This window comes from Narcine bancroftii, chromosome 2 (assembly GCF_036971445.1).
Source record: "Narcine bancroftii isolate sNarBan1 chromosome 2, sNarBan1.hap1, whole genome shotgun sequence".
In the NCBI taxonomy this organism is placed as follows: Eukaryota; Metazoa; Chordata; class Chondrichthyes; order Torpediniformes; family Narcinidae; genus Narcine; species Narcine bancroftii.
This window is the reverse complement of record NC_091470.1, coordinates 48054165-48342522: the sequence shown is the minus strand read 5'-3', so window position 1 is coordinate 48342522 and position 288358 is coordinate 48054165. Positions and strand designations below refer to the sequence as shown.

The 288358-nt window shown below is 38.4% G+C and overlaps 3 protein-coding genes across 9 annotated transcripts; 2 read left to right on the top strand and 1 right to left on the bottom strand.

Moving 5' to 3' along the window:
* Window positions 1-1003: 1003 nt before the first annotated feature.
* atl1 (atlastin GTPase 1) lies at window positions 1004-82372 on the bottom strand. Of its 4 annotated transcripts, XR_011351212.1 has the most exons (14): window positions 82098-82371; window positions 66626-66870; window positions 47009-47143; window positions 31931-32035; window positions 29340-29390; window positions 29175-29231; window positions 28459-28551; window positions 23652-23790; window positions 23359-23486; window positions 21675-21731; window positions 11562-11633; window positions 9035-9466; window positions 7473-7568; window positions 2161-2251 (listed from the first exon to the last, which is right to left on the bottom strand). XR_011351212.1 is itself a non-coding variant. In XM_069916618.1 (13 exons), the coding sequence occupies exons 1-13, from the start codon at window positions 82144-82146 to the stop codon at window positions 2144-2146; spliced, it is 1509 nt and encodes a 502-aa protein (XP_069772719.1). In that variant the 5' UTR covers window positions 82147-82370; the 3' UTR covers window positions 1004-2143. The 4 variants fall into 4 exon arrangements, 3 of the variants coding, with proteins under 3 accessions (XP_069772719.1, XP_069772717.1, XP_069772718.1); XM_069916618.1 differs by lacking the exons at window positions 7473-7568; window positions 66626-66870 and adding an exon at window positions 78125-78207 and having other exon boundaries at window positions 1004-2251; window positions 82098-82370; XM_069916616.1 differs by lacking the exon at window positions 7473-7568 and having other exon boundaries at window positions 1004-2251; window positions 82098-82370.
* A 17669-nt stretch (window positions 82373-100041) lies between these two features.
* Window positions 100042-238376, top strand: map4k5 (mitogen-activated protein kinase kinase kinase kinase 5). 2 transcript variants are annotated; one of them, XM_069916612.1, is made up of 32 exons: window positions 100042-100501; window positions 117617-117674; window positions 171414-171504; window positions 173355-173419; window positions 177267-177322; window positions 179399-179446; window positions 179731-179773; window positions 180447-180519; window positions 184884-185015; window positions 185424-185486; window positions 188389-188470; window positions 192073-192189; window positions 192817-192895; window positions 197650-197708; window positions 200558-200616; window positions 208352-208393; window positions 208797-208845; window positions 210670-210874; window positions 213633-213664; window positions 215222-215263; window positions 218888-218972; window positions 219085-219164; window positions 219347-219407; window positions 225312-225426; window positions 226005-226063; window positions 226726-226829; window positions 227522-227699; window positions 229148-229216; window positions 232180-232272; window positions 232829-232899; window positions 236471-236526; window positions 238039-238376. In XM_069916612.1, exons 1-32 carry the CDS (start codon window positions 100388-100390, stop codon window positions 238124-238126), a joined length of 2568 nt encoding a protein of 855 aa, XP_069772713.1. In that variant the 5' UTR covers window positions 100042-100387; the 3' UTR covers window positions 238127-238376. The 2 variants fall into 2 exon arrangements, with proteins under 2 accessions (XP_069772713.1, XP_069772712.1); XM_069916611.1 differs by having other exon boundaries at window positions 213588-213664.
* A 97-nt stretch (window positions 238377-238473) lies between these two features.
* On the top strand, window positions 238474-288137 carry cdkl1 (cyclin dependent kinase like 1 (CDC2 related kinase)). Of its 3 annotated transcripts, none has more exons than XM_069916615.1 (10): window positions 238474-239585; window positions 241779-241857; window positions 269041-269162; window positions 272971-273043; window positions 273966-274056; window positions 277160-277360; window positions 278562-278644; window positions 281652-281708; window positions 284036-284185; window positions 286116-288137. In XM_069916615.1, the coding sequence occupies exons 1-10, from the start codon at window positions 239494-239496 to the stop codon at window positions 286209-286211; spliced, it is 1044 nt and encodes a 347-aa protein (XP_069772716.1). In that variant the 5' UTR covers window positions 238474-239493; the 3' UTR covers window positions 286212-288137. The 3 variants fall into 3 exon arrangements, with proteins under 3 accessions (XP_069772716.1, XP_069772714.1, XP_069772715.1); XM_069916613.1 differs by having other exon boundaries at window positions 286110-288137; XM_069916614.1 differs by lacking the exons at window positions 238474-239585; window positions 241779-241857 and adding an exon at window positions 244759-245020 and having other exon boundaries at window positions 286110-288137.
* The last annotated feature ends 221 nt before the right edge of the window (window positions 288138-288358 follow it).

The window sequence follows — 288358 nt, the reverse complement described above, 5'->3', positions numbered from 1 at the left end:
GATTTGAGCAATTACAATAAGGCAAGAATAAATTGGATTGTTTTTAATGTCATAACAATATTTGCTACAATTTAACTGCATTTCAGCTTTCTTTTAAACTGAATGTTTAAAAAGTGCAAAGAATGTCATTACACTATATAATTGGGTAAGAATTTGAAATGCCACTTAAATAGTTTCCTGTAAACTGGACAGGAACATAGAGCCAATCAAACAAACTGCGGGAACTCCAACTATATAAAATGAGCCCTTCCAGCCTCAATAAATCTCAGAGCTCAACTTCCTGCACTGTGAGTGTGTGTGTTTCTTTGAGGCAGTCAGCTACAATAGCATATTTGCGGTTTCTGGATCCTCAAACACCCAAATAATTTTTTTTTATTTCATATTCAAACTGCAAACAGTTTATATTTGTTAGAAATCTATGTCCTCTATCTTACCATTGACATCAGTAACGAGGCACAATTATTTCCAAATTTTAATCCTCTAAATAGATATTCCCACGATTGGGTCTGCCAGCATAAAGTAATTTAACCTTTTATAATTAAAAAAATGCAATCATTTTAATTGGTGTTTGTTATCAATTATTTTAAACTTATGAATGTTGGACAAAACTTTAATTTTTAATTCAATGTTTAACACTGAAGATTAGTTTTCACCTTCAATAAATGGTGAAAGTGGCACAAAATGGAACACATTTTCAGCATTGATACTCTTAAGAATGAAATTCTAAATGACTTTTCCCCCTCTTCTGGAAATTGTTTATAATGATTGCCCGTGCATCTTGTGTTGCAGCGATTTCTAATCGTGTCAAAGCAGAAAGTGGCAACATAAGCAAATTGAAAAGATAATAAAATGAACATGTTTCTGTATTAAAGTGAACAAATAAATATTAAATATAAATGTTTAAAGGGAAAAATGGAATTGGTAGATCTAACATTTTATCACCACCCCATCAAACATGCAGCCAAGCTCTTACTTTAACATCTTACAAAAGAAGCAAAGCACAAATGAGAAAGAAACTTTTAATTATGAATCGTTGATTGTATTATAAAAAATACTTCCTTACTATTGTGCTTTAGCTGTTGTGTGAGTGGTGCCCAATTGGAGAGAGTTACTATTGTATTGAAATCATTTGATCGTGAGGTTCTGCTAAGATCATCCAAATTTTGCAAGTTAAACTTCCCATGGGTTTTTGGTGGCAATGACCAGATCAGAAGATCAACAGCGCCAGGCTGTAGATACCTTTTAAATGAAGATTGTTCTTTAATTTTGATTTTGTGTTCATTCTGAACATTTATTTTCATTAGTTAAGACAGCCCTGGGTTTGATTTTGATCACATGCATTTCAGCCACAGTTCTGCCTCATTCAAAAACATTTTTTCTGATACCATTTTTCTTTTTACTTAAAATTATCTGAAATTTTATTTTTCTCTCTACATTCAGGGTTTCATTTAATGCACAATAGCCATTTATCTGGAGAATGAAAGTAATAACTTTTAAAGGAGCCGCTATTTGACTTGGAATTTATACATGGTCTAGTTGTGTCCTGCACTTAAAAACTGCATGAGCTTATTGATCTGATTATTGATTGCCAATTGGACATTTTCTATATATTGGGACAAGCAACAAAAAAAACCTGTTAAGTACATCTATGGGAAATTAATTCAACAAACAGCATACATTTATAAAGATGTGTCTGAACAAATATGTATTTTAAAATACATTGCAATCTCTTAAAGGACTAAATAAATAAACCTGCATTTTAAGACTTGTTTTAACCTGAAACATTCAATAAAGGTGCAATGCTGAAATGGAAAAATGGAAGTTCCTATGGAAGACAAATGTTCTGCTGAATGAAAATGCCAATTCTTTGAAATTATCTTTTCTTAAATTGCTCTATAATTCTTGCTGGAAGAATATTTGACTCATTAACAGTTAACAAAACCATGCAAACTAGCACATCTTTACAGTACAATTTGCAACATGACTAAGTGAAAGCCAGCACAGTGTCGATATACGATTTCATTTACTTTTAAGCTATCATCAGCTTTCCATTTATACAGCACTTCTTGGATTAGTGGCATGTGAATGCACAGTAATAACAACAATTTTCCTGTGTGATAATATGCAGAAGAATCTGGTCGAATCATTTTTTCTTCCTGGTGTCTGCACTGGTTTCTGGTTGTGCTGCAGGGAAACTGTGGTGATATAGGTGCCTGTGACTTGTAGCTGCATCATATAGCCTGAATAGAGCCTACATGGACACAAAACCACTTTTGTTATTCTTAAAGGAACCATAATAGCAGTATTACATCCAATGAATTAAATCAACATTTCTTGGGGAACCCAAATCTATATTTTAAGCCTATTAAATTGTAAGACATTTGTGGAAAAAAAAGTCCTGCGCTATCATGACTGCTCTGTTTGAGTACCATATGTACATTGTATATTATGCCATTTTTTTTTGATTGAGCAAGTGGGCGGTGCCTACTGCAATCACTAAAACTTGTTCTTGGGAAACCTGGGAACAGTGTAATTCCATAGGGAAATTGATACTCTTTTAATTTTGCTTCAATGGGATGACAGCTAACAAGTATAAAAGATCATGCCAATAAATTATTTGAATTAGGAAAAAAATATTTAATCTCATAAATGGCTTGGAGCAAATCAATTGCAATTTTTACAACATTCCAAATTCATTGACTGTTCGGAAATGGAAAGCTGGAGGTCTATGGTTTTGATGGTGTGGCTGGAGCAGTGTTGGTCACATGTTTCTGCTATCATACAGGCAAGAATAAATAAATTGGAACATTACTGTAGCCTTTTATAGGCTACTGCTCAAAGCCTTAAATTAATCAGATAAATTGTGTCATTCACTTTCAGAAATTACCAAATATAAAGTAGTAGCTCTTTGTATCGATACTATTTAATACAGTCTTAGTCTTTAATGCAAATGCTCACTGACCTATTTAATGTCAAGATAGATAAGATTCAGAAATCAGCCTCACCTTTGACTTCAATAGTGAGTAAAAGGCCTTGAGTCAAAAAGCATGAAAATGGGCCCTTCAGCCCATCTTGCCCACACTGACACACCCTAATTGCACCTGCCTGCATTTGGCCTATTTCCCTCTTAATGTATCTTATTCGTGTATCTATCCAAATTGTTCTTGAACGTTGCATTAATGCCTTCCTTAGCTAACTCCTCTAGCAGCCTGTTCCAAGCACTCAACACCTGTATGTAAAAAGAAAATAAAAAATTTTGGTCATGAACCTTTTCTGACCATATGGTCAGATTTAATGGATATTCCATTCTGAGTAATTACACCCTTCACCCTCCAAGTGCAATATTGGTTATACAAACTGTTTATTTTGTATAGTTTTATTTTTTTTAAAGTTGTTCAAATTAAGGTTAGTGACATTTTCTTTCGAATTTAAATTTTAATAAGTCATGAGTTTTGCCATTCTGGCATCCTTGCCAAATAAGTGGTATTTTAAATAACTACTTTTGTAAATGAGTTGATTTAATTTCAAACCTATCCTTAATGGATCAGTTTAGGTGAGGAAAGGCATCAGAGAGTAATGCACATCTAAGGTGACTCTAAGGTGTTGTTTTATTAATTTTACTAAATGAATTTTATCATGGTTTACATTAGACTTTTAGATTTACTGTATTTTAGTCCTTTTTGTCCTATGCATGATCCATTTATCATATTGTTAGATAATATACTTTGTAAGGTGAGCCTGGTGGGCAGCTCGCTTCTTTCCCAGCAGCTCCTGGATTTCCTGGCTGTTTTCGTCAAACCAGTCCTTGTTTTTCCTGGAGGAGAAGCCCAGTACCTCTTCAGTGGATTGCAGTATGGTAGTCTTCAACTGATCCCAGAGGGTTTCAGGGGACGGGTCCGTGAGGCGGGTTGCATCGTCGAGCTTTGCTTTGAGGTTTGCCTGGAAGTTTCCTCTCGCTTCGTCTGACTGCAGGTTTCCAACATTGAACCTCTTTCTGGGGGCTTTATTGTTCCTGGGCTTTGGCTTGAAGTGAAGGTTGAGCTTGCAGCGAACCAGCCGGTGGTCAGTGTGGCATTCCGCGCTAGGCATGACCCTGGTGTGGAGCACATCTCGTTTGTCACTTTCTCGCACCAGGATGTAGTCCAGGAGGTGCCAGTGTTTGGATCGGGGATGCATCCAGGTGGTCTTAAGGCTGTCCCTCTGCTGAAAAAGGGTGTTTGTAATGACAAGCCGCTGTTCTGTGCAGAGCTCCAACAGGAGGCGCCCATTGTCGTTGCACTTGCCGACGCCATGCTTGCCCAGGATTCCTGGCCAGGTTTCTGAGTCTTTGCCGACACGAGCGTTGAAGTCGCCCAGGATGACAACCTTGTCGGCTGTAGGGGTGCGTTGGATGAGGTTGCGCAGGTCGATGTAGAACTTGTCCTTTTCTGCTGGTTCCGCCTGGAGGGTTGGAGCATAGACACTGATGAGGGTGATGTGACGCTTGTTTTGAAGGGGGAGTCGCATGGACATGATTCGGTCCGAGAGGCCTGTCGGAAGGTTTTCGAGTTTGGAGGCAATGAAGCTCTTGACCATGAAGCCTACACCAGATAGGCGTCGTTCATCCGAAGGCTTGCCAGACCAGTAGAGTGTGTAGCCCACGCCGCGTTCTTGGAGGCTGCCTACATCTGCCAGGCGGACTTCACTGAGAGCGGCTATGTCGATGTCAAGTCTGAGGAGTTCATGTGCAATGAGGGCAGACCGACGTTCAGGTCAGTGGCTGTCAGCCTTGTCTAGCATGGTTCTGATGTTCCAGCATGCTAGCTTGAGTTTGTGAGCATCTTTTGTCCAGAGAAGAAACAAGCCTTCCGTCGCGCATGCAGCCATCTTCAGCGCAAACTCCGGGAGATCCAAAATGAGTGGTGGACTAGCCTCGCCAAACGAACCCAGCTCAGCGCGGACATTGGCGACTTCAGGGGTTTCTACGAGGCTCTAAAGGCTGTGTACGGCCCCTCACCCCAAGTCCAAAGCCCGCTGCGCAGCTCAGACGGCAAAGTCCTCCTCAGCGACAAGATCTCCATCCTCAACCGATGGTCAGAACACTTCCAATCTCTTTTCAGTGCCAACCGCTCAGTCCAAGATTCCGCCCTGCTCCAGCTCCCTCAACAGCCCCTAAGGCTAGAGCTGGATGAGGTTCCCACCCTGGATGAGACATATAAGGCAATCGAACAACTGAAAAGTGGCAAAGCAGCAGGTATGGATGGAATCCCCCCAGAAGTCTGGAAGGCTGGCGGCAAAACTCTGCATGCCAAACTGCATGAGTTTTTCAAGCTTTGTTGGGACCAAGGTAAACTGCCTCAGGATCTTCGTGATGCCACCATCATCACCCTGTACAAAAACAAAGGCGAGAAATCAGACTGCTCAAACTACAGGGGAATCACGTTGCTCTCCATTGCAGGCAAAATCTTCGCTAGGATTCTACTAAATAGAATAATACCTAGTGTCGCCGAGAATATTCTCCCAGAATCACAGTGCGGCTTTCGCGCAAACAGAGGAACTACTGACATGGTCTTTGCCCTCAGACAGCTCCAAGAAAAGTGCAGAGAACAAAACAAAGGACTCTACATCACCTTTGTTGACCTCACCAAAGCCTTCGACACCGTGAGCAGGAAAGGGCTTTGGCAAATACTAGAGCGCATCGGATGTCCCCCAAAGTTCCTCAACATGATTATCCAACTGCACGAAAACCAACAAGGTCGGGTCAGATACAGCAATGAGCTCTCTGAACCCTTCTCCATTAACAATGGCGTGAAGCAAGGCTGTGTTCTCGCACCAACCCTCTTTTCAATCTTCTTCAGCATGATGCTGAACCAAGCCATGAAAGACCCCAACAATGAAGACGCTGTTTACATCCGGTACCGCACGGATGGCAGTCTCTTCAATCTGAGGCGCCTGCAAGCTCACACCAAGACACAAGAGAAACTTGTCCGTGAACTACTCTTTGCAGACGATGCCGCTTTAGTTGCCCATTCAGAGCCAGCTCTTCAGCGCTTGACGTCCTGCTTTGCGGAAACTGCCAAAATGTTTGGCCTGGAAGTCAGCCTGAAGAAAACTGAGGTCCTCCATCAGCCAGCTCCCCACCATGATTACCAGCCCCCCCACATCTCCATCGGGCACACAAAACTCAAAACGGTCAACCAGTTTACCTATCTCAGCTGCACCATTTCATCAGATGCAAGGATCGACAATGAGATAGACAACAGACTCGCCAAGGCAAATAGCGCCTTTGGAAGACTACACAAAAGAGTCTGGAAAAACAACCAACTGAAAAACCTCACAAAGATAAGCGTATACAGAGCCGTTGTCATACCCACACTCCTGTTCGGCTCCGAATCATGGGTCCTCTACCGGCACCACCTACGGCTCCTAGAACGCTTCCACCAGCGTTGTCTCCACTCCATCCTCAACATCCATTGGAGCGCTTACATCCCTAACGTCGAAGTACTCGAGATGGCAGAGGTCGACAGCATCGAGTCCACGCTGCTGAAGATCCAGCTGCGCTGGATGGGTCACGTCTCCAGAATGGAGGACCATCGCCTTCCCAAGATCGTGTTATATGGCGAGCTCTCCACTGGCCACCATGACAGAGGTGCACCAAAGAAAAGGTACAAGGACTGCCTAAAGAAATCTCTTGGTGCCTGCCACATTGACCACCACCAGTGGGCTGATAACGCCTCAAACCGTGCATCTTGGCGCCTCACAGTTTGGCGGGCAGCAACCTCCTTTGAAGAAGACCGCAGAGCCCACCTCACTGACAAAAGGCAAAGGAGGAAAAACCCAACACCCAACCCCAACCAACCAATTTTCCCCTGCAACCGCTGCAATCGTGTCTGCCTGTCCCGCATCGGACTTGTCAGCCACAAACGAGCCTGCAACTGACGTGGACTTTTTACCCCCTCCATAAATCTTCGTCCGCGAAGCCAAGCCAAAGAAAAAAAAAGAAAGAAAAAGATAATATACGGAATTATTTTACATTGTAGCATTTGTTTTTAATAGAAAATTGTTAAATTCTCCACAGTGCATCTAGCTGTGTTGGCAACATGTTGGAACTTTTTTTAGGCTGAATAAACAAGCTGTTCTAACTTGAATTATGTGTAATTGAAATTGGAACACTTCTGGTCATTTAGGTTACTTTGTAATTGTAAGAATCTCTCCCTTCATACAATTATAGTCATGTAATTATCGAGCATTATGATAGCACACTGTTTGCTGCGGAAATGAAATATCTATGGCTGACTATCATGCTACATAAATGTTCGAAGCTTATCTAATTGTATTTGTTTGACTGAAAGGATTACCAAATACACAGGGGCAATCCTAATAAAAGAGAATTCTATATATAATTTTCATGATGTAACCTTGCTCCTGCATACTGTTCTATTCCATATTTGAATTGTTGAATCTGTGATCATAAGTTCCCAAAATTTGCCTACGCTGTTTGAGGGAAGTCAAGCGGGGATGACGAAATGAAGAGTAAGCCATTGCTAAGTAGTCAGTTCCTGAGCCCCTGCTGGTCCACATTCTGGAATCTGTAGCATAGGTGTGGTTTTGAGAGAAAAAGGTTGAGAAGAAATATATTCAAAATAAATGCTTACATATCCTTTAGTTCTGCAATTCTTTCATCCAGACACATATAAATAATTAAACCTTTTTCTTTTGGAAAAAGAGTTGGTTTCTAATTATTTATATATATACATACATGTATATATACACACTTTTTCAAAGCCTTCAAGAGCTGAATAAGTAAGACAAATATTCAAATCTAGAGTGTAACGGAACCAATATCACTTGTCTGCAGCAAAACCATGACTAAAATAAAATTTTGTAACAAAAATTATCCAAATTGTTTGAATTCCTATTCTTTTAATTTTGCATTTTGAATGTTGTTCAAAATTCATAAACTATCAGTGTTTTACCAAAAAGTTATCACATTTGTTTAAAAGTACTTCCAGATCACACTACTTATTTATAATTACACAAAAATTATATAACTAAATGAAACAGTAAGGGAAGAATGGTCCCATCATAAAATGCAGCCTGTTGTACAACAGTAAACAAGGTATGAAATCTTACCTCATTGGTACTTCCCTACGGAATGGCAGAAAGGGGGAAAAAAATATTGAAAAAACAAAGCTAATCCAAGTACAATTTTGAAAACAGCATATGGAAAAACTGAAAACTTAATACATACAGTATTCCAATTTTTAAAAAAAGGTACTTCTCAAACAAAAATATGGGAACATTATTGTATTGTCAGTACTAGATGCAACTCCTGAAGAAGAAATTGGGAGTTTTCTTTCTGTACAGATTATTCAATCCATTAGTAGAAAAAAGGATCTTTCCAATAAGATTAATTATGATGGATTGCAAATTAACTCCCTATTTGAGCAAGAATCAAAAACTAGTTTTGTTCCTGTATTCATGGTATAATGTATCATTTTTAAAAATTGGGAGAAAATGTACTTCTGTATCAACTATTATACAAAAATAGGTTCATTGACAAAGTGAATTTTGACATGAGAAATAAAAGTACATGTATGGTATGAACCAACCCAATGCAGGGGAATACTTTATTCCCACCCTTACTGAATCCTGGTTTCCAGAGCTTCATCTTCAAGCATTAGTACAAAATGTTTGGATTTTGAAGGCAGACTGTAATGTGCCAGCATGACTGTTGCCAGTTCACTCTGGTTAGTAATGCCAGATATGAAAGTCAAACTGGGGAGCAAAGGTAAATGTCAAGTACAATAACATGTTTTGTCTGGAAACACTTTTTTTTAAAAGTTGGTTAATTTGTTAAAACCATGACTTCTGTTTTCTTGTAAAGGTCCTTGAAGTTTAATTAATAATGATTAATTGACAAAGATTTTAAAGAAATGTTCTGTATCAATAATAAAGCTATTTGTAGTAATTATGTACCATGTTAACAACAAAACTCCATTAAAGAAAAAGCCAATTATACTAAAACATAGACAAGAATTGGTAATGCACTTACCTGGTCCCATAACGCTCCTGCTACTTGATCTATGACTGCTCCAAGCTCTCTGTATTCTCCAGAGTATCTAATGTATGCCCATGTGCACAGGGTGATCAGAGCCAACCCCATTATCATGTTGCACAGGCTGGCTATAATGTCCAATCCAATAAATCCTGTTACCCCAGCTATTACATACATAATAAATATCACCACAAACAAAGTGGCAGGTGTACGTGCTGCGTGGAATATATTTTTACTATCATTGTGTTTGATATAGTTAACATATAACTCGTCAATTTCACTCTCCAGTTGTTGCAAATAACGGCGACTGAATTCTTCTCCTCCCATCTTCTTGACTCCACGAAATAATTTGACAGCTTCTTCTCGAAGCTCCAAGTGTTTGTTTTGGAGATCAGTAGGTGCAAGAAATGGTCTATCTCCTCCACAAATCTATAGGATAAAAATATACTTGAACTAAATAGGAATGGAAGTGAGCACAAGGATACAAGTAAAATCAGCACAGGACTAAATTTGCAAGTTTATCTAAAGTTGAACCTTGTGTAGGGAAAAAAATATTACAGCATGGATGCAAAGAGTATGGATCAGTTTTATACAGCTGTCAAGGGGACAAGGATGGTGGTTTTAGTCTGAACATTTAATTGGAAGGGATTTCTACTCATTCAATACTGGATGTCTGCAAACACTGAGACGATGCTGTTTTGAAGAGAGGATGTGCTGGCGAGAGAAAACTATCATTTGTGCTCATGTAAAGACTAAAATTGGTGAGAAATCTGAGATCCTACAGAAAGAGATGCCTTTACTGGTGATTCTGTGTGTATTACCTGGTGAACACAAAGTGAGACAGGCCAAGGGACCATGTACCCATCTGCATCGACGGGAAGGAGAGAGTCAGATGTGGAGAGTGTGATCCTTCAAGTTCCTGGGTTTCTATATTTCAGGAAACCATTCCTAGTGCCAGCATATCAAGGCAACTGAGAAGAAGACACACCAATGCACTTTCTGAGGAATTGAGATTTGGTATTTTGTTGAATGCTCTGGGAAAATTTTGACAAGTGAACTGTGGGGAAAGTACGCTGGCTGGTTGCATCACAGCCTGGTTTGGCAATTCGACTGTCCTGGAACACAGAAGCATAACTAGGGCTATCTCAGGTTCTGACCTCCCATCCATTGCAGACATCTATGTGAGGTGTTGTCTCAAGAAGGCAGCAACATCATAAAGAGCAACCACCACCCTGGTCATAACCTCTTCTCACTGCTATCTTGGGGCAGAGGTAATAGCACCTCTAGGTTCAAGAATGCTTCCTGTCCACAGCTATCAGAATCTTAAACCTCCCCTTTGTTCTCTATAGATTGCTCAGACATGACAGAAGGACTGGTTGTACTTTTGCAATGCATTTTTTTTTTGCAATAGATTAATGTGAATATTTATTCCTATCTTATGTATTTATTGTTTCTTTTAATGCAATTCAAATTTGTTTACTATTGGAGTTTTTTCTTTACATGTTCCTGTTCAGCTCCAGTAAGAATTCTGGTGTGCATTACATTATACAATGTGTACACCTTGATCATCATCAGATGATGGCAGTGACCATCTTTATTTAGTTCCTTTCACAACCTCAGGCTGACCTCATGTTTTACAGTCAAAGTTCATTTAAATATAGTCACTGTTGTCATCTTTTAATTAGTCATAAACCCATTTTCACCTTTAAAAGATTCTGTTAATGGAGGGAAAAGTACCAGTTGTGGATTAAATTAAGGGAAACAGGTGATTAATTAGGAACTTAAAATGCCAAGAGCAAAATTTTGCTAGTCAGTTACGGTATCCTCTTACTTTATAGGAATTTACTTCCTCAGGTTTGTGGAGGTTTGGTATGACATCGGAAACCCTGACAAATTTCTAAAATGTATGGTTGAAAGAGTGCTGACCGGCTACATCACGGTCTGGTCTGGGGACACCAATACCCCTGAGTGAAAAGCTCTGCAAAAGGTCATGGATACAGCCCAGGACATCTCAGGCAAACCCTTTCGCACCATCGAGAACACCTACAGGGAACTCTGCCGTTGGAGATCCTTCAATCATCAAGGATCCATACCACCCAGCACATGCTCTGTTCTCGCTGCTACCATCAGGAAAGAAGTATAGGTGCCACAAGACTCACCACCAGGTTCAGGAACAGCTGCTACCCTTCCACCATAAAACTCTCCAAGGACAAACTCAATCTGGGAGTCATTTAGGGACTCATACTTTTCTCTGTATTGTACAGTTATTTACGTTTGTTTATGTGCATATTGTGTAGTTTTTTTGCAATATCAGTAAGTGTTAATTCTGCCTGGCCCACAGTAAAAAAGAATGTCAAGGTTGTACGTGATGTCATGTATGTGACAATAAATCTGAATTTAGGACGCTGGCCAAGAAATTTTTTAATGCAAATCTCTACCTAAATACAGCGCTGCAAATATAGATAAAGATTCAGCTTTTCAAAGGCACTGCAACTCTCTTTAGGTAAAATAAAAGTTTCCTTACCTCCTCCATTTTTTTACTGTACAAATCTTTGCCTGCTGCCACGGCTGCTAAATTGTTGGCTTCTGCTGTGGCCTTAATAATATGAAAGAATAAGAAGCCAGCTTAGATCAAATAACAAAGTTTTGATTGTGTACAGAACAAATCTCTAGCCGTCCTTACCAATTTCTACAGGTGCACCATCAAAAGTACAGTTGCTGGATGCATCATGGCGTGGTATGCTCTCCTCAAGATCAGAAGCAGGCTTTAAAGGTGTGAAAATATACTCCCAACAGGCAAACAGTTTCTATCATCACAGCCTTCAGGCTCCTGAATGAACTCCATAAAGGTGCTTCCCTGCTGCCTTTGCTTTGTGTTAATTTGTCTTCCTTTTTACTGTCATTGCAGGCTCTGCAAATTATGTTCTATACACAGCTTTATGTAATTAATGCTAGTCTCTGAGATCCTGCTCATTGTACCAGGTATTTCGTGACAAATAACTTAAAATGGTGGATTCAAACGGGAACGTTTGCATATGCTGTGATTTTTAATGCAATACACAAAAGTGCTGGAGAAACTCAGGTGTGAGAAGGCCTCAGGTCCAAAACATTTGTTATATACCTTAGCCTCTTATGGACGCTGTGTGACCTACTAAGTTTCTCCAGCGCTTTTGCGTTTTGCATTAAAATGGTGGACATTATTACTTAATAAAAGTCGTGAAATCTAGTTTCTTGAATTGCCTTGGAAGAATAACTAACATTATAAAAATGCTGTTGTCCTGTTAATAATCTGGTACAATATAAACTACATACATGAATGCATGATTTTTCTATTTTACTGCACAACTGTCAAATTTTTAGAGGCTAAATAAATTCCAGTCTTAATGTGGACACTAAGTAGTCAAAGAAACTAGATGAATATTTCTACCATGTGCTTCAGCACAAGAATCCAGTCAAACAATCAATCAACAGGATCTTGGGCAACCAAGCTTCAGACGGTAGCTCAGGCTTGTTGCCATTGCCTTCATAATCATGTCATCTGTGGTTACTAAGCCTCTCTCCATCAAAGGCTAAATTTAATAAAGACACCAATTCAACCATCATCTCCCACTAGGAGGACAAGGATGGGAAGTGTCATGAAGACTTGGTGATCTGTTGCATTCGATGGGATTGCCAGTAAACACTAAAGGCACAGGGGATGAAGGCAGCGAATGTTTCAAGTGGAAGATGCAATTCCAATTGAGAGGGATAGTATAATGTGGTTGGAACAACTTTCATTTAGTATTTGATTCTTTTTGTCCAGCGTCACTGAGTGATGCTTTAGCTAATGCTAATTTATTAATACCAAAAGCAAAGAGTGGTGATGTTTCTTTTATTGTAATAAAGAAACTTAGGTTATTTTAAAACACTACTTTATTAGCTTGAGAACTCATGACTGTGTGGAGGTACCCATCTTGGAATCCAATCAAGCTGTCACAAACTAGTTTCTTACTCCCTCTGGTGGCCACAAGTAACACTACCACTCTTATCACACATTCCCTTTACTTGAGATATTTAATCAAACAACGTGACACACTAATACAGTATTCATTTCAAATTAAAGTTCAATAAATGTAACCACAGCATCAGCAGTACAAACTTAAGTGTGTTTTTTTTGGAGATTCAGTCTAACAGTACTTTGACAACACTTGTGGATCTTCTTAACACAGATGTTTGTGTTGGCTCTGCTACTGTCTAGCACTGATGGTGTTCCCTCTGTTGCTGTGCTGGCTGGATCTTCTACACCTGTCTGTTCCTGCAGTGTATCTTATATTTTCAGCAGGCTCTTTCAATTCCTTCTCAGTATTTGACCAACCTCTGTTCTGACAGTGTAGGATCTTGAATTTACTTCAGAACAGTAGCCTTTTTGCCCCAAGTGTTGGAATTTCTGAGTCTGACTGTATCATGTTGTATCAATGGCTCTAAGCTTCTTGCTGGCTTGTCATAGTTTGCTTTTTGTCTCCATTGCAGATAGTTTTGTTTCCGTTTAACATCTCTGTTCTTGTTTGGGTCTGCAGAGTAGTTTATGTCCCATCAGAAGCTTGGGGTGATGGCAAAGCTCTCTAATTCAATAGAGCTAGTATGGATCTGAGCCACTTTCTTGACCAACTGTTTATGTGAACTCCTTTCTCTGCTTTACAATTTGACTGTGGATGCAGAGGATTTGAAGTCACATGTCAGAATCATGCAGTTCTGGAATTCACAACTGTAGCATAGTCCATTGTCACTGTAGACAATTTGAGGAATTCAATGTCTTGCAAAAATCGATTTCATACTGTACATACTTACACAAGCAGCAGATATAATAGAATAGATAATCAATAACTAAGTAATCATTTCCATTCATGTGGAGCCCATCTGTCCAAACTTTCTGCCATGGTTCCGCTGGTAAGTCGGTTATGATCATGAGTTCCTTTGTCTGCTTTGCACGATATTTCAAACAGGTCTCACAGCTTGAAACCAACCTGCCAATGACAGCATTTATCCCTGGCCAATAAACAGCATTTCTGGCCTTCTTGGATTTTTCCATTCCAAGGTGCCCCTCATGCACCCTTTCCAACATCTCTTGTCACAGTGATTGAGGAATGATAATTCTGCTCTGTCTGACTAGAACCCATTGACAACACTCAGCTCAGCTCTGATGTTGTAGTATGGCTGGCATTCACCTCTAGGCCATCCTTCATTCAGATTCTTGATGACCTTCTGCAGAACTGTGTCCTTTTCCATTTCAGTTGCGAACCACTTGGATTTCATGTCAAATATGTGAAGCGATTCAGTGATCAGGTTCATGTGGAGATTCACATTGGTCTCTGTGGAGATCAAGCTTCACTTGGTGTCATTGCCCTGGATAACATATCAGCTAACACGATAGCTTTCCCTGGTGTATACACTCTCTTGACTAGACTTTGCCACCAAGCAGTGATTCATGTCCATCTTGGACTACAGAGAACCTGAGATTATGCTCCTTATCTTTAACTTTCACCTTGAGTTTACATGTACCTTTCGTGTGATGCTGTCCATTGTTGGCTTTGAACTGTACAGGATTTGCATGGATGTATGGCTTCATTGCCCTGATGTCGCACACTCATATTAAATTGACCTTTGCCTGTGTCCAGCTTGAAAAGAATATTTGCTCTATTTGCATGTAATGACATAGTCCACTTGTCCTGCTTGACTCTGTTCACACTTGACTGTTCAATGTCTGTTGGCTTATAAACTTCCTGCACTACCAGGCCAACTAAAAGTGTGTCACTGAGGGCAGTTTCTTCTATAGTAATGTATAGTGTGCATGCTTTCACTTCTGTTTTGTTTCCCTTTGAGAAAACATTGATTTGCACAGTGATTCGGCCCTTTACATATTACAGTCGTAATATGTAAAGGCAGGGCATTGTTATGGTGCATATTCGGTGCCAGATTATTTGCACTTGAATGTCTCTCCAACTTTTTGTTGTTTCCTATATCTTGTTTTGTTTGTGTGTGGGCACACACTGTGGCTACAGCTATGGCTTTGTTTTCACTGGCTTTTGTTCTCTCACCAAACTTTTTTTTGCGCTGAAGAGCTAATTCAGTGGCGTGGCATATCTTCACAGCTCCAGCTAAGGAAAGATCTCTCTCTCACATCAGCCTCTTTCTCTCACTTTCTTATCAATAATCCCGAACACAATTTGATCATGGATCATTAAATACTGCAACAATCCAAAATTGCATGTTCTTACTTTTAATTGAAGTCTGTTTAAAAAGGTATCAAAGCTCTCTCCCTATTCAGCTGCATGTGTGAGTGAAACACGTACCTCTTGAATTTTCGTTTCATTTTTCTTTGGTGAACAGTGTTCATCACACATCTTGATAACCTTGTCGAACTTGCCCTGGTCTTCTGCTCGGCAGAAACAATGTATTGAAAACCTCTAGTGTTTGAGGCCTCACCGTAGTAGGTAGCAGTCCAATCTTCCATGCATCAGGTTTGTTATCGAGTCCAATGGCTTGCAGGTACAGCATGAATCTTTGTTTGAACAGCCTCCACTCTAGGTCAACATTTCCAGTCCAATTTACTGCACACTTTTAATTTCTCTGCTGCTATCAACTGATACACAATCTGTACACTACAGGTGTTTCTTCTACTCCTGGTACCATATGATGGTTCTTTTAAAACAGCTATACTTTATTAGCTTTAGAACTCATGCCCATGTGGAGGCATCCATCTTAAATTAAAAACCTGGAAGGGAAGGGAAGAAAGACTGGGGAGGCACAGACCATCAGACAAAAGGTGATAATTGGACATGGATAGGAGGACAGGAAAGGAAAGGTAGGAATTGATCAGAGAGGGCATGTTTCTGTGACTGCAGAGCTGGAGGAAAGGAGAAATAGGGATGGATGGGGGCTAATGGAAACCAGAGAAGTTAATATAAATGCCATGCATTTTTAAAAATATTTTGTTTTGCCAGACTGTGCCATTGATCTGATTGAGAGAATCAAGTACACTTTGAGGTTATGGTTTTAAATACCTTGTGTAGGAATTGCTTTTGGTCACAAAGTCAATTGAAACAAACATGCATCAGGGAATACAAGTAGCAGTAGTTATTCTCAAAGCCATTCCACAACAACAGCCAAACTATATTTTCTCCTCTGATTCAGAAACAATCTGGAAGCCAAACGCCTCCCATAAATATCTGGTGGAAGATTGGCAAAGCGGTCCTTAGTTAAATCGGAAAGTGATCCTCCAATAAAATGACTCTTCCTTTAAGCCGTTTATCTTGTAAATAGTTTGTTTACAATTATATCTATTTCTACACATTTTATCTGCTTGTATTACTGCAACTAATGTAATGCAGTTTATAACTGAAAAATCTAATGTATCCTAATTTAAAACCAATCTATTAAGCTGATTCTTGAGAAATACAGAATCACAGCAAGTGATCTGCCCAACCAGTGTTCAGATTTAGGAATGATTTCAACACCACCAGGTGGCACCTGAATGTTGGACAGGATAAAGCACAAAATAAATAGTGAAGGGCCATTTAGCAGCTTTTCTTGATCTATGGACTAACACAGTTCAACTTTTTTCAGTTGCTTGTAATTAAAGTCTCTCAAATCATACGAGTTTATTAATGTCACAACTTTGGTTTTGAGTTCTACATTGTAATCACATTTAAATGGCTTTTTTTTTTAATTTTTCTTATTGCCAGGGAATAAAGCTACCCTGGAGTACTCATCTCTCTGGCCCTGGGTGGAGAGGGGCTCGGGCTTGTCCATGGGCTACTGGTTGCCAGTCATGGAATAACTGCATGATGGAGACTTCCCATCCACACATCTTTTCCCAACTGAGAAAATCTTATTGCCAGTGGCTCCATACAGGCCTTAAACAGCCTGTTACGAGTCACATGATGGAGTAGTGGCTGGTCGGGTGGAAACAGCCCTCTCCAGAGAAAAGAAAAAAAAAGTGTGAAAAAGCAGAGCTCAATAAACATAAAATACAGGAAGAGAAAGATAAAAGTTACAGAGAAGAGACAGAAGATGGCACCCAAAAGAGAAAAAGTAAGAATAACAGAGAAAAGGGGAGAAGGAAAATCACTGAAGAAGAAAGAAGAAGGCCTTACCTGCACATCGAACCAGAGACCAACTGATCTCTGATGTTGGTGAGTCCCCACAGGAGCGGTGTCCTCCCGACTGGCGGACTCCAAAAATGGCTCTCAGAGCCAAGAAGAGGTCTGCCTACGCAATGCCCAAGTAAAAAAGGTTAACGCTGACGGGAAGGGGACTTAGCTGAGGAGCAGCCAGCTGAAAGACGCCCAGTATTGGAGCATTCGGTTGGGGGAAGTATACAAGAAAGAAAAGAAGAGTGGTGAGAAAGAGAATGAAGGGCTGGAAGAGGGTGAGTGGCAACGGAGTGACCCACAGGGGGACAACCTGTGGCAGGAGACCCAGCAGCGGGTCGACCTGCAGCGGTAGGCCCAACAACTGGTCAACCTGCAGCAGTAGGCCCAACAACAGGAGACGCAGCAACTGGAGGCCCAGCAAGGATACAGAAGCAGCTCACCAGAGGATGAAGATACAAAGATACAGAGAAGAGAAAAAGATGACATCAACATAAATACAGACTTAGAAGAAGAGGAGGAAGAAGACCAAGAATTTCAAAGGAAAGAAGAAGGTAAAATAGAAGTTTAGATGAAGCCTTTTTCGAAGAACAAATGAGGTCATTAAAAGAATGGCTATCAGTAGAATCAAAAAAAAAATGAAAAGAGCCGAAGACAGAATGCAAAGCTTAGAGTTGGTCATGACTGAAATAGGGAAAAGAGTAGAAAATGTGGAGGAATGAGAAGGTGCTGTAGAAATGAATATAAATGATTTAAGAGGGAAGTTGGAAGAGAGCAGAAAAAAAATTAAAGAAACACATTTATTGTCACAAAAAATGGACGTATTGGAAAACTACAGTAGGCGAAACAACATAAAAATAGTTGGCCCGAAAGAAGGGTCAGATATGAAGGAATTTATAAAAGGATGGATCCCGAAGGTGCTGGGAATGACAGATTCACATGAAGAAATAGAAATTGAAAGGGCGTATAGAGCACTAGTACCGAAACAGCCACCACATCAAAAAACGAGATCCATATTGGTAAAACTTCTAAGATATATGACAAGAGAAAACATACTGGAGCAGACAAGAAAGAAGGTTAGAGAAGACAATAAGCCGTTGGAATAGAAGGGACAAAAAATATTTTTTTTTACCCGGACATAAGCTTCGAACTTTTAAAGAAGAGGAAGGAATTCAACACGGCGAAAACAATCTTTTGGAAGAAAGGGTATAACTTTATATTAAGACATCCAGCAGTACTCAAAGTATTCATTCCTGGGGAATGGAATAGACTGTTCTTGGACCCAAGGAAAGCCCAAGAATTTGCTGAACATTTGCAGGACAGAAGAGAGGAGGAGGAGTGACAAGAAGGATGACCAGCAAGAAAATATGTAAAAATATAAAGTAAAGATAATGTATATATAAAGATTTAAAGATGGATAAGAGAAGGGGAAGAAGGGGGGAAAAGAGAGAGAGAGCTTTGTTATATGTATAGTAAAATAGTGTTCTCGGTGGGGGGTGGGGGGGTGGGGGGGGCTGGGGGTGGAAGAATAATGGTCACTGCGAAATTGGTTGACACTTGCTAGTAAGTTTGCAAACCGAATGGAAAGGGGAGTTGTGGTTGCCGTCAAGGGACAGAAGGCAATCCAAGGAGGGGAGGTTCATTTGGGGTTAAAGGGTTATTGCTTGTGGGATTGTTGGGGTATTTCATGTCTTAAATGCATTGTCAGATATTGAGATTAAAAAGGAAACTTAAAAAACAGAAATGGAAAAAAAAGTGGATGGAGGTGGTGAAGAGGCGGAAAAGTGAAAATAAAGATATAAGATGGCTACGTTGGACCATATGACTATAAATATTAATGAAATATATAACCAAGTTTAATTGTATCCCATTGGGAAAAAAATCACATATAATTTAAAAGACAAAGTCACAATGATTGAAAAAACCTGGGAACTATATATGGAACATAACAGAAAGAGCAGGCCTCGGACCACCACCATCTAAAATGATAAGAAGATAAACACGATCAGATTTAATGTGTATAAGTAGATGATGCGTCTTTTTTGTTTGTATAAAGATATTGTTTTATTGTATTTTATATGTCCAATATTTACTGTTTTTGGAGGAGGGTGGAAAGGGGGAAGGGAGAGATGGGGGGAAAAAAGTGAAAAATGTCACTGTGAATATTTAAAGAGCTACATCTGTAAATAAATTAGTTGATATGGTTCATAGTGCGATAAATAAAGAATTACAAAAAAAACCAGCCTGTTAAAGGAGCACTCGGTGTTTTTATTTAAAATCCTGCAACTGCAGGGTCTGTGCCCAAGATGGCTAGGCTTGTGCTGGCAGTGGCCTTGAAGGGTTGCAGACTCAGGGGAGGTGCAGCACCAGAAACAGTGAGAAACACCCACTGTTAAGAAGAAGTATAAGAGATGACCCTACAGTACGGTGACCACAGCCCAGCAAGGGGCTCAACAGCTGATGAATCCAAACAGGCTACAGTCTGCTGGAGACTGGCTCATGGGAGCCAGGTATTGGAGCTGGGTCCCAAGAGGGCACTAGGGGAAAGAAGGGCTCCCAAAGGGTTTCAGATGCTGGCTTTCTGATCATATCGAAGGTTTAGATCTGGAGCTTAAGTAATGAACGTTTAGAACCGGGATTTCTGCATGTGCACAGAAGGTGAATACACAGCCACTCAGTGAATCTGAACGGACTCTCTTACTTTCTCTTGTAAGGGGCGCTGGGCAGTATAAATGGTGATTCTTTGTCTGCCTTACAACAGTCTAAAGGAAATTTTGTGCAATATATTTTCTATTTTATTACATGAACATTGAGATTTACTACTCTCTGAAAAAGCTTCTCCTCACCTTGTTCTCCTAATTCTCGTCTCACCTACCAGTGGAAACCACTTTCATGCCTTTTATCTACTCTGTCCCTTTAATGATTTTATGCTTCTATAAGATCACCTCTCATTCTGAGTTCCAGTAAGAATACAGTAGTCCCAGGCAACAATCTCTTCTCATAGGCTAACCCTCTCATCTGCGGAATGATATCTGGTGAACTTTGTTTGCACAGCCTCCAAAGCCAATATACCTTTCAAACAAGGTAACCAGAAATGAACACTGTACTCCTGGTGCAGCCACACCAATATCCTGTAGAGTTTCAACAGAGCTTCCATCCTTTTAAATTCAATCCTGCTATCAATGAAGGCCAAGATCCCATTTGTCTTCTTGATTACCTGTTGCACCTGCAAGCCAACATTCTGCGATTCTTGCCCAAGCACTCCTAAATCCCTCTGCTCAGCAGCATGTTGCAATCTTTAACATTTAAAATAATAATCTGATTTTTTTTTCCAAAGTAAGTGATCTCCCATTTACCAACATTGACCGCTTACTTAACCTATCTATACCTCTTGGCATAATCTCCTCATCCTCTGCGTAATTTGCTTTTTCACTGAACTTTGTGTTATCAGCAAACTCAGACATGCTACACTCATTTCCCCTCTTCCAAATCATCAATGCACATTGTGAATTGTTACGGGCCTAGCACTGATCCCCCCACCACAGATTTCAAACAGATTAATGCCCATTTATCCCAGGACTCTGCTTTCTATTGGTTAACCAATCCTGAATCCATGCTAATACATTACCCACAACTCCCTCCACCTCCTTACCACATGCCATCTAGAAATCCAAATACACAACATCCACCTGTTTCCTTCAATCCATTTGGCGCATTGTATCACCACTAAATTTGTCAAACCTGAGCTCCCCTTCCTGAATCCATACACAAATATCCTGGAGAAACTCAGCAGGTCACACAGCATCCTGAGTTTCTCCATCACATTTGTGTATTGCACTCAACTGAAGCATCTGTGGATTTTCTCATTTAACTTCCTGAATCCATGCTGCATCTGCCTGATGGTACAATTTCTGTCCAGATGTCTCACTGTTTCTTCCTTAATGAAAAAATGTGTCTTGACTGGCATAGTTACGTGGCTTTTGCCTTCATCCTTGTTTAAACAGTGGCGTGATGTTCAGTGTCTTCCAATCTGCTGCGACGTGACCAGAGCCCAGAGAATTTTGGTAAATGATCTTTAACACCTCTATTTTAACTTGCACTAATTCTTTAAGTATCCAGGGATGCATTCTATCAGGACCAGGGGGTCTTATTTACCTTTACACCCTCTAGTTTGCTCAGAATTACCTCTTTAGAGCATTAGAACAAATTAGGAAACCAATGAATTAAACCTGCACCTTCCTAAACCTTGACACCACTTCCAACGTTACAACTTGCAGCATCTACAAAATAAAGACCTTATTTCCAATCTTTATGTAAGTACTAAAATGGTGTTGTATTTTAATTTAATCTGGATTTGTAGACCATTGCCATGTATACTACAGGCTTAAATAAAAATAAGCATCTTATTTTGACTAAAACAATTGCAAAACACGTTGACACCATACACAAAGTTATAGATAACGTCGTGAGGAGCATGAAACCTCGTATTAATAACTGAGTTACACTACCTGCAACATAGATTTGGGATGTGGCAGTTCTTCCCCTTGATAGATCTTTATGTATGCCTGTAGTATAATTTAAACAAAAGTTCAAGTTCGCTGAGAGTGGTTGCATGTTCAACATGCACAATCTAAAAAGTTATGACGCAAGGATAACGGCAAATATTAGGTTTTATTGTGTCACCCTGATGGTTCAGTGAGTAAATCCTGTGAGTAACTCTCCCCTAAAGAATGACAGTTCTAGGATCATTTTCTGCTGTCTGCCAAAACAGCGGACCTGAGTATTGTACTGGTTACACAGGCATAATGAGAATGAAATGAACAGTGGCAAGGATTCCCCCCTAATCATCCAGAGGTTTTAAACATCTAGTTTGTTCATTTTCAGGGTCTCTGTGCCAATGACATACAATTGATGTTTTAACACCCCAGGAGACAATGACTCCATTAAATATTTAACCTTTTCTTTACTATTTGCACAATGACATCATCAAAAATACACAGTCAGCTTTCATTTGTATGTCAATGATAGGCTAGGTTACCTCTACATCACTAAAATTCATGGCCATAAAGTTCAACATCAGCAAATTAAAAACCAATCTACATTGATCAAATAGATAACCTAGCTCCATTTCACAAGTTCAATTTATGCAGTTTTTCTCTGGCTTTTGTTGCAGAAATGGTCCAGGAATAGAAACCCCTCCCAGAAATCACCCTTTGGGAACCTTTTCAAGTAACAATCCAACATTATTTTTTAAAATTTAGAGATACAGCATGGTTACAGGCCCACGAGCCTGCGCTCTACTAAAATACACCAATTTGATCAAATAATCTTCTAACCCAGTAGATCTTTGCAATGTGGGAGGAAACTGAAACACCTGGAAGAAACCCAAGCAGACATGGGAAGAATGTACAAACTCAAGTCCAGATCACAGGTGCTGTAATAGTATTACACCAACTGCTACACCACCATGCTGCACTTGTTACATTATTCTTTTTTTTTTAAAAACCCATTACTGTTAGTTATTCAAAAATAATGCAGCCTTGCACCAATATGCTGAGGGTGAAAGTGATCTTCATTTTGAAACAGAGCGTTTTAAGCTTTACCCACTGCTCTGCTGGTCAAAGTCCATTCTCTGAAGTTAGTCAGGCCTAGTAATTAAAGAGTGATAACTTCAACTCTAAACATCTGCAGCTCCACCACCAATTCTCACATTTTCAACATGTTTAGATGGTCAAAGTTGCACTGGCTTTCTCTCTTTCATCCACTAGAGCTTTATTAAAGGTGCCAAATCCTTCTTTACCTACTAATGTTTTGCACTTTTGGTTTCAGCCAGACCCTGATTGGTTAAAATGTTTCCTGTTGTGGGAGAGTCTACGACCAGAGGTCACCAACAAATTGCTGCTCTGCTTCCCTTCATTCCCAGCCTCTCGTCATTAGTGTCCTTGACCTTCTCCCAAACTCTGGACCAAAACTTTCATTCCACATACAATTTAAAGCATTTCCTTACACACTGCTATGGTGTTCTCACATGAGTATATTTTACAAACTGAAGCTCCAATAATAACAAAGAAAAAATTAATCAGGCGACGTCCTCAAACAAGGGTTAAGGAATACAAGATGACATTATTTAGATAAAAAGGAACATTTTAATTAATTACCCATTGAAAGCAAAAGCTATATTTGACATTTTACCTTAAAATACTCCACAAGCCCTCGACCAGTGATTTTATTCCCATTAATTTCTTTCAGTTCAAGGTTCTCAGAATGAAGAAGCCAGGAAACTAGAACTTTCAGATGTTTTATAAAATCCTCGTCAATCTCTGATGAGCAAAAAGGATTTGATTAACAGTAGATATTTTTAAAGCTTAAAAAAATTCCACAGATGTTCAATACAAACTATTAAAACCTTTAGATTTTAGATATAATTTATATGTCATTTTTGAGAAGAGTATGCAATAATATTCCAATAAATGCTGAATTTTTACCATGTAGCTGTCCATCAAAGTTGGGATTGGTAGCCACTTTCAAACCAGGGTGTGGCATTAGGAAGCAGGAAATATTTGTAAAACAAGAATAAATGTGCTTCCTGACATTCTGCAGTTCTTCATGCTGGTTTTCTGAAATCTGAAATGTTTGTAAAGGGGAAGAAAAAAAATATTGTACGTGGTATTGCATCTTGAATCCATAAATCATTTAAGAACATTTGTAAATGCATGAACCTTGACTTTAATCCATTGAGCAGTAAAGAGATGAAAATTTAATGAGAAGAAATGTGGGCATGCATGTCTACATAAAGGCACTCTAGAAAGGAAATAGGAGGATCTGTTAATCATTGTATGCATCAATTCCACAAGTTATTTTGCTTCACTCAAGTGTCCTTTCCATTTCTTTTGTTTGATCCCATTTTTAAATTGTTTTTTTCTATATTTTATAATAGGAGCAGAATTGTGCTATCTGGCCTATCAAGTCTGCTCTGCCATTCAAATTAAGGCTGATGTATTGTTTCTTTCACCTCATTTTTCTGCTTTCCCCCCCCCCCCCCACCGTGTCCTTTGGCACCCTCACTAATCAAGAACCTATCAACCTCTGCTTTATGTCTACCCAATTATTAGCCTCTACAGCTGCCTGTGGCAATGCATTCCACAGATTCACCACCCTCTGGTTGAAGAAATTTCTTCTCCTCTCTTTTCAAAAGGGGTGTCCTTTTATTCTGAGGCTGTGCCCACTACTGGGAACGTCATCTCTGCATCTACACTATCCAACCCTTTCAATATTTTTTCCTGTTGTAATGTTTCCTGTCTGCTCCCAGATGATTATTGACCTGCTGAACATTACTACATTTTGTTTCAGATTCAAACTTCCAGGATCTACAATTCTTTCATATAACACCATAACTTGGAAAAACTCACCACTGTGAGCCAGCTTGCTTTTGAGAACTTAAGAGACAAACACAGGTTGAATTAAGAGAACAAATAGCAGAAACAAGAGTTAACACTTTCCAATATCTAAGCATACATTCTTAAAGGAAATGAACACTCCGTTTGACACAAGATCAATCCTCACCATTAAGCCCTGCAATCCTTCACCAATGAGTGGCCAAAATAGATCTGCATAGAATCTAGAAGTTAGACACTGACACTTTCTGACCACCAAATACTTATCATTATCCCCCCTCATGGATGTTTCAGGACCCCTGCCTGCCCAATATTTAGTAGTTTCTATTGTGAACTGCAATGGATTTATGTTAATCTTTAATTTAATGTTAAACTATACTTCTCATATTAATGTATTAATATATGTATTCTTAGTAAGTTAGCTGTGGGTTGGTACAGGGCCATGCATAGGTCACAGTACATTTTATAGAGACTCATCGTACTCAGAGTGGAGTGTTCATTCTCAGAGTCGTAGCGTCTTGGACAGACAGAGCATATGGATTTCAAATGGGTCTTAATTATTCAAGAACTGCTGAAGGAAGCTATCTGTTTTTAATCAAAACCTCCTAAGCCTCTTGAACAGAGATGAGATCAGAGGTTGTTTGTGGATATGGAATGGTTTTGAAAAAAACAGAATTTTAGTAGAAATGAAACTGATGGACATGTGGTTTCCAAGAATTGGGGCTCACCTTGGTGATGATGTGATGGTCACATGATTTGGAGAAATATATTACTGAATTCAGATATTTTGAGTTCAGTTTTGGAAGAGTTCAGTTTGGATAGTACACATGTCAAAACCCCTATGACACAGGGGTTGAAACCTTGTGAAAGACAGGGTTGAGTTACAGTAATCAGAATTGGTGCTGTTGTGTGTTTCTCATGGGAAAAGGAGAACAACACAGAATTAGTGGCTTTTGAAATAAGAAAGACCACTTTGCTGTCTCTTTGGAAAGAGGACAGATTTCTATTGGGTATGTTTTTGTACGGCCACTTTGTATAACCCTTGTCTGGGTTTTAAATTCATCATGGAAGAAAATAGCCACTTCAATTAACCCTTGTCTGGGTTTGTAAATTCATCGTAGAAGAAAATAGCCACATTGTGAGTAAAGAGGCCTGAAAATATAATGTTTAAAAGTGCTTTATAATTATTTCTGAATTGAGAATTTAAGACTAAAATGATGCTGAACTTTTAAAGATTGACTTTTCAGAGTGGACTTTACACACATACATTTACATTGGCGCATAGTGGGGTTTAATTTAGAGTTAAGTAAAAAATGCTATGTTGTTAATAGTTTAATGAAAAAAAACTATAATTTTGAATTTACCATTGTCTGGTGAATTTTCCATTGTTGTTCCTGTATTAGTGCTAGCAAAGTTCCTTTAGTCCCAAAAATAATTGTTAGTTCATAATAGTACCTCTTTTTTGCAACAAGAGAAACAAAGTGCATAATTTTCTACTTTAAGTCTCATGTTGCCTCATGTTATTGGCTTTCCTTAAAACTTCCACTGATGCTGAGGTCCAACCTAGTTTTAATCAAGTCGAGCATAGCCTTCCTACTACTGTATTCAATGCCTCAACTAATAAAGGCAGTATCCAGTATGCCTTCCTAACTACATTGTTGGTGTTGTCACCCTTAAGGATCCATGCACTTAGACTCAGATCCTTCTGTTCCTTAATACTTCATCAGATCCTACCATTCATGTGTGTGTGTGTGTGTGTGTGGTGTGTTTGTTTGTTTTCAAGCACAGATGACAGCATTTATGTGAAGTCCTTTGACTTTCAATATCATCAGCCAAGGAGAACAGTTCTGGCCAAAGATGCACTTATATAAATCAGTTTGGTAAATTTATGTCTTTTAGAACATTGTTTCATAGCTGCTCCTGCCTTGTGCAATCCGAATCAAGATGCATACCTGTAGTTAGAACAGCTGCCAACAGCCTCGTTTCAACTCCCAAAAATGGGAAATCTTACTGTGAAATGTTTCTTGGAAATCTGAAATTCATAGTTTAGCAGTTCAGCCCATCATTCATGCCAACTAGTGGTGTCCTTCCATACTAACCCCACAACCAGCACTCGGTCCATCGTTCTCCATGTCCAAGCAATTCAGGTTTTCTTCTAGACTCTTAAATGCTGTCAGCGACCCTGTTTTAACCATTCTATCAATCAGTGCATTCCAGTTACTTACTATTCTGGGTGAAGAAGGTCCTCCTCACATCTCCTTTGAAAGTCTTCCCACCTATCCTAAACGTCTCCTTTAGTTTTATCCACCTCTGAAACAAGGAAGTTTCCTGCATTCTACTTTATCTTTATTCCTCCTAAATAAATACATCAATCACCTCGCCTCCACTAGGGAGAAAAAGACCTGGTTTCTCCAATTCCATCAACCCTGGAAACATTCCTGTAGACAATCTGATGAATCTCCTCAGCACTCTCGCTTCACTGCCATCATAGTCTTCCGATATCTTGGAGAACAGACTGCATAAATTACTCCAGTTGAGGTCTGGCCAAATTTTACTAGAGTATAACCTCCCTACTTCTATATTCAACACCCTGATTAACAAAGGCCAGTATCTCTTATGCCTCCCTAATCACACCGTCTTCCTGTCTTCAAAGACCCAGTGTACTTGTAATCTTGAGGTCCTTTTGCTCCTTAATACCATCAGACCCTATCATTCATGGTACATGTCCTGGCCTTATTAGTTCTCCCAAAATGCATACCTCATTTTAGAGCATTTTAAATTCCATCTCCCAATTTTTCGTTCCATTTTATCCAAATGCTGATATCTCTCTGCAGCCCAAGGCTAACTCCCACACTATTAACAACTCCATCAACATTCATGCTGCCCACAATATATCTTGCCTCCCACACCCAAGTCATTCACATACAAAACATCATGGGTCCCAGAAGTGAACCTTGTGGAACACCATTAGTCATAGGCATCTATTCACAAAAACCCTCCGCCATCACCCTCTGTCTCCTACTGGCATGCCAATTTTGGATCCAATTTACCAACTTGCTTTGGATTTCACAAGCCTAGACCTTTCAATCAGTCTCCCAAGTGAGACCTTGTTAAATAATTTATAAAAATCCCTGTAATTCACATCTTCTGATTGTTTTTTTTGTAGGTAAATATGAGACAGTACAACATTGTGGGTCGAAGGGCCTGTAGTGCACTATAATGTTCTATGTTAATTTTTCAAACAATTCAAACAAATTGGTCAGACAGGATCTTCCCTTGCTCCAATTAGTCCCTGCTTTTCCAAGCAATCATTAATCCTCTCCCTCAGATTTTTTTTCCCAGAATCTTCCCAATGGGCCCCTTCCACTTGACCAGCAACTTTCTCCAAGACAGAATACAGCAATGCTCCTTCCTTTTTTGGTCTGTCTACCTCCTGCACCAAAACACTCTCCTGGACACACTTCACAAATTCCATTTCTGAGCCCAAAGTAAAATTAATTAATATTTGGAAAATTTAAATATTCCCACAAGACAATTATATTTTTATTGCATCTCCCTGATTTCTGCCTTTCATATCTGTTCCTCAATCTCTCCTTGACCTTTGTCTTTGGCTACACCGATTTATATTTATTTTAGTTTAGTCAGGTAGTGGAATAGCCCCCTCAACTGTAGCATGCTCAACCTGTTAGCTGTAGAACAAGGTGCAGGGAAAGAGGCAATGCAATGAACAAACTGTAATATTGTAATGAACTGGGCTTTTCCAACAGGAGGCTGCCTGGTCACTTGATTTAAAATCATAGGCACCATTATTTGTACACAGCAGCCGTGCACCCCATCTACTTTGAGTTGGTGCAACTAGTGCTTACAATTACAATCAACTCGATTGTTCCACACAAACCTTAAGACGTTTCTCCAGGAATTTTATTCCTCCATTAAGGCCATAGTCGAATTCATAGGGAAAACTCCAATCACGAACTAGAAATATAAGAGACTGCACATTTGAAAAAAGAGAAAATACATTTAGTCTGAGAGCCATGCTGGGATAGAAAATATATTTCTTAACAATAAAACAGACTGATAATTTATTTAATGAGATTCTGAAAAGTGTTTCTATTTGGCTTACAATTTGCACATGTCTGTATATGAACAGAAAAGGAACAAACAATCATGATTTTATTTTTTGTTTCAACTATATTAAATTTCTCCCAGTTTTAAAATCAAGCTACATGTAACTAGTTACATAGTAAAACTTTTCCATTATGGTAGAGAGAGGTTTCATGCCTGCATACGAAACTAGATGTATGTATACAGCAGGAGCCATGAATTTTCCAAAGGTTTAAGAAATCCAGCTGAAAGTAAATCATTCAGCATCATCCATGTACACATTGAAGTGGCTTCTTCAAAAATTATGTTTAAAAAAAAATAATTTTTTTTTAAATCCTCTCAGCGGCTTCCAGAACAGCTGTCAAATCAAGAGAGAGATCAAGTATACAGAAATAAAGAAAGGATTAAAATACAATAATGATTTATTTAATTATTTTTAATGAGTTGAATATTAATTTGTAATTTATTAAATTAGTTTTTATCTCTGCAGTGTAAAACATTAATCCTGACCTGAAAAGGTTTCTGAAATGTTTCTTCCATAGCAAGTCGTCCATATTCAGTGAAGAGCTGATGAAGGTGAAACAATGACACCAAGGTAAATAATTTACCTTCATGAAGATGATGTTGCTTTGCATAAGTTTTAGATTATTAAATATTAAACAATCAACCATTTACCTGTAAATGCTGAAGATCATCTTCCTGAATATTTTGTGACAAATTATACACCTGGACAAAATGAAATTGAGTTATTACTTTTCTGAAAATTAAGACGCTAATTTGCCCTGCTTTATATATTTTTTTAAATTTAAACATGGTAACAGGCCTTTTCTGCCCAATTAACCTACAACCACCAGTACATTTTTGAATGGTGGGAGGAAACCAGGGCCACTGGGTAAAATCCTTTTAGAGACATGGAGAGAACTACAAGCTTTTTACAGACAGCACGGGATTCAAACCCCTGTCCCGATCACTGGCGCTGTAACAGCATTGCGCTAACTGTGCTGCCCCCATTTCATGTAGAATTCTCAAGGTCTATGAGAGGCCACTCCAAATACATTGTAAATGATGAGGAGGAAGTTCGAAACAATCATTGCACTTCAGGACCAGAAGGAAAATGGCGCAGCATTCAAAGAAACTATCGAGGATCAGTGATCAACAGCACTGAACACAAAATCTAAAACTCAGTAGTTAGGGAGGAGAAAATAACTGGGATGTTCAGGTATCTGCTGTTCTGCAATGAGTCAGCAAAAACTGCTTCTGCTGCTCAGAGAATGCGAATTAAAAAATGAGTGAGAGGCAGAAAGGTAGCAGTAAGTGGAAAAAGGGGGAAATGTGTCTGGTGATTTTTAAAAAAGAGGCCAGCAGCGTCATTGTTGAAGTGCAAAATGTATTAAAATGGTAGCTCCAGTGCAAACAAGTTACAAGGCAGACTGACATTGAGAGGGAATAGTTACAGGGCCATGGGGAAAGAACAAGGGAATAGGACTGTCAGACTTCTTTATTCAAAGCCAGTAGAGGCACAAAGGGGCAAATGGCCTCCCATGGCACTGTAACAATTCTATAATTTCATACTGTTATGTCAAAAATTATCACTGTAGAAATAATGTTTTAAACAGGTAGACTAAATGAGAGGACAGTATGGACCAATGCAGAAGAAGTTTCATAAAAATTGGGGATACCAAAGGTTGTTACACTCCAACAAGCATCGACTTGAGACATACAATATACACCAGACTTATTGTACAAAGATACTGTATTCTAGTCACTAATTGTCATTGAAAAGGTGCTCTAGTAACAATCACTGTGAATAGATACAATACATCAGATATAGTCAGCACTGTGGCATAATGTGCACTGCAGCTTGTCCCAACGAGACACTTCTTTATACCACAGAATAATGTACATGTGAAAGTGTCAGGGTGCAAGGAATTGGGAGCTGTTGCACTGAACAATCCTGTAACTGTTATGAGAAGTTCCAATGCAAGCTTTGGATCACCATCTCATCTTCCATCTGGACTTTTTGTAGCCTTCTGGATTCAGTAATGAATTCTACCACTCCAGGAAACCCAATTTCTCTCACTCTATCAGTCATCCATCCACAACATAGCTCCACTTATTTTGGTTCCTTTTTTTCTCACAGGAGGTGGAGGTCAACCCACTCCAACCTACATCTTCCTGTTCTGCATTTTGTGACTCCTACATTCTATTCCCCATGTGCCTACTCTACCTGCTCCCATTAACTCATTGACAACATAACATAATTTATACCTTCTCTATGGTCACCCCTCCACTCTCCACCCTGCAGTTAAACTTTATTTTCCTTCCCATTTCTTCAACCCAAAGCAGTGACTCAATGGGACTACACAGAATAATAGTTTGGCACACACAAGGTGGGCCAAAGGGCCTGCTTCTGTGCTGTAGTGTTTTAACCTTGGAATTGCAAAGGGACCTGGGCGTCCTAGTGCAGGGAAACCTAAAAGTTAATGACCAGGTTGGCTCAGTAGTAAAGAAAGTGAAAGCTATGTTGGCATTCATTTCAAGAGGAATAGTGTATAAGAGTAAGGAGGCATTGATGAGGCTCTATAGAGCACTGGTAAGACCTCATTTGGAGTTCTGAGTGCAGTTTTGGGGCCCCTATCTTAGAAAGGGTGTGATGTTGTTGGAGAGAGTGCAAAGGAGATTTACTGGAAATACAAGGGCTAATGTATGAGGAACGTTTGGCAGCCCTTGTATTGTATTCATTGGCGTATAGAAGAATGAGAGGGGATCTCAGAGAAACGTTTTGAATTTTGAAAGGTTTTGACATAAGGTATGTAGATAAAATGTTTCCCTTGGTGGGTGAATCAAGGACAAGAGGCCACAGTCTTAAAATTAGAAGTTATCCATTTAAAAACAGATGAGAAAAAAAACTTCCTTAGTCAGAGGGTTGTGGATTTGTGGAACTCATTGCCGTATACAGCAGGGGAGGCTTGATCACTGGCAGAGTTTAAGTATCTAATGGGTCAGGGCATCAGTATAGTTCAACTTAGGGTTGAGTTGTGGAACAGACTCGATGGGCCAAGTGGCTTACTTCTGTTCCTTTAGCTTGTGATCTTGTGATGGCTCTAATGCCTCGCAATTTCCAGCAAAAAAATTTGCAAGATGCTTGGAAAGTTTTGTGAGCTTTTTTTTTGCTAACTGCAGTAATATGCATTTCACAATATGTGGATGACATTTTTTTGAAGGTCAAAATTCTTCTTGAGTATTTCAGATTAAGGTTCTCCTACCTGCATTGAACTAATCATGGTACTGAGGGCAAATACTGTAGCAGAGTCTCTGAGAGTTGATTGACTGTCAAATGTCCCTTGGGTGTCCATCAACAGCACAGCTACCTGCAAAGCAGCCAGAACAATCAGTAAAAGCCATGCAAGTAACATGTTAACTATTAATTCTTGACAATAACTCAGGGATAAACAACCAATGTACAAGCAGATTACACTTTTTTTCAAAAGGTTTGCATCCTGATTTTAAAAAAATTGGGAGATTATGATAGACAACTTCAAGCTGAACATAAAGATAATTTTATATTTGCTATATAACATAGGAAGTTGGGGAAACATTAAATTAACTTTTTATTGAATAGAATGTTTAATCGCATAATGATGCTGAGTCAAGCTCTCGGGTTGACTGCACATATTGAGGAGCCCAACGTTTGTCTTGGTTACCAATTTCAGAACTGAAGTAGAGCTCATGGGCTTTCTTAATAAAAGCAGTCATGCTGTGTCTTTGAGCCTTAAGTGTATACTCTCCACAAATGTAACAGAATGTATTGCAGCTGTTGCTCCATAGTGAATCTTCCTGGTCAATAAATGCTATTGTTCAGTAAAATCACTATACTATTGCCTGAAGAACATGTGCCTCAACTTGTGTTACACTGTAATGCACAACGTTTGTATACGTGAGCTGATTTTATATATAGCCTGTCTGCATCTATCCTGACAAGGGATGCCCAGGTCCAAGACAACATTTTCATTGCCCCTGCACTGAGTGCATTCTCAGGCATACTTGGACTGACCTATATAGCCTGCTCTGTGGGCAATATACTAGTAAACTTATGACAGGAAATCACAAAAATTGCCTATATCTAAAAACCGGTATGTGGTATGAAAACTTTAAGGTGATATTTGTGATCAGCAACCCAAAATCCATAAAGAACACTAAAAGTGTTCAGGAAGCAAACCCTTCATTGTCCAGAGTTATTTTAACAATGATTGATCTGGTCACTCTAGCTGAAAAAATAACTCTGATATTTCCAAGTTGTTAAATCACAAAGTTCTGTGGAATTTGACTATACAGGTGGATATAAAATACAGTACAACTCCAATTATTCCAAAATGGACAGGATCAGGCCTATGTCAGCTAAACGGTTTTTTCAGATAACTGGTTTTTTTTTAAAAAGAGCCCAGTAGTAACTTGTATCAATGTTTAAACAACAGCAAACAACAAGGAAAGGTTGCTTAAGCATTAAAAAAAATGTTTAATTCTCACCAAAAAAATGCTGGCCACCGCTGATCACCGAGACCACCCAACTACTGCCACCAATCACCGAGACAAACCCAACACGACTGCCGATCACTAAGTCCACCCAACTGCCACTGCCAATCACTGAGACATCCAACCACCGCAACCGATCATCGAGACCACCCAACCGCCACCACCGATCATCGAGACCACCCAACCACCACCACCGATCAGCAAGACCACCCAACCGCCACCATCGATCACCGAGGCCACCCAACCGCCACCATCGATCACTGAGACCACCCAACCACCACTGCCGATCACTGAGACCACCCAACCACCACCATCGATCACCGAGACCACCCAACAGCTGCCGCCGATCACCGAGTCCTCCTAACCACTGCCATCAATCATCAATCCTTCGTTAAAATCCTCTTGCAGTACTGGCCAACATACCATTTGCCTTTCCCATCTGTACCTGCATCTTAACTTTCAGTGATTCATGTGAAAGGCACCCAGGATCCTCTAAGCATTAACATTATTAATCTCTCACAATTTTTAAAAAATGCACCACTTTTTGTTTTTGTTTATCCAAACTGGATGACCTCACTTACTCACATGATTATATTATGTCTATTCCCCCTGAACTGTTTCTGTGTCCATCTCACAATCCATCAGCAAATTTGGGTTGTTACTCTTGAATCTTCAAGTTTTAAGTGTAGGTTTAACATAGAAACACAGAAAACTTTAGCCCAATATAGGGCCATAGGCCCATAAAGTTGTACTGAAGAAATTTCTAGGCTTTCCCATAGCCCTCTAATTTTCTAACCTTCATGTACCTATCCAAAAGTCTCTTAAAAGACCAAAAGTATCTGCCTTCACCACCGTTGCCAACAATCCATTCCACACAACCACCACTCGCAGTGGGTTTTTTTTTAAATTACCCCTGACATCTCATCTTTACCTACTCCCCAGCACTTTAAACCTGTGTCCTCTAGTGACAACCATTTCAGGCCTGGGAAAAAGCCTCTGACTATCTACATGATCAATGCTTCTCATCATCTTAGACATCTCTATTAGGTCACCTCTCATCCTCTGCCGCACCAAGGAGAAAAGACCAAGTTCATTCAACTAATTTTCATAAGGTATGCTCCCTAAACCAGGCAACATCCTTATAAATCTCCTCTATACCCTTTCTATGGTTTCCACATCCTTCTGATAGTGAGGCAATAAGAACTGTGCATAGTACTCCAAGTGGGGTCTGACCAGGGTCTTATATAGTTGCAACATTATCTCTCAGCTCCTAAATTCAATTCCACAATTTATGAAGGCCAATACACCGTATGCCTTAACCACAGAATCAACCTGTGCAACTGCTTTGAGCGTCCTATGGACTTGGATCCCAAGATCCCTCTGATCCTCCACCAGGTTCGGCATCATGGGAGGGAATTCGCGGGACATGACTCCCAAGTGAGTTATTGTGCCCCCTACCCTCCCGCAGCACTAGCATCACTAGGGGTTGTGGTCTGCAGCGGGTGTTGCCAAAATGAATCATGTGACTTCGTCTCCACATGCTGTAAGGAGGGAGGGGTAAGTGTGAAGGTGCGACAGGCAGAGGAGTCCATGGCAAGTATGGCACCCACTCTCCCCCCACCGCTGAGTGAGTTCTTGAACGGCAGTTTGTGCCCCTCCATGATTACCCTAATGCCCCACCCCCGATTAGATCTCTTCTGATGCCAAATCTATCCTCTGCACTGCCAATAGCCTTACCATTAATTCTATATTTTGTCATCATATTTGACCTACCAAAATGAATCACTTCACACGTATTTGGGTTGAACTTTATTTGTCATTTTTCAGCTTAGTTTTGCAACCTATCAATGTCCTGCTGTAACCTCTGACAGCCCTCCACACTTGGTGTCATCAGCAAACTTATAACACATCCAGGTCATTTATAAAAATCACGGAGTAAGGGTCCCAGAACAGGTCCATGAGAAAAACCATTGGTTACTGACCTCCATTCAGAATATGACCCATCTACAACTGGCAAGCCAGTTCTGGATCCACAAAGCAATGTCCCCTTGAATCCCATGCCTTCTTACTTTCTCAATAAGCCTTGCATGGGGTACCTTATCAAATGCCTTGCTGAAATCCATATACATGACACCTACTGCTCTTCCTTCATCAACATTTTTTAAAAATTCAATCAGGTTTGTAAGGCACGACCTGCCCTTGCTAAAGCCATGTTGACTATTCCTAATATTATACCTCTCCAAATGTTCAATCCCAGGGGGACCAGAATCCTGGCAGAGGTATTTGCTAGGGCTACTCAGGATCCTTTAAACTAGAATGGTTGGGGGGAGGGAACAAAATAGTACAGAGCAGTAAGGAGAAGGTTAGAATGCAAACAAAGAAAGTTTGTAGTAAGTATTTGAATATGGATGGGCAGGTGATAGAGAAGGGAAATGCTCTGGAAGAAGATGAAGGGCAATTGGCAGGAAAAGTAAATAATGTTGTTATTAAAGATGAGGGAAAACAGGGATTAAAAATTGGGAAATCTCTGAAATTCATATATTTTAATGCCAGGAGTATTGTAAAAAAGGTGGATGAGCTGAAGGTGTGGATTGATAATTGGAAGTATGATGTGGTAGCGATTAGTGAGACATGGTTGCAGGAGGGATGTGATTGGCAACTGAATATCCCTGGGTTTCGTTGTTTTAGGTGTGATAGAGTCGGAGGGGCAAGAGGAGGTGGGGTTGCATTGCTTGTCAGGGAAAATATTACAGCGGTGCCTAGGAAGGATAGATTAGAGGGCACATCCACGGAGGCTATTTGGGTGGAACTGAGGAGTAGGAAAGGAGAGGTTACACTTGTAGGGGTGTATTATAGACCACCCAGAGGGGACCGAGACCTAGAGGAGCAAATCTGTAGGGAGATAGTAGATATTTGTGATAAGCACAGGGTTGTAATTATGGGAGATTTTAATTTTCCACATATAGATTGGGAAACACATTCTGTGAAAGGACTAGATGGGTTAGAGTTTGTGAAATGTGTGCAAGATAGTTTTTTACAACAATATGTAGAGGTGCCGACCAGAGAAGGAGCAGTGTTAGATCTACTGTTGGCAAATGGGATGGGTCAAGTGACGGAGGTTAGTGTTGGCAAGCACTTCGGGTCCAGTGATCATAATGCCATCAGCTTCAATGTCATTATGGAAAGAGAGAAATCAGGGCCAAGGATTGAGGTTTTTGATTGGGGAAAAGCTAGATTTGAGGAGATGAGAAAGGACTTGCAGGGTGTGCATTGGGACAATTTGTTTTATGGGCAGGATGTAGTAGAGAGATGGAAGTCTTTTAAAGATCAGATTTTGAGAGTGCAAAAGCTTTATGTTCCTGTTAGGTTAAAAGGAGGGGCAAAAGGTTTGAGAGAGCCATGGTTTTCAAGGAATATTGGAATCTTGGTTCAAAGAAAAAGGGAGGCGTACATTAGATATAAGAAGCATGGAGTTAAGGAGATGTTTGAAAGATACATTGAATGTAAGAGGAATCTTAAGAGAGGAATTAGGAAAGCTAAAAGAAGGTACGAGAAAACTATGGCAAGCAGGGTGAAAACTAATCCAAAAGAGTTCTACAAATATGTTAATGGTAAGAGGAAAGCTAGAGACAAAATTGGTCCCTTAGAAAATCAGAGCGGAAAACTGTGTGTGGAGCCAAGAGAAATGGGGGAGATATTGAACAGTTTCTTTTCTTCGGTATTCACTAAGGAGAAGGATATTGGGAGATGTGAGATAAAAAAAGCAAATTGGGTAAATATGGGGAATATAGAGATTACAAAAGGTGTAGTTTTAAGGCTTTTGAAGAATATAAAGGTGGATAAGTCTCCGGGACCAGACGGGATCTTCCCCAGGACATTGAGAGAAGTGAAGGAGGAAATAGCAGAGGCTCTGGCAGTAATTTTCCAAATGTCATTAGATATGGGGATAGTGCCGGAGGATTGGCGCATTGCGCATGTGGTTCCGTTATTTAAAAAGGGTTCAAGGAGGAAGCCTGGCAACTATCGGCCTGTAAGTTTGACGTCTGTGGTAGGTAAATTAATGGAGAAAATTCTTAGAGATAGTACTTATAAACATCTGGATAGACAGGGTCTGATCAGGAGCACTCAACATGGATTTGTGGGAGCAAGGTCATGTTTGACCAATCTGATTGAATTTTTTGAAGAGGTGACTAGGAATGTGGATGAGGGTAGCGCAGTGGATGTTGTCTATATGGACTTCAGTAAGGCCTTCGATAAGGTACCACATGGAAGGTTAGTTAGGAAGGTGCAGTCTTTAGGTATAAATTTTAAGATAGTCAAATGGATTGAACATTGGCTGAAAGGGAGAGGCCAGAGAGTGGTAGTAGATAATTGTCTGTCAGGTTGGAGGCCGGTGACCAGTGGTGTGCCTCAAGGATCTGTATTGGGCCCATTGTTGTTTGTTATATACATTAATGATCTAGATGATGGGGTGGTAAATTGGATTAGTAAATATGCAGATGATACTAAGATAGGCGGAATAGTGGATAATGAAGAAGGTTTTCAAGGATTGCAGAGGGATTTGGGCTGCTTAGAAAAATGGGCTGAAAAATGGCAGATGGAATTTAATGCTGATAAGTGTGAGGTGCTTCATTTTGGTAAGAAGAATCAGAACAGGACATACGTGGTAAATGGGAGAGCATTGAGGAATACAGAAGAGCAGAAAGATTTAGGAGTAACGGTACATCGTTCCCTGAAGGTAGAAACTCACGTGAATAGGGTGGTGAAGAAGGCCTTTATCAATCATTGCATGGAATATAGGAGTTGGGAGGTGATGTTGAGATTGTATAAGACGTTGGTGCGGCCTAATTTGGAGTTCTGTGTGCAGTTCTGGTCGCCTAATTATAGGAAGGATATAAACAGAGTGGAGAGAGTGCAGAGAAGGTTTACCAGAATGTTACCTGGGTTTAAGCATCTAGAGTATAGGGAGAGATTGGACAGATTAGGTCTTTATTCTTTGGAGCGCAGAAGGTTGAGAGGGGATTTGATAGAAGTATTTAAGATTATGAAAGGGATAGACAGAGTTGATGTGGATAGACTATTTCCGTTAAGAGGAGGAAAGATTAAAACAAGAGGACATGAGTTAAGAATTAAGGGGCAGAGGTTTAGAGGTAACATGAGGGGGAACTTCTTTACTCAGAGAGTGGTAGCTGTGTGGAATGATCTTCCGGGAGAAATAGTGGCGGCGGAGTCAATTGTATTATTTAAGAAAAGGTTGGACAGGTATATGGATGAGAAGAAGATGGAGGGTTATGGGCATTGTGCAGGGAGGTGGGACTAGAAAGGGGTGTTTGGTTCGGTGCGGACTAGAAGGGCCTAATGGCCTGTTTCCATGCTGTAATTGTTATGTTATGTTATATATATCCTGTCTCTCAGGATCTTCTCATCAGCTTACCAACTACTGAAGTAAGACTCACCGGTCTATAATTTCCTGGGTTATCTCTATTCCCTTTCTTGAATAAAGCAACAACATAAACCAACAAGCAATTATAAAGTTTGTTTTGTGAACAGTCAAGCTAGACATCTCTCAAAGTGCAGAAAGTAAGACACAGCACAGAAGAGCAAATTTGCAAAGAGAGATCAGTTGGTACAAAATAAAGGCAGCATCATTTTACAATTGTGAGTTTCATTCAAGTCCTATAATGGTAGGAAACAAACTGTTCCTGGATTTGGTGGAGTGTGATCTTCTAGTCATGAATCAGCTTCCTGATGGAAGAGTGATGAAGAATGCCTGGCTGAGATGGGATGAGTCTTTTACTATTTTAGCTGTTTTCCCAAGACAGTGGGAAGTATGTATGGAGTTGATGGAGGGCAGGGGTCTCTGTGATGGATGGAGTCACATTCACAATCCACCCGGAACTTCTTGCAAGTTATTTAAAAAATTATATAATTTACATGTACAGCACGGTAATAGGGCCTTCCAGCCCACAAACCCATACGCCCCCAAATATACAACTCTGATGTATTCAGAAGGGTTGGAGGAAAGCGGAGCTCCCGGAAAAAAAACCCAGGAAAACACAGGGAGAACATACGAAATCCTTATAGTTAGCACTGAATTTGAATCCAAGTCGCTGGCACTGTAATAGCACTGCACTTAACCACTACGCTAACCACTTTGGACAGAGCAGTTCCTGTACCATGCAGTGATGTACTCTGATAAGATACTTTCAATGGTGCATTGGTAGAAACTATTAAGGGACACAGGTGACATACCAAATTTCCTCAGGTTTCTGATTAAGTGGATGCTTTCTTAGCCATTGCATCAACATGGGTGGTCCAGGACAGGTCAATGGGAACATTTACTCCTATAGATTGTAGCAGTCCATGATCTCCAACTCAGCACAGTTAAAGTGGGCCAGGAAATGAACTCTGCCCTCTCATACATGTTACTGATTTAGATTGTAAAGATGGCAACACAGTACCCCAATGGACAGAGCCTTCCAGCATAACCATGATCCATTTATGTCTCTTCTCTTCTGTTTGTCAACCAATCATCATGATGTCTTCATCACATATCCTATGTGCATTTATTTGTTTTAATAACTTATTGTGTAACTCCTCATTGAAAGCCTTCGAAAAGTTTAAACACATCACATCCCTGTTTTATTCTTTTTTTCCCAATCTTTATTTAAAAGATAACAGAAACATAACACAATATAAAAATAGTCAAAGAAAATTTTTCATTAATACCCATCCCCCCACCTCCAACCCCTACAGCCAGCAGAGCAAAAATATATATATATATTTTAAAAATTATAAATGTTAACAACATTTCAAAATATATCTAAATGCATATATTTCAAATATGGAGACCACTTACTAACAAAAGAAGAATAATTATCATGTAAAGTATAAGTAATTTTTTCCATAACAACACATACTTTCAATTCATTATGCCAACCTGCTATATTAATCTCAGTATCATCTTTCCAAGTACTAGCAGCACATTTATGCGCTACTGATAAAACAATATGAATTTTATCCAATCCCATTCCCCTTAACAAATATAAATTTCCCAACAAGAAAATCGTTGGACCTAACAGTAGTATAAAATTATCTAATTTCTCCAAAACTACTTTAATTCCTTTCCAAAATGATTAACTTTAACACAATTCCATACAGCATGTAAAAAGTTCCAATACATGAACCACATCTAAAACAAGAATCCGAATTACTACACCCATTTTTTTTTTTTACTTTTCCAGGGTCAAATATAATTGATGTAAAAAAATTATAATTAACCATTCCATATCGCACATCAGTCAATTTAATTACATTGTCTTGACACATATTTGCCCAATCTTCTTCAGGAAAAATAAATACTAAATCACTCTCCCATTTGTTTAGATTTCTCCCAATTTGGTTTATCCATACTATCTTGTAACAAATTATACATAACTGAAATATAACCAAAAAAGCGGTATAGAAGAAATCAAAGATTCAAATCTCGACAAAGTAGGTAAAATCATCTCTCTACCATAATTATCTTGTATCAAAGCCCTAAGTTGATAATACACAAACAAAGAATTTACAGGTATATCAAATCTTTCAATTGCTTAAAAGAAAGAAATTTCCCCTCTACAAAACAATCTTGATTTGTCTTTATACCCTTAGAATCCCAAATCTTTAAATGATTGTTAAACATTGAAAAAGGAATAAGCTGATTGTTATACAATGGAATTAAAATAGATAATTTATCTTTCGACCCTAACACCCTATTTTTTTAACCAAATCTTTAATAAATGTTTCAATATTGGCATATCATATTGCTGTAACAAATTTGAATTCCAATGAAATATAAATTCATGTATTTCAACCCTAGGAATACACGCCATCTCCACTTTAGCCCAGCTGGGAGGCTGATCTAAGTCCATCAATCTACTAATGAACTTCAACTGGGCCGCTTCATGATAATTTTGAAAATGTGGTAGTTGTAGTCCACCCAATGTATACTTCCATGTAAATCTAGGCAACGCCATTTGAGCTAATCTACCTTTCCATAAAAACTCTCGCACTGCTTTTTTCAAATCTTGAAAAAAAAAACCCTTAGAAAGTAAACAAGGTAGTGACTAGAATAAATACTGAATTTGAGGAAAAATATTCATTTTAATAATTAACCCGTCCAATCAAAGTTAATAGAAGATCTTTCCATTTAATCAAATCTGCTTTAATCCATCTTAATATAGGTACATAATTTAATTGATATAATGATTGATAATTCGTATCCATAAACACACCTAAATATTTAATTTTACTTGTCCACCTTAATTTTGTAATTGTTTTAAATTCAGAATAACTTCCCACTCCAACTGGTAAAATTTCACTTTTACCCAATTATCCTGATAATTCTCCAAATTTCAACAAGCACTCTTGTAGTTGTTTCAACAACCATTCTGGTTCCGTCAAATATACCAACACATCATCTGCAAATAAGTTAATTTTATATTCTTCATTCTTAACCCTCATCCCTCTAATTTCTTCATTTTATCTAATAGCCTGAGCTAACGGTTCAATAACCAATGCAAATAAGGCTGGTGACAATGGGTAGCCCTGTCAAGTTGAACGAGTCAATTTAAATGGTAAAGAAATCTGTCCATTTGTCACCACCCAAGCAATCGGGTTTGTATATAAAGCATTAACCCAACCAATAAAAAATGGCCAAATTTAAATTTCTTTAACACTTCTAAATAAAGAATCCCACTCAACCCTATCAAAAGCTTTTTCTGCATCTAATGCAGCCACCATAGGAGGTTAGGTTACTTTTGATATGCATTAACCAAAGTAATTAATCAAAATATATTGTCTGATGCATTTCTATTCTTAATAAAACCTGTTTGATCAATATGTACCAATTTAGGCAAATATTTATCAAGTCTATTAGCTAATACTTTAGCTATAATTTTATAATCCACATTTAATAAAGAAATAGGTCTATACAAAGACACTTTTTAATGGATCTCTATCTTTTTATGGAATGACAGTTACTAAAGCACTTGAAAATGATTCTGGTAACTTCTGATCTTCAGTAACTTGATTCAACACTTCTCCAAATTCATTAGAAAAATCATCATAAAAAAGTTTATAAAATTCCACAGGGAATCCATTGTCCCCTGGGGACTTCCCATTTGGCATTTCCTGAATAACTTCCTTAATTTCAGAATCTGTAAATGGAGATTCCAATTCCTGAACATCATTTCCATCTAATACTTTAATTTAGATAAGTAAGAACCAATAGAACCATTATCCTGTTTCCCCTCAGAAGTATATAATTTTTAATAAAATGAATAAAACTGGTCATTAATTTCCTGAGTCTTATGTTATTCTTGAATTCTTCTTAACACCATTAATGGTCCAAGACACCTGTTCAGCTTTCAATTGCCAAGCAAGTACCTTATGAGCTCTTTCCCCCAACTCATAATAACGTTGTTTAGATCGATTAATTAAGCACTCAAACTGATAAGTTTGTAAAATATTATAACGCAAGTTCAACCTCTCTAATGTAACTTTTTTTAAATCTTCTGTTACACCTTTCTGAAAATCCTTCTCTAACTCAGCAATCTTATTTTCTAACCCTAAACTTTCTGCCATATATTGTTTCTTAACTTTCATAGAATAATTATCTGCCCTCTCAAATAAGCTTTTAAAGCATCCCATATTATAAAATGACCATTCACAGAATTAACATTTTCAGTCAAAAATAAAGAAATCTGCACTTTAACAAAAGTAACAAACTCTGTTTCTTCAATAACATTACATTAAACTTCCATCTAAACAATGAACGTACTTCCTCCGAACTTTCACAAGAAAAAAGTAATAGTGATGATATGATATAACTCTACTTTTATATTCAGCTCATAATACTCTACCTTGTAAATGTGCTGATACCAAAAATAAATCAAATCTAGAAAATTAATCATGTCTTGAAGAATAAAAAGAAAAATCTTTCTCTGTAGGGTTAACTTTTCTCCAAATATCCACCAAATTTAAATCTTTCATTAATGCATTAATTTTGTGTTGCCATCTTTGATTTCCCTATACTTTTTGGATTTCTATCCAATAAAGGGTCGAGAGCACAGTTAAAATCACCACCAACTAAAACATTTTCATTAGCTTGAGTTAACAATAAAAAAGCTTCTGAAATAAACCGCTCATCATCTATATTAGGGGCATAAAGATTCAACAAAGTCCATGATTCAGCAAAAATTTTACAGCTCACTCTTAATACTCTGCCAGCGTACCCCTCTGAAGATTCCAATTCAAAGGGTAAATTTTTATGAATCAAAATCACTACTCCTCTTGCCTTAGAATTAAAAGTAGAAAAAACATGACCAACCCAATCCCTTTTCAATTTCAAATGTTATTTCTCAGTCAAATGTGTTTCTTGTAAAAAAGCAATATCAATTTTCATTTTTTTTATATAAGCCAATATTCTCTTTCCCTTCATTGGATTATTTAACCCCTGCACATTAAAAGTTGCAAAATTCAAATGAGACATCTTTTTTAACTACTAATATATTTACACACTATAAAATAATGCTCCCCTCTACAATTCTTTCAAAGAAGAAAAACCCCCTCAAAAAAGAATTTTAAAAAATACAAAAATAACCACCCAAAGGTAGTAATACCCTAAAAAACTGAGTGTGGTAAACCCACTAGTGACAGATGACTGTCAAATTTTTCAGTGTCATCCACCCCCCCTCCCCCCAGCCAGATACATATTAATTATTTAATCAAACACAATCGAATATAGTCCATATATTCAGCCCAATGATTCCAGGCCCAACGACTGCTCCAGATCTTCAACATCAAGAAGACTTTGTGTCATCTCTTCTTTCTTTCCATTCTTTTCATTCTTTCCATTCCCATGTCCATTTCCATTTACTCTCCTCTTAGGAGATAACGGAGGAGAAGATCCATTTCTTCACAATTCCAGCAAAGAATTGGCAAAAACCAAAGCATCATGATCATTCTCAAAAAATTGAGATTGAAAATTTCCATAGAAAACCTTCAAAATTGCAGGATAATGAAAGGCAAACTTGTAACCTTTTCGCCACAAAATGTCTTTAGCTGTATTAAATTCTCGTCGTCTTCTAATAACCTCTTGACTCAAATCAGCATTAAAAAAGCCACCCTATTATGTTGAACCATTAATGGAGATCGATTCCGTCTTGCATTCTGTACTGCCATACGTAAAATCATTTGATGATTTTGATATTTTAAACAACGAATCAAGACTGCTCTCAGTGCTTGTCCTGGAAGTGGTCTTCTTCTCAGAGCTCTGTGAGCCTTATCCAATTCCAGGCCTTCAGGGAAAAGCTCTTTACCCAGCACCTCTGGAATCCAGTGCTTAAAAATGTCTATTGGGTCAGCACCTTCAATGTCCTCTGGGAGACCAACTATTTTCACATTATTCCTTCGGCTTTGATTTTCCAACAAATCAATCTTCTTCATTAAGTCTTTTCTGAAACCCCAATCCACAAAAGAACCTTCCACTTTTTCCATTTTTTTCTCTGTTACGTTCTACCTGATTTTGACACTCAGAAAAAGCTGTTCCAATTTTCTTAAAATTATCTTGCACAGTGTCAATTGATTTTATACATTTATTAATATCACTTTTAACTGCAGTCATTTCCTGTTTCACAGTTGACATTTCACCACACAAAGTATTCATTTTTATTTTCATCTCCATAAATCCTTGAGTCATTTGAGTTGATATTTGTTTTGACATATTATCCATTTGTTGTATTTGACCAGCAATCCCTTCCAAAACAGTGAACACTGAATCCAGTCCAGATTCCACTTCCACTTTTTGAGATTCACCTTCTTTAACCTCCTCCTCCTGGATGAATTCCAATAAGGTAAGTTCCTCTTCTTCCTCAGTCATCGTAGGTCCTTTGACTAAGCGGCTGCGGGTCTGGACACCCAACACCGGCACCCCAACCTCTTTGGGACGCCGGTGTTCGGGCTCCCCCACAGCATTGATTTTTTTCCAACAGCTCTTGGGCCCACGATGCCACACGCAGGCCAGGCAAGGCCATTGGTTGCGCAGAGGCGTCTTCCGACGCTACCCTGCGCGCCACCGGGCCGCCCAGCGAGGTCACGGGCTCGCGGGTCCCCTTATCGGCTGTGCCGCCCACGTGCACAGCTTCACATGAATGTGGGTCAGCAACGGCTGAACTCACCGATGTGCCGGCGCCATCTTACGGATGCAGGATCGGCGCCAGAGTCAAATTCGAATGGGTTAGAGTCTTCTGAGGCTTGGAGATTCCCAACAATGACTCCATGGATTCAGCTATGCAGGTAGGTCTCAATTCTTCCGCATTTTTGTATGGTAGTTTTTTCTGAAGCTGAGGTTTAAACTTTTTCCACATTAGATGCCATCATTAAGCACTGTTATTTAAATAACTGTAAATCTTATTTTTAATCACTTTTATACTATTGAAACACCGGGTATTTAATGAACCAGCTGGGGAGAGGTGGAACACACGTCTTCCTTCTATGCCATCTTGCCACGTCCCCCCCCATCCCTGTTTTATTCTTGCTGCTTATTCTAAAAATCCCTAAACAGATTTGTTAGACCTAATTTTTCTTTCCAAAATCAAGCAGACGCTGCCCAAACCCTAATACAGTAAAACTCCCAGTATCTGGCACCTATGGGGATTGGTTGATGCTCGATAAATGGATTTTCTGGTTGCTTGCTATTGCATGTTGTATGATCGATGAACTAACGGCAAGGCGTGCCAATTTTAAACTTCCGTATCTTTTATCTCTTTATTTTCCACAATTTTTTCTGTCACTTGAGGCAGATAACAGAGATTTTATTGTATTATTTTCTAAGTATCCTGTTACTACTACTTCCTTAATAAGTAATTCTGATATTTTCTTCACAACAGGCATCAAATTAACTGGTTGGTATATCGTAATTTTGCTCTTCCTCAAATCTCACTCAGAAGAATTACATTTGCAACTTTCCAATTTGGGGAACCATTCTAAAGGAATCATTCAATGGAATTTTGACAGATGACAGGCAGTATTTCATGAACCATATCTTTCAAAACTAGGAAAACAGGACATTGGGGTTTGGGGATAGATCAGTTTTCAGTCCCATTATTTTCTCAAAAAGATTTTTTAAACAAATAGATATTCCTTTAAGTTTTTCATTTCTCTTGATTTGTAGTTCTCCATTTATTTTTGTAAAGGAAGAATCAAAATGTGTTTAATTCTCTGATATTTTCTTATATCCATTCTAATTTCTCCTGTCTCCAAATGTAAGGGATCCACATTTGCTGTTTCTTTTCTCAATACATCTTTCACTGTCCATTTTGAAGCTTATCTCCAGAGAATTCTTTTCTTTTTGCCTCTCCTTAGTAATAAGTTGACTTGCTTTTGCCAAATTATGAAATTTTCAAAAAGCTCTTTCTGGCAACATTTCAAGTGTTTATCTTTAATTTATCTTTAACTTAACTGGACCATTTTTCCTCTTAAAAGGGACATATATTTCCTATAAGGTATGTATTAATTCTTTGAATGGGAGCCATTGATTATTTTCTGCCAAACCTTTTAATGTACCAAACTTATTCACTGAGTAGGTGAACCTTTCACAAAAAAGAAATTAAGTCTTATCAAAATGTACAGGAGAGGCACAGTTCAAGTCAGAATGTGAATTACCACTCAAAGTATAGCCATCACTTGCAAAGGGCTGGAAGGAGCCTGATTCGGGACACAGATGCCACAATTGCTTCCTTGGGCCTGATACTTTATGTTGTTCTCACCTTCTGTCCATTAGGTTTGTCCACCAAAAACACTTCACTCCAGACCTGAATACCAGTAGTCTCTCGCTCTGATCCTCCACGCCACGAAAACCCAGTCAAAGGCTCATCAAAATGACCTAACCAATTGTTGGGATCCTAAATAAGGAGAGTTAAAATAATTTAATGATCATTGGATCACAATCCATTTATATCATTCAGAAATCATGTACAGGTATAATCAAACAATAATTCATTATTAGTATTGTTAGTATACTAGCTAAGATATGAGTAACTTAAATATGTGTACTTATTATTTGGCTGGAATGAAAACTGTCCCATTTCACTTAATACATTCTGTTTCTCCAGTGGGCATCATTAATTTGTTGATGTCTCGTACTTCATCCGTGCCTTGATCAGAACAATCATCAAATATGTGAACAGTCCCTGAGGTCTCTTGTTGCCACTTCATGGCGATTGGCCTCCATCTTGACAACCTTGTACAGAAGCACAATTGAGGGTCTGGCTGCACCATGCCATGGTATGGTAGCTGCAAAGCATCAGGTGACACGGAGGATAACCAAAATGACCAAGAAGATCACTTGGGTCTGTTTCAGCATGCCATCTTTCTATACCCAAATCTGTATCAGACTTCCAAGTTATGGCAACACACTTTCTTGCTATTGCTAAAGCAATTTGAACAAACTTCTTTTGATACATGTTCAATTTCAACTTAGGTTCAATATTCTTAATATCACCCAATAAAAATAGCATTGGATCCTGTGGGAATTTAATCCCCATTATTCATTCCAATAATTTGCCCATTTGTAATCACAAAGGTTTAACTTTAGGACACTGCCAAGTAGAATGTAAAGATGTATCAATTTCCTGTCCACATCTAAAACATAAATCCAAAAGAGGCTGATTCAATTTTTTTTTTAATTTAAATGGTGTTAAATAAAAAATTATATTCCACCATTCTATATTTCATAATTATTATACCTTTCATATTTTCTCTACATATCCCAATCCAATCTTGTTCATCTATTTGTTTATTCCAATCTACTTCCCATCTTTGTATTGAATTATGAAACACTATTTTTTTGGTTTTCTTTTGTATTAACCTATACATCATTGGAAATAAATTTCTTTATATTTCTATTATGTAACAATAATTTTAATTCTGTCTCTACTGGCAATAATGGCTCTTGACCATAATTTTCACGTAAAAATTTCATATCTTGATAATAACAAGATCTAGGTAATTTCAACTTCTCCTTCACTCTATTAAAAGAAATAAATGTCCCTGCTTCAAAAATATCCTCTCTCTTCTCAAGTCCATGACACTGCCAAATCTTTAAAAATTTATTTCCAATGGAAAACAGAATCAATCTATTCTGAAATAATCCTCCTCCCCCAATTTCTTTATCAACCTTATTCCAAAGTTCAATTAAATGCGTCAATGTAGGAGTCTCTCTATTCATTGTTAACAACCCTAAATTCCATTTATAAATCAAATCTTGTGTGTTTGGTTCCCCTATTTTACTAAGTTCTATATATGCACAAGCTGGAATTTCATTTAAATCATACATTACGTTAACAAAACACAACTGGGCAGCTTCATAATAATTCATAAAATTAGGGAGCTGCAAACCTCCTAACTCATAATTCCAAGTTAATTTATCCAAATATGACCAAACCAATTGTTGGGATCCTAAATAAGGAGAGTTAAAATAATTTAATGATCATTGGATCACAATCCATTTATATCATTCAGAAATCATGTACAGGTATAATCAAACAATAATTCATTATTAGTATTGTTAGTATACTAGCTAAGATATGAGTAACTTAAATATGTGAACTTATTATTTGGCTGGAATGAAAACTATCCCATTTCACTTAATACATTCTGTTTCTCCAGTGGGCATCATTAATTTGTTGATGTCTCGTACTTCATCCGTGCCTTGATCAGAACAATCATCAAATATGTGAACAGTCAGAAATGCCATATTTCCTTTCCATAAAAATTTCCTAAAACAAGCATTTAATTTTTTAAAAATTATTTGAGGAATTAGAATAGGAAAAAGGTAATGTATTCTATGAAAAACATTCATCTTTACACAATTTATCTATTAAAGTAATAGGTAACATATTCCATCTTTCCAAATCTTCCTTTTTTTTTTAATAATGGGGAATAATTTAATTTAAATAAATTTTCTAATTCAGCTTCCACCCTAATACCTAAATATTTAATTCCCATATCTGGCCATTTAAAATCAATTACTTTCTTACACTTTGTATAATCCCCTTTTAATAAAGGCACAATTTCACTTTTTTCCATTAATTTTATAACCAGAAACTTCCCCATATCCTTTTAATCTCAATTTAAGTTGGTGGAATGAATTTAATGGATCGTTAAATAAATCAAAACATCATCCACTTGCTTAAACAATTGCTAAAACAAATAAAGCAGGCCACAGTGGACAACCTTGTCTACTTTATCTAGTCAATTGAAAAGTTGTTGAAATTTGACCATTAGTCACTACTTTTGCAGTAGGGTTCTTATATTATTTTTATCCAATCAATAAATATTGACCCTAACTTGAATTTCTCTAAGACTTTAAAAAGAAAATCCCATTCTAATCTAACAAATGCTTTTTCTGCATCTAAAGCTACCAAAACACTTAAATCACCTCTTTTTTGAACTATATGTGGATTGTAGAGGAACACGTGGCCTCCCTGTCTGGAACACTGTAGAATGAAGAAGATCATGTCACCTCTCTGTCTGGAACTTATTCAGAAGTCTCATCACCTGCCAATCAAGATTGGACTCCGCCCACCCATTAGTGCACACCTTACCATTGGCTCATTTAAATAATTCAGTGTCATCGTTGGTCAGATGACCAGCTCAGAACAGTACAAAATATTGATGCATACCACATTTCTTTCTTTCTGCCTCTTGGTCCAATCCCAGACATTGCTCCATGCCAGGTCACTACTGTGGACATTGCTGGAGGAGTCACAAGTAAGGTGTGCACTGCACTGAGTTGAGTCATAGTACTGCACTAAATCAGTGATTGCAGAGAGCCACACCCTGTTTGTACAGGAAATCGGGAGTGTGTTTGAAAGTTCCTGTCTGTGAAGTGTGTACACTTGTGGGAGACTGTGGTAGGGGAAGCAGTCACCAGTATTGGAATCCCTTGTGACCGATGTGCCTGCTTGAACCATTATAATTTTTGTCTCGTACCATGTAGAAGATATGCGGCTTCTGGTAGTGGAGTCCAACCTGGGTCTCATATGAGTGTATATAGAGTTATTTAGTAGTAGAGTAATTATGTATCGCTTACATCTTCCCCTGTTTGTCTCCCATGTGTTCAATAAAGTTACCTTTGATTGTAACATTTGTGCCCAGTCTTATCTCTCTGTGAACCCACTGAACCCAATATACTTTCAAAACAACAATCCTGTAATCAAATACTGTAAATCATCCCAAAGTATTTATATGTATTTATTTTAAATTATATTTTTATGTATCTAACTGATTATTATGTACTGTATATTATGCGTGTATATGTGTGCACTGTAAACTGGAAAAAAAACTATTTTGTCAGGTTGTTTACAGTCAGATGATAATAAACTTGAACATATGATGCTGCAGCCCACAGGCCAAGAATGTCAATCTCCTCTCAAATAAGAAGAATCAAACTGGCAGTGCAACATCCAAAGGTTATTTATATGCTCACATAATAATACATTAGAAATGTAATATAAAGTACATGATATTCTTAAAAATTTGTCTGCCATAAGACAACAACGAGTCAACATGAGCATTTCTCCGCGCCCCAATAGGAGAAAGAGAACCGAAAGAGAATACCTTCAGAGACACTGAGTGACTATGGATTCACCTCCAGCACTCTTGCAGCCTCTGCAGCCACACAGACTCCAAACCATTGGCAACCTGAGCTCCAGATCCAAGCTTCTGATATGATCAGGAGATCTTCAGTGCCTGAGCCCTTTTGGGAGCCCTTATTTGCCCTCAGCATCCACGTGAAACACAGTTCCAATATCTGGTTCCCATGAGCCAGTCCTCAGCAGCCTTCAGCCACTGAAGCCCCTTGGTCCGCTGCCATGGTCACCCTTATGTAAGGTCATCTCCTAGGCTTTGCCTTTCCAACAGGGGTGTTCTCTCAGTTTCTCATGCCCTGCGCTGGCTCACTGCTTCCCTGGAGTCTGAAACCTCTCGTGGTACACTGCCCAGCACAGGCACCGCCATCTTGGGCAAAGACCCCAGTGGTTGAAGGATTTTAACAAAAAACACCATCAGTTCCTTTAACAGCTGTTTAAAGCCTATACAGAGCTGTCTGCATCATCCAGTTAATGGGACCCTGCAGAGCAGAAACATGTCTGCTCCAGGTGTACCTAAATCCCACCAGTGGCAGTGCTGCTCTGACAGTTTGCTCTGGTAGTGCCACCATTTTTTATGCAACATGTAGAGCAACTGTGGACCAATCTATGAAATGAGTCAAGGCTGAGACCATGGAAGGTTGAGCTGGATGGTGAAAGTCACGAGTACAATCCCAGCCTTGATGGAATAGTCCTATTAAGGCTTGGTACATAAAATTATTTCAAGGTGATGCAAATACCATTTTCTATCTTATTTGCACTTTCTCTCTGTAAACTGTATGAAGTACATTTTTGTAACTTGCATTTAAAATTTGAAATTTTTCTCTGCATCACTAAGTCTAACAACATATGAATTTGAGGATTTTTTTAAGGAATTGAAACACATTGGTTTAAACTCTGAAGTGGTCATTAAAAACAGCCTACACAATTGTCTAGAAAATCTCCAAAACAATCTGCCTCTGAATTACATACACAACTTCCTACATAACAGAAGAGAAACAGCAGAAAATAAAGAGGGTGTGAGAGGGGGAAATTCCAAAATGATCTTTCATGTTACTTCAGAGCCTAACATGGCAACAGTAAAGTACCACAACAGGAAGCAAGTCATAGAAAATATTTTCTCATTGCTATACATCGGGGTGGCCAAACTGCGGCTCATGAGCCACATGCAGCTCTTTGACATATAATGTGCGGCTCGCGGAAATACGTTGGCTGAGACCATTTGAGCTCCCAACACCCAAACATGGACTCTTGCCAAGTCCTTCATCGGCTGCTCAACCAAGTTTCTGATGCTCCGGCTGCCCTCTCATCCGAGCTCCCAACACCCCAATGTCAGAACAAGTCTAATCGAGGGGCATTAGGGTAACTGGGGGGGAGGGGCATAATCTGACATTCAAAACCTCGCTCAGTGGGGGAGGGTGGTTATGATGCCTACCTTTATACCATGAACCTCTTCAATGCACCACTGCCGTCACACTTCCCCCTCCCTCCGAAGTAATAATTGTGCTGATTATATCACGTGGAGACACCAGCGACACTAGTGCTGTGGGGTGGGTGAGGGGTCACAATTATTTGATGGGCAATGCCCACGAATGACTTACCTCAGCACCGGCCCTGGCCCCAACCATGGACTCTTGCCAAGGCCTTGGCCAACCACTTATCCAAGCTTCCCATGCCCCAGCCGCCCTCCCAGCCAAGCTCCCAACCCTCAAGACTATGGACTCTCGCCTAGGCCCCAGCTGTCCGCCTGCCTATTGGAGCTCCTGACGGCCTGACTGTGCGCTCTGTACTCTGTAATAAAGTTTGTGAAATCAAAGCATCAAATCAACACCCGATGGAGCTCATTCATACAGCATTGAAAACATATCAGCTGGATTTTCATCAACTCACAGCCAAGATCGAAACTCGGGATTTGGAAAATATTTGGTATGTATATGTGTACTTTTTGATTATTGAGACTAATACAAATTAACAGTTTAAAAACGACAGACATGAATAAATATTATTACGTACATGCATTTCTTAATACTTATATAAATATTTTGTAACAAAATATGCATGTAAGAGTAAAACCATGCACATAATATTTTTTCATGTCTTGTGGCTCTCAAATATCTTATCACCCCTGTGCAGTATACCTCAATAGTGATTCTGAACTCTTGACTTCCAGACAAACTTGACCTGATGGCACATATCCAGTGCAGCAGCCAAAGCAGGTAGGACAGTTAAATCTAAAACAGGCCAGTAACTTTAACTCAGCAAATCAGTTTCTCCTCTGCCTCTTAATGCTAGAGCTTGGCATAAGCCAGACAGTCTGGGCTCCAAGTTCCTTTGCAAAAACTTTGAAGAATGCCTATAGAGACTTCACAAGTAGGTGTTAATTAGACATGCTGTGGAGTAATGGATTATTGTGTTGGAAAGCAACAGATGAATGGACTCAGAAGACTGGTCCGGTGCCGCATTCTGTCTGAGTGCAGTTTGCTGTTCTAAAAGGATCATGTGGTTTTCTCAGAGAGAGAGAGAGAGAATTGAGTTCTATAGTAGCAACTGGGACTGGGATTGGAACATGACAAGCTGGCAAGCTTGTGGAAAAACTCCATTTTGGAAGACAGTTTGTGAGTTCTGACTTCAGTCTATTCAAAGCCCTTGTAGACTATACAAGAGGAGATGACTGGCCGTATAATGTTTCACTTGAAATAAGGGAATCAAAAGGAACTCTGTGGTGTCCTGAAAGAAAGAGATTATCATCTAGAAAACCCTGAAGTGGCCGGTTGGAAGGAATCAGTTTGGTCCAATGAGCAACAAATCTCTCTCTGAAACCAACAAGAACCTTTCTGAGTGGTAACCATTTACTTTTCAAACACCAAAGCCTGGTGAAATTCATAAATGTTAAATTCAGTGCACTGTATAAGAATTGCCTGATACCAAGTGAACTTGGAGGAGTGAGAAGTGAGATTGGATTGTGAATTAATGAACTTTTCTGAAATTATACACACATTACATACATGTGCGCTTAGAATTAGAAGGGGGTTAAGTTAAGTTAATAGTAATAAGTTAAAGTTTGATCCTGTTTTCATGTTTAAAGATAATTAAAAGCAACTTTTGTTTAAGTAACTATTTGTCTTGGTGAGTTTCTATTGCTGCTGGGTTTTGGGGTCCTCTGGGCCCACAACATTCTCCAGGAACTGGAGAATGATGCTCACAAAATAACTGAGAAAACATTTCATTTTCGTTTGGTTTTGCTTTGGTTGGTTAGTTATTCCCTCCACTTTCTACTGTTATTGTTCCTTCAATATCTGAATAAAACCAATATGAAAGTTGCCATTTACTTAGTTCCCCCACAACTACAAAACAATAATCAGAGGTTTTTGTGACACTTCCACTCTTCTGGTAAATCAAGAGAGTAGATGCCAGAAATAACACAGCAGGCTGCAGGCACACATTTCAGTTCAGAATCTTTACTGTGGTGAGAAAGAACCATGCTGGAGTTGCAGTCTTTCCAATGAGACATTAAAACTGAGGCCTCATCTGCCCATTTATATTAAAAATAAAGGATTATTCAAAGAAAAACAGGCTGGTGTCATAATAAACAGTTTTGGTGCTCATTGTTGTGCCATTTATGGGGCTTTATTGCCTTTAGATTAGATCTGCATTCCTTCAAGTGACTTCCTTATCTACTCACTTTTCAGGATTGCTATTGATGCACCATCAATAATCACAAAAGACTGGAGTTGTGAAATAATCATGCTTTTATTAACTATAGACTGGAACAACCATTAACCTTAATGACTGATAGTGGCAGAGTGGAATGAGGAGTGTGTAAGGAGCTATGGGTAGGATCAGTCTCGGGAGGCGTGTCCAGCCAGCAGCAGCCAATTGTAGCATAACAGTGGTTTACCACAGCTGTCTGGCCAGATCACTTCAATGTGAGTTCAGTCCTCCACACTGTGTTGGGCCTGGACTTACAAGAAGGTCAGATTAGATAAGGAGTGTGGATCTCCTCAAGGAACACAAAAATTGAAGATGCTGGAATCTTCAACAAGCAACAAGAACAAAGAGGGACCCAACAAGTCAGACAGTATCCATGGAAAGAAAAGGACAGTGAACATTTCAGAGTAGAATCTTGAGCCAAAGCTCTGACTGTCCATTTATCGCAGTAGATTTCCTCACCAGATTTGCATTACAGAATGTTTTGGAAAACAACCTAAATTATGCAAAATGGTTGGAAGAACAATTCTTACTTTAGTATTACAATTCCTTTGTTACTTTCTAATTTGTCAGGATGGAACTGTCGAGATAATGTGAAATATAGAATCCAACAAGCTCATAAGTACAAAATATCATCTTAAAACCCAGTAGAAAATGAAGAGATGAGAGGAATTAAGATGAAAGGTAGAATTTTATGTTGCGCCGATTTTAATTCAACAAATGTCCACTGCACCAGACAGAGAGACAACTTAATTCTAATTTACATTAAATTGGTGAGACAATTATGTACCAAACCATGTTCTGGCAAGTAAAAATTATTTCAACAAAACAGAATCTGGATCTTAATTAGTTGAAGAACAACCCAAGGCAATTAAAATACTTATTTGTCAAAACATTCCCCTCTACCCTCCAAAACTAACGTTTGTATGTCTAAAATCAGTAGAATGAAAAAAAAGACCACGTTTTATCACATTTCTGCAGAAAAATAAATCCAGTAGGAACCTTACAAGCCAATTTAGAAACTTAAAATATTGCACAATATGGAGATAGACTGTAGCTAAATGTTTTCCTATCAATTTTATCACTAGAAGTTTAATTCCAAAGTTTGAATGCTGAATTACAGTATTAATAGTTTTGACAATGCAGTATCAGTAGGGAAATTCAAAAATTGGTTGGTCCACTGAAAGAGAATTAAAGGTTTGTCCAAACACAAATCTTTGTACTTTACAGGGATTTTTAATAAGAACATGAAATGTACAATTTCCTGATAAAAATTCTATTTTGTAAAATATTGTACATTCTATAGGTTGGGAAAAATGGACCGTGTATATAATGATGTAATAATGTATGAGGTGGTGAGAGCCACACTATTCAGAATTTTGAAAATTGATTCATAAATCAACCCAAAGATTCAAATGCATCTTCACAAAAATTCATAAATACAATGCTAATTGATGAGTCAGACCTGTCTTCAAATGTTAGATCAGCATTACCATAAAAACATGTGATACATCATTGCTTTTGTTTTAATCCAGAACCTTGGGTGAAATATTGAATATGACAAATAACACACCAAAACGCTTGTCAGAAATGCTGATGTTCTTCTGCAGCTTTTGTAAAAACATGTTTGCTTAGTTTGTAGGTATCGAGATAAGGGAGGAGGAAAAACCTGTCCAGGTTCCTGCCTCTGCTCGCCATATGTGACTTCATCTGGAAAATGAGCACAAGAACATTGGGTGTGGCTACAATTCAACCCTCTGTCAAACCATACATCTTTTGATGGGTCAGTGGCTACAAGAGGAAAGAAAATAAATATAGAATACAGAAAATGTTTTAAAAAAGAACTCTATACTATCAGCTAGCAAAATAATTCAGTAGATAACATTCCATTCATTTCCTCTTTAAAGAATTCCAATAAATTGCTTTAACTACACAACTGTTGACATTTTCTTTTGTTTTCAGACTAAAAATTTAAGGTTGCTAATTCAAGCCTCCTTTTTTTTTACAATAGCTGGCTCTCATCTAGTATCAGTTAAACAGAGGAGCAACCCCAATGGCAGGGGCATTAAAGCAATCAGCACTTGGCAGATCTCTCAACTGAGACCCTGTCCTTGATGCAAGTATCTTCTGCTTCATTACACATCACTCATCTACCACAACCTCCATGCCACTCCAGCCCAGGATATTAGACAACTAAAAAATTACAAGGCTTCTGTACCAGATGTATCCTTGCTGAAATACTAAAACTGGCAAACAAATATCTCTAGTATAAATTCTTCACATCAACTCCCTCATCTAGAACAGCCATTCTCAACTGAGGCTGTATGCCCCTACAACCCCCTAGGGGCCAAAGTCCATTTGAAGGGGGAGCCACAGCCTGAAATTATTTTAAAAAATTTTATGTTTTAGATTTTGTCAGTAGCAGAGAAATGGGGAAGATATCAATGTAACTAGACTGCTTTGCAGGAAAGGGGGCCCATAAACTTTGAGCAGAGTCCCAAGACAGCCATAGCCAAAAAAAAGGTTGAGAATGGCTTATCGACAACGAGAGGCCAGGGGCTCTGGTTTCCTCCCACCCTTCAAAAATGTCCCAATGTGGAGGTTAATGGGGTGTAAATTCGTCAACTCAGAGAAATGGTAATCATGGTCATGTAAAAGAAAACAGGCAACCCTGATTACAACAATTACTGAAAAGTCTCCCTGCAGTCGATCACAAGAAAGTAATTACAAGAATCCTCTTAAACCACATCTTCAGTGCTGAAGGGCCTGCTCCCAGTAAAAAATACTGGTCCCACCAAAGATACGATGGACATGAACTGCTCTTCACAATAATTCCAAGCAAAGTGTAGAGAGCAGCAACATGGCCTTCATTCTCATTAAAAAGCCATTGATTCTCTCAGTCAAGAGAATCCTTCTCAAATCTTGCTGCTATTCTCCAGCAACTCCACAACAACATACAAACCATGATCCTAAGTAACAGATCCATCACACACCCATTCTCTGTACTGATTGTGTCAGCACACAGACTCTCTTTCTCAATTATCCATATTTCAATATCTCAGATTACCTCTAACAAGTTCCCTATGCTACATGATTAATAGAAAGGATGAACAGGAAACTATTCACTTTTTATCATCTCAATACCAGGACCAAGATAATTCACCTTCAATCAGCTTTAAACACACAGTGATGTATATGTGCGCCCTCAGAGACCATGCTCCAACCATCAGAATTGGTGTAGCAGTTAATGCAATGCCTTTATAGCGCCAGCGATCGGACCAGACCTGTGTTCAAATCTCGTGCTGTCCATAAAGAGTTTGTAAGTTGTTTCCATGTTTGTGTAGGTGTTCTCCAGGGGCTCCGGTTTCCTCCCACCCTTCAAAAATGTACCAGGGTGTAGGTTAAAGGGGCGTAAATTGGGCTGCATGGATTTGTAGGGTCATATTAGCCTGTTACAATGCTGTATGTCCATATTTTTAAAAAATTATTTAAGTTTATGAGTCGTGCCTTGTGCTAGATGACGAGCGAAAAAAGACCCATCATTCAACAGCCCCACGACCTAGCACTGCCTACCAACTTTCTATGTGGATGATGGAACACCACATTGTCAATCCACCAGGATGACCTTCAGTCATGGACAGGGAAAAGAGTGTCTGATGACCAAAACTTCAAACTCAAACCAAGCTCCATGACCAGTGAGCAGCTGAGATCCATGCTTTAAGACACGGATTAGTTACAGGAGGCACTTCAAAAGGATTGGACCAGAAATGCCAATGAAAATATCTGCAAAATCCTCTAATCCACCAGCAGAATGGGTGAATAAATGTCAGTGTCTTCTCCAGGATAAAAAAAATCTATTTCCAAGGTTCGGACTGCATCCAACCAACTTCAGTGATCAGCCCCATGACAGCAGACTACTGAGGGAAGCAATACGATTTCTTGAGAACACAAATATTCTCAAAATTCCTTTGGAAGAAAAAAAAGTAATAACCTCATTGACCCATGGAAATTCCTAAGCCATATCCCCTGATCCAGGCAGAAAAATAGACAGGGAGACACAGATCCCTTCGAGTTTCTCCTCTGGGAGTGTGCAGACAAACAGCATGAGCAAACTATTATTTAATCAATCCACTCAGCCATCCACACCTACTCTTCCCTGGCAGAGTCCACAGATCCTTTAAGGAACTACATGGAACCCATAACCTTAAAGTTAAAACAAGATATTCTCATGCCCAAGGGTCTGTCCAAGAGAAGAGCGACAAACGTGTTTTAGAGGCTGTTCAGAGAAGGATTGTTGTTGATTCTTGAGACGAAGAATTTGACTTCAAAGGAACAAATTAGGCCAAAAAGTTCAGAAGAATGAGAGGTATAAAACATAAAGGTCTGAGGAGGCTTGACAGGATGAAAGTTCAAGAATGGTTCCCTTCATAAGGGTTGTCATTTCAGAATAAGAAGGTCATCCATTTAAGGTGAAGAGGAAGTGGAAGTTCTTTTCCCAGAGCTGAGAACTCTCTGCTCCAAAGGATTAAATTGAATTGTTTTAAAATGTTTTTAATTTAGACATACAGCACTGTAACAGGCCCTTTCGGCCCACTAGCCCGTGCCACCCAATTACTTTGAATTGGCCAACAACCCTGGTACATTTTTGGAGGGTGGAAGGAAATTGGAGCAGAGACAGGGAGAATGTAGAAATACCATACAGACTGTGTGGGATTAGATTGCTGGCACCATAACTGTATTGTGCTAACTGCCACCCTAACTGTGCCACTAGTTTTATCCTCATATTTACCAAAATATAGCTAAAAGTTTTGTTATCCAGGCAAGTCAACTCATATACCTGGAAGTACAATAATAATAAACAAATAGCTAAGACCACAGTGTAGAGAATTGTGTTAGAGTTATCAAATGGTACGGGGGAAAAATACAAAAACAGTGCAGGGAAAACAGAAAAAGTACAATTATAAAAGACAGTACAAGGGCGTCAGATTTCACCAGTGTGAGACACATCTTCTGCCCAACTACAGGGGGAGAAGAAAGCGTGAACATGATGAATCCTTTACTATCTTAGCACTTGTCCCAAAACAGTGGGAAGTATTAACACAGTCAATGGAGGGGAGGTAGGATTGTGTTATAGCATTTACCACTCTCTGCAGATTATTGCAGTCTTGGCAGAGCAGGTCTTGTACCAAGCTATGATGCATCTAGACATGGTACTTTAAATGGTGCATCTATAAAAGTGACAAGAAATCTCAGAGACATCCTGTATTTCCTCAGGGTTCTAAGAGGGTAGAATCTCTGGGGCACTTTCTTGGTTATTACATCAATGTTGCTGGACCAGGATGGGCTGTTGGTGATATTTATTCCAAAGAACTTAAAGCTTTCCACCATCCCTTCCTCAGCACTGTTGATATATCCTTGATTGAATGATCCCCTCTATTTTCTGAAACCAATGTCCAACTCCTTTGCTAACACTGAGGAAGAGGTTGTTATCCTGACTCCATGCATTGAGACTCTTTACCATGTTCTCCTTTTTGATTGCAATCTGACCTATGACAGAGGTTCTTCTGCGAACTTGTAGATGAAGTTAGAGCAGTGTTTGGCCAACAGGTCATGAGTGAAGAAATTGTGTACTAAAGGGCTAAGTACACAGCCTTGTGAAGCACTGTGCTGTGTATAAAGTCAATAAATTTGCTCCAGTCAGAGGGAGACAGACTTTTAGGTTCAAGGGACTGTGACCTACTTTATATTTTTTATATTCTTATTCTCATCTTTTAAGCAAATTTTAAAAAGTATAATTCTGCTTAATGAAATCAAACAATTCTAGAACAAAACAAAATAAGAAAAAATATTCTCTTCCTGGGCTCTCTCATCCATAGCCCTTATTTTCTTAGTATAGTTTATGATACATGCAAGATTAATTGTAAGCTATATCCCAAATGTGCTTCTGATATTTCAAGAAATAGTACAGTGAATAATAAGCCAAAAAAAAATGACCTAAAAGTGAGAAACAAAGCAGTAAGTGACATAAACCCCACCCAAGATTTTGTGTGCAACACAACTGCAAGGAAAAAAAAATTGAAGGAGTTTTACCAAAAGTGAAAAAGAGTCTAATCTAGCTCCTGGGGTGGAGAGGGAACCTTTTATTTAAAATTATGAGGGTCATAGATAAGGTAGGGAAGTCTAAAACTAGAGGGCACAGATTTGAGGTGAGATTTAAAAGGGGCAAGAGTGGCACATTTTTCACACATTGAGTGTTGGGTATTTGGAACAAACTGCCAAAGGAAATGGTAAAGGAAGGAACAATTGCATTATTTAAAAGGGTACGTGGATAGGAAAGAAAGATTTAGACGGATGTCAGCTGAATATCAGCTTGGTGCTTGCCAGATTGACCACCGCCAGTGGGCTGATATCGCCTCAAACCGTGCATCTTGGCGCCTCACAGTTCGGCAGGCAGCAACCTCCTTTGAAGAAGACCGCAGAGCCCACTTCACTGACAAAAGACAAAGGAGGAAAAAGCCAACACCCAACCCCAACCAACCAATTTTCCCCTGCAACCACTGCAACCGTGTCTGCCTGTCCCGCATCGGACTTGTCAGCCACAAACGAGCCTGCAGCTGACGTGGACATTTACTTCTCCATAAATTTTCATCTGCGAAGCCAAGCCAAAGAGAAAGAGAAGAGAGAGCAGGCAAATGGAACTCTTAGTAAACAACTCAGTCAGCAAAGAAAAGTTGGGCCAAAGAACCCATTTCTTTGCTGTAAAGTTCTACAACTATGACTTTAGTTGCTGTGCTCCCTCCTCACCCTTTAACATTACTTTTCCCATCCCCTAACCCACAGCCACCATTCACAGGAAGCACAAAATTAAGCAAGAGGCATTGAACAGTTCCATTTGAGTGGCTTAAAAAGATAAATTATATTGTGAGTCCACACAATAAGTTGGGCTCTGCAGAATGCAAAGTTCAGCAGACCAAAGCTTAAATATAACTTGTACATTTAATTTCTTGAAAATCAATGATTTCAAAGTATCTGTTTGGTTATCAGATGAGCTGCTGAATACTTTTGCAGGGCAACAGAATGTTATTACAATAACCACAGGTAAGATTGCAAAACCCACTGCCATCAACCTCACATGATGCATCTTAGATCATAATCAGTGATGGAGTTTTCAAAATGAAACTTAATTTGAGAACAAAAACATTAACCTGCTGAGCAGGAAAGACCCAAAGAATAAAAACCCATCATTTAATTTGTCACCTGAGCAATGAAGGTGCTTGGGTGACAAATTAAATACAGGATTTTATTCCAGCAGCAGTTGTCCCCAATTAAATTGACAAATATTTTAAACATATTGAAAATCCTCAGACAATTTACAAATGATCATGCCAAAGAGAGTGGATTTTTGGTCATATTAAGACAAAAATCAAAAACGAGAAAGGTAATTTAACAGACAGTAGTAAGCACAATTAAAGTGAGTAAAAATGAAAGCTTAAACCCTGGGATTCATAGTCTAAATAAAATGGAGGTTTATTAATGTGGATAAAATAATAAAATAGAACAGATAACATCTGGCTTTTTGCTCTAATGCAAATCAAAAATTGGGAGATCAGAGGACATGAATACAAATTAATAAAAAAAACTTTTACACAAAGACTGAGGATTTAAATTAATTCACTAACTGGATAATGAATACAGAAGCATTGAATTTGTTCTTAAAACAAAATTCTTTATCATAAAAGAGCTAACAAACTTCAAATTTTTATTTTCTTATCACATTTACACAAAATATCTAAAAACCAGAAAGCTACAACTAGAAGCAATTGTGTTCCTAACTATTAGTAGCTTATGCTCAAGTTGCACCCATTTCTAACTCGAAGAAAACAAAAAAAAATGAGATTTGGCAATTTGATTTTCTTCCTCTATAATTACAACCTACACAATGACTACTTACTTGAAAAACAACTGTGAACTGCAAGAAGATCATATGAAGATACCTTCAACTTCTCACTCCAGCAGGGCCTGGTACCCACCTGTTTCAAACAGGCCTCAATCATACCTGTGCCCAACAAAAGTGTGATTACCTGCCTAAATGACTACTGACCAGAGGCACTCACATCCACAATGATGAAATGTTGTGAGAGGCTGTTGTTGAAGCATATCAGCGGTGACATGGATTCATTCCAATTTGCTTACTGCATCAGGTCTATGACAGATGCCATCTCACTGGCTCTACACAAAGCCCTGAAGCAGGGACAGCAAAGATGCATACATCAAGGATACTTTTTAAATCGACTACAGCTTGGCATTCAATACCATCATCTGCTCAAAACTGATCAGCAAACTTCAAGATTTGGGCCACAATACCCCACTGTGTATTTGTATCTGGATTTCCTCACCTCCAGACCACAATCAGTGAGGATTGGGAAGAACATCTCCTCCACAATTTCCATCAGTAATTAGCCCATTGCTCTACTCACTTTACACCAATGACTGCAGCTCAGTACACCATCTATAAATTTGCCGATGATACCACAGTATTAGGTTCAGAATCAGAATTTATTGTCACAAAATTCATCATTTTGCGGCAGCATTATAGATGCAAATATTGCAATAAAAAACTTCTTAAATAAAATAAATACAAGAAGAGAAAATGATGGAGTGTCTGTGGTTCATTATCCACTCGGAAATCCAATGGTGGAGGGTAAATAGCTGTTTTTGTTCCATTGGGTGTTCATCTTCAGGCTCCTGTACCTTCTTCCCAATGGTAATAGTGTGATAAAGGGTGATTTCTTAAAATGCCACCTCTTGTAGATGTGCTTGATGGAATGAAGCCCATGATGGTGCTGGCTGAGTTCACATCTCACTGTAATCTTTTCTTGTCCTATGTATTGACATCTCCATACCAGGTAGCGTGGCAACCAGTCACAATGCTCTTCACAGTAGAAATTTGCAAGTCTTTGATGATGTACATCAAACTCCTCACAAAGTGGTATATAGAAATGAATAAATGTATTCCATTAATAAATGTATTCCATTAGAAAAAATAACATATAATTTAAGAAATAATATTGCAATATTTGAACAAATATGGGAGCCATACATGAAATATAATAGAGAAAACCTACCAGGGACATCTATCACCTAAAATGACAGAAGGAGAAGGAAATGAAAAGAATTGACTCAGTGGAATGTTTATTTTTATTGAGTGACAACATTGTTTGACTGGTTTAATGTATCTTAGATTTTGTACTTTAAATGAATGGGAGGGGAGGTAGGGAGGGTGGGATGGGAATAGGGGGGGTGGGGATCAAACGACACTGTATATATTTGAAAAGGAAAATGTATGCATCTTGATCAATGTGGTTTATGGTGTGAAAAATAAAAAAAATTTTTTTTTTTTTTCTAAAAACTCCTCACAAAGTATAGCCACTGGCGATCCTACTTCGGGATTGCATCGACATGGAGGCCTCAAAGTAGATCTTCAGAGATGTTGACACCCATGAATTTGAAGTTTTTAACCCTTTCCTCTGCTGACATTTCTTTGAGGACTGTTTCGTGATCTCTTGATTTTCCCCTCCTAAAGTCCACAATCAGTTCCTTAGTTTTGCTGATATTGAGTGCAACGTTGTTGTTGTGACACCACTCAACCAGCTGATCTATTAGGCATAGAGGAGAGTGAAAACTTGACTGAATGGTGTACTAACAACAATGTCATCAAAACCAAGGAGTTGAATGTGGACATTAGGAGAGGAAAACCAGAAGTGTACCATCCAGTGGTCACTGGGAGAGAGGAGGTGGACAGGGTGAGGAAATTTAAATTCCTGGGCGTCACTATCTCAGAGGACCTTTCCTGGACCCAACAGACAAATGACATCATAAAAATGCACGTCAGTGCCTCTACTATCTCAGGAATTTGCAGAGGTTTGGTATTACTGAAAACCTTGGCAAACTTCTACAGTGGTGGAAATTGTGTTGATTGGCTGCATCACAACCTGGTATGGGAGGATCAATACCTCTGAGCGGAAAGCCCTGCAAAAGGTCGTGGACACAGCTAGTACATCACAGGCAAAACTCTCCCCACCATCAAGGAAATCTACATGGAACAATGGCGTCAGAGAGCAACAAATATCGTCAAGGATCCACCAGGACATTCTCTGTTCTAACTGCTGCCATCAGGAAAGGGGTGTAGATGCCACAAGATTCATATCACCAGGTTCCAAACAGTTCCTCCCCCTGCCCCATCAAATTACTAAACAACAAACTCAATCAGAGATTCATTGATGGACTCTTTGCACAATACTTATGATTGAATATTTATTTTCTGTATTGCACAGTTTGTTTACATATCTTTCTTTGTTTACATTTCTCTCTTTTGTTTCCCTATCTTTTCTTGAGTACAGTTTTTTTTTTACACTACTGATAAGTAGAAATTCCATCTGGCCCACAGGAAAAAGAATATCAGGGTTGTATGTGATGTCATACATGTACACTGACAATAAATCTGAACTTCGAACTCTTGTTTCTTTTCACGGTATAACACTCCTAGGTTTTGCATGTTCCAAAGCTAAATTATGATAATGACAATGGAGTGCAAAACTAAGTAAGTGTTCAAAGATTATAACACCAATATTACATAAATCTGCTCATGAACCTGCAGCTCCTCTGGCCTCCAACACTCAATTTTCCTTTCATCCCCACCCAGTCCATTTGGTCTGTGAGCCTTTTCCATACATTTTCATTTTTAAAATTCAATGTATTTTAAATCAGCTCCCTTTTCATTGGTCAGTGCAAAATATGGTTGCTGTCAAAATGACAGTGGAAAAATAAAATCTGGCAAAATAACATGCTGATTTCAATTCAAATACTCCAATAGGAAGTGCAACTGTATAGAAGCCTTGTCAGTAGTTGTCACTCATTATTGGGACTCTAACATGAAGAACAAGAGCTTGGGACAACTTTAAATTTAAATTTTAAATTAACATTTAAATTAAATTAAGACATACAGCATGGTAACAGGTCCTTTCAGCCTACAAGCCTATGCTACCCAATTGATCTACACCCCCAATACATTTTGAAGAGTGGGAGGAAACCAGAGCTGCTGGAGGAAACCCATGCAGATATGGGGAGAATGTACAAACTCCTTATTGACAGCATGGGATTCGAACCCAAGTCCCAGTCACTGGCGTAGTAACAGCGTTGTGCTAACTGCTACGCTAACCATGCCGCAAGATTCTTGTTTGGCTGCCAATAACTGTAAAAATAAGAATTATCATTTCCAGATCAGAGAGTCTAAGCATTATGAATGATTCAAACAAGAAGAAACAGTGTTAGGTTATAGACCTATTTAAGATACATACAAGTCTTCTGCTTTCGGTATACATTGGTCTCAGGAATTTGTTGGCAAAATCATTTACATTTTTTTCATAGTTAAGATTGCTGGTTAAAATATTAAGGGACATCTATGTGTTAACTTTTCTGGTCTACATTCAAAATACAGCTTTGCATTACTTGATCTCTTCCAATTTTTTTATTTTTTTTTAAATGCTTGATGGTTTCTCATATTTTATCATCATTTATTTGCTAAATCTCTGGCCATTTCTTGTGGAAAAATAATCCATATTTTTTTGACAAATATATCAATACATTTGGTAGGGCACTTCAGTTTGCTGGAAAGAATCTTCCCTCAAACTCCAAGAGTTAAGAATAGGAACATAGGAAGTAGGAACAGGAGTAGGCCAAAAATGGCCCATCGAGCCTGCTCCGCCATTCAATACAATCATGGCTGATCTAATTTATGACTTAACTCCATCTACCTGCCTTCTCCCCATATACCCTAATTCCTCTATCATGTAAATTAGTGTACCAGAGAGAATAAATTAGTGAATCTGTATTCTGCTATCCCAATATGGAACTTGCACAAATGGATGGAGGGTCATAAATTCAACCTTGAAAGCAGCAGCTTTCTCGGTTACAAATGGCAGCAGATTCATTCCTACTTCAATAAATCTGAAATCATTCCTACATTACCTGGCTGTACATATATCTCAACATGAAGTCCATGAGAAACGATTTTCCTTTCCTGAAGGCACCAGCGACAGATAAGGCTACGACTTCGCGATCCCTAACTTCTTCTGAGAGTAGGATTTTGTTCAGAGCCACTTCATCCAGTTCAAAAGTATGATCTTCATTGACAACGAGAATCTGAACTGGTCGAGCCTGCTGGACAATGTCATCTTCTGATGTCCAGCTAAAGTTTCCCTCTGAAAATCCTCCTGTAATCAAAGTTTCCAAACATTAAAATACAGTGTAATTTCATTCACTTAAAATTATGAGAGCATTGTACTGCAAAGTTCTTGCCATTCCTCAGAAGTTAATTTTTCAAGTGATATCTCTCTTTATTAGTGGAATCAAGCTATAACTGCAAAATCTGTTTGCAACCACCTATGATTTCGCTTTAAAAACAGATTTATGCAATCTAAAATATCTTTTGAGTTCTTTAAACTTTTGCAATAAGAGGGTATAACATCTATTCAGAAATGCCTCCAGACTTCTAATTTTCTGACAAGTTTACACAAGCCACATTTCAATATGTTGAACAGCATGTTCTGCACTGAAGTATATAGATGTTCATCTTATTGGCTGGGGACACTCTTCCCCACCCAAACACAAAAGGCACTGGTGGTAAATGGTGCCTGCAGCCTCTCAGAACCAACCCAGTGAAGCAGTTGGACCAACCAACCTGCTTGTTCTCTGCTGTCAATGTCATTAAGCCTGTGCAATGTGTGCCGTATCTGGATTCAATGCCTATTCAAGTGTGGAGCAAAATTTATAGGTTAAGTTTTTCTTTACTCTTTCTGCAGGTTAAAACTTCCGTCTTCTGTTTTGGTGGTTAAGAAGTATCATACCACTTTTTGTTATGTGTTTCGACTTGCAGATTGGGCTCACCAACATTACTGGTTGTATGATCACTCAACTTAGTTGCTTGACAATTACCATTAAAAGTGAAATCACAAAAGCTGGAAAAACTATTAGTTTGTCACTCCACTGGCAGAAATGAACCTCTTTATCCTGCTTTATATTTGAACCAGATGGGAAAGATGAAGCAGCTACATGCCTGTGTCCAAATTATATCCACTCTGGCCTTCATGAGCATGTTTATGGCCTTTGTTCTGACATCCTGCTGATAGAGATACTTTTTTTATATATTTCTTTTGACTTCACTGCATTGCTAATTACACCTGAAAATTATTGCAAAAATATCCAAATATTTTTCCACAAAACCACTCAAAGACAAAAACTGTGGTGGATAACTCAGCGACAGAATAGCAAAAGGTGATGTTTTATTAATGTTAAATTATCACACAAATGAAGGTTAAAGTGGTTTTTAAGTAACTCTTCTGCAACTAATCACTGATCCTGATGTCAAGCAATCTTCCGTGGAACTATAAAACACAGCTTCATGGAAGTATGTACAGATTTGCACAGATATCATAACAGGGCCTGTACAATGTGAAAAAAAAATAAGTCATTCTCAAATTAGAAATAAGTACAAATAATTAATAGCGCTGTAAATGGTAGTCATTACCAGAGAAATCACACTAACCACAGTGTATAATCAATAAAATATGACAAAATTGTTTTTTTCATCTTTTGTCAAATCAACTTCACTTTACCTGTTCAATGCACTGCACAAGAATTTAATTTGTAATCAACGAGGCAAGAATTCAAATTTACTAAAAAGGTAACAATTATTACATTTCTGTTTGCAAATGGAATGTCATATTAGAAATCTTGGGTCAGAAGAAATCTAATTCCTTAAACAGAAAACTGTTTAATGGACAGAGATAGAATTCCAGATTGTCTGGCTGCAGCCTTTGGTGGGGGGGGGGGGGGGGGGGTGGATCACAGGAATGAATGGTTAGTCCCCAGCTATTTCTAGATGACAATAATAAGTTAAATAAAATAGACCAATATATCATACTTGCTGGTAACAAAAAGCCAGGTGCTCAAGTAATCAGAGAGAGGGAAGGAGAAATCCTTAAAAGGATGTGAAAGGTCAGTCAGAGTAAGTAATAAAAGGTAAATGCATACAAAATAGACAAGCATGAGGTTGTTCAAATTACAGTAGTTTGAAAGAATATTTTTAAAATAGAAATCAAATATTAGAGGTCATCATTTAGAAAGACTAAAGGGGATTTTTTTTCCCCCCACAAAATTAGCATGCATGTGCAGTTAGGAAAAGTAAACTCCATGCTGACAAGTGGTTGATGGATTAAAAATACTCTTTATTCTTCCTGATTGTGGAGCTCCTACATTCAACATTCAATCCCACAATCCTTGTGCTGCCTGCATGGAGTTTGCATGTTCTCCCTGTGTGGTGCACTGTTAGCCAGAATCAGACACACACAAAGATAAAGACTGTACAACAGGTTTTAATCCACAAAGACTTCCACAGAGCCAGGCTGGCTGTGGCTGCAGCAACTCTGAGTAAGGCCTTGGGAGGCCGGCGCAGGCTTATATCCCGGAGGGTGATTGACACCTGACCGGGTGGGGCTTGATCCATTCAGGCCAACTGATTGACAGCTGGCCAGGTGTTGTCCTGTCCCCTTACACTCCTGAGGGTACAGAGGTTGCCCCTTGCACAGATATCATAACAGGGAAATGTACCACCACACCCTGTGACTACAAAGGTTTCCTCAGATGTTTCAATTTTCTCCCAGATCTTAAAGATTTGCCTGCTGGTAGATTAACTAGCTACTGTAAATTGCCCTCTGGTGTGTAGATAGATGAGTAGAAGAATTCGGGAGGCTTTGACAGAAATGTGGGAAAAGGGATTTGATGTAAATGTGTGTTTGATGGTCAACACATTCTTGGTTGGACAAAAGAATTGCTTTAATTAAAAAAATGCTCCAACTAAACTGGACATTGCTTATGGAGCAAATATTGGAGCTAGTGTACAGTGCTATGAAGATATCTTGGATTCATTCCAAGAGAGAAAGGTTTTTTTTGAGAAACTGAGAAGGGTTTTCATTCTCCTCAGGTTAAAAGCTCAAGACTGACACTTAACTGTTCTCTTTAATGACAAGCCCCAATTCAAGAGATAGCAATGGACAGACAACTAATGCTGGTCTTGCCAGCAATATTCACATCCTGTGAACAAAATAAAGCACTGAATCAAAATTTAAGGAGGTTGCTGCAGAAGGCCAGTCACGTCCACTGGCTGCCTGACCTCCTCTTGCTCCAGTCTCTTAAATTCTTAGAAGGTTTTCCTGCCTTTTGAAGACAAACTTGTATCATAACTGTTATATAGTCAGGATAATGTGAACTATTTTGTAACCACTTAAGTATACACCCTTCTCACTGTTGTAACTGTAGTCCACCACTGTGGGGCGTATGTATTTGTATGTGTGTGAACAGTTTCCTGAGACGGTGGAAAGTCTCTTTTGTTATTTGAATTTGCAGTATAAGAAAACAGGAATAAAGCTATAGTCACTGAAACACAAAGGGGAAGAAGAGAAAAAAACATTACTGGAAAAAATTGCTGGAGTAAGCAGAAACGGCCTTCAATACACCAATATTGGTCTATCAGAGATGACATATCGTCGGAGAATGGTGTTCTGCTCACTGGATCAAGACTGATTATACCTGAAACAATGCAGAAAGAGATTCTCCAGAAAATACATGAAGGTCACATGGGAATTGAGAAATGCAAACTCAGAGCGAAGTCAGAGCAATGCCTTTGTATATACCAGTCCACTTTGATGCACAGTGGCATACATGTCAAATATACCAAAAGTATAGAAACACATGACAAAAAGAGGAAATGATTTCCACAGAAGTACCTGTCAGGTCATGGCACACAGTGGGAGCAGATTTGTTCACTGAGAATCAAGAGTGGGATTTAATAGTAGCCTGTTACTACTCTAAGTTTCCAATTGTCAAAAGGGTGAAAGACCTGAGACCGTCAACTACCACCTCAGAAATAAGAGTGCTCTTTGCTAAACAAGGAATACTCAAGCAAGTATTAAGTGACAATGGAACACAGTTCACGTCACAAGAATTCAGAAAGCTGGCTGCAGAGTATGTGTTTGTTATCACTACATCATCCCCATACTACCCTAAAGGTCATGGGTTCATTGAAAGACAAGTGCAAACTGTGAAACACACACTAGTTAAGTGTCGCAAAACAAAAGAAGACCCAGACCTAGCTCTTCTATCATTATGAGCAACACCTTTAAGGGCTGACATGACCCAGAACTTATAAATGGCAGGAGATATAAAACAACTCTGCCAAGCAAAATACATCCTCCAGATGACCAGGAGGAAACCAGAAGAAGACTGGCTGACACGCAAGAAGGATGCCAGCATTATAACAAACATTCACAAACATTACCAGAACTCTTCAAAGGGCAGCAAGAGTCGATGTTGAAAACATGGACCCCAGCAAAGATCATCAGAGAAGCTGAATCATCGAGATATTACATTGTTGAGACAGATTCTGGCAATCAGCTGAGGTCAAACAGAATTCACATCCAGCCAACACAAGATGTGATGAATCAGAAAGCTTTAATACCAGCAAAGCCTGCAACACCAATATCAAGTAAAGAGATCACCACCACTAATACTGAAACATCAACACAGCAGTTGTCAGGTGTAGCACAACAAGCTACATCACCTACACATGTACCAGCAACTCAGAGCCCAACGGTCGCAGCCAAATCCACAAGATGGAGATATCAATAAAACTATTTTTAAAAAGTTGAGTGAATAAACTAGTGTACGAGTTCAGTTACTTAAGTTGCACTGGAAAGAAAGTGATAAAATGACATTTTTCTTTATCTTGAGAAGGAGGGATGTTGCATAGTCAGGATAATGTGAACTATTTTGTACCATGTAAAAATACGCCCTTCTCACTGTAGTAACTGTAGTCCACCACTGTGTGTGTGTGTGTGTGTGTGTGTGTGTGTGTGTGTGTGTGTGTGTGTGTGTGTGTGTGTGTGTGTGTGTGTTAGATGAGATGTCAAAACATTATCCCAGAGGCTTTTCTCACCTCTTGGTTTTGCCCTCTGAATGTAAGCACTCAAAAAAAGGATTGCCTCCTCTACAACCCAGAACACCCAGGGATTCTTCTTTGGCTTGGCTTCGCAGACGAAGATTAATGGAGGGGTTATGTCCACGTCAGTTGCAGGCTTGTTTGTGGCTGACAAGTCCGATGCGGGACAGGCAGACACGGTTGCAGCGGTTGCAAGGGAAAATTGGTTGGTTGGGGTTGGGTGTTGGGTTTTACCTCCTTTGTCTTTTGTCATTGAGGTGGGCTCTGCAGTCTTCTTCGAAGAAGGTTGCTGCCCGCCGAACTGTGAGGCGCCAAGATGCACGGTTTGAGGCGATATCAGCCCACTGGCGGTGGTCAATGTGGCAGGCACCAAGAGATTTCTTTAAGCAGTCCTTGTACCTCTTCTTTGGTGCACCTCTCTCTCGGTGGCCAGTGGAGAGCTCGCCATATAACACGATCTTGGGAAGGCGATGGTCCTCCATTCTGAAGACGTGACCTACCCAGCGCAGTTGGATCTTCAGCAGCGTGGATTCCTCTGCAATCACCTGTCATTGTGAGGATGGAGATGGCAAAGTAGGCAAGATGGGGAAAGGTTGTGAAATAGAAGCATTTGGAGAGAGGATTATGGAGTGGGGAAGGTCAAAGATGAGAGCAGAAAAGTCCTATTGAAAGTGAGGGCAGGCTAATGATTTAGGAATGGGGCCAACTAGTGATTTGGGGAAATACATTAGCCAGGTGATGAGAGGGTGCTGAGGGTGCAAGTAGTACAGCAACCATTCAGAATGGAAGATCAAAAAACATCTGGCCGAGGACATCGGTCTCCTTGGCAGGAACCTGTTGAGGTTTTGGCCTGTTAACTAATGCTAAAGCAAGCTTCAAGTTTCACTGTTTTCACAGACCTTATATTGGCATGTGACATCACATCAAATGGCACATGCAAAGATATGCTGACAACAATTTTGGTTGATAACCTGCTGACCTAAAAGATACCTTCTAAATGTCTGGGTGACCTAATTCAAAGTGTACACGAAAAAGTATGTTGTCATTCACTTTAGAGAGAAATACATCTGCAATTTGATACCTCAGTAGCTTTCAAAAATTATTTTTTTTAAAGGCCCATCCAAATAGAAACTTACATTTGGCAAAGCTCAAGTGGGTTAAACTCGTGACCTAACTCCAAGATGAGAATGCTGTCAATGAGCTAAATATCTACAAGCTTCAGGTAAAGAAAAAGATCTTGAAAATTTTAAACAAGGCAGAAATCGCTGGAAATACTGTCAATCAAAATCTATGCAGGGTATAATCAAGTTATATTTCAGAGACAAACCAATTTCGAAACTGGAAAGACCCATACTCACACAAGACAAAGGAACAGAAGGTGGCCACTAGGCCCATCGAGCCTGTTCTGTAAAACTACACTAAGCTACTCTACACTAGTTCCAATTTCAGGCCCTTTCCCCCATAACCCTTGATGCCCTCACTAATGAGATTCTTGTCTATTTCTTGTTTAAATACTCCCTGTGATCTGGCTTCCACTGCTGTATGTGGCAACGAGTTCCACAGATCCATGACCCTCTGGCTAAAGAAGTTCTTTCTAATCTCTTTTATATGGATAGCCTCTAATTTTCAGACTATGACCCCTTGTCTTTAATTCACCCACCAAGGGAAACATCTTACCTGCATCCACCCGAACATTTATTTACACTACGTTCAGCAGAAAATTATTCAATCTAGCTGTACAGCATTGCATAATAAATCATTATTGCATAGTAAAATATTCTTAAATACATTTTTTTTTAAATTGTTGGTTGATTAATTTTAAACCAATATCAGGATTTATTTTGGTATTTGATCACTGTTGCAATCCTTCAAAGTATTTGGAATAGCAAATTACTTTTGAAATTCAGAAACTGTAGCTGAACCAAAATTGGCAGCAGTTCTGCAAAAGGAAGTTTCACAAATTTAATGTGTTTTTTGTGTGTGTGTCAAAGGGAATATTTATATCCTGATTACCCAGGCAACTTTGTGCTTTGTGCATATAGCCATGGGACCTCTAACATCCACCTGAATCAATGTGCTAGGCCTCCACACTTTGCACAATGAAACATTCTCTCAGATCTGCACTGTAGCATTTGCCCAAATTAAATGTTTATGTTACCATGTGAGGCTTGGTCTTTCTGAACCAGAACAAAAAAGAGATAATGGCATGGGTGTTATGAAGACTGGATTAATGAATGAGAATTTCAAATTATTGATCTGCAGCTGCCAATTCAGGTCCCAACAGAAAATTAAAATGAACTAAAAAATATGGGATAAAAAGACAGCAATAATAATGGTGAGCGTGCAATTAATATCTCATCATAAATGTCATCTGATACACTAGTGCCTATTAAGGAGGAAATCTGCACACTAGCAAGTTTGAAATAGTAAGACATTCAATTGAATCAAACCATTAGACAAATTACATGAAGAATACAAGTGGTGGGCCACCCACGTCAACCTAGGAAATGGCCTCAGACAAAAACAAAAAGCACGCTGTCCAGACAACCCTGCAAAGTTTTCTTTACAAACATCAATGGATTTGTGATAAAGGAGAGCTGTTCCATAGTCTTGTCAAGCATTAGCCTGATACAGCAACATTCACAAAAAAGTGTACCTTAAAGTCTGAGTCTGTGATTCATCTATCATGGTTCCTGAGACAGACTCACTAGAGCTGACACTGGGAGTTCTTTGGCATCAGATCAAGTTGAGCAAGAAAACCTCTGCCCTTGTCAGCTATTGAATTTGTACTACAAGGCCACCTAAAGCACAGAACATACTCCATACTCAATCAAAAAGAACCTGGCAGCAGTACAACCAGCAGAGATAGTCAAGTTTGATCCAACTGCAAGACTGGATTCTGCAGCTGGTGAGCAAACTGGTACAAAGGCGCTTGTTTTCATTAAGCTACAAATGTATTTGTCCATGTATGTGGTTTTGTTGTATTAGCAGGAACCTCATTGCCCACCATGTTTATAGTAATGAAGTTCTAGTCAGGTCACTCATCTCAGTGCTACTGGTACCATGTAACCCAGTACCACCTGATGCACGGTCGGGTGGTTGGTGACTAAACCAGCTCCCCACCAGGCTTGCCTGGTGAGAAGGGTGGCTAGGTATCCTCCAAGATGAAAAACAAGACCTGTCAAAGGGCAGATGAACCCTCTCATAGGGTCAATGGCCATCTAGCAACAGGTGCCATGAAGCACGGAAAGGGCATTCTTTGCATCGAAACTTGGTCTGGCCATTCACTGCAACAGAACTTTCCTCACCCCTCTAGGAGCTCACCATGCCTCTGGATCTGGAGGGGATGTTGAGAGGGTGGCTCTAGACCTGTGCAACCCCTACTCACCGAAATCCATTCACGCACATGTTGTTCTTTTTTGAGGAATGGGGTATTCTCTTATCAAACCCCACAAACTGACTGAAAGAAACCATCATCACTCTATGGGATGGATAGCCAGAAGAAGTTTGACAGCACACAGAAACAGACCCTTCAGCCCAACTTGTCCATGCCAACCAAACTAGTCTCATTGTCCTGCATCCACAAACCTGCCTAAATATCCTCTGAATATCATAATTTTCCCCACTTCTAACCCTTCATCTCATTCCACTTACCCACCATCTTCCATATGAAGAAGGTGCCCCTCAGGTCCCATTTAAATCTTTCCCCTATCACCCTAAATCGGTGTTTCAAGTTTCAGATTTCCTTAACCTGGAAAATTGCTTATACCTGTTTTCTTATTTATGCCACTACAAATCTCTTCAAGACCCCACTAACCTCCTATGCTCCAGTGAGAAAAATCACAGCCTTGAACAGTTATAATTTGAAGTACCTGCACCTGTTCTCAAAGCCATGAACAATGTCATGGCATTGACATCTTCGCTTTGATGGAACCAAGTACTTCTAAGTCTCTTTGTACTACAATATTCTCCAGATTCCTACCATTCACTGTGCAAGACTTGCACTGATTTAATCTAACAAAGTACAATGCCTGGCACTTAACCAAGTTAAGTTCCATCTGTCATTCCTAAACCCACTTTCTTAGTTCATCTAAATCCTGTTGCAGATAACATTCTTTACAGTCCACTAATTTTGGTGTCATCATTAAACTTACAACCATATTAACTATATTGTTATCCAAGTCAGTAATATAGATGACAAACAACAGTGGATCCAGCACCATTCCTTGCTGCACACAATGGACACAGGCCTCCAGTCTGAGTAACAACCCTCCATTATCACAATCTCTCTCCTCCCAATAAGCCAATTATATGTGCAGTTGGCTAAGTCACTCTGTGTCCCCTGCATCCTGACCTTCAGGACCATCCTACCAGCAGCACTTTATCAAAGATGTTGTGGGTCAATTACTGAGCTGAATGGGGCAAAATCAAAACAGGTATATCAGCTCAAAACTAGGTATCCTTGTGGGTCTGAGCTCAATGCATCACCCTTTAAATAACTATCAAGTCAAAAAACAACTCTTGTTGCAATGAGGGCTAAAGCTACCAGGCATACCTAAACCAGAGGACCAATCTTTGCAAACCCAGCATTGTGTACATTCTAATCAGAGAGAGCTAAGCTACATCCAGTCACATTCAATAATTTGATCATGTGGATGGCCAAAGCCCTTTTCCCAGGGATGAAATAGCTAACACAAAGGGGGCATAGTTTTAAGGTGCTTGGGAATGAGTATAGGGGAAATTAAGTTTTTCACACAGTGGTGTGTGCATGGAATATGCTGCCGGCAACATGGGTGGAGTCAGGTACAATAGGATCTTTTACGAGACTATTAGATAGATACATGGAAATAAGAAAAATGGAGGGTTATGCAGCAGGGAAATTCAAGGCAGTAATTAGAGTAGTTTATGAGGTCTGCATAACACTATGGGCTGTAGAGCCTGCATTGTACTATAATGGACAAGTAAGCAATAAATGGGTGAGAAAGACATCTTCATTCTCAGACACTTCGTAGGCCAGCTGGTGAGTGAAAAAGACAAGTGTGAAGAATTTGCAACTTTCTTAAGCTAGAAATGACAAGTAAATATTCCATCTTGGTCTCCCATTTCGTTCCCCAGCACCACAAAACCGTTTTACAGCTGATTTGATTCACACCAAGGAAAAAGCTTGGTGCCCTGAAAACATTTGATTTAGTGCTGAGGACTGCTGCACCATTTCCAGCTGTGACCTGGATTACAAACATAAATGGATCCCTTCAGCAGATCACAGGTCATAACCCTCCTAGATGAAAAGCAGTCATCCATTACCATCCACTGATTCTACCACCAATTTTGTATACAATTAGCTTGCTTATCCTGGATACCATGTGATCTCAAACCTGCCATGTGGTAAATACAGACGAGAAAACCACATGACCCTCTTAGAGCAGCAAACTGCACTCAAACAGACTACGGCACCGGACCTAATCTTCCGAGTCCATTCATCTGTTGCTTTCCAAAACAATAATCCCTTATTCCACAGCATGTCCAATTAACACCTACTTGTGAAGTCTCTATAGGAATTCTTCAAAGTTTTTGTAAAGGCACTCAGAGCCTGGACTGTCTGGCTTGAGCCAAGCTCTGGCATTTTAAATGAGATCTGTTTTGAAGTGTTCGTATTTGTGTGTGACCACAATCTATCTCCTTTAAAACATATCTATATGCAATATAAAATATAAAATCAAAGTGTGTAAGTCCATCGCTCCCAGAAACTAGCAACACAAGTTTATATGCTTACATTCATTCACTGGATATCAAGTACAAATGTTGGGAAGCCATGTCACAGTTGTATAAAACTCTGGTTAGGCCACATTTGGAATTTTCTGTGCAGTTCTGGTTGCCACCCTAAAGAAAAGGTGTGGAAGCTTTAGAAAGAGTGAAGAAGAGGTTCGCCAAGAGACAGTATCCATTCTTGATAAAGCACCCTGATCCAATACGTTGATGGACCATTTTCTGATAAGTTTATTCAGCTTTTTTCTTCATCAAGATATATCAGAAGAGGTTGGACACATTTGGATTGCTTTCACCCAAAGTCTTTCCTCAATACACAAATCAGGAAAGATTAGGAGAAACCAGATAATTGTGAGTGTTCAGAATTGATTTGTTATGCTTATTTGTGTTGTCATACCTGGCTAATTTTTACATTGTTGAGTCATTTTTTTTCAATTAACTTTTTGGAATCTGGAGATTATTAACAAAACCAGCTTCTGTTACATTTCATCAAGTCAAGTCAAATTTATTGTCATCTGATTGCACAAGTACAACATGTCCTCAATGCAAAACATACAGACTCACAACCAGACATAACACACATACATACAAACCATACATATGCAGGACAAGTATTCATATATACAAATAAATATTGTTGTGTAAATATGAAAGTCTTGGATGGTTAGTGTGAGTAGTTCCTTTGGTCATTCAGCATTCTCACTGACCGTGTGAACAAGCTGTTCCTCAGCCTGGAGGTGCTGGCTCTGATACTCCTGTATCTCTTTCCAACAGAAGCAGCTGAAAGATGCTGTGTGTGAGGTAGAAAAGGTAAACGTAAAGGTAAAGGTTCCATTATTGTCACGTAATACTACATTTAGAATGCAACATACATGAAATTCTTTATCCTGGAAACATTTTCCATACATGTAATCATAGCAAATGCAAAATACAGTAATCAAATAATAGTACCAAATCCATTACATGATTATATAAACCCCAACCCCCCCCAAACAAAACTCCAAGAAATGAAATAAAATAAGAAAAAGCATTAAAAAAAAGTAAGAAAACAAGAATAGAAACCTAATTACTGGAGGACATCACTCACCACACAGCACTAATCATTTGTATCTTTTAATACATCCAAGGAGGTTAACGAGGTTCAAAGCTTAGGAAAACATCTATAAATTAATTCACTCAATTTGTAAATATGGGTGCCAAATTTTCAAAAATACATCATATTTATTTTTCAAATTATAAGTAATCTTCTCCAGGGGAACACAGCTGTGCACCTCTGCATTCCATCTCTCCATACCCAGATGGGTCTCTGATTTCCATGTTATTGCTATACATTTCCTTGCAACTGCTAAGACAATCTTTACAAATTAATTCTGATAATATAGATAATTTCAATTTGGGTCTTATCCATTCAATATTACCTAATAAAATAACATTGGATTTTGTGGAAATTTAATTCCTATAACCCAAACTAAATAAATTCCCAAAATTAACCAAAAAGATTTCATTTTAGGACAAGACCAGGTAGAATGTAAAAAGGTACCTATCTCCTAACCACATCTAAAACACTGGTCTGATAAATCTGATTTCAATTTGTTTAACTTCTGTGGTGTGAGATATAGTTGGTGTAAAAAAATTATATTGAACTAATCTATATCTAACATTTATAGTATTTGTCATATTACCTCAGCACAGATCTAACCAATTTTGTTCATCAATGTTAATATTTAAATCTGTCTTCCAACATTGTCTGGGCTTATGTATCCCCTGTTTGAAAGTCCCCTTCTGCAATAAAGTATACATAGCTGAAGTAAATGTCTTAATATATCTACTATGTATCAACATTTCTACTTCACCACATTTCAGTAATAGCATTGTTGGGCTCAATTTATCGCTTAAATAACTCCTTAATTGATAGTACAAAAAAGTGTATTATTTTGTATCCCATATTTATTTTTTAATTCTGCAAATGGAAATAAATATATATGCATGAAATACTTTAACTTTTGTCTACCGTAAGGCAGAATGTCGCTACTTGGTCCAGCGCCCCTCAGAGAAACCAACAACACCTGCTGTTCCTAGGTGGTCTCCCCTCCAAGTACTGACCAGGCATCCCAACCTCTAGTAATTTGACAACTCCTTATTCAGACCACAACAATAACCAACTTAATCTTTAGATTAGAAGAGGGAATCTTATCATGTGAGAGAATCTTATAAAGTTGGTGTATACAGGGTATTAGGCTTCTCAATGATTCTGGACTTCCTGACCGGGTCCTCATTGATTTTGTGTGGTCCCATCAGACAACAATTCTGGTAGATCATGTTGATGGGAGGGGGGAAGAGAGATGCCAGTGATCCTCTCTGCCACTCTTATGGTCCTGTGGATTGACCACTGTAGAGCTCGTCGAAAGAACCAAAGACTTGTTGATCCAAACCAAGGCTTTTATTAGCAAAAGACCGGAGCTCTTCACAGGTGGCCGACCAGTCCGGAATGATCCAACCTGGCTAGGGACACAACCCTTTAAGGCCCAGACAATAGGTGTGGCTTAGCTCTCAGCCAATCGCTGAAAGCACAGTCTAGATACAGTAACTATATACACTATGTACATTGGTAACAGATCTGTACTATCACAACCTCTGATCAATTTCTCTGCAGCAACCATACCACATTGTGATACAGCCGGCCACAACACTCTTGAAGAAGCTCCAATAAAAGGTTGAGATAATGGGGGCCAGTAGCCTTGCCTGCTTCAGTCTTCTCAGGAAGTGCAGTGACTGTTACGCCTTGCTGATAAGTGAGGAGATGTTGTGTGTCCACGATAGGTCACTAGTTAAGTGAACTCCAAGGAACTTGGTAGTCTCCACTCTCTCTACTACAAAGTTATTGAAGTGTAGCGGAGGGTGGTTGTTCCTCGTCCTCCTGAAATCCATGATCATTTCCCTTGTCTTGTCCACGTTGAGACTCAGGTTGTTACTCTCGCACCATTTTATGAGATTTTCCACTTCTTCCCTGTTGTTCGACTTATTGTTGCTGATGAGGTCAACTACTATTGTGTCAAACTTGATGACTCTGTTGGAACTGGATCTGGCGATGCAGTCATGGGTCAGTATGTGATAAGGAGTGGGCTGAGCACACTGGTTTGAGGTGCACCAGTGCTCAGCGTGACAGTGCTTGATGTTCTGCTCCCGATCTGAATAGACTGTGATCTTTCCGTCAGGAAATCTAGAATCTAGTAACAGAGAGGGTTATTGAGTCCCAATGAGGAGAGCTTCTCCACCAGCCTCTGGGTAATGATCGCATTAAATGCCAAGCTGAAGTCAATGAACAGCAGCCTGGCATACGAGGCATCATTCTCCAGGTGGGCCAGGACGGAATGAGGGGACGAGATTTGCCTAAATATTGCCCATGAGTCAAGGAGGTCAGAATAATTATAAATACACAAAAGTGCAGGAGAAACTGCAGTTCCTGTAGCGTCCACAGGAGGCAAAGATATACAATATTTCAGGCCTGAGCCCATCATCAAGTTTTAAGCAAAAAGCAGTCAGGTGCCTGAATAAAAAGATAGGGGGAGGAGGTACAAAGGGGCAGGAGAGGAGCACAGGTCAACAGACAAGAAGCCATGGGTTCCCAGGATCATGATCTTTGACACCACTTCCTTCTAGAACTCCTTAAATCTTCTTGTACACCAAATATCTCCCTCTTGAGTATATTCAGTATTGATTCTCCATAGCTCTAGTGAATAGAAAATTCTAAATAATAATGACCTTCTTAGACAAATTCTTCATCCCATCCTCTAGTAATTTGACAACTCCTTATTCTGACCACAACAATAACCAACTTAATCTTTAGATTAGAAGAGGGAATCTTATCATGGGAAGAATCTTATAAAGTTGGAAGGGGAAAATCCAAGCACAAGATCATATTGCACAATGTGCTTCGACAGACTCTCAAGGGGCCAAAAACTATAAGGCCACAATCCAAATGTTTTGCTGTGGCCCAAGGCTGCGCCACTCTTTTTTTTAATTTTTCAATGTGGACCCAAGGGTCTCTTTCTCTCCTGTAAATCTCAAGGATTCTGTGAAAGATTTGTGTAGCGGAGGGAGGGGTCTTACCAAGACAACCTCGCATTCTCGATTCTAAACTCAAAAACCACAGAAGGAAATTGCGTCCAAGAGTCCGGTTTGAGGGTCGGGTGAATCTCAATCTCAGCGACCTCGTCAAAAAGCAGCGCCACTTCACTTGGCCTCAAGGCGTTTCTCTGCCCAAAAACAAGTCCTTTCTCGCAGTAGCCCCACGGAATTCCTTCGCGCCCATGCATATCTGCTTGTGAGATGCAGTCCTCTTTTATGTTTATTTAGCTAACAGCTGTGGGCCTGTCTCAATAACCACAACCCCCCTCCCAAAGGCAGCCGGCGGTCTCCTTAGGGCCGGCTTCCGTAACAGTGCACTGAGCCTGCAAAAATAATGCAAAAGGCTGAATGCAGTGACTAGCCATCAAGGTGCAACAACCAGTCCACAGCCGAACTGTACGCGACAGTAAACTGCTCTTTCACCCGCCCTGTTCAGCCTGCACCAGGGTAGAATCCCTCCAAACACACGCCTTCCTCGCCCCCCTTCCTTCCTCCTCTGCCTCTTTGAAGGGGCAGCGTTTCCTGCCGACCGCAGGTAGACGTTTGACTCACCCCAGCTCTTTCTTTCTTTCCGATTCCTCGCTGTGTTTTTCTGTGCCATTTTGTTGGCGTGCGCACAGCGAAGTCGTGGTCGGGTGAGGATCCCTTTTCAATGGGCGTCTCTCTCGGCGAGAGGATGACGAGTTGCGAGGAGGGGACCGGATCACCTCCCGATTAAACCACGTCCATGAGCTGAGGAGCCGCCGCTCGCGACTGCGGCGCACACGCTGCACTTGGAGCTGGGAAGAAAATGTCAGGGTCGTTGACATTTAACACAAAGGAGCCTCTTCTCCTCCCTGCACAGGTCGATTCCACGAGGGGAATGGGGCTATTTCTAGGAGGGGTTTTTTTTCTTCCGCAGAAAACATGAGCTGAAGCAGATTCCTTTGATTTGTTTGACAAATTGCAGCAAGAAAGCAGGAAACCAAAAATAAACGGATTCGATGACAAACTACATGGTGAAGGACAGCATAAACGTTAATGAAATGATGGATAAAGAACAATTAATTTCAAGATCAGTGAAAATTCTAAAGCAAAATGTTAACTGTAAAAGCTACATTTGAGTGAAGATGTGAGTCACACAGCATTTTGGATGAACAATAAATTTTAATTGATACAATGGTTGTTCATGGACTAGCTGACACATGGGTGGAACTTGATTGTCATGAGGAACGGCGGGACCGAAATCAGGTTATAAAGCACTGAAGTAAATCTACCCAATAAACCCCTATCTTTACGGCGTTCAGTTGCTTCAACGTGAAAGATCAGCGGCTTCCATCTCCAGAATATTGCCCCTGCCTTAGCTCACTTTTTTGCCAAACCCCTAATTTATTTATTTTTTTGTACAACCTGATGTGACTATTCCTTGTTGTGAAGCAATCCTTTGGGGTTGAGGATGATTTGATTCCACTCAGAATCCACAGACGCAGAGTGGAAGCAATTCAATCTTAATCCCATGGGACTGTCGAAGAAGATCAATCTTCAGTGCTGGCCTGAAGGAAGTGGTAAATATCCATTATCCTTAAAAAGGTAACATTGGTGATATCTGTCCAGCACTTTGAGGTGCCACTTATAGGCTAATAACCATGCCTCCAAAGTGTGAAATCTGCAGACTCCGCCACGAGTCAATGTTCGGAGAGCTTTCCCTCCTGTAATTTTCACTTGATATTTGTACATTCCCTTTGAAATTAACGATGCCCAATATCTTTACCATTTTAACCAAAAATAAATTTTATTCACAATAAATTACTTACAAAGGAAAAACCATTCAGAGTCTGTTCCCACCCTTACTTTCATGTCTACACATTCCCACGACTATGTATTTTTATCTTTGATTTTATTTAGGCCTTTACCACCACTGTGGCCTCACTGATGTCTCCATGTGCTGAAAGACCAACAGGTTTCAGGCAGACCAAAGTACTTCTTTCACCCAGCTGATGGTCCTCCAGCAGTTCTGGATGTTTGGCTCTGTGTGCATCCCCAGCAACAGCATGTAAATCAGAAATCTTCTGTAATGCTGCTGCTGGGGATGAACCATGTCAAGGACCCTTGCATGTTTCTCCACACATTCTTAATGAATCTGCATTCAGCAAAGAGGTGGATGACTGTCTCCACTCCAGTCTCAAGCCAAGGATTGGCCAATGAGAATGTTATAATTTTTCAAGTAGGTTTGAGAATATCCTTGGAATATGTCTTGTTCCCTTGTTAGAGTTTGAAACAGAGTACCCATTTTGACAGTCAGCTTGCATTCTGATGCAGCCTTCCTATTGGAACTGACTGAGTGCAATTAGATTCTCAATGTTCTCAATGCTGGGAATGTTAGCCTGGGAGAGGATGCCAATGTACATTTGTTTATTCTCCTAATGGATATGGAGGATTTTGCAGAGATATAATTTATTGTATCTCTTTAGTGCTTTAACATGCCAGCTGTAGGTTATCCATCATACCTCCATAGTGTTCAGAACAGGCATCATTGGTGCCCTGTAGATTTATGCTGGGCTTGGCTTTGAATAGTCTATTTCTTGGATGGCCAAAAGCTGTTTGATTGCTCTTCTTTCTACTCTACCGTGTCCCAACTCACACCGAATCCTGCATATCCTTCACTCCCTCTGCTTGTTTATCTGCATCAGCTGTTGGTTAAGCAATAGCTCATGCTTTCCCATAACAGTACTTGCCTCCATCTTTTATTGGCAATTTTTGAAGAAGCTTTGAGCAAATTCTTGAAACCTTTCCCCTGTCCACCTTGTAATATCTTTGATCAACTTTGATCATTGAGGATCAGAAGTGGCAAGGGTGAGCAAATTTAAATTCTTGGGAGTCACTATGTTGGCAGATCTTTCCTACACCAAACAGACAAGTGGCATTGTGAAGAAAGTATGTCAGTGCCTCTTCTTCCTCAGGAGTTTGCAGAGGTTTGGTATGACATCAGAAACCCTGGCAAATTTCTACAGACGTGTGGTGGAAAGTGTGCTGACCAACTGCATCACAGTCTGGTATGGGAACACCAATACCCCTGAGTGTAAAGCCTTGCAAAAGATAGTGGACACAGCCCAGAACATCACAGGTAAAACCTTACCCATCACTGAGAACATCTACAGGGAACGCTGCCCATCATTGAGGATCCACACCATCCAGCACACTCTCTGTTCTCACTGCTACCATCAGGAAAGAGGTTTAGGTGCCACAAGATTCACACCACCAGGTTCAGGAACAGTTGCTGCCCCCTCCACCATCAGACTCCTCAACAACAAACTCAATCAGGAACTCATTTAAGGACTCTTACTTTTGCACTTTATTTTTTTCTCTCTGTATTCCACAGTCAGATTTCTTTATTTGTTTACATGTGAACATTGGATACAGGGTTTTTTTGCACTACCAATAAGTGGTAATTCTTCCTAGCCCATAGAACAAAAATCTCAGTGTTGTAGGCAATATCACATTTGTATTCTGACAATAAATATGAAATCTGAACATAGCCTGACAACTTTATCTGCATGAGTGTAACTAGCACGCCAATGTTGTTGATGTGGTCCTGGGAGAAGATACTAATGTCAGTTCAATATCCTTCCAATTAATTTGCAGGATTTTGCAAATACAACATTAGTAATATTTTTCCCGTGTTTGAAGATGCCTGCAAGATGTAATCCAGGTCTCTGAAGCATTTAGGGAAACAGTTATCACTGCTTTCCAGAAGCCTGTGAGAGTTGTGCCAGGTCTGAGGTCCTAATTTTTAATTACATTTTCCTCAATCATCCAAAGGGTGGGCTAGTTAATTAAAGTGTTGAATTTCATCATCAATGTCTTCCATTCCTGAGAGGTGGCTCCTGAGAAATGGTTGCTGATCCACATGATCAAAGGTCTCTCAATGAACCTTTATTTTCAGTACAGCAGATAAGAGAGAAAGATGCAGAATCATTTATTGTTCTATTGCAGTGAGGTGCAGAAGGGCCAGGTTGCCAGTGGATCTTTGTTTTACAACTGCTGAGTACAAAATCAGGCATGCTCTCTTGCATGTCTCAGTGAAAGTGTTTTGACAATTTCAACCTCAGCCTCTTGCATGAGCATAAATGCAAGGATCACCTGCATAAAGCAATTCATCAAACATTGGTGTGATGAAGTCACTGTGCAGTCACTGTGAGATGAACACTTTCACATTAATTCTGAGGATCAGCTCCACTCCACAAAAATTTGTTGAGTGGAAGATGCAATTTTGCAGCAAAAAAGATTGATGCCTTGGTTGAAACCGATCTTTACTGAGAACAATTTAGTTGTTAACCCATTGATTAATATCATGGCTGGAATGCTATTAATGCACAGTTAGTGCCAGTGATTGGAATCTGAGTTCAAATCCCTCATTGTCTGTAAGGAGTTTGTACGTTCCCCTCATGTCTGCGTGGGTTTCCTCCATATGCTCTGGCTTCTCCCACCGTTCAAAAAATATACTGAGGGTTAAAGATCAATTGGGTGTAATTTGGTGGCACAGTCTCATGGGCTGAAAGGGCCTATTACCATGTTGTATGTCTAATAAAAAATAATTTATAAATATATAAGATGGAAATGAATTGTTCAGTCCTTCTAACCAATCTTTTAACATACTCATTTTCTGCTACCATCAAGCCCAAATTCAATTTTCTTCAATAAATTTTCCCTCCTTTTCTTCCCATGCCTCTGAGCTGAATGATTTCTCAACTCCATTTTTAGTGATTTGAATCTCCTCAACATAAATTAGTTCTTCTCTGATTTATCTTCTCTCCACTCCACCTTAAATTCTCAGATCTATAGATATAATCACTTTCACAACAATTCCATCTCAAGAGAACCTATTTTCAATCACAGATTTCATCAGACTTTTCAAACTTAGACACTCACTACCCATGAATAATAAAAATAGCTCAAAGAAGTTTTCTTGTCTGTGTCTGCTAGGCATCTGGATCTTCTATTGCAAGAGAACAGTGATCATATTGCTGGACTAATAATGATATTGATACATATTTAAATCTCATCACATAAGCCAAGAAATTTAAATTAAATAAAGTAAATCTGAAATTGGTTAAACAGAAGAACAACATGAAAGATGTGGAAAAATGTAAGGTTCACATTTCAATGGAATAAGCAGAAATGCTGAATACTTTTAAATGTGAACATTAGGCAAATGTTGGTGTTGAAAGGGACCTGGCTGCCCTTATCCTGAAGTCTTTAAAACTGACATGGAGATGCAGCAACAATTAGTAAGGCAAATGGTATGTTGACCTTTATTACAAGAGAGTTTGAGATAGAACAAAAGTAATATTACAGCAATATAAGGCCTGATCACATCTGCAATACTGTGTTCAATTTTGACTCCCTAACCTAACAGATGAATATACTTCCTGAAGAGGCAATGCAGTGAAGATTCATCAGACTGGAGGTGGCAGTCTGATAAGTGAGGATAGTTTGAGTTTGCCTCTCTGGAATTCAGCATTTGAAGATGTTCTTAATTGAAGGATATGAAATGCTTAGAGGGCTCGAGGGTATATATGGGGAGCATACTTCCCAAGATAAAAAGTCTAGAATTAGGGGCTATGGCTTCAATAAAGGGAGGAGCTTATTTAGGACTAGAAAAGAGAATGTATTTTATGCAGAGGATGGTGGTTTTTTGGAATTCTCCATCCCAGAGGGCTACTCGGTTGTTGTACTCAGACAATGGTTAGTGCTGCAGTTAGCGCTGTAACAGCACCACCAACCTTCATTCAAATCCATTGCTGTTTCTGTCTGTAAGGAATTTGTACTTTCTCCCCTGGACCTGCATGGGTTTTCCCTTCCACACTTCAAAAATGTACAGGGTTGTAGGTTAATTGGGTGCAAATGGACAGCACAGGTTCCAATGGCTGGAATTGGCTTCTGGTGTGTAGTATATTTGTTTGTTTTTTAATTAACATAATAGTAAATCGATTCTTGGATATTAGAGGAATCAAGATTTATGTGGAATGGGCAGAAAAATAGTATTGATAAGATCAGCAATGGTTATTTCAGCTATTGAATTGAATTGCATATTGTCCTGTGTCCAGAGATACAGTAAACCCCTGGTATCCAGCCCCTGTGGGGATTGCTAGATGCCAGATAAGTGAATTTTCCAATTGTTTAAGATTTCATATTGTGTGAATGGAAAACTAATGGTGAGACACACCAATTTTAAACTTCTGTATTTTTTTATCCATTTATTTTCTGTGATTTTTTTTACCAGTTGCTTGAATTTACTGTACTATGAAAAACTTTGCTTTATAATATGTGCTATGAAGACAAGTCAAAATATATTTAAGAAAAATGGAGAATGTAATATAAAAAAATTTGCAGAGTATCGTATTACATAGAATGTTCTGTAATTTACTATATAACAAGTATAACTCCCCGAGAGGATTAGTAATAGCCACAATAACAGGAATATACGGTGAGGAAGAAGGCCCTTTGACCTACTGTGTCCATGCTGACCATCAAGCACCCATTTACTCAAATTCTATTTCATTATTTCTATCTTCCCCTCAGCACCTTAATTTGTCCCACTCTCCTGCACATTTGGGACAATTTACCATGGTCAATTAATCTACATACCCTCACATCCTTATGACATGAGAGGAAATAGGAATACATGCAGTTATAGGGAGTTTCTACTCAGACAGCACCAGAAACCAGAGTGAACCTGGATCTCTGACACTCTGAGGCAGCATATCTACTAACTGTCCCACCCTATTATTGACCATAAAATTACCAGATGTTTGCAGTCTTTATCTATTTCAGATTCCAGATAAACACCATTGATATTAATTATTAACTGGCTTGAAATGTTCTAACATGGAAACAGTCATATTGAACTGCCACAAAAAAATGAGACAATGCATCACATGTGTAGATAGCCACACACACAAATTGACTAAAATATCATTCACCAAAATACTGTTAGTGATGGGAACTCCTTAGGGTGTTTTATGTACTAACCAGCAATGACTCAGATATTATACCAGGTGACACAGATAATAGAGATTATTGGTTAGATCTATCTCCTAACATCTCACTTTCCCTTCATTTCCTTTTCAATTCTGCTGAATAACAAATAATTATTTCAAACATGCCATTGTATTTGCTCTCTTCCTCCATTTGAACACTTTCTTGTGCATTCTGGGAGATTCAGAAAAGAATGAAGAAGATACTTCCACTGTATCTGTCTCTCATCCTCCAGCTCATTTCTTGGTGGGTCACATACAGTAAAGGAAAGTTTAGGAGCGGGTTCTTCACAGGGAATGAATAAATTTTAAAGTGGACATACAAAAGGGTGGGTTACATGCAAGGCCACAAAAGGGAGAGTTTGCATAGCAGTTCTGCTCCAGGGGGGCATCAGATTGTAACAACTTTACAGCCTATAAGTTCAAGTAGATGAGAAGAAACATGAAGATGTTAGATGAGTTGTCCTGCAACCACCACCCCCACCCCCCCCCCCACCAAGTACTGATGTAAGATGTTAAGAAGCATGGGGAAAACAAGATTCAATCTTGCACAAAGTTCTTTGGTAAGCCTAGTGCTCATATTGAGGTGGTGACCAACTGTGTATCAAAATTCACTGGACCAACAAAAGTCCAACCTTTGAATACACATGTCTGAGCATCAATTGGAGCACAGGCAGAAGCCACCCAATGATGAGGGAAACTAAATTGCATGATTGTTGCAACCCAATTTGAAAATGTTACATATTTCAGTCACTAAATTAGCATGGGGTCCTTTGTGGGGTTGACAGTACTGTGAATATCTTTGGGGCTATACTCATAGAGACAAGTGAGAGGAATTTGATGATGTTTTTGGATGTGAATGGAAACAAATGTAGAACACTCTTTAATGAGCTCAGAACTACAGAGATGTGTTAAGAAATTCTTTTTGTATTCAAGACTGCACTCAGAGATAAGGTGAACACATTTACCATAGGCTTGGTTTGTTTTCACTGGAGTGAGGGGAACCTGATTGAAATATATAAATTTATTAGAGACATATATAGATAGTCGGAATATTTTCCCCATAATATTTCAATGCTGCACAACCATATGACCCATTCTTCAGTTTGTTTGAGGCTATAATCATAGAGGGAAAACTTGCATGAAAATACAATAAAATGTACAGTGCATTAGAATGCAATGCACAAATGCCGATATTCATTCATGAAGACATCAGTCTGGGGTTGCAAAGCAGGAGCTAGTCATTTGGAAGTTCTGCTTGTACAATGTCCAGCACCAATGCAACATAAAATTTGCACGGAGCTTGGAGCTCATTTTTTCCAGCATGGAAGAGGTGACAATTCCATATTTATGAACCTAATAATTTTATTTCCCCTGTGTTTGATATCCCAATTTCCACTACAGCATAAACAGAACCTGTATAATGCAATGAAAATATATCTTTGGATATCAATATGAGAAGGGAATTGAGATTATTATTGCAGTCCAACAATGCAATCAGTCCTCCTGCTAATTACCAGGATTGCTGATGCAGTACCTCAGTAGGATGGCACAGGTTGATGGAGCCCATATATGCTGTCCTCTCTCAGGAAGACAGCATTTATGATTAGTGCCTCTCTACCCCTTTCTAATGCATGCCAGCCAGTCAGAGCAGATTGCTGTCTCTGGGGAAAAGAATGCAGCCCAAAACCACCCTTTCTAGGTTCAGCAGTGCTAGAGCTCATTCTCCAAGGTCATCCGCTGTCTCCTTCACTGAAAGACATTAACCTTCCCTCAGCAATTCTGTAGTAACTGTTGATGAACTGTACTTCAATAAATGTAAAACGATTTGAGAAGTTTAAAGCTGATATATTACTATTAGTAAGTGCGGTATTGAAGAATTGCAGTAATTATTAAATTAAAAGTCTAACGTCAACTTTTTCAGGTATGATTTTGTAGAGATAAGCATGTGAATATTGAAACCAATAGGAAGCTAATTATTATTTGGTTGGGCGTATCTGTGGAGAGATTAATGGAATTAACATTTCACTTTGGTATCTCCTCATTATGGAAAAGTGAGACAACAAATGGGGCCTAAGTTGCACAGTGGGGAGAAAGCAGAGAGAATAATTTCTGCTTTAGGCCAAGGATATCCCTATGATGGAATGATGTTGGTTCTATTTACGTAGTTAAAGTAAAACAAAAAAAATGTTAGAATTGTAATGTAGAACATAGCAGTTGCTAAAATTTGAAAGAAAAAGGAATCTTTGGCTTGGCTTCGCGGACGAAGATTTATGGAGGGGGTAAAAAGTCCACGTCAGCTGCAGGCTCGTTTGTGGCTGACAAGTCCGATGCGGGACAGGCAGACACGATTGCAGCGGTTGCAAGGGAAAATTGGTTGGTTGGGGTTGGGTGTTGGGTTTTTCCTCCTTTGCCTTTTGTCAGTGAGGTGGGCTCTGCGGTCTTCTTCAAAGGAGGTTGCTGCCCGCCAAACTGTGAGGCGCCAAGATGCACGGTTTGAGGCGTTATCAGCCCACTGGCGGTGGTCAATGTGGCAGGCACCAAGAGATTTCTTTAGGCAGTCCTTGTACTTTTTCTTTGGTGCACCTCTGTCACGGTGGCCAGTGGAGAGCTCGCCATATAATACGATCTTGGGAAGGCGATGGTCCTCCATTCTGGAGACGTGACCCATCCAGCACAGCTGGATCTTCAGCAGCGTGGACTCGATGCTGTCGACCTCTGCCATCTCGAGTACTTCGACGTTAGGGGTGTAAGCGCTCCAATGGATGTTGAGGATGGAGCGGAGACAACGCTGGTGGAAGCGTTCTAGGAGCCGTAGGTGGTGCCGGTAGAGGACCCATGATTCGGAGCCGAACAGGAGTGTGGGTATGACAACGGCTCTGTATATGCTTATCTTTGTGAGGTTTTTCAGTTGGTTGTTTTTCCAGACTCTTTTGTGTAGTCTTCCAAAGGCGCTATTTGCCTTGGCGAGTCTGTTGTCTATCTCATTGTCGATCCTTGCATCTGATGAAATGGTGCAGCCGAGATAGGTAAACTGGTTGACTACACTGAAAAATACCCAACAGATCACACATCATCTGTCGAGAGAGAAAAACTGAAGAACTAGCCAGTTTTGACTATCAGGGAAGGTTGGTTGTCTAAAATTCAAAATGGAGTCTCAAAAGCTAATAGCATGCCCAGATGGAAGAACACATAGAACATTATGTACAAGCCTAGATAAATCTACTCCACAACAATCTAATCCTTCCCGACCGCACACCCATGACCCTCTATTTTCCTTACATCCACGTGTCTATCCAAGAGTATTTAAAATGTCCCTATTGTGCCAACCTCCATCACCACCCCTGGAAATTTATTCCAGGCACCCACATCAGACTCTGATGTTTCCCCTAAAATTTCTTCCACTCGCTTCAAACAGATGTCCTCAGGTATTTGCTATTGTCACCTGAGGAAAATAGTGCAGGCTGTCCACCCTATCTATGCCATCAGGATATAAAGGGTTCAAGCCCGAAATGTTGGTTATGTATCGTTATCTTTGCTACATAAAGTATACTGTTTGACCTGCTGAGTTTCTGCAGGATTGTGTATTCACTTTAGTCATGGTGTCTGCAGACTTTTGTGTTTTACTCCTAAGTGGAGGTAGTGTTTCTTAGGATTACTTTGTTAAATTTGTTGGCATTTATTGCACTGTTTGGAGTGCTGGAATAAGAAAGTCTTACTAAAGTTTTTCAAAATGTTTGCAAAACCAAAGTTAACATATTTTATGGAGTTTCGGCCTCTTTACCAGAGGAGAGTGCATCCTAGATTCAACAGATTGAACCCAAAAATGATGGAAATTGAGTAAGATTGAAGTATACTCATGGAATTTTGAAGGATGCAAATTTATCTCTTTGAGACTAGATTCTGAGGGGCATTAACAGGGCATATTTCTTCTGGCTGTAAAATCTGGAATGTACGGGCATAATCGCAGGACAAGAGATTAGGCAATTGGGATTACAATGAGAAATTGGAGAGAGCAATAGGATGAATGCTTCAAGATGAGAAAAAAACTTTCAATGTGTTTCTCTCACCCCATACATTGCCTGACCTATTGAGTATTTACGGCATTTTGTTTTCACTTTGGATTTCTGAAGTTTGTTTGATGAGAAAAGAAAATCTTTATTTAGCATGTTGCAATTTAGCTCTGGAATTCTCCAACCAAGTTAGTTCTGGATGCTCAGTTATTAAATTCAGATCTTTTTGACTATTAATGGAATGAACGGCCATGAGAATTTGATGGAAAATGAATCAGGTTCATGATTAGCCATGACATCGAATGTGTGGAGAGGCTTGAGCATCCATGACTGGCCTTGGATGATGTCAGAAAAGTTATATTGACATAACTATCTCGGCAAGACTGAGTACATTTGCTGTTTTACCCACATCCTGTGATTTGATCCACCCACCCACTACTCCCTCTTCACTCTGCCAAGTATACTTTGGCACACCCACACAATTATGTTTCTTAGCATAGACAACATTCTATGCACTTCATCACCTCCCCCCTGTTCTGCAAACATCAAATTCAGTCATCCCAATGATTATGCAGTTGCAACTTATATGTTTCATCATTAGCTTCACTCAAAGCATTGCACCCAAATATATGCTAACTGTTATATATTTAGAGATCTATGGCGGGGGTGGGCGGGTGGGGGGGGGGGGGGGGCTGAATATGCAAGAGAGAATTCAAGACTATTACAACTCATAGATGCAGAGGAGGAAAACCATAGTAACAAGTGGCTCATCAATGTCCTTCTCAATTGATTTGAATGATGAGCTCACTGTTAGCTGTAAACAGAATTACACATTTTCCTAACATTTTAAAGTCACCTTCCTTTTATTAATGACTGAGCCATAGGGAAACTAAACAAAGCTTGTCAATGTTGTTACCTGGCCACAACTAATTTATATCTTTTTTTATTTTCCAGGGACTTCTTGTATGTAATATGTGTTGACCGACATACACAAAGATGAGAATGATTTCCTAGAGAACCTTTCTTCTTCTTTGTGTGAATTGTCACATAATGTACAGATTTGCAACAGTATATTTATTTTGGCTAAATGTTTGGTTGGGATTCACAGCTCAAATCATGATCAGTGGACACTGATGATGACTGCAGAAAGACTGTTTGGGAAGAGAGGGATGAGGTGCATAAATCTTTCCAAGTTCTGATCAGCAGGATGTAGGGGCTGAATCCCAGGGGATAGCATTGAAAAGAAGAATGGCTGAGGCACATCTGTTATGCCAAAAGTGACCATCTTAATGGAGCTTTAGACATGATTTTAAAATAAGTCTGTGCCTACCAAAACAAAGGCCATGCGGATTTCAACATTTCTGCCATTTACACAGAATGACATTCACTTTAAGAACATAGCAACGTGAGAAATAGGAGCAGGAATGGCAGATCAGCGAATCTGTTCTGCCATTCAATAAGATCATGGCTGATCTAATGATATGTTCCCCCTACCTGCCTTTTCATCATATCCCTTAATTTCTTTACTATATAGAAATCTAGCCAACCTTATCTTAACTATATTCACTGAAGTAGCCTCCACTGTTTCAATGGGTAGCGAATTCCACAGATTCACCACCCTCTTGGTAAAGCATATTCCTAAAAGCATTTCTGTCATAAATCTACTACCCTGGATCTTGAGGCTAAGTTCCCTAGTTCTAGTCTCCCCTACCAATAGGATCAACTTAACTACCTCTATCTTATCTGTGCCTTTCACAATTTTATATGTTTCTCTAAGATCCGTTCTCATTCTTCTAAATTTAAGCATGTGCATTGCAGTAGTTGGATAATGTGGCACTGACTCAGGATTATACTAATAGATATCACTATCAAATGATTCTATTTAGAGCACTCCCATTCCTCACTTGTGGGCAAACCTCAATTCCCTATACCATCTGAACTAGCCACCACCCTGGTCTTCCTCAGTCAAAATGCTGGAGGAACCCAGCAGGTCAGGCACATCCATGGAAGACAAAGAAGTAGTCAAATGTTGGTCATCGGTTGCCATTATTGGATGCTGTCTGACCCACTGGGTTCCTCCAACATTTTGCATGTTCCTCCAGTTTTGAAGTATCTGCAGTCTTTCTTTTTGCCTTCATCACTTGTTGACTTGTTTCTTAAAATCAGGGCCTGCCTGCTGCACAGCTGCAGGTGGAGAAGACTAGGACATGGTCAACAGAAGATCAGAAACACAGAGGGTATGGGTAAAAAGAATCACAGGAGATGGTCAAGGGATCTCGTAGCCTATCATTATTTTTACTTTCTTTGGCTTGGCTTCGCGGACGAAGATTTATGGAGGGGGTAAAAAGTCCACGTCAGCTGCAGGCTATCTTATTTTTACTAAAGACTCACAAAATACACCATGGAACAAGAAATCACAAAATTAGTGTAATTCATTATTTGTGTTTGCCAAAATATTGTTTCCTTACCAAATAAAAAACTTTTATTTGTACTATTTTCATATCTTGTCCATAATTCCATTATAAATGTCTCCTTGCTCCTTTGACTAACTTAATCATTAATATATGAGTGGCTTTTGAGAGACTGCAACGAATGAAGGCATATTGGTTGGACAGTTTAAAGTAACTGATATGGATTGTGGATGGCAGGCCACTTTGATTGGTGTTTCGGTGAAAGTGAACTGGTGAGTTCATATCCTTTTTTTCTCTGTGTGAGATCACTGCCTGAACCTTCAAGCTTTTAGAACACTACTGGCATCCAAATTGGCTACAGTCTGATCCAGCAATGGATGCCTTTGTATACCTCCTTCTTCTATTCCTCCTCAAATATCACTGTATCTGAAACTATCTCACTGTGTGTGTATATATATATATATATATATATATATATCTTCTTTCTTTGGCTTGGCTTCGCGGATGAAGATTTATGAAGGGATAATGTCGACGTCAGTTGCAGGCTCGTTTGTGGCTGACAAGTCCGATGCGGGACAGGCAGACACGGTTGCAGCGGTTGCAAGGGAAAATTGGTTGGTTGGGGTTGGGCGTTGGGTTTTTCCTCCTTTGTCTTTTGACAGTGAGGTTGGCTCTGCGGTCTTCTTCAAAGGAGGTTGCTGCCCGCCGAACTGTGAGGCGCCAAGATGCACGGTTTGAGGCGATATCTGCCCACTGGCGATGGTCAATGTGGCAGGCACCAAGAGCTTTCTTTAGGCAGTCCTTGTACCTCTTCTTTGGTGCACCTCTGTCTCGGTGGCCAGTGGAGAGCTCGCCATATAACACAATCTTGAGAAGGCAATGGTCCTCCATTCTGGAGATGTGACATACCCAGCGCAGTTTGATCTTCAGCAGCGTGGATTCGATGCTGTCGGCCTCTGCCATCTCGAGTACTTCGATGTTGGAGATGAAGTTGCTCCAATGAATGTTGAGGATGGAGCGGAGACAACGCTGGTGGAAGCGTTCTAGGAGCCGTAGGTGATGCCGGTAAAGGACCCATGATTCGGAGCCGAACAGGAGTGTTGATATGACAAGGGCTCTGTATACGCTCACACACAAGCACATATAGATGTGAATGGCACAAAAGTTAGAGGCATTGTGGATAGCGAGGATGCAGCTCAATATGGAAATCTGGGCAGAAACTTGACAGATATAACTTAATACCAACAGATGCAGGATTATTGGGAAGTCATAGAGCAGGGGTGTCAAACTCAAATTCACGGAGGGCCAAAATTAAAAACTTGGACTAAGTCGAGGGCCGAACTAAATATTTATTGAAAATTTTCAACAACATCTTCATGTTTTCTCTTCTTTCAACATATGTAATGTTAAACTTTAGGATATAACTTTAGGTGGATAATGTTACAGGTCAGGAGTAGGTAGCTCAAGTTCACCCTTTGCTTGACCTGAGGGAAACATATTTGGTCCCTGTGGAGATGTAGTCAGCATTCACAGGCTGTGTCCATTTTGGCCTGCATCAGGACTCAGCATTTCCTGCTCACTCCTCAGGCTCTAGGCCTCTATTCACCCTCGACCCACCATCCCTCTACCTGACCAGTCCTTTACCCAACCTCTACTCACCCCTCACTCCACTCGCTCTGCCTCTACCCACCCCATCCTATACTCGCCCCTCTACTGCCTCTCCCCTCAATCTGTTCCTCCCTCTACCCGTCTCTCACCCTCTAATCACCCCTCCCCTACTCACCCTGCCCCTCCCCTTTTACCTCTTCCCTATCCACCCCTCCTTCTACTCATCCCTCCCTCTAACTGCCGCTCGCACCACCATAACTTCCCCTGCCCATTACTCCTCACCTACACCCTCTGCCCACCCCTGCTTACCCACCCACTCAGGCCCAGCGTGCTGCCGATCAGCCTTTGCAGACAGCCACCATCTCTCTCTTCACGTGCAGGGCCGAACCAGCCTTCCCTGGGGTCCGCGCGGGTGCAAGCGCTGAAGGCCGTGGCGAGCGGGAGAAGTGCGCTCGCGCTGTGGAAGGGCCATCCGGTGCCAGTCGCGCGGGGCTCGCGCTGCCCGGGGGCCGTGCGCAGACTGCCATGCCCGTCACGCCGACAGGAAATCACAGGTGCTCGCCAATCCGCTGCACCGCTCAACAGGTGGGAGAAGTGACTGGTTGTACGGGGAGCCTTCCAACTGGCTTGCCGGCTGATGACATCGACAGACTTCTCGTGTTACAATTTCTCGTGTTACAATGGGGAAGGATGTGCAATGAAGGGAGAGGATGGTGGGGGTGACATTACCAAAAAACAGCATTGGCTCTCGCTGCAGGGCGGGCCACCTCTAATACATTTTTGAAATGATCTTGCAGGCCAAATATAATTATATCGCGGGCCAAATTTGGCCCACGGGCCAGAGTTTGACATGTGTGTCATAGAGGGATAGAACATATACAGTAATTAGTAAGTCACTAAGGAATATTGACCCATAGTTGTGTGAATGTTGCAACATGAGTAGGTTGGGTGGCAAAGAAGACATGGTACACTTACCTTCATAGATTGTGCATCAAGTATAAAAGTTGGGACATTATGTGGCAACTTTACAATTAATTGGTTAGGGCACATGGACTTTTGGATGTGGTTGTGCTGGAGAGGGTACAGATGATGCTCACCAACACTTAAGGATTATAGTTATAAACTATGATTACATACAGAAGACTGAGTTTGTTTACCCTGGACCAAAGGAAGCTGAAGGTGATCTGATGGAAGCATATCAAATTATAAGAAGCTTAGATGGGGTAAATAATCAAAATCAAGAACATTTTAAATAAAATATTTTTAAAAAATCAAAATCCTTTTCCTATTGTAGGGGTATCAAAAACAAGAGGGCATACACAGGTTTAAGTTGAGAAGAGTTTTAAAGGATTTTTGAGGGGAGCCTTTTTTAAACACACATGAGTGCTTGATATCAGGAAGTCATTGCCAGATGAGGTGATGGAGGCAGTTACCAAACCACATGTAAGAGACCTTTAAAGACATACAAGAATATAGGACTCATGTAGGGTCATGATGTGTATGTGGATAAAATGTGTGGTGGGCTGAGGGGCCTGTTTTTGAGCTGTACCACTCTATGACAGAGGGCACAATATTCCCAACACCTTCAGCAGTGAATATAGGGCACTTAAAACCAATCTTTGTGCGTGAAACACATCTTCACTATTCCACTGAGCTGTTCCACCCGTATTCTTGAATTCAAACAATTCTTGTGTAGCTTTCAGTGCTAAGTTAGCAGGGAGACTCCTCAAGTCAAGAGATGGGTGTGAAACCCAGTGTCTTAAAAGCCATCCCTTTAATTAGGTCCTTGAAACAAAAGGAAAAGGAAAGTGTATCTGAAACCTCCATGTGGTAACAACCCAGTTGGGTTTTTATGATTAACAGAAAGATCAAAACAATGCTTATATGTCAGCTGCAGCCTGCACTCATGAAAAGCCAGGGAGAGCAGTAGAACTGCCTGATTATTTTGGGTGGAGTCACTACTGAGAGGATTAAGACTTGGCAAACAATTCACCTTTCTTTTTTTATGCTGTGATTGTAGTCAAAGCACAGAAATGCTAGAGGAACTCATCCTGTCTGGCAGCGTCCATAGGAGGTAAAATTATATTACTGACATGCCGGGCCTGAGACCATCTTCAAAGGAGCGGTTATTTTTTTCCAAAGGATTGTAGCCATTCTGGATCACCGGAAGAGACAAACTCAACTTTCTTGCCAGAAATCAAGGAGATTATTTTGGACGTCAATATGTGATTGCTGCCTCTTGGGATCGTGGGCCATGGCTCTTTGGTGCAAAAGTATTTCCAAAGCATGTGCATCAACACAACTTTGCCTTCATTGTAATAACTAACTGTCAGAGCATATAAAGGAATTGAGCCTTTATAGAGTTTTGGGGTTACTTCTCCTTTGCTTTGCTCAGTTTCCGGAACAAGAGGAGAAACCCACACTGGAAGTGTTATATTCAAGAGAACAATTACAATTTCAAAATGAGGCCTAATTTTCATATGATCTTAAATGACATTCTCATTAAGCACCCACTTGAACTAATGATTGTGGTGAGTGCCGCGAGTCGGTTAGCTATTTACCACGAGAGGGATTCTTCTCTTTAAACTTTGTGTCATTCGAAAACAATCACCTCTCTACCTATTTCTGCCTTCATCTTTCTCTTTTCACTGGGATACTTCTGTGGCGATGGGAAATATATATTTTTTCTGCAAATTCAAACTTTTCTCGACGTGGTGCTGTAATGTGAATTAGAAATGCATTCATCATTCACGAAGTTGAAAGGGAGGTGTTTGATGAAAATTTGAGATATTTCCCTGTTCAACCGCTGAGTTCCTCGAACAGATAGTTTGTGGCCTTTGGTTTATCACATTTCAGCACAAAGTAAACAACTTCAGAATGGAAACAGAATCACCCCTTGGTCAAATGCTCAACCGTCCACTTGCGCGGATTTAAGAGAAAAACTTCAGTGGTGACGGGGGGGGGGGGGGGGGGACATTTATTTTAAAAAAATAGCTTCCTCGTCATTTCTTTACACAGTAAACATAAACCGACATCATTTGTCATTCCCAGGAAAGTCACAGGGTGGCAACAATTGAAAGAGTGAAATGTTTCGGTGGTTATTAACGTTAATGATGATGAACTGGTTGACCGAATCTGCATTGGGAGTGGGGATACACATAAGAATATTGTGGAAAAACAGGCAACACGAGTCATTCATTCAAGTGAAACGTTTGGGGAATAAATGCACCAGGGTCACAAACTGATCCACTGGGAATATTAGTGAGCATCTTTAGAAGGAGGAAGGTTTCAGATCGAATGTGTCCCCCCCCCCCCCCCCCAATTCCCACATGAAGTATTGTGAACGTTGATTTGAAGGGTGAACAGAAGGAAATGACACGCAAGTCACCGTTGAAGACGTAACAATCAAATGACCGTGGAAAATACGCCTTTTAATCAAAAATTGGGGGGAAACCCCACAGAGGCAAGGTACAGGGAGGAGAGGAACAGGCCCTGGCCCCTCCCCCCCCTCCCCCACGACCGCCGGCCGGGCCAACGCGCAGAAGCCGTGAAGCAGGAAATGGAGCGGGGGCCATATTTGGAGGCAGCGCATAGTTTACCGAGTGCCGGCTGCGGCAAACGCAGTTGAGTGGGCACACGAGCACCTTCACGGAGAGAGGGAGAGGGAGAGAGGGAGAGAGAGAGAGAGAGGGAGAGAGGGAGAGAGGGGGGGAAGTTAAAGAAAGAGTTCGCAGTTGGGCATCAAGTCGGAGGAGGGAGGCCCGAGGAGAAGTTCCCGCCGCGAAGGGCGAGCGATGAACCCGCAGGGCCGTGCGGCCGCCAGCGGGGACATTCTGAGGAAAAACCCGCAGTTGGACTTCGAGCTGATCCAGAGGGTCGGCAGTGGCACCTACGGCGATGTGTTCAAGGTCGGTGTCGCGTTCCTCCGAGAGCGGCCAAGTGGCCTGATCCCGGGGCGGGAGGGGACCGGGCCGGGGCGTCGGGAGGATGGTCGGGCTCGCCGCAGCGGGAAGGGGAGTCGCCCCCCCCCCCCCCCCAAACTTGGTCTGCGCGTTGCACTTGGTGTCGGTTTTAAGAAGATGCATGTTCTGGTTTCCCTTCACTGCGAGATTGGGGATTAGCCCGGTTGGTGTCGGCGGCCGAAATTTGGTTAAAAGTTCGCAGGCTCGGGCACCGAACAAGTGTCGCGAAGGGGGAGGCTAGAATAAAGTAACCACACTGAGGCACAGTTGGGGTTCCAAGCAGCCCCGCTTCTGATCCCTGCCCTCCGCCCAAACCACTTGCCAGTGTGAATCGCACGCAACAGGTCTGTCTTGTCCTTTTCGACGTGCGTGACATTTCCAGAGAGAGAGTTGGAACAAACTTGCCTCCGAGCCTTTCAGTCTTGGTCATGAATTTTCCAAACCCAAAAAGATTGGACGATCATTTACTTTTGGAATTGTTTTCTTCCTTGAGCAAACGATTGAAGTAGTTACTTGGACTTTTGAAGAAGTAATCGTCTCCTGCTAGTTGTGAATAATTTTTTTTAAAAAACTTGGCAGGTGATCAGAATTTAAAACTAAGTGGTTACTTCTGCACCAGGATAAATTTTTAGCTTTTCGTATTGGTGTGAGTTCAGGGTCTCGGGAGAGATGACTTCTATCTGAAATCCTGGGGTGGGTAAAACTTTATTTCAGGGTTATTTATCTCACTGCACACTACAAAAAAATACAGAATATACTCTCATTTTTCGATTGCTGTTTATGGGAGCATGACCTGTGCAAATTAATAGTGACTAAACTTCAAGAACATTTCCTGGTCGTAAAGTGGGTTGGTGCCTTTTGAAGGGTTCCAACAAATATTGTTAATATTAATTAAAATCAACAGTAATGGAATAATGTTTCATATTTCGTACATTACAGGTTTAGTTGTGTTGTTACAAAATTGGTGACAAAAACTTGAAGTTGTGTTATGTGGTGGAAAAATAATGGTTTGGTCTTGGTAAATAACCAGAGGAAATTGTGGCCTATCCAAGCCAGAAGGTTAGTCAAGTAGTCTATAGATACAAAACTAGTAAACAGAAACTGACCTGTTTGCTGCTGAAGTAACCAAGAGTTAGCATTGTAGATGTGGAGAGGATCAAGGAGAGTAGGACAAAACAGTGAAAACTAATTGGAAGTATACTGGAATTTGAGGTACTGATAAGGGTTTTGTCAACTGTAAATGCTCCAGGGAGCAAGAAACAATGTTTCTTGCTTAACTTGAAGTTGTTTTGAGGAAATTTGGTTGTAGGCATTGTGGGTGGTGACAGATTTGTATCTTTGGAAGGAAAGTGAAATTGTAAAGACAGGGATGGAGAGATTCTCAGCAGAGAAATTGTACAGTGGTTCTGTTTTTTGTGTTGTACATATTACTGGTATTCCAACTAAAAATTTATTTTTGAGTTACTAATGTTGGAAGAGTTGTTCTTGGATGGACGTCTGTCCAGCTTGTCTAGTCTGAAATGCAGACTATTGTAAGTAACCCAATAGTTTTTGCATCTAGTTTTATTGGTGAACTGTAATTGTTAATTTTCAGTGAGTTTTCAATTTTATAGATTTTATTAATACTTAAATATCAAATTAGTATGTAAAATATGAGATGTCAATCTATTATCAAAATTGTTTTAGTTACTCAAAGCCTGAACTCAAATGTTTGTGATTGGTTACTCAGTCATTGATCTTGATATTTTTCTGTAGCATCGATCAATTAGCAGTTTACCAACTTGTAGCACTACTTATTTTGTAGTTTTTATACCGAGCAGCTTGTTGAAACAATATAGTTTAATAATGTTTCAACTTTTCAGAATTCCAATTTTCAGACCATTCCATGATGTTGCCAATTCATTTTCTCTGTGTGCTCCTGAGGTCCTCTGAGATCTCAAAATTCCTTCAATTGGATTTTTGACTGCTTCATCATTGGACTGCCTGCAGCTGCTCATGTTGTAAGCTGTGAAATTGTATTGCTCTACCTGAAAGAATCAATTGGTTATCTTTCAAATTTAAATGTTAAATTTTTAAATTTAAATGTAGACCTACAGTATGGCAACTGGCCCAAATATCCTAATCAACCTACAACTGTACTACATTTTGAAAGGTGGGAGGAAACCAGAGCACCCGGGTAAAATCCTCGCAGACACGGGGAGAATGTACAAACTCCTTACAGACAGTGTCGGATTTGAAACCAGGTTGCCGGTTCTGTAATAGCATTGCGCTAACCGCTAATACCTTCCATATTTTGCTGAATTACATTTGAAAGTAAATCTGTAAAGTACTTTAGGAGTTTTGCTAGCATTAAAAACTCAATGCAAAGTGACAATTATACAAACAGCTTAATTTCCACCTGTAGTTTACAATGAACATTTTCCTTCATTTTACATTACATTTAATGCTGACAGGACAGCAAAATGGTGAAAAGGAACAAGATTAGATAAAGTGGTTCGGTGTTCTATTTTTGTTTAACAGAACATTTGAGATATGTGGGAATGAAGCTGCTGCATGAGCCATTAACTGTGGTAAAGTTTTTTTTCTTTGTAAAATGCATTGCAAGATAGTGAATATGATTGTTAGTCAGTGCTGTTGTTTATCTTTGCTGAAATTGTGCAAATTCTGTGTTCTGAGAGCTGTTTTTGTTTATCTTAAAGACTTAACAGACATTGACCATTGTGCAAATAATGCATAATTCTAAATGAAAGGCAGAGGGTGGGAGCCAGGATGAGAGGGCAGATGCACAAATAGGTGCACTGTGTGGCGAGATTGAGAGGCAGGATAGGCAGTCAATAGGGCAAAATTGCAACTGTAAAATGAAGGATTTAGTTTGGAGTACGATGGAAACAAAATTAAAAAGAGTGATGAATACAGCACTAAAGGTCTTGTATGTCTGCACTATAAGAAAAAAGTTGATCTGATAGTGCAGCTTGAAGTTGGCAGGTATGAGATCACTGAGATGTGGCTGAAAGAAGAGCACAACTGGAACTAAATATCCATGGATATGGTGCATTTGAAGGACAAGAAGTTGGGTTCTGCTGGTTAAAAATGCTTTAAATCTTTGGTGAGAGGAGGCATTGGATCACAAAATATAGAATGCCTATTGGGTAGAATTATGAAATTGTAAGGGTAGAAAGAGCCTGATGGGAGTTGTATACAGGCCTCCAAACAGTATCCAGGGCGTGGCATGCAAGAGGTAGATGGAGAAGGCATGTTAAAAGGGCAATGTTACATTGGTCATGTAGGATTTCAACATGCAGGTTGATTGAGGAAAACCAGGTTAGTGCTGGAATCCAAGAGAAAGAATTATGGTAATTGAATGCCTTCAGGATGGTGTTTTGGAACAGCTAATGTCTGAGCTGACCAGGGAAATGGCAATTCTGAGTTGGCTATTGTGCATTGAACAAGAGTTGATGAGGGAGCTGAAGGTAAGAGAACCCTTAGGAAATAAAGATCATATGATAGAATTCACCCTGCAGTTTGAGAGAGAGGAAGCAAAATGGGGATGTCAGTTATACCAGTGCAATAAAGGAGATGACCGATAAATGAGAGGGAAACTGGTTAAAGTTGATAGGGGAGGTAGCACAATGCAGGGAGGATGGCAAAGCAGCAATAGCTGGAGCTTCTGTGAGAAATAAAGAAGGTGCAGAACAGGTATATTGGAAAATATAATAAATATTTGAATGGGAAAAAAACACAACTGTTGCTGACAAGAGAAGTCAAAGCTAAAGTAAAAGCAAAGGAAAGGGCCATGTAAGCAAGCAAAAAGAGTGGGAAGATAGAGGACTGGAAACTTTTAAAAGCTTACAGAAGACAACTAAGAAGGTCATTAGGAATGAAATAATTTCTGTGAGGGGCACTGGATAAAGTATCGACTCCGGGCCTTTTCACACCGCAGTGTAAAATGAAGAATCTTGGGAAATTTTCCCGTGAACCTGCAGTGTGAAAAGGTTGGCCTGGGAATTTTAAATGGGCCCATGGCTCTATCTTGTAGGTAGGGCTTTGGCCCCAGGAAATTTTCCCTGCGATGTGAAAAGATGAATGGCCAAGTAGAGGAAGCCTCGTGACGTCAGCGCTTGTATGCTGCATCACGTAGACGATTTAAAATAAGATCCATACCTCCTGACAACAGCGGGCTGCTTCGACACGTCACAACAGCAGCACAAAGCGGGATGAATGGCCGTCCTCATTAACCATAAACCCTCACACAGCTGCGTGAGGAATTGTGTTAAAGGAAGTCGGCCATTCATCCCGCATTGTGCTGCCTTTACGATCAAGCGCAGGGGTGGTGGGAGTGAGGGGATGCGCAACCGACGAACGGACGGGGAGGTGAACTTCCTCTCACTCCTGTGAGTGTGTAATGCGTCAATTGATTTAGGGACCCCTCCCCCCCCCCCCTCCAAATGGCCAGAGAGGGCAAATTCCTGGGAATTTGGACTGCGATGTGAAAGGCTGGGAGACCCTGAATTCCTGGGAATTTCACAGGGACTACGCCTCACAGTAGACAAGTTAAAGAATTTCATGCATATAACATCCTAAATGTAGTATTACATGACAATAATAGAACCTTTAAAAGATAAACTTTGAAAGAAAGCTTGCGAATAATATCAGTAAAGATATTAAAAGCTTTTTAAAATATATTGAGTTTGACAAAAAAAAGACGAGATATAGGACTGATAGAAAATGACAATGGAGAAATTGTAATGGAGAAGGCAGAGGAACTGAATGAATATTTTGCATCAGTCTTCACTGGAAGACTTTAGCAGTATTTCTGTCTTTCAAGTGTGTCAGGGAAGAGAAGCGAGTACAGTCAAGATCAACAGAAAGGAAGTGCTTGGGAAGCTGAATGGTTTTGTGGTAGATAAAGTCTCCCACACCAGATGGAATGTACCCTTGGATTCTGAAAGAAGTAGCTACAGAGATCGGGGAGGAATTAGTAATGATCTTACAAGAATCAGTGGATTCTGGCATGATTCTGGAGCATTGGAATGGTCACTCTGCTATTTTAAAAAGGGAGAAGGCAGAAAGGAAATTATAGACCTGTTAACCTAATGTCAGTGGTTGGGAAGTTGTTGGAGTTGATTGTCAAGGATAACCTACAAAGATAACCGAAAGTTCACTTTAGTATTGGGAGTGATTTATATGCAGATGTTTAAAAATTCAGATGGCCTTTTACAAGTGTCAAAATTATTTTGATCTACTTCTGTCAAATATGAATTGATAGGTATAATTGTACAGGGTAGTATTCAAGTTGTTTCCTCGATCAAAAACTCAGAAGCATTGTATTTTTTTTTCTACAGTTCTGTGTACTAGGCTTATTTATGTTTACATAACTATTCCTTTGGTAAGCAAATCTGATTGATAATCAAATTTAATTATTTTGCTCTTTGCTAAGATTTTTATACACAAAGATTATCTTCACTTCATTGCACTACAAGATTATTTTCCTCTTCCTTTAATACTTGCCAATCAATCATCAACAATCATACCAAATACAAACATCAAAAGATCCCTCCATCCACTCCCTCCCCTCTAAGTCCTATTAAATAGAGAAAGAACGAAGAAAAGAAACACACAAAAAAAAGCATCCCATTGTCAGTGCCTACAGTAAAACATATGGAGACACGATAATACTACAGTGTTAAGATCTTTACAGAGGTCTACTGGCTAGCCAGTAGCAATTGTAACCTTGTATTGGCACCAGTGAGGTACCTTTATGGTCTAAATAAATCTGCCAGATTTTTAGGAAGGCGTTATATCTCTTCCTGGGATTGCATGTGACCTTTTCAAGTGGGATGCAGCTATTCATCTCCAGACTTCCATGTAACTGCTATGCACTTCCTGGCCACACCTAAGGCAATTTCAGAGAATTTAATTTGAGAATTAATTAGTGATCTACCAACTGTGGTAAAGTTCCCCAGAAGACAAAGCTCTGGGTCTACTGGGAAAGTGACTCCTGTGATCTTGGTTAGGGTGTCATCAGGGTGCTCTTTATTGACTAAAATTCAGCATTTATCACCATCATCCCCTCAAAACTAATCAGCAAACTCAAAGATCTGGGCCTCCCTCAATGCCACACTATGCAATTGGATCTGGATTTCCTCACTTCCAGATCCCAATCAGTGCAGATTGGCAAGAACATTTCCACCCTTTCCATCAGCCCTGGATTGAATACTTAATCCCCTGCTCTACTTGTTCAACACTTGCTCTACACCTATGAATGTGTCACTTGGTATAACAACAACACCATATACAAACTTGCTGATAATACTAATATTGTAGGCTGTATAAAAAGGGGTGATAGTATACAAGAGGGAGATTGAAAAGTGTGCTAGCAACATCCTTGCACTCAATAGCTGCTTTCAGGTGCTCAGATGCAGATAACGTGCCAGTAGACGCGGCTGGGGGAGTGCAGCTGGAACATTCGGGTATCCGTGGAGAAGATACCTTTCTGTCACCTGAACATGCCAGCTGAAGGAGCTGCGTCTGAGCGAACGCCGGCTCCTGTGGATTGTGGCCAAAGTCCCACTACTGCTTTCAGGTGCAACTTGGAGCCGGAGATTATACCTACAGGAGGAGGGTTAAGTAAGTGCTCCTCCTGGCCGGGTTCTCCACTTTCAGGTGGCCTCCCGACAGCCGCATAGGGGTAGAATATGTGGCTTTACATTGGGGTATTTTGGCCACCTGAAAATGCCCAATGTCACCAAGACAAAGGAACTGATTGTAGAGTTCATGAGAGGAAAACCAGAGGTGTACAATCCAGTGCTCATTGGAGCAGGAGAGAGGGTGAGCAATGCACAAATATCATTGTGAAGAAAGCAAGTCAGTACCTCTAATTCCACAGGAATTTGCAGAGGTCAGTGGAAATCGTCATAAATGGCTACAGATGTGTATGGGAAGGTGCGGACTGGCTGCATTAGGACCTTGTATGGGGACACCAATACCTCTAAGCAAAAAAGCCCTGCAAAAGATAGTGGATACAGCCCAGTACATCACAGGCAAAATTCTCCCCACCAATGAAAAGATCTACGTGGAACGCTGCTGTCTGAGAGCAGTAGCAATCATCAAAGATCCAACCACCCAGGACATGCTCTTTTTTTCCTGCTGTCAGTAAAGAAGTAAAATTACAATGCTGGAGAAACTCAGCAGGTCAAAGGGTGTTCTTTATATAGAAAAGATAAAGATACATAACTAATGTTTTGGGCTTGAGCTCTTCATCAAGGTATGAGCAAAATTTAGGCAGTTGCTCAACAAATTGTTGGGTGGGGGTAGGAGCCCAGTTTCACTGTCAAGGGTTGTTAGGTGGATGTGGAGGGAGGGCACACCAGCAAACAGAAGGAATGGAGAGGGAAGGGGGTGGAGAGCTGGAGGAAAGAAGACTGAGGGATAGGGGAATGGAGAGTAGGTTAGCAGAAACTAGAAAAGTCTATGTTAAATGCCATCCGGTTGGAGAGTGCTCATACAGGAATGAGCGTTGCTCCTCCAATTTGCCTGTTTGAGATTACAAGTAAATAAGGCCTTGGACAGATGTGTCAGCGTAGGAGTTGGGTGCAGAACAGAAATGATTGGCTATTGGGAGATTCCTGTCACTGATGCAGACAGAGGGAAGGTGCTCAGCGAAGCGATCTCCAAGTCTACGTAGAAAAGGCCACAACGGGAGCACCGGATACAATAGATGACTCCTGTGTATACACAAGTGAAGTGTTGCTTCACTTGGAAGGACTGTTTGAGGGCCAGAATGGTGATGAGGGGGGAGGTGTCAAGGGGACGTTTGAAGGGATGTGTGGTTGAGGGAGTCATGGTCCCTATGGAAGGAGGAGAGGAGAAGATGAGTCTGGTGGTGGTATCATATTGTAGGTGATGAAGATTACTGTGGATAGTGTGTTGGTTGGTACGATGGTAGGTGATGACAAGGGGAATCCTGTTTTTATTGCATCTGGGGGCAGACAGGACCAGGGCAGATGAGTGGGAAATGGAGCAGATATGGGTAAGGGCTGAGTTGATGGTAGTGGAGGGGATGCCATGTTTTTGAAGGGGGATATTTTGCATGATCTGGACTGGAAGACTGTATCTTGGGAATAGATATGACAGGAATTGAGAGAAAGGAATAAAATCCTTGCAGGGGACTGGATGGGAATAAGTGTAGTCAAGGTAGTTGTGTGAGTTGGTAGGTTTTTAAAAATAAAAAAAAAATTAAGTAGAAAACTTGTTTCCTGAGATGGAGGCAGAGAGATATAGAAAGGGGAATGTGTCGCTGGAGAGGACCAAGTGAATTTGAGGCCGGGGTGAAAGTTAGCAGCAAAGGAAATAAAGTTGACAAGCTCATCACAGGTGCATGAGGCAGCACCAATATAGTCGTCTATGTAGTGGAGAGAGTTGAGGGGCCTTGACTGTAGACTTGCAGCATGGATGGCTCCACAAACAGGCAGGCATGGATGGGACCCATTCAGGTACCCATGGCTAGTCCTTTGATTTGGAGCAAGTGGGATGGGTCAAAAGAAAAGTTATGGGTGAGAAAAGTTCTGCCAGGTGGAGGAGGGTTGTGGTGGAGGGGGACTGGTTGGGTCTCTTGTCAAGAAAGAAATGAAGGGCTTTGAGACTGGAGGTGTCAAGAGATTGAACATCAGTAGTAAAAATGAGGTGGTCAAATTCAGGGAACTGAAGATTTGGAAGACGTGGGGTATCATGGATGTAGGTAGGGAGGGAAAAATGGAGTCTAGGTAAGATGAAACTAGTGGAGCAGAAGCATGCAGAAACAATAGGTCTATTTGGATAATTGCGTTTGTGTATCTTGGGTAGGAGGTAGAACTGGGCAGTGCAGGAGTGGCCAAGGGAGGGAGATGACTAGAGGTGATGAGGTTAGAGACAGTACAAGGGATGGTGGCTTGATGTTCTTTTGAGGGGTCCTGTTGAAGTGTGAGCTGTGGTCTGGCCTTGCCAAAGTCAGTGCGCCAGACCATAACAGCACCATCCTTGCCTGGAGGTTTGATGATAAGTTTGGGGTCATTGTGAGAATGGAGGGAAGAGTGTTCAGAGGGGGTGAGATTGGCATAAGAGAGGGGAGTGGAATTGGGAGTAAAATAAAGGTACAGATTCATGAATAGCTGCTACCCCTCAACCATCAGAGTCCAGAACAACAGGTTCATTCAGAGATTTGTTTAAGGACTCATTATGTATTGCTAACTATTAACTTTCTGTATTTTCATAGTCAGTTTGTTTACACCTTTTTGTATACATTTCTTTCTTGAGTACAGTTTACAGTTACTAGTAATTAGAATTGTTGTCTGGCTGCAGGAAAAGAATCTCAGGATTGCATGTAATGTCATGTATGTACTCTGACAATAAATTTGAACTTCGATATACAAAATTCACAGCAGAACCCAACAGCATCACTCAATACCTCATTCTGCACTAATTAAAAGAAGGAAAAATGCATCCGATGAATCTGACTACCATCATCTGCAAGTTCCCCAATGAGCACAATTCTGACTTTGAAAAAGCATTGCCATTCTCTAATTTCCATCAGTCAAAATTTCAATTGTTTTTGTCTTGCGGAAGTACTGTCGCCTCGTCTGCTATACTGGGTTAGGAAAGCAACTTATCTTTGGGTGGACTATGGTGAGGAGCCATGTCAGCAACACTCAAGTTCTGTGAGTGAATTTTAAACTACTTGTGTTGCATTCGCTTTTGCTGTATATCCATAAATACTGATTAAACCATACTTTGCACTTTAATATTGGATCTATCTTGTACTTCTGTAGTATATGCAATCCATTTATCTTTAGCTTCTTTTGCCATATAATCAATAATTTCATGTGATCAACCCTACAGCTCCTAAATTCTGTAGAATATTAATCCCAGACAGTCTACTGGATTGTTGACAATCCCTGAAATATTTTAAGTTACGCGATCAAAAAATGCTGTGCACTATTTATTCTTTTCCATGCTCATTTGGAGCCTTCCTCTGACTTTCCAATTGTGTTTTCATTAATTGTGTGCCAAAAAAAAAGCTTCTAATCAGATTGATTATTTACTTGTGTATATATCCTGGTTGATCCTTTTAAAGAAGGGAGTCAATAGAGAGGCACAGTTAGTGACCTGGGTTTGAGTCCGTCCTTGTCTGTAAGGAGTTTGTGAATTCTCCCTGTGTCTGCATGGGTTTCCTCTGGGTGCTCTGGTTTTCTCACTCTTCAAAATGTATGGGGTTTGAAAGTTAATTGGGGTATTTGGCAGCATGAGGTCATGGGCCAGAGGGCCTGTTACCATGCTGAATGTCTAAATTTAAATTAAAAAAAAACATTGATTTTTTTTTAAAGTTTACCCTGAAGAGTTACTTTGTCCCTATAGGCTTTTGGCTTCTGGAATGATCAGTGTTGATTTAGTGGTGTAGGACCTGCTTCTTTGCTGTATGACTATCTGCACTAATCACAAGTCCTATGAAGAGGGTGGAAAAATAATTATATTTTTGCTGTTTCGGAACAAGGAACAGGATATGTGCCACAAACCAAATATTCTCCTGTTTTTGTCACTTGTGTGTTTAGTTATCCAAAGTCTGAGTCTGTAACATTTGTGCTGTTGTAAATTCTGGTATATGTGGAGAATTGGAATTTCTATTTCCTTTGCATTTAGAACTAACTTCCAAAAGTCATTATTCTAATTTTTAGACAAAGCTCTTTGTCCTAAATTTTCTACCAAATAGGAATAGTTTCACTTCTATATGTCCTTTTTGGTGGTTCTTAATAACTTCAATCAATTTACTGCAATTTCCAGAAAAACATAAATTTGTGAAGTCTCTCTTCATAATTTTTAGGACTGTATTCTGCTGAATCTCTGGTACACTCTCTTCTAGTCCAATATGCATTTCCTAAGATGTGCCTCATGATCTCAAGCAGCAGTGAAAACAGAAAATAGTTGAGATATTCAACAGATTAGGGAGCATAAGTAGAAAGAGAAACAGAGCTAACATTGTCAAGTCAAAGATCCTTGTATATAAAGTGGGAAAGAAAGGAAACTTTTCCACAATGGCATCAAAAATGTCCTCCTTTGGAGGCCAGCATTTCATACACCACTCTGGATGGCACCCCTGCAGCAAAACATCTGTGCTATTGTCCTTCATTACAAGAGGGTTTCATTACGACGTTGGATTTCCCTTCCTAACTACTTGTTGCACCTGAATACTTGCTTTTCATGATTGGTGTACAAGGATACCACCCTGGTTTCATTGCTTCTACCCCTTTCACACATTTATTATTTAGAAAATCTGTCTTTCTGCTTTCAGAACCTCTCTATTCACATTAAGCTACATTTGCCTAGTCTTTCCACGTCTAAATTACATTAAAGCCTCCACATTCTTCTTGCTGGTCATATTCCCTTGTGTTACATTTGGTTCCCTTGTACAAATAATGTATTCATTTATACACTTGACATCTGAGGTCCAAGCATTGAACTCTGTCATATTTCACTAGTCATTGCCTGCCATCTGGAAAAATACATGTTTATTCATACTGTTTTTTTTTCTGTGTGCCAACAAATTCTCAATCATCCTCAATCCTGTTTATTTTAATTTTGTGCACTGGCTTCTTTAATGGGACCTTCTGATTGTCTAAATGCACAACATTTATTAGTATTCCCATATCTCTACCACTTAAATCTTAAAATTCCAGTAGCTTTGTTAAGAATGTATCAGCTGGAACTTGAGTTTTATGTACGAGAACCATTTCTAGTGAAGGTATTCACCCAAAATATCAAGTATTTCTTATCAATGCTGGATGAATTCCTGAATAGTTCTTGCTTTTCTCAGTTGTCATTGTAGATTATGCAGATATAGCTTGTATTCCTTAAATTTGGAAGATTAATGGATCTTATTCAGAACAAGGGAATAATAAAAAATTAAAATAGACAGCTGACAGACTTTGAATTGTATGAACTTTGTTTATGCAACTTAAAAATAAATATGAGAATAGGAGATTAGATTGTGTATTCTTACACGTACAGTAGTAAGGTATTAAAAATAGCTGCATACCTTGCATTGTATGTCTCTGGAATGACTGGCCTGTCTGCATCTGAGTTGAAATTTTTTTAAAAAAGCTATGGGAGCATTTGCAATTTTTAAGATGTGTTCCAGTGAGATGCATGACATGCACAGAATTAATTTGGTTTCAGTGCATTTGCTTTTGTTTATTCAGTGGTTCAAGCTAAGAAAGTTGCTTGCTTTCTATACTGACTGAAGTAGCATGACTTTGGAGAATGAGACATGGCAAATATTTTCATCCAAATGTCCGATACTAGATAATAATGAGAAACAGGTATAATTAATTAAAACTGCTTTCAAAGTGATTTTGAAACCCTTCTGTTAAATTGCTGTTAACATAGATCGCATGTAGAATTGCTTGCAGTAATGCGTACTACCTGAAAATCAAAATTCTCCAAATTTTCTCAGGGCTGTTTTTTTTTTGGATGTGAACATTTGGTTGAATCTATGAAGGGAAAATAGTTCTGGATGTTAACATCTGATGGAAGGAGTCAAAACAACATTGAAGGTGATTGCCTGGTTAATTGCTATTCTGCAGTTAGAAAATATTTTTGTTTATACAGTTCCTTTCAATGTCTTGAGCTGTCTTTGTTTTAGCCAGTTGCTAATCCATGTTACGGATAATTTGGCCAATTACACAGTAATTTGAGGATAACCAAATACAGTAAAACCTCTGGTATCCAGCACCTATGGAGAATGGTAGATAATGGTAGATAACGGTGGCTTGAGATTTGCTATTAAAATGCCTGACTAAACACCTGCATTAAGAATAAACAGTTTAAAAGATAAAAAATACTACTTGCACTGAACAAATTTCACTTGCATGAATATATAAATCTTAAAACATTTAATATTTTTAGTCATATTCTTTGAAATCATTTAACTGTCGCTGCATCTGCAGGTTCCTCCCCCTCCATGGAACTGCCCAAAAGACTAACAATAATGTTATAGATGATTGCCCCCATCCCCCACAAATTTTACAGATAAAGCCTCTGACTGGGTGACGTTAGGAGGCACTTTAAGAGAGTCACCCTCCCTGAGTTACCAAAACCAATATTCTTTATTTACATTTTAAAATATTTTTTATTTATCACACTATGAACCATATCAACCAAAATATGTACAGATGTTTCTCATTAAATATACACAGTGACATTTTCCCACTCCCCTCCAAAACCAATAAATATTAAACATATACAATACAATAAAACCATAAAACAACATCTTCACACAAAGGAAAAACAAACAAGAAAAATGTGTCATTTTTTTTGTAAAGTTTCATCATGTGGATTGATAGCAACCGTTTATGATAACCTGATGGATTTAAAAATGGGTTTGGGGAATGCAGTAGTGAATAGGAAAGAAATTTTAACATATCCGTTTCAGATGAAGATTGGGATGCTACACTTGACCTGATTAACAAGATCTTATTTTGTGTACAACATTATTTACCGCAATTCAAAATTATCTAAAGTTTATACTTTCCCATTTTTATTCTGAGATGGATCCATTATGTGACATATGTAGAATTTGAGGCATCTCTGATGCATATGTTTTGGGATTGTCCAAAATGGAAGGATTTTTGGGAAAAAATTTTTCCCAGGATTCTCAGGAACAAATTAGGTCCCTGCCCTTGTCTTTCTTTATTTGCTTATTCTCAACAGTAAAGTAATTCCTTGAATCTAATTTAAAAAAGAGTTGTAGCTTTTACTTCATTGATAGCCAGACGAGAAATTTTGATTAAATGGAAAGATAGTTTGATTAAATGGAAAGATAGTTTACCACCTACTCATGTGCATTGGATTCAGGATATTATGTCTTGCTTGAGTTTGGAGAAAATTAGATACAATATTAAAGAAACTATGATTGAATTTGACAAAATATGGGCCCATTCATGGGCTATTGTAACTTGGCTTGAGTGCTCTGGTTACTTGTGCTGAGGCTGAAACTCTTTTTTTTTGCTAATGACTGTTTAGTAGGAGGGATAGCATTAGTATGGGGGGGGGTTGATTTTTTTTTTCTTTCTTTATTATCTATCTTTGATTTCTGTTTTTTCTTTTTTTCTTTACATTTAGAAGAAATTACTTTTTAGTTATCTTACCAGAAATTTTTTAAAAAGTCACCCAATGGCAAGCGGCATCAACCAGCTCTTTATCCTGCATGACACCATTGCTGTTTCACACAACTTTATTCATACAGTTGCTAGGAGCAAAGCACGATCAATGCACCACACTGGCTGAATGTTTGTTCCAATCTTCACCAAAGTGTTACTTTGGAGAACATTTACTTTTACAACTTTAAACTTGTGTATATTTGTACCTATTTTAATTTTTAAAATTTATTTTCCTTGATTTTTGTTGGTTCCTTGAATTCCATTTACCGGGGTTTTACTGTAATCAGTTTCTAGGTAATTTTAATTGAGGGATAAATGATAGTCATGTCACAGGATAATGCCCGTGTCATTCATAATTACGGTTGCTTGGGATGTTTTGCATTCGCTGTGGAGAGCACAAGAAGGTCACTGGAAAATGGTCACTATTTTGCCAATTTCAGACAGACCATTCAGATAATGGTTTCAATGCAGATGGGCATGCCTGGGAGTAGAATGGGGGCTGTTGAGAATGGAGAGTAGAATTCTGAAAGAAAAGCAGAACATACTGGAATTACTCAGATTATGGCTCATCTATGGAGCGAGAAACTGAGATAACATCTTTGCTATCTGCGCGCATTTAATCTGAAAGGCACATTGAATGCATGCATTTAATCTGAAAGGCACATTGAATGTTGTGTATTTTAATCTTGCATGGGATTTCTTTTCAAACTGTATACCTACTGTTGGGTATAAGCCCGCCCTCTGCAGGACATCATGTCGCCCACGTTATGATGTCACCCTTGTGTCAGTAGCCAGGTTAGTCTAATAGAAGTAACGGATGAGAAAGCATCAAGTCTCCAAGCCTTAATTGTGTGAGTGCATACACAACAGTGGTGACGAGGAACAAAACGAACCATACACATACTCATGCACCAACCATGAAAAGAAAAACAGAAGAAAGGTAGAAAACAACTACCTTAACAACCCCAACAAATTTCTGCCAAAAGATCAAGGTGAAAGCCTGCCATGATGGCGGAGGGAAAGTTCAGGAAATTCAACAAAGTAGAAGAAAGTTGGGATAACTACGTAGAACAGTTTAACTACTACAGAGTAGCCCACAATATTGTGGAAGGACCAGTAAACTACAAACATGCCCTCTTCCTCAGTATAATGGGCAGAAAAACATTCAACTTCCTTAAGACCTTGCTGTCCCCAGAGGATCCAGGGATGAAGACATTCAACGAATTATGCACAGCTCTATGGAACCATTTAAGCCCCAAACCACCAGTTATGGCAGAAAGGCAATGATTCTATGAAGGGAGACAAGGACCAGGAGAAACAGTAGTGAATACCTGGTGTCGTTGTGCAAAGTGGCAGAGCACTGTCATTTTGAGCAGCTTCTAAATCTGTGAGACAGATTAGTGATGGGGCTGGCAAATTGCCAAGCAAGGCAAAAATTATTAGGAATGGATCAAAACATTGCATTGCAGGTTGCATACAGAACTGCCTGCAGCTCTGACATGGCAGATTAAAAACTTTGATGTGGGTCAACCAGACCTACTGGTCAGGAGTCTTTTCCCCCCCCCCCCCCCCCCCCCAAATATTGCTTCTGTTGTGGGAAATACAACCACTGACTAGAAAATTGTTTCTTCAAAAATTCTAAATGATTTATGAAAATCCACATGAGATTCTACCTTCAGGAAATGATGGACCATTATTCCTACATCTTTCTGCTCTGCTGTATTCCTCAATGCCCTCCCATTTACTACGTATGTCCTGTTTTGATTATTCCTACCAAAAGCACTTCATACTTATCAGCATTAAACTCCATCTGCCATCTTTAAGACCACTCTTCTAAGAAGTCCAAATCCCTCTGCAACCTTTGAAAACCTTCATTATCCACAATTCCACCTATTTTAGTATCATCTCCATATTTACTAATCCATTTTACCACCCCATCATCCAGATCATTATTGTACATGACAAACAGCAAAGGACCCATTACAGATCCTTGAGGCACACCACTTATCACTGGCCTCCAGCCTGACAAACAATTATACCCTACGACTCTCTGGCATCTCTCTTCCAGCCACTGTTGAATCCATTTGACTATCTCAAAATTAAATCTTCACAACTGAACCTTCCTAACTAACCTTCCATGCAGAACCTTATCGAAGGCCTGACTGAAATCCATATAGACAACATCCACTGGTCTACCGTATTTTTATGAGTGCATTGTGCACATTATATGCATATTTTACAAACCAGGCACCTCTTCCTTTCTCCCCCTCACTCCCTGCATGTTATATGCGTGTGCGTGCTATACAGGAATATTTTTACATGTTGAAAGAATGTGTGCAATTAATAGCAAGCGTGGAGAAATCAAGCTGGCAATTTATAGCCACCTCTTCAAAAAATTCAACAAGATTAGTCAAACATGACCTTCCACGCACAAATCCATGTGGAGTGTTCCTGATCAAACCCTGTCTCTCCAGATACTTGTATATACTATCTCTAAGAACACTTTCCATTAATTTACCTACCACAGATGTCAAACTTACAGGCCTATAATTGATAGGCTTGCTCCTTGAACTCTTTTTAAACAAAGGAACCACATGTGCAGTATGCCAATCCTCTGGCACTATACCTGTCTCTAATGACATTTGAAAAAAACACTGTTAGAGCCTCTGCTATTTCCTCACTAACTTCTCTCAAGGTCATGGGGAAAATCCTGTCAGGACTTGGCGACTTATTCACCATTTAAAGTTTTAACTGCAATAAAATTTCAGTTTGCAAATTTCATGACACATATCTGCTCTGGTTACAACTCTATGATAATTATGAAATGAGATAATTTTGCCTATTTTTAAAAAAAGTATATGTTTTTCATTTGCAGGCAAGAAATCTACAGACTGGCGAGCTGGCTGCAGTTAAAATTATCAAGTTGGAACCAGGTAATTATAAATTTGTCAAAAAAATATGCCTTGATCTTGCGCAATTCATGCATAATGTTTTACCCTTTTGTATTCTCAGCTTACAATTTTATTAATCAATACATCTTTGAATAATTCTACTAATATGGTTTACTTTAAAAGAAAATGTAAGAGAATGTAAAATGTATTTCTAAAATTTGAGATAATGGATTTACCATATTTTTATGCATGTAATGTGCACATAATATGCGTATTTTACAAACCAGGCACCTCTTCTTCCCCCCCTCCCCACTCCTTGAATGTTATATGCATATGCGTGCTAAACAGGAATATTTTTACATGTTGAAAGAATGTGCACAATTGATAGCGGGCGTGGGGAAATCAAACTGGCAATTTATAGCAGGCATGGGAATATAATAGTGACATTCAAAGAATGCACACAATTTGTAGCAGCAATGGGAAAGATGCGCTGGCAATTTATAGTGAACGTGGGAAGTTATAGTGTGTGTAGGAACATAATAACAGGATTGAAAGAACGCACACAATTTATAGCGGCCATGGGAAAGACACACCAGCAATTTATAGCGAACATGGGAATATCATAGTGAGCACGAGAATATAATAGAAGGAAAGAGCGCACAATTTAGTGCCATAGGAAAGACAATTTATAGAGAGTATGTGGATAGTATAGCGAGCACGAGAATATAATAGAAGGAAAGAGTGGACAATTTAGTGCCGTGGGAAAGACAATTTATAGAGTATGGGGATATTATAGTGAGCATGAGAATGTATAGCAGGCGTGGGAAATTTTGATCTTGGGAATATCTCTTTGTATTGAATGCCATGGTATTCCTATAAACAGGACATTCTAGCTAGGGCACTGCACCTTATCAATGTTAATTGCCCAGTCTAGCCCTGAGAAAGATTAACATAGTAAGTGCCTCTGATTTGAGACATTAGAATTAAAATCCTGCTTAACTCTGAAGCCTGTTTTCAATCTATTTAATTGATTCCTCTCCAACACTTGTATGATATAATCTATATAATGGGCAATTAACACCTTGGGGGAAATTGATTGGGTGTTAATTGCTGGAGATAAATTGTGGCAGATACTGGTATGTGCTTTCTCTCATGTCCCTTTTAAATGCAAATTGATTTTGGCAGTTGGAATTTAGAGTACTACACCAACACGGTATATGTGTGTGCACGTTATACAAAAATATTTTTACACAATTTGATTTTCTGTGTTATATCAGTGAAATTACAGTACATGATTCAGGAGCATAGTGTGCAGGAGTTGAGATGTAGTTAAAATACTGGATGATCTAAAATTAATATGTTACAACCATGAAAAGGTGCAACTTGGCTTGCTGAGGGAAGACCAATTTTTGTAATGGCAAGGCTCTTGTGAGGAGAGATTAAATAGGATAAATCACAGCTTCTGCCCAGAATCTTCCAAGTACCAACAGAGTTGGATAGTCCCTGATTACTGGAGAATCATGGAGTTTCCACATGCCAGTTAGTTTAGTGATGGTTTGGGAAAAATTATAGAAATGGTGATCACTTATTAAATCTAGTGAAATCTGGCTATCATTCAAAATTGAATAGATTTTGGAATAACTTCTGTAATTTAGAGGATAACAGGAATGATCAATTGATTAACCTGGATTTGGCTGGCTCATAGAAAGAGGTGGAAGAGTATTAATCTGGCTGGAAGTCTATGGGCAGTAATGTTCCATAGGGATCAGTATTTGGACCTTTGTTTATGATAAATATTAACAACTTGTTTGGAAAAAATAATGTGTAGTTAGGTTAAGTTTGCAGATAATACTGAGATTAGAGGTGTGGACAATGTGGAGGGATATATATATATATTATATATATATATATTATATATATATATATATATTATATATATATATTATATATATATATATTATATATATATATTATATATATATATATTATATATTCAGTCACAGATCTGGGAAGCAGAAGGAATTAAATCTGGGCCAGTGTGAGGTGTACTTTGAGATCGAAATGAAGGTGAGCATGTACATGTAATGACAGTATCTTAAAACCATTGATGTGCATTGGAATCTGATGGATCATACCCATAGCTCCTTTAAAGGTGGTTTTAGATTTTTAAAAAAATCTATTGTATGGTTTCCTTCATTGAGCAAGAATTGAGTACAAAAAGTAAGGAGGTTATGCTGCACCTACATGAAACTTTGGTTATGAAGCACCTGTGTAATTCTGGTTGCCCCATTACAAGAAGGATGTGTAGAGATTTACCAGGATTATTAGAGGTTCTGAACTATGGGGAGAAGTTGGACAAACCTGGGTTGTTTTCTTTGGAGTTGGAGGAGAGATGTGAACAATATAAATAGGGTGAATGTTAAGAATTTTTTTTCTAGGTTAAAAGTCTCACATACTAGAAGGCATGTGTTTAAGGTGAGAGAAGAGGGTTGGAATTTTTTCTTTTTGCATTGAATGGTAGGTACCTGGAATGGGTTGCCAGAACTGGTGAAAGCAGAAACAATAGTAGCATTTGTGGCTTCTAAGTAGACATGAATATGCAAGGAATGGAAGGTAGTATATCATGTGCAAGCTGCAGGGTTTTAATTTAGCATCCTGTTCAGCACTGACATGTGGCCTTTTTCCTGTTAAGTTCATGGTTAACTAATCCTTTGAAGTTTTTTGAGGATATATAATGTAAGGAACCCGTATATAGAGTGAGCCTGAATTTTCAGAAGACCTTTTAAGATCCCATGCAAGTTGGAGTAGGTGGTTGACAACCAGATGAACAATTTTGATCAAATGGAAAGATAGTTTACCATCTATTTGTGCATTGGTTACAGAATATTATTTGGAGATGATTAGATACAGTATTAAAGAAACTGATTGATTTTGACAAAAAATAGGGCTCATTCATGGGCTATTATCATAGGCTTGAGTGTTTGGGTTAATAGCATGGATAGAGCAGATTAAAGATTGGGAGGTTGTCAGGAGTAGGAATAAGCTATTCTATCTCCGGTTTGAAGGCTGCATCTAGTGTTTACCTCAAGACGCTGCCTTGGTCCAGAACCTTGGTATTCTTGTATACAAATCACTGAAAGATAATGTGAAGGTGCAAATAGTAGTTAGAAAGGCAAATGCTTTGAATTCAAAAGCAAAACTGTCTTGCTATTATATATGTCTCTGGTGAAACTTCACAAAGTATTGTATGCACTGTGGTTTCAAAAAATATTTATTTGGAATTGGTATGAACCAGTCATTAGACCAGTTTCTGTAATGGCAAGGCTCTTGTGAGGAGAGATTAAATAGGATAAACCAACATTCCTTCAAGCTGAATATTAAAAAAAACCTCTGTTTTCCCTGGCTGAAGAGCATAAATCGAGGGGTCAGCCTTAAAATGAAGGTATGCCATTCAAGATTAGAATGTAGAGAAATTTCACTCAATGGTGAACCTTTGGATTTCTCTGGCTTGGAGGGCTGGAACTCTTGGATCTCCATAATAGATTCTTGGAGATTTGAGGAACCAAGAAAAATAGTGGTTAACAAAAGAGTGGTGTACAGTTATGAGGCTCAGTTATGGTCTTCAATATTAAAACCAGCTCAATGAGCCTAATGACTTACTCAGTTTGTGCTTACTGTAAATGGACTTTTTTTAATAGTTCCTTTTTATTTGGAAAGTTATCAAATCTTTCCTCAAAAGTTCTGTCCATTTATAGATTAAAGACAGAAGGTAATAGATGGAGAAGGGAGGGAAGACACAGCAGCAAGGAGTGAAGGGATGGCTAGGTGAATAGAGAGGAGAGGGGGTGGAGAGCTGACAGGGGAGGAAAAGGAGAGCAGGTTAGCAGAAACCAAAAAGTCAATGTTAATACCATCCGACAAGAGAGTGCCCAAACGGAAAATCGGGTGTTATTCCTCCAATTTACAGGTGGTCTTGGTGGGAGAGTACATGAAGCCATGGTCAGACAAGCGATTATGGGAGTGTGACGCAGAGCTGAAATGGTTGGCCAATGGGAGGTCTCTGTCACTGGTGCGGACAGAGCAAAGGTGCTCAGTGAAGCCATGTTCCAGTCTGTGCCCAATCTCTCCAATGTAAAGAAGGCCACAACTAGAGCACTAGATGCAGTAAATCAGTCCTGTGGATGAGTGAAGTGTTGCTTTACTTGAAAGGCATGTTTGGAACCCCAGGCTGTGGTGAGGGAGGAGGTGTGGGCCAAGTGTGGCATCTCCTACAGCCACAGCGGAAGGAAGGTGCCCAGTGGAGGGTGGGGGGGGGGGGAGGTTAAGTGCACTAGGGAGTCATGGAGGGAGTGCTGGAAATTCCGGAGGATAATGTTGTTTGCATGGTTTGGTGGGGTGGTAGGTGAGGACCAGGGGAATCCTATGTATGTTGCATCTGGGGGTCAGCACAGATGAGCGGGAAATGGAGGATAAGCAGATGAGGGCTGAGTTGATGGTGGTGGAAGGAAAACCACATTTGTGGAAGAAGGAAGACCTCATCTTGGGAACAAATGCGGTAGAGGCAGAAAAAATGAGAGGAGGGAATGGAATCCTTACAGGGGACAGGGTGTGAAGAAGTGTAGTCTAGGTAGTTGTGGGAGTTGGTGAATGGAATCCTTGCAGGAGACAGGGTGTGAGGAAGTGTAGTCCAGGTAGTTATGGGAGTTGGTGAATGGAATCCTTGCAGGGACAGGGTGTGAAGAAGTGTAGTCCAGGTAGTTATGGGAGTTGGTGAATGGAATCCTTGCAGGAGACAGGGTGTGAAGAAGTGTAGTCTAGGTAGTTGTGGGAGTTGGTGAATGGAATCCTTGCAGGAGACAGGGTGTGAGTAAGTGTAGTCCAGGTAGTTATGGGAGTTGGTGAATGGAATCCTTGCAGGAGACAGGGTGTGAGGAAGTGTAGTCCAGGTAGTGTGGGAGTTGGTGAATGGAATCCTTGCAGGGACAGGGTGTGAAGAAGTGTAGTCCAGGTAGTTATGGGAGTTGGTGAATGGAATCCTTGCAGGAGACAGGGTGTGAAGAAGTGTAGTCCAGGTAGTTGTGGGAGTTGGTGAATGGAATCCTTGCAGGGGACAGGGTGTGAAGAAGTGTAGTCCAGGTAGTTATGGGAGTTGGTGAATGGAATCCTTGCAGGAGACAGGGTGTGAGGAAGTGTAGTCCAGGTAGTTATGGGAGTTGGTGAATGGAATCCTTGCAGGAGACAGGGTGTGAGGCAGTGTAGTCCAGGTAGTGTGGGAGTTGGTGAATGGAATCCTTGCAGGGACAGGGTGTGAAGAAGTGTAGTCCAGGTAGTTATGGGAGTTGGTGAATGGAATCCTTGCAGGAGACAGGGTGTGAGGAAGTGTAGTCCAGGTACTTGTGGGAGTTGGTGAATGGAATCCTTGCAGGGGACAGGGTGTGAGGAAGTGTAGGCCAGGTAGTTGTGGGAGTTGGTGAATGGAATCCTTGCAGGGGACAGGGTGTGAAGAAGTGTAGTCCAGGTAGTTGATGAGTTTGTAAAATGTGGAAAGCTTCTCTGGAGAGAGAGGGAGGGAGGAGGGAGAGAGAATCGAGGTGTAAGTTGGCTGCAAAGTCAATGAAGTTGACAAGGACATTGCAGGTGCATGAGGCAGCCCTGATGCCTTGCCTGTGTAAGCTTGCATCATGGATTGCTCCACAAAGCCTGCAAACAAGCAGGTGCAGCCGGAACCCATGTGGGTACCAATGGCATCTCCTTTGATTTAGAGGAAGTGAGAGACCATGCAATTAACTGAGAGATTCATTGAGACCAACTGATTGAAATGTTCTTTCAATGTTATGGAGAGTAGTTTTACATTTCAATTTCTATTCTGTGATTGTCTACATGTTCTGAATCTGCATTAATAGTAGGTATATTGAAAGCAATGATTGCTAATTGATTTGCCTTCCTGTTACATTTATGATAAAACTATGGCATTCATATAGAGTTTACATGAATATTATAGACTTTTCATAGTGGGGTTGTAAGGGTGTTCATATAACTAACCAGAGACATGCTTGCAACTTGGAGAAACTTCCATAACAGTGGGATATATGAATTAAAACTTGCCATCACAGGCCTCTTCTGCCTACAATCTAGCTTCTTGCATCTGATATCTCCCCTTAGGACTTCATCTGAAGTTGCACATTAAATTTGGATGATGTTTTGGGTCTCTGTTTAAAGTAGGACTGTTGTGAATTCTATTTGCTTGCTTAGAAGAACTTTTTAAGCTAAAGATGTGGAACGGTAGTATGGCCATGCGATTAAATGGCTGATTGTACTCTAATTGCCCCTTTTAACCACTTTCAGGCAGGTGGAAGATAAAATTTGAACCAATATGTCGGTAACAAGGACAAACATAGTTTTCTATTTAGAGGATTAAGAGACAAGCAGGGATGTGATGAGGCTTTATAAAGCACTGGTGAGGCCTCACTTGGAGTACAGGTACAGGTTGGGCTCCCTATTTAAGGATGTGCTGGCATCGGAGGTGGTTCAGTGAAGATTCACAAGAATGATTTCTGCAATGAAGGGATTAGCATATGATGGCTGTTGGACTGTACTCCTTGGAGTTCAGAAGAATAGGGGGAACTTCATAGAAGCATTTTGAATATTGAAAGGCCTGGACAGAGTAAATATGGCAAAGATGATTCCCATGGTAGGGAAGTGTAGCACAAGAGAGCACAACTTTAGGATTGAAGGGTATCTATTTAAAACAGAGATGCAAAGGAATTTCTTTAGCCAGAGAGAAGAGAAACAGTGGAATTTTCTGCCACGGTGGCTGTGATGGCCTGATGATTGGGTGTATTTAAGGCAGAGAGCTATCTGAAATCAGATATCAAAGGTTATGGGGAGAAGGCAGGGGAATGGGCCTGTGGGAGAAAGGATTATCTTGTGATAGAATGGATGAGCAGACTCGATGGATTGAATAGCCTACTTCTGCTCCTATATCTAATGGACTTGTGCTTGTGTACTTCCTCTAATTTATTAGTGTATCAGCCTCTTGTGTGGCACCTTATCAAATTTTTGTTTGGAAAATGTACACTATCTACAGACTCCACTTTGTCATGTCACGCGTTCAAAGGATTAAAGCAAATTTGTTGAACATAATTTTCCTTGCATAAAACCATGGGATGGCCATTTGGACAAGTTAAATTTGTTCTTGTGAAATTCACAAATTACAACCCAAAAATCTGAGATTTTCAGTCACTCAATGCTATGGGGTAATAAGATTTAAATATGATTTCACTCCATTGTATGCAGTCACAACCAGGTTCCTCCTTTGTCAAGCCCTCAAGTCTGAAGGTTTGAACAGAAGACTCTGAATGCAGTGCTGTCATGGTCTTCATCTGTGAGATATTTTCTCTGATGTGCTGCATTATGGGAAGTTCTTGTACTGGCTACTTAACGTAATTCTTTAGCCTTTACTCCACATCTTCCAAGTTCAAATTTATTGTCGGAGTGCACACATGATATCACATTCGCAGGTCAGGCAAAATTTCTACTTATCACCAGCTCTGAACTGTACTCATAAAAAAGATGTGTATAGAAAAGAGAAATGTAAATACAGAAAAAATATTCAGTAACAAATAATGTACAAAGTTAAAGTCCTTAAATAAGTCTGTAAGTGAAATGTTTAGGGGTCTGATGGTGGAGGTGTAGCAGCTGTCCTGAACCTGGTGGTATGAATCATGTGGCCCCCATGCCTCTTTCCTGATGGCAGCAATGTGAGCCTAGGTGGTGTAGATCCTTGATGATTATGCTGATCTCTGAATGCAGTGTTCCATGTAGACATTCTTGTTGGTAAGGAGAGATTTGCCTATGATGTACTGGGCTGAGTTCACTATCTTTTGCAGAGCTCAGAGATATTGGTGCCCGCATACCAGGCCATGATGCAGCCGGTCAGCACACTTTCCACTAAACATATGTAGAAGTTTGCCGAGATTTCTGATGACATACCAAACCTATGAAACTCCTGAGGAAGTAGAGACACTGACTTGCTTTCTTCACAATGAAGTTAGTATGTTAAGTCCAGGAAAGGTCCTCTGAGATCGTGTCTCCCAGGAATTTAAATTTGTTCACCTCTTCACCTCTGATCTGAGTTATGGTAACCTGTTGCTCCTTTTACACCACCTTTCTCCCATGACCCTTGATCCTCCACTTTATCAACCCTTTCTTAATCCACAAGCCTTGTGTGTCATTTACCAGCCTCTATCCCACCCATCCCTCTTACTGTTATATTCTGACTAGCTTCTTGGTCATGTTGGAGGGTCTTGACCTGAAAGATCAACTTTCACCTGTTGCCTCCACAGATGCTCCTTGACCTACTGAGTTCTTGCAGCTTTCTGTTTTTAAAAAAATTTCAGAGCATGGTAGTTCTTGGGTCAAAACATCTTGACGCCTGGACAATTTTGCTGTCTTCTACTTGGATCGGCAGATGAATAGAAATCTACAACCAATCTGAACTGACCCCTGAGTACTGGAGGCAGTTGTAACAAATGTGAGGTGTGGTACTTTGGTGACTAATTAATTATTCCTCTGTTCCTTTTACTATCATAACTCGTTTCAGAAATGGGTGACTGTTGCCAAAGGAGAAGCAGAAACTGGGGTTAATGTGGCTTGTATCCTGTGCCTGCATGGCAGCAGTTACCTGGAATTTTTTTTTTGAAGATTGAACATTTCATCCCGTCTTCCAAGATACGATGCACAAATTTCTAGAGAAAGGGACTTTGTGAAGATGGATCCAAAGTGGCCTTCATCCTTTCTGTGTGGCTATGTCATGATGTGCACAAGACCTTGGGCGTGTTAACACCTTGTCTTTATTGGTTTCAACTTTGAAGTACTGTGTCTAATAGCTATATGATTATGGAATGTAACTTTTCAGTTGGGGTATGCCATTACCAGGTATCCCATATAGAAAACTGTGTGCAAAAGAATGTCTTTAATTTTCGGTCATTTTAGCAGTTGTGTATGCAAAGTGCAAGCTCGTGGGCAAAGGGAATTGTGGATCCTGTTAGTTTCCCAAACAAGCCATCTTGGCAAAATGCTCCCAGAATTTTCAAGTGCCAAAACATTGCTTCACTGTGTAGGAATTCTAGTCAGCCAGAGGTGTTGCACTGCATACAAGTCCAGTCAACAACTTCATGTTTCCCAGCACATTCTGGGAATGGAAGCTGTCGTCTTCTTTCTTTTTTTTCTTCTTTGGCTTGGCTTCGCGGACGAAGATTTATGGAGGGGGTAAAAGTCCACGTCAGCTGCAGGCTCGTTTGTGGCTGACAAGTCCGATGCGGGACTGGCAGACACGATTGCAGCGGTTGCAGGGGAAAATTGGTGGGTTGGGGTTGGGTGTTGGGTTTTTCCTCCTTTGCCTTTTGTCAGTGAGGTGGGCTCTGCGGTCTTCTTCAAAGGAGGTTGCTGCCCGCCAAACTGTGAGGCGCCAAGATGCACGGTTTGAGGCGATATCAGCCCACTGGCGGTGGTCAATGTGGCAGGCACCAAGAGATTTCTTTAGGCAGTCCTTGTACCTTTTCTCTGTCACGGTGGCCAGTGGAGAGCTCGCCATATAACACGATCTTGGGAAGGCGATGGTTCTCCATTCTGGAGACGTGACCCACCCAGCGCAGCTGGATCTTCAGCAGCGTGGACTCGATGCTGTCGACCTCTGCCATCTCGACTACTTCGACGTTAGGGATGAAAGCGCTCCAATGGATGTTGAGGATGGAGCGGAGACAACGCTGGTGGAAGCGTTCTAGGAGCCGTAGGTGGAAGCTGTAGTCAGTTGTTACACTGAGATAAATATCCACTGCTGTCAAAAGTTTGCCACCTCAGTGAATGATGCCCTCCCTTGGGTCTCCTTAAAATGTGATCTTCCAGTGCAAGGAGCTCTCTGTGACTATGTTGAGAGCTGATGCATTCTGTGGTCCAGCATAATGCCCTGAGGTTGGTCCATCTCTTTCAGAGGTTGAAAGACCCTTTCATCATTGCACATTGAATGGATGGAATCTGAATTTTGTTTTTTAAATATTGTTTGTTCAAGGAATATATGTAAAGGAAAGGTAATTTAATTAAATTGATGTGGCATGAAAGGTGATTTAATTAAATTGAATGGTGAATTAAGAGTAGATAGTATTATTTATTTGAAAACTTAATTACTATACCAAGCAAAATTTTCCATCAAACAGAGAAAAGGAGCAAATTGAACAATTTTTTTCCTCATTTTTCCCCTTCCCTCCCAGACTTCCATTTGCCTCTATAACTGGGTGTGATCTCATTGTCTGACTTCTTGTTTGTTGGTTCCACTTTCTCTGAAGCATTCTGTAACGGGCCCATTTTTAATTGTATAGCTTTGTTTCAAAATAACTACAGTAGCCTAGTCTGTTATAGTCCAGATTCAGTATGAATAGGTTTTCTGTATTTACAAGCAAAACACCATTACTCGAGCTTCTTGAGATTGAACAGTTCCTTTCTTTGGCTTGAACACAGCTCCAATGTTTTGGATATTGGACGACAAACAGTCTTGCATTAGAATTCACGCACTTTTAAATTGGAAAATTCAATTTTGTTTGTGCACTTTTACTGACTCGACCTTTCAAGAATTTTAACTGTCTCCTGAATTTTTGAAATGGAGCTGGTTATGATCACTCTTGGATCAGTATTCTTCATTTTGATTGGGTTGAATCACTTCAGCTTTCTTTTATGTTCTCAGCTTTAACCATATATATGATGTTGTCACGTGCACATACTTACCTGGGCCTGGCACTGTGAATTGCTCATTCAGTGACGGGCGAAATAATGCGCATGAGCAAGCTAGCTGCATTTGGTAATGTGCATGGGTCAGAGCAAGGAGTTGCAATTATGCGTTTGGGTGAGCCAATAGTTCGGTAAGGGGATGGCGTGATGGGCGTGCCTGGGAGTAGAAGAGGGACTGTTGAGAATGGAGAGTAGAATAAAAGGAAGATAGGTGCCAATTTTATTGCAGTTAAAACTTGGATATATTTAAATCACGGTCATTGCAAGTGCTGACTCATGCTGGTTCACAACATCTTCTGATGGAAATCTATGAAGACAGAGGTTGCAGGAATAGTTAGGGAGGTCAAACTGGAAGTTCCCTACCTTTTTATGAATAATGCTCATACTTGATCTCCATCCTTGAGGCATGTTTCTCCTCACTTAGTATTAAAAGCCAGAAGACTCAATTTGGTTTACTTATTGCATGCCTCCCAGAGAGCATTGCTTGCAAGGTGGAAGATGTTCCAATTAATCCAAGTTAAAACTACCCATACGGTTCCTTGAAGGCTGCTATTTTAAAGTGAACTTATCTATCCTAAGAGTCTCACATTGCAGAGCTTCTAGCTGACAACAATCTCAGTGACAGAAACCTGTTGCAGATGTTCAGAAAATGATGCAGACTGGCTGGTGAAGACTTTATTGATGGAAACGTGTGGAAGCAGAGATTTTTCCATCGTTGGCCTCCCCGATTTCAAGGACACATGGTAGGTGTCTTTTAGATGTCCACTCTGGACCAATTGGTGATTCATGCTGATGTAGTGATGGTCACAACATCTGCAAGGCAGCTAGGGGCTTTGGTGGCTGCCTGCAATCAGCAAGATGAATTGGAGCAACTTGCTATGACACCAGTTCAGCAGAGGCAAACTGAGCTTGAACAGCAAATGGCGGCACTCACTGAGCAGGATTGAGCTTTATCAATCCAACTAAGTTGACCTTGTTTGTAGCCTATTGGGAATCTGGCTGGACGAGGCTCAGCAGTAGAGGCAGCTACTGCTCATGGGCACCCATGCTGCTGTCATTCCCTTAAAGACAATCTCTTGGGTACTCAATTTCTTGTTGATTCCAGTGCAGAAGTCTTGGTGGACTACCTACTTCTCAAGAATGCAGGCACCTGAATGTGTCATGTGTTCTATCCACTACAAATGATTTCCATATTCATACGATCACTCACACTGGATTTTGGGTTTGTAAGCAGATGTTTTCAGATGTAGCGAATGCCATTTTGGGAGTGGACTTTATATCCTGTTTACTCTGCTCTTAGATTTAAAGAATAGCTGTGTTAGTGAACCACCATACTTGTTTGCAAGAGAGTGGCATTTCTCATCACTCATCTCACAAGTTTCCAATTAACAACTTGGCCCCTTCAAAGATTGTTCAAGCGTTTCACTCGCTTGGTGAACCCCGTCATATTGGCACAGGGATATAAAACATGCAGAAATCTGTGGTCCACCGGTTGTTGTGCATAGATTGCCCCTGGACCATTTTAAGATTGCAAAGGAAGTGTTTGATCATATGCAGGAACTGGTAATTGTTTATAGATCTAGTAGCTGCTGGACGTTGCCACTACATATGGTCCCAAAGAATTCTCCGAGAGATTGATGATTATCGTGATCTGAAGAATATTCCAAATGTGCAAGATTTCTCAGCCAACTTGCATGGTAAACGGGTATTCACTAAAATAGAGTTGGTGCATGCTTGCTCATTCTGGTGGAACCCTCAGATATTGCCACGGCAGCAGTGATTAGTTCTCCGAATGACATGATTTACAAACAGTTTTAACATTTCAGTGATTTATGGATCGCGTTCTCTCCAGTTTTGAGTTTGTATTTACTTGGATTGATGTCATCCACGTGGCAAATGCCAATGAACAGGAACCCAAGGACCATCTAACACTATTCCAGAGACTAGATAAGTTGGGCATCATTATCAATCCAATTAAATGCATTTTTGGGACCACTGATCTTATGTTTTTAGGGCATGACATTTCAAAAGACGGCATCTTTCCAGAGGAAACAAAGGTTTAAGATATCCCTACAACCTTTACATTTGGCCAGTGGTGGCAGTTTCTAAGTGGTTCATTTCTACTGCCATTTCTTACCTAAAGCAGCTTCAACCTCTTGCCCCTGACCAACCTATTCATAGGGTCTGATAAGTTGGCTCTAAAAGGCTATAGTGTTTGGGAACAATGCCATCTGTGTGTTCAATGAAGTGAAGATTTCCCTTGCGGAAACTCAATGCTGAAGCATCAAAAGCCCAACACTCCTCTCTCAGCAAGGACACCTCTGAGAGAGCCGTGGGAGCTGTATTAGAACAAAAATATCAGTGGGATGTTGGAGTGGCTGGCGTTCTTTTCAGCCAAATTGTCATCTGTTCGGGCAAAATACAAAACTTTCGGGCACGAGCTCTTGGCGATCTACCTTGCAGTGCAACATTTCTGTTTTGGTTGAAAGGATGAGTTTTTAACCATTTATAGTGTCCGTCGGCCACTTGCATAGACTGCACATACAAGCACACACCACTGTTCACCCTGTGAGGTATGGCACGGAATTCGTTCTGCAATTTTCCTCTGACGTGTGGCACATCAAAGGGAAGGTAAATTAGGTGGCCAATCCCCTAAGGAAGACATTGATGACTTGCATATGACAGCGGTCATTGATTTTATGACAATGGCTTGGTTGTAGCACAATGATCCTGATCTCATTCAGTACCACCAGATCAACATAGGTTTGTGCCTAAAAGACGTGCGTCTAGACGACTCGGGTGAGACTCTAGCCTGTGAATTTTATACAGCTCAATCTATTCCTTTTGTACCTGTGACAATGCAGTGGGAGGTTTTCGTTGCCCTCCATAATGTGTTCCATCCAGGCAGAGAAGCATCAGTCAGGTTGATTACAGATCACTTGGCATTGTGTTAAGCGGGGTGTTGGATTGTGTGCAAGGACCTGCTTGATTTGTCAGCATTCGAAAGTCTCAAGACAAAGTCTAGCCTTGGAGATTTTCCATAACTAAATGCTTGTTTCGCTCATGCACTTGGATTTGGTCAGTCCATTTCCCCCATCGAGAGGATTCACTTATCTACTTGCGTGCAAGAACAGAGCTACCAGATGGCAGGAAGCTATCCCTCTCACCAACATCTCTGCAGAGACTGTTGCTCAGGCTTTCGTTGATCGTTGGGCTCCTTCTTTCAGTGTCCAAGACTATTACCGCAGATTGAGGGGTTTAGTTTGAGTCAGTTATTTCAAGGTCTCATGGATCTTTGGGCACCACCCACATTAATACTATGGCATATCATCCAAAAGCCAATGGCCTTGTGAAGTGTTTCTTCCGATGGTTGAAAGCTGTATTAAAGGCAGAGAGCAATGTGTCCCTTTGGAGTGAGCATTTGCCCATGGTCCTCGGTGTGCACACAGCTATAAAAGAGGACCTTGGGTGTTCGGCTGCAAAATTGCTGTATGGTACGACGCTAACTATCTGGTAAATTTGTTGAGCCATGTGTTAGGACTCCGCTGTATGAACTATTGAGTTGTGTCCACCATCTTCGGGATAATATGCAGGCAATGAGACCAACTCCTATCCCACATTCATCAACCGCAGTGTATGTACCAAATGATTTGCAACACTGCACACATTTTTGTGTGTAATAATGCAGTTTACCAGCCACTTCAGCAGTGTATGATGGCCCCTTATGAGGTCATGGAATGAAATTCTAAATATTATGATCCTGTAGGATGGGAATGCTGACTGCTTCCATTGATCATTTAAAGCCAACCTATTGCTCCATTCTCTTTTCCACTACCAACATTGGACTGACAACTGAACCACTGCTTCTGATGCCTGGCAATACTGGATTAAATCAAGCTGGACTGCCCACCAGATCCTTTTGTAGCAGGGCAGATCCAGTCAGTTGCCTCCTCACATGACTCGGGGGGTGGGGGGAAGAGTGATGCACGTGGGAAGTAAATTGCATGGGCAAGCCAACTGTCATTGGTAATATACACGCGTGGGTCAGAGTGAGGAGCTGCGATGACGCACGTGTGGAAGAGCCGATAGGTAGGCAAAAGGGGTGGTGTGAGGGGCGTGCCTTGGAGTAGAAGGGGGGACCATTGGGGACCGTGAGAACGGTTGGAGAATAGAATAAAAGTAAGGCAGACAACAATTTTAATTATTGCTGTCATGAGTATTTTCTTTTTTATGGATATGATTAAATTCTAGTCACCACATTGTCTTTTTGTATGTCAAAACTATAACATTGATATTAGCACCACTTATCATAATTTTTTTCCTGCAAATGCATTTAGTAATCTTTCTATCCATATTTCTACTGTTTGTACATCAGTAATACTTGATCAAATATTTTCATTATATTGCTTCCTTGTGTGATTTTTATTTTGGATGTTGCTCTTGCAGTGCCTTTTTTTTAAAGGTAGTTTTTGTTGGATATGGGTATTTCCACCAATTTATCATTATCTGGATATTCTCATTCCACTGAATGTGACCTGTGTTCAGCATGTTGTTTCTGATTGCCTATTTGAAACTTGACTCTGTGTTCCATTATTCTACTATTTAATGGCCAGTAGTTTCTGGTGAATAAAAGTATCCATTTGTCACATGGGATAATGTTTCATGTACTTAATTAAATATTTAATAGTACCTTCCTCAGAAAGTGTGTTCAAACTTTTAGCCACCATCTGGGTAGAAAAAAACCCCTAGTTTCTTTAAATCTACCTCTGACCTTAAATGTTTATCCATTGGTCATGGACACATCTAAGTTTAAAAAAAAACTTTCTCACTATTTGTCCAAGTTGTGCCTTTCTTAATTTTGTCTTAATCATGTTACTGCTCTGATTTCTTAACTTGAAAAAAGTTCCAACAAATCCAGTCTCTTGTCATAAGCAGAACTCTCCATCCCTTTTGATTATCAAGCAAGGAAGTGACTTCAAATCAGAAGTAGCATGCTGCTTCCTTAAATACAAAAGCAAGTTCCATCTCTTCCTGCTCTAACTTTGGCGCTCATGCTAACAATTTCTTTTAGCCACAGATCCGTACAGGCTTTAAACGCCCTGTTAATTTAAAATCCTGCAACCGAGGTTTCTCGCCCAAGTGGTAGGACCTATGATCGGTAGCAGTCACGAGGGGTTGCAGATTCCTGGGAAGTGGAGGACTGGCACAGAGCATCACAAAACAGGAAAACCAACCCTCTCATCATCTGAGAAGAAGTAGAGGAGATGACCTACAGGACAGTGACCATGGTGGTGGACCAGTAAGGGGTTTTGCAGCTGAGGAGCACTGTGACAGGCTGTTGGCAACTCGAGGAGAGGAACCCACACAGGCTGTGGGCTGCTGGCAACTGCAATTGTGGGTCTCTCATCAGGCGGTGGACTAATCGAGACTGGTTCGAGACTGGTTGAAGGAGTTCCAGGTACCTGAGTCTGGATGCAAGGGGGTGCGAAGGCGCAGTAGGGTTCCTACAGAGGTTTAGATCTGGAGCTTGGGTTGCCAGTGGTTTGGACTGGACTCTCTGTGGCTGAGGAAGCTCTGGAGGTGAATTCCTGGGCACTCTGTGATGGGACGACTCTGACTGTAAGAGACAGTTCAGGCAATTTCTGCTGGTGGTGAATCTGTTTCTTACAACAGACAAAAAGCAATTTAAGTTTTTATTACATGAGAATAAATTGAATCTTGAATCTTTCTCGTTCAAGTTTATTGTGATTTTACCTATACATCCTGATGAAACAGTGTATCTCTGGACCATAGTACACAGATGCACCATATACCCGATGCACAAATGACATTGTGATCCTAAATAAATAAATATAAATGATTTAGTGGCTTCTAGAATTGTTCAATAGTCTCACTGCCTGCAGAAAGAAGCTGTTTCCCAGCCTGGTAGTCTTGGTTTTTTTGCTCCTGTGCCTCTTCCTTGAAGCTAGTGTCTCAAAGATATTTCAGCCCTTGTGCCATGCCCATTGTTGGCCCTGCCAACAGTCTGTGGGCAATGGGGGCTCAACTGAGGTTGAGCACACTATACTTGGCATCCAAAGTCAGGGGGCCTAGGGTAATGTAGAGCTTGGAAAAAAAAATTTCCTCAGATAAAGTCTTGGAACAGCTGGCTGAACCTAGAATTTTGGAGACCAGAAGGTGAAAGGAAAATGGTGAAGAGGAAACAAAACATGGGAGCAAGTTGGAGACTGGGTGGCTTGTGAGTGATGGAATCTGGAGTTTTAGATATGCAACTTGTTTCTGTAATTAAAATATATTTTAAATATACAAGTATTCAGACTGCATGTTTCAAAACAAATTGCAGGGGAGTGCCTTAAAATACCACACAACATAATTGAATCATCATTAAGAAAAAATTTAAACCCAACTTAATTTTATTTCTTATTTTTATGGTTCATCTTTAAGAATAACAATTCCATGATTACTAATGCAATGAGGTGGGGGGGGGGGGGAAACGATCCTACTTTTGTATGGAGGCATGTTATTGAAGACTGTTGTCATTTGGGTAGAAATAGCTATCACACAGCAAGTTTACATGCAAACCACAAATTAGAATTGGTTAATTTATATATGGTGAATTTGGTTCAGCAGGTACTTTACAGAGATACAGGAAAACAACCATCCATTTTGATAGTGCCGTGGAATTTCTAATATCTGCGTAAACCACTAGAACTGGTTAATGCAGTCTGGTACAGGAGTTGAGGAGTGATGTTGAGACTGTACAAGGCATTGATGAGGCCAAATTTAGAGTACTGTGTGCAGTTCTGGTCACCAAATTATAGGAAGGATATCAACAAGATAGAGAGAGAGAGTGCAGAGAAGATTTACGAAAAAGTTACCTGGGTTTCAGCATTGAGTAAATTAGGTCTTTATTCTTTGGAGTGTAGAAGGTTGAGAGGGGTAGAGGTATTTAAGATTACGAGAGGGATAGATAGAGTTGATGTGGATCGGCTTCTTCCATTGAGAGTAGGAGAGATTGAAACAAGAGGTCATGATTTAAGAGTTGAGGGGCAAAAGTTTAGAAGTAACTTGAGGGGGAACTTCTTCACTCAGATTAGTCACTGTATGGAATGAGCTTCTGGGAGAAGTAGTGGCAGCAAGGTCAATTTTGTCATTTAAGGAAAAATTGGATAGGTACATGGATGCGAGGGGAATGGAGGGTTATGGGCAGGGTGCAGGTAGGTGGGACTAGAGGACTAGTTCAGTGCAGATTAGAAGGGCCAAAATGGCCTGTTTCCTTGCTGTAATTGTTATATGGTTATTCCAAAGATGGTATTCCCGCAATGCAATAATTCGTTTCCACAGGTGCTTTACATAATATATGTTGTCATACAATATTATTTGAAGTACAACCTGATATTTGGCACCTATGGATATTGGTAGGTGCTGGAAAATGTATTTTCTGGTTGCTTGAGACTTGCTCTTACAATGTCTAGCTAATACTCCTGCATTAAGAATAAACAATTTAAATGACAAAAGTACTATATACTTAAATTTCATTTGCATGGATGCATAAACTTTGAAGCATTTTACTTCATTTTCAGAATCAGAAATTTGTCATGAACAATCATGAAATTTAGAGTTTTGTGGCAGCATCATAGAGTGAAAATTTATTAACCATCTTGTATCATTAATATATTAAAAAAATAATAGTGCAGCAATGGGAGATTGAAAATGTCTGTGAAAACTCTGGCTAGTTGGTTGGCCCAGATTTTCAGTACCCTGTCAGTCACATTCTTTGAAAACTTTTAACTGTTTTTGCATCTGCAGAATCCTCCCCCTCCACAGAGGTGCCCAAAAGTCTAACAAAGTTATAGATAATTAACCCCCTCCCCCAATTTTTCAGAAAAAGCCTCTGACCAGGGTGATTCTTAATAATCAGGGATAAGAAGACTCTTTAAGAGGAGGTTACGTGGGGGGGGGGGGGGGATTTTAAAGTGCCAATTAAGTTATAATTTTACTATTAAAGGTCAAGTCTTTTAAAACTATTAATAACTTTAATTACAATGACACCAAAAAATTTAAAAAAGCCGAAAACTATACTGAAAGAAAAACGTGAACTGAAGAGAGAAAAAGAACCTGAGCCTACCTCTTCAATGAAGCCAAACGTTGGAGTTCTTCCTTGACCTGCTGGAGACAGCTCTGGAGAGGGACTGTCAGAGAGCCAACCCTGCGTTTCTCCGTAAAGATGGTGCCGTCCTGAAAACCGCTTCTGCACTGTGCGTGTGGGAGGAGTCCACATGCTCACTGCGGATGAAAAAGTTAAAGGGAAAAAGATCTTCATCCCTCTTAAAGGGCCAGTCCAGCACTCCAGGTCTAGAAGAAGACTTATCTGGTATGGAAGAGGATTCTAATGATCTTACAAATGAAGATGCAACTACAGAAGAAGAATTTAAAGGCAAGGCAAATTTTTTTTAAAGAAAATGGATAAAAAGGAAGCTAAAATTGATAATCTTGCAAATGCAATGGAAAATCATTTAAATTTTTTAACTGGAGAAATACGTTAAAATTGACAACTAAATAAATAGTGTTCCAGAAAGAGTTGATAAATTGGAAGAAATAATTCACGATGATCATGAACTTCAATGTATTAAGGAAAGAACAAATGTTAATGAGGAATCTGTTACTGCCTTGGTTTCTATAAATGAAAAACTGTTGGAGAAGGTTGATATCTTGGAAAATTATATTAGAAGGAATAATCTCAATTGTTGGAATATCAGAGGATAAAGAAGGTCAAGATGTAATTTGCTTTTTTTTCCCCCCAAGATTGGATACTACAAATCTTTGGGGGAGAAAATTTCGAAGAGAGGATTTTGATTGATGGAGCCCATAGAGTTCTTTGACCAAAGCCCAGACTGAATCAAAGACCTCAGTCTATATTGAACAGATTTTTAAATTATCAAGATGGAGAAAAGATACTTGGATTGGCAATGAGAAGAGCTAAAGAACATGGACCTTTGAATTACGAAGGTGATGAGTTTTTTTAATCCAGACCTGAGTGAAGCTGTTTTGAAGAAGAGGAAAGAGTTTAATCTGGTTAAGAAGGCTTTATATGATAAAGGTTGTAGATTTGTGCTGCGATATCTAGCTACTTTGAAAGTCTTCACTCCTGATCAGCAGAATGTCTTATATTCAGGCTGAAGATTTTGTTAAAGATTTGTCCATGGCTCGCCTTCCACAGGAGGACCTATTGAAATGATTTTTTAATGGGGAATGTGTTTTTCCTTTTTTAAATTTTTTTTTTCCCCAGGTGTCGGGGGTAGTGTTTGTTAGTTTCTGATGACCACATAGGTTTTCGTGTTTTGTCTGTGACCTGTAAAATGGAAGGTGGTAATGCTAGTTTTTCTGGCATTTTGGGGAGAGAGGGTTTTTTCATTTTTAATTTTTTTTCAATTTAACTTTTATATAATATTTTTATTTTGAATAAGTTCATTGTTTTGGATTGCACATGATGACACCATAGACCAATTTAATTTATGGAAATTCTTTCTGGAAAAGATGATGTTAATAATTTGGGAAATAATGGCCAAAACATTTAAGATATTACATTTTAATATTAATGGGATTAACAAACCTATAAAAAGAAAGAAGGTATTCGTGTCTATTGGTAGATATTGCCCTTTTACAAGATACTCATTTAACTGAAACTGAACATTTAAAATTCAAAAGAGATTGAGTAGCTCAAGTAGCTTTTTCTACATTTAATTCTAAAGTTAAGGGAGTTGCAATTTTATTAAGAAAATTTACCAGTAAAATTCAAGATATAATTACAGATCCAGCAGAAGTTGTATATTGGAAATTATCAAATATTTTCTGAAGAATGGACCATTAAATATTTATGCACTGAATTTGGATGATCAGAAATTTATAGAGGATACTTTTTTTAAATTTAGTGAATATATATGAAAATATTTTAGTGGTGGTGATTTTAATATTTGTTTAGAACCTATCTTCAAGACATATCGTGAAATCAAAAGCAGCTAAAACATTGTTATCTTTAATTAAAGATTTTAGTTTAATTGATATATGGAGATATATGCACCCTAAGGAAAGGGATTATTCTTTTTATTCTAGCAGATTTGATATGTACTCTTGAATTGATTTTTTTTTCTTAAACTCTGCTCAAAATCAATCAAGAGTGATTGCTGTGGATTATAAACCAAGATTATTATCTGACCATTCTCCTCTTTTAATTGAGTTGGAATTTTTAGAAAAACATGTAGTTTATAGTTGGAGATTGAATTATTTATTATTGAAAAGACCAGATATTTGTTTGTTTATAAGACAGCATATTCATTTGTTCTGTAAAACTAATTTAAATTCAGTAGATAATATATTTGTTATTTGGGATACATGAAATCTTATTTATGAGGACAAATTATAAGTTATTATTTAAAACTTAAAGAATATATGAAAGATATAGACAAATTGGAAAAGGAGATAACTTTATTGGAAAAGAAATTCAAAAATCATTTTCTGAGGATAAATATAGAATTTTATTAAATAAAAAATTACAATATAACACAATGTTATATAGAATAGAGAAAATGACATTACAATCTAAGCAAAAATATTGAGTATGGGGAAGATCACAAAGTTTTTGCTTGGCAGTCAAAAACGGAACAATCTTCTAGAGCAATTAATGCTATACAACAAGATAACAATGAAGTAACATGTAAGCCACAAAGAATTAATGAGGTTTTTAAGGAACTTTGAGAAATTATGTACATCTAGTTCATTACAAGATGAAGTTATAGACAATTATTTGTCACAATTAACATTGCCACCTTTAACTCAAGAAAGTTTAGATCAATTAGAGATTATTTTTACTGAGCAAGAGATTTATGATTGGTTAATAATTTAAATAACAATAAATCTCCAGTTGAAGAAGGGTTTCCAATTGAATTTAATAAAGAGTTTAAAAATTTATTGATTCCATTATTTATGAAATAGATCAGGCTTCTAAACAACAGTTTTCCAGAAACCTCTATGGCAATTATTATGGTTATTCTTAAAAGATAGGGATCCATTGAAACCTACTTCTTAGAGACCTATATCTTTGTTAAATGTAGATTATAAAATAGTAGCAAAAGTATTAGTGAATAGGATTAAAGAATATCTTCCTGATTTAATAAATATGGATCAGACGGGTTTTGTTAAAAATAGGCAATCTTCAGAGAATATAGTAAGGTTGTTACGTATAATTCATTTAGCTCGGGGAAAAAAAAATGTCTTGGCCTTAGATGCTGAAAAAGCTTTTGATAGGTTAGAGTGGAATTTTTTAATTTAAGGTGTTAAGTACATTTGGTTTTGGTATTAATTTTATAATTTGGATTAAGGCCTTGTATAGAAGTCCTAAAGCTAAAGTGTTTACTAATAGTCCTTTATCACCAGCTTTGTTTGCTTTAGCTATTAGACCACTTGCACAAAAAAAGAGATGATCAATAATTGAAGGGATGTGAGATGAATCAGGTACAACATAAAATTAGTTTATTTGCTGATGATGTATTAATTTATTTAACTTAACCACAAATGTCATTACCAAGACTTTAAAGACATTGATCGACTATGGGAAAATTTTGGAATACAAGATAAATTGGGATAAAAGTGAAATAATGGAATTTGTAGGAGGAGATTATTCACAATGTATACAAGTGGTTCGTTTTAAATGGACAGATAAGGTTACATATTTAGTTATACATTTATATAAATTTTTCAAATTAGTATCAATTAAATTATATTCTATTATTTAAAAAGATAGAGTAAGATTTAAAGAAATGGGTTAGTTTATCGATTACATTAATTGAGTTAATTGTATTAAAATGAATATTTTCCCACGACTTCAATATTTATTTCAAACTTTACCTATATCTATATCTTAGGATTTAAATAAGCAAGTTAGGAAATTTATTTGGAAAGGGAAGAATGTAAGAAAGTCAGTAGAAAAATTAACGTGGACTTCCCAATTTTAAAATTATTATAAGAGCAGAAAGATTAACATTTTTAGCCTTTGTTTGGTAAAATTAAACCATCATGGATGGATATTGAACTAAATAAGATAGGAGAGATTAAATCAGATGAGTTTATTTATAAATGGGATTTTAAATCTAATGTAATAGATAAGGAAGCTCCGATATTAAAACATGTGGAATATTTGGAATAAAGTTAAATTAGTTGATGGATATATTCTTTCATTTAAAAACAACAATAATTAATCCTTTTTAAAATATATCGTATAATAAGGGAATTCTAATTTAGGGGATTGTTATCATAATAATAGATTGATGTTTTTTTTATCAATTAATGGTATACCTTTTAACACTTTTTGTTATTTTCATTTGAGGGCTTTTTTGAGAGACAAATTAGGACCGGAAATGGTTTTAAAAGATCTTTCAAATTTGGAACAAATTATGGTTGATGGAATGGTTAAAAAAAATTATTTCAATTGCATGTATATTATTACAAGAACAGGCACCTAAAGTGAGTTTGTTTAATTCAAAGGAAAGATGGGAACAGGATTTGGACATTATAATAGATCAACAAGCTTGGTAGAATTTGTGTAAAGATGTTAATGTACAATATAGATTTTTTATATCAATTATATATTGCACCTCAGAAATTGAGTAGATGGAGATTGGATTTATTGGTCTTAGTAATAGCAAGGAAATGTGTCACTGTAACATCGAAATCTGATGTTTCATTAACGTTAGACAGATTCAAATTCAAAGTTGTATTCCATTAGAAAAAATTACGTATAATTTAAGGGATAAATATTTTTTGTTTTTGCAAATTTGGGGTTCATATGCAAAAATAATGTAATTAAAATTATGAATTTATAAATAAACAATTTCTTGATCAGTGAAGTTTTCCTGAAAAAATATAATTATTTTTTGATGTTTGAGATCTTTGAGTGTCAACTGATGCAATCCAATTTAATTATTTGTGATAGTATTACAATTAATATTTCATATATTAGTTTTGGGATTAGATTACCTTGGGAGGAGGGTGGGTTACTAGGGTTTTTTGTAGTTTTTTTTTTCGTTTTTTAAATAGATTTTTCAACATATACTTGTTTTTTAATTATGTAACTATAATATTCTTAACTTTTTATATGCTGAATAAATAAAAAAAGAGACACTTGAAGAGAGTCAGTCACCCAATGGCAAGCAGCATCAACTATCTCTTCATCCGGAGTCACGTGATGGAGTAGTGGCCGGTCGGGGAACTCCAGGCCTCTCTGGAAAAGTAAAAAAAAACACAGTGAAAAAACAAAGGCACAAACACAAAACCAAAATAAAGTGAAAGTAAAGGTGTGGAGAAAATGGCAGCGAAGAAAGAAAAGCCAAAAGCAATGGGAAGAAGAGAAGAAGAAAAGCCGTTGGAAGAAGAAGTTGAAGGCCTTACCTGTACGAGGAGGCCCGCCGTGGAGAGAGAAGCCCGCTCCCTAAGGTCAGTTGAAGCCCCGAACTTGGGACTACAAAAATGGATCACGGAGCCAAACAAAAGTGCGCAACCGCGCATGCGCGAGGAGTCACGCGTGCACGATGCACAAGACAAAAATAACACTGACGGGAGGGGGGACCAGCTGAGGAGATGATCTCCACAGCTGAAATTGACAACCACAACAAAGCAGCAAGACTCTCAAGAGGAAAACATACAAAATAACGAGAACAAGAAGGAAGAGAGTAAAAAGAAATCAAAGAAACAACAGATGACCAACCCAGAGGAAGAAGACCAGCATCAAGACACTTCTAGTAAAAATAAGAAGACCAAAAATACCCAACAAAATAAAACAAACAAACCAACAAGAAAACCAGAAGAGACAGAGGTAAAGGACACAGATCCTGGAGTGGACGCAGAAGAAGAAGAGGACGAACACAGAGAAATGGAAGATGAAGGGAAGGGCAAGTACATAGATATATTTTTTTTAAAGAATATATGGAATCAGTAAAAGAATGGCAATCATAAGAATTCAGTGAAATAAAAAGAAGAGTTAAAAGTACAGAAGAAAAAATGAATAGATTAGAGATGATCATGTCAGATATAGGAAAAAGAGTGGACAAGGTGGAAGAACGAGAAACAGCCATAGAAATGGAAGTAGACGAACTAAAAAAGAAATTAGAAGAATCTGATAAAAAAGTTAGAGACACAAGAGCTGTTAGCTCAGAAGATAGATATAATGGAAAATTATAATAGAAGAAACAATATAAAGATAGTAGGCCTTAAGAAAGATGAAGAAGGCAAGAATATGAGAGAATTTATAAAAGAATGGATCCCCAGGGTCCTAGGAAGACCAGAATTACAGGAAGAAATGGAAATAGAAAGGGCACACAGAACATTAGCCCCTAAACCACAACCACAACAAAAACCAAGATCCATTCTAGTAAAATTTCTAAGATATACAACAAGAGAAAATATATTGGAGAAAACAATGAGGAAAATAAGAGAAGACAAAAAGCCACTGGAATACAAAGGTCAAAAATTTTTTTTCTATCCAGATATAAGTTTTGAACTCCTGAAGAAGAGGAAGGAGTTTAATACAGCAAAAACGATCCTATGGAAAAAAGGATATAAATTTATGCTAAAGTATCCAGCGGTACTTAAAATAGTTATTCCAGGGCAGCAAAACAAACTATTCTTGGATTCGGAGGAAGCATGAAAAAAGAAAAAATTGATATAGCATTCGTACAAGAAACACACTTAACTGAAGTGGAACACAAGAAATTAAAGGGAGATTGGATAGGACATGTAACAGCAGCATCATATAATTCAAAAGCTAGAGGAGTAGCTATATTAATCAGTAAAAATGTACCAATCAAAATAGAAGAGGAAATAATAGATCCAGCAGGGAGATATGTCATGATAAAATGTCAGATATATTCGGAGTTTTGGAATTTACTCAATGTATATTCACCTAATGAAGAAGATCAAAAATTTATGCAAGATATCTTTTTGAAGATAGCAGACATGCAAGGGAACATACTAATAGGAGGGGATTTCAACCTGAATTTGGATTCAAACATGGACAAAACTGGGAAAAAAATTAACAGAAAGAACAAAGTAACCAAATTTATAATTAAATCGATGCAAGAAATGCAACTTTTGTATATATGGAGGAAACAACACCCAAAGGAAAAGGAATATTCATATTATTCGGGTAGACATAAAACGTACTCAAGAATAGACCTATTCCTGTTATCAGCTCGCATGCAAGAGAGAGTTAGGAAAACAGAATATAAAGCTAGACTATTATCGGACCACTCACCCCTGTTATTGACAATAGAGTTAGAGGAAATCCCACCAAGAATGTATAGATGGAGATTAAACTCCATGCTACTTAAAAGGCAGGATTTTAGAGAATTCATTGAAAGACAAATTAAAATGTACTTTAAAATAAATACGGAATCAGTGAAAGATAAGTTTATACTATGGGACGCAATGAAAGCGTTCATCAGAGGGCAAATAATAAGTTATGTAACTAAGATAAAGAAGGATTACAATCAAGAAACAGAGCAGTTGGAAAGGGAGATAGCAAATATAGAAAAGGAATTAGCAATGAAGGAAGACACAACTAAAAGAAGAGAATTGGCAGATAAAAAAATAAAATATGAAACACTACAAACAAAGAAGATGGAGAAGAACATAATGAAGACAAAACAAATATTATGAACTAGGAGAAAAAACGCACAAAATTCTAGCGTGGCAGCTTAAGACAGAACAAACTAAGAGAATGGTATTGGCATTAAGGAAAAAAGACAAGCAAATCACATATAATCCAATGGAGATTAATGAAAACTTCAGAGAATTCTACGAACAATTATATTAAACTGAAAACGAAGGGAAAGAAGACAAAATAGATGAATTTTTAACTAAAATTGAACTACCGAAATTACAAACAGAGGAACAAAATAAATTAACAAAACCATTTGAAATAGAAATACAGGAGATAATAAAAAAACTACTGAACAATAAAACACCAGGAGAGGATGGATTCCCAATAGAATTCTATAAAACATTTAAAGATTTACTAATTCCTCCCCTTCTGGAAGTAATCAACCAGATTGATAAAACACAAAGCTTGCCAGATTCATGCAAAAGAGCAATAATTACAGTAATACCAAAGACCGGGAAAGATCCACTCGTACCAGCATCATATAGACCAATATCTTTACTTAACACAGATTATAAGATAATAGCTAAACTATTAGCAAACAGATTAGCCGACTATGTACCAAAAATAGTAAATCTAGACTAAACTGGATTTATTAAAAAAAGACAAACAACAGACAATATCTGTAAATTTATTAACTTAATTCATGCAGTAGAAGGAAATAAAGCTCCAACAGTAGCGGTTGCTTTAGACGCAGAGAAGGCCTTTGACAGAGTAGAATGGAATTATTTATTCAAAGTACTACAAAAATTCAGCTTACCAGAAACATATATTAATTGGATTAAAGCATTGTATAAGGGGCCATTGGCGAAAGTGACAGTAAATGGATATATATCAAAACAATTTAACTTAAGCAGATCAACAAGGCAGAGATGACCACTATCGCTCTTATTGTTCGCGTTAGCCATAGAACCACTAGCAGAACTGATAAGAACAGAAAATAAAATAAAAGGGATAAAAGTAAAAGACAAGGAATATAAAATCAGTCTATTTGCAGATGACGTTATAATATACTTAGCAGAACCAGAAATATCAATCAAAGAATTACATAGGAAATTGAAGGAATATGGAGAAGTATCGGGGTACAAGAACAAGATTAACACAAATAAAAGTGAAAGCAATGCCAATGAATAATGCGGATTTCTCAAAATTTAAGAAAGAATCACCGTTCAGATGGCAAACGCAAGCAATGCGATACCTAGGTATACAAATAAATAAAAACCTCGGCCATCTATATAAACTCAATTATTATCCACTAATGAAAAAATTACAAGACGACTTAGAGCATTGGAAAGACTTACCACTAACACTGATAAGAAGGATAAACTGTATTAAAATGAACATTTTTCCAAGGATACAATACCTATTTCAGACATTACCAATACACTTAACAGAGAAATTCTTCAAGGAGTTAAAGAAAATAATAAGGACATTTTTATGGAAAGGGGGGAAACCGAGGATAGCACTAGATAAATTAACAGAATGGTATAAACAAGGAGGCTTACAACTACCAAACTTTAAAAATTATTATAGAGCCGCACAATTAAGATACCTATCAGATTTTTATCAAACCAGGGAAAAGCCAGATTGGACTAGATTAGAACTAGATAAAATAGGGGAGAAGATACCTGAACATATATATAAATGGGATGAAAAATTGGTACAATGTAGGAATTCTCCAGTATTGCATCATCTGCTCAATATTTGGAAGAAGATTCATGTAGAAAGGAATAAAACAAATTACCAACTACCAAAACTAATACTGACGCAAAATCAGCTAATCCCTTTTACAATAGATAACCTTTCCTTTAGAGAATGGGAGAAAAAAGGGATCAAAAGAATAGAAAATTGTTTTTTGGGAAATAAATTATTATCCTTTGAACAAATGAAGGATAAATATAATATAACTCACGATACAGTGTTGGCATACTACCAACTAAAATCCTAGTTGAATGACAAATTGGGAGGCAGTCTGAGGTTACCAGAGAGAAGTAATTTTGAATATGTGATTACAGACACAATGATAATCAAAATATTTGTAACAAACATGTATATTAAACTACAAGAAAAGGAGAACGAGGAAACAAATGGTAAAACTAAACAAAAATGGGAACAAGATCTAAACATAAAGGTAAAGAATGAAGCATGGAGAAGTTATGCTCCGGAACTATGAGAAATACAATAAATACGAGGTTACGTATGATACAATATAACTGGATACACAGGCTATACATTACACCTCAAAAGTTAAATAAATGGGACCCAACAGTATCTGACAGATGTTTTTGCTGTAAAAAGGAAATGGGAACAACAATTTCATGCAATTTGGACATGTGAGAAAGTGAAAAAATTTTGGGAAGATCTAAACCAGATATTAAATAAAATCACAAAAAGCAATATATCAAAAAACCCAGAGATCTTCCTCCTAAGTAACATTTAAAAAAAAAGAATTTGGACTTGATTTGGATGGAGCACAAAAAAAGATTTGTTATGATAGCCCTAGCTATAGCAAAAAAATATGTATTATGTCAACCTGGAAATTAGAAGATAACTTGAGAATACAACAATGGTATATAGAAATGAATAAATTTATTCCATTAGAAAAAATAACATATAATTTAAGAAATAACATTACAATACTTGAACAAATATGGGAGCCATACATGAAACACAATAGAGAAAACCTACCGTGGACATCTACCACCTAAAATGACAGAAGGAGAAGAGAATGAAAAGAACTGACTCAGTGGAATTTCTTGTTTATTTATATTGAGTGACAACATTGTTTGACGGGTTTAATGTATCTTATATTCTGAAGTTTAAATAAATGGGAGGGGAGGTGAGGAAGGAGGGAGGCGAGGAGGGAAGAGGGGGAGAAAACGACACTGTATATATTTAAGAAGGAAATATATGTATCTTGATCAATATTGTTTATAGTGTTAAAAATTAAAAATTTGGATAAAAGCTAGCTCTTCATCCTGGGTGATGCCATTGCTGTTTCACTCAATTTTATTCAAACTATTGCTATGAGAAAAGCACAACCAAAGCACTCTGCTGGCTGAATATTTGCTCCCATTTCACCAAAGGTTTATGTGTTAGTCAAGAGAACATTTACTTTTATAATTTTAAACTTGCATATTTCGTACCTATTATTATTTTTTAAAATTTATTTTCCTTTTTTTTGGTGGTTGCTCGAGGCTGCCAGCAGTTTGCATTCTGGATACCAGGGATTTTTACTGTATTTAACCTAAGCAAATCAAATTAATTTTATGTGAGTATTCTAGATCCCATCCAGAAAGGATTGCTCATTTCCTTCTGGAAATTGATGGGACAGCTGTTATATTTATAGTTATTTTAAACTTTAATAGATTTCTTGATTCATCATTGGGTGGCACAAAAGGATCTTACTGCTTTCTTTGTTGTTGAATTTAATCACTCAAGTTCCCTTTTTCCTCACATTCCACAGAGGGTGATGAATCTGTGGAATTTACTGCCCTTAAAAGCAGAGGAGGTGCCACTGAATAACCTAACCTTCAGTCAGATTTGTATTGGTCTTTATACAGAAAAGTCCGTAACACATCATTTTTGGAAACTAACCCATAATTATTTTGTATTAGTAAACTTCTTTTCAAGTGCTCAGAATAGCATTTTTCAAAATTTAATTCCATCCTCTGGTTCCTTCCCTATGCCACCCAAAAGCCACAAAGGTTTGAACAGCTCCACCAGGGGTAATGATTTCTCCTGATCTAACAGAACAATTTTGTTATAAATATCTGTTTGATCATCCCTTAATCTTCTGACAAATCTTTGCTGCTGTAACTTCTCAAGATCTAATCTTCATATGTTGGAGTGTTGAGAACTGAATACTACTGTACTTCCAAATGAGACAATAAAATTATAAAAAGTGAAACACAATCTGCTGGAGAAATTCAGTGGCCAAGGAACATCATTGGAGAAAAAGTGGTCAATGTTCTGGGCCAGAACCCTTCAATGGGGCTGTGAGTGTAGAGGAGAGAGCACTGGTATAACAACTCTGGGTTGGGAGGAGTAGGACTGAGACCAGCAGGGGATTGGAAAACCAGGGAGACATTAAGAATAGCAGGCAAAGGCAATTTACTAGCAGATACGAACGAGAGAAAGAAAATAATCAAATTATAACATCACAGCATATGACCTCAATCTTTCTTGTCTCAAATTCCACCTCATTTTTCTCTTTATAACTTTCTGCCCCCATGTAGACCACTTCCAGTGCTGTGAAACAGCCTGTCCTGCTGCACGATAATTTTCTGTCCCCTGGTGTTGGTCCTATAATACCATATTTCAATAATGTTGAGCAACATTAGGGCTAATAATCTAATGATACCCTCACATTGGAATTTGGAAAAATTTGAACTTGCTGCTAGATAAACTGAAAAGGGAACAAACGCAAAGGAAACTTTGGTCATGAAGATTGGATGAAAAACAGGCTGCAAGACAGCTCATGCAGCAAAAACAAAACCTAAGTTCGGCTTGGTTTGAAAATCATGAACTGCAGATGCTGGAAATCCTAAAATAACAAGTTCCTTGATGCCCATGGAAACATTATTAAAATATCTGCAAATGAAACTGAACTGAATCCAAAAAATATCCTTCTAACATCACAATCCACCAAAACACATTTGATACATGAAACAAAATCAAGGTATATCTAGTTGCATAACTAACTTGTATGAAAATTGGAACTCTGCCCAAAAAATAATTAAACCTCCATCCTAACCATACCACACTATGGCCAAAAATAGATAAGAGACACTTTTTTGCACAAAAAAGCCTACTTGAGCCAACCCAACCAACCCCAAGAATTTTCTGTTGGTGTAGGAAAGTATCCTCGCATACGACAAGTGTCCTTTCAATCCTGTATTGCAAGGCTCATGAAGGTGTTCAACTTTTGAGACTTGATCACCATGCAAAACCCTTCAGCACTTCTGCACTTTCTTTATATCCTTCTCTTCAAGCCAAATTCACTTGCTTTCTATTCCTGGACCCTCCACGTCCATCTCCAGTCACTTTTCTCAGCCTTGGCTATATCTAAGAACATTGATTTTTGAAAGTTTTTTTTAGGCCAAAAAGATGCAAGCAGATCACAATTCCCTTAATTTTTGGCTGAGTTGGGGCATTATGCTGATAATGAACATTATGCATTTTAAGGAAGCATTTTAGGAGATTCATCAGAGAGAAAACGGAGGAGTGAATAAAATTTTGAGCAATGATATTCTGAGCACTTCACACAAAGGATGGTACAAAACTAATTTTTTTAAAGTGAGATTGGATCAACTAAAATTTCCATAACAAATAGATATGACCATCAGTTGTATTTGAATGATAGAGGCTTGAACATTGAATCAACTAAACCAATTCAGAAAAAAAAAAACTGGAAAAAAAAAAGAAATTGGCCATCTGGCCCCATGAGCCTGTACCTGTCCGTAATAGCATAGTTGTGTTGTGCACATGATGTGGGGGTGCTGTGAAAAGAAAGGAACACTTCTGCACTGAGCTGAGTGAGCCATTAATTGACTATGCAAACAGACCACACTACAAAAGCAATACTGCAAAACCCCCCCCACCTTCTCCCTGCGCTGGCTCACAGGAGTGACGACAGTGCAGAGTCTCGGGTGTGGTGCTCACTCCTGCAATCTGCTCTTGAACCCTGGCGCTTCTCCTCAGTGAGGAGGCGGTCTGCACTGTTGTTTGTAGGCTGTGTGCTGTGGTGATATGGCCCCTTGTGGTACGGGGCCGGGCCAGACCGCTACAGTTGAACCTTACTCACATTTCCTTGATTTTTGTATGAAAATCTGATCCCATATCTACAGATTTTTCCCTCTAAATTCATAGTGAGGAAATAAACTCATGACATTGAACTTAATTAGATCACCTCAGTCTTTTCCTCCTTTTTGTAAATTTTGCTCAATTTTCCCAGATATAGAAACAAAACGTAAAAATAGTAATCCAGATGAGGAGTCACAAAGTAATGCAAAAGTTCAGCAAAATTTTTGTTTTTTAAGCCACCTGGCAATAAAAGCAAAAGTAACACGTTTTGTTGAAAACTTTTTTGTTTGGGGTGTGAAAAGTGGTGCATTCAGATTTTTTGTCAGAATACATCCATGATTAATTATGGAAAGGATATCTTTTTCAATTCAAGATAAGATGTCTTTTTATAAGTTGGACTGCATTTGTTAAGTATATGCAATTAAGTTTGATTTAAGTATGTTCCTAGATGTGATATTTTAGATCTGATAAATCTTTTTTATTATTTTTATTTGTCATATTTTTCTTTTTCTTTGTGTGTGTTTTTTTAATACATAATATTATTAATTTTACTAACTCTTCACTCTTTATTTTGGGGAGGGGAAGGGTGGGTTTTTTTTAATATATAGATTTTTTAGTTCTTGTATATGTAGGGGGAGTTAGGTTGAATTAAGTTAGGTTATTAATGTTGTATTGTAATTATATTATTTTATTTTATATCTTTAAATGTAATTTTTCTTTTTATTCCTGTGATAAAACCTTTAAATAAAGTTTAAAAAAAAATACATCCATGACATCACATATAATCCTTTCTCCTGCGGCCATGGCAGAATTACCACTAATTGGTAGTACAAAATTAAACTGTACACAGCATAAACATGTAAACAAATTAAAAAAAACTCTAAACAGATAACAAATGTAAACAAACTTTCCAATACAGAGAGTGCAATGAAAATCAATAGTCCACAAGTAAGTGTCCTTAATGAATCTGATTGACTTTGTCATTGAGGATTCTGATGGTAGAGGGATAGAAGCTGTTCCTGAACCTGGTGGTTCTTCTTGGTTTCTATAATTTATTCTCTTGAAGCTACAATTGTCATGAAGAATATGACAAATTTCTTCAGTACTTCACAACTTTGTACATTTGAAGTATGTATCTGAGTACTGTATTTGGTGGTATTTAAAACTGCTCCCCCAATCCCCAATTTCAGCAGGGAATATTACATTTTAAAATATATTTACAGGTAAGTTGGCAAACGGGTTTCTCCGGCACCTCTTGCTCTGCTGGTGGGGCCACTGTGATTGATCTTCTCACTATGGGAACCAAGTGATGGTGGTGGCTTCAGAAAGCATGGTTTTGCACTGCTGGCAATGGCTGGCGTGATCGCCCTCCTCACCAGGATAGCATGATCTTGTGCTGTTGGCAAGGGCTGCCATGGCTGGCCATCTCATCGGACGGAGAAAGTGAACAGATGTAGTGGCTGTGGAAAGCACGGGCTACCTGAGGGAAGGTGGCCTGCGAAGCTGTGGATCCACTTCTTTGACAGCCCTCAGCGGGCTTCTTGAAGTGGGGCAGTAGCCGGCATGCTGCTCATTTTCAACTTTGCATACAAGATGCAGGGCATATTTTGGAGCCAATTTTTGGGGGGGAAAAAGTAGATCTTATATGCCGTCATACGGTAGTTCACTATATTACTGTAGTTGAATATTTTAAGATTTCCCTTCCCTTACAAAGAATGTATTGACTTGAATGACTTATGTACAGGAGGAGATCAAGTCTGTACTAGCTTGATCAAAGAGTAGTCCATCAAAGGAATTGATACAACTAATATTAGTATTGCCCTCCCCTTCTTTGGGTTATGGGTTATGGGAATTTGTGCAATGCTTCCTCTACATGACATTTTGCTGGTTATGGTCAATGAGTAAATATTTTTTGGAATTTCAGACTCTTGGTAGCCCTGCTGGATTTTTCAAAATGCTATATGATGAAGAGCAAAGGTTTAGCATTAGGGACGCTGAAGTACCTGGTCTTGGTATCGTCACTCAGTGAACACCTTTCGGTGATGAACTTGTCAAGGGACATAATACTAAATTAGGAATAAGCATTACATTTTGTACAGTTTGGTGAATGTCATTATTAGAATGTGTTATTCACAAAGTTAGAGCAATGCCAATTAGGTAATAGTATCATGGGCTTTGTAATTTAAAACATCTCCCGCCGTTTCAATTGAAAAAATTCCACATGAAAGCATTTTGCAAGTTGGTTCCTTCCTGTTCAGTGCTATTGGAATACTTTTATTTAAGTGTCTTAAGCAAATAAAACTCAGTAAATTGCAACTTTGTAAAATTTAATAACAAATGGCTAATTTTAGGGGTTGTGAGGGAGTTGATTCATTGCCAGTGAGTGGTCATGAGGGAAATAAAAGGGAAATTATCCCCACATGGAAATTTGGGCATTTAAAAAAAATGCAAGTTATTGAATAATATAGAGAAGTGTGCAAGTTAATCAATTGTAATACATTCTGTTATGTAACTAAATGCTAAAATGAAAATGGTCAGTTGGCAATGTAAATATTGTACTTGAAAGCCAAGAAATTATTCTTATTTATTATCTTCCATTTTTGACGTGATGTTTCCCATTTAGATAATAAAGACCAGAAATAACTCTCTCTGTGTCACACAGTGGCACAACTCCAGAAACCCAGGTTCAATTCTGATTTTGGGTGCAGTCAATGTGGAGCTTGCAAATTCTCCAGTGACTGTAGGTTCCCCCCGCATGCTCAGTTTCTTTCCACAAGCTAAAGTATTAATAGGTTATTCTATTTCTGTTGATTGCCCTGGTGTAGATGGTTGGCAGAGGAATTTGGGGAATTGATAGGAATGTGAGAAAATAGTTTGCAAGGAAATTAATGAGGGTGTGGGACTGAGAAATATTTCAGGAGCTAGTTTACACTGAACTGAGATGTGATAAATAAAGGGTATTAAATTAATAGAAATGTTAAATTTTTTATAAATCGAGGTTTTTGAGTAAAAATTTTCTGTGATTGAAATGAGAGGAAAGATTATTCCTTTAATGAGGATCAAATCAGAGTTTTGAAATGCTTTTATGGTGGTTGAGAGTTGCTTATTGAGGTGGTAATTGGTAGTGGATAGGGTGGGGACAGAATATGTAAAGAGGTGTGTACAGCAGGCTTTGGCCTGCCTTTTGCTGCAGCTGCTGGTAAACTTAGCAGCAACATAACTGGGTCAATCTGTGCACATTACCTACTTGGAAATGTAGTTCTTTACTATCCACGCATAATAACACATCTTCTCCTTTTTAAAAAAAAACAAAAGCATAAACAATACTATGCCTACATAACAAGGCTATCTACGTTCTGTGGCTAGTTTCTTTCCATTCAGCAGCTTTCAGTCAGTCCCTGAGGTGGTTTAGCAATTCTTTTTGGTCTGATATTTGTTGTGTTAGTGTTTGCATTTTTTTGTGAATTCTGAACAACATGTTCCTTTTCTGCACACGCTGGCCCCTTTTGTGTGCTGACAGGTTGGAACTTGTGGTCGTAGATCCAGACAGTTCCTTTTCAGAGGTGTCCCTCCCTCTGACTGGATTTGGTAGGAATAAGGATCTATTTCCTCTTGCATATAACCTTGGATGGGCCATGTGCCAGAATGGTGATCTCAAATTTGCACTCAAACTCCAGTCTTCAGGACTGATAGGCTTTTCGCAGTCTTATGATATTGTTTCCCTTTTACTTTTTCTTCCTGTTTGACCTTGTGTGCTCCTTTAGGTGGCAACAGATTTTCATGAATTGGAAGGTTGGTACATATTTATCAACCCATCAGCATTTGGCCAGGAGAAACGCCATTCTGTAGTGGTGCACTTGTGTGAATCATTAGACTTCTGTGGAAATCCTCTCATTGATCATGCACTTTCTTCATGAGTCTCTTCACCACCTTGACAGAACTATCTGCTAGGCCATTAGACTTTGGGTGATGTGGGCTTGAAGTTGTATGTTGAAACCCTCAAGTATTGGCAAAGGACTTCTCAAATTGTGAATCATTGATACTACTTCACAAGGAACTCCACGCCTCGGAAACATGAAAAATTATCATGAAAATGATAATTGCTTTGCTGGATGTCAACTGCAGTGTTGCTACCTCTGGGTAATCGGGAAAAATAGTCTGTTACTACTATATGACTCTTCCCGTTACAGTCCAACAAATCTATTCCAACTTTGAAGTACAGCCTGTCTGATACAGGGTGTGGTGTAAGCAATTCTGCTTGTTGCTTTGGTATATAGGTAAGGCATATTTCACATGAAGCAGTGGTCTGGCTTATGTCTTTTTTATTATTTTTTAATTTTTCACACTGAACCTTATCAACCAAAATGCATACAAACATTTCCCCCTCCAAACCCGTTAAACGTTCAACATATAAAATACAATAAAACGATTAAACAATGTCATCACACGATGAAAATAAACAACAAAATTGTGTCATCTACTTTTACACACTGGATAAAGTCATTTTGTCATCTTATCATTTTATAATTTTAGGGGCTGGAGGTCCAAGGCAAGCCCTCTCTGTTATGTTCCATGTACGGTTCCCAAATTTGTTCAAATAATGTCTTATTTTTTAAATTGTTATTTTTTCCAATGGAATACATTTATTCATTTCCATGTACCATTGCTGTACTCTCAGGCTCTCTTCTGATTTCCAGGTTGACATTATGCATTTTTTTTGCTACAGCTAAGGCTATCATAATAAATCTTTTTTGCACTTCATCCAGCTCTTCTTATATTACTTAGAAGAAAGATCTCTGGATTTTTTGGTATGTTGCTTTTTGTGATTTTATTTAATATTTGATTTAGATCTTCCCAAAACCTTTTCACTTTCTCACATGCCCAAATTGCATGTACTGCTGTACCCACTTCCTTCTTACAGCGAAAGCATCTATCTGATAATGTTGGATCCCATTTTTTTTAACTTATGGGGCGTGATATATAACCTGTGTAACCAATTATATTGTATCATGTGTAACCTTGTGTTTATTGTATTCTTCATAGTTCCAGAACATAACTTTTCCCATGTTTCATTTTTTATCTTTGTTTAAATCCTTTTCCCACTTTTGTTTGGGTTTATAGCTTATTTCATCATTTTCCTTATCTTGGAGCTTGATATAAATCTTTTAATTATTGTGTCTATAATCACATATTCAAAGCTGCTTCCTTCTGGTAACAGATATCTCCTAAAGTCTCCTTAAGGAGAGGCCATAGATTTAAGGTGAGAGGTGAGGATTGAAAGGAGAGACCTGCATGGCTGGTCTGGAAGATCATATTGTGAGGGATCCAGGGTGAACTAGACAAATGGATACAGAATTGGGTTGATGGCAGGAGACAGGGTGGTAGTGATGAGTTTTCAGATTGTAGGCTTGTGACCAGTGGTGTGCTACAAGGGCTAGTGCTGGGTACTTTGTTGTTTGTCATCTATTTTAATGGCTTGGACAACAATAGCATGGTAAGTTTAAAGGTAACACCAAGATTGGTGGTAGAATTGTCAGTCAAGAAGGTTTCTAAAATTACAGCCGTATCTAGATGAATTTGAAGTGGCAGATGGCATTTAACTCTCGTGTGCAAAGAGCTGCAGTTTGAAAGATTAAACCAGGGCAGAACTTGTATGGTGAATGGGGTGTGTTGTAAACATCCAGGGGTGTGTTGTAAAACTAAGAGACTTGACAATATGGATGCACAGTTCCATAAGTGTGGCACAGGTTGATGAAGAAGGAATTTGCTAAGCTTGCCTTCATTGTTCAGGACATTGAAAATATGAGCAGAGATTACAACATTCAGAGTATTATGTGCAGCTTTAAACACCCAGCAATGGGGGAAAAATATTATTAAGCAGAAAACAGTGCATTGAAGATTCATGAGAATATTGCTGGGACTTTTTTTCCTTAAGTGAAGAGCCTAAAGAGGTGGTGGGGCTTTGTAGAGTTTTATAAACTCAAGAGGGCCACAGATCAGATAAATTGTCATACTTTTTAGCAATCTAGGGGAATCTAAAACTCGAGGCCATAAAATTGAGGTGAGATGGGAAGGGTTTAAATGTGACTCGAGAAATCACTTTTTCCACACATAGATTGGTGGGTACATTAAACAAGGTAGAGATAGTCGTGGAAGCAGGGCAATTCAGAATTGGGCTTATTGTCAAATAGTTCAGTTTTCCCCAACTCGAAGCCCTGGATGGACAATGAAATCTGGAACCTGCTGAGAACCAGATCACAAACATTTAAGTCTGGAGATCCAGATCAATTTAGAAGGAGCAGGTATGACCTGTGAAAAGCTATCTCTGGCTGAAATGGAGATTTCAGATGAGCATAGAAACATGACAGCTGTGGCAGAGCCTGAATGCCATAACCTGCTTAAAAAACCAAATCCAGTGAAATAGAAGACGGCAAAGCTCTGTTTCCAGAGGAGCTTAATGCCTCTTCGCCCAATTTGATGACAGTAACAGCAAGAACCATGTCCCCTGATGATCCCATCCTGTCTGTATCTAAGGATGATGTGCTTGTTGCCTTAAGGAGAGAGAATCTGAGGAAAGGATCCACCCCAATTTGGGTACCTGGCCAAGTATTAAAAATCTGTGCTGATCAATTTACCAATGTATTCATGGATATCTTCAATATCTCATTCCAGTAGGGTGTGGTACCCACCTGTGTCAAACAGGAGTCAATCATACCGATGCCTAAGCAGGGTATAGTAACCTGCCTTAATGGCTATCGACCAGCAGCACTTGCATGAACAGTGAAGTATTTTGAAAGGCTGGTGTTAAGCATATCAGCTCCTATCTGAGTGGTGACATAGATACATTCCAGTTCGCTTATTGTAGAAACATGTCTTAAGGCGAATGCCATCTCATTGGCTCTACACAAAGCTCTGGAACATCTGGACAGTAAAGATGCATTAATTGGGATGCTCTTTATCGACTACAGTTTGGGATTTAACACCATCATCCCCCTCATAAATGATCACCAAACTCCCATGATCTGGGACTCAAGACCTCACTGTGTAATTGGATCATGTATTTCCTCATCTCCAGACCACACTCAGTGACGATTGGTAAGAACATCTCAACAATCTCCATCAGTACCGGATCGCAACAGGGCTGTGTCTTAGCCCCCTGCTCTACTCACTTTATACCTATGACTGTGTGACTGGGTATGACAATAACACCGTCTACAAATTTGCTGATGATGCTCTGGTAGTGGGTTGTATAAAGAAAGGTGATGTGTCAGCATACAGGAGGGAGATTGAAAACTTGGCTGAATGGTGCACCAACAACAATCTTCCACCAATGTCACCAAAACCAAGGAACTGATTGTTTTCAGAAAGGGAAAACCAGAGGTGCATGATCCAGTGATTATTGGAGGATCAGAGGTGGAGAGGGTAAGCAAATTTAAGTTCTTGGGAGTCACAAACTTGGATGAACGTTCCTGGACCCAACATACCATTGGCAACATGAAGAAAGCATGTCAATGCCTCTACTTCCTCGGGAGTTTGTGGAGGTTTGGTATAACATCAGAAATCCTGGCAAATTTCTACAAATGTGTGGTGGAAAGTAGGCTGACCCTCTGTGTCGCAGTCTGGTATGGAGACACCCAATATCCCTGAGTATCAAGCTCTCCAAAGGTAGTGGACGCAGCCCAGGACATCAGACCCACTATTGAAAACATCTACAGGGAATGCTGCCATCAGAGAGCAGCAGCAATCATCAAGGATCCACACCGCCCCGCACATGCTCTGTTCTCACTGCTGCCATCAGGAAAGAGGTATAGGTGCCACAAGAATTGGACCACCAGGTTCAGGAACAGCTGCTACCCCTCCACCATCAGACTCCTCAACAACAAACTCAATAGAGAATTCATTTAAGGACTTTTACACTTTTGATTTTTTTTTTCTCAGTCATTATTGGATTACAATTTTTTTTTTTGTTTACACATATATGCTGTGTACAGTTTTTTTGAACTACCAACAAGTGGTAATTCTGCCTTCCCCGCAGGAAAAGGAATCTCAGGGTTATATGTACTCTGACAATAAATCTTAAATTGTCATGAATGGTTATGGAATTTGTGTTTTGCAGCAGTAGTGTTGTGTTTTACAGGTGTAAAATTGCAGAACTGTAAATACAATATTTAAAAATAGTGCAAAAAAGAGAAAAAAGTGAGGTACTGTCAATAGGTTCATTGTCTGTTCAAAAATCTGATGCCTGAGGGGAAGCTTTTTTTTGTAACGTTGGGTGTGTGTCTTCAAGCTCCTGTACCTCCTTCCTGATGGTAGCAGATGGTAGCATGGCCTGGGTAGTGAGGGTCCTTGCTGCTGAGGGTCCTTGCTGCTGAGGGTCCTTGCTGCTGAGGGTCCTTGCTGCTGAGGGTCCTTGCTGCTGAGGGTCCTTGCTGCTGAGGGTCCTTGCTGCTGAGGGTCCTTGCTGCTGAGGGTTCTTGCTGCTGAGGGTCCCCATAGGTGTTTCTGATGGAGTGAAGACTGATACCCATGATTGCATTGGCTGAGTTTGTAATCCACGGTAGCCTTTTCCTGTTCTGTCTGTTGGCACTTCCATACATGCAACGAGTCAGACTGCTTTCCACAGTAAATCTGTAGAAATTCACAAGAGACTTTGGTACTAAATCTTTTCTAGCATCTAGTGAAATACAGTTGCTGGCGAGCCTTCTTCATGATTGTAATTTTAAAAAAAACATTTAGAGAGTTACCCAGCTAAGAAAGGTATATGGGATTATGGGACAAGCTTGGTTGGCATGGACAACTTGAAGAGCCTGTTTCCATGCTGTAGCACTCTATGACCTGAGGGGCAACTTTATCCACATAAAGGCTGATGGGTATGTGGAATGAAGTGGGTGTACTACATTTAAAACAAATTTAGATGGGTAGATAGATCGGAAAAATTTGGAGAGATATGGATCAAATGCAGACAAATAGAGTTCAGGTAAGCAACTTGGCTTGTATGACAAGTTGGGATGCTGGACTTGTTTCAGTACTACACGTCTGCCTAAAATTGGAAATATACTGACACCTAAAGGGTGAAATATGTATAGCAGTTACATAATAAATCACACAAAATTATTGCATTTGTGAGGGAAAATATAATGGGTAAATGTCAATTTTGAATGATGTTGTCTGAGAATTTTTGTGTTATTTTGAAATGATGCAGATATTTAAAATCTGAAATTGAAACAAAATACTGGAAATACTTGCTGTGAGGCAGTATCTGTAGAAAAATAAATAGTTAATACATCAGACCTGAGACCCTTTGAGTACAGGGCAAGAGAGAAAAAAGTTATTTTTCAGTAGCAAAGGAGGTTGTGGAGAGATGGGTAGAATAAAGGGAACATCTCTCGAGTTGCTAATTGTAGGGTTGAATGGGCCATCCATCCTTGCCTTTTTTCTGAGATTGTGAGTATCATAGAAACTAGTCTTCATCACTTTATTTCGCATCATGTGACTGAAGATATTGGAAACAATAAAGGCTAAGTTCAAAAAATATTCAAGCTACTAAACGCTAAAATCTAAAATAAAATTAAACATGAAACGGGGCTGGCACTGTTGGGTTTAAGCCCACCCGCATCATGATGTCACCCTTCCATATATATATATATTATATATATATATATATATATATACATATATATATATATATATATATTAAAAAAACCCTGTCTATCAGTAGCCATGTTAGTCTAATAGGTTGAGAAAGCATCACATTTCCAAGCCTTAATTATGTGAGTGCACACATAACAGGCAAGGTTAGGGTAGCAGTTAGCGCAATGCTGTTATAAGCATCAATGATCATAGCTGGGGTTCGAATCTCATGCTGTCTGTATAAGAGTTTGTATATTCTCATTGTGTTTACTTGGGTTTCCTCTGGGTGCTCCAGTTTTTTCCCACTGTTCAAAATGTACCAGGGGTTGTAGGTCAATTTGGTATAATTGGGTAGCACAGGCTCATGGGCTGTAAAGCAGTTGAAGACATATCAGTATTTATGCTGTGATGTTACTCTTGGCTACCTTTTTTAATAGTTTATTTAAAATTTTTGACCATGCATACAGTCAATGACAAAATTAATAATTACAAGTTCAAATGTAAATCCAGTATTTATTCCATGATGGTTATTCCCCAACCCGCACCCATCCAAGAAAAAAGCCCAAAAAGTAGATTTAAAGAAAAATATACATACTGAAATCTAGTCAATATAAATTGAAATGTAAATATTCTGGGTATAACAGCCACTTTTTAATTTAAAAAATTATAATTATCATGTGAAACATATGTAATTTTTTCCATTATTAAACAATATTTCATCTCATTATGCCATCTATTAATATCAATCATATTTGTATCTTTCCACATACTAGCAATACATGCCAAAGCTAAATATACAAAAGCAAGCTGGAACTTATCTAATCCCAAACCTTTCAAAGGTTGCAAACTAGCCAATAAAAATACAGTTGGATCTAAAACTATTTTAATCTTATACAGGTATTCTAAAAATGATTGAATTTTCTTCCAAAAAGATTGTACATGTATACATAACCAAACAGCATGAAAAAAAGTTCCAACCGTATCACCACATCTAAAACACAAATCTGATTCATTAAAACCATATTTTTTAAATTTTTCAGGTGTCAAATATAATTGATGTAAAAAATTGTAATTAATCATTGCATAATGTGCATTTATTAATCTAGTTACACTATCATAATAGATATCTAACCAATCCTCTTCAGAAAAAATAAAACCAATATCCGCTTCCCATTTAATTTTAGATCTATCCCAACCCTTTTTATCCATACCATCCTGTAATATTTGAGACATAGATGAAATATAACCCTTCTCTGGTACCTTCATAAGAAAAGTCTCAAATTTAGTCATTTTAGGTAAAATCATATCTCTACCAAACATACATTTTACCAAAGATTGAATTTGATAATAAAGAAATAAAGAGTTCTTATCAATACAAAAATCTTCCCTCATCTGATTAAAAGATAAAAACTTACCCTCTTTAAAACAATCTCCCAAATTTTTCACACCTTTAAATCTCCAATGCAATAAACTTTGATTATGTATTGAAAAAGAAATAAGTTGATTATTATACAACGGAGTCAAAGCCAATAATTTACCCCTAGAGCCTATCATTTTATTTTTCTTTATCCATAACTTCATTAAATGAATTAGTATAGGCATATTATATTGTTGTAACAAATTTATATTCCACCTAAACAAAAATTGATGTATTTCAAATTCAGAAATACTTGCCATCTCAATTTTAGCCCAACTAGGAGGCCATACCAAATTCATCAATGAACTAATAAATTTAAGTTGGGTTGCTTCATAATAATTTTGAAAATGTGGTAAACGTAGTCCCCCTAACTCATATTTCCAAGTTAATTTATTCAAAGCTACTCTCGAAAATTTACCCCTCCATAAAAACTCCCGAACCATTTTATTCAAATCTCGAAAAAAAAAATTATCAAGTAAATACGGAATAGATTGAAACAAATATTGTATACGCGGAAAGATATTCATCTTAATTGTATTTATTCTTCCCATTAAATTAATAGGTAAATCTTTCCATTTAATTAAATCAGTTTTAATTTTTTTCATTAATGGAGCATAATTTAATTTATATAAAGATTGATAATTAACACTCAAAATTATACCCAAATATTTAATTCGATCAGTCCACTTCAAATTAATAATATTCTTATAAACTGAATAATCTCCTTCACTTACCAGTAATATTTCACTTTTTTCCCAATTAACTTTATATCCAGAAAGACATCCATATCGTATTAAACATTCCTTCAAATGCAAAAGTGACTGAGCTGGGTTTGTTAAATACACCAATACATCATCAGCAAATAATTTAATTTTATACTCCTCATCTAAAACTTTCATACCTTGTATCTGTGTATTTTGTCTTATCAACTGTGCTAAAGGTTCAATCACTAACGCAAACAAAGCTGGTGATAAAGGACAACCTTGACGAGTTGATCGAGTTAACTTAAAAGATTCCGAAATCAAACAATTCGTCAATACTCTTGCTACCGGTCTACTATATAGAGCCCTAATCCAACCAATAAAAGAAGGACCAAACTTAAATTTCTCCACAACTTTAAACAAAAAATTCCATTCAACTCTATCAAATGCTTTTTCTGCATCTTAAGGATATCACCATCGGGTGATCTAAGGATTGTCGAAATCTATTAATCAAACTAACCACGCGCAAAATGTTATCTGAAGCATATCTGTTCTTTATAAAACCTGTTTGATCAATATGAATCAACTTTGGTAAAAATTTAGCCAATCTATTCACTAATATTTTAGCTATTATTTTATAATCTACATTTAACAACGAAATTGGTCTATATGAAGATACTTTCAAAGGATCTCTATCTTTTTTAGGAATTACTTTAATTAAAACACTAGAACAAGACTCAGGTAATTCATAATGTTCTCCAACTTGACGTAATACATCCCCAAACATTAGATAAATCATCATAAAAAAATTTATATAATTCAACTGAAAATCCATCATGATCAGGCGATTTACCGTTCGACATTTCCAGCATAGCCATTTTAATTTCCGAATCAGTAAATGGTTCTTCCAACTCCTGTATATCTGCATCCTCTAATGTCGATAAATTCAACTGTGATTTAAAAAAAAAGATCAATCGATCCAGTTTCTTGTTTTCCTTCAGATATATATAACTTTTTATAAAATAAATAAAATTCATCATTAATCTCACGAGGTTTATAAGTAATAAGAGAATTCCGTCTAATTGCCATGCCAATACCTGATGTGCTTTCTCTCCTCATTCATGATACCGTTGTTTAGTCCTATTAATCACACATTCAAATTGATAAGATTGCAAAGTATTATATTTCAATTTCAGCCTAGATAATTCTATTTTCTGATCTTCTGTAGCATCTTTCTGAAATTCCTTTTCTAACTCATCGATCTGTTTCTCTAATTCAAGACTCTGATTTAATCGATTCTTTTTTATTTTAGAAGTATAACTAATTATTTGTCCTCTCAAATAGGCTTGCATAACATCCCATAATACAAACTTTGAACAGAATTAGAATTTTCTTTAAAAAAAAATTTGTTTTTTCAAAAAAATAAATTCCATATTTTTATAACAACGTTGTATTAAATCTCCAATGATAAGCTATTTGAGTTTTCTCAGAAGTTTCATATGTAAAATATAACAGAGAATGATCTGAAATCACCCTACTTTTATATTCCGCTTGTTGTATTTTCCATTGTAAATGTGCCGATACTAAAAAGAAGTCAATCCTTGAAAACGATTCATGTCTAGATGAATAAAAGGAAAAATCTTTCTGTCGAATTAAGACGCCTCCAAATATCTACTAAATTAAGATCTTTCATCAACGCTTGGACCTGAATTGCCATCTTGGATTTTTTAACTTTCTTCGGAGATTTATCTAATAAAGGTTCCAAAACACAATTAAAATCACCACCAACTAAAATATTATCATTAGCCTGACCCAAACATAAAAATACATCTGAAATAAATATTTCATCATCTGCATTTGGGGCATAAATATTAAGTAAAGTCCAAAATTCACTAAAAATCTTACAATTCAATTTAAGAATACATCCTGCCATTTCCTCCATTGATTGAAATTCAAAAAATAAATTTTTATGTATCAAAATTGCTACACCTTTAGCTCTAGAATTAAATGAAGAAGAATTTACATGCCCAACTCAGTAGGTAATTTTCTTAAGGGGAATACAACTATGTATTTCTGCAATACGATATGTCTTTTTTCTTAAACTTTATTTAAAAAGAATAAAAGTAAGATAATAAACCCCCCCAATAATTATTACACAACATTAATGACCTAACTTAAAATTAGTCTAACCCCCCACAAAATAAAGAGTGAAGAGTTAATAAAATGAACAATATTATATATAAGAAAAAAAAGCCCACTTACAAAAAAAAGATAAAACATAACAAGTAAAGGTACTAACAAAAAAAATTTATCAATACTAAAATATCACACTTAAAAACATATTTAAAGCAAACTTAAATGCATATGTTTAACAAACTGAGTCCACTTTAACCTATAAAAAGACATCCTATCCTGAATTGAAAAAGATATCCTTTCCATGGTCAAACAGGATTTCATCTCCAAATGCCACCTATCTAAAGTTAATATATTTCTGTCTTTCCAAGTGCTATACATTTCTTGGCCACAGCTAGAGCTAAATAGATAAAGGAAATCTGATAATTTTTATTCCATCGAAACAAAAACTCATGAGGAAATTTTTCTAAAATAACCGCCATTTCTACCTTTGCCTAACTGGGCGGATCATCCATATTCATTAATGCCCTAAGAAATTTAAATTGAGCTGCTTCATAATAATGCTGAAAATTCGGTAATCTTAAACCTCCAAATTGAAAATCCCACATCAATTTTCTCATCGCTACCCTCGGAAATTTTCCCTTCCATAAGAAGTCTCTAATTGCTTTATATAAATCCTTAAAAAAACTTTTGTTTAAAAAATAAGGAATTAATTGAAACAAATATTGTATTCGAGGAAAGATATTCATTTTTATAGTATTCTTCTTTCTTCTTCTTCTTCTTTGGCTTGGCTTCGCGGACGAAGATTTATGGAGGGGGTAAAAGTCCACGTCAGCTGCAGGCTTGTTGGTGGCTGACAAGTCCGATGCGGGACAGGCAGACACGGTTGCAGCGGCTGCAGGGGAAAATTGGTTGGTTGGGGTTGGGTGTTGGGTTTTTCCTCCTTTGCCTTTTGTCAGTGAGGTGGGCTCTGCGGTCTTCTTCAAAGGAGGTTGCTGCCCGCCAAACTGTGAGGCGCCAAGATGCACGGTTTGAGGAGATATTAGCCTTCTTTAGGCAGTCCTTGTACCTTTTCTTTGGTGCACCTCTGTCACGGTGGCCAGTGGAGAGCTTGCCATATAACACGATCTTGGGAAGGCGATGGTCCTCCATTCTGGAGATGTGACCCACCCAGCGCAGCTGGATCTTCAGCAGCATGGACTTGATGCTGTCGACCTCTGCCATCTCGAGTACTTCGACGTTAGGGATGAAAGCGCTCCAATGGATGTTGAGGATGGAGCGGAGACAACGCTGGTGAAAGCGTTCTAGGAGCCGTAGGTGATGCCGGTAGAGGACCCATGATTCGGAGCCGAACAGGAGTGTGGGTATGACAACGGCTCTGTATACGCTTATCTTTGTGAGGTTTTTCAGTTGGTTGTTTTTCCAGACTCTTTTGTGTAGTCTTCCAAAGGCGCTATTTGCCTTGGCGAGTCTGTTGTCTATCTCATTGTTGATCCTTGCATCTGATGAAATGGTGCAGCCGAGATAGGTAAACTGGTCACCCAAAGGTAAATCACCTAATCAAATCTAATTTAATCCTTTTTATTAAAGGAAGATAATTAATTGAATATAAATCTTTAAATTCCGTATTAACATTAATTCCTAAATATTTAATTTGTGTAGTCCACTTCAAATTGGTAATACTTTTATATATTGAATGATCATCTTTAAAAATTGATAAAATTTCACTTTTGGCCCAATTTACTTTATAACCAGATAATTGACCATAGTTTTCTAAACATTCTTGAATTGCTGGTAAAGAAATACCCGGATCTACCAAATATAATAAAACATCATCAGCAAATAAATTAATCTTATATTCCTCATTCAAAACTCTTATACCTTTAACATTTTCGTTTTGGCGTATTAGTTGTGCCAAAGGTTCAATAACTATAGCGAATAAAGCAGGCGACAATGGGCATCCTTGTCTAGAAGACCTTGTTAAATTAAAAGATTCTGAAATCTGCCCATTGACAGCAATTCTAGCCTTCGGACTATTATATAAAGCCTTTATCAATCCAATAAATGAATAACCAAAACAAAATTTCTCAAGTACTTTAAACAAAAACTTACATTCCACTCTATCAAAAGCCTTCTCTGCATCCAGTGAAACCACTATTGGATAATTCATCTGAGATTTAGATTTATTTATCAAAGTTATTAAATGCAAAATGTTATCTGACGCATATCTATTTTTTATAAATCCTGTTTGGTCACTATGTATTATTTTAGGCAAATATTGAGCTAATCGATTAGCCATAACTTTAGCTACAATTTTATAATCTACATTTAACAGCGATATTGGTCTATAAGAAGAAACCTGTAAAAGATCTTTATCTTTTTTTGGTATAACTGTAATTATTGCATTAGAGCAAGACTCAGGTAATTGAAAAGTATTATAAATTTGTTGTAATACATCCTTATAAATAGGAGATATATCAGCATAAAAAGTTTTATAAAACTCTATAGAAAACCCATCTTCACCAGGTGCCTTTCCATTTGGCATTATCTCTTATCGAAGTACTCGAGATGGCAGAGGCCGACAGCATCGAGTCCACGCTGCTGGAGATCCAGCTGCGTTGGGTGGGTCACGTCTCCAGAATGGAGGACCATCGCCTTCCCAAGATCGTGTTATATGGCGAGCTCTCCACTGGCCACCGTGACAGAGGTGCACCAAAGAAGAGGTACAAGGACTGCCTAAAGAAATCTCTTGGTGCCTGCCACATTGACCACCGCCAGTGGGCTGATATCGCCTCAAACCGTGCATCTTGGCGCCTCACAGTTCGGCGGGCAGCAACCTCCTTTGAAGAAGACAGCAGAGCCCACCTCACTGACAAAAGACAAAGGAGGAAAAACCCAACGCCCAACCCCAACCCACCAATTTTCCCCTGCAACTGCTGCAACCATGCCTGCCTGTCCCGCATCGGACTTGTCAGCCACAAACGAGCCTGCAGCTGACGTGGACATTTACCCCCTCTATAAATCTTCATCCGCGAAGCCAAGCCAAAGACTTGATACTTAGTTACTTATCCCTGCAATATTACCCAGTAAGAATAATTCTGGGTTTTGTGGAAATTTAATTCCCATAATCTGCTCCAAGAAATTTCCTAGATTGAGCCAAAAAGGTCTCACTTTAGAACATAACCAGGTTGAATGTGGAAAAAAAAAGCTCCTACCTCTTCACATCTAAAATATCAGTCTGATAAGTCTAAATTTAATTTCTTTCATGAGAGATATAATTAGTTAACCGATTCTTTTGCATTTCAGTAGCATTTTTTTGAAATTCTTGCTGGGTAATATTACAGGGATAAGTAACTAAGTATCAAATAGAATTTGTTAAAATTGCATTGGCAGTGACTAGAAAATGTACAGCAGTTGCATGGAAGTCTGATTTACATCAGACACATCGTATTGAATTTATTAGTTATTTAAAACAACAAGTTGAAGTTTTTATTAATAATAATACTAATTCTGTTTCTAGTCATTTTGTTTTATGGGATGCAATGAAAGCTTTCTTACGAGGTCAAATTATTAGTTATGCTTCTAAAGTAAAGAGAGAGAGAATTAAAGAGATTGAAGATTTAGAGAAAAAGGTAACTGCTACTGAAAAAGAATTTCAAAAAAATGCTACTGAAATGCAAAAGAATCGGTTAACTAATTATATCTCTCATGAGAGATATAAAAATTATATTGTATGAATCTATATCTTGCATTTATTGTATTAGTCATACTATCCCAACATAGTTCAGACCAGGTTTCCTCATCTATTCTTACATTCAAGTCTGATTCCCATCTCTGCCTGAACATGAGCCCCTTGTTTGGGAGTTCCCATTTGAAGCAAGAGATACATTGCTGAAGTAAATTTCTTTGTATTTACCTTTTGAATCAGTCTTTCCATAGCTTTACAATTTGGTAAAAACATTATTGGGCCCAATTTATCCCTTAGATATGCTCTAATTTGAAGATTGTGTTAACAATTCCATACTTATTTTTTAATTGTACAAATGACATCGATTGCCCCTGCTCATAACAATCTTCAATATATCTGATTCCTTTACGAGACCAGATTTCTAAAATTTGACTGCCCATTGTACAAGGTGTAAGCCTATTATGAGTCAGGGGAGTTTTGGGAGATAAGCCCCCACCCCTTGTTTCAATATCACTATTTATTTTATACCAAATATTGGTTAAGTAATTCCACATCCCATTTGTATATAAAGTCCTCTGCCATTCTCTCTTCTATTTTATCCAATTCTATTTTAACTCTTTGCTCAAAAAAGCAAGTAAAAATTTAATTTGAGCTGCTTGATAATAATTTAAAATTAGGGAGGTTATAAACCTCTCAGTTCATATTTCCAAGTTAATTTTTCTCTAGAGGCCCTCGACATCTTAACTTTCTAAAGTAATTTTCTGACATATTTATTCGACTCTTGAAAGAACCTCTGAGATAATGGTATAGGTAGTGATTGAAAGAGATATTGACTCTTCCCACAAGTATTATGGGTAAGGCTGTCCATCTGTTTAAATCTTCTTCAATCCTTTTGAGTAAAGCTAAATAATTCAATTTGTATAAATTCTTTAAAGTTATTATCCATATGTATTCTTAAGTATTTTATCCCATTTGCTGGCCATTTAAATAGGGTATCTCTTTGACACTTGAGTAGAGTTTCCTCCTGTAAGAGGCATAATTTCATTCTTATCCCAATTTATTTTATAACCTGAAACTTACCCATAGTCTTCCAGTTTTGAGTATAATTTCTGTAACGAGTTTCTAGTTTTGTCAAATATATCAATACATGATCAGGAAATAAATTAATTTTATCTTCCTCCTGGTTAACCCTAAATCCTTTAATGTCCAGATCTTGACGGATTACTTCTGCAATAGGTTCTGCAGCTAAAATAAATAGATCTGGAGATGGCGCACATTCTTGTATACTAGATCTTGACAACTGAAAAGATGTAGAAGTTTGTCCATTAGTCACCACTTCAGCTTTTAAATCATTGTAATATACCTTGAGCTAATTGGTAAAAATTTGACCTAGTCCAAATTTTTCCAGCACTTTAAATATTTTTTTATTTTAAAAACCACTCCAGTCTATCAAATGCTTTTTCTGCATCTAATGCCACAGCGACACTCAGATCTGCCATTATCAGCAAATTGTCTCTTTTTCACAAAGCTTGTTTGGACCATATTTATCAATTTCAGCAAGAATTTTGCTAATATGTTTGCCAAGGCTTTGGTAATGATCTTATAATCTGAATTTAATAATGAAATAGGTCTATAAGATGATGGTTTCAACGGGTTCCTATCTTTTTTTGGTATCACAGTAATGATTGCCATTGAAAATATTTCCAGGAGAGTATGTATTTCAGATAACTGATCTAACACTTCCATAAAAAGAGGAATCAACAACTCTTTAAATTCTTTATAAAATTCAGGAGGGAAATCATCTCTCCCAGAGATGTGCTCTTTGCAATGAACTCCACTCTTCCATAACCTTTTTCCTGAGTAAAGGGAGCATTTAGTTATACCTGTTCTTCCATATTTAATCTTGGAAGCCTCATTTGTGATCAGAATTCTTCTATTTTATTAACATCTCCTTGAGATTCTAAATAATATAATTTAGATTAAAATTCTCTCAAAGCCTCATTAATGTCTTGAGGTTTATAATGAGTTGCATTCTTATCTGTTTTTATTGCATTAATTGTTCTTGACACCATTTCTGCTTTCAACTGCTGAGAAAGGCTCTTTCACCCAATTCATAATACTTTTGTTTAATTTTTATTATCCCTTTTCTATTCTATATGTTTGTAATGTATTATATTCAAGTTTTTTATTAATGTTGTCTATGCTTTTCTTTAGACTCCCCTCATTTGCAGATCTTCTAAGTTGTTTCTTTTTCTAGTTTTTCCCATCTTTCTTGTCTATTCCTTTTAATCAATTTGTCTTCATAAATATGCTCTCAAAACATCTCATAATAAACTTATCGGCAGTTGGTCTCACAAAATATCTGAATTTGTCTTCTAATAAAATCACAAATCTGACGCTCTCAACAATGACGAGTTTAAAACTCCATCTATAGACTGATTTTTTTTTTCTTTATATGGCATCCTAAACATCAGTATCAAAGGTGAGTGATTTGATAAAATTTCACTTTATTTTCAGCTTCTATAATCCTACCTTGTAATTGAGCTGATATTAAAAATATATCTATCCTGGAATAGAAATCATGTCTATTTGAATATAAAGTATAATCTCTTTCTCTTTGATGAATTTTTCTCTAGGCTTCCACTAAATTTGGCTTTCTCATCAATACTAAAGTGGCTTTCACTGCTTTTGTCCTCGTTGATCTATCTAAAACTGGATCTAGAATAAAATTCTAGCATTTGCTAAATTAAGAAATGTTTTTTTCAATAAATTTCTCATCAATATTTGTCGCATAAACATTCAGAAGGGTCCAGGATTCTGAGAATATTTGACAATGCACCATAGCATACTTATCTACAGGATCTATTACCACATTTTATATGCTAACTGGAAGATTCTTGTGCATCAAAATTGCCACTCTTCTTGCTTTTGAATTAAATAAGGAAACAAAGACCTGCCCTACTCAATCTCTTATTTTTGATGTTCTTTCTCAGTTAAATGAGTTTCCCGTTGGAAGGCTAAATCCACTCTGCTCTTGGCTACCTTGAGTTTAAAAGCAGAATTTTGAACCCATTCAAGAAAATGTTGGTGAACTACTGCTTCCAAATTAAGGATGTAAGGATTTGTGCATTTCCATGCAAAAGCTGTCATATTGTTATAAATTTGAAATATCTCGTTAATTTGATTTTTTTTTTAAATGATTAGGTTTAGCACATTTATGAGTCCTAGTCCTTGCTACATCCTATTATTCCAGAAAACTGCTTAAAATACATTTCAATTAATCTTCCAAGCTATTTTTGGTAAATTGGTTTGGTCAATCAAATGATTATTGTTCCTTTATGATTATTTTGCTCTTGTCTACTTTGCAGACTCAACTGGGATTTTCTGAGTTCATGCCACCCAATTAACCTACACCCTCAGTACGTTTTTTTTATTTTGAAAGGTTGGAGGAAACTGGAGCCCGCAGGGGAAACCAGACACAGGGAGAATGTACAAATACCTCATAGACAGCGCGGAATTCGAACCATGATCCTGATCACTGGTGCTGTAAGAGCGTTGCACTAACCGCTATGCCAACCTTACAGATTCTATATCGCTAATTTTCTGGGACAATCACATTTAATACCCTTTCTCTGTGACCACTAATCAAATGTAAACTTTTGCATATTGGTCTTCCTGAGCAAGGCATGAAGCAATTGATGGTTTCCCATTGGTTAGTAGTGAATGGAATCAAATGAAGTCAGTCACATCTATTTTGGCGATGGTTGCAAAAGAATGTTGTGATCAACTTTGTCAAAAGTTGAATTTGTCATGGATACTGTCACAGAAGATGTAATTTATGACCTTGAATGTAAGTATTAATGTGTTAATATAAGAATTCACAAAACAATGTAATACTTGTTTTTCCTTTTTATAGGAGATGACTTTTCCATTATACAGCAAGAAATCTTTATGGTAAAGGAGTGTACACATCCCAACATTGTGGCCTACTTTGGAAGCTACCTAAGGTAATTATATACAAACATTCTATCATTATAAATGTTTTGATTAATCAAGGAAAGTTATTGCAAGTTTATTTTCAGTGCTGTTGATTCTGGAATCCATCTTTTAGTGAAATTGCATTACATTCCTGGAGCAATACAAAATAATCATTTAAAAATATTTCACACATTATTTAAAAATAACAGTCAAGGAAATGGAAATATTTGATTATGCTTGCCTTCGTGCTATTTTACCAAAATATATTGTTCTGAAACATAAATTCCATCTCTCATTCCACAGAATCTGTTTGACCTGCAAAGTGTTTCCAACATGTTCTGTTTTTATTTCAAATTTCAAGAGTTGCCATTTTTTTATTTTTTAGAATTTGTGTTTGTTCATTATGTAGCTGCCCCTCTCAGATGGCGCATATTAAGCACATTTGATTCCTTAGAGTTCAGATGCACTTTTTTTTCTAAAACATTTGGTTATCTTTACATTCTTTAATTTGACATTAGACATTCCTTGTATTTAATAATGATTATTTTGCAAAGTTTTGGGGCTTTGTCATTACGAAGAAGAGTTTCTGGAATAAAAGCAAAAATTGACACATGTGAAAAATAAAATTAGAGAACCATCTTCCTGCAGGTTTTATCTCTCTAAATTGTCTTTATTGATTTTTTTAAAATCAGTATTTTGTAGCCAAGTTGAGATACTGGATTTATTTTTAGAACATAGAACATTATAAGACAGTACAGGCCCTTTAGTCCTCAATACTGTGCCAACCTATGTATTCCTACCAAAAAATACTAAACCCTTTCTAACTTGTAACCCTCTATTTTTCTTTCACCCATGTACCTGTCTAATAGTCTCTTAAATGCCCCTAATGTTTCAGCTTCCACTACTACCCCAGGCCAGGAATTCCAGGCACCCACTTTTTTTTTAAAAAAAACCTTGTCCTTGATATCTACTGTAAAGTTTTCTCCCTTCACTTTGTACAAATATCCTCTGGTGAAATTTAGTCTAACATCATCCTAATTTTCTGTTGAATCTGCACTTTGCCAAAACATTATAATGGCCATGAAGTGGGTCGGGAAATATTTTTAAAATGCAATATATAAATTAAAAAGTCTTTAAAATTTTGAATATCAGCAAGACCAAGAAGCTGATTGTGGAGTTCGGGAAGAAGAAGCCATGGAACCTGGCTTCATTGGTAGAACAGTGATGGAGAGGGTTAGTGCCATTTTAAGTTCCTGGATATCAACATATCAAAGGACATTGCAATTAAAGTACAACCTTCATATATATTTTGAAAGGTGGGAGAAAACCAGAGGAAACCCATGCAGACATTGTGAGAATTTACAAACTCCTTGCAGACAGCACCAGATTCGAACCAAGGTCACTGATGTTATAATAGTGTTGCGCTAACTGCTATGCTAAACGTTAATATCTTTTCTCTTTGTGGCATGTTAATTTTACTTGTGTTACTGTGTTTTACATAACTGGGGAGCTGTGATAAGTAAGACTTTAATTATATCTGTACATTGTACCTGGGAATATAACAATAAGTTCTCATCGTTCAACACTAGGATGTTTATAGAATTATTTAATTCTATCCATCAAAAGCTTTCAATTAAATGGTCTTTTTTTTCTCTATCAGATTTTTGTTGTGGATTTTAATCTATGGGTGGTCTTTAATCTTTCATACAGTACATACTGCCATTTAACATAATTAAAAACTGATTTTTTTTGTATTCTGTTTCAGATTTTTCCCTTTTGTCTTCAACTGACAACATTGTGCTCATAACGAAATTACCATTCTGTTCTTTATAACGAGTATGTTTAATATTTTCTAAAAGATGCTTTTAATTTATTTTAGCCGTGAGAAACTTTGGATCTGTATGGAATATTGTGGGGGTGGATCCCTTCAAGATATGTATCATGGTATGTTGATTAAACTTGCATAATTTTGCATAATTTTGTTTTACTCACCTGCAACCCTCAACGTCCGGTTTCCCTTCCACTAGCTGTTCTTTTCCCCCCCCCCCACAAAATGGCAGTTGCTATTTGCTATAATCTATTTTGACTCATAGCATCTAGTGAGTTGTTCTTTGTGCCCCTTTGTTGTATTTGCAGCCAGTATTAATGCCTTAAATTAATATATTACATGAATAAAAGAAAATCTTCTGTGAAAAATTTGGCAATGGAGCCTCTGTTGACCTCTTATTCCCTTATGAGAATAGAATTCAAAAGATTCTTCATTCTCTGAGTGAAAGTGTCTCTATTTGAACAGTTGACACTTTATTGTGAGACTGTATTGCTGGATCTAGATACACCAGTCAGGAGAAATATCAAGTTCATATTTACCCTTCTGTTAGTTTTTATCATTGTGAGTTAGTCTCTCATTTTTCAAAACTCGTGTATATTCCTAATGTCTCTAATTTCTGCTCTTGCAGCTAACCAAAAGTTCAAAAAGTGAACTTTTTTTGATTTTTTTTTTCAGTTTGAAATATATCTGATCTTTGTAAGAAGGCCAGGACTGTATAGATTTTGAGCAAGATGTTTTGATCTTGTACTTGAATCTTCTTGTAACAAAGGTCCTAATTGTGTGGTAAACTTCCATATTAACTTGTAATTTGTTTTTAAAGAAAGCTCTGTCTTTTCATATTGTATTTTACCAAAATGAATGGCTAATTTTTCTTCCAACTGCAATATATTTGTCCATTTGTCTCGCTTTCTATTCCTCTAGCCCAGTGGTTCTCAACATTTTTGTTTCTACTCACATACCACTTTAAGTATTCCCTCTGCCATAGGTGCTCTGTGATTAGAAAGGAATTGTTTAGGGTGGTATGTGGGTGGAAAGAAAAAGGTTGAAAACCACTGTTTTAGTCGTGTTTTGGACTGTTTTAAAACCACTGTTTTAGACCCTAAACCCAGCAACAATGGAAATTCACCAAGACAAGTCATTACTTAAACAAAAGTTACTTTTAATTTTCTTTAAACATAAAAACAGAATCAAACTTTAACTTGTTAGTATTAACTTAACCCCCTTTGCATTCTAAGCACACATGAATGTAATGAGTATAAGTTCAGAAAAGTTATTTGATTCACAGTCCAGTCTCACTTCTCACTCCTCCATGATCAGGCAATTCATGCACAGAATTTAACATCCATGAATTTTCACCAAGCTCTGGTGTTTAAATGGTTACAGCCCAGGAAAGTTCTTGTTGGTTTCAGACAGATATTTGTTGCTCGTTGGACACTGATTCCCTCCCATCAGCCACTTTAGTGTCTTGCCGAAGAAACTTGCCCCATCAGGATTTTCCAAATGATAACCTCTTGTTCTGCACGTCACCACAGAGTTCCTTTCATTTCCCTTACTTCAGGTGAAACATTCTAGCCAGCCATTTCCTCTTGTATGGACCACAAGGGTTTTGATCAAGGCTGCTCAGAACTCTCAACCCATCTTCAAAATGGGATTTCAACAAACTGCCAGATTGCCATGACTGCAGAAACCAGCCTCCTCTCCCCCCCCCCACCCCCCCCACCCCCGCATAGAGAAAGCCTGTTTGGTCTCCTCTCTGCTTGCAAAACCACATGATCTTCCTAAAATAAGAAACTATATCTAGACAGATTGTGGAATCAGACCCAAAATTCTGAGTCTGTTCATCTATTGCTTTCAAAACATTTACACTTGCTTTTGAATTTCTTTTGCAAACCAGTCTCCCTGTTTCATCGTCTTCAGCTCTCGGTTCCTTCATGACTTATTTTCAGCAAAACTCTTGCATTTTAAATGAGATCTGTTTTGTGAAGTGTTTGTGACCTAGGCTACTCCCACAATCTATCTCCTTCAAAAACATATCAATATTCAATATAAAATATGATATAATCCATCACATTCATACCTAATTGACTCATTAGATGCATGGTTTCACAAGTCCAAAGGAAATGAGCCAATGACAGTTTTTCTCAATCAAAATATTTCAGTAACAATTGGGTCTAGAGCTGTGATTTCAACCTTCCCTTCCCACTCACATACCCTTGAGCAATCCTTTACTAATCACAGAGCACAATGGCATAGGGATTACTTAAAGTGATATGTGAATGAAAGAAAAGGGTTGAGAACCACTGTTCTAGCCCTACATTCTCTGCACGATCTACACTGCCACCTGATTTTGTGTCATTGGTAATTCCCTGTAATTTATTTTGTCTCCCCAAATTCTGTTCTTAGCCAATCAATTTTTCCATGTACTTATCTGGTTTTGTTGTACTTACGTACCCAATTATCATCTCAAAATGTATTGAGGTTACTTTTGCCAAGACATTTCCATGCATTTTTCTACTTATAATGGGGAATCAACTAGAACTTACAAGATTCAATTGTAAATCCTCTTGTTGGAATTCTTAGGATAAGAATATAGGATTAGAAATAGACTTTTATCACTCTATTGTTTCTGACTTCTACACACACTGACTCAGTAGTCGATCCCTTCACAGTTACCTCCCTTTCTGCAGCAGGCCATGCCAACCCTCATGAGTAATGCCACCCACACCTCACTTTTACCTACCATCCTGTAACTTTTGAAGCGCATGCAGCCCGGACAGAACATGCATCCTGTCCTTGCATCAGTCAAGTCTCTGTAACGGCCACAACATTGTAATTCCATATACTGGTCCATTATTCTTCATAGTTTCTCACATTAAAGTACATACATTTCAACCCGTCTAAATGACTGCAGTTTTGATCTCTCCACTGCAGTCCCATCCTCCCAATTTCAATGCATTGTATCAACTTTTCCACTAATCGTTTTATCACATGACCTAACACTATAGAGCCCTTCCTCCTGACTAGCTCGTATTCTGGCCCTTGTTAAGCTGCATGCCCTTCACAATTCTGGTATTGGCAGGAGAGGACATTAACTATATCCCTGATTAGAGTCCCCTTTTACTCTTGTTTCTGTTTTGCTCCTCCGTGTTAGTGAACTTTCTGGGCCATGGTGCCATATTTTCACGTAGGTCTTTTTCAATAAGTCATGGATGCTGAGTATATCAAAATTTAAATTTAAATTCATTGTACAAGATGAGCATCCGAGTGACCCACCATTTTAGTTTTACATAAATCCTAAATGTGATTTTTTTTCTAATTTGCATGGGCATTTAAGAATTAAATACATCAGTGTAGCGGGCCAAGCGGGCACACAGCGCGGCAACGTGAACTGTTGCTGGCGCAGTTCTGCGGGCGTGCGGAACCATAATGCAAACATCTACCTACTCACCAGGACTACACGCGAAGGATACAGAGTGCCGAGGAACGGCACGTTGAGTCTCCTGCTGGAAAGCGCGGGACACTAGATTGAAACCTGCTGGTCACGTGGATTGGCAGCAAACTCGTAGTGACATCCCACCTTGTCTCATGGAGCCCGGGGCAGGCAGTATATAAAAGAAGCCTGTAAACCCTGAATAAATCAGTCTTCAGTTGACTAGTCTGGTGTGTGTTTTTGTATTATTTCAGTAGCTCTGCCGTAGTAGCCACGACATCAGTCAATGAGACTTACTAAGTCTTAAAATAGAAGCATGCTGGATAAAGACTGAAGGTCAGGCTGCATTTGTGGAAAGAGAAATTATGTCAAAGTTTCAGATTGGAGACTTTTTTCATAAGTGAAAAAGAGTTTAAAAAGGAAGCGAAAAGTACGGAAAGGACTGATGTCTTAGTAGAGGCCAATAGAGCTGCTCGTGGCTCCTAAAGATAACTATTAGATTGTTATCTAATGGATGTTTGGTTTTTTTTCAGTCACTGGACCGCTGTCAGAACTTCAGATAGCGTATGTATGCAGAGAAACCCTGCAGGTAGGATACTGATGTCCCTGAATACATTAGATATTAACCATTTCATGCTAATAGCTAAAAATGATGCACAGTAGCAATGTTAAACTAATATTCAAAGAAAATGCACATTATAAACTCAAAAAAGCCAAAGCTCGTATTAAGGACTATAAAATGTTAATTACAATACCTTTGCCACATGTTCCTTTGTAAAGATTGGTGATGTTATTGATAGTGAGGGGCATAGGGTACAAGGTGATATTGATTGATTAGTAAACTGGCAAGGACTATGGCAGATGGAATTTAATTTTGATAGTGCGATTAATAAAGGTTAGGAAATAGACAATAAATAGTAGAATCCTGGAGGAACATTGGTGTATAATTCCATGGTTCAATGGAGATGACAGCAGAAGTTGATGTCAAAAGTTGATGTCAAAAGTGCTTGTTTTCATTAGCAGGGCATAAAACACATAACCAGGAAGGTTATAGTAAAATTTTATAAAGCATTGATTCAGCCACAGCTAGAGTATAGTACAGCTCTAATCATCACATTATCTGAAGCATGTGATTGCATTGGAGTGATGTTGAGATATACCTGGATGTCATCTGAGATGGAGTGCTTCTCTTGTGAGGAAAAGTTGGATAGACTGGATCTCTTTTCCTTGGAGTTGATGAGGCTGATAGAGGCATATAGAGTTATGAGGGGCATAGGTAAGGTAGCTAGATGTAAACCTCTTCTTGGTAGAGATGTCTAAAGGTAGAGAAGGGAGGTGGAAGAAATTTAGAGGGAATATGAGAAAGATTTGTTTTATCAAATAGTTGGTTGTTATCTGGAATGTACTGCTGAAGAGGATGTCAAAATGGGTACATAGTATTTAAATATTGAGAAAGGCACTTGAATCACCAGCCCATTTTCCACTGGCATCACAGTTAATTGTCTGTGCAGTGTCCCAGGATAGGAAACCGTTTGTGCCGTTTCTTCTGGGCCATACAATTCATCCCTGGGGATCGGAGGGTTCTACCTTCAACTGGAAATGGATGACTTTCTGCTGTCCCTTTTCCACTAGTTTTATCAGTATTCTGCCGTCAGCCGATGCCGGGGATATGAGATAGGGTCGAGGTGGTTAATCCTTGGCGTAAAATGCCGTCATTTGATGCTGGCGTGCTGACAGTTTTTTTTTCCACTGGTCCCTGTCTCAGTTTAGTCATGGAAAACTGCCAAGTTACTTGTGAATGGTTATTGGTGGAGATGGAAGATAGTTGGCATATATGTGGTGGATCAAAGGACCTGTTTCTGAGCTCAATGTCTCCATAATTCTATCAATCTAGACATAGAACCTCATTTTAAAAATGTTTAAAGATTTTCAGGTCTTTAAGATGATTCTTTATTAAAGGTTGCTATAAGATTACATGATACTCAGTTACCACAGTGGAAGGTAACTGAATTTTAACGAGTAATTGATAGGATTTTATTCTGGAATTGGAGTGAGGATTGTTAAATACTGGGTGGAAAACCCATGAGTCTTTATTTTCAGCCCCATTCTTTATTGGATGCATGTTTTAGAAATAGAAATAAGTCACATTGGTCAAATGAGATGGAACAGATGGAAGTTGAGTGTATAACAGTAACCAGCAAAGAAATAAGCGAACATTTTGCATTGCTCAGTTAGTAAGCTAATTTATAAAGTACCATATTATAACCTTGTAGTGATGGAAAGAGTAGTATTGCCTATTTAAAATATTTCAACCCTTAAGGGTAGGGAGTCAAAGGACAATTTGGTCAAAATGATTCACTTCTGGGGAAGATTAAAGAAGTGAAGGAACTTTGGAGGGAATAAAAGGTATACTATAGTAAGCTGGTAGAATCACAAATTTTTGAGAAGATATACTGAGAAACAAGTAAAAATGTACTCAAAGGATAGTTAAGTCTGATGTCTATTTCTACTGGGACATTGAATCCAAAAACCATAGTTCTAAAAGAATTGTTATAAAGGACAGTGGACCACTTTTGGATAAACAGTGATAAGTGGGTGTCTTTGTCTATATTTATTATGAAAACCATTTTTATTTATAGTAAACAACACAAAACTTGCTTTCTAGGGTCTGAGTTATTTACACAGCAAAGGAAAAATGCACCGAGATATCAAGGTAAGGCTGAATTTGTTTTTTGTTTGGAAACTTCATATTATCGGCTTTTAAAATTTTTTTTACTGTCACATCAAACTCTGTATCAAGTTCAAATGAAAATAAATAAAAATTTTAAATAAGTACACAACTTGTGGGTGTATATTTTAAAAAATTGTCACTTTCTTGTGTAAAACAGAAGTATTACCAGAGACTGGAGGTTAGCTCGAAGGAAAACTCAAATTGAGAACTGAAGTTCTTTTCAAAGTAATCATGTACAACACCTAAATTGAACTGTTTTCTTTCAGGGAGCCAACATTTTACTGACAGATCATGGAGATGTAAAGCTAGGTGAGTATTATGGCACAGAACATTTATCAAATATATGATACCCGTTAAACTGAAGAGACAATGCTGATGCTACATATTTCAGAACTTGCCAAGTCTATTTTTGTGTATTTATAGTTGTCCTTTTGGGGCAGTTTTTTGAGTAATTTTTTTAAAAACACCTAATAAAATGTATTACATCAGAGTACAGGTTCTTACCCACAATGCACATTTTCAGTTGTTTGAAATAAGATTGTTCACATAAGTGTCTCAATAAGAAATGTACTTGTCAACATTTAACAGCAAATGATAAATCAGTTATTGCCGAAATATATGTCACATTTGAACAATGTTGCATTATATAAAAAACATTTTGGAAACAAACATAGCCAGTATTCTCGCAGAGCATTACTATTCTTTGAATCAAGATGTTGAGTTCTTATCCAAATTTTCACGTGGTAAACTTTGTGAATGCCATCTTTCTTTCTTTAAGATTCTGGCTTGCATTGGAGTTTGACTTTGACTGCATGTTGATGTTTGATTTCTTCCTATTTTTCTTCCACAATTGGCAAAAACTTTGGTCCTTCTAAAATGTCTTTTCTAAAGTTTGGGATTTCTTGCATAAACATGGCTCAATGAAGTTGATCTATATAGGAATGAATCACAGGAGACTAAATACTTTTATTTTGCATTTCAGCTGACTTTGGAGTTGCCGCCAAAATAACTGCAACTATTGCCAAGAGGAAGTCCTTCATTGGAACCCCATATTGGTAAATAAAATCACATGTGCCTACTGTTGTACATACTTCAAAAGCCAACGAAAGGAGCTGCCATTCATTCACTGATGCACATGGTAGAAGTAAAGATTTGAATAATATGTCATGCATTCAAATGAGGCAAAGTTGAGAGTAAAATTTATTGTCGTGAACATGTCACAAAATTTGTTGTTTTGTGGCAGCTTGAAAGGTGCAAATAAATTACTTTTAAAAATAAATAAATGACTGCAAAAAGAAGAGAAAGTGAGGTAGTGTCTGTGGGTCATTGTCCATTCAAAAATCTGATGTCTGAGGGGAAGAATCTGTTTTTGTACTACTTGGTGTTTGTTTTCAGGTTCCTGTGCCACCTCCTTGATGGTAACTGAGCGAAGACAGCATGGCCTGGGTGGTGAGGGTCCTTGATGATAGAGGCTGCTTTCTTAAGACGCCACCTCTTGTAAATGTCCTCAGTGGAGTGAAGACTGACGTCCGTGATGGCATTGGCTGAGTTCACAGCTGTCTTTTCCTGTCCTGTGCTTTTGACACTTCCATATACCAGACAGTGATGCAACCAGTCAGAAGGTTCTCCGCGTACACCTGTAGAAATTTGCAAGAGTCTTTGGTGTTCTACATCTCATGAGTATAGCCACTTGCGAGTCTTCATGATTGTATCAACATGGAGGCTGCAGCACAAATCTTCATAGATGTTGACACCAGGAATTTGAAGTTCTTAACCCTTTCCACTGTTGACCCATAGATGAGGACTGGTTTATGTTCTCCTGATATCCCCCACCGAAGTCCACAATCATTTCCTTAATTTTTGCTAACTTTGAGTGCAAGGTTGTTGTGACTATGGCCTATCTCACTCCTATCCATTTCCTCATTGCCATCTGTGATTCTGCCGATGACTGTGGTGTCATCGGCAAATTTGTAGATGGCATTTTAATTGTGCCTAGCCACACAGTCATGGGTGTAGAGCGAGTAGAGCTGTGGACTAAGCACACATCCTTGATGGGCACCTGTGTTGACTGACAGTGCAGAGGAAATGTTTCCGATTCATACTGACTGCGGTCTTCTGATGAGGATGTCAAGGATCCAATTGCAGAAAGGGGTGCAGAGGCCTAGGATTTAGAGCTTGTTGACCAGTACTGAGGATATCATGGTGTTGAAAGTTGAACTGTAGTGGATTAAGAGTAGCCTGATGAACATAATGCTGTTGTCTTGGTGATCCAGAGCTAAGTGGAGAGCCAGTGAGATTGCATCCGCTGCGGAGCGATTGTGGCAGTATGTCTTCAGCTCATTGGGTCATGAAACATCACAGCCATTTATGGTGTTCGGCCTTGCCTTGCAGGATGTATTGGCCTATAATCCTTGCTATAGCTGGCGAGTATCTGACCAGCTTTTCTCAGAATTGCCACTTTGCTGCTGAGATGGCCTTCCATAGGTTGTACCTGGACTTCCTGTAGAGATCTGGTCTTAAAGGCCGTTGACCTCACCCGTAGCAGTTTGTGAATCTATTTATTCATCCACGTTTTCTGGTTGGGGTACTCATGGTATGTGCACCTGGGCACAAACTCATTAACGGGTGTTGAAGTCAGAGACTTGCTGTGCTCTGGCATATTCATTCAAGTTTGAGGATGAGTCCTTGAATATGGTCCAGTCACCAACTCAAAGCAGTCTTGCAGGCGCTTCTCCGCATCCCTCAACCATACTTTTACATCTTCACCACTGATATAGTAGTCTTCAGTCTGTGCTTGTAGGCCAGGCGTAGATGTACAGCCAGGTGATCAGACTTGTCCGAAGTGCAGTCGTGGGTGGTGTGTTTGGAAAATACTGTATCGGGTTTGGTGGGTTCACAAACACACAAGTATGAACACAAGTGGTACAATCAAAGGTAATTTTATTGAACTCACAAGAGACAAACTGGGGAAGACATCAAATGACACTTTACCACTATCTAAATAAACATTCACATCAGACCCGGGTTGGACTCTGATACCAGTGGTTGCCTACCATCTACATGGTATGAGACAAAAACTATAAATGGTGCAAGCAGGCACATTGGGCACAAAGGACTCCGATGCCAGTGGCTCTCCCATGTGTTCGCGGTTCACAGACAGGGACTTTCAAACACACTCCTGATCCCTTGTAAAAATGGGGGTGCAGCTCTCTGCAAATACTGATCTATTGCAGTGCTATGGCTCAACTCACAACTTATCCACGACTCTTCCAGTGATATCCATGGTAGCGCTCTGGCAGGAGCAATGTCTGGACTTGAACCAAGAGACAGAGAGAAAGAAATATGGTATGCATCAAGGTTTGTTTATACCATTCTGAGTTGGGTATCTGGCGAATGATAACACTGAATCATTTAAAAGAGCCAACTGTAAGATGTGCACTAATGGGTGGCCAGAGTCCAATCTTGATTGGCAGGTGATACGATTTCTGAATAGGTTTCAGATGAAGTCACATGATCCTCTATAATCCACAATGTTCCAGACGGGGGGCTATGTGTTCCTCTACACGTAACAGATGACACGGTAGGTGTTTTTCATGATGGTATGGCAGTGGTCAAGTATGTTGGCTCCTTTAATTTCACAGGTAATGTGTTAGTGATAGTTTATTAGAGACTTATTCAATGGTTTTGCAAGCAGAGAGAGCGTCAGGCTTTTTCTCTGTGAGAGAGAGAGAGTGAGAGAGACAGTTTTACAGTCAGCAGCAGCAACTGGGACTGGAACAGGACAAGCTGGCAAGCTTGTGAAAAAACCCATTTGGAACACGGGAGAGTGCTTAGTTCAGCCTGGTCAAAGCCCTTGTGGTTCATGCAAGAAGAGAGGACTGGCTGTCCAATGTTTCACTTGAAATGGGAGAAACAAAAAGGCACTCTGTGGTGTCCTGAAAGAAAGAGGTCATCATCTGGAAAACCCTGAGTGGGTAAGTTTCGTCAACAAGATACTGAAGTGGCTGATGGAAATAAATCAGTTGTGGGTGACTTGGAGCAACAAATCTCTCTCTGAAAACCGACAAGAACCTTCCTGAGTGGTAACCATTTATCTTTTGAGTGCCAAAGCCTGGTGAAATTCATAAATGTTAAATTCTGTGCATAGTATAAGAATTGCCTGCAAACAGTGAACTTGGGGGAATGAGAAGTGAGATTGGACTGTGAACTAAAGAACTTTTCTTAACTCACACACATTACATACACATGCGCGTAGAATTAGAAGGGGGTTAAGTTAGGTTAGTTAAGTCAATCATGATAAGTTATAGTGTGATTCTGTTTTCATGTTTAAAGATAATTAAGAGCAACTTTTGTTTAAGTAACCATTTGTCTTGGTGAATATCTATTGCTGCTGGGTTTTGGGTCCTCTGGGCTCGTAATACTGTGTTCATCCACTTTATTTTAGGGAGTGGAGGGATCCCTGTCTGGGATCTTAGATTGAACTGCAGCTCCCTCTCTGTGCCTGCATGGTCAACTCTTCTTTAAATGGCCTGTGTGTCAGCTGTTTGATGGTGTTTAAGTGGTCCATACATCGGCTGTTGAAATCACCCGTGGACTGCTAGAGTTTGCCGTTACTGACAATCACCATATCTAGCAGTGTCCTTAGTACAGCATTACTTACTGGTAGTTAGTTTCTGTGACTGTGAGTTCAGGTTGTAATAATTCTGAATGGGAATCTAATGATTCCTGTTGGAGCTGCATGCAAAAGTCACCATTGTTTTGAAGGGAATCGCCTTTGTGTTCTTCAGCTCTGTTTACATAATTCTATTCTATACCTAATTTCATGTTGATAGTTGGAGGCAAATTCTTTATTTTAGTCTGTTGTATTTGTATATTTGGCATACATGCTTCCGGATATGACTGAAAATTAAAATTATTTTAAATTTTGCATCTTTGTATTATGAATTTATAGAATTGGCTGTTTTCAACATTCAATTTAATCTATGTTTTATGTTCAAACAATTTCTAGTTTAAATAGTTTACTTACAATGTTAGACTGATCAAAAATCCTTTGTCTAATGTTCTTTCTCGAGGCCTGTCTTATGAACTAATCATTCTGAAACTGTAACGTGTTTAAAATTCCACTTTAAAAATACACAACCTCATAGTATAGCTCTGGAATTTGCACAAATATGGGAGCCACGCCATGACTGGTTTCCTAATTAAATATGTAAGTTTACAATTTGGTTCATGAAATTAATTTGTTGCCTTTTTGTGTGGTGCTGTGAAATCCACAAGATCTGGTTTATGATGGTTATGCCTTGTTTAGTTTTATTTCTGCTGGCACATATTTTTTCAACTAACCTAGTAACTTGATATTCAACTACAAATTATGTTTTTAAGTCTTTTGTTGACTCAAATCAATATTTGTTTCTTGTAGGATGGCTCCAGAAGTCGCTGCTGTTGAGAAAAATGGTGGATACAATCAGCTGTGTGATATTTGGGCAGTTGGAATCACAGCTATTGAACTGGCTGAATTGCAGCCTCCAATGTTTGATTTGCATCCAATGAGGTATTTTAATTCGTTGATACTTGCTAACTCTTACCTATTTATTAGCTAGGTCCTAAACTTTACCAAAACTCAATTCCACGTGCTTTAACTTTCTCCACTAGCGTCTTGTACGAGATTTTGTGCTCAAATAGACTGCTTGAACTGCATCTCCCTTATCTATTCAACCATCTAATCCTATTTACCTCTAGCAAAAGTGTTAAACCAAGTCCAAATGATCAAAAAAAATTGAGATCCATTTAAAGAAATATTGTTGTCACGTGTGAGCGATCTGGGAGTGCACAGGGCAAGGCTAAAATATTATCTGATGAGTTTTATAGGGATAAATTTATTGGATAATTTGTTTCTCTTCCAATAAAATTTATGCAATGGTATTTTATAACATTTTTATGACTATGCTTCTACCCAAAGGGCATTGTTCTTGATGAGTAAAAGTGGATTTCAACCTCCAAAGCTGAAAGATAAAATGAAATGGTGAGTAGATCTCCTTTTAATAGTGACGTGGAGTTTTAATAGTGACGTGGAGTTTTGATGAAGTCATGCCTAGATTACTCAATTATGGTTGAAATCTCTTGTAATTGTGTATCAAAATAGCTCTGGGATGGGCAACATTTTCTGGTCATTTGAAAGTGACTTTCATTACAACATTGATGCTGGTTAAGGGGTTAAAATTATAACGCAAGCTTAATTCATGAGATAAATTCAAATGGAGAAAGATCTACACTGCATAACTCACTTTTGTTAATAAAGATAAACCATTTTAGTTGATCTATATACATAAACTATGCACTCTGGTTATTTGCTATTTTTTATTTTTGCTTTCTTGAAAAATCCATCGATTTAGATGATAATTGAATTTGAAAATATTCCCGAACTGACATTAATCGTTTGTTTTTTTATTTCTTTGAACATGCCACCAATTTTCTCCATTTTTTTAATCAATTTATCTTAGTTTTTAAAAAATCGAATACCTAATCTAAATCTCTGATTTCAACTTTTTAAAACTGAAAGCCTTCATTTGGAAATTAGACCTTTTAGAATAAGAATGATCTTGTGGTTGATCGTAAAACTGCTTCCACTTGTTAACTATACTGGTGAAAATCAAATGCAGACCTTGATCTCCGAGCCTATCAGAATGCACAATGTAAACATCATTTTCTTGTTGTAACATACTTTGGTTATATATTTCAGCATTAGGTTTTGTTTGGTTGACAATTAGGTTGGTAAATTTGTTTAGAACTATGGACTCCTTCCAACTTGAAGTCCCATTTAAATTCAAGTTTATTATCATCTGACTCTACATCTACGACCGGATGAAATATTTTTCCTTGAACCATGGTGTATGCAGAATATGAGCACATAATAATTACATGTATACATAAAATATAATACAAAATACAGTGGTCCCCCCCCTCCCCCTTATCTGCTGTTTCGTTAACTTCAGTTTCCTGTGATCCGAAAATACAGTACAGATTGTATTCAGATAGTATTCTGATCAGCTGTAGCAGTATCACAGTGCATGTGTTCAAGTAACCCTCTTTTAATATTGTTATAATTGTTCTATTTTATTATTAGTGTGACAGATTGTTATATTTTATATTGTATATAATATGTTTTAATGGAAATAAATTGTGGCAGGTTTTTTTAGTGGAGGTCACATACAAACTCTTCAAAACAGATCTCATTTAAAATGCCAGAGCTCTTCTCAAGCCAGATAATCCAGGCTCTGGGTGCCTTTTGGGTCCAGTGCTGTAGTCTGAGTGTAGTTTGCTGTTCTAAGAGGGTCGTGTGGTTTTCTCAGAGAGAGAGAGAGAGAGAGAGAGAGAGAATACAGTTCTACAGCAGCAGCTGGGACTGGAACATGACAAGCTTGTGGAAAATCCCCATTTTGAAGACTGGTTGTGAGTTCTTAGTTCAGCCTGGTCAAAGCCCTTGTGGTCCATACAAGAGGAGATGACTGGCTGTATAATGTTTCAGTGAACTTGGAGGAATGAGAAGTGAGATTGGTCTGTGAATGAAAGAACTTTTCTGAACGTAAACGCACACATTTCATACACGTGCACTTAGAATTAGAAGGGGGTTAAGTTAAGAGTAATAAGTTAAAGTTTGATCCTGTTTTCATGTTTAAAGAATTAAAGGTGACTTTTGTTCAAGTAAACCATTTGTCTTGGTGAATTTCTATTACTGCTGGGTTTTGGGGTCCTTTGGGCTCATAACATTAGTTATTGTGGTTAATCTCTTATTGTGTCTAATTTATAAATTAAACTTCATCATAGATGTGTACGTATAGGAAAAAACTGTGTGTATATATAGAGTTCGGTACTATCCACAGTTTCAGACATTCACTGGGAGTCTTGGAACATATCCTCCATTGATAAAGGGGGAACTACTGTAAATACATAAATATTTCAGAATAATGTACTCATTTAATTTGAGATCTAAGATTGTGATATTGTTCATCAATCTCGCATCCTGTGGGAAGAAGCTATTTCCCAGCCTGGCAGTCTTGATTTGGACGCTTCTGTTCCACTTCCCTGATTATCCTCTGTGATGAATGGTAGAGATCTTCAATTCTTTTTAACTCTTCTGGTTAATGTTGTGGATATAGAAAAGGGAGACCCCAGTGATATTCTCGGTTGATTTAACGATCCTCTGTATTGATTTCCCTTCCAATGCTTTGCAGCTACCAGACAGAACGCTCTCATTTGTACTCCTGATAAATGTTGTCAAGATGGGGGCTGGTAGCCTGGCCCTCCTCGACCTCCTTAGGAAGTGTAGATGCTGTTGCACCTTCCTGATTGTTGGTCCGGGATAGGTCAGAAAATACATTTACCTGGTTTTTTGTTTGTGCATTGCTTTATAGATGTTTCACATTATATTCATCTTGGTTTTACTTACTTACTAATTTGGAATTTTTGGAAACCAAAGATCTGATAAGAATATTCATCAATATATTAATACAATATTAGTACAGAGAAAGTAGTGGTTAAGGTAATCTGACACATTTCATCAACCTTGTATGTTCAAAAACAAAAATAGTGGTATCATTCGTTTTGAGCTTCCTTTTCAGAAGTCAATAGCACTAAAATAACAATTTAGCTTTTAACTTTTCAATTTCATTTGTTGCATGTGTAGAATATTTCTATCATGGCACAATATTTATTTGATTTAAATGTGTTTAATTTCATGCGTAAAATAATTTCAATTGCTATGCATGTTAAGCATTTGCATTTTGTTCTGCCTTTTTAAATATATGACAGAGACAGCTAGGCACACTTGCAGTTTAAAGTCATATAAGGAACACAACCTGACATTTAAAGTCACTAGAATTTTTCTATTTTGCAAACTATTTGATAATTAAATTTGTTCTTTACAGGACTGCAACATTCCACTCTTTTCTCAAAATAGCATTGACAAAAAATCCAAAGAAACGACCAACAGCTGAGAAGCTATTGACAGTAAGTAAATTTTAAAACTGGAAGCCTTAACTTGAAAGGTGCTGGCTGTCATGGTGGAGAAATTAGTAATTCGTTAAAAAGAGAAATGAGTCCTTTAGCCATTGATGACTATAAGGCATGCATTTGCATGAAACCCATTTTATTCTGCCTACATTTCCATCAATTCTCCCCAGTTTCTATCCCTCATTTGTTCTTCACTTAATTCACTTACCACAAAGCACACCTTTCATATCTGGGATGAATCTAGAGCACCCAGAAGAAACCCATGTGGCCATAAAAAGAACATGAAAATGTCATAGTGACTGCAACAAAGTCAGCAAAAAAAAACCTGTGATTACTGGAGCTGTGAGGTAGCAGCTATCCTGTGAAAATTTAGGGAAATATGATACTCGTGATTCTCTTTGCATCCCCTCGGTCAGTAATTAAAGAGCCAGTTGCACAGCACAGGAGCAAGTACTTCTGTCCATTGTCCTTGTTGACCATTGTAGTTGGATACACTAATCCCATTTACCTGCGCTTGGTCCATAACCTTCAGTGTCTTGGCAATTCTTGTGCTTGTATAGATGTAGCATGTTCCAGGTTCCAACCACTCTGAAAATATTCTGATTCTCCTCTAAAACTCTTACCTCTAACCTTTTACCTATGTCTTCTTATTTAGACAATTTTTTAAATTATCAATTTACTCCCCTCATAATTCTTCTCTCTGTAAAAGGTCAACAGAGCCTTCTCCACTCTAGGGAGAGCAAACCCACGCTATCCAATGTAACTTGCTTATCCTTGTAACTGAAATGCTAGAATCCCAGCAAGGTCATGGTGAATCTTCCACCGCTGCACCTTCTCCAGTGCAATCACAATCTTCCTTTTGTGTGAAGGCCAGACTGCACGAAGAACTCCGTGTAATCTTAATTTTATTAAAAATCAATTTACAACATTACATTCTTACTCTTTTATTCTGTGCAGTGGATGGTGAAGACAAACGTCTTGTCTTCCTGTGCTACCACTTTGCTGGATCTATGGATTTGTATTCCATGTTCCCTTTCTTGTGTCTACCATTTACTGTACATGCTACAAACTAAATAATCAGCAATGGGAATGTTTTTGGTCAAACAATAATTTTTATTATTAACAACATAAAACTTCTTTCTTAGCTTGAAACTTAACCCACTATGCGGAAATGTAAATGTGTGTGTTTTAAGACCCAAACCATTACAGTTTAAGCTTGATTCTGAAGAGATGATTTTAAAGTTCAGTTGCAGAAAGCTTTTATGTTGAAACTCAGTCTTTACTGTTGTTCAAAAACAATTATGGGGTAAGTGTGAGGCATTAAATTTCTTTAAATTGTTGTTCAAAAGCAATAATAAAGTATGTCGAAACATCAAGTCATTAGACCTCTTTAAAACTCTCAAATTTCTTTTGTAATGTTTTCTGAGCAATGTTTTGTTTTCATACTAACAATTTTCTCTCTTAATTGGAGATTTTGGAATCCGTTTTCCACACAGAAAAATCTGCCCTCTTTTCAAAGAGACAGCGAATGTGGCTATTTTCTTCCATGATGAATTCACAAAACCAGACAAGGGTTATATGAAGTGGTCATACAAAAATAGACCTAGTAGAATTCTGTCTTTTCCAGAGGCAGCGAAGTGGTCTTCCTTATTTCAAAAGACACTTAGTCTGTGTTCCCCTTTCTCCAGGAGTAACACACAACAGCACCTTTTCTGGTTATTGTATTCTCAATCCCAAAGCTGTCCTCTTTTTGTCTGAGACAATGAAGTGGCTCTTCTTTATTGCCACTGATTTTGTAAATCTCCTATGATAAGGATAATACAATACAGATCAGCACCTCTCTCTCCACAGAGGCTGCTGTTTTTCAATCCTGTCTTCTACAGGATCATCAACCTCTTCCTGGTTTCCAAATGCCTCTCATTCCAGTAATATATTTCTCCTAAAATTCTCATCAAATGACACATGACATCATATCTGTGTCATTTCTCCAAAAGCATGAATCATTCCAGATGGCCTTTTGAATTACTTCCAAATTTAATTTGCATCTATATGCTAAAATAATTTCCTTCCACTTGCAAGTGCATACAACTCAGGATAGTCTTTTAATCATTGAATGAAAAGTCTTGCTTGTTTGAACAACTACCTCTAAATTTCCATTCTAATAACATAATAAGCAACAGGTCTTGTATTTAAACAGTTGGCCTCCTTGAGCAACCATCAGATTTTCTTAAGTACTGAAATCCTTTTGTTTTTAATGAAGCACACACTCCATTGTTCTCATCTCAAGAACCATCGTAAAGCTTTTCATCTTCCTGCTTCAGCTGCAGAATTAACAGATGTTTCGTCTCTGCAAATGACTTGTCATCTGCCATCTTAAAGAATTATGTGTGAGTCTGTGTGAGTGTGCCCCTGTCCACCCAAAAACATAACTAAAAATAGATTTTGACTTTAAAAATGAATATTACCACAAATTCGTTACAATACTATCAGTATTTGACCTTTCAAAAATGCTTTTCTTTGCACTTGTCAGAACAGTTTAATCTCTATTCCCATTCCTTCCCAACTTTTCAATTTGTATTGGGCCATGCCGAAAACAGTATTGCTTACTATCTACATCACAATGTTCTTTATCATCTGCAAGCTTACTAATCATTCACATTTAACAATATAGGGCGTATATCACAAACATCAATAGTCTCAGCAAAAAAAATCAATTAAATTAGTGAGACAGGATTTCCCATCAACACAACCCTGCTGACCATCTCTAATCAATCCCTGTGATTCCAAAAGTAAATCTTATCCCTTAGAATTTTTTCCAGTAATTTTTCTGAATCTTTAGCCTGTTATGCCTGCTACCTTTCCAGTCATCTGGTACCTTATCAGTAGGAGGTGAAGATGGAGATATCTCTGCCAGCAATATTCTACTTTGGATCCATCTTATCAGGCCCTTGGAACTGCAAGAATTGCAAGTGTTCTAACACACCTAGCAACACCTTAGCACATACAAGGATATCACTGTTCTCTTTGAACTCTCCACCTACCATTCCCTCAGACTGTGAAGAAATTAGGATGTCTGGGTTGAGGTTGAGGGGAGAAGAAAGGAGAGTGGAAGAGAGGTTGATGGTTGGAGAAAGATAGGAGTGCAGTACACTTTGTATTGTTAGTTTGAAATCAATAGCGTTTAACTTCGAAATGTACAGTTGAAAATTCATCTTTATTTTACCATGCACAGATTACTTTGAAAGAGCACTTTCTCGTTAGATTTGGATATATTGCAGAGTGATTCGTCTTTGGTTTAACCCTGGAACAATCGATAAATGCATCTATTTCAGATCTTATGGGTTCTGTTGTTTTTCGGATTATTTATACTTTTGTACAATATGATGTTCAACTGTCTAGCTTTCCTCAGAACATATTATAGGCATTTCAAATGACCAGAGCTACTGTACTAATATTTGAGCAAATTCAAAAAGTGATTATTGTTAAAAAGGCAAACTTATTTGTATAGTATAAATTAATATAAAATGTATTGTTCATGTGTCCTCCAACCTTTGTTGAATATTCCATTTTGAGAATTTCAAATTCTGTTTTGTTTCCAGCATTCATTTTTAATACAATCAGCCTTATCGAGATCATTGGCTGTAGATTTGTTGGACAAAGTCAATAATCCTGAAAATCATCAACTTTTCAATGAGGCAGATGATGATGAGCTTGAGGTATGATGATACATCAGACTATGTGTTGTTTAATATTTTGGCCTAAAAATTGAATAGATTTTCTATAAAAACACTTCAGATTAATGTAGATTGAATATAAGAAGATGAGCTTTCTGGGTACTTTTGTTTTTATAATTAATCATTCAATTGAAAGAGAAATTCAAGGAAGGGCACAGGTGTAAAATACAGAACGCTGAGAATGTCACAGCAATAATGAGGCGCGGCGATATTATTCCCAAACTTGAAAATTAAATTTGGATGTTTACTAGTTACTGCATAAAACATGACACAATTTCCCATTCGTAACATAAAATCACCATTGGTTTGTTCTGAAAATTAGGTTAAATCAATCCAAGCTTTATAGCAACCTATTGAGATAGGCTTTTGACTTAAGAATTGTACAGCACAGAAACTGGCCCTTTATCTCACCATGTCCGTACTGACCTTTTTTTTGTCCAAAAGACCCTTCAATTGAAAGATGCCACATATGATTAATGCTTATATCTATTGAGATATCGGGCAAGCTAAATGTTAATTGCTAGCAATATACATGGTTTAATTTCAAAACAAATTTTGAATGGAAAAAGTTGAGAATTTTTTGGGGGTTTTTCTCCTGTTGTTTTATAGTCCCTCTCTGCTGTTCCTCATACAATTCGCTCCACTAACAAGAATTCAAGAGCAGAAAGGACACAATCGGAGATAAACTGTAAGTATTTGAGAAATTTTCAAAGTTGATGAATTACTGAAATAATGTAGGTCAGAAAACATAAGGAGAGTGAACATTGCATTGTGTCAAAGTATGAAATCTAGATTATGGCACATACAAGTTAGGACACTGGCTTGCAGCAGATGTGAATGAACAGTTCTATGACATAAAGGACTGCTGCCAAAACAGGAGACTGACAGTGTTGTATAGATGAAAGTCAGTGGTCTTGCTGTTAAATGAGAGTAGAATCTCATCCTGTTGAATATAAAAATACAGTAGAATCCCCATCATCTGGCACCTCCGGGGATCGTGGATGTCAGATATGTGAATTTTCTGGTTGATTGAGACTCACTCTTCCAATGCCTAACTAATACACCTACATTAAGAATACATCATTTAAAAGACTGTGCAAAATTTAAAGTTATTTGAAAAAAAAATCAGTATTGTAATTATTTATGTAAAATATGCTTTAATCAGGTAATTCTCGTAATTTACGAAATTTAAATTTGAACTCCTATCGTTAGCGCTGTAATAGTGTTGCACTAGCTGCTACCATCATAATTAACTCCCACCAATTTGAAACATTTTTTTTTACCTCCCATATAGGACAATCCCAAAACACAAAAATGTTGTTTCAAAATCGGGGTCATCTTATAGGCTGGATCTAAAATCCAAACCTTGACAGCGAAGTCTCAACATTGTGGCCACCTTCCCACCACTTCCCCCCACCCCCCCCCCCCCAACCACCAATTACTTATCCCCATCTGCCAGCTCCGACTTGAGTGTCCCAGTCAGGCCCTAGGCGCACCTTCCTCACCTTGACAACCAAGCTCTCCTCCACACAAGTATCCCAATCGAGCCCTCGGTGCACCTTCCTCGTGCTGACAAACTTGGCTCACTTGCACACAAATGTTCTGGTCAGGCCCTTAGCGGACCTTCCTTGCACTGATCACCTGGCTCACTTCCACACAAGTGGCAACAGCGAAAAGAATCTGCATGCATTGAGGAGCATTGCTATTTCAGCAGGGAACACCTGCACATGTCCAATGAAGTCTTTGTGCTCCCCTGTGGGGTCATCTGCCCAATCTTATTCATCTGATCAACCCATTTATTTATTTATCTATCTATCGCGCTGTTTATTTATTGGCTGTTTGCATTTACAGTTGATTGAATTCCAGATAATGGGGATTATACTGATATGATTACCAGGACAAATGGAGTCTATGGTTAGGTGTAGAGATATGGTGAGCAAGATGGTTTAAGGAAAGTGCATTTTCCTATGGAGATGTCACTGAAGCAATGTAAAGAACTATAAGAAGAGTTGAGAAAGGTGCTGGCAAGGTAGAGTTGTTTGATATTGATACATTTCAATTTCCATTTTTGGTAAATGTAGTTGGAAAGCTTGAAACTGAAGTGATGGGTGTAGACTTTGGTGACAGTATTGTGTGGCAAAACTAGAGAAGAATGGAAAGTGGGAATAGGAAAAAAAAGTTTGCAACAAAGACTGCATCAAGGACAAATAAATCTGGATCTAAATGTTTCTTAGTTCAGGGCACAGTATACATTTGAAACTGGTTTAAGTTGTCATGTTAGACATAATCCATGGAGAAGGCTTCTTCTGTGAGTAGCCTAGCAGGTTAGTTTGAACATTCATACAGCTGTATAAAATTGAAGAGCACACTTTTCAATGAAAGTTGCAATGAAAAACAAAGATCAATAATGACACTTTTGTGTTCATTTGGGAACTTGACTGTTAAGCCTATTAGTGCATGCTTTCACACGCTTGCACATTTTCCCTGATGACTAGGGTGTGGCAGGTTCTTCTGTGTAGATTGACTGCCTTCCCTTGGTAGATGGAGTCCGTGGAGAGGAGTGAAGTTTGGATCATGTTCTGACCTGCATTTACTATTTTCTGCAGCGTCCAATATAAGGAAAACAGCTCCCATACCATGCTGTAATGTATCCAGCAAGTACACTTGTAGAAGTTGTAAAGGGGCAAGGGGGATGTGCCAAACTTAGTTTTCTAAGAAAGTAGAATGATTTGTGTGCTTTCTTGACCTTCACATTATGCATAGTCAGGGTAATCAGGTCACTGGAGATTTTTATTCATAAAAACTTGAAACTCTACTCTTGCAACTTCAATACTATTGGTGTGGACAGGGTGTGGTACCTGCCCCATCACCTGAAGTCAACAATGATCTCCATCTTATTTGAGAGGGGTTGTTATCTTGGCACCATGCCACTCAACTTTCAATTTCCTTCCTCTATACCATCTCATTGTTATTTGATATACAGCCCACTTATTGTGCTGTCATCAGTGAATTTGAAGGTGGAGTTGGAAGAGTATTTGGCTGTACATTCGAGGGTGTAGAGGGAGAAAAATGGGGGACTAAGTACAGTTCCTGAGTGCTGCTGTTAAGTGTAATTATAGAGATGTTGAATATACTGGTAAAGGTACTGTAGATGTAGTTCTGAATGAACATGCACACACACCTGCAAATTTAAAACGACAACCAATCTAAAATTGTAAAAAGGCATATTTATTTCACAAGTATTGAGTACAATTTCTGCCGAGAAATGGATAAAACCTTAAGGAGCCCAAAGAGTTTTTGGACTGGATGGAGATTGGGGCGACTTCGGGCAAATGCGGGTGGAGTCACCAGGGGATTCCAATGCTCTGCAATTGAGAGGTCAACATTCAACGGGTTTAGTGGGTTGGGGAGGGCAGGTTTGCTGGCATTCCAGGGGTTTAGCAGAGGTGTCAAACCTAAAATGAATTGGGTGACCATGGGGAGAGGGTGGGGTGTGTGAAGAGTTTCTCCCTTCCTGGGTTTAAAGGGGCTCACTTGCTCCTCCAGTTCCCACCACTTTGGCTAAGGCAGTGGGAAGAGCAAGTGAGGAGGAGACAGAGAGGGGGACTTGCTATGGCTGAGAAACCCAAGGCTGAAGAAATCAGCTATCCCTGGAGAGGAGGCCGCAATGTGGGCAAGGCATCAAGGAGCAAGAGGAAGTGGGAGCAGAGGGCCCTACTTTGAGTGCGTTCTCTCACTGGCTGTCCTCAAGAAGGTGCTGGCGGCCAAGGGCATACCCCTTTTTCTTCACTGCCCCCTTGGATCTTTCCACTGCTCTACAGCAACCATACCATCTGCATCATATTTACCCTGTTTGATGTACTTGTAAACTATTTGAAGAACAAAGTTGCAATTTCTATTCAAACTCGTACATTAACATTACAAAAGAATAGATTCATTTGGAAGTGTTTTGTTGTTAATGAGGGAGTAGCTATACCTGTCTGTACAAGTCTATACCTGTCTGTATGCTGTAAAGTGAGTCTGTAATTGCAAAATTCATCAATTTTTTTAAACTGCAGAGATAATATATTTGAATCACAATGCAGTAACAGGCCCTTCAACCCACTTTTGTTATCGGTGACCATTTTATTTTCCCTTGCATCCACATTGAGATCACCCCACCCCACACTAATTAGCCTTCCTTCCACTGCCACCAGGAGCAATCCAAAGCTAATCAGCCACTAACCAGCACATATTTGGCACAAGTGAGACACTGGAGCACAATACAGTATGTTTTCACTTTCCGAAAATAGTTAACCAAAAATATCAATGGTCCAAACTTTTTTTTCCGGCGGCAACATGAAGTAACAAGTGGGAGAAAAAAATTTCACCGACATGCTCATTGACATGCTGTTAGTACCAGTTTGGTAACAGCAAAGGTCAGAACCAGCTGGGAAGACAGATGGTGAACAGCTGGATGCCGGCTCAGAGAAGCAGGCTGGAATCTCCAGCCATCAGTGAGCGACTAAAGAAAGTTAATGGGTCAGGCAGCGCATGGGGAGGTTGCCCTCATTTCAGGTAACTCCCTCCCCTCTCTCTTTCCATTTCTTCTTTACCCTCCACTGTTCTCTGCTCTCCTGGCTTCCGGGCAGGAGCAGGGACCTCAGGCTCCCAGGTAGGATCACTGAGAGTGGTGCTGGGCTGCTTAAAGCCAATGTTCAGCTATCTGAAAAATTAAGTTAACTGAAAAATGCCTGGTCTCAAGCAGTACAGTGACTTGTTTTATTTTTGTCTGAGCGGTCATATTTTCATGTCCATGACTCCCCGGGTCGCAAGTTTAGGCCAGACACCAGAGTGAAAAATTTAAACTCTGTTAACATGTCCAATGGGAACTGTGTATTACATTTCAAATTCATTAATTTATGATGGATTCTAACTGAAAATAAATAAAAGATTCCCTTGAGCAGTGTTGGCTAACATTTATATTTCAACAAATGCTGCTGAGTTGGATTAAATGGTGGGTAAATACATAGTTATTTCTTGAACTTCCCTTGAAGTACCTTGTGCAGGGCAGTGACTATACTTTCAAAGTCCTTAATTTCAAATGGAGAACTTTTGAGGACAAAAAGGTGCAGTATACATGTTATTTTGTTCTGTTGCTCAGTGTATGTTTGGTTAACCTTGCTTCCTGCTATATAAGGGTGCACAGGACATTTGCCCAAAATTATGTGCCAGAAACATGGAAGAATCTTATGGAGGCTTAAATTCAGCTTGGTTCAATAAGCTCTTGCTATTGGAAGTAAATGTATTGCAAAGCAGAGCTTTGTTGGGCATATGAGCCATGCTTTGCACATTCACACTGATAGGGATATGTTGAGAAGTGGAAAATCTAATTTCAATTCTTTATTACCATAAAATATTTGGCAAAGTGTCTTTAGTTAAATGTGACAATTACCTTTACAGTTGACAAAATGCAGTTTGAACCTCCTTTGAGAAAAGAAACTGAAGCTCACTGTGAAATGGTAAGTCTTATTTCAGTCTTGGTTATTAAGACCGTGCTTCAATCCAAGTTGATCTTCTATTATGAGCAGGCATTTACCAAATTAATGATTCTTAGAAATGTTCGGCAGCAGGGTTCTTATCGATAAAATATAATATCCTGTAAATTTGCATAACATTTATCAGTTCCCTTTTTCTGCAGCCACACTGAGAACGCACAACCAAAAATTTTAATCACTTGGTTAATTAATGGCATTTTTAATGAAAGAAGATTTCCATCAATTTCTTACTTAACGTTTTTCCAAATATTAAGCAAATGTTTTAATATCGGAGCAACTTTATCTGTTATTATAAATTTTGGCTCCCTTTTATAAATAAACTCCTCTTGTATAATTTCTCCTATCTTATTTAGTTCAATGTCCACTCAAGATGATTTAGTTTTTACAAACATGGAGACTAGAAATCTTAATTGTGCTGCCTTGTAATAATTTTTAAAATTGGGAAATTGTAGTCCCCCTTATACATATTTCCATGATAACTTTTCTAATTACTTTCTTACCATTTTTCTTTTCCAGAGAAATGTCCTAACTTGTTTATAACATAACATAACAATTTACAGCACGGAAACAGGCCATTAGGCCCTTCTAGTCCGCACCGAACCAAACACCCCTCTCTAGTCCCACCTCCCTGCACAATGCCCATAACCCTCCATCTTCTTCTCATCCATATACCTGTCCAACCTTTTCTTAAATAATACAATTGACTCCGCCGCCACTATTTCTCCCGGAAGCTCATTCCACACGGTTACTACTCTCTGAGTAAAGAAGTTCCCCCTCATGTTACCTCTAAACCTCTGCCCCTTAATTCTTAACTCATGTCCTCTTGTTTTAATCTTTCCTCCTCTTAACGGAAATAGTCTATCCAAAAGATTATTTAAATCTTGAAAAAAATTTTGAGATATAAATATAGGTAAAGTTTGAAATAGATATTGAATTCTTGGGAAAGTATTCATTTTAATTAATCCTTTATGAATTTTTTCAAATGATAAGTTTTTTAATATATGGAATAATAAAGCAATTTCAAAGCTGAGTTTATGATAATGGTAGATTATATCTTTTGATCAATTAATAATTATATTCCTTGCAATACGTTATTTTGTTATTTTCAGTTGAGAGCTTATTTAAGAAAGAAATTATGATCAGAAACAGTTTTAAAAGATCTTTGAAATTAGGAGCAAATTAGAGTTGATGGAATGACTAAAAAAATTTATTTCAATTGCGTATATTGTGACAAGAACCAACACCTAAAGTAGATTTGTTTAATTCAAAAGAAAGGTAGGAACAAGATCTAGACATGATGATAGATCAGCAAAGAAGTTATGTCTAATACTATTAATGTAAGATATAAATTACTCCATTACAATTTTTTACATCAATTCTATATCACACCTCAGAAACTGAATAGATGGAGATTGATTTATCGAATCAATATTTTAGATGTGGAAAAGAAATTGGAACTTTTTTTCATTTCACATGGTCCTGTTTGAAGGTTTTTTTTTTCAGGTTTCTGTAAGTAAATTTTTTCAACGAATAACTGGTGATTTTCTTTCCGTTAAATCCTGAATTATTGTTAGGAAATTATGAAAGTGTTACTCCTAAATTATTATTGTCAGATTTTCAATTAAAATTTAAGTTAGCTTTGTTAATATTGCTGTAACATGGAAATCTGATGTTTCATTACCATTAGGCAGATGACATGCTGAGATTCAAAGTTGTATTCCTTTGTAAAAAAATTATTATAATTTGAGCGGTAATGCTATAATTATGAGATTAAAATTATAATTCATTTTTTAAATTCTCCTGACCAGTGATGTTTTCCCTAAAAGAATAACAACGTTACGATATTTTTGGGATCATTGAGTGACATCTGATGCAATCCGAATTAATAATTATGCAGTAATGAATTGCATCTTAATTATGGGATTAGACTAGGTTTTGGGGAGGGGGGATTTGGAGGTTTTTTTTTTAGTTTTTAGTTAGTATTTTATATATTTCACCTATATTTGTTAACATTGTATTATGGTGACTTATTATTTATTGTTTGTTTATTATGATCTTGTATATGTTGATTAAATAAAAATTTTTTTTTTTAAATCACATGGTCATAGTATCCAGAAAAGGTCTCTTCAGGGCCCATCCAAATAATTTTGTTTACATTAAGACCAAATTCTTCTCTGGCTTTCGTACTTAAGTGCCTGTCTAAATGCTTCTTAAATGTAGTAATTGCATCTGATTCTATTACCTCTAGCAGGGTGTTGCGGATGTCAATCACTTTTTTTTAAATCTTATTCCTCAGATCCTCTTTAAAGCACCTTCCTTTCTCCTTAAACCTATGTTCTTTAGTTTGATTCATCAGCCATGGGGGCTGATAGCCTTTTACACTTCTAAGAGGTCATCTTTCACTCTTCTTCGTACCAATAAAGCCAATCCCAGCATATCCAATATCTCTCCATAATTAGTCGTCCAATTCAGACAATATCATGGAGAATCTCCTTTGCACTTTCTTCATGTCAGTCACATCCTGCCCTAAAGAGCAGTGACCAGAACTGCTGTCCTTCATCAATCTTAAACATTTTGCCCCTCAGTTAAGATTAATCTCTGAAGTCTCTCATTTGAAAACTATTGTTTGATTCTTTTTTTGAAGTTGTAATCAGCAAATAGCCTTGTGATAACTGGATAATAAAAATTGGAATCTAATGCAACTAAAGCTCAATTTACTTGATCAATTTGCATAAAGGAAAAGGGACAATGAGTTCATTTTGTTTCATTAAAAAATATATAATTTTAAGAAAATTGGTAAATATTTTACACAGGAGGTAACCAAAGGCGTAGATTTTGGTTCATGGAGCCCATTTACAGACAGAGGAAACAAGTAAGAAATATCTTTCCAATATTCTTTAGAATAATAATTTAAAGGTGCATATTTATTTGTTCTATTCAAGCATGGAGATCTTAGATTTTTCCCAATATATTTTAAATTTGTAATAAACTCTGTGATTTGAACTAAAGGGAGATTAATTAAAATGCAGTGACAGTTACTTAAATTAGAAGATACATTGAGAAATTAAATTTTATTGTCAGAAACATGCGTACATTGTACAGATGCACTGAAATTCTTTTTCACTGTTGCCAAACAGGTGCGCAAGATATACCAACTATGTTAATAATACATTAAATCACTACAATCTGTCAAGAGAGGAAGGGATAATACATATAAAATCAATTACACTTAGAACAAGAAAGAAGGTAGTATTTCAATAGTGCAGACAGCTCTTTTGCTGTTCCCAGAGAAGTTTTTTGTTTGGGTTAGGATAGTATATGGAACCTGATAGCTGTTGGATAAAAACAACTTAGTGTTGAGCTTCTGTACCTTCTGCCTGAAGGTAACATCAAGAAGAGATTGTGACCAGAGTGATGGGGATCCTTTATGATGATGGCTGCTTTCTTCAGGCATCATCTCACATAAATGTTATCAATTGATGGGAGGTTGGTGTCTGTGATGGACCCAGGTTTGTCACTTTCTGCATTCTTGGGCACTTGAATCTTCAAGTCAGACCATGATGCAACTCGTAGGAATACTTTCCACACTACATCAATGTAAGTTTGATGGCATGCCAAATTTCCTCAGGTTTCTTAAAAAGTGGAGGTGTTGGTGCGCTGGCTCCAGAGAAGGTCTTCCGATAAGTGAGTTCCAAGGAACTTGCAGGTACTTGACCTCTCCACCACTTTCCCATTAATGAAGTCAGATGTGTGGTTCTTTGGCCTACCTTCCAAAGTGCACAAGCAGTAGCTTGATCTTACTGATGTTGAATGCAAGATTGTTATTCTAGCCCCACAGAACCAGATTCTCAATCTCCACCCTAAATTCTGTCCATCATTTGCTGTTTTTTTTGGCCAATGACTGGTTATGCAAACTAATTATTGATTGAATATGAATTGGTTACCTTGTGTGTTTGAGGAATAAAACAGATGATTAAGCGCACAGCCTTCAGGTGATCCTGTGCTGATGAATGATGAGGTGGAGGAGGTAATGTTGCTAATCTGAACTAATTGGGGTCTGCCCAAGAGGAAATCAAGCACCCAGTTGCAGAGTCCCAGATCCCTGAGTTTAATTTAGGTTTTTTGGTATGATGGTTAAATGTTGAGCTGTAGTTATAAATAACAGCCTTACATAGGTGTTCTGGTGGTCCAGATGATTTAACACAAGGGTTAATGAGATGGCATGTCTTGTTAATTTGTTGTGATGACAGATGAGTTGAAGTGAGTGCAGGTCCTTCCTCGGACAGGATTGATTTGCTCCATAATCAATTTCTCAAAGCACTTCATCACAATAGATGTAAGGGCCAGCAGTTTATAGTCATCGAAGCAGGTCATGTTCCTTGTTATGATGGGTCTTCTTTTAAAGCAGGTAGGGAGGGACCTTAGACCTGTGAGAGGTTGAAAATGTCTGCAAAAGGCTTTCCAAGGATTCACCTTCCTGAAGATTCTTTTCACTTTAGCCTCAGAAACTGGGAGCAGAGTCACTGGAGTTTCATATGCTTATTTTCCCTTTCGAAGCAAGTATAGAAAGCATTGAGCTGGTCTGGAAGAGATATTTTGCAGTTAAAACTACTTTTTTAAAAAAAAACCTTGGATGTGATGGCATGTAAGCTCTGCCAGAGCTGCTGACCATCCGAGACTACAACTTAGTCTGGTATTGTTCTTTTGCATTGATGATTGCCTTCTGTAAGTTGTACCTGCACTTCGCTTGATCTGAACACTACATTGGTCCCTTGGGCAGGTTGGGGATCTCTTGGTTCATCTGAGGCTATTAGTTAGGATACTCTTGGATAATCTTGGTAGGAACACAATCATCCACACATTTTCTGATAAAGTCAGCTCCATGCGATGTACAGAGAAACCTTTGATTCTGGAGAGTTGGGGGTAAGCCACGTCTTGATGAAATAGAGTGCACAGCAATCCCTGTGTCACTTTAGTAGAGCAGTCTTGCTCTTGATCCTTATTGTTATTCACCAGAGACTCTACACTACCTAAAAGAATGCTATAGAGGGAGTTGGGGTGGGCTCAGACCCCTCAGTTTTAGCCTTGCTTGGAGACTACCCAGGTGATCATATTTTCTGGTGAAATGGATCAACGTAAGAAATTGTTAGTTCATAAAGTATTGTGCTATTTAATTTGGCACCAAATTTTAAACTTGCATAAATTGCATGACTTCATAATGGAAAAATTGCACTTGGGGCATTACCTTTTGGATAAAGTTTATGTGGCTACAGGAAAATATGAAATTATATTTGACTGGCTTTGCAGATTCTTGTAGCTAAATCCTTCAAAAAATGCTTGAGGCATTGACTCGCACCCTTTCTGGAGCAAAAAACAACTTGCTGGAGGAACTCGGCGAGTCATACAGCATCAGTGAGAGATAAAGAATGGTTGAGCTTTTGGCTTACCTGAAACACTGACAGTTCTTTCTCCCACTGATGCTGATGATACGTAAAATATTGAGGTGTTAGAAAAAAAATCCAGGAGGAAATATTAATCAGAGCAGTCTTCGCTTAATTCCCAAGAGTTTGACCTGAACCTGCAGCCTTTTCACTCAGCAGAAAATCCACCACTGAGCATTCCCTAACACTAAATCCAATACCATTGATTTCTTTCAAACTTCAGGTGTTTGATGTGAACCATAAGATACACGATGGTTTGCTAATTGTAGTTTGCTTAAGTCCATCACACTTTTTTTAGATATACAGCACAGTAATAGACCATTTTGGCCCATGAACTTGTGCCACCCAATTAGCCTACAACTCCAGATGTTTCGAACGCTTTTTTTGACTCTGCATGCACTTGGCCATGGATCTTGATCACAATAAAGAATTTGCATTGTAATCTTGAAAAGTCCTTCAACTGACACTAACAGAACTTCAGATTCTTGTATCTGCAGTCTCTGTCTTGTGTTGCTTTCTAGTTTTACAATAAGGGAAGTATAAATAACATCAGTGGTATTATTTTGAAACATTGGTGTAGAAGAATGCTTCTAATGTGCTTAATTTTAAGGCTTATGAATTTCAATGTGGAGGAAGCCTGACTGAATGAAAATAAGCTTTTACTACCTCTGTTCTTTTAATATATGAGCAGTCGTAGTTGAATGTGAAAAAATAATAATGGCCTATTAGTGGTGAACAATGAAAAAGTAATAATTTTCCAGGACTTCAGCTCTGTCTTGGTCAAACAAAGAAAGGAATTCGATGAGGTAAAGAGACAAATACGATCTAAAAACTTTAAATATTCAATGATTTATCCAACAATGCTGAAGGTGGACGTCTCAGAAGGTAATCAACGAATTTTCAAGAATAAAGAAGTGGAAGCATTTTTATGAAAAGTTTAAAGTCTGCCAAAATGGGACTAACTGAAAGATGTATCTTTTTATTTATACTAATAGTACTGAGCCATCTTGTTTTCACTGTTAAAAGAAAAAAAATCATTGGTTTATATGGAGACCTCTGAAAAGACAGGTTGTAAGGAAAACAGCAATGAGGGGAAGATGGTGCTGGGAGAGGAGCGATTTTAAAAGATCGTGCCAAAGGGAAGGTTTCTTCTTCTTTGAAAGAACCCACAGGCTTTTTTCGCGGGCTTCCGATTACTATTATCAACGTAACCATCAGTGCTAGGGATGTGTGTGTTTCTTAAAGGGGATATATATGTGTTGGAAATGTCTAAATAGAGAAATACGACAGTATTTAGAAAATTGAGAAGATATTATACCATATTTGAGAAAAGGTATGGATAAAACACAAAAGTTTATTCATGGGATAAATGGGAAAGTGAAGAGGAAGAGGGTCTTGACATACTTAAGGAAATTAAAAATTGGATTTTCCTTTGGTTCAAAGGCAAGAGGCTATTCTAATTAATAAAAATACACCAGTGTTAATAGAAGATACTTTGATTGATCATGCTGGAAGGAATGTAATGGCACACTGTAAAAATTTATGGAGAAGGATGGACATTTATGAATATTATGCCCCAAATGACAATGAAGCCTTTTTGAACAACATCTTTAAAAACAGCAGAGGGAAGACGAAATATATTAGTTGGAGGAGATTTTAATTTCAGCTTGGACCCAATACTAGATAAATCGGCAAGAACGATAACGAGGGCAAAAGCAGCAAAAACCACAATTTCATATATGAAAGATCTAAATCTTATCGATGTATGCAGACAATTAAATCTTATAGAGAGAGACTGCTCTTTCTACTCAATGATGCACAACTCACATTTAATGTCTGCCCAGTTAAAATATAGAGTGATAACAGAATATCTAGTGAGACTTCTATCAGACCATTCTCCATTAATATTAACTACAGCAACAATGGAAAAGCAAGAGAATGCATACAGATAGCATCTCAATACTACATTACTTAAAAGAATAGATTTCTGCAAATTTATAGAGACAGATTTTGTGAAACAAATCTGCAATCTACTAATAAGTTTTCTGATATGGGACACACTAAAAGCATATTTAAGGGGACAAACTAGATCCTATACGAACAATCTTAAGAGAAAACATGGCAGAAGTAAACAGTTTGGAGAAGGATATTAAAGAATTAGAAAAAAATCAAAGAACAGGACTACAAGAAGAATATTGATTACTGGAGAATACAAAGCTAACATATAATACAATACAAACATATAGGACAGAAAAAGCTATATTAAAAACTAAACAACAATACTATGAGTTGGATGAATGGGCACACAAAGTTTTAGCTTGGCAGATCAAAATAGAGGAGTCATCAAGAGTGATAAATGCTATAAAAACAGAAACAGATACTCTCGTATATAAGCAAAGAAAATTAACACTTTTAGACAAAGCTATACAAATCAGAATTACTAGGAGATGGGAATGAAATGGAAGAATTTTTGCTAAATGTCGAACTTCCAAGGTTGGAAGAGAGAGAAAGGATAGAATTAGATACTTTCTTCACAAGGTAAGAAATCGAAAAGGCCCTTGGCACCCTACAGGCTAATAAATCACTGAGAGAGGAAGGATTTCCACCTGAGTTTTATAGACAATTCAAAGAATGATTGATGTCCTGGACCAAGCTGTGGAAACTTAGACTCTCCCGGAGTTGTTCCTAACTGATTATTACAGTGTTATCAAAAAAGAGTAAGGACCCACAAAAGACTTCATCATACAGACCAATATGCTGATTATAAAATACTAGTAAAAGCATTGGCTAATAGTTTAGGACAATACTTGCTATAACTGATACATATGAACCAAGCAGGATTTGTTGGAGGAAGGCATTCCTCAAAATCTCAGAAGATTATTTAATATAATACACATGGCTAAATCTGAATGAAACCCAAGTATTAGAGTCTCCCTAGACGTGGAAAAAGCATTCAATCATTTGGAACGGCCCTTTTTATTTAAAACACTGGAAAAATTTGGTATCAACAGAACATTATAAATTGGATAAAAACTTTATACCATAAACTACAAGCTAAAATAATAACAAATAATCAGATGTTTGGCAGTGTTCCCCTTGAGTAGATTGAGTAGACAGGGATGCCCCCAGTCCACAGCATTTTTTATTAGCAATTGAACCACTGGATCAGGATATAAAGGGTTCAAAGTCAGGAAAGAATACAAGATCAGTCTGTTTACCCAATGATTTGCTATTGTACTTATCAGAAATTTTACAAGTAACACTAAAAAAAAATGGAAGACGATCAGGCTACAAAATAAACATGGGTAAAAGTGAGATAATGCTATTAACAAATTTTGAATATGAAAGATACCAAAAGGGAAGTAAATTTAAATGGAAGACGATGGAATAAAATATCTTGGAATAGCAACTGACAATAACTTGCAAACTAAATTATGTTCCTCTCCTTGGGAAGATAGAAATAGACCTACAGAAATGGAAAAGTTGACCCAGCCTGAAATAATGAAACTGAATGAACGGTTTTGATGGAGAATACTCCCAAATTTATTACAAAAATGTAATATGCACTCCAGAGTGAAAGTGCAAAACCAGGGTTGCAGAGGTCAAGGGAAAGAAGGGAGTTGGACTTGGGTGTGGTGATTTCAGAAAGAAGCTGGTCAGATTGGTGCAAGGACACCATGATGTCAATTATAAATGCAAGATATGAACTGGTTTTGTATAATTTTTTACACCAATTATATCTTACCCACAAAAGTTGCACAGATCAAAAGCTGAAATTTCAGACGTGTTTCAGATGTGGGACTGAGACAGGAACTTTTTATTTACATGTCACGTGGTCGTGTGTGAAAGTTAGGCTATTTTGGCAAGAAATTGCAGAAAATTTAACCAGTAGAGCAGGAGTGGCCTTCACGGGCGACCCAGAGCTACATCTATTCGGTAATTTCATGGAAATGAGTGTCAAATTTACCATATATCAAATCTCATTTATAAAAATAGCGATAGCAAAACAATGTACTATTGCGATCACTTGGAAGACCGACTCCCATCTACTTATAGCATGTGAAGATGAACAGCTGTATATCTATGGGGGGAAAAAAATCACATAAATTAAATTAAAGAATAAATATGAAACTTTTGTCTGGCAGCCATACCTGGACTACATAGGGGCCCAGATAGAGTAATAAAAAGGACAAAAAAAAGTATAAAATTAACTATTATATACTTGTAAAAATGTAGTTTCCCCAACTGTATATGCTTAATATATGTAAGCTCTGACAGTGAACAGATCTATATAGAAGGGGAGGAGGGAGGGAGGGACTTTTTGTTTATTGTGTTTGTGAAGAAAAAGTTTAATATTGTATATTTAAAATGTTACTGTCTAAATTTTGAAAAAAAAATATTCAAAAATGTAATTTGGTGTTGCAAAAAAAAAAAATTATGTGATAATTACACATAGTCCATGTGGTTCGGGAAAAAGTTATGGAACAAAATATTGCCATGTCCTCCATGTACCTTTTTACAGCCACTAGGAGACTTAATACTCAAGCTTGCCACTAAAATATACAGGAAAAAACGTTAAAAATTGTACTTCAGCAAAATATACAAGTGTGTCCTGATTGGTGGACTATAGGATTGTCACCTCAATTGAACAGATACTGAAATGGTTATGCAAACTTTGAGGAATGGTCAGTGCAAAGCTGAATTAATTTAAGTCTGGATAATGACAAGATATGTCATTGTCAGATGTTTTGTTCAACAACATGCCTCATCGATGGTAAAGGGAGGGAGGGAGGAATTGACAAAATTACAAAATACGCAAACCATTTTTAATTTACAGGTTAAATGAAAGGGCCTCAAAATTATGTGGTATATAAAAGATAGATGAATTCTGCAACTTGAATGTATAATTTTCTTGTTGGGAATGGCCCTGTAATTTCATTTGGAAAGCAGTGAAATCTTTCTAAATAATTTATATGTGCATTCTATGCATTAAATGCCAGATTTGGTGTCTATTTTTCAATATAATAAAATTTACAAAATTTAAGCAAGTGATTATAAAAGGAGTATGCATGCTTTACTTCAAAGTACTGTACTGTTCTTTGCTAATCTAATTTCAAGAAAAGTACTTTTTATGAAATTAATTGAAACACTGATTCACTCTGTTAGGGGACACATAGCACAGCAAGAAGATGATTTTGACAATGAACTGTAAGTACCCTTTAATACAGATTGCTATGTAAAATGAAGGTTCCCCACAATGCATTTCCAAAATTTAGATAGAGTAACATGAAAGAACAGCCAGATGGAGTTGTAAGACAACATGACAGCTTAATGGTCACTATTAATGAGCATAATTTTGTTTAACATTTCAGATTATTTATTTAATGGAATTTAAACTCCCTAGTTGCCTTGGTGTGTTTGAACTTGCATCTGCAGTTTGTTATTTGGACTTCTAAAATAACTGCCATATCATTGTTCCCCTTGTTAATTGTGTGATTAATTGAATGAAAATTTGTGAAGATTTTTATCTTACTGTTATAATTAGCACTTTTCCATTACTTTCTGGCTGTATTCTTTGATCATTGCTGAAGTGTTTGCTGTTTTCCATAAGGTCTACGTTTAAACGAGCAGTTGTAATTCCACCTCCACTTCCACCAAAAGTGAGTTTTTTAACTCTGAACTCTTTGTAAATTATACAGAAACTTTTAACTTGCTGTTAATCTTCTGTACTAAACATTGCATTAAAGGTGAACATAGTTAAATATGTGGGTAAATTGCTGCAACTAATAGCGATTTGCTTAAGTTATTTGGGATGTTAAAATCTTAATCAGCTGTATGTTACTACCATCGTATTAGCTGTAGCATGGTTGGAGTTGAACTAAAAATTAAATCATTCTCAAATATATATTTGGGACAAACAAATTTAAATGGATTTGCTGCGCTTAAAGGTCATCACCGTTTCTGTCTGACATGCTTGTGATGGTAATTGCCTGTAAAGGTTGTGTCAAATTTCATAATGTGTTTTATAGAAATAATTATTTATTGAACTGGTTTTTCAGTGGATAAAACTCCTGAAGTTCACTCAGCCAGGAAACTTGATCACTTTATAAATTGTTCAGAAAGCAGCCTGGTATTTGATTGTATAAAGCATTAGGAAACTTCATTTGCATACTTAATTCAAGAACTGTTTTTTGAAAATTAGGTAAAGATTCCTATCCCCACTACTCCTTGTCTTCGTGTGGATTTAAATGACGAAAGATAAATGCTGCTCTATCTATTCTTGACACTGCACAAGATTTCATTGCACCCAACTTCTTACAATACTGACTTTGAAGTACAGTACAACTCCAATTATCCGAAATCAGATTCTCCAAAATTTTTTTTGGAGTCAAAACTGACCTCACAGATTAGGAGGGAAAAATTTACTGAACATGAAATTAGAATGACGATTCGCCTCGTTTCAGGTAATTCCCTCCCCTCTCTTTCCATTACTTCTTTACCTTCCCCTATTGACTTTTCTCTCCAGCTCTCCTCCTCAAACTGTGTGCCACTGTCTCCCACCTGCAAGCAGTCAAAAGAATCCCTTGTCCTGGTGTTATCAAGAAGAATGGGCTCCCAGGCAGGAGCGGGAACCTCGGGCTGGTGGCATTCCCTCCCTCAGCACAGTGGAGCTCCCGACTCCAAACCCTCCTCTCGGCCTACTATTGCACACGTACACCGGACTCCCCAGTGTGTGCGTGCGGTAAGCTTAGGGGAGAATTTGGGGTCGGGACTCAGGCATTGGGAGCTCTGTTGACCAGGGAGACAGGAGCCTGCCAACTTGCCAGTGAGTGTTCCACCAGCCTGGGAATAGTGGCAGTGGTGAGCTTGTGTCAAGGATCGGTGGTGGCCTTGCAGCCAGCATTTTTTAGTAAGAATTAAACTTTATTTTAATGCTTAAAAAACCTTCCCTTGTTGTTTGTTGTTGTTTAAACATTGATACAAGTTATTTGCTGATGATACTGGGTTGATTAAAAAAAAGACCAGTTATCTGAAAAAAAATTATTTATTCGACATGGGCCCGGTGCCGACCATTTCAGATAATCGGAGTTGTACTGTACATCTCAGTGACTTTGTTCCCGGTTCTAAATCCTGGAACTCCCTGCCCAGTAACATGATGAGATGTTTCCAACACATGGGCTACAATAGTTCAAGAAGGCAATTCACCAAAGGATGTGCAATAGCTTTCAAGTTGGAATTTAAAAATCCATTTTTTTTAAAACAAATATCAGTTGAAATCAGTAATTCTACAATTTTTAATGGGAAACTAATCTTGCACCAGTTGTTGAACTTGCTGCATTAACATTTCTGCTCATTTAGTACATTCTGCCTCAGCACCTTAATTGGTTGTTAACATAATCCCACTGGAAAAGGATTTACCTGATAAAATTAATCAGCCTGAGTTTAGATATTTTGTCATCTTAAAACCACTTCAACTGTTTCAGCCAAGAATGCACAGTGTTTCAGATCTTCCAGATGAAGAGAGATCATCGACAGTCAAGAGGCAGCCTGGTACAAAAAATGGACCATCAGTTGTGCCAAGAAGACAGAGTACTCCAACATCCCTATATCAATCAGAAATGCTTGAATCGTCCCTTCCCAGCAGTGTCAGTAGCCCAGGATTACTTGACACCAGAGCCAGTGATTTAGGTAAAGAAATTAAATTTTGTGTCAAGGATATCATATTGTTATTTTTCATTGGATGTGGGTTTTAATTGAAATTAGTTGGTCTGTATTGGGCATTACTGATGTTGCTTGAAATTCATATTAATTCCATATTTTTTGGAACTAATGTAGTTAAATAGAAACAATTTAATTGGGCCAATTGTGGTTTTTGGCTTGTAGTTGGTTATAAACAATAACACTTTCTAGTGAAGTCTGGAGAAAACCTGAATTTTATTTTGAACTAGTTGGATTGTATTAGAGTTAATGAATTCCTTTGCAATTTGACATCCATGATATTGGTTTCCCTCTATCAGTTGTATCACTTTGAAAATCAATAATTTCATAAATCTACATAAATATGTAGAATAAAATTCAAAAAACAGGTGCAATAAATTAAATATACATATATGCATTTTAAGCTTTTGATTTCTCTTGAAATTTTCAGATTTTTTTTGAGATTTTGTACATCAAATCTAGAATTTGAATCTATAATGCAATTGTCTAGTGTGTCATGCATATGTTTGAAAAGTAAAAGGAATAAGTTTTCTTATTTTTCTGAATAAGTTCTGAATAAGAAACATACAATTCAACTGCATTGAAACTAAGAATCAAGTAACTGTCTACGGATAGTATTGGTCATGGAGCAAATTGAGCATTTAATCAGACCATATAGAATAAAAAGCTCAAAAACAGTAATAGATCTCTTAGTTCCACTCACATAGTGCTAATTTTCTAAGTTTGGTAATAAAATGATCTTTTTTTAAAAAAAAGATACTGTTCCTCCAATATATTATTCTTTTAATTACAAAGATCCATATGTTACTTTTAATTGGTAGAAATATAAGAATCAAAGCTAAATTTTTAGCAAATAAAATATTTTTAAAATGAATTTTATATTTGTATTTAGCATGTGTCCATTCTTATTTTATGTTACTGTGTAGGTCAATACAATTTTATAGACCTGGAGTACATTTGTGTCTTATGTTTTCTTTAATCTCTTTGACCTGCTTGCTGTAATCCTTTAAATTAACGTTATAGTACAGGTACACAATCCTTTATCCACAATCCTTGGGGGACAATGTGTTCTGAATTTCGGATTTTTCCAGATTTCAGAACAAAAGCCAGCTGCCCCAGATTTAAGCCCACACGAATTGTACCGTCCCCCTCCCCTGCCCGAGCGCACTGCCGTCCCCCTCCCCCGCCCGAGCCGCACTGCCGTCTCTCTCCCCCGCCCGAGCCGCACTGCTGTCTCTCTTCCCCGCCCGAACTGCACTGCCGTCTCTCTCCCCCGCCCGAGCCGCACTGCCGTCTCTCTCCCCCGCCCGAGCCGCACTGCCGTCTCTCTCCCCCGCCCGAGCCGCACTGCCGTCTCTCTCCCCCGCCCGAGCCGCACTGCCGTCTCTCTCCCCCGCCCGAGCCGCACTGCCGTCTCTCTCCCCCGCCCGAGCCGCACTGCCGTCTCTCTCCCCCGCCCGAGCCGCACTGCCGTCTCTCTCCCCCGCCCGAGTCGCACTGCCGTCTCTCTCCCCCGCCCGAGCCGCACTGCCGTCTCTCTCCCCCGCCCGAGCCGCACTGCCGTCTCTCTCCCCTGCCCGAGCCGCACTGCCGTCTCTCTCCCCAGCCCGAGCCGCACTGCCGTCTCTCTCCCCCGCCCGAGCCGCACTTCCGTCTCTCTCCCCCGCCCGAGCCGCACTGCCGTCTCCCCCCCGCCCGAGCCGCACTGCCGTCTCGCTTCCCCCCCGCCCGCCGAGCCGCACTGCCGCCGTTTCTCTGACCCCCCCCCGCCCGCCGAGCCGCACTGCCGCCGTCTCTGTCCGTCCCCCGTCCCCCCCCGCCGAGCCGCACTGCCGCCATCTCTGTCCCCCTGCTCTCTCTCTCTCTCTTTTTTAGACCTCCAGATAAAGGATTGTGTACCTGTATTAAGTTTTCGTCTTGCCAGTGATGCTGTCTTTGAGTACCCATTATATTTTACATTGTTTTTTGGTGTGATCAGTCATAGGTCAACCTTAATGAAATCAGCATTGAAGCAAGTACATTAATAATTTTCTGGATGGCAGTGGCCCTCAATAAAGCCACTATTCTAGCTTGTTTAACCTTCAAGAGAGGAGTCCCTTGTTATTTTTATCAATATGTTTACATCATGTAGGCTAATTTCTAATATTGCAATTATTCAATTATATATAAATGTGTATATAATTGAATAATTACACATTATTATTTGTATGTTTTACCTGTGTATCTTGAAAAAATCACTGATTGAATGATTCTCCTGCAAAGTTTTTTTTAAAGTAGTTGTGTGGGCTTTCTTCATTCTTTAACACTGTATATATGTATGTAAAAAGTTTTTAGAAGATGAAATAGAAACATAGAAGATAGGAACAGGAGTAGGTCATTCGGCCCTTCGAGCCTGCTCCGCCATTCAATGAGATCATGGCTGATCTTAAAGTTCAGTACCCCGTCCCTGCCTTCTCTCCGTTACCCCTAATTCCCTTATACTGAAGAAATATATCTAATTCCCTCTTAAATATATTCAATGAACTTGCCTCTACTGCTGAAAGAATCTCCTCCCATGTCTGGAGCTGTATTGGAGTGCATTGGTAAAATATTCAACATAATTTTGGAGTTTGGTTCAATTTGCCTTCAAAAGCATTATTGATAACTACAGTAAAATGTTATTGTATTTGTTCGAATGTTCCAGAAAGTGCTTCAGCATTTAACGATGAAAATTCTGTACATCCTCCAGCATTACCTCGAAGAAAAGAAAAAGATCTCCCTGTATGTTCCTTTCTATTTGTTAAACTATTTTGTAAAATCAATAGATATGTTGAAGTAATATCTTATAAATACTATATGTGGCTCTTTGCTATTAGACTAAGATTCTTCCTATTTCTAAAGTCAATAAGCTGACTTATCTTTGTGTCATCTGATCTGCTCTGTGGATAGGTTTTGTGCTGACTCCAGGTGTGCAACATAAATTTATTGACCTGAGGGCTTGGATGTACCTTACATTTTATCAGAAACACTACCCTTCATAATACAATTATATTTATTTGAATCGGTTCTCTGATCTTGATTACAATGGTTTGTTTCTGATTTATTTGCAATAGTAATATTCACTTGTATAGGGCATTCAGAGTAGCAAAAATGTCCAATGACTTGACATTGTTACAAACAATTTAATTCTATGAAGACTTGATTGTATCATGGCTAAAATAATTTAAAACTATTTTTATCGTTTTTTTTTAAATGCTAAAATTAGTTTTTAAAAGTTTCCATTAGAGATGTTTGAAAATGGTTAAAAGAGCTTAAATTGAATAACAATGCATTCAACTTCATGGGACAAGATGCATTAAATATTAAGTGCAACTCTGGGTATATTAAGGAAGAGGCAAGAATAGGTGATAGGCCAGGCAATTAACTAACCCAAAATGATTTGCATGCTTGTTGAAACATTACAGCAAGCATGTCATAACTATAGATTCTTCTTATTAAGCATTTCCTTTATGCTCTTTTTACTGTGGTATAATGTTTCTCGTGCTAAATTTCTGACGCTGTATCTATGCCATCACCAAGACTACTTGTTTTTACTTATGTATTATTGCCTGACTGACCCTTCGTTTGTGTTGAAAACTTTTCCATTTCTCTTAACCATTACAGCACATTCTATTCAAATTAATTTATTCTGTTCTGTATTCAAGACATGACTGCATATGTCCCATCAACCTTTACTCTCTGAATAAAAAAAATAGTTTGCAATTCAGAAGCATCTCAGTTTTAATTTTTTTTTTGTTCGCAAGTTTGTCAGTAATTTTTTTCCCCCTCTCCATCTAAAATATTCCACAAGATGTAGGCTGAATTACCTCTTGGCTTTTTGTAGTGATTTGATCTCTTCCTCATGCCTTCAGCTGCCAGAGCCCCAAGTGCTTCAATTCTCTTCTTTTTTTACATCAGTTTCTTCCTTGAGGGATAGTGCTTAAAACCTACCTCTTAAACCATACATGCACATCAGATTTTTCAGCTACATTGCCAAGTGCCCTCTATTTTTCCTCCTTTGAAGATCTGGTCCAAGTGGTATGAGTTCTAAAAGACCATTTTGATGTATTTATATTCTTCCAACATTTTTTCCCCAGTTGGTTAATTGGAGTAATGTGAGTAGTGGTTATTTTATCTAATTCTTTACCGTTATCATCCTGACAACTTGGAATTTTCAGCAGTTGGGAAAATGATGTTACTTTTGGTAGTATTTGGCATGCAACATTGAGTTGTTTTGTACCCTCAAAAAATAATATGACTTTTGAATGTCTTCAATTTTTTTTATATATACACATTTAGAAGCCAGTCACCAATGGCCTTCCCCCAACACCAAAAGTCCATGTAAGTAAATTACTTTCTTGAAGACTTGATTTCCAACCCTTAGACCAGCATAACTAATTAAGATAAAATATTTGGAGTATTACCTCAGAGAAACAAGCCTTGGGCCTTCCATGTTCATGTCAGTCATCAAGTACCTATATAACTATCGGGTAATCTTATTTAGTAGCATTTGGTGTATTGGATATCTGTGCTTTGGCAATTCTAGTGCTTGTACAGATTTTTCATCATGCTTTATAAACTCGCTCTTAACCTTAATTGATGTATTGCAATTTTAGATACTTTGTTATAAGACTGAGTTTCCCACTATCTACCCTATCAATGGCCATCATAATTTTGAACATCTCCATCAGCTACCCCCTCAATCACTCGGTATAACTGAAATAGTCCATCCCAGGCATCATCCTGGTTAATCTTTCACCACCTTATCTGACTGTGCTGCCATTTTCAGGGAACATTTGGCTTGTCCACCAAGATCCTTTTTATTTTGTTTCTTGGGGCCCAATCGTTCAGTGTTTGTGCTCTACATTTAATTAATTGTCAGCACCAAGTATTCCTAAGTACAAGGACAAGCATTTGTTAACAGAAGACTCCCCTTCATTTTGACATTTGACGGTTTTCGATGTCAATGATACATTAGAACCATAAAACACTACAGTGCAGAAAACAGATTATTTGGCCCTTCTAGTCTGTGCTGACCATCATTCTACTAGTCTCATTGACTTGTTCCCATTCCATAACCCTCCGGACCTCTCCCATCCATGTATTTATCCAATTTATTCTTAAAACTTATGATCAAGCCTGCATTCATCACATCACCACTCTGAGTGAAGAATTTTCCCCTTTCAGCTTAAAACTAAGACCTCTCGTATTTATCTCCCCCAAGCTAAGTGGAAAAAGCCTATTTGCATCTACTCTGTCTACAACTCTCATAATCTTGTAAACCTCTATCAAATCTCCCCTCATTCTTCTTCACTCCAAGGAATAAAGTCCTAACCTGTTTTCCTGTAACTCAACTCCTGAAGTCCCGGCAGCATCCTAGTAAATCTTCTTGTGCTCTTACAATCTTATTGATATACTTCCTGTAGTTAGGTGACCAGAACGGCACACAATATTCCAAATTTGGCCTCACCAATGTCTTAACTTCAACATAACATCACAACTCCTATACTCAATACTTCAATTTATAAAGACTAAGATGCCAAACGCTTTCTTTACAACCCTGTCCACCTGTGAAACCACCTTCAGGGAATTGTGTATCTGTATTCCCAGATCTCTTCGCTCCTCAGCATTTCTCAGTGCCCTACCATTTACTGTGTATACTCTACCTTGGTTTGCCCTTCCAAACTGCAACATCTCACATGTCTGCATTAAACTCAATCTGCCTTTTTTTTTTTGGCCCATTTTTCCAGTTGGTTCCGATCCCTCTGCAAGCTTTGAAAATCTTCCTTGCTGTCCACAATGCCTCCTATCCTTGTGTCATCTGCAAACTGTGTGGCCAGGCAAGATTTCAGTGCTATCTACAAGTTTATTGATGACACCACAGTGGTCAGCAGAATCACAAACGGCAATGAGGAAGCCAACAGGAGGGAGATAGATCAGCCCTTTGAGTGGTGTAACAACAACAACCTTGCGCTCAACATTAGGAACTTCAGAAGAAAGTTGGGGAACATGACCCTGCCCTCATCAAGGGCTCAGTAGTCGAGAAGGTCAAGAATGTCAAATCTCTGAAGATCTGTCCTGGAGCTTCCACGTTGATACAATCACAAAGAAAGCTTGCCAGCGGCTATACTTTGTGAGGTGTCTGAGGAGATTCGGTATATCACTGAAAACTCTCAAACTTCTACAGGTGTACCGTGGAGAGCATTCTGGCTGGTTGCATCATTGCCTGGTATGGAGGCTCCAACTCTCAGGACAAAAATAAACTTGGCCTACAACATCTACAAGGCGGTGTCTTAAAAAAGCAGCCTCTATCCTCAAAGATCCCCATCACCCATGTCATGCCCTCTTCACTCTACCATCATCAGGGAAAAAGGTACAAGAGCCTAAAGATGAGCACTCAATGGCATACGGTCAGCTTCTTCCCTACTCCCATCAGATTCCTGAATAATCAATGAACCAAAGACACTGCCTTTTCATGCGCCACTATTTTCTAAATTTATGGTAATAATGTTGTTAGATGGTTATAATATAAATATTTGCATTATGATACTGCTGCAAAACACCCAATGTCATGACTTGTTCATGACAATAAATTCCCCTACGTGTACATCTGTCACCTGGCTTGACTTGTTCCCTAATAGGAGATCAAGTATCCTCTCATTGGAATCTCTATATGTTCATTTAGAAAACTTTCCTGTACACAATTCACAAATTCCAAGCCATCAAGCTCTTTCACAGTATCGGAGTCCCAGTCAATATTTGGAAAGTTAAAATCTCCTACTATCACAACTTTCTGCTTCTTGCATCGGTTTGCTACCTCTCTACAAATTTGCTCCTCCAGTTCTCTCTGACTGTTGGGTGGTCTATAATACAACCTAACAGTGTGGTCACACCTTTCCTGTTCCTCAACTCTGCCCATATGGTCTCTGTAGATAGACCTTCCTGGTTTTGCAAAGCTGAGATATTTTCCATGACTGCCAATACCACTCCTCCCCCTTTTTACCCTCCCCCTCATGTCTGAAGCAACGGAACCCTGAACATTAAGCTCCCAGTCCTGCCTCTCCTGCAGTCAAGCCTCACTAATAGCAATAATGTCATAATCCCATGTGTCAATCCATGCCCTAAGATCATCAACCTTTCTAACAATACATTTCAAATAAATACACATGAGAACATTTCTATCACGTACAAACCTTTGCTTTATTTCTATACATGCAGTCTTTGTACGACCTTTATCCTCTTCCTTCTCACTGCTCTAACATTCTGGTTCTCCTCCCCCTGCAAATCTAGTTTAAACCTAATGGGACAAAACCAACAAATCTACCTGCAAGGTTATTAATCCCCTTCCAGTACAGATGCTATCTGGCCCATCGTTACAGATCCCACCTTCCCTGGAACAGAGCCCATTGATCTAGAAACCTGAAGCCATGTGTTAAGTTGCCTTATCCTCTTATTTCTAACCTGTCCAGCACATGGTATGGGAAGCAATCCTGAGACCACTACCCTGGAGGTCCTCTTCTTCATCCTGATGCCTAACTCCCTGAACTATCTTTGCAGGACCTCCTCGCCCTTCCTGTCATTGGTCCTGAATTAAAAATTGTTTAAAAGCAACGTTAGCTTTGACAGAAGAGTCTCTGGTAAGGCTCTTAACACCTACCTGGGGCAGATGCAGGGATCATAGAGAGGGGAATCTAGATCAACCTAGTATCTCACTTTCCTGTCACCACAGCAACACAGGGATGCAAATTTCTTTCATGATTTAGCCCATCTTTTCCTTCATTGCCACCACTCACTGTTCCCCCAATTCCTTCATCCTCACTGACTCATTGGTATGAACTATAGCGGGTTTTAATTGTGTGAGGCATTTTAATGTGCTCTAGTGAATTAAAATAGAATGATCCTGCTATCAATAAAATATTCTGAATTTGTAAGTAATTTTTATATGTAAAAATGCTTCACACATAGATGGGAGCCTGCTTTACTAAGGTATTTGATGGATGTCCTTTGAAGATAAATTGTGCTACCTCTTGGATACATCCTGAAACAAAAGGTAATGAAAACTAATCAGGGACTGTTCTGACATCGATACTATTGACAAGAAGTTGTTTAGTATTTCTTGTAGTAAGTATATGAATATTCTCTTTTGTTTTGCTTTAAATTAGACCAGTACTTAATCTTTGGAACTGATGAAGGCATTTATACATTAAATCTGAATGAACTTCATGAAGCTTCAATGGAGCAAGTAAGTAAAATGATCATGAATCGTGGATTACCTCTACTCTCTTTAGGTGTGACCGTGGGTAGACATGGACAAATAGAAATGTAGCATATTTTGTAGAATGGGATGCATTATCCATTTAAGATTAATTGAAAACTAATGATTCTTAAATATTTACAGTCATACTAAGGAAATGTATTTTCCAGCTTTTTCCTAGAAGATGTACGTGGCTATATGTGATCAATGACATTTTAATGTCTTTATCAGGTATGTATCCATTGAGTAGAGCCTAAGAATTATGACATGAATTGTGCTGTACTATTGAAATTTAATATTGTGCCATATTTTTTTCAATAAATGGACATAAAAGGTAAATATAGGGATTTATAAAAGCATTTTAAAGTTTTCTGGAAAAAAATGTACACTTTGCTTCAATTTACAGCCATTTAAATGTTGATTAATTTTGATTTTTAGCTACCAATATTCCTGTGATATTGTACTTTGTCATGTGGAAAATAGATATTTAATGTGAATGAATTATCAAGTCAGAATGTTCTTGTACAGAGCCTACGATGAACTGGTAGGTCTGAGGCTCAACTGAATTTAATTTTCTAATTTCAGTAATTATCAGCATTATAATGTTAGAACTCAGCTTTGTGATTGGTAATGATTCTTGAAGGACTTCTGCAATCAGGAGGAACTAAAGATGTTTTTAAAATTACTTTTTATATTGGTGAGGCCTTTTTTCTTTAAATCATATTTCTTAGAAATGGAGGCTTTAGCCACACAAATATCCAGTTGTACATTCTTGGACAGAATGCACGGGGACCAACAGTTCTTTTGTAGCTACTTTTTACTTAATTAAACTTATCGATTTATATGTATCACTGACTGATTTTTTTTTTAATATATAAAAGTCCCAAATTTATTTTGCACTATGTTTGTAATGTGACAGATTATGTTATATTTTATAGTGTAGGTTACAAACAAACACTTCACATCAGAGATCTCATTTAAAATGCCAGAGCTCTGCTCAAACCAGACAGTCCAGGCTCTAGGTGCCTTTACAAAAACTTTGAAGAATGCCTATAGAGACTTCACATGTAGGTGTTAATTGGACATGCTGTGGAGTAATGGATTATTGTTTTGGAAAGCAACAGATGAACGAACTCGAAAGATTGGGTCCGGAGCTGCAGTCTGTCTGAGTGCAGTTTGCTATTCTAAGAGGTTGTGTGGTTTTCTCTGAATGAAAGAGAGAATTCAGTTCTACAGTTTAGCAGCAGCAGCTGGGACTGGAACATGACAAGCTGGAAAGCTTGTGGAAAAACCCCATTTTGAAGATGGGTTGTGAGTTCTTCAATCAGCCTGTTAAAAGTCCTTGTGGTCCGTACAAGAGGAGATGGCTGGCTGTATAATGTTTCACTTGAAATTAGGAAAACAAAAAGGAACTCTGTGGTGACCTGAAAGAAAAAGGTCATCATCTGGAAAACCTGATGAGGCAAGTTTCTTTGGCAAGACACTGAACTGGCTGATCAGAAGAAATCAGTTTGTGTCCAATGAGCAACAAATATCTCTGAAAACCAATAAGAACCTTCCTGAGCGGTAACCATTTACCTTTCAAGCACCAAAGCCTGATGAAGATTCAGAAATATTAAATTCTGTGCACACTATAAGAATTGCCTGATACCGGTGAACTTGGAGGAGTGAGAAGTGATTTTGGACTGTGAATCAAAGAACTTTTCTGAACTTAAACACGCATACACGTGCACTTAGAATTAGAAGGGGTTAAGTTAATAGAGGACCCCAAAACCTGGCAGCAATAGAAATTCACCAAGACAAATGGTTACATAAACAAAAGTTATTTTTAATTTTCTTTAAACATAAAAACAGGATCAAACTTTAACTTGTTAGTATTAACTTAACCTAACTTAACTCCCTTCTAATTCTAAGCACATCTGTATGTAATGTGTGTGTAAGTTCAGAAATGTTCTTTGATTCACAGTCCAATCTCACTCCTCCAAGTTCACTGGTATCAGGCAATACTTGTACTGTGCACAGAATTTAACATTTATGAATTTCATCAGGCTTTGGTGCTTAAATGGTAAATGGTTATTGCTCAGGAAGGTTCTTATCAGTTTTCAGAGAGGGATTTGTTGCTCATTGGACACAAAATGATTCCTTCCGATCAGCCACTTCAGTGTGTTGTCAAAGAAACATGCCCCATCAGGATTCTCCAGATGATAACCTCTTTCTTTCAGGTCACCACAGAGTTCCTTTTTGTTTCCCTTACTTCAAGTAAAACATTATACAGCCAGCCATCTCCTCTTGTATGGACCACAAGGGCTTTGAACAAGCTGAACTAAGAACTCACAACCCATCTTCAAAATGTTTTTTCACAAGCTTGCCAGCTTATCATGTTCCTCTCTCTCTCTCTCTCTTCCTCCCCTCCACCCCCCTACCATATGACCCTCTTAGAACTGCAAACTGCACTCAGACAGGACACAGCACCGGACCCAATCTTCCGAATCTGTTCATCTGTTGCTTTCCAAAACAATAATCCATTACTCCACAGCATGTCCAATTAACATCTATTTGTGAAGTTTCTATAGGCATTCTTCAAAGGTTTTGCAAAGGCACTCAGAGCCTGGACTGTCTGGCTTGAGCAGAGCTCTGGTATTTTAAATGAGATCTCAGTTGTGAAGTGTTTGTTTGTGACCTACACTTAAAAAAAACCTGCCACAATTTACCTCCTTTAAAACCTATCTATTTATATGCAATATAAAATATAACATAAGGAAGGATTAAAATTATTTTTTTTCTTTTTATTTGAAATAAATAAATGAAGGGGTGAAAAAATTGTTTGACTAGACAAGGAGAAAATGATGATTTAATTGTCAAATTGGCCTTTCAATTTGTTAATTTGTATTTTACACAAAATGCACATTTTATTTCTGTCCTTCAACCAATCATATTAGTACAGTGGAACCCTGATTTAATCCAAACCTAGATCTAGCACAATCAGCCAGAAGATGCCTTTTTTTCCCCCTCTTTCCAGAATTGAAATTGTTTTTAGATTAAAATGTGTGGGGAAAAATGCTGGGAGAAAAGTTTGGGTCCAGTCTTTTCATCCCAACAATCCACCAAGGAAGATGAAGATGATAAGCAAGAATTCTATGGCTTCACAGATGGAGGTGGGTGAGGTGCAGAGACTGTTTGAAATTAGCAGAGAATATGCACCAGTGGTACTCTGCCTGACATATGAGTATCTAACGGACTCAGAGATCATCCATAAAGTTACTATGGCACCGGTTCCCGAACCACAGGAGGATGACAATGAGGAGCCTCCTTCCTCCACCCCCGAAAGTGTCTGAAGCCATTGAGTACCTCGAGGCCAGTCTACGTTGTCTGGAGACCCAGGATGTGGACCACGTAAAAATCCTCCAGCCAGAGGCATTTTGGATTTCGCTCGCCGCCGGCGACCTGATGCGTTTTGATCACTGGGTGCAGAAACTCTTCATTCAATTGCTTAATTTTTAAGAAATAAAAAGATTATTGCAAATACATGTTCTTATTTCTTTGAAAATGCTGTTTTTCATGACCCAGATTTAACGCAACCCTACTTTTTTCACAATCTGATTTTTTTTTTTACCCGAACCATCGCATTATAACGGGGTTCCACTATATGAATATAACATTTACCAATTAAAAACAAGGAAACTTGTCTTAAAATCCAGTACTTTGAGAACACATCTCATGCAGAAAAATGAGAACTAAGCCTCTTTGTATTTTGATCAAGACACCACTGAACATTTACTCCCTTGTATTTGTAAGAGAGGGAAATATAAAGAGTATTGACAGCTGCTTGTAATCCAACGATAACTTGTGCAATATACAAATGTTAAAGGTTATAACCATCAAATGTTAAAGGTTATAATCATCAAAAGCTAAGATGATAGGAATCAGATCAAAGCTGAATAATTCACATAAATGTTGATACATTTCCACTACTGAACAGAAATTGGAACAGGAGCCCTAACTTAGATCCTGCAACCCTATCCACCACCACCCACGCCCCCAAACAAATGTTAAGTACGTACTTCTTAAAAACCACCTTCAGTCCCTCTACACACTATCTCAGTACACAGCAGTCTTTCTCCTTCACCTGCTGATATCACCTTAAACTGCAAAGACCTGTAGTCTATCATATGCATAATGCAATATGCAATTAAAATACGTGGTAAGCTTGTATTTGGTAAAATTACAGGATATAGAGAAATGGAAGAAGGACACATGGTCAAGTATTTTTGGCAGGGTCAGTACATGATATATGAACCAGGCAAGCGGACAAAAATGTATTGTTCGACTTGGGTTGAAACATGAAATTATGACATGATGCCAAACAGCATTTTGACTATTTTTCAATTTACAATAATGCCAAAAAATAGATGCTGATACGTAATATTAAAATACCATTCTGAGATTTGTGTTTGTTTTAGATATTTGAGTGTCCTATTAAACATTTATAGGAAGTTGATAGAGGAGCAGGTTTGTATCTTACCTTTAAAATCTTATTTTATATAGACTTATTTGAAATAATCCAGAGTTTTTCTTTTACTGTATGTAATGGCTGTATGACTCAATATATGTATGTGAACTTTAATTTATTTTGTTTTCCTCTTCACCTATGTCTTGCTTTGTTTCCTCATCTCTGATCACTGGGTGCAGAAGGTAATCAGAATTTCAGTCTTCACCATGTTTTTGAATGCTTTAATGAGAAACTCTTAACTGTTCGCATATCTAAGCACAATACTAAAAGATATCTTTGGAATTTCATGTCCTTGCATAAAAGAATTGTGTTTATTCTTTAAGAATCAAAACTAATCAATACAGTGTGTTCTTGTGCTCATGTCATTTCCACTTGAGTGTTTGTCACTTCCTTATACATTTTTCCTTTATCCCTTTTGTGTTTATTTGTTAATAATGGGTTGGATTTTAAAATGCCTTTTGTGGCTGCTATGAGCTAATTCCTCATCCACTTTATAGGTGTTTTCTTCCATCGACTCAAGAACCACATTAATTCCTAAGAGCTTTGGACATCTTCTCAAGTTTTGAAGATTGATCTTGTTGAAACACAAGATTCTAAAGTTGAATGACAGGGTAGAAGCTGTGAGGTTGTTTGTTCCAATCGGTAGTTTCAGGAAGAAGAATTGACCATTTAGGTCTAACTTTTTTTAAAAATCAGTTATTTATTTTTGGATTTTTTATTTTAACGTTCAATCCAAACTCGAGACGAATTTGGAATCAAGCAAAAATTGTTGAGGCCACTGAATCATGGAAAAGGCACAAAGGACTTTAACAGCATAGAGGATTGAGGAGCTACAAATAGTTGTTTATGACTGATTTAATGCTAGGGGAGGGATAGAAACGATTGGAGAGTTTTAAACATGGAAATAAGGATTTATGAGCAATAATGAAAGTTAATTATCTTCACACATATGGGGATAAGAGAGAGTTCTGTGGAGATGGCTGATGGTGAAGAAATCATAGGTAAGATCTTGTAGGCAAATCTGTTTATGCTTATCCCTTCACAAAAAACTCAATTGGTTAATCAAACCTAATGTCTTTTACGAAATCATGGCTGGGGGCTTCAGTAATTCAAATCTAATTAATTTTCCCCTGAATATTTTCTTAAAGCTTCCTCTTCATTATGATTAAGCTAATTATCCTACATGTATGTCCTTGTACATTTTCAAATCAAATTAGATGTTCGGCATGGAAACATACCCTTCCGGCCCATGAGCCTGTGCTATTCAAATACACCAATCAATCTACAACCCCTGTATGTTTTAAAGAGTGGGAGGAAACCAAAGCACACATACTGGGGGAGAGCGTGCAAACTCCTTACTGACAGTGTCAGATTCAAACTTGGGTCACTTGTACTGTAATAGGGTTGCATTTGAAACCAAAACATATCTAGGGAACTGATGTACATCTCCACCTTTTGCTTCATCTCGCTCTCCATTTATTTTGCCATGCAAAGAATGCTCACTTTGATTACCTCTAGCCCACATAAGGCTCCAACTAACTTGTACCAAACTATTTTCTTTAATTTTTCTATTATTTTAGTCATCAACTTTTTACATTTATGTTCATATTTCCGTACAATTTCAGGTAAAACATTTCAGCTTTATTCACACAACCTGGTTGGCTTATTTGAACAGGCAAAGAAACCAGGGTTAGCATCGCATATCCAAACACATCGTTTTCCTGATAAGATAATACCCAGGTAAGGAAACTTCATAGTGTAGAATTGTTTTGATTTTTTTTTAAATGTAAAGTCTAGAACTGTTACAGTTTGAAACAACACGAAGTTGTCTTTATACTGAATGTTATTCCCCATTTTATGGACAAGCCACTTTTTTCAATAGGTTCTAGGTAAAACCCAACTTTTACACTGGTGTTGACACGTCTGCAATCAAATGTTTGCTTGCTTGAGAAGTACAGGACATTGTAAAGAAAATGGAGGGATGCAGTCTGTCGGAGAACTTCATTTTGGGTCCATTGTCCCTTAATCAGAACCAGAAGGGCATCTTGATGAACAGCATTTAATAATATGGGAAAAATATAAACAGAGATCTAAGGGAGAATAACCTGTTAAGTGCTGGTGGACTGTGAATTGTATGGTTATTAGAAGACACAATGTTAAACTTCATAAAATGAAACAGAATAATAATGTCAAGCAGAGTATGTTATATATTGAAAATAAACATGGTTTGTAAATCTGCACTTGAGTTTTAACTCTTATTATGTTATAACATGAAACTGTGAAACAGCACTTCAATATAGCTTGTCTATCATTTGCAGGAGATTTGCCTTGACAACAAAAATTCCTGAAACTAAAGGTTGCCACAGATGCTGTATAGGTGGGAAAAGTTTTTATTTATTTTTGTTTAGAATATTTGGATGATGCAAGAACAAGTTATTTGAAAAGAAATGATTGTTTCCCTCGAGTGTGAATGAATCCCTTTCTCCATTTCCTTGCCCGATCACATACCATGTGACATTGCCAGTTGCTCTGATCTTGTACATTTTTCAGTCTTTTGAGCGGAGCAGTTAGTGTAGCATTTGGTGCAAAGCTGCCAGCTATCCAGATTCAAATTTCCCACTGTCTTTGGATTTCCTCCAGGTGCTTTGGTTTCTTCCACCTTTCAAAAAAAAAAGTATGGGGTTGTAGATTAACTTGGATATTTGGGCAGTTCAGGCTCGTGAGCCAGAAGCGCCTGTTACCATGCTGTAGGGCTGAATTTTTTTTAAGCTTTCTTTACATCTTCCCACAAAAAGCAACAAGATCAGCAGTGGAAAGTGTAGGAGAGCACAGTGGAGTAATATTTTCTCTTCACAATTCCTTTTAAGAGAAATAAAAGGTTAAGCACTGACCGTGCGTAAAATATAACATTTTTGTATCATTGGTACAAGAAAATTGGAAATTGAGAATGCATAATTGAAAAATAGTTCCTTTGATCATGCAGATGTTTAACTCTTTTCCACATTTTCAACATGTAATGAATCTGTTTACCAATTGTAGTGCGAAATCCATATACCGGATGGAAGTACCTCTGTGGAGCACTGCAGTCGGGTATTGTTTTGCTTCAGTGGTATGAGCCAATGCAAAAGTTCATGCTAATTAAGGTCAGAGTTTATTTCACCTTTATGGATATACCTGTATTTACTATATTACTACAGTAAAAGTCCATAAATCTAGACCTACCAAGAATTCTGACTCTTAAATTTAGCAAGCTTTTGTGTGCAACAAACGACCATGCTTAATACAGGTAATGTTATCACAGATAAATTTATTTGTATACTGTATTTTTATTCATTTACAATGTTCCTTTTTAAAAATAATTTCAAGCATTACCAGTTTTTGTAGTGAAAAAGAATTGTTTTTATTTTTACGGTGTTGACTTTATTTTTCTTTAAAATTGCTCATTCTGATAAAGCATGCTGGATTTTCTAATGAATAAACTATCAAAATTTACCTGTTCATCTCTTCTTTATTCCTCCTTAAATTTGAATTTTAAAAATCGTGCCAGAAAATCCAGACCAACCTAATCCCTGAGCAATTAGGATTTTAGGACTTTTACCATACTAGCTTTTAGATTGTAAATATTAATAAGCATCTAAATGTTGAGTATTAATAAATGTATTTATTTAAATATCATCCAGATGTGTGTTGGTGTATTTGTAATGTCCTGTTAAGAGTCACATTTGAAATTCTACATTTTTCTTCTTGTGGTTCAAGTGCTTTAAAATATTTTAATACTGGTTTTGGGTATGAAGATGCCTTCATTTTGGTTTTTTTTTTCTATTATTCCGTTTAGCATTTTGACTTTCCACTTCCAAACCCTCTGAAAGTGTTTGAAATGCTTGTGGTACCTGAGCAAGAATACCCAATGGTCTGTGTAGCCATCAGTAAGGGCAGTGAACCTAGCCAGGTGGTCCGGTTTAAGACAATAAACTTGAATTCTTCTTCCTCCTGGTTTACAGAAATTGGTTCAGGTAAAACATATCATTTGTTTATTTGATAATTACTTGGGGATTTCCTGCTAAATGCTTTATAGCTATGCATCGGGGTTTGCTGAGTTTAAAAGAAAAGTTGAAGAAACTGCTAGTTTGGTGATGGAGAACAAATATTTGGAGCTAGGCATCAATTACAATTGGCTACTCTAAAAATACCAAGTTTTGTAACAATTGGGCAGTATGTTGGTGAGACATATTTGGTCCCATTACCTAAAAAATGATGGTGACATTTGAGGCAGCACAAATGGCATTTACCAGGCTGTGAAATTCTACAAGTGTATTGAGAGCACAAGGATAACCAGGGAGAGAATAGATCCCCTCAAGGATAAGTGTGGTCACTGTATAGAGCCACGGGACAAGTCTAAAATGAATATTTCTCATTCGTGTTTACTGCGGAGAATATCGTGGAAGCTAAGAAATTGAGGCTAATGTCTTGTAACAGAAGAGAAGGTGTTAGTGGTCGCGTAACAGAAGAGAAGGTGTTAGTGGTGGAAGCATCTTGTGGTGGATAATTCCTCAAGCCTGACCAAGTGATTGCTGGGATATTGTGGGAAACTTTTTCCCAAGCCAATTTCTGGGGTGAGAGAAACTAAGTAGTTTGGGAAACCTTTAAAAGAGATGAGGGACAACTTTCTCCACGTAGTGTGATGGATATATGAAATGAGCTCCAGAGGAGGCTGTAGAAGTGGGTACCATTGTGGTGTTTAAAAGACAGGATCTCAGATAGTTTTAAGTTTAATTTGTCATGGTATACCCTGTACAGTGAAAAAGGTTAGAGGGATAGTAGCTAAATATAGGCATCTGCAACTAATTTAGATGGGCATTATGGTTGGCATGGATGAGTTGGGTCATTTCCATGTTATATAATGATTCTGAGTTTAGAAGAATGAGAGATAACCTTATTCAAAGATACAAATTTTTGTGAAGGATTGACAAGATAGATATTGAATATTGATCAAGGAGACACAAACTACCAGATACGGGGGTAGTAATTTAAAACTGAAGAGTGTAGAAATTTTTTGCAGTGTATTGAATCTCCTTGAATGCCTTATCGCAGTGTGGGGTTGAAGTTGAATTGTTGGATGTATTAAAGTGAAGGTGGATAAATATTTGGTAGATTGTGGAAGAAGGGAGTAAAGAAAAGGAGCTGAGGCTAGAATAGGTGATCTGTGAACATATTAAATGAAGGTTCAAGACTGAAGGGACTGATGGCCTATTCCTACCCTTGTGTTCTAACAGTTCTGTCCATTTAATTTATTTACATCAAGTCTGGTAGTTTTCCAGAGTACATAATGAATGATGATCTATTAGGAAGACAGTTTTCTATTCTGTACAAGATTTAATCCACTTTTACAAAAAAAAACAATTAATCTGAAATTTCTATTTACAGCATTGTGTTAGCAGTTAATCATGTGTTATTGTTTTAGCTACCTGCCCATTGGATACCATCCACATAACACAGTTGGAAAGAGATACAGTTCTCGTATGCATGGATCGTAAGTATCTCTCTTTCTCATGAGAACTTTTGTGCCCCTATCCCTCTTTTATATTTTCCCTGACTTTTATTATCCTTCTCCATTAAATTTGAGGTTTTGGTAGTTGCCACACATTTCACATGTTCAAGCTATTTCAGTACCTAGGTGAGGTGCATGATTGATTTCATTTTCCAGTAGTCAGCTCATTTATATAGTTACTGTGCATTACATTGGCCTTCTGCTAAGACGCAGCCAAATGAGAGATACACAGATTACAGACACTGGAACTTGAAGCAGAACAATCTGCTGGAGGAACTCGGGTCAAGCGACATCATAATACATACAGCCAGAAACGGACCTTGAGATCACCTTGTCCATGCTGAACTATTATTCTGCCTAGCCCAGTTGACCTGCACCTGGATCTTAACCCTCCATACCCTTCCCATGCATGCACCAATCCAAATTTTTTTTAAATGTCAAAATTAGACCCAAATTCACCACTTCAGCTGACAGTTTGTTCCCCACTTTCATCACTCTCTATGTGAAGTACTTTTCCCTAATGTTCCCTTTAAATATTTCCTCTTTCACCCCCAACCCATGGCCCCTTAAGTCTTCTCAGTCAGAAAAGCCTACTTGCATTTACTCTATCTATACCCTTCTTGGGAGAAAAAGAGTGGTCAATCTTTTGAACCAGGATCCTTTATCGAAAATGGTTAATTGTAGAAAAGAGGACTAGGTGGGACAGGGGTTCAATTTGGGATTGGTGAACCAGATGGAAGTAAACTTTGATGGACAGAGACAGTAGAATGGCAAATGCCAGACAAAGGGAGAGAAGCAAGAAAAGCAAAGGTGTCAGGTAGAGGAAGATGAGTCATACAGGGTGGAGTAGATGATTGAAGACAAAGCCTACCAATGGTGAAATCTGATTTTTTTTAAAATTCAGAATAGTGGTATAAAGAGACACCAGATGGAACTGAAGGTTGGGGGGAATAGAAAAAGTGGAAGAATTCACTTGAATGATGTCGATGGAAGTATAGAATCAAAGGAAAGGGATGAGAATGGGTTGGGATCTGGGTGGGAGAGGGGACCAGAAGAAGGGTGGGATTACCTGAAATGAGAAAATGTATGTTCATATAATTAAACTTTCCAGGCAGAATTTGAGATGTTGCTTCTCTTGCTTACATTAGACCTCAATCTAGCAGTGAGGAGGCTCTGGCAAAATGTAGATGGTGTGTGAAACAGTCCCCAAGATTGTGTTAGGCATTGACAATGAGCACAAAGTAACTGAGTTTTAACTGGCTTACATTTTTAAAGGGGGTACCCCAGAAGACTCCTTCCAATGGATGAAGACCCCCTGATCTCCAACTAGTTAAATATTAAATCTTTTTTTTTCTTGAGATTTGCCTATTTGTTTAGCTTTTAATATTTAAATAAACTTGAGACTTACTTGTGATTACAATAATTCACCATAATGCTTCAGGCACATATTATTTTTAAGTAAGCCCCATCAAATATAGCAAAGAGGATGGTTTGCTCTCTGAATGACTGTGTTATAATCCCCTTTCCTCTTGGTGTGTATGTTGAACAAAAAGTACAGATTCTCTTTCAGGATGCACTTCCTAATTTTTCCTGCTTTGTTCCTATATACTGTATTATCAGTTTTTCTTCTGAGCCAACCTGCTAACAACTAGTAAGTTGTCTTATTTCTGGTTCTTCATAAGTACACTTTATAATTTTATTTCATTTTAAAAATTTAGACATATAGCCCGGTAACAGGTCATTTTGGCCCACAAGCCTGTGCTGCCCAATTGGCCTTCAACCCCCCAGAACATTTTGAGTGATGGGAGGAAACTGGAACCCCTGGGGAAAAACCAAGACACCGGGAGAACGTACAAACTCCTTACAGACAGCATGGGATTCAAGTCCAGTCCTGATCACTGGTGCTATAAAGACATTGCGCTAACTGCTACACCAACCGTGCCACCCTTTTAGAAAATTTTATAAAACTGCAGATGCTGGAATCTGAAACAAAATTGAAGTGCTAGGAATGCTAAGCCAGCTGATCAGCATCTGTAGAGAGTGAAATCAATTAATCCTTTCTGAAAACTGAGAAAGAAAGCAGAGAAGTTGGGGAGGGCAGTGGGTAGAACCAAGGGACTGTTTATAACAGGAACCAGGGAATTGTTAGTGGCAGAAAGCATCAAAAGTTTATGAACACAAGATGCTGGAGAAACTCAGCAGGTCAAACAGGGTCTTTTATGTCGCAAAAGCAGAGATACGTAACTGATGTTTTGGGCATGAGCCCTTCATCAAAGTATGAGAAAATGCCAGTGAGCGACAGAACAAAAGAGATGATCGGTGGAGAAGGGAGGGAGAGCAAACCAGCGCTGAGGGGGAGGGGGGATGTCAGGGCTGTGTAGGTGAAAGAACTGGAAAAGCAGGAGATGGGGAGGGAGAAGAGGGTGCCCAGACAGAAAATAAGGTGTTGTTCCTCCAATCTGTGGGTGGGACAGTACATATGGCCATGGACATATTGGAAGAACCAAACATCCCTACCAACTTCATCAGAATCCAATGACCACTAAAAGTTCTGAAATGTCCATCTGCCTAGGATACATTTGTTGCTATTATAATTTCAAGCAATGAATCTAATTCAAAAAGTTTAAATTGGAGCTTGATATACAGTGATTTTTTTTTAATTGTTGTACATTAATTTAATTTATTTAAATAGTGATACAGCAAAGCATCGGGCCCTACTGACCCATGACCCCATGCTGCCCAAATACACTCGTGACCAATTAACCAGTGCGTCTTTGGAACCTGAGAGGAAATTGGAGCACCTGGAGGAAACTGGTCATGGGGATAACATACAAACTCCTTACAAACAGCAGCAGATTTGGGTGCTGGTGCTGTAATAGTTTTGCATTAACTGCTACGCCAGTCGTGCTGCCTCTATGCTGTTATAACTTTTTATTATTTTTCAGAAAATGTCAAAATTGTAAATCTGCATGGTAAATTGAAGTCGAGCAAAAAACTGGCATCAGAATTGAGTTTTGACTTCTGCATTGAATCAGTAGGTAGGTAAACTGCTTGATAGTTTAATATACCAAATGTAGAAATATTGTTTGTAGCTTTTGGAATATAACACTAAGGTAAATTGAGTGGAAGTCAGTGAAACAATGATAAATAGGAAGTCATGCATTTTATTGGATAAAGAAACGGAAACATCTGGATCCTATATTTTATTCAAAGTAGTACCATTCATGTCAGTTAGGCAAAAATTCCAATAATTACATCAGTGGATCTGTCACATCCATTACTTAAAGGCTTCACTGGAGAGTAGGGTGCAAATTTTGTTTTATAGCACTCTGCAATAGGACATTTTCCCAGTATCATTTAAAGATTTATTTTTGTTAAAATAATACAAAGAAATATTATTCAAAATTGTAGAGGGGACAATTTATTTTATGCAATGTTTGTGTAATCATTTAACATTTGAAATATGCATGTTAAGAATAATTTGAGGGCAAAGGCTCTATAGACTTGTAACCTAAACATGAGATAATTGTTTAACAAATTCAAATATGAAAAATGTGTTTTCACACTAATTCACATTTTCCCATGCCATTTCAGTGTGTCTTCAGGACAGTATACTTGCCTTTTGGAAGCATGGTATGCAGGGAAAAAGTTTTAAGTCAAATGAAGTAAGTCCTGCCTCATTATACATACAGTATGCATATAGATTATAATTTTTCCTAGCATGTTCTGTTTTAATTGAATTTTGTCTTTTCTGAACAAGACTGGTTAAATTTCCTTGCTAGTGTACACAAACATAAGATTGTATTATAAGAATGGATTTTTCTTGTGAACCAGCCTGGAGCCCTCCACCCAGACTTGTTGCCCAGCGCTGGTGCATCCTGCTGGTGTTGATCATCCTGAAATCCAACTGCATGGTCTGCATTATAGGAGCCCCATTCTTTACATGCCCTAAAAATATCAAACAAATACCTAAACTCACTCACTTTTATACCCTGGAAAAGCTGTAAAATAATTTTATAGTTTTCAATTTGAAATGTTTTTGACACATGAACTATTAATAAAGATTTTAAAAAAAACATTTTTAAGTTATTAAAATAAAAACTACCATTAAAGCTACAAACACTTAATAATTACATTTTTCTAAAGTTGAATTCGTCCATCTACAACCTTATAATGTCTGTTTGGATTTGGATGCTGTTACGAGCCCAAAGAATCTCCAAATATTCCACCACAATGCAAAGAGTGTTTTCTCTTTTGCTAGTGGTAGGAAATTCAGCAAGTTTGAGCTCTGCTGTACTTGCAAATCAAATGCATCAGAATAGTGAACTGATAGTTTTTGCATTGTGCAATTACTAATAGCTCTAAGACTTGGTTTATCTTGGTTTTTATTCTATTCTTGTTCTTATCCAAACATAGGCCAAAACTCTGTTCGCTCCCCCAAGTCAGAGAACTGGAAAAGCAATGTTGAAAATTATATTTTCTTGGATCATTACAGGAAGGATGTGAAAGGCTTGGAGAAGGTGCAGAGGAGATTTACCAGGATGTTGTTTGGATTGTAGAACATGTCTCATGACACAAGTTTTGGAGCAAACGCGGCTGGGATGTGACTTATTAGAGGTCTTCAAGATTATGAGAGGCATGGATAGGCACGGATGCAAAAAAAATAGAGGGTATGGGGATGAGATGGAAGGTTTAGATTGAGTAGGTATATATAGGATGGCATAACTATGGATTGAAGGGATTATACTATGTTGTAATGTTCTATGTTAATATACTGTCAAAAGACTGGTGGCCTAAATGGACCAGCTGTTCAATGATTTTTTTTTCTTGAACACTGACCACCTTTGAACGTGGAGATCATGATTCTGCTTATTACTGTCCTTGTGTGCAGATGTTTTCAATTTTTTAATGATTAGTGGAAAGATGTTGAGGTCATTTGCTGTACACATTACACAAACCCAAAGTATGAAGTTCACACAAATTTGCATAGAGATATAAACCTTTTCTACAGATCAGATTAGTTAGTACAAAGAGATCCCTTACAAGTAGTTTGAGCAGAGCATTTAAATAAGGTGTTGAGTTTATAAACAATCAACAAGCTCCTTGGTGACAATACTGAATGTTAGCATCTACCAGGTACAGATATTCTGATTTTTATAAATGAAGAATAATGTGACTGGTTCTGAATAGGCAATTGAAATTTTAAGTGGATAGTAGATTTGGTCATATTGATGTCAAAATATAGGATCTAAAATTTGAAACCCCAGTCTTTGTATGCCTTAGATTATATCATGTACTTAACAGGTGCATAAATGTGTAATGTTGGAGATGGGCATTGATTCATTTGAGTGAAATCAAATTCTTTACAAGAAGGGACAGAGGGTCAGAAGATATAGAATACATCTGGATAGACTCAAGAAACTTTATCCTTGTAGTTTTTTGGGGGGGAATTATGTACAGATCTCTTAATAGCAGCCAGTATGTGGGATTCAAATTACAAAAGTTTGAGAATGTAATATTATGGTGATCATGGGGGACTTCAATATGCAGGTACACTGGGGAAAATCGGTGAAAATCCCAAGAGAAGGACTACACGGAATGGTTACGATATGATTTTTTAGATCAGTTTGTGGTCGAGCCCATTAGGGAAAAGGCAGTTCTGAATTTGGTGTGCAATGAGCCAGTTTGGGAGATTAAAGTAATGGTACCCTGAGGAGGCAGCTATAGAATTCACATTTGTAATTTGAGAGGCTGAAGCTGAAATCTGAAATATCGCTATGACAATTGAATAAAGGTAACTGAGAGAGAAGCTGGCCAAAGTGGCTGTTAAGAGTCCCAGGCAGGGATGATTGTGGAGTAGCAATAGCAGCAATTTCTGGGAGTAATTCTGAATTTGCAGGATTATTTCATGCAAGAGAAGAAGCATCCTAAAGAGAGGATGAGGCAACCATCGCTGACAAGGGAAGTCGTATACATCATAAAAGCAAAAGAGGGGCCATACAATCTTGTAAAAGATGAGTAGGAAGCTTTTGAAAACCACCAAAAGGCAATTAAAAAAGCAATGAGGAAATACAGATGAAATATGGAGGTAAGATAGCTAGTAATATGAGGATACCAGAAGGATTTTTCAGATGTATAAAGAGTCAAAAAGAGGCAAGAGTGAACTTCTGACTGCTTCAAGATGACACTGGAGAAGTGGTAATGAGGAACAAAATTGGCAAATGAAGTAACTGGGTATTTTATGTCAGTCTTCACCACGGAAAGCACATTCCAGAAGTTCGAAAGAGTCAGGGGGCAGAAGTAAATGTAGTCATCATTACTAAAATGATGCTTGGGAAGCTGAAGGAAAGTTTTGCATTATTTGAAACTAAGCCCATATTGGTAACTGAATTTGTCAAAATTAAACTCCAGTAGTTCTGAAAGAACATTTTCTGAAATCCCGAAACCTTTTAATAAAAAAAACTGCGTTCACGTTAATGTCTGTTAAGAGTTGAAAATTAGTTCTCAGTTACTTGTGTGGCTCGTGATTAGTGCATGGCATTTGGGGTACACAAATGACATCTTAACATTTAAAGACCTACACATTTGACAAATGTGTAATTTTGCTTAAAAGCCTAAAATAAAGTGAAACTGGGTGATTCTGAGCTAACTTGATCCTAGTGCAGTAACTCAAGTGGTATACGGTCACGTCTCCAGAATGGAGGACCATCGCCTTCCCAAGATCGTGTTATATGGCGAGCTCTCCACTGGCCACCGAGACAGAGGTGCACCAAAGAAGAGGTACAAGGACTATTTAAAGAAATCTCTTGGTGCCTGCCACATTGACCCCCGCCAATGGGCTGATATCGCCTCCAACCGTGCATCTTGGCGCCTCACAGTTCGGCGGGCAGCAACCTCCTTGGAAGAAGACCGCAGAGCCCACCTCACTGACAAAAGACAAAGGAGGAAAATCCCAACACCCAACCCCAACCCATCAATTTTCCCTTGCAACCGCTGCAAACGTGCCTGCCTGTCCCGCATCGGACTTGTCAGTCATCAACGAGCCTGCAGCAGACGTGGACATACCCCTCCATAAATCTTCGTCCGCGAAGCCAAGCCAAAGATACTATCAATCTTTTATTTTTTTTAAGCTCCTGTATGCATCTTTATGGTTCATGTATAATATAACCAATTTAAAGTAAAGTTTAACAGTTGAAGTTTAGAAAAGTTACCAATCTCTTGAACTTTTCAATTTAGGTCACCCAGGAGATATCTGATAAGAGTAGAGTTTTTCATCTGTTAGGATCTGATAGGTAAGTAGCCATAGTTTTTCAATATTGACCTTTGAAATATTGCACACATGCACTCTTGATATAATTGGTAATTTTGTTTTAAGAATTCCACCCCAGACCTCAATACACTGCTCAGAAAAAAACCTTGGAACATTTTCCTGGTGTCCATTTAATCTCATGGCTATGAGCACAGCCCTGCATATTTTCTTATTTTTAAAAGTACTTGATATGATATACTTAAACTACATTTTTTTTAATGGAAAGCACAAGTTATTTTAAAAACTTGATTCTGGTGTTCTTGTAAAGAGACCACATATAGGTCCACACAGTTTCAAATTTTCCAGACAGAGAGAGAAACTTGGTGCCCTCACAGCCTCTCACAAAGGTGGTCCTTAGGATGAAAGCCACGTTGGGTGCAACCTTGCCCTTGATAACTTGTACACGGCGACCCTCCAGATCCTTTCCATCTTAGATCCTTGTATGAACCAGAGTATGGTTTGGTGACCATACTCTGGTTCATACAAGGTGCAGGTTTGGGGAATAGGCCACACCTGCTCCATGTACAGCAGTACCGAGAGCACCTCACACTTGATGACCGTGTTCTTCCCTGTTATTGAAAGGAAGCGCCATCCCCACAGATCCAATTTCTGCTGGACCTTTGTGATCCACTCTAACCAATTCTTGTTGCATCCTTCAGCCCCTCCAAACCAAATCCCCTGCACCTTAAGGTAGTCAGATCTGACTGTGAAGAGAATGGTGAACCAGTCAGACCAGTCACTGAAGAGCATTGCCTCACTCTTCCGGTTTACTCTAGTGCCTGATGTAGACTCAAGATAGCCACAGCTGCAGATCATTCTGTGGATCGGTCGTGAATCTGAGCAGATAGCGACCCTGGCAACATCACGTCTCTTGAGCCCTTGTCCTTCCCAATGGATTCAACAAAGGGCTCTTGCAGCACACAAATAAGAAAGAGTGGGCAAACCTGTCTGAATCCATACGAGAGGAAGCTATCTGTTTCCCACCCATTAATTTGGACTGTTACAAAATTATGAAAAGTAGAGATAAGATTAAGGCTGAAAACTTGGCTCCATTGCTAGTGGAGACAAGAACCAAGGGACATCACAATCCAAGGGAGTTAATTTTGGACAGAGTTGAGGAGGAATTGCTTTTCCTAGAGAGTAGTGAATCTGAGGAATTCTCTGCCCAAGGAAGTAGTAGACTGTCTCATTAAATTTATTTAGGTTAGAGTCGGATATATTTTTGCATAGTAGGGGAATTAAGAGTTGTGAGGTGAAGTGGGTGGGTGGAACTGAGTCAATGGCCAGATCACCCATTATCTTATTAAATGCTGAAGCAGGCTCAATTGACCTGATGGCTTATTCGTGTTCCTATTTATGTTCTTATGTTCTAGTTTTTTCACTACTGTAGAGAATGGTTTAAAAACACTATTGATTTCAGCAATCATGTTTTACAAATGGGATTAAATTTTATAGCAACTTAAAGTGTAACCAGTTTCATTTTTTATCATTTCAGAGTTGTGGTACTAGAGAGTCGACCAACAGACAATCCTATGGCTTACAGCAATCTCTATATCCTTGCGGGCCATGAAAACAGTTACTAAGCAACACCAAGAAACAAAATCGTAGGGACTGCTGCTTGAATTGAAACAAACAGAAAATGGCTTCAAACAATGAAGATTCACTGTGGGAATTATAAATTGGCTGCAGCTGCTGTGTCATTGATTTATTGAATTTTTGATTTGTATTTGATTCTATCATGAGGTAGATTACCTAAGTAAACCTGAAAACTTGGTGGCAAGATGTGGCTTATTAAAATATTCAGCCACTGTGTGGTTGATCTGTCTTATCAAATTTGTTTCATAAAGCCCTGGCTAACTGCATTTTTGTCAACAAAGATCTAATTTCTAATTGTACAAAGTGAAAGTATGCAAACTTCATCAAGTGTCACATTTTCTAATACTTTTCCACAGGCTTTTCTATTTCGTAAATACCTTGCAAGAAAATTTGAGTTTGTACTATGTGTGATCTAACCCTTTTAATACTAAATTTACATATTACTGACTGGTGTAATTGTTTATAGGATTTTTTTTAAGCCATCAGCTGCAGGATTGTACAGCTTTAAAATTTCTGCCATAGTGTAAAGTTAAACTGGATATTTAAATGCTTTATTTATTAATCTACCAATGGTATTAAAATTATATTCATGGGGAAAGAGGGTATTTACCAGTTTTAGTAGAATTTGCATTGTATTGTTTGGGTTATAAGGGAGAAAAATATTATTTCTCAGCTGTTTGTAATCATAAAAGCATTGCAGTATTTAATTTAGACCTTCATTCTTACACTTACTTTGTACAAAAGCACTATACAAGCACTTTTTTGTACAACTTTTAAATTGGAAGGCTTAGTTATATAGATGCCACAGTGGTGAGTTTTTCATCCATTTTAATCTTTTCATATGTATATTTAAGATGTTTTGTATACATGTAATAATAGTGTATTAATAAAGATGAAATTAATTACAAATAATCTAATTGCATAAAACTAGTTAAAATTCTCTGGGCTATTTTAATCATAAATATTTGGGAATCATCGCCTTGCATTCATTATTTACTTTGGGATTGGATTATGGTTCAATATCTAAGTATTGAACATCTTTGGTTATCATTTTCATCTCTACCTCATCTTATGAATGTTATTTTCCTTTTTTTCAACTTCTAATTTGAAGTCATTTCTGTGAATTTTTTGTATTATTCTTAGGCATCCATACTCAAGTTTGGAGTTCGATAAAATAACACTAATTATAACCAAATACTTTGTAATATGCATCTGTAAATAATGTACAATAAAATATTCAATGGAATTCTAAAGTTGTTTCATAATTGCTTCAAATAAATGAGCCATTCTATTGTTTATTGCATCATAACCTGCAGTGGAAAATAATGTACATTCTATTGAAAAAGATACTTAAATGTCAAACAGCACAAGTTTGTCTCCTTTGCTTAACCTGAGTGTAATTCTACATGTTGCCGTTTCACCAGAATATTATTTTAAGACTTTCAGGTTTGAATCATTGAGTTTACAAAAATATTTTGCTTACATTTTCAGTATTCACAAATTTGAATGGACAGAAATCTGGTATTGATACCAATCTTTCACATTTTTCTTGAAATAATTCTTTAAAGGATGATATTCCATTAAAAATTTTGAATTATACATTTCTTTGGTGATAATATGTAATTTTTCTTTTTGAGCAGAAGTTGAAGATTAATTTCTAAATGGTAAAATGTGACTTTTAAAATCTTGATTATATTTTAAAAAATCCCAATAAGAATATATTTTCCCATTTTTATTCTTTTTCTTAAGTAGCTACCTTTTGTATTAAAAAAAAACTATCCTGAGCTGTATTTGCCACATTATTATTCTGATTGCAGTTTCTAATGTTTACTGCCTTAGCCTGGTAACAATGGCTGGACTGGTTTCAAGGCTGACTTCATTGTAAATTAGAATATTGGAGCAAGATCAAAAGCTGTTGCAGAAAGTGAGGGGGAAGAAAAGTCTTGCTTATACCTGTATTTAGTGCTTTTCATGCATTTGGCTGTAAACTAATTTACTGTGATCCAATGGAGAATATATTGAAGCAGGTACTCTTGTAATGTAGGATACATGAGGACTAATTTGTGCATAGCAAGTACTCACTACTTCAGTATTTGCTAGAAAATATTACAAAAATGAATGCTAATCAACATGTGTTGTTTTGTACACCTTCATTTCTCCCTGATGTTTTAAGAAATTAATTAATAATGAGTAAAATAAAATTTAGACTGTTTGTTAACCAGCATTAATTTTCAATGCCCATAACATGCTCGGCTTGGCAATAATCAATTCTTTGTCAACCCAATTTCCATACTTGGTATCTCCTAACCAAGTTTCTAATCAGTCAAGTATCTCCCTCATTGAAAACTGCAGTTATCAATTGCCCTTTCATTACTGTATTTTTGCACCACAATTGCTTAGTTCTCACTGCTGCCATCAGGAGAGAGTTATTGGTGCCACAACACACCAGGTTCAGGAACAGTTGCTACCCATATCCACTGCTAAATAACAAATTCAATTAGAGACTCTTTAAGGACTCTTATATGTACATTATTTATTATTGAATATATTTTTCTTGCGTATTATAGTCAGTTTGTTTACATTTCTCTTTTGTATACCTATCTTCGTGAGTGCAGTTTTTTGCAATACTAATAAGTAGAAATTCTGCCTGGCCCACAGGAAAAAAGAATTTCAGGGTTCTATGTGATGTCGTGTATGTAATCTGACAATAAATCTGAACTTTGACTCCCCCACCCCATACAATTAATATGACTCCATCCCTTAGGATAACGACAGTTCCTCTCGACATCCCCTTCCAGATCTAGTGGCATGGTGAGGTCCAAGATGCCTGGGGGAAATTCTGTTGCAGTGAATGGCCAGACAAAGCTTCGATGCAAGGGGTGCCCTTTCCGCACTTCATGGCACATTTACTAGATGGGCATTGACCCTATGAGAGGATTTGTCTGCCCTTTAACAGGACTTGTTTTTCATCCTGCAGGGTGCCTAGCCACTCTCCTCACCAGGCAAGGCTGGTGGGGGAGCCAGTTTAATCACTGACCATATGACTGGTAGTACTGGGTTACATGGTAGCAGTAGCACTCTGAGTGACGATACTTACAATTAAAAGCCCAATTTAATTTATTTTCTGTTGGTATGAGCAGTCCTCGTGTGCATCAAGGACCATTCCTTGGCCCTTACTGATTAGTATACATTATGCATTCCTTGGCCCTTACTGATTAGTATACATTATGCATTCCTTGGCCCTTACTGATTAGTATACATTATGCATTGAACAATATTATCCATAAACATTGGATTAATTTTCCTATACTGTCAGCTTTATTCATGGTTTACCACCTTGGTACTACTATTTGTATGTTTAACAGTTATCGAGCCAAACAAACTTGGTCCTGCAACGTAACTAATGTATAAAAGCCCTTTCAATTCCCTAAATCTAATTTTTAAGAAATATTATTTGCACTATAAATCAGAAGAGCTTCACCGAGACAACTGTCATCTTTTGAATTAGATTATAAACCAAGTTCTGTGCTCTGTCAGGTCTATGTATTTTTTTAAAGTATGTATTATTTCCTGTGCTACACTATTTATCCCTCTACCAACAATAAAGGTTGATTTGGTGTTTGACTATTTACCTTCCAGAATGAGATCACCTAAAGCAAGCTGTTCCACTGCCATGGCAATGTCTACCCAGCAGTGGAAAATTAGCCACAAAAATCAGGTAAAAAAAAATCAAAAATTAAAATGCTGTGGATGCTGGAATTCAGAATATGGGAATCAAATAGGTCAGGCATCATTTGTAGGGAAACAGAAAAAAATGTTTCAGTTGAACTTCCACTAAAATTGGAGATGATAAAGGGTTTCAGTTGAAAATAAATCAAAGATTCAGGACAGAAGGGAAATGTTGAGACAAGATGGCAAGATAGAAGTGGTGGTCAAAGTTTCTAAGGATTGTAAGTACTCGAATAAGAATACCCTGTATTCTGAGGAAAGTCTATTAGGAGAAGGGAAATGGAATTGATTTACCAGAGAAAGAAAAAACGTATCCTAGAGTTCAACAAGAACCAAGAAGTACTGTGATTTCAGTAGCTTGACAGAGGTGGAAGTCTTGTGACAAATTATGCACCTTATGACTTCAGGCCTTTCCATGTTAACAAGATATAGGGCAAGAGCATGATGGAATATGTTCCACTTCCATGGGTGTGCAGCTCTGACAATGTTCAACATCATCCAAAATTCATCTGCAAAATTCCAAGATTGGCATCTTTCAAATATTCACCTTTTAAATCCAGGCTGAAGTTGTATCTTTACTCGCAACCATTTTAAAGTGATTGTTACCATGTTGTATATGTACAATTCTAAACCTCAGGTACCCATTTTATACTGCATTTTAAATAGCTGCTTAACTTGAGATGTAATTTATGATCTGTACACCACTTTGGTCAATGTGAGTTGTTTTAAATGTGCTACATAAATAAAATAAACGTACAAAACCAGAGATGAAAAATAACTGGGAGCCCCACTACCTGCAGGTTCTCCTCACCATTCCTGCTTGGAAGTATAGCCTTGTTCCTTGACCTTCTGGTCTACACCTGGAATTTCTTACCCAACAACACTGATAATAAGATGAGTTGCTACCACATACTGTTATGGGTTATATTAATATGGTTATGAATAAATGTCTTTAAAAGAGAGATTATGGGGGTTTAGTGTAGGTCACTTCACAAAAGACATCTCATTTAAAATGCAAAAGCTTTGCTGAAACTTGGCATTTAAGTCCGGGTTCAAGTGTGGATAAGATCTTTCAAAGATTGGGTTTGGAGCCTTGAGAGATGTTTTGGTTTTCATAAGCAGAGAGAGGAAAGAACAAACAGGGATTCTTCTCTCAGAGAGAAAGAGAGAGAGAAGTCAGTTCTACAGGAGCAGTTGAGGCTGCAAAATGGCAAGCTGGCAGGCTTGTTGAAAGCCCCTATTTTCAAGATGGGTTGTGCGTTCAGAGTTCAGCCTGTTCAAAACGCTTGCAGTCCTTACAAGAGGAAATGGCTGGCTGGTGTTTCTCCTGAAATAAGGGGAACAAGAGGAACTCTGGAAGAAGAGATTATCATTTGGAAAACCCATGATGGGGCAAGTTTTTTCAGCAAGACACTGAAGTGACTGATTGGAGGCAATTAGTTTGTGTGTGTCCAACAAGCAACAAATATCTCTCTGAAACCAACAAGAACCTTCCTGAATGATAACCATTTAACTTTAAACACCAGAGCCTGGTGAAGATTCATAAATGTTGAATTCTGTGCACTGTATAAGAATTGCCTGATCTCAGTCAACTTGGAGAAGTGAATGATTGGACAAAGAACTTTCCTAAACATTTCCACATTACATACATGTGCACTTAGAATTAGAAGGGGGTTAAATTAATAGTAATAAGTTAAAGATTGGTCTTGCTTTATGATTAAAGAAATTTAAAAGCAACTTTTGTTTAAGTAACCATTGTCTTGGTGAATTTCTATTGATGCTGGGTTTTTAGAGGTCCTCTGGGCTTGTAGCAATACTCAAAGCTGATCAGTGGCGGGAAACAAATGTTGGCCTTGTGAATATCTAATGTCTTAAATGGGCAATGCAGACTTACGCAGCACATTTGCACTTTGTTCGACCGAGATTTGAATATCTGATGCTTTGCCCACCCTAAATATCTGTCTCTCAACACCACTCTCCTCATTTAAAATCTCAATTTACTTCACGCTCAGAATTTTGTTCCCCAATGTGCACTTATTGAAGGCAAGTGTTCAGTACTGACTCTACTCTTGTAGATATGCCTCAGAAAATACTCCGTTGGACAACTACTGTACCTATTTCCATCCAAGATCTGTGATGCCTCTCGGTGAACACCTGCTACAATGATAGGTGAAGGTGAGACCGTCCCGCCCCGGGCAGTGCGATTGGCCGCCAAGCATCAGCTTCCCCGGGGCGAAGTCGTCGCAGGACGCGTGAGGGAGGGCATCGGTGACCATCCCTCACCCGCAGCAGTTTTCCTCTCAAAGTCGGGAATTGAGTCTGATTACGGCGAGCGGAGTTTAGCGATCATAGTCGGCTGAGCTGGGGCTTGTCTGCACCGGACCGGACCGGACTGATCCCGGCCGGATTGAGGCTTGTTTTCGCTGGACTGAGCTGACCCGGGTGGAGGCGGACAGGGCTAGTTTGGACTGAGCTGGGTTTGTCTTCACCGGACTGGGCTGATCCGAGCTGGGACGCGATTTCACCGGACTGGGCTGACCCGGGTTAGGCTGGACTGGGCTGGGACGCGGACAGGGCTGGTTTGGACTGAGCTGGGTTTGTCTTCACCGGACTGGGCTGATCCGAGCTGGGACGCGATTTCACCAGACTGGGCTGACCCGGGTTAGCCTGGACTGGGCTGACCCGGGATTTCACCGGACTGGGCTGACCCGGGTTAGGCTGGACTGAGCTGGGTTGGACTAAACGGTGCTGGGCATCCTCATTGAGACATCGCTCAGGTGGCGGGACGAACCGGACCCTCGGCCCGTTGCTCCTCGGGGGAGGACGGCGGACTCGAGCACGGGCCCCACCGGTCCCAGGGCCCTTTCGGCGGGGCCTCGCCTCGCCTCGCCCCCCCCCCCCCCCCCCCCCGATTTCCTGCAAGTGCTAGGCGAACGCGCCATTTTAGCGCAGAGTCCGGGATCGCACTCGGGTAAAGAGCGGCGATGGAGAAATACGACAAAATGGGGAAAATCGGAGAGGGCTCCTACGGCGTGGTGTTCAAATGCAGGAACAAACTCAGCGGACAGATCGTGGCCATCAAGAAGTTCGTGGAGTCCGAGGACGATCCCGTTATCAGGAAGATCGCCATGCGGGAGATCCGAATGCTGAAGGTAAGAGCGAGGTCTCCATCACCAATATTTACAGGGACTCCCATCGGATGCATGGCGCTGGCAGCTCGGCCCGTCGACCTCGGACTGCCTCCTTGTCTAACTGTTACTGCCAGGTGAATGGGGGTGGGGGGGGGGGGGGTGGGGAAGAGGCTGCCACTGTCCGAGGCGCGCCCATCCCCGACCCCGGCCCGACGCTGTGTGCCCGGCGGGGCTGCTGGGCGCCCAGGTGGAGGAGCATGTGTTTATCAACCTTTGCGGACTCTGCCCACTCTCATTTGAATCCAATTCCTGCCCCGAAATGAGATGAAGAACCTGTCGGGTGCGCATTACACGCTGTGCTCTAGCTGCAGCATTCAAACGGAGGACTATAATTCCTTTGTGCACGAAGAGCGCGAGCAGAATGATCTGGTCTTGTCTTTGTGTTCAGATATAATCCTTTAATAATAGCCTCCTTTAAATACCCCCAAGTGTTTGGAGGAATAAACATGCTGTAGCGGTGGCTACACTGCTATCGGAAGGATCGCACAACCAGACGGGTTGTGAGCAAAAACTGATTTATTGCAGGCTGCCTGGCTGATCTTCTCATCCTCCCAGCCCCGTCCTGGATGAGAACCGCGCTGGGGGGACCCCGACGTCACCGGGGTGTCACCTGTGTCTCCAAGCGCGGGCTTCTGAGCCCTGTGCCGAGGTCGTGAGGAACCCCCCCCCCCCCCCCCCGCACCATTTTGGTGCGTGCCTGACAAGCGGGCTGATTTGCCTGCCTAATGGTGTACCGCCACATACCACCCCACTTCCCCACCCCCCCCCCCCAGATCTGGCGCCAATGTCCTTTTTTGCCAGGTGGCCTCGCTTCTTGGGTTGGACCACTACTACTGGTTCAGTGGGGTCGAGGTGGGCTGGATTTAACCTGTCCACCGTAAACAGTTACCTCTTACCACCGATGTCCAGTGTGAAAGTGGATCCTGAGTGCTGGACGACTTTGTACGGCCCTTCATATGGTCTTTGTAGAGGTGCTGTGGACGGGCGCCGCCTGATAAAAACGTAAGAGGCCCGTGTGCCGGTGGGGGTGTGAAGAAGTCCTACTGGGCCTGGAGGTGGGGAAGTAGACCCTGCGTTGACGAACTCGCCGGGTAGGGCTAGCGGTGCCCCGTAGACCAGCTCGGCTGATGACGCCTGTCGGTCTTCTTTGGGTGTCGAGCGGATGCCTAGGAGCACTCAAAGCAGGTAGTCCACCCAGTCGGAACCAGTGAGGTGGGCCATAAGTGCCGACTTAAGGTGGTGGTGCAATCGCTCAATAGCCCTTTGGCCTGTGGGTGATAGGCAGTGGTGTGATGTAGCTCAATCCCCAGCCTGTTGGCGAGCTGTGCCCAGAGCGCAGAGGTGAACTGGGCGTCCCGATCACTGGTGAAGTGGTTCGGGACAAAAACACTCGGGAGCAGGAGTTCGTGGAGGCATCTGGCATCAGGATTGCCTCGGGCCAAAGAGTGGTCCGGTCTACCACTGTGAAAAGGTAACGGTAACCTTGGGAAACAGGTAAGGGTCCAACGATGTCCATTCCCGGACATGTTCAAAATCTTGTACGGGTGCTCTGGTGTGCCTGTTTACCTTGAAAAGCTAGCAATGGGTGCAAGTTCTGGACCAGTCCGCAATCTGCTTCCAAAGCCCGTGCCAGATGAAACGTTCTGTCACTATACAAATGGAAGGGTGGGAAAGATCATGGATATGGTGGAAAACTTGCCTGTGCCACTGCTGGGGAATCACTGTTCACAGGGTGTCCATGAAGACATCGCACAGGATGGTGCCCTCACCGTGAGGTGTCGGGAGGTCCTGGAACTGCAGGCCCGTGATGACAGTCCTGAAGACCTGCATCTCCTCGTCGGACTTCTGGTCCTGGGCGAGCTGGTTGAAGTCGAGGCCGGGTGTTAGCGCGCAAATGGCCGGTCATGAGAGTGCGTCAGCGACCACTTTGTCTTTCTCTGCCTTGTGCCGAATTTTGGTGGTGAACTCCGACACAAAGGAGAGGTGACGTTGTTGGCGGGCCGACCAGGGATCTCTTGCCATAGCGAGTGCCTGAGTTAGGGGCTTGTTGTTAGTAAATATGGTGAAAGGTCTCCCCTCCAAGAAATAGCGGAAATGACGCACCGCCAGGTACATGCCCAGCATCTCACGATCAAAAGCGCTATACTTGCACTCTGGCGGGCAAAGAAATCAGCTAAAAAATGTCAGTGGTTTCCACTGTCCGTTCACCTGCTGCTCCAGGACAGCGCCGACGGCTGTGGCAGAGGCATCGACGGAGAGTGCCATATGCAGGTTGGTGCATGGGTAGACGAGCAGGGTAGCCTTCGCAAGGGCATCTTTCGTGGCTTCAAATGCCCTGCTTGCCTCTGGAGTCCAGGTGAGTGTCTTGTCTTTGGCCGCAATAAGGGTGAAGAGCAGCTGCTTGATGTATGCAGCGCCTGGAATGAAGCGGTTTTAGAAATTGACCATACCCGTGAACACCTGTAACCCCTTGAGGTTGTCCAGGCGTGGGAACTCCCTGATTGCAGCGACCTTCGTAGTGGCAGGTGTGGCTCCTTCGGCCGTGATGGTATGGCCCAGGAACTGCAAGGACTCTTTCCTGAACTGGCACTTGGCCAGATTGATCGTTAGGCCAAAGTCAGCCAGTCGGGAGAAGAGGGTGTGCAGGTGAGACGTGTGCCCGGTCTCTGCTGGCGACAAGGATGTCATCCAGGTAAATGAATACGAAATTCAAATCCCTGCCCACTGTGTCCATAAGGCGCTGGAAGATCTGGGCAACATTCTTGAGCCCGAACGGCATGCGTAGGAACTCGAGCAAGCTGAAGGGGGTGATGATGGCCGTTTTGGGTATGTCCTCAGGGTACACAGGGATTTGGTGATACCCGTGCACCAGGACAACCTTGGAGAATACCCTTCTGCCTTGCAGGTTGGCCGTAAAGTCCTGGATGTGAGGGATCGGGTAACGGTTAGGTTTTGTCGCATCGTTAAGCCGTCGATAATCTCCGCAGGGGCGTCAGCCGCCGGGGGCTTTTGGGACCAGGTGAAATGGTGAGATCAATCGGAGTGTCGATTGATCCCCAGCTCCTGCAGATGCGAGTACTCTTCCTTCGCTATCTGGAGCTTATCCGGTGGGAGCCGGCGTGTCTTGGCATGGACCGGCGGGCCTTGGGTGGGGATGTAATAAAACACCCCGTGGCGTGGTGAGGCAGCGGAGAACTGCGGCTTGAGGAGTGATGGGAACTCATCCAGGATATGCTGAAACTCGTCCTTGGGCGTGCTGACCGCGGCCATCTGCGGCTGCTCTGTGTGGAAGGCGTTGAGGTGAATGGATTGGAAGGTACGGGCATCTACCAGTCGCCTACCTCGAATGTCGACCAGTAGTCCATGGGTGAGGAGGAAGTCGACACCCTGGATGGCGATTGGAAGGGACGAAATGGTGAACCTCCATGAGAACTTCTGCTGGCCTATCTGGAAGTGTACGGTCATGTCTCCATACGTTCGGATCTCTGTCAAATTATCTGCACAGAGGGGAGGTCCTTGAGGCCGGTTCCGGGACTCGATGACTGGCCGGGATGTCGCTGATCTGGGCCTCGGTGTCGATGAGGAAGAGTTAGCCACTGACTGAATCCCACAGGTAGAGAAGGCTGTGTTCTTGGTGTGCCGCTGCAGCCATTAACAGTGGCCAGCCTGCTCGTTTCCCTGGAATGAGCAGGGCTGACGACATTTCTGAGCCTTGGCTCCCCAGCGCTGGTGGAAGAAGCAGAGGCCTGAAGTGGATGACTTGCTTCTGGCTATGCTCTTTTAGGCCCCTGCAGGGGCCGGGTGTTCCACCGCAGTGCTAGAGGAAGGCTTGGCGTGGTCATGGCCGTGACTCGTATCCTGCTGGACTGCTGAGCCCTCCGGGAATCATTCGAGCCATAGCTCCTGATCCTTTTGAGCGACCTTCCTAGGGTCGACAAAGCTCTCCTGGGACAGTAACGGCCGGATGTCTTCAGGCAGATGGTCGAGGAAGATGCTCTCGAAGAGTGGGCAGTTGGTGTGATCTCCCATGAGCATGAGCATCTCGTCCATCAACTTGATTGGAGTTCTGACCCCCAAGGTGTCAAGGCGCAGCATCCGAGCGGCACGCTGGTGCCTGGAGAGGCCAAGGGAGCCGGTGATCACCTGCTTGATGATCCCGTACTTATCTTCCATGGGTGGGTGCTGAACAAGGTGCAGCACCTGTTTGGTGATGGCCTGATCCAGGGCGGCGACCACATGGTAAAACTTGGTTGAATCCGATGAAATCTGGTGGAGGTGAAACTGAGCCTCTGCGTGGCTGAACCAGGTCTCCAGCTCCTCAACCCAGAAGTCAGGAAGCTTGATGGCTATAGCGTTGATCGATGAGTCATTCATGTTGGGTTCAAAGACGTTTGAACCTGTCGGGGTCACCAATTGTTGCGGCGGCTACACTGCTAACTGAAGGATTGCACAACCAGACGGATTGAGTTCAGTGATTTAATGCAGGCTGCCTAGCTGGTCTTATACTCCCAGCCCGGACCTGGCTGAGAACAGCGCTGGGGGGCCCAGACGTCACTGGGGCATCATGTGGGTCCCCAAGCGTGGGCTTCTGAGCCCAGTGCTGAGGTCAGGAGAAAACCCAGCAGCGACATTTTGACCGACTGCCCCGACACGTGGGGCCGGTTCGCCTGCCTAATGGCATACCGCCACAATACATTATATTAAACCTATATTTTGAACTCCTGCGTAGATTTTCGAGGTGTACTCATGGGAATGTTGTTCAACTTGCAGACAGAGAACTAAGGTGACTTTGAATTACTGAACCTCTGTCATCATAACCTACTTTGATAACAAATACCTGGGTTGAGGATTAATCTTGTCCAGGAGATTAGGGAATTCCCGAACTCTTTTCCAATGCAATGAGGGGTAGTTTTACATTCAAATTTAATGGCTAACCTGAAAAATGGCAAGCGAAATGCAGAGGTGACATGTGCATTCTAAGAAAAGAGTCCGTGTTCCACAATTTTCCATAATACGATACTGCAGCAACTGCATGTGTGTTGGCGAGTTGGAAAATGTGTGCATGTGGGTACTTTGTTTCGCATACATTTCAGGAGAGCGAACTTTATTTGAATTTTTGGGTAGTGGGTTACTTTAACAATCGCCTGTGGTTCTTCAGGACTACACTGAAGTGTTAAAACTTATTGTGTGTGTGTGACAAAAATCACTTGCGCTCTGGAACAGAGCTAGGAGATGTATTTGCAAAAGAAAAGGATATCTCTACAATGTGTCAACCTGTAGCGGAATTATCGGTGGGGGGAGGAAATCAACTTCATGCTCTGGATTGCTCCTTGTGGAAGCTCTTGTCTGGTCTGGATTAAAATAGCTGATTCGTGCACCTGGTGTGTGACACTGGACTTGTACATTTTGCCACATGTGGAAGTTGGTCATGCCTGATGAATAAAATCCAAGAATCAGGTTGTAACTGCAGGGAGACATTACCTGTGGACAAGCTTTGAGAACACATCTAGGGATTAGAGCCGCCATGATCATACCAGCTAATTGATTGGTTCAACCCAGGATGCAATAAGAAAGACTTTCCCAAGCCATACAAAAATTTACACTTGAGTACAGAGGCTGAAGTGTTGTCCTCCCATTCATTTCACTCCAGTCTCTCATGGGGGACCTTGTCAAATGCCTTGCTAAAATCCATGTAGACCACATATACCACTCTATCCTCATTAATTTAATTACCTCCTCAAAAAACTCAAAAGAAAAAATGCAAAAGAGATTTTCCAGAGGATTTTGTGCAATGCAATACAGTATTTTCAAAATGCAAATCCAAGACTGTTTAGCACATTTTGTATCTACCCATGTTTCCCTGATCCATTGTTATTTTTCAAACTTGAAAATTATGTTGACTAGCAACCTAACAGAACAGGTTTCAAGTAGCACAGTCAGAACATGTTTGTCAAGAACACCAACTTGCACTATATATCGTATTGTGAATATAAATATAATTAATTTTGTTGGGCAGGAGATGAATCTGTACTTTCATGAATGTTCTTACATTGATATACTTCCTGTTTTGGCAGTTGAAACAGTAACACAAATACAGAGCTATTAAATAATTCCCACATTGAAGCTTTACAATGACTTATTTTCAAATTGTTACTGAAAATGGGTTTGCATTTCTGGTAAATATGCCAAATTGCTATGAAAAAATATTTTTTTATTCATGCATTTTGAGCTGGTTTTAAAAGTTTATGGATGTGCCAAACCAGTGGATATTTAATGCAAACTTTTTAAGGAACTCCATTTTTCTTCAGAATATATAGCCAGTGGCATATGTGTTCTTTTATGGGGATACGAGAAAATGGTTGTGTAGACCCTTGGATGGAGGCTACCGAGGAAGAGAGTTAGAGAAGTCTTTATATGTTTCCAAAACATGCTTGGCAATTTTCAATTCTGTTTGATGTGAGCTTGTAAAGGTTAAAACTTTGTGTTTTTGTTTTGTAGTTAATTTTGTGCCTATCCTTTGAAGAAAAAGTATTGTTTGTAGCATTACCATAGTGACTATGATATCATCTATCCTAATATCCGAGTGGACCAAGAGCTTGCTTCTCATTCAGTGTGATGTTATGCAAGATGTTTATCTGTTTTATCAACTAATTAAAGCTGCATCTACAAAGTTTGGTTTATTGGATTAATATAGTAATTTGGAATATCATCGCTCATGTTTCTTTGAAGATTACAGGTTTTGAATTGGGAAATGCTAGATCTTGAAAAGTGTCATCTATTCTTTGATTCGAAGAAAAGTAATAATTGTGAACTTTGTTTGGAAGAAAGGCTCGTAAAATCTGTCTGAAAGAATTACAACTTGATTTAAAATCAAGGATCATTTAAGCTTTACCAAGAAGTCCAATTTTCTGTTAAAATATTCTAGAAGCCTCTATGAGAACTTGCCTGTCTGACTGCAGAGACTTGTAACCTTGGAGAGATAAGATAGAGCTCTGGTTTGCAGAATGTGGCAGGAAGCCCAGAAAAATGTTTTGATAAGTTATAAAAATATCTGATAAGAAAGCTTGTGTGCATATTCACAGATCCAAGACAAGCAGAGAAATCCTTTTAAAGGGACCATGCAAGATAAAAATTTATTTACAGTTCCCAGGAACCAGGAGAAGATAGGCTGCAATGTGAAGAACCAAGATGGATAAGAAGGAGTCTTGTCGGGCTAAAGACCTCGAGCAAACAGCTCCTCTCAAAGAAATGTTTGGTTGTGAGTTGAGCTAGCAAGGCGGACCAACAACACTTGGCAGGAGATTGGAACCAGCTACCATTAAAGAAGCAGCTTCAACTACCAAGCAAGAAGAAGACTTTAATAAGACACTGCAGGCCTCATTAGCTGAATTAAAGGTTAGTGGAACTGAAACAGATGAATGTATGTTGCAAAGCTCCACTGGTGTTGTACCAAGCCAAATGCTGAAGGTAGAGACTCAGCGGTATCTGAAAGTTCAGATGCGAATTCTGATGATAGCATTTCCAAGGTTATGACTGTAGGAAGATCTTCAAAGGCATCTAGAGCGGTACAACTTGGCGTGTTTGCTAACGCACAAGCAGACTTGGCTACTGTCTGTACACAATATGAGTGATTGGAGAAAAGATGAGCTTTAGAAGATATGGATGCTGAAATGAAGAATCAGCAACTAAGGCAAGAAGCTGAAATGAAACAGTAACTGAAGTTACAAATGGCTGGTGAAGAACAAAAAAGATTATTGAAGAGAGAAAAGAAAAGACTAGAGCTTGAGGAACAATATGCTATGAAGATGGCCACAGTAAAAGCATTAGTTAAGGCTTCTGCAAGACCTATCACTCAAAATGAAATACCCAAAGGGCTCGCATCTAACGTTCCAGCAGATCAATGGGTACCACAGCCACAAGAAACGAGTAGACTCGAGCAAGGAGCCACGGGTGGTGCTCAAATGACAGTGACCAACTATGTGGAAAGGGCTAGCAACATTCAATCTCTGCTGAATACACAATATATGAATCTTCCCAAAAGGAGAGCATTTCAAAAAGGTTCAACCATACGAATTGATCATACTCAACCATTGATGTCTCTTCACGTTGCTGAAGAAGCAGTGACAAGTCAAGGATCTCCACCAATGCCATCACTTACATACCAAGGATCCCCATCAATGACAACTCTAGGTCCTACACCTATGGCACGTTCAATTTCCATATGCTCCATTCACAACTAGACAACCAGTCACAAGCCATGGTGGACATTGACAATATAATATCACTCACAGCAAAGCAAAATTAAATTTCTGCTATGTTAGCACAGAAACAAAGTTCATATGGTTTACCTAAGAAGGAAATTCCAGTTTTAAATGGAGATCCATTACAATATCTGACATTCATTAAATCCTTGAACATCACATTGAAAGTAATTCTAAAAACGCCAAAGATCGTCTGTATTACCTGGAGCAGTTTACTGGAGGACAGGTGAAGGAGTAAGTCAAAAGTTGCCAATATATGAATCCAGAACAAGGTTTTAAAAGGGCAAAAGAATTATTGCACCATCATTATGGTAATGAACATCAAATTGCAAGGGACCACATAGGCAAGATTCTTTCTTGGCCAGCAATAAAGTCAGAGGACGCAAAGGTTTTACAAGCATTTGCACTCTTTCTGAGAGGATGTTTTAATGCAATGGGAAGTAGTATATATTTGCTTCCTAGTTTGTTGATTATTGTCAATAAATTACCTTATAAGCTGAGGGACTTGTGGAGAAACAAAGTTGCAGAACTTAAGATTCTTCCTGGAAGGGATGCCACTTTTGCGGATGTTGTACAATTCTTGGAATGGCATGTATATTTTAACACCATACTAGTATTTGAAAATTTTAAGGATACTTCAATAATGTAAAGAAGTCTAAATCATCGTCTCAACAGAAACCAAAGGGAAGTGCCTTTGTTTCTGTTGTGTCAGATACAAGCACAAGAAAGAACAAGGAAACAATGGAAAAAGATCAGACTGTTCAGGAAAGTTGTTTGTATTGCAAAGATAAGCATTCTTTAGAAAAATGTTCACAATTGGAGAAAAAGTTGTATGATGAGAAATTAACCTTTTTAAAGAAAAATGAAATGTTTTGGTTGCTTGTGTAAAGTAAACTTGTAATAAGTGACTCAGTTGTGATATATGCAGTTTAAAGCATCCCAAATTACTGCATACTCAATGAAGTGAAGTTGAGAAAGAAGTCAAACAATCTGAATCCAAGACTAAAGACACAGTCAAAGACTCAGCTTCAGTTCAGACAAACAGACTTGTCCAGTGACGAAGGTCTCTCAAAAGTTCCTGTGTAGGTTAAAGCTAAAAAAGGAAGCTTCATACTGAAGACCCGTGCATTTCTTGATCCAGGAAGTATCGCATCATTTTATACTGCTGAATTAATGAATAAACTTAATCTTCATGGTAAAAGATCACAAATCCTGTTGAAGACAATGAATGATGAAAGGAACATCTTAATTCATCTTATTTTATCTTAATTTTGTCTATTTCTTCTTATATTTGTTTAAAGTTGAATATCGTTATATTATTATACAGTATGCTTTGTTTATTCATTGTAATGAAAATCTCATTGCAAAGTTATGCAAGATATCCGGTTTTTCAACAAATTAAAGCTACTTAAAGCTGCAGCTACAAAGTTTGGTTTATTGGATTAATATGATAGTAATTCGGAATATTGTCGCTCATGTCTCTTTGAAGATGACATGTTTTGAAATTGGGAAATACTAGAACTTGGAAAGTGTCATCTATAGAGCCCTCAATGTGCAAAACAATTATCTCACAGGAGAGAGAGTGCAAAATTCTTTCTGTGTCAGTTTTCATTTTGTCACATAAATGAGAACTATTCACACTCAAATTCAAAACTTTAAAGCCCTTCTTCTTTGGAATTTAAAATTCAGTACCAAGGCATTTGGAACACGCTGCTCTGTGAATGGTGTTTCCATAGAAACCCACTCCTACTCCCTGCAATACTGGCTAGCGGCGAGTTTTCATGAATGTTCAGAGTGTTGTCACAGCCACAATGTGCAGGCTTCTGGTGTACTGCCAAACTGAGGGGCTGGGGTGGAGACAGAGCCCGATCTGCTCCACATTCCTTGCCTTGTGCACTGAAACCTTGTGTGTCAGGGAGACTTCCTCAGCCCCCAATCCTAGGTCAGTATCTGCTCCTTCACCTAGACAAGGATAATGCCTACCTTGATAACATTATGAGAGGTATAGAGAGAGTAAATGCAAGTAGGCTTTAGCACCAAGGTTTAGGTGAGATACAAACCACAAGATATGGGTTGAAGTTAAAAGAGGAAAAGTTTAAGGGGAACATTGGGGGAACTTATTCACAGAGAGGAGTAGGAGCGTGGAATGAGCTGCCAGCTGAAATGGTGAATGCGGACTCAATTTTCACATTTAAGAAATGTTAAAGGGCGGCAAAGTTAGTATAGCAGATAGTGCCATGTTGTAACAGCATCAGCGACCTAGGTTCACACCTGGCACTGTCTCTAAGGAGTTTGTATGTTCTGCTCATGTCTGCATGAGTTTCATCAGTGTGCTCTGGTTTCCTCCCACCTATCAAAATGTACAGGGGTTGTAAGTTAATTGGGGTATTTGAGTACATGGGTCTGTGGGATGGGAGGACCTGGACTGTTACCATGCTATATGTCTACATTTCTTTTAAAAATTGGACAGGTACATGATTGGGAGGGATATGGAAAGTCAGTGAGACTAGGCGGAATAACAGTTTGGCACAGACTAGAATGGCCAAAGGGTCTATTTCTGTGCTGTAATGTTTCATGGTTATACTCCAAAACAGTGGTTCCCAACCTTTTTCTAAATTTGAAAACCAGTTTTAATCGTGCCTAATTGACTTGTTATGTGCACGGTTTCATAACTCCAAAGGAAATGGGCCAATGACAATTTTTCTCAAGCAAAATATTTTGGTAACTATTAGGTCTAGAGCAATGGTTCTCAACCTTCCCTTCCCACTCACATACCACCTTAAGCAATCCCTTACTAATCACAGAGCACCAATGACATAGAGAATACTTAAAGTGGTATGTGAGTGGGAAGAAAAGGGTTGGGAACCACTGCTGCAAGAGGACGGGAGTGAATGTCAGCAGAGGAGAATTTGAAAATTTAAAGGGTTAAATTGTGGAAGTGTTAACTGTAGTCTGAATGTTAAATGTTACAATAAAATTCCTCAATAGAAATGTACATAAAAGCACAGGAAACTCAGGAGGGAGACGGGCAAAGGTGGAGGCTGAAGTTAGAAATGAAGAAAGCAAAATAGTCAATGGAGCAAAGGCAGGCAACAAAAGACAGGGACGGAATGCTGAACAATAATGACAGTTAAATTTAAAGCCACCATCTCTAAATGCATTTTGTATCAGGCAGTTGAATTTACTGTCACAAATCATCTTCCATGGCAAGATCCAATCACCTTCCAGAAGGGTGTCATCGTTATGCAGCATTGCAACAGTGCTTACCGCCCGACTCATCCATGCCAGCCAAGTTACCTATCTTGTTCCATTTGCCTGCATTTGGCACACATCCATCTGAACATTTCATATCCATGCAGCTCTCTGAATGCCTCTTGAATGTTGTAATTGTACCTGCCTCTACCACTTTCTCTGGCAGCTTGTTCCACATACTCTTACCACCCTCACTGAGAAAAAAAGTTGCCCATCAGGTACCCTTTAAAAGTTTCCTTTCAAACCTTAAATTTTAGATTCCCTTACACTGGGAAGAATATGATGATCACTCACCTTATCTATGCCTCTTACTATCTTATATTCCATTATAAAGTTAGCCCTCAGCCTCATATGCTCTCCAATCTGTCCTTGTGACTCAAGTCCTCCAGTCCTGTTAACACCTGGTGAATCTTTTATGTGCTCTTTCCAATTCAATGCCATCCTTGCTATAACTAGATAATTTGAATTGCATATAATACTCCAAATATGATCTCACCAAGTCTTGTGCATTTGTAACATGACATCCCAATTCTTGTATTCAGATCTCTGATCGATGAAAGTAAGCATGCCAAACACCTGTCTACATCTATCACCACTTTCATGGAACTATATACCTGCACCTCTATGCCTCTTTGTTGTACAACATTCCCTAGTGTCTGCCTATTCACCATATAGGTCCTGCACTGGTTTAACCTCCCAAAGTGTAACACCTTGGAGTTGTCTAAGTTAAATTCCGTCTGCTTGTGGAACTATAGCACACAAGGGCTCACAAGCTGGGTACATTATTTTAGGAAACTTCACAAGATCTAGGATCATTGCTTCCAATGTAATTAGTGCCTTACATTTAACACCCACCCACACAGCAACCTCTATATTAAGGTACCCTGGTCACCCTGAATAATGTCCTGACAACAACTTGATTGGATGTCTTGTCACAGCTGGGGAAAGCTTTTGTCTAGTGACCCCAATTCGGTAGTTGTGCATTGTATGATGTCACTATATTGAGCAAATGGGCAGTTGGAAAAAAATTGAGGCATTCGGAAAAGAGCAATGCAACCATGTGAATTACAACTGAAATATCGTTACTTTCTGTGTATGTCTTAGTGAACATTGATTTTTATTTTTGGAATGGATGATCCAAGAAGCTATTTTCAACTGTGCTTAGCCTCTTGATTGATTTCATATGAAGCTAATATTGATTAGTTTTTAAGCTGTCATTTATCCCACTGATCCTGTTTCCTCAATCATGTTAGATTCATGCCAATGTTCACACATGAACTGAGGATCAGAGGTAACGCATAATTTTTTTGGTACCCCATCATGAAATAATAAATGTATAAAAACCCTTAAAATATTGAAACCTTTAGAAGCTTGTTGGAATTCAGTGTCTAGGGAAGAGGTGAAAGGTTAAAAGCAGTACTGTGTTTAGTGCCTCTCACAGACTGGTATTGACCGAGGGAGTCAAAGCAGATGGTAAAGGAGTGCAAGAAGAAAGCAGAAAGATGTAGTTTCACTGAGCGTGAAGAATTATAAACTGCCTTGTTCTAAAAACATTTTTTAACCTTGTATTATGATCTATGGGGCCTCAAGCTTTGTGGGGTGGGGGGGGGGAGGGGGAAGAGGAATGCCTATGTGCCTACATGCAATGCTATAATTTTGGATCATGTGAGTTTGTGACTGATGTAACCTTTTTCTAACTTGCTTGATTGTATAAATTCTTGATCCATCCCTTTGTTGGGCAGAGACCCTGTGAGACTGCTTCAGTGTGACAGCAGTAGAGGGCTCTTCCAGGTAGCTACTACCTAATAAAGAATTAACCAAAGGATTCTGTGTGCTGTGCCTGATTACATCAGGAGCCACGAAAACCTACTACAACAAACAAAGATGCAAAATCAACAAGACATTTTGGGGACATGGCAGGGACCTCAGCTCTGGTAAATTGATTGACAGAGAAACTTTGTGGTGGCGCAGCTGGATAGGGTACTGAAAAGTACATATGGTCTGCTTGCCTTCATAGAGAGCAAATGTTAGGATGTCTTGTTGCAGTTGAACAAAACCTTGATTGGACTGCATTTGGAGCATTATGTATGCTATAGGAAGGAAGTGTTAGCAACTGAGAGTGTGCAGAAGGGATTCACCAGCATGTTACCTGATTGGAGAATTGTAGTTATAAATTGGAAGGACTGGGGTTATTTTCTCTGGAATTTAGAGGCTGAGGGAATCCTTGTGAAAGCTGTTGTATCTCTCTAGGTTTACTTGGGAGGCTTCTTAATAACTTAGAGATGCAAAGTTCAAAAAACAAAAGAGACTTTACTTACTGGTGTCTTCCACAATCACAGGACATTGATCACACACACTCTATACATATACATACGCCCCAAGGTGGTGCACTACAGTTACTACAGTGAGAAGGGTGCATTCTTACACAGTAACAAAATAGTTCACATTATCCTGGCTATATAACAGAAGCATATAAAATTAAGGTGCATAGATAGAGCAGATAATTAGAATAATTTTCCTCAGGCAGGGGAGTATAGAATTAGAGGGGACAGTTTTAAAGTGGGAGAGGAGAAATTCAAAGGAAATCTAAGGGGTACATTTTTTAGCAGAGGAAAATGATTTTCTGGAGTGAGCTACCAAAGGGATTGGAAGTGATATTGTAATAACATTTAAAAGGCATTTGGACAGGTAGTTGAATAGGAAAGGTTAGAAGGATAAGTGCTTAATGCAAGCAAATGGGATTAGTGTAGGTAGGTGATACAGTAGCATGATTCTGTGCTTTAAAATTCAATGGTTCACAGGAGAAAGGATAGACCATCGTGCCTATCTATATATATCTCACTTGCCTGCATTAATTCCATGTCCCTCTATGCGTGCTTATTTAAGTACTTGTCATATTGCTTCTTAAATGTGTTACTCTTCCTGCTTCTACTACCTTATCTGGCTCCTCATTATAGATATCACCTACTCTTTGTGCAAATGATTTACTCCTTAGATCCCTTTTTAAACCTCTTCCCTTTCTCCTTAAATCTATGCCATCTAGTTTTAGACACTCCTAACATGGGAAAATGGCAATTTACCTTTATCTTATATTCCTCTATTGTGTTGGCTCTCAGCCTCCTTCGCTCGAGGAAAAAGAAGCCTAGCCTATCCAATTTATTGTGATAAAGCAAGACTTCAATATAGGCAACATCCCTGTGACTCTTTTCTGCACCCTCTCTAACTCACCCGCTCCTCGCATCCTTCCTATATTGTGGTGACCAGAACCACATTAAATGAGGCCTAACAAATGTTTTGTACAACTGATGTCACAAATCTTATACTCAGTGGCTCAGCTAATGAAGGCAGGCATACTCCTTCCTCACTATCCCATCTACCTACATTTCCACTTTTGCAGAACTGTGAACTGGTACTCCAAAGGTTCCTAGTTCACCTCTCTCTGTGTATTGTCCTGCCCTGGTTTAATTTTCCAAAATGCATCTCTTCATCCTTGTCAGAGTTAAGCTCCAACCTCCATTCTCTCTAAATCCTGCCCTAGCCTTAAATAACCTTCAGTGTCCACTGAACAGTACCTCCATTTTGGGTGTAATATAAAAATTTATGAATCATGCCACTTATATTCTAATCCAAATCTTTCATATATATGACAAACAATAGTGAACCAGTACTGATTCCTATGGCACAGCACCACTGATCATATGCCTCTAATCTGAAAAACAACCCTCTACTATCAATCTTCTATGATTCCAATGCCTCAGGACATTGACATAGAGAATTGTGTCTGAATCTGGAGTCCACTTTAATTTTTACCATTTGAACAAACTTCTAATTAAATGGTTATATTTCGTTAAAGTTGCCACTAATATAAACTTTTTTTATTTCAAAACTGAATCTCTAATTGGAAGAGCTGCACTGTAACCTAATGAACATGTTACATTTAATTATGTAGGTCACTTGATGTAGGTCCTTCTTTATTTTGTAAAGGGTTAATTTAAGAATAAAACCAGAGACCAGTGAGTTAATTTACCAGAGTTAATCCTCAGAACTAGTACACATTTGCTGACATTGAAACAGAAAATGTTGAAACTACACAGTAAGTCAGGTGGTATTTACAGAGTGTTAATATTGTAGATCTGAAATATTTATTATGTCCTGCACTGATGCCGCTAAATCCACAGTATTTTGATTTTGAATATTTCTACTGAGATTTTTCATTACAGCATTTAACATTCAATATACAGTTAACACATTTTTGGAGAAATGAACATGCTTATTTTTCTAATACAATTTCTCATGACATTATGAAGTGTTACATTTTTATACTCTGTAGTTTCTTTTTTAAAATTGTATTTAAAAGTATTCCATTCATATAATCATAGCCAGATATAAAATATAATAATCAAATATTAATGTCAAATCCATTACATAAACCCAAACCATTTTTTCCCCCTGCCCATAAACAAACCCCAAGATAGAAAGAGAGAAAAAGAAATTAATTAAGAAAAAGCATGGAAAAGAATAAATAAAAGTAGGAAAGCAAGAATAGAGACCTGGTTGTTAGAGGGTCCTGCTCACCACATGGCGTTAGTTATTTAATACATCCAAGGAGGTTAGTGAGGTTTGAAGCTTAAGGAAAAGGACTATAAATTAATTCCTTCAATTTGTAAATACGGGTGCCAAATTTTCAAAAATACATCATACTTATTTCTCACATTGTAAGTCATCTTTTCAAGGGGAACATAACTATGCATCTCTGCATTCGATCGTTCCATACCCAGGTGGGTATCCAATTTCCATATTTCTGCTATACATTTTCTTGCTACTGCTAAAGCAATCTTTACAAATTCAATTTGGGTCTTATCTCTTCAATATTGCCTAATAAAAATAACAGAATTTAGTGGAAATTTAATTCCTATAACCCATTCTAAATAAATCACTAAGTTTGACCAAAAAAATTTCACTTTGGGGTAAGACCAAGTTTGTATGTAGAACGTAAAAAAGTGCCTATCTCCTGACCACATCTAAAACACTGATCTGATAGATCTGACTTCAATTTGTGATGTAAGGTATAATTAATGTAAAAAATTATATTGAACTAATATGTAACTAACATTTATAGTATTTGTCATACTATCTCAGCACAAATCTGACCAATTTATTTCATCAATATTAGTATTTAGATCTCTCAATGTTGTCCAAACCTATGTATCTTCTGTTTAAAATTTCCCTTCTGCAATAAAGTATACATAGCTGAAATAAATTCCTTGATATACTTACTACCTATCAATATTTCTACATCACCTCATTTCAGTGATAGCATTGCTGAACCGAATTTATATTTTAAATAAGTCTATAATTAATAATAACAAAAAAGGGTATTATTTTGTATCCCATATTTATTTTACTCTGTAGTTTCTTAATATTATATATGAATCTGGAATGTAAAAATCAACTAATATAATCTTGAAATCATATCATTCAAAGTAGGTGATATGCAAGTGAAGTAGATCTTTACTTTGTTGGATGTCCCTTCCTTTTATTAACATGCTGACCCTGCATTATTGCCACTATTTACTTTTCCTTCACTTACCCATTATCCAGATTATTTCTACTGATCCCTCCCCTTCCTCCTCCACCCAACAAACATCTCCACCCATGTTGTAATTAATTCTCACAGCCTTATAAAATATGCCACTCCATTGATATACTCTGCCCCCACAACATTTCATCCACTGCCCCTGGGTTTACCATTTGAGGACCTTTAAATTAGATAAGTAAACAGGAAAAAAAGCACTTTTATTTTGGACGGTACAGTTTTTATACAGACTTCAGAGTTCTTTGTAATGCATTACAGATTTCAACCAAATGACTGTCCTGCATACCAAAGGACTTTAATTGTAAGTAATATGAGACCTTTAGCTTTTATGAAACAACACTCCTTTTAGTTCCTCATTTGGTGAAAAGACCTATGTGGTTCCAAAGTTTGGAAGGTAATTAGCCACTCAATTCTCCACTGAATAAGCAGTATCATATTTACTGCAGATAATACTTTATGTTCAAATAACAAGTACTTCAATGTGTTCACCACCAGTTTAGATTCAATAAGTGGTAACACAGGAAACAGTAACAGAACCAAATATTCCAAAGGGAAGAAGGAAGTATATTGATTCCTCGTGCAGAAGAAATGGTAATCCGACCAAAAATTAAATCAGTGAGATAGAAAACAAGATTCAAATCATTGTATTTCAGTCAGTTGCTTTGAAATTTTAACATGTTCCACGATCAGATGTCCTAGTTATACATTTAAAAAGAACTCCCGCTCTTTGCAGAGAGTGGCTAAAGTGGAAATTTAATTGGTTCCAAGCCAATTGAGTAATGGCAGGAGTAAATAGTCAGCAAAGCTTTGGTAAAAATAGATCTTTCAGAATAGCAGTTGCTCCAGTTTGATTCACATTACAAAGTTTGAACCAGAATGAATCAATGTGACAAAACTCTCTTATTTGATATTTCAATACTTATTTTAAATGGCTACTTTTGACTAAGTTAAGTAATTTTACTTGGTAATCTTTATTCTTATAACCTATTTTTCATTGATTACCGTTCAATAATTACTTTTGAGAAGGTTACGATGAACCTCCAACGTGAACTGCCACAATCCACTACATGATACCATGTTTGATAATTCATGGCCGAGTCACAATTTTGGGTGACTTGGAGATCAAACTGCAGGTTTTCAGACATCTGCTCTGTTTGGTGGTAGAAGTCGTAGTTTAGGAAACCTTGTCAAAGTAGCCTAAATAAGTAACGTATACATTTTGAAGATAGTATTTAGTGCACCATTCATAAAAAGAATGGAAAGTTAGCCTAAAGATGGGTTTCTGATCAAGTCGGTGTCAGAAGCCATGCTCAGTCAGTGGATTGTACCCACTCATGGTGGAAAGACTTTGGGAAGTTAGGAAATAAATCAGTTGGAAGTGGATACCCAGCCTGACCTAATCTTGTATCCACAGTATTTACATGGCTGGGACAATGCAGTTTTTTATATTAAATGATGGGAGATTCAACAGTGATGTACCCTCGAAATTCAGTGGGATTGTGATTGGAATCTTTGAAATGCATATTTGCATGCTATACAGGATTCCAGCATGTTGTTTGTTTCCTATCAATTAGTCCATCTGTTTACAGCTCTTCCTACATTCAGAAATTGCATCATTTTCTTAGTAGGAAATGGAAATGAAATTCTGTATTCATCCGCAAGGAAATTCATCCCTGAGGGACTAATGTGGAATGTCGTAAGGATGAGATTCCTAGCCTCCACCAGTCACAACCATCTTCCTTTATTTGAGAAATTATTCCAGTCAGTGGAGAATTTGTCCCCTTGATTTCCAATTACTTCAGTTCCACCCAAGCAGCTTCATACCAAGGCAACCATTCTTTTGTTTTTAATTTATTTTGTATTGAAGTTTAAACAAACATTTCCATAAGATATATCTCAGATATTATACACTTGCCATGATTTTTCACATTATATTTATCAGAAGTATACTCTTATGGAGAGAAGAGGAAAGACAGAACAAGAATAAGTAAACTATATACAAGTAGGGAGTGATTTTTTTTAACAACATAATCATTTGATTTGCAAGAATAAGGTCAGGCCTATTGGTTATATGTGGTCAAACCATTTTTGACAGTATGAATTAAATTGTTTCAACTTATGATTAACAGATGCTGTTATCTGCTCCATTTTATATGTCCATTATAACCAGTTCCTGGTAAGAGCCTTTTTACCAGCCACCAGCAGTATATTCATTAAAAATTTATTTATTTTCAACCATTTTTTAAGTATATACTCAAAATATATGGACTTAGCTTTTTCTAATGGTGTTTCACGTTTAAAAACCATTGATAACAGGGCAGACCAGAAAAATATGGTAATGGTTTACATTTTGATTTCAACAATTTCTCCATCAAACAGGGAAGTCACGATCAAAATGGAATTTCTGAGAGGGTGTAATACAGCATCTTATCAGGTTTTTCCACCTAACCCTAACTCCCTCCATTTCTACCTCCATATTATTGTCCATTGTTCCTCAGATATAGTTATCCCTCCTTCCTATTCCCATTTTGTTTTAATGTATGTTCGAGTATGAATCAAGATTCATAGACCCTAATATACACTTGAAATTATTTTACTACCATAATCTGAATTATATGCTTTTCTAAACAGTTCTATCAAATATGTACTTGGCTTGTTTACATTTTAACTCTCCTATTAACATCATGTAGCATCTGCAAATGCTGATAAAAGTTTTGTTTTTCTAATTAAGTGATATAAAGAACCCCTTGATATAAGTATATCTTGAGATAAGTATAACAGTATCTATTTTTGCTTCTGTTTATCTTATCAACACCTTTGAAATTAATCAGATCTTAAGACTCTTCCAAAGGGGGTGAGGTCTGTTTTCTGACACCTCATAGTCTCTTCCTGATATTCCTCTTTCATCCTCCTCCCATCCCCTGTTTTCTTGATTCTTTCCCACCATAGAGTGGGATAGCTGCTCAGACAGACTTTCCCTTGGCTTGATCACTTTAACAGACAAACCTTTGTCCTTCAAGTCGCCAGTCACTTCTTCCATTGTCTGATATAGCCGTGCCCCATCTTCATAAAACACTCACAGTTCAGCAGAGTACAGAGTCTGGAAGCTAATCTTTTTTTGCTTTAATACTTGCTTCACTTCAGAATATTCTTTGTGTTTATGCAGGACCACTGTGGGGGGGGAGGGGTAATCTTGATCAAAATATATTAATTTCCCATTCAAAATTACCTTCTTCTTTCCCCTGGCACTACACAGAATCTCTGCTTTGGTTTTGTACTGAAGGAATCTGATTACTGATGACTGTGATTTATCTTCCCTGTCTCCAGAAGGTCTTGGGATGAGTGCACGATGTGCTCTCTCAATTTTGAGTTCCATATTCGGGGGAATCCAGCATGGGAAGGGTTGTGGCTGTCATGTGACAGCACTGAACCCTACCTAGTCGGAGGGCACACCAGCTGCCAATCAAGGTTAGGTTACACCCCACACATTAGTACACACCTTTCCATTGTACCCATGTAAATTACCTGAACTGGACTCTCCAGCCTGCCTGCACTTTGCACTGAGCCATTAGTCCCTCCTATTGACCTGGGCTTGTCCCTCCAGCACTATAAAGGTGCCATGTGTTCTTTGTTCTCCCTCTTTGCCAGCTTGGGACCACCCTGCTTCACTCCAGGCCTAGAAATGTGGAAGGACACTGAAGAAACGGTTGGTAAGATGTGCACTGTTAAAAGGGTTGGGAGTGTTTAATTAGTGTCCCTTGTAGCATAGAGCCGTGCCTGCTCTAATTCAAGGGGTGGTAGGGAATTGTAGTGATTTTTCCTTGATCATTGTATGTACCAGTTCATCGTGTGTGTGTGCGTGTATTATGTTCCCATGCTATTTTCCTCATGTTCATTATTAATTGTCCACTACTTCTTATCCATGGCCGCTGTAAACACTGTGTGTTTGTGTGTGCGCGCGCGCATGCACATGTGTGCTGCATCAGTTACCATTTCCCACATTTGCTTTCTGTAAATAAAATCCTTCCCTACCAAAACTGTGTTCAGAGTCCTTGCCTTTGAGACCTGTTTCCTCACAAAAGTCCCGTAATAACTCTTCTACCAACTCCACCATAGACAACCTGTCCATACTTCGGGAACATTATATATCCTAATATTCTTCTGTCATGACCATCCTTTTTTTAAAATATTTTGTTTAAGAATTTTAAAAACCTACAATTATTAATGGATAAATTGAAAAAAATAATTCATATGTATAAAATAATAAATTATATATATGTGTGTGTGTGTGTGTGTGTGTGTGTGTGTGTGTGTGTGTGTGTGTGTGTGTGTGTGTGTGTGTGTGTGTATATATATATATATATATATATATATATAAATTTACCCCTGTCCCTCCCTCTCCACCCCTCACCCAACCACCCAATCTTAACATAAGAAAAAGAACAAAGTAAGGAGAATGCCAAAAAAAAAAATCTCACTTCACATAGTACTGAAGCTAAGGTTACCAGTGTGGCAAGTTTTCAGAGAGTCCTTCAAATTTCAAACCAACACATTGTAGGTATAGGCTCCATATTAAAAAAAAAAGATATTTATTACATAAATCACGTTATTTTCTCAAATGGAATACAAAAACACAATTCAACATGCCATCTCTTCATTCCTAAATCTTTGTTTGATTTTCAAGAAATGGCAATGCATTTTTTTTAGAAACAGCTAAAGCTAATTGTAAAAATTCAATTTGATACATAGTTAATTTTAATCTAAGACTAATCACTTTAATATCTTCTCCAAAAATGTTTTTACCTCTGACCAAAAAGATTTTACTCAAGGACATTCCCAAGTAGAATGAAAAAAATGAACCAATTTCTTGATCACATCTAAAATATAAATCTGATGATACTAAATTCAACTTTTTTTTAATTTTTGAGAGAGTTTAAATATAATTATATTGAACTAATCTATATCTTACATTTAATAATTTTCATCATACTATTCTTACATAATTGTTTCCAATCATTTTCATCTATTTGTCTACCTAAGTAAACTTCCCATTTAAATCTTGATTTATGAATTCCTACTCTAGGAGCTGTTTTTTGAAGTAATTTATACATCTCTGAAATAAATTTATTCATACCATCCTTAATTATTAATAATTCTAATTCATTTTGTCTAGGTAATCTCAAATTACAACATAACTTATCAATCAATAACAGAAAAAAGTATTATTCAGGACATTAAATTTTTTCACCATTCATTGAAAAATAATAAATTTCAAAACAATCTTTTTGTCTGGATTTGACTCTAAATCCTCAAAAAATTGTTATTCATAGAAAAAGGAAGAAGTCTATTTTGATATAAATGTGTTCTTCAGGAAATTAAACCTTTTCCAACTATCTCATAATTTATTTTATTTCATAATTCAAGCAAATGTCTCAAAATAGGTGTATCTCTGTCCATTTAGAATTCCATTTATAAATAAAATCCTGCATATGATCTTCACCTATTATACTCAATCCTTTTTTTTAGCCCAAGTAAAAGATTTCTCCAAATCAAACATTCCATTAATACATTTCAATTGGGCTGCTATACAATATTTCTAAAAATGAGGAAGTTGTAAACCTAATTCAAACTTCCAAGTTAATTATTCCAAACTAACTCGAGGCATCTTTCCTTTCCCTAAAAACATCCTAATACTTGAATTTAAATCTTAAAAGTTTTTAAGGTATACCACAAGCAATTGACTGAAAAAGATATTGAACCCTTGGAAAAATATTCATTTTAATACAACTTACTCTACCCATTAAAATTATAGGCAAATCATTCCATTTATTTAGATCATCCTTAATTTTATAAGAGTGAACAATTTAATTTATATAAATTATTTAAATCATTATTATTTCTAATCACCATGACCTTACTTCTTGATCAAGTAGTTTATTTTCTTGTTGGTTTAATACAGTTATCATCTTACTTAGCATCTGTTCCACATTTTGAACTCAATCTTCCACCTTTTTATGTCTCTGCCATATCTATTTTTCGATTAGAGTTGATGAGCTCTGACTTGATATCATTTAGTTGCTGTTTTATGTATTTTTGAAATTCCCTTATCTCTTCCAGAATTTTTATTAGATTTACTGCTTCACCTAAACAGGGCCCAATGTCAGCTTCGTAATCATGCACCCATGTAGGAGAGTTGTTCATTGCACCTTGCTGCTGCAAAGCACTGAATTTCATGACTTGTTCACGACAATAAATTCTGATTCTGACCTCCCTCATCCACAGGCTCAGCAGTGATACTTTTTTTTAATCTCTATTTCTTTTCCCCATTCTTGCCTCCTTTATCAGTTCATATATTTTTGAGAAATCTTGAATTTGGCAGATTAACTATGCAAAATAATTGTTTTTTCGGAGGAACTGTTATTTTAGGCTGAGGCAGCCATTCTAATCTCCCTTTAAAAATTCAACTTTTGTCCATTCCTGTTCAACTAATATGATGCAGTTGGGAACTATGCTGTGCTCTTTGAAACAATACTATTGAAATGAGTAGATGCTTTTAAATTGATGCACTGGGTACTTGAAACCCAAAGGGTTAAAGGCTTATTCATAGTAATTTTTTATTTCTGTTGCATTCCTTTCTCATTCCACCTCTTCCATTCTATTGAATTTATGCAAGTAAATGGGTTCTCAACCAAGTTTGCAATTAGATGGGTGACTAATAGAAAGCTATTAATCACTGGAGCCTGTTGACCACAGCTTCAATTGGCTTACAATTAAACCACTTTTAATAATGTTGGGGAAAAAATTCATAAAGGAATGTATTTCAAGTTATAGGCATAGCTCTCTCAAAATTTAAGTTGTGTTTTGTTTTTCAGCAACTGAAGCATGGCAATCTTGTCAACTTGATTGAAGTATTCAGAAGGAAACGAAGACTTCATTTAGTTTTTGAATACTGTGACCATACTGTGTTAGATGAATTGGACCGATACCCTAAAGGGTAAGTGATACTGATAACATGGAACAATTTTTTTTTTCTCTAAAAGTTTGTTTCCTGAAAGAAAATTGGAGATTATGTTCAACAACTTCAAGATGAACACAAAGATAATTTCAGATTTGTTCTATCATATAGAATGTTGGAGAAACATTAACTTTTATTGAATTTAGCATGTTTAATTGCATAATGATGCTGACACACTGCATTAGTCAACTGATCTAAAAATGTTTTGCCACTGATTTTCATTTGTACTCTGCATTTGATCCCTCTTGTGTCAGTGTCCAACAAGTCAGCCAGCATTGATGGATTCCAGTTGCCCTGAAGCTGCTTTTCCATGGTTGCAATGAACCTGGTGAAACCTTTCACCATGTTTGTCACTGACTCCACCAAGGTCAGCAGGGAAGACATCCAAGTGCGAATGCAGTAAATGAATTTTCAATAACATGTTGCACTTTGACTTAAAATATGAGAGGAAATCACAAACATAGGTTATATATAAAAAATGGTACATGATAAGAAAATTTTAAGGTGATTTTCATGATCAACAGCCTAAAATCCAAAAAAGTACACCCAAAGGTGCTCAGGAAGCCAAATTTTCATTATCCAGTGTAATAGTCTACATAATAGTTCTTTTTGTTGAAGAAGTGATCAAGAGGATTAATGAGGTCAAGGCTATATATGATGCCTATATGGATTTAGCAAGGCCTTTGACAAGATCCTACAAGCTTGACTAGAAGGTTGAATCACATGGGAATCAAAGTGAACTGGCCAATTCAATTCAAGACTGGCTTAGTGGAAGGTGTCAGAGAGTAGTAATGAAGGGTTGCTTTTCTGATTGGGGGCCTAATACCAATGGTATGCAGAAGGAATCAGTGCTGGGTGTACTATTAATAATAATCAAAGATAACAATGTGGTTAATATGCATGATACCAAAATTGGTTGTGGGAAGGATATCTAAGTTTACAACAGAATATAGATCAGTTGGGAAGATCGACTAAGAAATGGCAAATGGAATTTAACTCTGACAAGTGTGAGATGTTGCACTTTGCTAAGTCAAACCAAGGCAGGACTTGTACAGATAATGGTACAGTCCAGGAGAATGTTGTCAAACAGAGGGTCCTAGGAGTACAGGGGCATAGTTAAAAGGATGACACTTGCCTTTATTGGGTGAGTATGGAGTTCAAAATTGGACATCATGATACAAATGTACAAGGCAATGGTGAGAGCAGAATTGGAGTGCTATGTGCAGTTCTGAACACTAGGTTTAGATGGGAAAGGGTGCAAAAGAGATTCACAAGGATGTTTTCAGACGAAAACTTGAGTTATAGGCTGGGCCATTATTGCCTGATTCAAGGTGAAAGGAAAGATTTAAGAGGATTTATGAAGGGTAGCTTTTTCACTCAGAAGGTAATCCACATCTGAAATGGGCTGGCCGAGGAAGCTATAGAAGTGGCATTCAAAAGACATTTGGACATATATATGGATAAAGGATAAGGGCTAAATGCAAGCAAATGGGACTAGCTCAGAATGCCAGCTTTGGTGTCATGGGTAAGTTGAGCCAAAGGGCCTGCTTTGTGCTGTATAATGACTCCAACAGACCTTCCAAATTAATAGAAACAGAATGTGACATTTTGTGTTTGAAAGACAGTTTTTTTTTTAATGATCAGTGCCCTTATTTTGAAATCTGTAGCCACTGGTTTATTCTCAACAATAACCAAAGTAACAAGAAGGTCATAATTACATTGGGAGATAGACCTGAGTAATTATCATATATGGTATGGCTGAGAGTTCTGTAGATGTTCATCTTGGTAATAGCTTTTGAGATTACATTGAGAACAGATGACTTTCTTATCATTTTTCCAAAGCCTTTCAAAGAACAGTTGAGTTAATATGTAAATGATTAGAAATGTCTAAAAAGAAAAATAAATTGCAGTATCCTTCTCAAATAATCTCTGAAGTAGTTGTATTGAGTTTGGTTGCCAGATCTTTATATCATCCCAAAGGATGAGAGTAAATGGGATTGAACCCACAGTCAATGATTATGGCTGACATGGAAAAATTAATGATTTGGTTTTGTTGCTGATACCAGCCGTTAATGGTAGTGGTGCCTTGTGACATTATGCCATAACTGTGGGCTGTCCATAACAAACACCATCCATGAAACAACTAAAAAAATTTGAAAGCCATCAAACCACATCCTCGGGTATTACAAACTGACGAAGACTTCAGTTCTGAATCAGAAGCATTAAAAAAAACTACTAAAGTTATATTTTTTTTCATGCTTTATTAGAATAAATCCTTTAAAAACAATTTAGACATTGAAGCAAGCCTAATGAATTCCACAAAAAATATAAATGATCTTTTACATATCCTTCTCCCTCGCAGTACTTGTGAAATCACTAACACAGATTAACTAATTGAGGAGTCCTGAATTTCATGGTGCCTGAAGGTTTGAATTCTGACCATTTGATGAGAGGTATTGTGATTTCACAGCAGTTTCTTTTCATGAAATTACTACCTGATGAATAAGTAGTTATGTGACAATATGCCAAGAATAACAAATGTAGTTTGTTTTTGCCTTAATTTATTCAAATACTGGTGTCAGTCAGCAAATAAATATTAGAAACTTTTACTAATTATTTTCAAACTTGTCTCAGAGATTTCCTTTATTACAAAGACTGCATATAGGGGGTGGGGGTGCGCGCAAATGTTAAGAAGGATATGAATGCTGTAATTAAGCAATCCAGCAATTTCTGAATTATGTATCTGGCTTGAAAAATGTTTGCATTGATTCAATGAATTGTAAAAATTAACTCTGCAGGGCTGGTTGGCTGTCAGGTTGATGGTTGCCTATCAGGTTTGGATCTGAGTGTGTTCACTGGATACAATAGTTTTTTCCATCTATCCTGAGTTCAGCCTAAACCCTTTGCATTATATTTCTACTATCTGTGACTTCCTTTGCAAGTTGCACCATAATTTTATATATGACCCACTCTAGATGATTTTGAAATTAACTCACTTCTGTGATCTATCCTCCCACATGCACAGAACATAGGCAATTTGAGAAAAGTTGCAGATGGAAACTATGTTTGCCCAAACCTTTCTGATTTTATAAAACAAAATCACCTCCTTGACAATTTCATTTCCTGATCATGACAGTTCAATTAGCTGGTACATTTAGAAATGCCATTTCAATGGATTATTACTATAATAAAAAATGTTTTGATTGAGTAGGTTTTAGCTGATCATATTCAGAAAATTTGCAAAATGGGTTTTACACTTGTGACAATTCTGATGTTTAGCAATTTTCAAAGGCTGTTTAGGGACATACCCAGACTTGAAACTAACTTGATGTGTATGTGTCGACTTGCAAATCTTATTGAATCAGTTTAGAGAAGGACACGAATAGTTATATTCTAACTTCATCCAGTTTTTGAAAAGCTTCTTCAGCATTTCCTTTCAGCTTGCAACCTGTTTAAAAAGTTCATTATAGACCTACTTGTTCTGCTGGATTAGGAATTTTGGTCAATTTTTAGGCCTTTGGTTTAATGTGAGTTAAAATTGAAGACCAAAGGAAAATTTGATGTACATTTTAATTGTTTGTTCCCCCTTTTCCAAGGATGGTTCTGTCGTATAGGTGAGAGATTCTCTTAAAAAATGTAATAGCTGTTCTTTTATTCTAACATTGGTTATTTAGATGGAATATTTGTGTTTTTATCTTGTGTATTCCAAATGATTAACTTTCTTTCCAAATTTAAAATCATTCTATTAAAAGATAATGTTTCATCTGTTCACTATTTATCTTCTTAGGGTACCTGATCATTTGGTGAAGAGAATCACTTGGCAAACACTTCAGGCTGTCAACTTTTGCCATAACCATAATGTAAGCTCTCACATTCTCTTTTTGCAGCTGTGAAATCTTTTATTTCTCTTCCTGTGGTGCTCTTGTTAGGTACTACTGCAGTACTTTCAGAATGTTGGAAACATTTAACTAGATTTAATTTCTTAAAGTAAATAAATATTCACAAAGGTCCTACTACATGCAAATCATTCAATGAGACCGAAATGAAATATTTTAAAAACTACCTTGATTTCATTTTAAATAAATTGATAGCAGGTGGTGCATATACGCACGACACACATTCAGAAATCCTAATCGTTTAGCATCTGGCTTATTAGGATCCTCGTTCCCATACTCCCTTTTCACTTATGGGAGCCCAAGTTCCCTTCAAACTTATCATGTTTACTGGAACGTGTAATATTTTGCTATGTTAATTAATTTTTAATGATTAATTTAAAGTGTGTGAAGGAATAGAATAAAATAAAATTATAGCCACCAAATTACCAAGCATGCTAAATTATCTAATTCCACGTGTATTCAGATGGCCATCTTTCTTGACCCCCTAGTATAGGATAAGCAGAAAATGTCACTCATTTTTCCTTTAGACTATATGTTTCCATCTCCCTGATGTGCCAGACTTCATCTTCTACTGAAATCTCCAATCAAGCCTTTTTTACTTATTAATGCAAACCTACTAAATGTATTCATGTATTATCACCAGATATTGTATTCTACTAATTTAAGGATATATTTTTCACTTTAAAATTCAACACCCTTTACATTATTTAGGTTTTAACCATGTAACAATTTGTATTCAGTTTATAATTAAAGATTGATCATCAATCACATCGGTAATTGCCATCAGAATTTCCTGATTAAAAGCATCAAATTGGTATCAAGGAATTATAATTTTATATCTTAGTAAATTTGTGCATTTGCATTGAATCCTTGCTTATTTTTGCAGTGCATACATCGGGATGTTAAACCAGAAAATATCTTAATTACAAAAGATCACGTCATTAAGCTTTGTGATTTTGGATTTGCCAGGATATTGAGTAAGTAAAATTCATGTTTTGTTAACAGGTAATTACTGCTGGGGCAAGTGTGTCTTGATACAATTACATTTGTATTAAATAAAATCAGGAAACTTGGTAACTGAGCATTCATTTAGTGTAAAATCAGGGCTAACAATTTATTTGCTGTATTTCACAACTAGTTAAGAGTTGACCTGTTTACATATGTTGCTCGATGTCTGTGTTTGTATATGTTAACTGTTGTTAATGCAATCCTGTTTCATTCTTATGTTTATTAATCTGAAAAAAATTAAAACAAGATTGAAAAAGAAAGAATCGACCACAGTACTAACAATAATGTTCCTTATGATGGTGTTCTGGAAACATTCTGAGGAAGTGCAGGAACAATATCAGATCAAATTTACTGTTAATCCACTTAAGCAACAATTCAGAAAAGTGATCAAAAGTTTGGTCAGATTTTTAAAGAGAGGTTTTGGTTGGGGCTGCCTCATCTTTGAGCTTATACATAACTATCACCAGTGGAACAATGAAATCTCCCACCATCTGCATTAAAGTGATGGGGAAATATCACCAATTGGACCAGTAACAGAGTTTCTATGACCAGTAACTTGTCATGTGTTTCCCATTGCCTTTTCTTTATCTGCAAAGTTCAGGAATGTGATGATACACTCTTCATGCCTGGTTAAGTATAGCTCTAGCAATAAATGGCTTGCTATAAGATGCCTAAAATGTAATGGTCACTTTGTAGTGGTATGTTGCTGGAAATATATAATGACCATGAAATATTATCGAAGTATAATGGAGTAAAATCTGTAATAATTTAGTCTTCAGTTTGAGCTAGACTAAAATAGTCTGGATACTATTTTGAGGTATTAAAATGCTTTAATCTTATCCTTGTTAGTTATTATTATTGATGTAAATTATCGTAATTTCAAGTTTATAGTTGTTTTTCAAATAGTCTGTTTTGAATTCAATTCAGACACCATAGAAAGGAAGATAGATTCCCAATACTGTACTAAATTCACTCATCAAAATGTTACATTAGTAGTTTCACATAGGAAGTGGATATAAGTTTACTTTCAGAAGACCATTTGGAATTTGGAAAGATGTCTTTGTCTCTGAAACAAAAGATTATGTATTAAAACACATTCAGAAATTTAAGATCATCATCTAGGCTGAGGCTTCATTGGAAAACTGACCTTGTGCTCTAGCTTTAGTCAAGTCATGTTCATTGTCATCTAATTGCACAACTACAAGCTACAACCCAACAGAACAGTGTTCTCCAGTCCTCAGTGCAAAACATGCAGACACACAACCAGTCATAACCCTACATATGCATGACAAGTATTTGTATATACAATAAATAAATAAATATTGTTTTATGAATATGAGAGTCTCGGATGGTTAGTGTGAGCAGTACCTTTGGTCGTTCAAGATACTCACTCCCCGTATGAAGAAGCTGTTCCTCAACCTGGTGGTGATGGATCTGATACTCGTGTACCTCTTTCTCAATAGGAGCAGCTGAAAGAGGCTGTGTGCAGGGGTACTCACTGATTTTGTGCCCCCTCTTCAGACAATGATCTGTAAATCCAAGTTTCTTACTGATTGAGAGATCCTTTGTCAATTCTTCTTCAGCATGATGCTGAACCAAGCCATGAAAGACCTCAACAATGAAAACGCTGTTTACATCCGGTACTGCACGGATGGCAGTCTCTTCAATCTGAGGCGCCTGCAAGCTCACACCAAGACACAAGAGCAACTTGTCCGTGAACTACTCTTTGCAGACGATGCCGCTTTAGTTGCCCATTCAGAGCCAGCTCTTCAGCGCTTGACGTCCTGTTTTGCGGAAACTGCCAAAATGTTTGGCCTGGAAGTCAGCCTGAAGAAAACTGAGGTCCTCCATCAGCCAGCTCCCCACCATGACTACCAGCCCCCCCACATCTTCATCGGGCACACAAAACTCAAAACGGTCAACCAGTTTACCTATCTCGGCTGCACCATTTCATCAGATGCAAGGATCGACAATGAGATAGACAACAGACTCGCCAAGGCAAATAGCGCCTTTGGAAGACTACACAAAAGAGTCTGTAAAAACAACCAATTGAAAAACCTGACAAAGATAAGCGTATACAGAGCCGTTGTCATACCCACACTCCTGTTCGGCTCCGAATCATGGGTCCTCTACCGGCATCACCTACGGCTCCTAGAACGCTTCCACCAGCGTTGTCTCCGCTCCATCCTCAACATTCATTGGAGCGCTTTCATCCCTAACGTCGAAGTACTCGAGATGGCAGAGGTCGACAGCATCGAGTCCACGCTGCTGAAGATCCAGCTGCGCTGGGTGGGTCACGTCTCCAGAATGGAGGACCATTGCCTTCCCAAGATCGTGTTATATGGCGAGCTCTCCACTGGCCACCGTGACAGAGGTTGCCCAAAGAAAAGTACAAGGACTGCCTAAAGAAATCACTTGGTGCCTGCCACATTGACCACCGCCAGTGGGCTGATATCGCCTCAAACCGTGCATCTTGGCGCCTCACAGTTTGGCGGGCAGCAACCTCCTTTGAAGAAGACCGCAGAGCCCACCTCACTGACAAAAGGCAAAGGAGGAAAAACCCAACACCCAACCCCAACCAACCAATTTTCCCCTGCAACCGCTGCAACCGTGTCTGCCTGTCCCGCATCGGACTTGTCAGCCACCAACGAGCCTGCAGCTGACGTGGATATTTTACCCCCTCCATAAATCTTTGTCCGCGAAGCCAAGCCAAAGATAGATCTTGGTTATTATTCTTTTTTTTGTTGAAAGTCACTAAAGCAGTTTAACAAGTGGTTCGAAGCCAAGCCAAAGACAAGACATTTCAATACCATTTGTAAAATTCTATTTTTAAAAATGTGTAATTTTGGTTGCTTTTTTTCACTATTTGCACTTTAAATATAAATAATTATTGTGATGCATTTTGGGATAGTCTAATAATATACATGGGATTGAATATGTTGCTCCTTTAAAAAAAAACATTTTTTAACGTCTCCTCCCATGAAAGGCCTAAGGTCTTTGAGGATTTTGTAGTCTGAAGTTAAGTATTTTTACAAAATATTAGACATAAATAATTTTCATTTTATGTTGTAGCTGGTCCAGGAGATTCCTACACTGATTATGTAGCAACCCGGTGGTACCGTGCTCCTGAACTGTTAGTTGGTGACACTCAGTATGGTCCTCCAGTGGACATATGGGCAATAGGGTGCCTTTTTGCAGAATTATTATATGGAGTCCCCTTGTGGCCAGGAAAATCAGATGTTGATCAGCTCTATTTGATAAGAAAAACACTTGGTAAGTACAGTATTTTAAAAAAACAAGAGAACTTTTGCTCAAAGTAGATTTAAATTATCATATTAGTAAAATTACCAAAAATCTATTTTTTGGTAGTGTGATAGTACAGATCTATCACCAATGTACATAGTGTATATAGTTACAGTATCTAGACTGTGCATACAGCGATTGGCTGAGAGCTAAGCCACACCTACTGTCTGGGCCTTAAAGGGTTGTGTCCCTAGCCAGGTCGGATCATTCCGGACTGGTCGGCCACCTGTGAAGAGCTCCTGTCTTTTGCTAATAAAAGCCTTGGTTTGGATCAACAAGTCTTTGATTCTTTCGACGAGCTCTACAGATAGCATTTATAAATCAGTTGAGCATTTACAAAAATATATACATTAGCTAACAGCTTTACGCATAACATTTATTGGGTTAAAGTAATGCCCTCTACAAATTACTTCTCCAGAAAGAGAAGTAGTTCAGCAGTTTTTCTTTTGTATTATCATTGTTCACAATCCTTAAGAGGAACGGCTAACCATGGCTTAAGAGTGAAATGCAGCACTTTTACAGTTCAGGTAACATCTTCTTACACTAAGATCTCCAGAATTGTCAAACATGTAGGATATGATACCTTCTCAGCTCACCAGATTCATATTGGACAGAGGAATGAGTCAGTAGTGCTGGCCAGCACACATGGTCCTTCAAGCACAGCAGACTGGATATAAAACAGGCATGACAGGAGTATGATGATAGACAGCAACAGTCACACTGTGCCAAATATTGCTGCAGAATACAGCATCAGTGTGTTACAGGCTGTACTCTTCATAATTTCAGGCCTTCATAAAGTTTGTAGATGGCAGTGGTCTCATTGAATTGTTAGAAATGTGGGCATGGATGGGAAAACAGGAGATGGAAAGCAAGAATGCAAAGAAGACTTTTGCATTTTTTTAATCATGGCAAACTGCTAAGAAGCATTTATTGCTCACCACAGAATAACTGCCCTTTTCTCCAAGTCTAATTTTGAAGAATACATAGACTGAGCCTTATCTACATGTGTCTGGAAATTAGTCCTTACTAACTTCACATTGTAGCCAGGCAGTAACTATCTTGATTATTTGCATTGCAGTATTTAGTGCAACCTTAAGCATCCTCTGAAATGTGTTGTTTAACCTATTTAATATAGATTTCATAGTTACTTTTGGATTTTCTTTGCCCACAGGTGATTTGATTCCACGACATCAACAAGTCTTTAGTTCAAACCAGTTCTTCAATGGAGTGACTATTCCAGTGCCAGACAATTTGGTATAGCATTGTATGAATCTGACAAAGTACAGTTCAAGTTTATTGTTGCTTGTACCAAAGATGCAGTGATAGACATTGTTTTGTGAGTAGACAAATGAGCCATCTCACACATGGTACAACAAGTAAAGTACAAATCTGCAGAATTACAGAGATAAATTTGTTGGTACAGAGCAAACACAGCATAGTTTTACTATTTTGAAATTTATAATAGGATTCTAATAATGGCAGGAAAAAAAAACTCTTGAATCTGGCGGTGTGTGATCTAACATTTGTAAATCTTTTCCTGACAGGAGTCAGTGAAGAGATTGTGGCCAGGCTGGGACAAGATTTTTTTATAGAAGCAAAACACAATCTGCTGGAAGAATTCAGGAGGTTAAGCAGGCATCAGGGGAGAAAATGAACCCGTTAACATTTTGAGTCTGAGCCCTTCATCAAGTCTTTTAATATGTTGACTCCAAGACAGCGGGAGTTTTAGATGGAATCATTGGGGGGGTGGTGTGGTTTGGAGGGTGGCCTGAGCCACATTTTCTATGCTCGGCAGCTGCTTGCAGTCTTGAGCAGAGCAATTCCAAAATCAAGTAGTGATGCAACCTGATAGGGTGATTTCCCTGTGGAAGTTGTTAAGGGATGCAGGTGACATGCCATATTTCCCCAGGCATCCAGGAAAGTAGAGGTCGTGGTGCACTTTCTTGGTGATTGCATTATTGTGGATGAACTAGGACAAGTCACTGGAGATGTTGACTCCCAGGAACTTGAAGTTATCTACAATTCTATCTCAGCACCTATAGCTGTGGAGAAATGTAGGGTTAGCCATGGTTTAATTGTTGAAGTTTGAGTTTTTGATTTATTGCACTGGAATTAATTGGGGTATTCTCTGCCTGTGCAATCTCAGGTATCATTTAAATGGTAAGCTCTCCTGGAAGCTCTGTAATCAGCATATTGCATGTGATATATGAATTACTTCATGTGAAGATAGAGATACATAAGAATGCATTATGTTCCACATTCAAATGGTGTAAATGTGTCTTCGTTTTCATTGACACATGGCCATGCTTTACTGCACTGAACACATAATAAGAAACAGAATACAAGGTGTTTGGTACATATTAGACCACACGACTTTCTCAAATAAACCTGGCAATTAAAGGTGAATATCCCAAGCATGGGTACCCACATTTGTGGGCTTGAAGGCCCATTTTCAGATGTGAGGAAAAATGTTGCTGATTAACAGAGACAGTTACAGCTAGATATATGCAATGATGCTGAACTAAGTTCATTCTGGAATTTAAAGTCTTATTTATAATAAGACATTATTGGAAAGCCACATGGTTCATTGATGCTCTTCAGGGAAAGACATCTGGTCAGGTTTGGATGTGATTACAGATCTATCCTCACGTTTGACTCTTAACTGCCTTCTGAAATGGTCCACATTGAGCCACAAGGATGCGGGAATTGTAGGGAAGGAAAATGAATTCTAGTATTGCTTACAACATCCATGAAAGAATTAATACAGGTACACAATACTGTGTGTTCGGAATTTCGGATTTTTCCGGATTTCAGAAAGCCAGATTTAAGCCCACCCGAATTGTGCTGCCGTATCCACCCCCAACCCCCTTCCAGTCACACTGCCATCTCCCCCACCCCCTCACCTGCCCGACTCGCGCTGCCGGTCTCTCCCCCATCGCCCACCCGACTCACGCTGCCAGTCTCCCCCACCCGCCTGACTCGCGCTAAAAGTCTCTTCCCCTCGCCCGCCCGACTCACACTGCTGTCTCTCTCCCCACTTACCGGTTTTTGGAGCTTTCCGGATTTAAGATGTCCTGATAAAGGATTGTGTACATGTAATTTAAAAAGTTCAGTGTTCATTTGTGATTACTTTGGCAAAATTTTACAGTGAATTAGACGGCTTGTGGGAGCATGAATGTTGGGCTTAACTGATGGGTGAGGCCTGCTTTGTCATTAACTTATGGGACTCCTTCCGGAGAGCCTGAGATATCCATTTTTCTGTAGCTAAATTCGTTCTTTAAAACTCTAACATTCAAACTTTCAAAAATAGAATATTTTAAATCCTTCTATTCAGAATAATGATAATTAACAATGTGGAAAACCTATCACTAATGAATTATGAGAGTTAACAAAACTATCTGTCTATTCCACAATGCCTGTAAACCTATGGTAACAAAAGCTGTGCAATAACTACAAGGCGGCAACAGAAAAATACCAAAATTGACATGATCTTATTCCTGACATGGTCTATTGGCTGAACGAGTTCCACAATGAAATTATTAATTACAAAGAGCATCTATAACTATTGTGCTTTTTATTTTAATGTTGACAACTTTTTCATGTAAAATTTCCCTCTTGAATATCAATAGATTGAATGAATAATTTAATTATTTAATATATAAAAATATTTACGTTTTGAGTGATCAGAGCTTCTATAAGAAGCTAAACACAATATAAACAATTATATACAAATTGTATATTTCTGCATTGACACAAATTCTGCAATCAAAAACATTCATAAAAATGAAATTCAATATTGATAGACTTTTTAAATCCATTCAAGTTTTAATCAATTCATTGCAATCAAACAATCATGTATTAAATCAATCACTTTTTACTTGCCCTTCTTCCATGAAATAATCCTTTCCTGAACAGCAGTGTAGTTTCAGCAAGCAAATACTCTCGTAAAAATACAAAGTAATTCAGAAAATTAATTCTCTGCAAATTATATCCATTTGGTTTATGATCGGAGAACTGCCGGCACATACAGGTCAGGCAATATGTTCAGGACTTGCATGTCAGCGCAGGGGTTCCAAAATTCTTGGAAATAGTCGGTATTTCTTACCAGAACATAAACATTTTTTTAAATTGTCAACATTTCAAACAATTAAGAATATTAAAGCAAAATTAAATCATTCCTATTAAGGAAACTTCTGAAAAATCACATTTTTGTATATTTGCACAGTATGTTGTTGTAATTAGAATTTATTTTTTTGTACAGGAAACTTTGGAAATGAAGTTTGTGAATATTTCTCAAAATGCCCTGGGATTAATGAAGGTGAACACTATTTGTGTCATGCAAATGCATCAGTGTGGTAATAAGTGTAGAACATTTGATGAATTACTCATTTAAAGAGTTACATTTTTAATACTCCTTCTGAATGTATTTTCAACTACTGAATCTCGTATCACAAGTATTTATTTTATGACGTAAAGCATTCCAGTATAATTGCTGTATAGCTGTTAGTTGCCTGTTGTGTTGTATCAGAAGGTTTAAAGTAATGACTCAAAAATATTTCAGTAAAGCAAATCCAAAGTAAGAGGGTAAAAGTTGAAACTGAGGATATGAAAATGGAACTAGGAATGGCAAAATTTTGACATTATAGCTAAGCATTATATTAGGTGAATGATATCCAGGAACAAAGAATTACATTTGTCGTAGATATTAAAAGTAATGATGCGAGTTCTTGAGGCCTGTTTAACAAAAAAGTACTGATGTTTATTCCTAGAGTGAGAGAATAGAAAAACAGAAATTCGGTGAACTTGTGCTGAACCTTGGTCACATTTCATCTGGAAGGCTGAGCACATGTCTGCTCTGCTCATTTTCAAAAAATTAGAGAAGTTACAAAGATGATTCATAAAGATAATACCAGACTAAGGGTACACTTTATTAGGAAAGACTAATTAGTCTGGGATTCTGTTTGTAGCAAAGAGACGTGGAGATATCTGATAGAAACTTGGTAGAAAAAGTAAATGTCCAGGAATTCACAACTATATTTGTGAAGGTAGCATATTATAAATTCAGTAAGGAGTTCAGGAGAAACTTGTTGAAGGTAAAGTGTGGCAAGAAAGCTTTTGTTATAATTTTGTATGTAGGATTATTAGTAAAGGGTATATTGTACAGATGTAAAATCCATTCTTACTGGACTAACACTGAAGATTTCTTATTATAATGATAGGAAATAGTTGACAACAGAAATTTGTCTAAGATAGATCATCTGTTTAGTATCACAAAAGCAGTAGACATCAACTAACAAGCAATTTCAAGGGATTTCAGATTCTGCCCAGTCTTTTTTTTTTGTTTTACTGTGTTAGTTGTACAGTTAAATGCTGACATCAGGGAAATTACATTGAATATTTACGTCAATAAAATAAATACTTCAAATTGTGAATACTTTGTGGCCCATACTCCTTTATTTTCTCATTCAATTATTTGCTTTAACTGATAATACAGTAAAACACCCGGTATCTAGCGCCTATTGGGATTGTTATATGCCGGATATACGAGTTTTCCGGTTGCTTGAGCCTCACTCTTGCAATGCCTAACTAACACACCAGCATTAAGAACAAACAGTTTAAAAACAAAAGACAGTGCAGAATGTAATGTAATTTGAAAAAAAAAACAGTATTATAGTCCTTAATTATGTAAAGTTCACTTTAATCGGGTAATTCCTATAATTTACAAAACTTTAATGTAAATTCAAACACCAGTCACTGGTGCTGGAACAGCAATACACTAATAGCTACACTAACAATGCAGACATTATAATTAACCTCCCCCCCCGCCGCCGCCCCCCCCCCACCATCCCCTAAGTTTACAGATAAAGCCTTACAAATTAAAATAAATACTGTTACTAGGCAGAGATAAGGAGACACTTTAGGAGAATCACCTCAGCAGGGAGCAGCACCAGCCATCTCTTTATCCTCAGCGATACCATTTTATTCAAATACAACTTTATTCAAATAGCTACTGTAGGCAGGGAGCAACCGGAACATTCCACCAGCTGAATGTTTGCTCCCATCTTTACCAAGGGTTTGTGTGCTGCTTTGGAAAACATTTCTTTTTACAATTTTATATATTTTTATCTTTTAAATTTTATTTATTTCCTCTTTTTTTTTCCAGTTATTTGAATTCTGGATAATGGGGATTTTACTGTTTAGAATGATAAAACAACTTGTTTTCCCTCAAATGTAAGGGGGGGGGGGGTGCAATATTCAAAACTGATCCTACTAGCCCAAAGTTCAGAGTTTAATCCAGGTCGTACAAATCTCCAGTTGGATGAAATCCACATTGCTGTCATTGTTAAATTTTAAATTACCTTCATTCCTGAATTTCTGAATTTCCTGCTTTTAATATGCTAAGAATTTAAAATCTTATCTTACCTTATCAATAAATGTATCAGTCTTATGTCACTGGCTAAGAAGGTCTACTTTTCTGCTTCTGCACCAATTAAAACAATTTGCAAAGAAAGAAAGTTTGAAGATAGGAACCATTCCTTCCTGATATAAATGAGTGAAGATGTATGTAGGACAAAAATTAGAGGAGAAAAGTTGAGTGTCTACAAAATATTTAAAAATCTGAAACAATATTACTTTTATATTCAGGGTTGTTTGCAAATGGATCCTGCTGATCGTCTCAACTGTGAGCAGTTGCTGGATCTCCCTTACTTCAACAGCTTGAGAAAAGAAATAGAAATGGGCAAGCAGAAACCTGTCAAAAGACGAGTGAGACCACCCTACAGAAATACACCATCAGTAAGTGAGATAGCTTAGTGAAGACCCAATAAATCTTGCTTGTAAGTAACACATAGTTCAAAATTCAAATTTATTGTTAGAGTACATGTTTTCTTCTTTGGCTTGGCTTCGCGGACGAAGATTTATGGAGGGGGTAAAAAGTCCACGTCAGCTGCAGGCTCGTTTGTGGCTGACAAGTCCGATGCGGGACAGGCAGACACGATTGCAGCAGTTGCAGGGGAAAATTGGTTGGTTGGGGTTGGGTGTTGGGTTTTTCCTCCTTTGCCTTTTGTCAGTGAGGAGGACATCACATACAACCCTGAGATTCATTTTCCTGCAGGCCAGGGAGAATTTCTACTTTTTGCTAACTGTAAACTATACTCAAGATAAAAGATATGTATACAAAAGAGAAATGGAAACAAACTGGAATACTGAAACAAAATATTCAGTAATAAGTGCAAAGTAAGAGTATTTCATTGAGTCTCTGAGTGTTGTTTAGGGGTCTGATGGTGGAGGGGTAGCAGCTGTTCCTGAACCTAGTGGTACAAATCCTGTGACACCTCTAACTTTTCTGATGGCAGCATTGAGAACAGAGCATGTCCTGGGTGGTGTGAGTTTTTGATGATTGCTACTTCTCTCTGACAGCAGCATTCCATGTCAATTTTTTTTATAGTAGAGAGTTTTGCCTATGATGCCCTGTGCTATGTTCACGACCTTTTGCAGGGCTTTCTGCTCAGAAGTATTGGTGCCCCCATACCAGGACAACACACGTTCCACTACACATCTGTAGAGGTTTGACAAGGTTTCTGATGTTACACTGAACTTCCGCAAACTCCTGAGGAAATAGAGGTGCCAAAGTACTTTCTTAACGATCACACTAGTATGTGGGAGCCAGGAAAGGTCTTCTAGATTATGACTACCAGGAATTTAAATAATCATTCAGAATCTAGATCAAATAAAAAAAATGGATGGGTTCTTGACAGGGTGGCTGAAGAGAAGATGTTTCCACCTATATTAGAACCTACAACCTAAAGAGTTGCCCGTTAAAGTTGTAGATGAGGTGGTGTTTCTTTTAATTCAAAGGGTCAGGACTCTTTGAAATGCTCTTCAATGGGCAATGCAAGCAAAGTCTTCAAATACTTCAAAGGCTGAGATGAATACCTGATAAGCAAGAAAGTGAAAGATTATGGAGAGTTGTGGTTACAAGGAGGTCAGGCAAGATTTGAAAGCTAAGCAGACTTGAGGAATCAAGGGGACTCCTGCTCTTAATATGTATGTTCTTATGTAAAGAATAGTCTCAGGAGAGACTGAGATGAGAGGAAACATTTTCACTCAGAGGGTAGTGAATATTTTGAGTTCTCTGCCCTGGAAGACTGGAATCATAGGATGTGGGATTAATGCAAGAAGTTGCACTGAGATAAATTACCAGTCAAGGTAAATGAATGACCTACTTCTGCTTCTATTTCAAATGATTTTATTAACTGGTCACTTCAATTGTTTTTCTTTTGCTTTTTATTCCATATTTATTTACTTGAATTACAGATTCCATCTGCTTTAGAAAAATTTGAACTCATGTCTCACAGCTCCAGCAGCTTGGCTCCAGTCTTGATCTCAGGAGCTGTCAGATGCTCCCTGTAACCAAGTAGCTCACCTTCCTGGTGTTCCACTTTCTTCCCACATCCCAAAGATGTACATGTTGGCCACTATAAATTACACACAATTAATAGGATGTGAGGAGAATAAATTGGAATATTTGTAGGATTAGTTTAAACAACTTGGAGTCTTTGATGATCAGAATAGTCAACGTTTGCTTCCTGCTGTATGATTGTATGATCTCTAATATTCAATCAAAACCTCTTGTTACGAGCCCAGTTATCTAATCACAATACTACGGTATCTTTAGACTTGTTTAATTCCAGTAATTGCATTTCTTTTTTTTCTTAAGTTGCAGTATTTACCACAACTTACTGGCAGCAATATCTCACCATCCATGGATAGCAAGAACTACTTAAAGAAGAAATATAATTACCACCTACCTAACATTTGACTAAATGGCATTCATATACAATCAAGTTACACAAGAAACTACCTGAAAAAAGCATATCCAAAGGAACTGTTAAACTATGGCAAAGTGAAGACTTGGACCCAACCTTGGATCATACATCCTTTCGTTTTAGTTCTGCATCTTGATTTCCTTTCACTATCCTAAGGCTTTAAAAGGGAAGATATTTATAATAAATGGAAATGACTATGAACCAGGAAATAGTGAAAAATATTGTTTTGAATGTATACAGCTTTTGTATAAAGAAACAGCACTACATCTATGCACAGTTGCTCCATTTTGAACTCCATTCCCTTGATAACCTAGATTGCCTGAATGTCTCCAAAATGTGAAGTAATTCTTTACAGTTATCCCTTACAAATGTTGACTGTTAAATCAAGAATACTGCCAATGCTACTCCTCCAAATCTTTAGGAACAATTATCTTTTTTCTTGGAAAAAATAGGATCTGTTCTTTGGATTTTAGAGACAAGCTAATCGAATTTGCAATCTGCCTGTCTTGACAAAAAAAAAGGAACAGAACAGCCCTAAGTGGAAGTTATCAATTTGTTTTTTGATTGTTTAGTTCAAATTTCTCCCTTGTTCTAATTTTTCCAGTTTAGTTTTGGATTAAACATCGTATTTTTGAATAGAATTGAACAACTTGCTTGGTACAAAAATACAGCAGTTTCAAAATAAAAGATGATCTCAATTTAAAGGGATGGAATTTCATATTAAATAGTTGATTGTAGATCTGGCAATCAATCAAGCATTATATGTAAATGAGAATACTTGCCATTCAAAAATCAGAGAGGGCTCTTGCTATGTTTTTGCATGTTATTGAGCCTACAAATCAATATTAACTCGGTAACTGGTGGAACTTCAAGCCACTCATTTGTCTGAAATCATTTGTGAACTATAAACGTAAATATGTATCAGAAATAAAAACAGAAAGTGCTGAATTATTCATTAAAGCAATGAAAGGTCATTGACCTATTACAAGAACTCTCTACATAGGATGCTGCCTGACCTGTTGAGTATTTCTGGAATTTTCTTTTTTTTATTTGACTTGCAGTCAGTTTTTTTTTCTTTCAATTATAATTGTTAGATTTAAATCAGACATTGGTAAACAAAATCTGTAGCATACAAATAAGGATCACAGCTTTTTTTCAAGTAACTTGAGCTTAAAGGTGCAATATGAGGAGGGGATCTCATTGATATTAAAAGGCCTGGATAGAGTAGAAGTGAAGATGCTTAGTCTAGGATCAGGGGACACAGCCTCAAAATAAAATGACATCCCTTTAGGACAGAGATGATGAGCCAGACGGTGGTGAGCCTATGGAATTCATTACCACTGATGGCTCTGAAAGCAAAGTCATTGGATATATTTAAAGAAGAGGATGATAGGTTTTTGATTAGTTAGAGTGTCAAAGGTTAAGGGGAGAGGGAGGAAAATCAGATTGAAAGGAAAAATACATCAAATGGCAGAGCAGATTCCCTGAGCTGAATGTCCTCATTCTGCTCCTGGGTCTTTTGTTCTTTATCAGATTAAGTCAGTAAAGGGTCAACCAAATTGCCATGTGTTTAGAGGCATTTATACACCACTGTAGGTAAGATGACAGATTTCCACTCTTTAAGAATTTCATTTTGAATTATTGTGTTACTTTGTCACTGGAGGAAATCTGCTGTTGTTGTCCAGTCTGGTATGTATGTGCCTTAGGCTATTGCAATTATGTACATTGGCCTTTGAAATAACAAAAAAGCCATTCATTTCAAAGACAATTTGGAATGGGACAATATTGCCATATCATCATTTTATAATTGGTAATAAATCTAAATGATTCAATCAATTGCTACAATTGTACCATTTTTATTAATGCAATTTGCTCTGATTTTATTTCTTTATATTTTATATACAATCATAAATCTGTACTTAATTTAGACATCCATTTATCTATATGTATGACATTTTACTTCATTTTACAAATAAAGTAAAAATCTGCAGTTTTCTAGTAGCTCTGTGTACACATCCAAAATATTTTAATGTGATTATAAAGTGAAGAGTTTCCAGAGTCTGTGAATCATTAATTAGATGTTATTTATTGTCATCTTATAAAACAGAAAAGTAATATTACACGAAATTGCCTTTAATCT

What these genes read in the sequence shown, in the direction of transcription:
- atl1 (XM_069916616.1), bottom strand. Translation starts at nt 82,146, where the DNA reads ATGGCACAGAAAAACACAGCGAGGAATCGGAAAGAAAGAAAGAGCTGG. An exon ending in CTTTGATGGACAGCTACATG is followed by an intron (nt 23,487 to 23,651) that starts GTAAAAATTCAG and finishes TTTGCTCATCAG; the next exon opens with AGATTGACGAGGATTTTATA. An exon ending in GGCTTGTGGAGTATTTTAAG is followed by an intron (nt 21,732 to 23,358) that starts GTAAAATGTCAA and finishes ATTATACTACAG; the next exon opens with GCATACATAAAGATCTATCA.
- map4k5 (XM_069916611.1), top strand. Translation starts at nt 100,388, where the DNA reads ATGAACCCGCAGGGCCGTGCGGCCGCCAGCGGGGACATTCTGAGGAAA. An exon ending in GATGATTTTGACAATGAACT is followed by an intron (nt 208,394 to 208,796) that starts GTAAGTACCCTT and finishes GTTTTCCATAAG; the next exon opens with GTCTACGTTTAAACGAGCAG. An exon ending in GATACATCCTGAAACAAAAG is followed by an intron (nt 218,973 to 219,084) that starts GTAATGAAAACT and finishes GCTTTAAATTAG; the next exon opens with ACCAGTACTTAATCTTTGGA.
- cdkl1 (XM_069916613.1), top strand. Translation starts at nt 239,494, where the DNA reads ATGTCAAACAGCACAAGTTTGTCTCCTTTGCTTAACCTGAGTGTAATT. An exon ending in TTGGACCGATACCCTAAAGG is followed by an intron (nt 269,163 to 272,970) that starts GTAAGTGATACT and finishes TTATCTTCTTAG; the next exon opens with GGTACCTGATCATTTGGTGA. An exon ending in ATGCCCTGGGATTAATGAAG is followed by an intron (nt 281,709 to 284,035) that starts GTGAACACTATT and finishes TTTTATATTCAG; the next exon opens with GGTTGTTTGCAAATGGATCC.